The sequence below is a fragment of the Gymnogyps californianus genome, chromosome 1 (assembly GCF_018139145.2).
Source record: "Gymnogyps californianus isolate 813 chromosome 1, ASM1813914v2, whole genome shotgun sequence".
Classification (NCBI taxonomy): domain Eukaryota; kingdom Metazoa; phylum Chordata; class Aves; order Accipitriformes; family Cathartidae; genus Gymnogyps; species Gymnogyps californianus.
This window is the reverse complement of record NC_059471.1, coordinates 157,342,580-157,572,194: the sequence shown is the minus strand read 5'-3', so window position 1 is coordinate 157,572,194 and position 229,615 is coordinate 157,342,580. Positions and strand designations below refer to the sequence as shown.

General features: G+C 43.7%; 1 protein-coding gene across 2 annotated transcripts; it reads right to left on the bottom strand.

The window, feature by feature from the left end:
- Nucleotides 1-6,316: 6,316 nt before the first annotated feature.
- Nucleotides 6,317-181,570, bottom strand: CHST11 (carbohydrate sulfotransferase 11). 2 transcript variants are annotated; one of them, XM_050915101.1, is made up of 3 exons: nt 181,453-181,570; nt 102,151-102,242; nt 6,317-7,165 (listed from the first exon to the last, which is right to left on the bottom strand). In XM_050915101.1, exons 1-3 carry the CDS (start codon nt 181,568-181,570, stop codon nt 6,317-6,319), a joined length of 1,059 nt encoding a protein of 352 aa, XP_050771058.1. The 2 variants fall into 2 exon arrangements, with proteins under 2 accessions (XP_050771058.1, XP_050771059.1); XM_050915102.1 differs by having other exon boundaries at nt 181,468-181,570.
- Nucleotides 181,571-229,615: the final 48,045 nt, after the last annotated feature.

Below are 229,615 nucleotides of genomic sequence, written 5' to 3'. Positions count from 1 at the left end.
CAGCCGTGCAGAATCCTGACGCTTCATCACATCCCCCAGTGCTCCATGTTCATCTATCTGCCCAGTGCCCGGGCTGCCACGCACAGCCCTGCTGCCGCCAGCTCTCCTGTCGTACAGCAGCAGCCGGTGGTCCGTACTGCGGGGGCAGCCGCGGGACAGAAGCTGTATGCTGGGTACCAGCGGGAAGGGATTTTGTAAATTTGTAATTATTTAATGGAAAAAATGAGGCTTGCCAAAAAGACAAATCCTCATGCTTCCTTCCACTGGAGCAAATCCAATTTTGTCAGTCTCTGTGGCAGTATCAGGGATCAGGCTCTTCTCCACTATCTTACAAGCAACAAAGGAAATCACCCAAAAGCCATGCACCCAAGAGCTGTGCAGAGGCCATTTCTTACCCCATTACCCCAAAAATGGAAGTTTCTGTTCTTGTGTGCATGTGATTTCAATTTTCTAAAGCGCCCCAGCTCACCCCCTCCGTGGCTGAGCTCTGCAGCTGCTGGTCCCCACTTGCCTGGGCTCAGTCCCCTGGTGTGCCCTGCCCCACCTGCCCCCACGCAGCCAGAGGATTTCTCCTCACCCTCATTTCTGCGTGACACCGCACTTCATCTTTCTGAACGCAGATGCTATCGAAGATGATGGACTCTCTCAGGGCAGTGTAGTGGCTTGCTTAGACCCATGTACCGCCAGAACAGGATTGCATCACTTTTTGAAGTGTACGTAATCCATGCCCTGCCAAGCTGCCGAGAGAGGCAGACCCATCAGCAGAGTGGCTGGAGCTGGGCTAATCGCTCACTTACTTAGAGCGAGTCCTTCTCGAGACCTTCTCAATTATCTCCCTCTCTGATTGAGATTGTAGAGGAAACAAATCACCGATGTTTTGAAATGTGAAGGTTGTTGTCTTAATACTGCACAGCCAGGCTGTGATTTCAGGAAGCTATGCTGCAGTTCTGCCTGTTAATTAGGGAGTGCAGGGTGGTGGAGCATTTGAGGTGGGAATGGGCTTGGGGTCTTAAGATAGCCAGTGCCTGACATGTGCTATGACACCTACTCAGCAGATTTCCTATTTTCTGTCTGTCTCTGCTCTCATTGTGAATAACGTTGCCTTGTGAAGAGTGGGGCTGGCAGATTAAATGGTCTATTTGCCACTGGCAGTGCTGCACTCAGAATATGGCATCCAGTTCTGGGGCCTCCCCAATTCAAGAGGGATGTTAAGATGCTGGAGAGGTTATGGTGATAGGATACCAAGATGTTCAGTGACCTAAAGCATATCATCTATAAAGAGATGTTGAAGGATCTGGCCTTTAGTCTGGTGATGGCATGGCTAACTAGGAATCTAATAGCAGTCTACAACTACTTGAAGGGGACTTACAAAGAAAGTGAATCCAAACTCTTCTTCTAGCAGTGATAGCTGATGTACACAAGTTAAAGGCTGGGATTCTCAACGTGGCCACTAGAAAAAAACATCTCTGCTGAGTGAGCAGTATGGCACTGGAACAGGTCACCCAGAGAAGCTCTGAGCCCTCCATCCCCAGAAGTATTGAAGCCTTGGCTAGTCAAAACCATGGCCGACCTAGTCTTGGTGACCTTCAGCAGTAGGGTGGCCCAGCTCACTTCCAGTGTCCCTTCCAACAACACAGTCGTGATGGTGAGTAGTTATTGCCTAAATGTATGCTTTTCCTAAGTGTAATTTATGATGCTGATTTCCTCACCAAGTTTGTCTTCAAAGCCTAGTTGGAGGTTTCTGCTTTGGGGCTAGATGTGGCCTCAGTGAAAACCATGGATGAGACCATGCAGCTTTGGGGACTGCTGGAAATGTTTAACTCAAAGCCGTTGTTAGTGAATTCACATGAAGGTGGGCAAGCACGTGGCCTAAAGCTCATCAGATAGCTGGAGTTTATGTCATCTGACTCTAAAACACCCTTGCTTGAGGTGGGATGGTTTCTGGGCATGCGACAGGTTTTGAATTGACAGCCCTCATCCTTGCTGGCTTGGAACTTGAGAAGGAAGGGAGCAAGAGGGATGTTGTTAGATGACTTTAGCTTTCCTGCTCCATAGCAGTAGATAATTTTGAGTTTTCTGCTTGTCCTGCCACAATAACCCTTGTGAGAAAGCAAAGCTATGCAGACAAAAACCCCACCCTGAAAAATCCACCCTGAAAGCATGAGCCAGAAATAAAGCACACGGAGAGGAACTTTCTTTCTTCAATTTAATTGAAGTTACTTAGAAAAATAATCAGGCTTGAATGGCTTTTTTAAGGAAAGATTCATGAGCAGTTCACACTTGTGTTGGCAATGTATAATTTAGCTTTTTTCTTTATTAACAGTATATTTAGCTATGAGGAGATACTTTTCTACAACAAGCCTTCTACTGCATACAAATAGGTTAAAAAAAAAAATCAAATCCCACATAGATGTTAAATTATTCGTACACATTGTATTGTGCATGCATGTAAGAAAATAACACTCTCTGTAACAAGAGTAATAGTAAGGACAGTCCCTTTTTGTACCTGAAAAGTGCAGCAGACTACAGTGAAACCCTAAAACATCTGGGGTCAATTACTTCTAAAAGCACTTCTGCTTGTGGATTATTTATTTCACCTGTCTTACGCAGCGCATGGTTCAGGCAGTTTGCACGTTTCTGTGATAATGGACATGGTTTATGAAGAGGCTGAAGCATGGACCAAGTCAAGTTTGGGGGCACCTCCCACCGCCATGTTCAGATGGGCCAAATCCAGCCTCGGCTCCAGGTTAAGGTGCTTGGGGCCATCTGGGGGGAACGAACCCCCGGCTGTGGGTATTGCGACAGGTAAGGAGCCGCAGGAGCTGCTGGGCTCAGCGTTGGCCCTGCCAAATGACGGCGAGGCATCGGCTGCTCAGAGATGGGGATCACCGCTCCTCAAGCCCAGCGGCTTTGAGGGGGCTGGGGACAGAGGTGGGGAGCAGGACCTTCCCTGCTGGGTCCTCTCTGTGCTCACCACTGCTCGACCATAACTAATGCACATCCTTCTAAAACAGCAGCTCCCCGGGTGGCCCTCGCAGCCCCACGGGCACAGCCGTATTTGGCATTTTGCTGTGGCTGCATTTTTGCCTGTTTGTCTCCCGGGACCAGCTGTGGCCACAGCAGAAATGAACCCCGGGAGGGAGGCAGAGCTCAGGAGCAGACCAGCCTCTCTTCTCCTCCGGCTGGAAAACCCAGTGAAGAGGTGGGGGTAAAACCAACCTGGTTCCCCAGCTGCGCCCGCACTGCAGGTGGTGGCCACCAGCTTGCTGAGATGAGGAGGAATGACCCTCAACATCCTCCTGTGTAAGTGCAGTGGAAAGAGGTATTTTTTTGGCTCAGGCAAAACAACACACCCAGTAGACCAAAAAAAAAAAAGGCTATTCCTTAACATTTGTGGTCCTCCTCCTCTGACCTGGTGAGGGCTTCGTGCTCACCACGTGGGACACGATCATATCCAGCATGTCAGCTGTTCATTTTAAACACAGATCTACAGCCCATTCACAGCACCCCAAAATAGATAACACATACTAAAAGGGCAGTCTGTAGTAGTTTGGGATCAAGGTTTTTAAAAAGCAAGTGACTTTTAAGTACCCACTTAAGTCCATATAAAAGCCATCTCAGTGCTGAGCATCCGCCTGTAGGGCAGCCCTCTGCGAGGAGGCAGAATTTGGGTAATCAAACCCAAAGCTGCGGCTAAAAATCCCAGCTCAAGCAGCGCTCACCCCTCAGATCTCCTGAACGTGCTTTTCTATTGTAGCTGTCAAATAGGGTTTTTGTGTCTCCAAAGCAGTGAAACTAAAGAGAATATTTCAGAACAGACAAAAACATGGTGATGCCAGAGAAAAGTACAAAAAGAAAGGGGGACGCACATCCCATTTTTTAAATATTTACTTTCTGAAGCAACTTTTTCCTTAAATGAAAAAATTTACATCACATTCTGTTGGAGGGATTAACAGCTAACTGAAGAGAAAATTGGACCAAAATATGAGCACTGTCAGATACAAGACCAAAAAAGTACACAAATAGCTTGCGGGAAATACGGGGGGGGGACAGGGGGAATCTACCCTCAGATAGATTTTTTTTTTTTTTTTTAAACAAACATATAACCATTGAACTACGAACAAAAGAAAGCCAGGGCACACTGTGATAGGCACTTGCAACAGCTCCGCATACTCTAAATGAGACAAAACTGCTTTCAAGTAAAACACCAGCCAGTGATCAGCAACTGCTCAGGAATTCAGAGCTGTCAGGCGCAGACAGCCAGCTCTTCACTAGCCACTGGGTCAGCGCTCCGGGTTATAAATCGGACCTGGGTTATGAAAACTGTGGCTGTTCCAGAATGGATGAGATATTTATTTGTAGGGTATGATAAAAAAAATAATGACCTGAATCCTGGCTAAGACCAAATCCAATTGTGAAAGGACTTCAGCTGCTGTTTGTGATGTTAATTTGTTCTTTACTGAGATTTATTCAGCAACTTATTTTTATAAAATAAGATGGAACCTATTTTTCTTCTTTAATCACATATGTGTCCTAGAGACTAATGCAATTCAGTGGATATTATCGGCCACTGTACAATATGACATTTTCAGGATCTGGCTGTGATACTGTTAACACAGCTCTGCCCTCAGCTGAGTTTATTTAGATCTTCACTAATTTTTGGAAGGGTTTGGTTTGATCATAAGATTGACATGCAGGCAAGTTAAAACCCCATTTTAACCATCAATCAACTTTAAAACAGATTTTAGGTTCCCACAAGTGCCTCGATTTAAGCCTCTGCCTCCTTTTGCCCGCCAACTGGCTGCCAGCACTGCCGCCCCAGGACGGGACAGCTTGGGGTGGCTACAGACCATTCCCCAGGCAGGTGCCCAGCCGTACACCTCACCTGCATCAAATTAAAGCCAACATTTGGAGAAGCCTCTACTTCTGCCCACTGAGCTTGCTAAGAGATCCACACTGAAATCTCATTTTTCATTATTTATTTGCCGTGAATAGATTACTACTTGCTTGCCCAAAACAATTGCTCAGGATGCTACGCCTGGTACAATCTGCCATCCCAACAAGCTATTATACACAAAACAACTGCTACTGAGACATTCACCTTAACTAAAAAGGTCATGGTCTCACACTAGAGCTGACTTAGATGAAATACCAACCCACTGGAAGTTAGAAACATCCCTGTCAATGGTATTTAGGTATCAACTAAAATACAGAAGACTCCCTCTTCCCCCTAGGAAAGAGCCGTGAAACCAGCATGTAGGAAGGTGAGACCTTTTTTATTGCCTTGCATGCTTAGAGATCAACATGAAGATGACTTTCTGACTTTTCAAATTACATGCCCACATCCTTTATAGTAACGTATCATAACTGGTGTCTTTTGAGCCAATTTTGGTTGTCCATCTTAAGATCAGTTAGGGAGGCATGACTTGCAGAGGACGGAGCTCCCCCCAGCCCCATCCTGGATATGAATTAAGTCAAAGCCAATTGCTTTGGGCATTCAAAAATCTCTACAGTCACTTCCAAAACACTGATTTTTTCTGATGGACCATCTGCAAATCTGCCTTGGGCTGGCTGGCTTCAAATTAAGAGACAATGGGACTGGTCATATTCTTGAGAAACTCATTAAGTCCAGACTTATAAGAAGTTCATGGTTTGTCTTCCCAAGGAATACATTCACATTTCTTTCAGTCATGGGTTTTAGATATCACAAATCTATCAAAATCTGTTTTACTTTTCCTTTTCAGGGCTAGAAAGATAGATTTTTTTTAAGTACGCTTGAGTGCACTATCACTTTCTGAAGAAATTATTTCCACCACTCTTCTCAAAGCGTGTGGTATCAAGAACCATTCCCATATTTACCTGCATCAACGGCTAATGGAAGAATATTATTACCCAGAGACAAGCTCAACTGAGGAAAGCACAAAACCAGACTCCTTCTGTCCAAATGTTATCTTATCTCTGCTGCTGAAGTGACACCTACCAAGAGACCATGTTTTAAATAAGTATAAATAACATTAATTAGAATTGGAGGAATGCAAGATCAATGAAATTCACCAGAACACAATCAACATTTTTTTTAAACAGTGTAGCAGTATTATTCATTTCTACAGCTAGATCGTCACAATCCTGTTACCCTGCAAAGAGAGCTGTCCTTTCTTACAGTTGATTTAAATAATTTTGACTGTGCTGCTCGCAGCATCATTCAAAAAAAGAAAATATTAATTTACAAAATAACCCATTCTCCATATTTATTATGACAAATAAAAATCTTAAATAAAACAGCCTTTCTCTCCCCTCTCTCCCCCCAACCCATCCCTCATTCCAATTTCAGGTAGCTTGGCACTGAGTAATTGAACATTAAAAAATCAAGTTTGTAGACTTCATACAGCTGCGTTTGGTGCTCGGAGCTGATGTTCTGGAAGAACTCTGTGGTCATTTCGTCAGTAGTTCTCGTAGACTTTGCATAGGTGGGGAACTTCAGGTAGTTGCCTACTCCCGCCAGCTGGAGAATGTAATTCGAATCCTCTTCGAGCGTTTCGTATTTTCCTATGAGGTCGTAGTGGATGTGGCAAGGGTGGCAGAGGGAGTACACAGTCTGCCAGTGCTCGTTGAAGGGCTCTTCTCTTTGGGTATGCGGGTCGATGAGATACGCCACAAACTCTTCAAATTTCACGTCATCGCCTTTACGCAGAGCTTCCTGGGTTGCATTTTTCCTCTGGCGCCTCACGATTTTGGTGCCGTATCGCTTGTGGAAGGAAGTGTTGTACTTCTGGGTGAACTTGTTCCTGTAGGCTGACACCAGTCTCTCGAAAGGCTCGCGAACAAAGAGGAACTTCATGTAGTTTTTCAAGCGGTGGTTGATCTCTGGGATGCTGTACTGGTTGAGGGTCTTCAGGTTCGAAGACACGTGGGCTTCATTGGCTGGGATTTCCATTGGATCACTGTACTTGCCTCTTCCCGTCAAAACCATCATGACTCTCTTCCAGTTTGTGCAGGCCACTTTGGGAACATAGCAATAGATCATTTCATGATCTTCATCCACAACCAGGTGTTTGAGATCGTTGGGCGTCAGCACACGGCGCTTCCTGCTAGATACACTGTTTGCTCGGCATGTGTCTGTCACTTGGTCTCGTCTAATCTGATGAAGAATTGCTGTGTTGGACAACTGTAAAGAAAGCACAGGCACCAGTGAGTCAAGCGGCTGGGAAACTCTTACTGCCTTTCTGCTTATTATACAAATTCACAGAAAAGTAGATTACTGTTTGTATAGAACAGTTCATTATGTGGCTGAGTAAAATTGTTCCTATGCTAGAAGATAAACTCTTTTTGTCTCCAAACTTCTTGATATGTGCTGCTTAAATGCTGTTCACAACATGTCCAGGGCTTTGCTTTGAAGCCAACACAAAGGAGCACAAGTGCTCACACAGCCTCGTGGCAAGTGCATTTACAGCACCCTCATCCTGACATGTGGTCACTGCTTTTCTTAGTACTGGAAAACAGATGGGGTAGGAAGACACCAGAGTTGGAAAATTTGTCAAAATGGAAACAGAATGGGCTCTTGTTGCTGATGTCTTTTATGCTAGAGAATTTAATAATCGTGGCTTGTTTCTTGGCTATGACCTTGGCAGAAGAAATGAAGCCCATGGAGATTCCTGCTACTCCCCAAGGGGAACATTCACTCAGATGTGATGAGCAGGGAGAATATTAACTATAAATTTCCCTCTCTGCTAAAGCCATACTGACAGAGAAGGAAAAAGTGCGTGGTCTTCTAACACACACGGCACTATGTTCACCCATAGCCCTGTATTATTTTGTTAACAGCGCCCTAACTTTCTACTACTACTGCTACTGGATGCTTTGGAGAGGTTGTAATCTGTCTTGGGGGGGACACCCACACAGCAGCTGCGCAGAGATGGCCAGTCTCTCGCCACCAGCCACCTCCTGCCCAGATTGTGTCCAGCGACAACAGCGAGAGCTTCTGCTAAGGCAGGTAATGAGCTCCTCTGGGAAACAGGGAATATTAGCCCAAGCAAAGGACCATGGCGACGCAGGGCTCCTGTGTTTGGTTATTTAGAGCCACCCGAGGCGTCTCTGCATGGCACGGTGTTTTGCTGTGCAGCCCTACCCTCATTGCCACAAATGCCTTTTTAGATATTCTGAATAAATTGCATCAAAGCAACAGGGGGAAGGTTTTGGTAATGTTATTTACATTTACTTAACGCCACTTACATGTGGATTTCAAAGAGCCTTACACTCAATAATTAGTTTAGCCTCAAAGCCAAGTATTAAGGCAAGTACTGACCGTCCTATTTGATAGGCAAGGAGGTCTGAGATTCCTTCTTGTATGCTGAGTCTTTCAAAAGTGTTTATCTGATACCTTCTAGTTAGGTTAACATGAACCACAGGATGCTGCAATAAAGCAGTTGAGGCAATGATGTAGACTGTATACATCTGCTATGGGGGTGCCTTTGGTTATAGGGGTCTTTCCCCTTGCCAGTATAATACCCTTGGAAAATGGTTTTGCACGAGCTTGGGGGTTCATACTGAACCTCCAGTTCCTGCAGTCATGGGTCAAATCTCTGCTTTCAATACCAGTAGTCAGCCGTGATTCATATTAAAAAAACCTTCAAAGACCAGGATCCAAATGCACTTTAGAGGCAAAACCCAAACCAAACTCCAAGATGGGACCAAGCCAGTTGTAGGATTTCTGAGCTTTAGAGGGAAAGGAAATAGAAATTGTATTGTTACAGACAAGCCCTAAGAGCCCAGGTTTCACCCGCCCAAGGGGCAGCAAATGCTTTTGCAACACGTGAGCAGCAGAGACTCTGCCTCCCTCTGAGCTGCGGTGGGTTGCAGAGGAATGTTCTCGTGGGATGGGCAACACCAAGGGGCTGGTGCCCCTCAAACTTGGGCAGGAGGATTTTTTTCTTCACGACAGCATTTATGTGCCAAGCCTGGGACCTCTGTATTTTGTATAGTGCTACCCACCACTTCTCCTGTGAATTCCTTGATGCTTTCCTCATCTCATCTCTTTAGCCCCTTTGTTCAGTAAAATGTCAGCTCATGGTTAAAACATGCAATAGCCCAGTGCAGCTCCTTTAGACAGCTTGGCTCGTCTTTTGTGTGTGTGTGGTATCCCCCTGAATACCTGCCAGGTGCACTTCAAGGGCAGTTTTGTGTTATAGTCGAAGAGATGAGAAGCCAGATGTGAAATGTGCTTCATGTTTCCTAGGAAAACTGACTGGCAGGGAGTTTCCAAAATAAGATGTTAGAAAGTAGTTGTCAAGGACCACACAGATTTTTGAAGAAAATGACTTTTTCTGCTAAAAAAATTATAAAAATCCCTATTTCAATTTATGCTGTCCTCAGAGAGAAACAGAACTAATGGTCAGCCCTATACTGGTTAGAGTTACCAGTGAATAATTTTCAAAGAACTAAACAAAATCCTATGCAAACACACAGACATACAAATTCTCCTCTGCATACAGATAAAATGCTGAAATCTCTCCTCCTGCAGATTTTCATCAATATCATATAGCACAGTACTACTGTTTGCCTCTGGATTTAGAGTAAAAAAAATAAGAAATGTCTGAATATACTGCTACATTACAATATGTTAATGCACTGTATTTGCTTTTCTGGTGCTGTTCTTGGGATAAATACAGAATTAAGTGGATGAGATTCTATGGCCTATATTAGATAGAAGGTCAGATTTGATAATCTAATGGTTGCTTCAGACCCTAATCTGCAGATGAATCTTTGTAAAGCTGTGCTTTGCTCCTCATTTCATTCCTACATCAATAGGCTAAGCACTTCTTCCCCATACATTAACATTAATGAGATTTTCAGACATTCGGAGTAAGGGGAAAAATGCAGCCTTAGTATTTGCAATTGCAAATGAGATTGTACTACGTTAAATTCCCTTAAAAGATGATACTTGTGCATTTTGAAGTGGTAGTTGTCTCCCACTTTTTTTAACACGGAAGAAATACAAAGAAATAGCATACAAGTTTGGTCAGCTACATTTACTAAGTATACACCAACACCCCAGGGTCAGCCCTGCACGTGCTCTGGCCTGTCTGGTGGCACACAGAACACATATTAAATATCAATGTAACACTAAAAGAGTATTGCCCTATTCTCATAAATTACAGTACCATTTGGTATGGCTGATGGATGAAGGACCATGTAGGAAATACAGTTTTGAAAGCTCTACTTCCTTTTTTTTTTTTTTTTTGCCTGTTGACTTCAGCTTATTGAAAAAAAAAGGTCAATTTAGTGACTGTGCTAGAACGATGCCAACTGTATCCAACCCCATTTTCTTCTGCAGCTGACTAACACACCCGATGCACCCTGGAAGAGCTGACCTACCTGCTTCCCCCAGAGAAGCAAAGAGCCCTGCTGGCTCTCCTTGAGATTTAATGGTAACAGCCCTCTTGCTAAAGGAGTGGGCGATATGAAAGCCACACTCGCACTGCACCAGTGAAAAGTTGGGTAAGGCACCCGTTGGGTAAGCCTTTAACGGAGCTCCTGCAGAACCACCGAAGTCTTCCTTGTAAGCTGCAAACCACGGAGGACATGCTCCATGGTCCCCAGAGCCTACAGCACCATGCGAGGTAATCATAACAGCATTTTTCAATTTGATCTTTTGAAATTACATATTAACACTGAGTTACCTGATGCTAATATGGTTCCCCCTCATTTTAAATTACAGGCAAGGCTTTTAAGCCCCATAATAATTTCACTCCTGAAGCTGGTGAGGGGAACTGGGAAAAGAGTAAGATTACATGAGACTGGAACTACATTCATTTAAACTAGAGGTCCACTTGGCCAGTGAAAATGTGCTTACAACTAATGAGGAAAATACACCCTACAGATTTAAGCAGCCAGAGAGAGAAGATCCAAGGGACAGATATCTTTAAACCCATGGATGGTGAAGGGCAAGTCAAACAATTAGGGCCATGGACGGTCTTCCCCCAAAGCTGTTATAGATGTGGCTACAGCGGAGTTGTGAGAGCGCACCTGCTGCCTGGACACCGATTGCTGCATCTATGGTCATTACCAGAGGTCCCCGCTGACCCCCCAGTTCAAGAAGCCACAAGAAGTACTGGCCTAAATCCACCTCACCTTGGGAGAGGGCACTTTTAAGCATGTGTGCAGGTTACCCTGAGAGCAGCGTGGCGATGGTGATAAAGCCAGTGCTTGGGTCTGTCCTCTGACAGTTCAACTTGGACTTCAGCTGGGCATCAAAGATTTTGGGAAGACATCTGATAAAAGCATCCATTCTTCCCTGAAAGGACTGATAACACTATAGGTGCACTTGATCATGGTTTTTTTTCCTGCAGAAGTTGTAAAGGGGGACAGAGAAGAAGGGCACATCAAGATTAAAGTTTTTCTTCCTTTTCTGATGCAGCAACCGAGTGGAACAGGGAGGCAACGTGAGCAGCGGGAGACTCGCAAGCTCAGTGGCATTTAAAAGACGAAAAAAAAAAAAGTAGTCTGAGAACACTCTGATCCCAGAAGCTTGTCATCTCCGTCAGTCCCAAACTAACAACGAGGGAGGAAAGCTAAGTCCAGCACACTCTGCTCATGTGGATGTCTTCTGTACAGCGGGGGGGGGGGGGGGGGGGGGGCAGTTTTGAGTGTAATGCACTACAGAATATACTTACCAGAAATATATATGCTGACCAACTGACAATCATCAACCCACGACATGCAAAGGTTATTCAAGGTAAATCACAGTAATGAGACGGGAGGTATTTTCTTCTGGTTACTTAGGCACAGCAGGATAAAATAATCTTTGGGGGCCTTTCCAAGCTTGATGGCCAAGCAGCAAGTTCAGATTTAAACACAGGATATTTTTAATTAATGGTTTTTTTCCTGAATATAGTAGTGTACTGCTAACTAGGAGCAGAGATCAATCCAATTCACAGGTACCTGCACTGAAAGCACTTTTCTAATAGAAGGATAGAAATACCTAAGAGTCACTCAAAAAACCCATTTAATTAAATTTTGTCTCACTATAAAAAAATCAGTGTGCAAAGAAGTATCCCCCACACTTATAAGGCAGGGTTTTATTTATTTCTATTGCACTGCCTGCAGCTGCTGCTAGTTCTGCACATTACTGTAACCAGGCTCACAATCAACCTATGCTGGGAGTGCTAACATGACATTTGGGCATGGCAGACTAAAGGGCAAAATTATCCAAATTAGTTTAAAGTGGAATAAGAAGGATAAATATTGTGAATGGGTTTTGCAGTCCCATGCCCTGCTGAATTGCTTTTTCTCTTCAGTCTTGCATTAACAAAGACTTTGCATCTGCCTTTAATTCTTCAGTTACACTTAGGTTCGGAGGTTTGGTTTCTGTCCTATGCTAGAACTATGCACGTTGCCGCGGCGTTCCCCTTATCTGTGGTCCAAGCAGCTATCAATCAAAATCAGCTGCATCTCTGCTGAACACCCAGTTGGGTCTATCCAGTAGCACCATTAAGCTTAGCATAAACCAGAGCTCATCTCCACCAAATTGTTCTTAATGGTATTTGTTTAGAAGGTGTGTGCAGCAGGCTCATAATCCATTGAAAACAAGTGTCAGACTAACTATAGGTGGCACTAACGGTCCTAGTTATGTGACATCGAGAGAGACTAGCATTTCACTTGACTAAAATCTCTCAGGTATTATCAGCTTTCCTTCCCCCAGCCCATCAACCACACCATCCGAGTTCTAGGAGGTGTTTGTTATTCAATACATAAAATGTTTCTCAGTATTATTTATATTTTCCCAAATGCTTAAGGGGTTTTTTTTTGAGGTTACATGCAAGCACGTTTCCAATCCTGTTTTCACATAAAAAGTGTGAATAAGATTCTTGCAACCTTGATGGACAGCCTTGAAGTTACAAACATATTTAGGCTATTTTAATACTTGACTTCCACAATTTGCATCCATAACTACCCTACTTGGTGTATATACATTCTATACACCAAATTCTAGATTGTTTTCTTAAAAACATTCAGCATTAGAAAATAAAGAGGAACTAGCAATTTTTCATTCTTGACAGTCCAAGCATAAGCACTTTTCAAATCATCACAAATAATTATTACTCTTTGCAGATCTCTACAGATGACAGTCAGACAATTATAGCTATATGAATCAAAACACTGAATCTAAAAGAACAATTGCATTTTAGATAAAGGGATTTTACTAAACTGACCTGGACTGCAATAATTTTTCTAAGTAATAGCTTTGCAACATTTCATACTTTGATTTATTTCACATTTCATAGCATATTATTCTTGACTTAACTTTTTCAAAAATTTCCAGCACTCAAATGAGAACCCCACCAAAACCTCAATTAATATTTGTTCAGAGTCCAATAAAGCAGATTAGAAAGCACATCGTGTGTACTGGAGATGGAAATGCTTAACATCTTTCCTGACAACTTGCGGACAGACAAACTGGAATACAAATTTGCTATGAAAATGTCTCTACAGAGTGGCTGGACAATAGAAGATAATAAAACTAATATTAACTTAGGAGCATTTTTACTAAGCGAGAAAATTTTGAAGACAAATTATATCCTCTGAAGGAAACTCTTGAAATATTACAAAGCTGCTTTCTCTTCTCCATTTCATGTACTGAACTTATTGCCCCACAGAGAAGATAAGGCTGAATATGCATTTTTTTCAATTCTCTGTATTGCAACCCAAGATAACCATACCATTTTCACTTCCCACTGTACAGAATGCACTGGGGCTATGAAAAGAAGGATCAAAGCTGTTGAGAGTAAAACAGTCATACACAGTAACTGCTAGCACTGTATTGTCAAAAATCCTAAATTGTTTCACACATTCCCTCCTTCTTCCCATGCACGTTCCCAACTGTGTCCATGTGCGTCTGTGTGTATGCATGTAGAAAGGAAGAGTGAAATAATTCAGCAGTTGCATTACTTTGGGTCTGGAGGCTACAATTATTTGAATAACAACACACCCCAAACCCGCATCAACTTTGGCATTCACTCTTCTTTGTCCAGGTACATGATTCGGGTGCTAGAAAAGAAACAACACTAAGCCAGCCAAAATCTGGCAGCAGACACACATGCAGCCGCAGATGCTGATGCTTTCCTGGGAAAACTTCACAACTAGGTCATTAAGTATTGGCCTTTTTGTCTTGGAGAGAAAGTAAAGTACTGCAGTGAGCCTAAACGATGCAAAAATCTCCTTGAAAAATCACAGGCTGACACCAAATGACACCAGCTGTATGTTAAAACCAGCTTTTTAATCAGCCCAAGACTCCGTCACACAATAAGGTACGGATTCAGGAAGAAAAGAGCGAGCCCCCTTCTAAATGCCATGTTCTTCTGTATAATCCCAAACATCTTTGGAAGCCTGTCCATTCCCATTCTCCCTGCTAGAAACTTTGGTGTCAGGACTCATACAATATGTAGGATTTGGGGCTAGTAAGATGAATGTATACATCCTGTAAAATGTCTCCTCTGAAAAAGGAGATGGAAAAGTTGTAAGTCCCCAGGAAGATCAGGCAGAATGGCCTGGCCACACAGAAGGTGAAGGATGTGCTGCCATGCGTGTTGCTGTTCTGCAAGTTCTGGGGCAATCGTACAAACACAGGGCAGGCAAAATCAAAGTGACCAAGTTTAAGTGCAATACACACGAGAGGTAAGAAATCATCAGGAAGATCGGCGGAGCCTCGAGCTGGGAATAATTAAAGCAAAAAATCTTCATGTTGGTGGGTTTGTTGGGATTTAATTTATAAAAGACAAGTTTGGAGCCTCGTGTTGTGTGTACAAAGAGCACTTTGCATCGTCTTTCCAGCGGCCGACGCCGGCTGTCGGAAGGGAGGGGGAGAAGGGGAATTTGGCAGATGGCCAATCCTTTTTTTTTTTTCCCTCACAGCAAAAAGAAGCAGATGAAGCCCCGGGCCGGGACCTCAGCTGCTGCGGCGGGGTGAGGGTGACGGAGCTGCGCTGCCTTCCTGCGGCGGAGGCTCTGCTGCTGGGAGCCCGACCGCCCCGCGCCGCCGGTGAAGCAGCTCGCCGCCGCTTTGACAGAAAAGGATGGCGCGTGATGAATTTGTCTGCTCCCGGCTCATTCTTTAAGTGCAACCATAAATCACTGTTTGTATTAAAAAGCTGAAAGGTCTGGCTATCTTATGAATTTAATTTTAAAATGAAAACTTTCTGGCCTTTCCCCTCCAACACACGCACACAGAAGTGCACAGATGTGATGGCTGGAGATGAGCTCACGCTCTCTGGACCTGTGCATGTAATCTGTAACACACAGGGACACAACGACTGTCTTTCTAACCCTTCCTGGTCCCCAGGCATGGATGTTTCACCTCTACGCTACAATCACTGGCCACTCAAAGCTGCCTCAAGTAGCCCTGAGGAGCCCCTACCTATCATCACCTTCAATGGACTTAATTACGCTAACGGGTGATTGACACGACATACAACAGCAAGGAGTGAGTCTGCTCTCACACGGGTGGGTGACAGGGATTGGGGACCTGGTGGTGGGACACAACAGCATACCACATCCGAGAGTACGAGAGGCTGCACTCGATCTTCTTGGCTGAGGGGGAGCCGATTGCACCTGGCCTCGCCTGGGAAAGCCCCTTCCTGAGGATACGCTACTGCTGGCTGCAGCTGCTTGGAAAGGGCCGGGCTTGCAGAACTGCCTCCAAGTCCCCAGGGACTGTAATTAGGGTCAAAGGGACTTCCACTGTTCATCTCACGACTCCCAGATTGCAATCAAGGCATAGATGAATCACAAACTGGGACAAACCAAGCCTGGGGACAAGCACATGCGTTGGGAAGCTCGAAGCCAAGGGAGTGACCTGTAGCTGCTGTACTCTGCTATTACATCTCTACTGTGGGAGCTGTAGATGTGGTTTTCAAGGAGAGGCTTGAGAACTGGTTAGGAAAAGGCATGCCATGGACATCTGCAAATGGTGCACCAGGAGGAGCACTGGGCTGGGGATGCATGGAGTCAGCCAGGGTGGAGCTGGGAGTAGCCCTTAAAAAACAGAGTAAGAAACTGCATTTTAACGTAGCTGGCATCTAGGAGACAATGGAAAAACTTACATTTATTTCTCTGTTGCGAGAAGTTGTGGTAGTAGGGGTGAGATAAACTGGGTGGAGGGGGGAAACAGGACGAAGTAGATACGTAAATACAAAAATACATAAGAAATTCCACAATGAGGAAGGGAATAATCTGTCTGGACTCACTGTGGTTAGGAAAAGTAGTAATAAAGCTAAACAAGAGAGACTCAGTTTAAATGCAGGAAAAATCCCAACAGAAAGAATAAGGTATGTCTGTGCTGAAACAGAGTGAGGAATCTCCAGCATTGGGAAGCTCCACCTGCCTGAGAAGGTGTCAGAGGGACCCAAATGATCCTACCATGCAGGCAGGTGTCTCCTTGCGGGTCCTTCAAGCTTCACGAACCTGGGACGGTGGCTTCTGGAAGCTAAGCTCACTGTTGCAAACCTAGGTATTTTAAACGCTTCAGGAACAGGCTTTCAGCAAATGCTGCAGAGCCACCCAGGCAGAGAGGCTAGTTAGTGCTTTGAATGAAAGCTCCCTCAGGAAAAGGCAACAACATCAAACTATGGGGCGGGCAGAGACCAGACAGGAGCTCAGACACCACCACGACAGGCACCGTGCGTGACCCTGCACAGGACATGGTGGAGGAGATGCAGGAGGCCTGAATGCCTGGAGTTGCCTGGGACACGTGCCCCGCTCACCCCGGCAGCTCTGACCTGGCAGCTGATGCTAATGGATTTCTCGGTAACACAAATCCTCCTCCTGTATCTCTGGGTCGCAGCTTAGGTGTCACACAGTCAAGCAGAAATACTTATTTTCTTCTCAGCAGGATATCTGCTATTTTAACTGAATACAATTTACTCAGTCCCGTGCTAAATCAGGGTAATACATTTCCAATTTTTAACTCAGCGTGCAACACACCAATATTGCTCCAAAGCTTTTGAAACCCAAATAGGAAAAACAGAAGATAGTTGCTGCGTAGCTGGTTTCTTTACGTATAATTCACAGGCTTTAGCACCCCGCTCGAGGAGAGGGGAAGCCCGTAATTACGTGTTTAGCTGTGTTGAGTCCCTGTCCCCCCTGACCGGGGCAGGCGCTTTGCGTGGGACGCTGCGGGATGTCCCCTTCTGACATCTCCGAGCAGTTCAGGTGAACGCCACTCGTGCGAGCCAGGGATACAGGCTCAGGCCCCCACCAAGAAATGCCATGCTTTTTTTTTTAAGGTAAGACGCTGGAAGTAGGAGTGATCACACCTGACAGTGTATAACCCTGCTGTAAGCTCTCCCCTGTAAGGCTCCCTCGCTGTCTAACTGGACGGTGCGAAGGCCTGGAGGAGACGAGGAAGAGAGAGCTGATCTCACCCCTCAGCAGGCCGGTGGCAGAAACAAGAACAGGTTTCATCTCCTATCTCAGTATGACTCTTTTTTTTCTTGTAATGATTTGAATGAATTCATCTGGACACAGACTGGCAAAATACCTAAATCCTTTGGATAATGGATTTTCTTCTCCTCAACTAAGCTACTACAAATTAACATTGAATTTCTTTTAATTCCCCTTGCTGAAGTTATACTTTGCTCAGGTAAACCTTGCTGTTCCAAGGTAACTTTTCCTGGCACATTTGTCCATGCTGCTCACTAATGTTCACAGAAGGCGACTAACCAGGGTTGCTCATTCTCCACAGCCTTAATCACAGTTAACTAGAAACTTTTCACGTTTCTGCTGCTGTACGAAAAGAATTAGATGACCCCCCGCTTGAAAAGACAAAAGACCTTTTCTATTAAAATGCTAGCATCCATTTATAATCTTAATTACAACAGGTTTCCCAGGAAACCTGCCATGGAATGAAATAGTACACAAATAAGATTCTGGGTTAACATGGAAAGCCTATTTCATCAATAGCTTCCTAGGTCTGATTTCTTCTACCTTGAGATAAATACCAGTGACTCCAACCCTGAGGGATGCTCAGCCCCAAACAAGCCAGCAGCAGTCATTAGTCCAAACCTAACGCTGTCAGGATTGGGCCCAAAGAGGGACCAAAGCAAAAGACTGAAGATGTACCATGACACAGGAGAGGGATTTGTTTGCTTTTTCAGTATTTTCTCATTTTGTTATAAAAACAGATGTTTCAGTCTTTGTGCACCGAAAGAAACTTACTGCCAGTAGCCGACCACAAGTGACTCCACCACAGGCTTCTCTGGGAAGCAAAGAGCATCTGCATAAGGCCACCCTCTCTGTTGGCCACCGAAGCCTCTTCCCAAATGCCAGTGTGCTCCATCCACTGCGCCAGCTCTACACAGACGACAACATCCAACACTCTGCAGATCCGACCACCAGGCCCTTGCTGGAAACTTCCCGTCTCCCTGGGTCCCTCTAAATTGCAGCAGGGGAGACCTCAGCACAGCAATAAAAGAACAGAAAACATGCCTAGGTAATCTTCTTTAAATCCTGACAAACCTAAAAGTGTCTTGGTTGTATTTTTAAGCATCTGACTTCCTACATTAAGCCTTCTTATGTCAGAGCATGAGGGCAATGTTAAAAGTAACTTTCATCAGCGATTTAAGACAACTGGAAGGTACAATTATTAGCATGATGCCTTGTTAATTTTCCTCATCTCTACAGCTGTGCTTACTGTGATTTCTAAGGGCTCTCTGTCTCATCTAATAACAGATCCATTTAGGGACTGCATACTAAATGTTAACTTACAATGGAAGAACAAATTCTTAGTATTTCTTTAAATGGCAGCTATTTCTTTGAAACTGTTCCCTCAACTACACCCTGAAAGAAATCGCACATCATCTTTTTTCCCCTTTTTTTAATGCTCATTCTTTTTTAAACTTCCCAAAGAAAACGAGCAGAAAAGGCCACTCTGAGCTCTTCCTTTTGGGATCCTTCTCCGGCTGCAGCCAAGCTCTGTCTCCTTGCACTCCGCTCCTTTCATGGATGCTGAACGTGCGCCAGCCTCTCATCAGTTCCCTCTCTATCTAGTGAAAAGGCTGGCTCCCTCTTTGCTGCTCTCGGATCCTTATCATCCGCCTTGTCCCACCTGCAGCTTTAGCATGCCAGCAAGAAAGATCAGAAGAAAAAGGAGCTCCAGGACTGTGTTTTCAGCTAGCTCTTGCGCTGCATGCAAAATCCCCCGAAGCGGGTCCTTGCTGTCCCTGACCTGACTGCAGTGCTAGGCAGGCACCCATGGCATTTGTGAGTGTGGAGGGCACTGAAAGATCGGGAAGATATCCCCTCTCCCTGAGCAGCAGGGCAAGGCGAGCGGCGGAGAGGTGCCAACCCGCAGCCCTCCGGCCCAAAGGGACACGGTCTGACAGCCAGGAGTGAGTCGAGGCATTCAGCTGTGCGGGCGACGGGAGCCAAGAGCGTGCACTCGATGGAAATGTGCCCTCTCCTGCGCAGCGGGGAACAGGACGGCTCTGTCCCGCACACAGGGCCAGCGCTGTTCCACCTCCCACGGGGCTCCTCGCGCAGCAGAGGGGTGCGCTTTGCCTTAAGCTGCTCGCACGGGCAGCTCCCCCTCAGCACAGGTAAAATGTAGAGCCTGGCGGTTTAAAGCCACTGTGCCGCTTTTTGGTATTACAGCCTTGGAAACGTACTTACGGGGGAACTGACTGCTCGGCTATCAATACCTCCAGCTACCACTGGCTTCTACTTGCCTACCCTTACCAGCCTGTTACTGTTCTCAGGGCTTTTTATTTTTATAAGCTGCTTATTCTCTCTTTGATTAACAAATAATGCTAGTAAGCTGGGTGGGAATACATACATCTCCCTATACACATACGCACGTATATGCACATACACATCCTTGCCCACATCCCAGTGGTAAGCACCCAGATGGCACACCAGCTTATGTGGGCCACAGACCAGGGCACACTGGTGCTTGCAGGCAGTACTGAAGCACTGAAAGACATTCTCATGCGTAAGTAGGTGGGACTGAAAAAATTCAGTAGCACAGTGGAGGGAAAGCATGCACTGCTGCTGATCTTGCTTAGTAGGGTGGTCTGAGAAGCATCCGTGGTGCCCACAGCCAGTCAGTACCGGGAACCGCTGTCACCTCTGATGATTTCAATCAAGACAGCAGAGGCACCTGACGCCTCTTGAGAAACACTGGGAGTTGATGCTGTTCTGGCTTATTGAACGGAGGTTGTCCTTCTCCAGAGCTGCCAGGTGACATGGATTTAGGAGCAGGGAAAAGTGACAAGTTCACATAGTGGGGGAAGAGCTGATATTCCTGACAAGAGAAGTAAACCTAAACTACAGTTTCCAGCTAAGAGAGCTGTTGTTTTAGATTCTCTATGCAGTAACTTCCTCCCACTGGATCCATGAATGAAGAGCTAATGGTTCCTCCTCCAACCCACAGCGTTGCCTGCCACAGGACCCGTCTCTGCAAGGCAGGGAGAGCTGCCAAGCGCCACCATGCCCTTCACCCTGTGGGGGGGGGTTCCATGGCACAAATGCCTCCCACAAACATGCTGATAATTAACAGTGGATTTTACTCTTTGAACGTGTCCTGCCTTTTATAAGATGCATCAGCACAGCTGACCTAGAGATTAACAACGGCATCCAACTGCTCTAAACCCTTTTAGTTTTGCATTTCAAATATAAAACTGATTTCATGAAAGTCTGCTTATCCTCTTGTTTCTAAATCCCTTCTGGAGGTTAACACTAGCTGGAGCAAGTCACCATGTGAAGGTCCATTTGCAAGGACCACATTTAAACGCTTTTGATCAGGTGTCTGCTACCCTATATCCATTCCTGTAATCCATCCCCATGTGTATCTTCCAACTGCTGTGCATCCCCGATAGCACGAGCAGGGAAGTCTCACAAAGCCTCTTCCCAACTTCTCCTACTGTTTTTAGAGACCTTCTCTTCCTGCTCCACGACCTAACTTTATCTCTGGCTTTGTTTGTTTAAAAATAAGCTTTGCTCACAGGGGAAAGCAGTACATGAGATTCACTGCTTCCAGGAACAAACTGTAATTTCATTCAACTTCTTCTGTCCTCCTGGGTGCTCTCTTCTTCCAGCTCACCATCACCTCTCTTTATGCACATGCAAGTGCAAGCCCTCAACTTTAGTCCCTCTCCCCAGCGCTCTTCAGAAGTGGTCAAGGCCCCCTAACTCTCCTTATTAACACCACCGTGTTCTCTCAGCCCCTGGTTAATGCAATACAGGGTCCAAGGTAATCCCAATTATTTGAAGGTTAGCCTTAACTCTTCATTCTGCCTGAACTTCTTTTTCACTTGTGCCTCTCACTGCTCTTTCCTCGCTCTCCTCGGCCACTCTTCATTTAAACCCTCCAGCATCCCTTTTACAAGCTGCACTCAATACCGCTGGAGCTCAAGTTGAACTTTCAAACCCACGGAGGGCTGGGAGCAGAGGGGGGAGATGCAAACATTTTCAAAGGAAGACACGAATGTTAAACAGGATGAGTAAGAGGCTGCTCCAAAATACACACAGTACTTAGGAGATTGAGATAAAGCAGCTACCATTCACTACTAGTTTAAACCTGATGCAGAACATCTGCTCCTATTTCGCTTTTAATGATTCATGTTCTCTTGTCTGCAGCTCCAGAGAGAGAAGGACCACCTGAGCAGAGATAAACTGCAGGTTTGCTTATATGGTTTCCAGGAGGAGAGAAAACACTTGACAAGATTAGCTGCGAAAAACTGAACTGCTGAACAGCCAGCTAGGCTATGTAGAGCCTACACATCAGCCTAATAATACTTTTTGTTCCCTCTTCACCCACCCCAACGTTGCAGACAAGATTGGGCCCCTCTCGTCCTTCCTTCCCCACTTAGTTTTTGTGGATCAACTAAGATCAGTAAATCTTAGCAGCTCAACTGTAGCCTAAAATTACAGCTTGTTGAAAGTACTATGAGATCTCTCAGCTCCCTATGGCGAGGTAGTGGAGCAGTCCTGAGTCCACTAAAATATGGGCATATTTTAGCTATGACCTGCCTCGTTAGGGACTGAATGCAACAGATGCACACATTCAATGGGAATAAATGCTGGTTCCCAAATAAACCTCAGATAAACTGCAGAGGGATCTGCAGGTGCTGGCAGGATGGATAATTCCTCCTGAAGCTGCATCTGGAGCTGCTATTGCAGACTGAGGTCTGGGATAAAAATAACACTCAGTACTTATCTAGTCTTTTTCCATCTGTAAACTTCAAAGCATAATGCATCATCCCCGCTTTCCAGATGTGAGAAGCAAGCCACAAAGAAACAGTCCAGTGTTGCTGCATTTTTCTACCATCTTCACAAGCTGAACCTTGTCCCCTCCCAACATCTCTTCCCTGCCCAAGCACAGCTCTGCTGGGTTCAAGGCAAGGCAACCCAATGCTACCAGCACTTCCAATTTTCTGTGATTCTGCTCGTATTTTAAGATGGGGGGGTGGGGTTTATTTTTCAGCCCTGGTTCCTGGTACTTCTCTGGGAGACTTTCAGAATAAAATATCTCTTTAAATATTTGTCCTCCCTGAAGTTTCTAGTCCTCCCAGTTACATAAAGGTTAAGTAAATGGATTAAACTGGAGTCTCAAAATTTAGGTTGAGAAATTGTGGCAGTAAAGAATGCTGGTATCAGCAGATTACAAATATTCAAAGCATTTGGTTTAGATGTACACCCTTCCCTCTTCGTTATTTCTTTCCTGACCAACACTTGTGAGATTCACCATTGGGTGTAACTTCCATACCAAGTTGGTGTCTATGAGAAATTAATAACAGACATTTGGCACTGCCTGTTGTGAAAATGTATAGCACGTACTGCAGCAACACATACAGTTTTGCGTTTATCAGAACAACTGTCTCATATGCCACTGAGATCTAATGGAAAGTCATCAAAGTTCAGTATAGTCAGAGCACTCCAAGACGTTGTACCGGGATTAAAAAAAAATCACTTAAAGTACAAAAAAGGAGGTTACATGTGTTGGTCTGTTTTTTAATTTGATAATATGAGTTTGCCACACCTCTGAAGAGCAACCTGCACGTTACTGAAAAAAATATAAAAGTTCACGGATCTATAAAGGTCACGGCGAGAAGTAAAAGGCAGCATTTGATTTTTTCTGGAAAAGTACTGGGTTCACTGCAAGAAACGGGGACGTGAGAAGCATACAGTTTATCTGGAATAGGTGGACAATATTAAGCCAAACCAGTCCAATTTGGAGAAGCAGCATTAAGAAGCTGGTTAGTGGGTACAGCTTAAACGAAGTACTACAACTCTGCCTACCTGCTTCAGCCTACCACATCTTACTCATCTGCATTAAAAACAACTAGAAACACAGTAGAGAAGGTGAAGGAAAGCATCAAGGAAAACAAGTAGTTTGAGTGCTTCCATGAAAAAAAAAAACCAACAGAAACAAAACCACAGGCTGCCTGGGAGCAGCTCTCTGGGTTTGAATGGCATCCAGTAAAGCAGCCTCGTACCTCAACATCAGTACGACGATGAATGAATGGTCTAAAACGTCTGTCCATGGATGACAGGTGAAAAAAGTTGATGAACATGTTTTTAAAGCATTACAGTCCCCTCCAAGGAAGCAAGTGAAATCAGAGCGTGGCTCTGGCATTAGAAAGTGAAGGGGAAGGAACACAGAGAAGAAAATAAAAACGATACGCAGTAAAAATATTGCTCCTACATCTCTGGGCTGAAGAGTTTCCTTTGAGAGGCTCTCGCTTTTGATGGCAGAGGATGACATCTCTCTGGGACGGGAGAGGAAAGGAAAACAGAAAAGTCTGTGATAGATGAAAACTACTAAACAAAAGAGACTGTCTGGGGAATTAATATTAATGAAATGCAAAAAAGACTGTAGTAAAATAAGAGATAACACAAACCTAATAAAAGCAGAGTTGTTCTGAATGAAAAAAACCAAGATGCAGAGCCTGCAATCTGGTGCTGTACTATCAAGAAACCAATTGCTCTGTCTCAGGCAATGTCAACCCGCCCCCCCCACATATAGGCCTGATCCAAAAGCCAGTGAAGTCAATAAAAAAATTCCTCTTGATTTCCAAAAGCTTTTGATTTGACTCTTTGGGAATTTCTGATGCTGTTAAGAGCTGCATACCACCACTATCACCCCCTAAAGAAATCCTATTGCTCACCCAATGGCACAGAGAGATGCTATAGGGCCGAAGGGTTACTGCCAGAAGTCACACAGCTTCTCTGCTCAGTAGAGGACGACGGTGCATCCTAAATCCTGGTGTGGGGCGTTGGGGGGTGTTACCTGCAGTGTTATGGAGATGATTATTTTTGAAACTGCAAAAATAGAGAGTTACTGCACCAATGGCTTCTTAAAGCCTTTGAAAATCTTCCGTCATCACAGGTGTGAGCTAGCAAAGATGTTTTCACTCAGAGACCCTCCTCCTGCTGTGGAGTATCACAGTGTGCCATATTCAATGCGCTGTCTAGTCTTGTTTTTAAAGTCTGTTTGCTTTTGGGGAGGAAAATGTTTTATAATCCTAGTGCACCTCTCTGTTGAGAAGCACTTCTTCTGTTTATGTTTCCTTTTTTGGTTTTTTTTTTCATTAAATATACCCATGGCCAGATGATCATGAATGTGGAAATGGGTCAGTTAAAAAAGGCTGAATGAAAACCACTGCGACAACCTCAATTCTGAGTTTTTTTCTCTGTGGGTTCGTTTCTTGGATGGGGTTTTCATTTTCGGTAGGGTTGTTTTTCATTTCCAGGCATGGTTTGCTCTGGTTAATGCCCAAGGACTTGCACTAACAAAGTCCTACGGTTCTGTGAAAGGAGTATAAACATAGATGCTAATCATCTGAAAATCTTACCTTCTGCATGATTTCTTTTCTTTAATAGCGCTTCCCAGATCGAGGCCTTTAGATGGTGTAACTGCAGCCCAGGTCCCCAGGCTCAGAGTTACAGACACCACATAAACTGTGGCATCCCTTCCTCACAAGCGATCCTGTTTGAAAGAGCGTTCGCTCCGGCAAGGAGCGAGCATCTCCTAAGGGTATTCACGGTGCACAGAGAGCCAAACCGCACAGACCCCTCTGCTCAGACCCTCTTCACGGGAGCAGCCCTCAGCACCCAGCGTCAACTTGAAGAGGGATGCCTACCCCGAGCCAACGCAACGTTGGGTCAAGACTGTGTGGGGTGCCACAGGGTCCTTCTTCCCACCTGGCAGAGTCAGGGGAGGGGGCACCGTGTCCCACAGGGGTGGCGGAGCGAGGATGATGCTAACCCACCTTCGTCCCTTTGGTTTGCGTGGGCATGATGGCGCAGCGGGGATGCCACCTGGCCTGATCCCACCCCGAGCCTGCAGCCGTCCAGGTGACAAATCTGTACAGGCAACTGCTCCTGGAAATATCAGCTTCTTCCCGGGGAAGAAGGAGTGAACCTCTAGAGTGAAATGCCAGGTGATGGGGCATTTCAGGACAATTAATATAATTTAGAAAGAAAAAGAAAATCCACTCTGGGCTATTAGCAAAAATCAGGTGTTAGAGTGCAGGGAAGACACATAAAACACTGCATTAAACTACGGCAGTTTCACTCTACCTCAGAACTTAAAGTTTATTGAATGGCTCCCAGAAGAGGGGAAAATGGATTTGGCACTCAGCAATAAAGTCTATAATTAGTTTTTTATAGAAAATCCATGAACTGTACTCCACTCCTGATGATTTTTTGTGGCGTTGGCTGGTGAACGCCCTCGTCCAGTGCCGCCATTGGTGGGAGCGGGATGGACAGCTGGAGGAGGGCTCTGGGCTGTCCCTTACCCCTCGCAAGGAGCCACGGCAGAGGAGGAGCCCACAGAGGAGCCCGATTCTCCCTGTTGTGCCATCGGAAAGGAGCAGTGATGGGTCCCTTCACCCGCCCAAGGCCACCCCAACCACCTGGAGAGCCGGCAGGCAGGACTGAAGCTATGGTTGACCTAGCCTCCAGCAAGCTCCAAAGCTGGGGGAGGCAGCAGCGGTGACCCATCCTCTGAGCTCGGCCATGCTGGAAGAGCCGAACTCATGAACGTGTCTGTGGCAAACCAGGCCTGGTGTTTTGTGATTCATGGACCCTCGAGCATTTCTAACCATCTGGTTTCCCAGAACTGGCCAATCTGACAGGTTTGCTGCCAAATTAACAAAATAAATGGAATGTGTAGATATGTGAAATCGTGGGAATGCAGCTAGGGACGTAACATATCACACTATGGAGATTTAAAAAGCTCTGCATCTGAGATCAGACGGGGTGGGTAGAGACGGGATAATTAAAAAGATTCACTAGCACCATAAGAAAACACTTTCTGAAATTATTTACGCAACAAAATTTTATGTTCAAGGACGCTAGGGTCGTTCAATAGGCAGCTCACAGCTATATAGCTACTGCGAAGAATAACAAATACAATTTTGGATGGAAAATTTATAGATGTGTTTTTAAAATGCACATGCCGATACCCTCATTTTGCTTTTTTTAATGGCCCTGCCTTCTGAGCGTTCATGGCCTTCCTGAACCTTATGCGAAGTTTGAGAGGACTCGTAAATCAGTTCTTCTCCTGGACCTTTAAATAGCGAGTGATTAAAACCAAAAGCAAGCTCTAATTATATCAAAGAAACCACTCAACTAGTTCTGGTTATGGTCATCAGGCATGATGCAAGCTTGCTCCCTCTGCGACTCAACAAAGTAGAGAAACCACAGACTATTCCCAGACTCAGTTCTTGAAAGTCTAAATCTAGACAACGGTAATTTACACTACAGTTAGCCACACTAACCTATCTTTTATATCCAACCTAGCGAGACCTGCAGATACAGAAAACACATATTTTACTTAGAGATTAAAGAAGAGCACTCAGCAGTGCTCTCACTGCTGTACACTGAATAGGTGAACGCCAACAAAAACATGACTAGACCAAACCCGTCTGTCATCCAAACATAAAGCAGCAGCCTTTCATTTGGGATATTTGTGAACAAGCAGACAGCTTATGTCTGTGTAGGAGCATACGTGGTCCCCACAATTACAAACTCTCAGTCTCACTGTGAAGCATGTAAACATTATTGCAGTTCAATAAATGTGAAACTTGGTCATGTTGACATGGTGAGTCTGTGGCAGAGCGAAGCTTGACACCAAACAGTGTCCTGGTCTCCTGTCATTAACAGCAGCTTCTGCAAGCAGGAAATCTACCAAAGTAACAAGACAATCAAAATAAAGGTTTCCCAGTTTCTAGTCCAGCATTTCCCTTTCTGCATCACACTTTTCAATTTTCTTACTGAGTTCAGCGCTCAATGAAAAATGCATTTGCCATTGACAAGGCTGGAATTAAGCACAGCACAATTTTTTACTGTGTCCACGTTTCACTGCAAGAACACTGTGGTTTGGATCATGGGCCTTATGAAAATTAATGTCAAGCTTGTCAGTGACTTCAAGGAATTCAGAATTTCCTCCGCTGTGTTTGTGCAACGTCCAGAGCCATGAAGGGCTGATTGCTAGCTGAGACCAGTAAGTGCTGTTCCAATAATTAATAAAAGCAATGGAGAAACTGAGCAGACCCAAATTAAAAGGCAAAGAAAATGAGCAACAGTGAGAATACGTACAAATAACATTAACATGCTTTGCATCTTCATGGCAATGTTCTTTTCATTGCAAAGCCAGGTGTGAAAGGTTTTCTTTCAAACGCGTTAGGGCTAGTGCAACAGCAGTTTCAGAGAAAAGCGACACTTTTTAATGCACAGCAGATTTTTGTTAAAAAAAAAATAAATCTACAAATGTTTCCAATCTCTATGCCTCTATGGGGCTGCTCTGTTTCATCAGTCTCAAACGATGGGAATTGTCCAGTAGCTATCATGAAAATATCCACCTGAGAAAAGTTATGAGAATTTTTGCAGGATGCAACGCACCCTGCTGAGGGCTCAGCAGATGACCTGCTAACACGAGGGAGATTTATATTATTAGGAGAGCTGCCCACAAGTTTTATTATTGAATTTCACACTAAAGTTTTCACACAGGAGGAATTAAAAATGACAAGGGCAATGATTTTGATATCCTAAGCATGAGTCCAGTCCTGAAAGTTTACATGGTGACTGAGGACTGCAAAGAGATGAGAAGAATTTGATGTCTACATCAACAGACCGACAGTGCTCTGCAGGTGCCTCCTGCGGTGCTGGTGTTTGTTTTAAGCTCTCTTGCTTTGAAGAACATAATAGAGACATTGAGGTTTGGCAAGTTCTGACCTGAAGACATTTTCCCAACCTTGCAGGTCATGTTTTCTGCCTCTTCAGTCACCAGGAGCAAATGGGAAGTTCATGCCAAGGCAGTATTTCATGCTCTTAGCAACAATCCAATTTCTGTAACCAGATTTTTGGAACAGAAAGTTCTTATTTTGGGCAAATCCCATGTGAAGGACATGCCTTAGTAGACAGGTGGATACTTTCAACTTACTGATACAGCTTATGGAATCTATTATTAGATACATACACAGCTACTGCCTTGTCACGCTTCATATGTTAAAAATGATTTAGTGTAATGCAGAATCTTGTTAATGCAATACAGAAATACACATATTTTAAGTGAAAGAGAAATGCTCTTATTGCAATATTCTAAGTTAGACCTTGATCAAAAAAATCAGCCGCTTTGCACTTCATGGTTCAGATGAAGTACAGCGTGTCTGTAAAATGGTATGACTAGGGAGGCCTTATCATAGGTAAGGGGAACAGGCGCCTCTGCTGGAAATTTCCATATTACATAATTACATTAATTTCCATATTGTGGTACAAAATTGCTACAAGATAGAATATTGCCTGGTGCTGCACGCAAGGATGTGGGAACCCTCAGACTGGTGCTTAAGGGCTGATCTATGGAGAACCAGAAGAAAAAAAACCATTTCTACCAGCAATTTGTACAAGGTTGCAGCAGGCTGTCGTTTCTTTGTCTGCATAGAGTCTGGCAATCTGAGCACAAAATTTCTGCTTTCAGGTCCATAACGCACAGAGGATCAGTTAATGTCAATGGAAATCCCTCCTGGGGACCGAATACAACATGAGAGAGAGAGATGGGTACAGAGATCTGAGAGAGAAATTTTCGCCCTGCAGTTGGAAAGGCTGTTTTCTGGAAGGCGCTCAGGAAAATGCCTGGCCCGTGCCACTGTCAGTCTTTCTGCACAACACTGCATAGCGAAGAGGCACCGGTTTTCCACTGCCTTGGACCCTTTTCCAGCCGTATCCGCAAAGAGGGTCCGATCAAAACTGCCAGCCTTTCGGGGAGGCAGCCCGGTACGCAACTGGGCCTCACACCAGACACATGAATGGCAACCTGCGTTACAGCAGGCTGCGTGGAAGTATTCCGTGTACATCTCACAGACGTGATATGTAGGTCAGGTCCACCAGATGGGGAATCACGTAACAAAATTTCTCTGCAACGCAATACCAGCTTCTCCCTTTCAGTCAGGAACCACAGGATGGACGGGGGAAGCAGCAGGATCGGGGTGGTGCAAAATAAGGTTTCCTGGCCCCCAGGCATCCAGACCTTGACCCTGGCTCGACCGTGCACGAACTGGAGAAGAGCTCATGGTTGCTACACCCTTGCCGGTCACCCTCGTCACGAGACCCAGCTGGGCACGCCAAGGCTGATCACGGCAAATTGGGTTTCTGTCTGGGACCCATGCAAAGGGGCCAGCGAATGCCCTGGTTTGGGCTGACTCTCAGCCGCAGCACTGAGGGGACAGAAAGTACACGTATTGCCCTAAATACGTATTAAAACCAAAAGAAAACAAATTCACCGGGCTTTTTTTCCTAAGCTAAATCAAGTCTACGGAAATTCTATGAGTGATTTTAGTTGAAAATAACAGGCTTGGTCCGAAGCCCCTTTAACGTCTTACCCTGCTCAAATTCCCGGAGCCTGGATATACTGTCAAGCTGTGCAAACTTCACAACACACTGCTGCTCTGCGTGTTTAATAGTGCTGAGTATCGGCCTGAGCTCTGCTCCCACCAAAGTCAGGTCAATGAGATTAACTCCTCACTTTAGTGGGAAATTAATTAATATAATGGCAAGTGCTTTTTGAAAATCCCACCTCTCTCACTTTGCAGGTTTTTTTTTTTTTTAATTATGAAAATTTAATTGAGAAAGGCAAAGCTGGTAGAATTATAGAAATAACAGCAAAGAAATACTGGAGTCATCCTGCAATACCTAACTGAGTAACTGGCATGGCTCATCTTACTCTACTTCCCATTTAAATGGGGTCTGTAAATAAGCATCAAACAGATATATAACCCATGTGCTGAATTTTATTTTTGCTATAATAATAAAAGCCACGGAGAGAGATTCATGATAACATGAATCCTCACTCGACTGCGCACAAGCAGCGGCATTCATTACATTCTGATGATGCATTTAGCCCTCAGAGTACAATGAGAGTTTTACCTTCTTTTTTTTTGGCAATTTGCATGAGAAGTACAGAGCATTTAGTCTTTGAATTAATCAAAATATCTCTGCCTTCACTGAATAAATATATTGGAATACATGAATAAATAATATATTGAGTAAAATAATGAAACTCATTTAAAATAAGGCTGAGAATGAGGTCACAGTTTTTATTAAATGTGACATTTTCCACAGTGTTTACACTGCAAGAGATAATGGCCTATATATTTTAAAGTGGGTAACAAACCATCAAAAATCAACTTTAGATAATTAAAGTAGCTTAATTTTCAGCAAGCACTGGGCTTTTAACCTGACTTTCTGAAAGTCACGTTAAGATGATTCAAGATGAAACTTGGGCTTAGGTGCCTAGGATGAAAATCTTCACTTAAAACCAATGCAACCACTTAATTGACAGTCAATCCTAAGCACTAGGGGTCCAGTTGAAAGGTCAATCTTGCTAAAGCTGCCAGGCACCTACCCTCAGAATTAGATAGAAATATTTCATCCAGTACTTGCATTTCAGCTATAGACATACCATAAATACAATATACTGATTATCTTAAACAAAAATGTTAAGTTTGTACAAAATTCTGTTCCTGGAAGCAAGCAGAGAACTCCTATGTTCATAAACAGGAACTGAGCTTGAAAAACTCTCATGAAAACCCACCAAGCCAGATACAAAATCTATTCACCAACAGTTGACTTGAGGACAACTCTATTTTACTTGGCTGCCTAAAACCATTGCTTGCCCAGAAAAGTCAGCAAACAAAAATGTAGAGTGAAGCAGGTACTAGAAATGAACTCAATTAATTTGCAAATAGAAGAGAAAGAAAGGAAAAAGATGACAGACACCTTAAATAGTGAAATCCATGGAACAGACCCTATAATACCACCACCACCTCGCTTCATCCCTGGCATCCCACCAGCCTGCATTCAATGAGCAGTGAGGAAGGACTGGACGTACCAATGCATGGTAGCAGCCAGTTGCCAGATTGTTTTCATTTGCTTCTGTCTGCTCAGGGCTCCTGCCAATTAGCACAGGGTAATCAGTATTTCATTAAACACATAATGAAAAACCTAACTCTAAGACAGATTTATAAGGTTGTCCATTACCACCATATTTGAGTGCTGTAATTAAAACAGACCTTTACTATGCTTCACCTCTTGTAACTGTGACTCCATGTTAGGTTTCATCCATTTAGCAGCTACGTCGAACACCCCTTCGTGATCTGCTTGTTATTACCCCTATGCTCTCTGCTGGCTAACAGGATGAGTTTCTTAGATTAAAATGATCCAACAGCATAGTAAGACTTGGGGTAATTGGAAAGGTTTGTCCTGCCCTGCTCAAGAAAGAGGTAGTGGTGGAAAGGTTACTTTGCCACTAATATGTCGTATACTGTGCAGTTATAGTAAAATGGGTTAAATACTGAGACCACTTGATGAAGCTACCTAATTCAGTGCATTAATACGCCAGCCTTTTTCAGCTGAAAGTGATTCAAGTCCAAAGTTACTCTCTACACCGATCAGGCTGGACAAACTCATCCGTGCGCCTGAGCACTGGTCTGCACTGTCCATCCCCGTGGTCAGTGCCATGCAGCCCTCACCTAGATAGTCCCTGGGCATGGTTCAAGGGTTTGCCCCAAGCTGGGCCATCTGGATGGTTTGGATACAGCCGTCCTGGTCTAGAGGCAAGGGGGCTGAACTGCAAGGAAGCAATCTGTGCCACGGCAGTTCATCTCTGGGCCAGAGAGCAGAGCCTGGTTCTCTTTGCCTGCTGTTAAATCCCAAGCTTTTTGCTCTCTCTGCTCTAAAAAGCAAAATGTTTTGGTTTATACTCTGATACGCATTTGAGTTTAAAAGTCTTTTTGGTCTCTGGGTTTTCACTAAGAAAAATAGGTGATGTTGCCCATCATTTTAACCTTTTCATCAAAACCTTTATAAATCTCATGCATTCTAATGCACTAAATTTTCTGGTATGGTGGACTTATTTGCCCAAAGCAATATTCACACAAAGCATAATGCAAGCAGTGCTCTCAGCAAGTCATTAGGATTAGTGATGAAACGATCTGCAGTGTGGCTGGCCCACGGAACCTGCAGAGAAAGAGCTCAAAGACTTTAGCTGACTACCCATAAACCTTCCTCACATAAAAAAAACCAACCTAATTTAGTCTCACAATAACTCAAGTTGAAGGCTGCCTTTAGGCTGTGATAACCCCTCTCCATCTAGCAAGTTTCCCCAGCAGTCCTGGGAGGAACTTTCTGCGGCAGGAATGCATGAGTGCTTTCCACTGCTATGCCCAGGTATTTCAGCAGCTGAGGAAGTAGGTGGAGGAGGAGTTTGGGAGATACTCTTGGAAGACCAGTGAGGAATTGAGGATAGAAACAGCACGATTTATAGACCCACGTGAGTCATCCAGGTTGTAAGTCAGTGCCAATCACACTGCTAGGAATGATGACAGGGGAGTCGCAGAAGCAGGATGGAGATACTTTCCCAGTTCCAGCCAGTTAACCCTGGCATACCATAGATTGCAAATCCCAGTGGTTTATCATCCAAAGTCAATTTACCAAGTCTTTGCCTTTAAGAATACTTAGGTAAATGAGGTGAATGAAGTACAACCTCCAAAGGAAAAATCAATGCTTTTTGGATACACTTCACATAGCTGGCATTAGATAAAATAGCATTGCTTTAGCGACACCCCTCCACCCCAATCTTTCCTTTTCAGCCTGAAAAATTAGTACCTTACGTCCTTTCAATTAACTCTTGTTTAGCCAATAATGCCAGTAACTTCCATGTCATAACTCTTGTTTATGCAATTAGAAGCAACTTGATACAAGCACAGAAGTCCAAAATACATGTGCAAAACCCTTCCAACAAGCAGTCCTGCTCAGAGGGGACCAGATAACTGAGACACCACTAGTATCATTAGTATCACTGAATAATGCCCACTTTTCTAAATGCCACCCTCTGTTACCCGACATCCCCCTCGGATACTCCGAGCACAAAGTGTTCACTACCATCTTGTAGTCTCACAAGGAAGCATACTCATTCTGGGGGTGCTTTCGACAATAATGCCAATACAATCCTGAATTTTTGTGAGAATGAGGTCGAGACTGGGCACTGCTGGACAGCAAGGCCCCGTCATGCCAGGGTTAGTGTTGAGAGTCAGTGTTAAGCCCTCTGCACTGTCTGACATGGTGAGCTTCAGAAGTTCCCATGAAGCTTCTTGAAAGAGGTCCTTACGCAACATCGCATGGAAGACAGGTTTCTCCTCAAGGCTGAAGGTGCATGGAGTTTACCAGACTCGGTGTCTGGTAAACATGCCTTGTGAGAAGTTATACAAGTGAAATCAGCTTTTTTTTTGCGTCCCCGCAGGTTTTTGGAGAACCTATGCAGGAAGAACTCCCAGGGTAAGGTTCTCCAGCAGGAGATGCCACATGGGATGGTGCCAAGGACTAGGTGGCAGGAGCCACCATAACATGGACAGTTAAAGGCAAATAAATAAATGAAACAAAAGTAAGGGGAACCATGTGAGCACAAAGATAAAGAAACCAAATGAGTAGAACTGACAACCTAGAGGCACGCTCCCTGTTTACATCCAGGCACCGGGATGGAGTGCACCCCAATGCTGTTGGTAGAAAAGGAAAGTCTCCCATCCTGGCTGCCTCCCACCAAGGTCAGAATGGGCAGATGGTATGCACGTTTCAGGAGAAAAACAGGATTTTAATTAAAAAAAAAAACCAAAACACGTACTTGGGAATAATGCCGCTTTGACCAACTCCTTTTGCAGCTCTGGGCAAGGAAGGTTAAACCTTAGCCACAGTTTTCCCCTCTTACAAAATGCAGTTGGCAATTCCTACTGCTGTTTGACATGGAAAATAATATGCATTTTCCCAGCACTTAGAAGATTAAAAACTCCACGCTGCTTGATTTATTTCTGTTACTCTTGATACAAATCACACAAAACCGTGATTCATGTTTTAATATTGATCCTGTAATTAGTTCAGTGCAGGTAAGCCTTCATGCTAGATACAGTCCTACATTTACTCACTTGGATGCCATTGTAATATTAGGCTTTAGATGCTAAACCTTTACAAAGAATCCTGTTTCATGGTAGTCAAGAGCCTGTTTCACACTGTGGTAACAGCCTGCTGTAATGATACCTTATCTGAACTAGACTTCTCATGCAACTTGCATGGCCTCCCTCACATATGCATCCAGATGGGACATCAACAGCACAGTCCTTGTTACTTAACCCCTGCTCCTGGGGAGGAAGCGTCGGACAGCCGATACACAGACCAAGGCTCCACAGGAGCCGCTGATCTGGCTTGTGCTCCTCTGTCATCTCTCCTTATTTTAACAACCATCCGATGTCTCGGAGGCTTATCTCCAGCAGTTCATGACAGCAATGCAGCGCCTGCTGACTGCTTTCTGAATGCTCTTTACAGCTCGGTGTTATCACTGCTGGCCACGCTGCATCGTCCTTTATTGGGCAGGAGGAAATGCAGGGTGCTGGCATGGTATGTTTGAGAAGCTGCAATGTACAGCATCCAAAGCACAGCAAATTCAGTGAATACCACCAGAACCTGCTAAGCACTGGATCATAGCTTTAAAATCTCCTTACAGAAAGCTAAAAAGGACCTGACCCGCTGCTCCTCTGTGCTTTACTGTAATGGCTTATTCATTGTTTGTGGGTTTGGTGGGTCCCCTAAGGATGGATCATTCATCCTTCCACTGAAGAGCGCCACGGGATTTGGACAGGGTGGAACCCTGGATCCTGTGACAAGCCATCTTACTGAGCCCTGCCAAGAGGCCTCCACCTCCAGCCGCAAGGCTGTGGGGCCGGCACGGGCAATCCTGCCAGCTGCAGCGCCAGCAGCCTCTGTCAGCACCCTGGGTGGCTGGTGGGGACACGTGGAGGGCGAGCAGTCCCTTCTGCCAAGCTCCGGAGCAGCTCAGGATACAGCCAGTGAACCCAGGAACATTCCTCCATCCCTTTAAAACCGCCTGCCAGGAGCCCCAAGGAGCTGAGCTCTGTATCAGATGGTGTGAACCTCCTACCCCGCCATCTGACCTTCCCTCGCCCATCACCACTTTACGCCTGCATGGGGTCCTCCTCTCCCTACAGAGAAAGGAGCAGTATTTGCCCTGCACTAAAGCAGCTCTGCAGCTTCAGAGAAATTCGTCTCACTTCAGTTAACAAGAGAATTAGAAATCCACTGGGTAAAGCTCAAAAAAAATATACTCCATGTATATTACTGTACTCTGAGTCTGGTACAGTAGTGTGTGTAGAAAGTTCCTGATCAAACTCAACTTTTGGCAACAAAAACAATCACGGAAACAACAATAACAACAAATCCTGCCAAATTTTGCATGGCTATAGTTTTTCCTTGCTGGGAAATTATCGTTTAGCAGATTATACCAAGTCAAAACATAAAGCTCTTTCACTGCTACCAGCATATCCCCCAAAATTAAATACTAAATACCCATTTTATCCAGACCATTACACAGAGAGATGCAGTCCTTGGCTATTTTGGGCTTCCTTTTCAATCTCACTCACAAAGCGCAATTGCAGATTTTCATTTAGTCTTTTTCACAAAGGTAAATTCTTCTCATCACAACTGATTTAGAAGCAAATCAGAAACATAGCCAGTAACACAGACCCATTTTAGACATTCAGCACTCCAACTGGCATCACCCTGTAAGCTGAAATAAGCTTCTCCTTTCATTCAGGAGAGAGAAGGAAGTTGTTTGTATGGATGGACATTACAGACACTGTCTACTTCAGAGCACACATCCAAGAAGTGGCACTCAGCTGATTTGGTTAGTGGCCTGAACAGATCACGTATTAAAGGTCTTCTTATTTACATGCATTTTTGAGAAAATATCAGACTCCAACTTAGCTCATCATCTCGATGCAGCTATGCACTTAAGTGTGCATTTAACATTAAGCCTATGCTTAGTTGTTGTGAAAATCAAGCAGCTGTTCTGCCACTTTGCAGAACTGTGCCTTCTGCTTTCTAAGAAATAGCTAAAAAAAGAAATAGAAAAAGTTACTTAATCCCCCAAAATGTGCTAAGAATCTTTGAGGCCCTTACAAAATCATCATCATCATCATCGTCATCATCATCATCATCTCTTTACATGACTGCTACAGTTTCCCAACACACGAGAGTGCAATTATCCCCACATTTTGAGGGCAAATGTGTGATTCCAGAGAATCTTGCCATGTGGTATGTGCCACTTGATGTCACATAAAAAGTAGTAGCTCCCAGACTACCATCTTCCTCTATCGCTACTCCCTTTAAAAGCTGAAGAAATGATTGAGGAAAGCTTTGTCATCCACAGTGTCAACACAAACTGGAGATGGAGACCGAGAAATAGTGCTGCACTAGATACAAATTCATAGCTCCCATCTTCCCAAACTAGGCAGCGGGGATGGAGAATTACATATTTGTGAAGCATGCGCCTTCCTTGAGGAAGTTTTGTTGAAACTGGTTGCTGATGTGTTTGAGAAGGGCTTGCTTGAGGTGATAAATTCAGTGGAATTAATCACTTAAGTCAACCAGAGTTCAGGACAGCAACAAATATTCTGGTTTGGTCAGGTTCATCATGGCTTTAGCTCCAGACCCTGGTGCAGGGGACCAGCTTTTCCTACACTATGATATGTACAATCACATTTGCTCCCATGAGCAAACAGAAAACAGCATCCTCTGATACTGCAGCAATCACGTACTTGGGCAGTAGCCCATGTATTTTACTGCTCCTTTATGGAGTATTTTTTGACAGCCAGATGCGAGAGTAAGGAGAGCCAGCACCATCTGACTAGCCCTTCTCCTGTGCCAAACACCCTGCTAGCCACCGACACTGCCCGTCTCCAGCAGTGGATCTGCTGTGAGGCACGGCTGAGAGCAGTGACTGCCCACCTCTTCCTCACGCAAGGTCCATTCCACATTGGCAAGCTGTGACGGCAAAATCACGTCTTCTCATACATTGTGCAGACCAAGCATTTGCATCCTCAATACGCAAGCATTAGCCTCAAACAGACATTTTAGAGGGATTTAAGGCTAGCCAGCTTGTCTCCTTAAACTTTTGCTTCAAAGAAAGCCTGTTTCTAGGCCCTGAAAAATAATGCTAGGGATGGATAAGTATGGAGTTGTCCTTCAGTTACTGAAACTGTTAACTACAGCTCTCCCAAAATGTTAGGTTTGCACCGTGCTTTAATTACAGGCCATATTGCCTACATGGTAGACAAGAAAGGAATTATAATGCCATATGCTGCTTTTTGTATTTGCTGTCTAATGTCTGCAAAAGTGCATCGTGGGAGGAAACCTCCCCTTATAACTTACTGGGAACGCCACGGGCATGGTAGCAAATGCTCCCGCGCGTAGAACAGTAGCCAAACAGGGCTCACATCTCTTGCATAAAGAAAGGATGCTGGGAGCAACAAGGAAGGAAAGCTGAAGCACATGCCACATCGGCTATCATTCTGAGCTACGTGTTAGTTTGGCTCAAGTTAGAAAAGCCCTTGGGCCACATATAACTACACAATCAAAGTCTGTTTTATAACACCCAAAGGGACTGTGTTAAGGTTACCAGGCATCTTTAATCCTACTCTTTTGTAAGTTCTGAGAGACTGACATTTTTTCATGCATTCTTGCATGCAGCCCTGTTTAACTTAAAGTTAGTGATGACCACGACTTTTAATAGCAATGGAACCAAGAACAGTCAAGGGAGCATTTGTGTTAAGGCAACAGGAAAGGCTCCAAAGAGAAAACAGACATCCTCACATGTGCTAAGAAAATTGTTGTAAATTAAATTATTTTGGGGAAAAAAAAAATTGAGGTGTCAATATAAGGAAAATGACAAACATTAAGGAGACAGTTACTTCCTAGAAATATTGCCTTTAGCCAAATACCCATGATAAAAGATCTTTTGCTAATCCCCTTAAGCACTCTACCAACACAAACACATGCAAACACACTAAATTCTTACAGAATACAAAGAGGTTTTCTCTCTGCAAGAACAATAACGTAGGCTCAAAAACGCATCATCTTCAGGATGCTGACTATTTTGGTCAATTACTTGAGTGGGGACAGCAGGTCTAGTGTCACGAGCAACAATAGAGCTCTTATTCTTGGAACCAAACACAGTTATTTCCAAAGCTGAACTCACAAAACTGACTCACAAACCTGTCAGTCAAATCAAGATCAACATGTTCCCAGATACAGCTCAACTGTAGGAAGTAAGTTACCACTCAAGGGAGACTCCCTTCAGATGAAGTTCACCTCTGGCAGGCCAACACCAGGAGACCATTATATCTCTTGGAACTTAAGGGAGAGATGTTAAACCAACTTGAGACCAACCAATGTCTTAACTGATCAGGGATTATTCACTGTCTGTTCTGCTCAACGATCAGGTATTTCACTGTACTGCATCTGCCCTGTGGCTTTGAACTGTGGACCTGTGGTCTCCAAAAGCCTGAATAAGGTCAGTTTCATTGAGATAGAATGACAAAAAGAGGGCTCTGGGGAAAGCTGTTTTTTTCTCTGGGAAGTAGCTAAGATGATTATGTTCAAAAAAGCTGCCTCCAATGGAATAGCCAGTCTCAAGGCTGAAAGCAGTGATATTGGGATGACACCAAACCCAGAGCTAAAGCCTAACCCAAGAGGGCAGATGGCCTCTGCTGTTGGTGCAATCAGCTAGAAAAAGACATATATACACCAAAGAAGGATCAGAGCAAAACTATTCTGTCTTGCCCATGGGGGTAAGTGCTTGTAGCTTTATCGAATTGTCAGGATGTCAGCCAGAGTGCAAGATTTACAGAGAATTACAAAGCTACAACTGAAAGCTCGAGCTATATCTATATTCCTATTCAGTGGTCTTATCAAGCAAAAGCCACATTCAAGACAACAAAACAGTCTGCACTGGATTTGATCACTAAAGATAAGCCTCTGCTACTGAGTTAATTCAGGTGATTGACTGCCTTGCTCAGCTGAAGCTGGTTTTGAATGGCCATCCTGCAAAACTTTACTTGAGATACTACATCCTCACAGGTACATCACACAGAGCACCAGACATAGCAAAGCCTTGTAGGGGAAAATCACCTCATCTCCTGGGCTTCCTGAAGTAGCTCTTTAGCAGTCAACAGGGTGAGGTCCTGTTTGTCTTTCTGGGCACACTATGAACAGCAGAAGATCCTGAGGCAATATGAGAAGAATATCATTGCTGGAGAGGGGGGTGGTCCTTGCAGGACCCTTGCTGCAGGGAGGGCCAGTAAGTATCTGGAAGCAAAGGAGTATCTGAATATATTGCCAGGTGGGCCTGCTGCCCCACCTCCTAAGCACCACTACATCCAGAAGGGCAGGTTTTGTGTGTGGTCAAGGACTCAAAAATCATCTGAGTTGGTGCTGCAGAGAAGATATAATTTCAGTCTGCAGCCCACCTGAAGCTCTCTGTTACACGAATTCAATTGCAGAAACACAAGACACAAGGATGACATTTCACACACCTGGGAATTATCTAGTGCAGTCGCTGGGGCTGTTAAAAGACCAGCAATTAACATAACTGCATCTCACTCTATGAGAGGTCACTGCTTTTCAGGCCAAGGCTGAGATAATTCTCAAGGACATCTGTTTACACATTCCTCAATCTCCACTAACCGCAGTATAAGCACAGTAAGTCACATGAATATATTGCAGACCAATGCTTCATGGTCACTATTTTATAAGAGTATACAGCAAGATTCAGAAACAAGTTTTAGATAACCTCTACTAAATGAGGTTGAAATGTATGAAAGGGTCCCTCTTACTTTTTGAGCTGTCAGCATAACACAACAGATTAGTTTAATCCCAGTGGATATAAAATGCAATGATTCTGCCACAGCAATTTATGCACTGGATATTACAGTCCCTTAACATCAGCCATGGTAATTACTGTAGGAAGTGAGACAGAAACACAGGGCCTGTGAGGGTCTTTCAAGGGAAGAAGCTTGTCAATCTCAGGGCAGGGGGAGGCTAGGTCATGCCCTCATTGCCCCCCACTTGTCCTCAACCTGCCATTATTTGAAATAACTAAAGAGGGTGGAAAATAACGTAGACACAGAAATGGAGGTAGGCACGTTCGCTAAGGCTGAGATCCATCGTTCCCAGTGAAAGGTACTCAACTTTCACCCATTTTGCTTCTGTTCCCCTGCCCGCACCAGGGCTGCCCCATGCCCAGGCGCTGCTTTGAAGTGGGTGGAAGAGCTCAGGGTGCCTCTCGAGCTAGACTGGGGAGGTGTTTTGGTGGAGCACGTACTGACTTGACTTGCTGCAGGCAATGAGGTCTTTGCTGTTTGTTCTAAAAATGTGACTCCACACTGGGACTTCGGGGTGAGCACATGGCTCTGTGTCAGGCACATGTTTTATATGTATATGCATGTCCTTTCCTAAGGGCTGCAATCACCAAGTCTACTAAAGAGGGAAAAACTCTCAGAAGAGGCAGCCTACTAGCAAAAAGGACTTCTCGGGGTCTTAAAAGAGGACACAGAGTATGTGCTAGCCTTCCATGGAGAAATGAATTTCACATGCCATTTCCTATCTTCCCTTCAAGTATCTGATCCTGTTTTTAGCCCCTAGCTCTATTTAGAAAAATACTCTGTGTGCCCTCCTGTGAAAGCTCAGAGTTAACTCTTCAGTGGCTTGTATTCACAAAGGGTCTCTGTTGCCCATTTCCTGGAGGCAATCACAGATAGAGCCCTCTATGAGTTACTTTTCCTTCAGACATACTCATCGAAGGATGGGCGAAACTTTTCAAGCTTCAAGCTAACACTACAGTATCTTTTACAAATTTTTCAGCAAATGTTTAGTTTCAAAGCCCAGTAAGGAGAGCTAAGAGGCCATCATAGGGCAGTCATTTGCTAAGCAAACTCACCATCAAAGGAGAAGAGAAAGGAATGATATACATTGATAAAAGTCAGTAAGTCATTAAGGGAAGGAGGAGAAATATGTAGATGGTGTTTAACATACTTTGAAGGGATCCCCAAGGGATCTAACATTACACAGTGTGTATTCAGACCGACTGCTCTGCCAGAGGTAAAATAAGCAGATCCTAGATACCTACTCTTCCTTAAGCACGTGCTTTCTCCAGAACAGAAAGGTCAGATGATTTCTTTGTAGAATCTCTTTCTTTATCACACACACACAAATTATTCAGCAACTCTAACCCACATTAAGACAATGATTCCAGGAGACTGTAACTGTTGCCTCTTTGTAAAATGACAGACCATCTTATATTACCTGTACACTGAAAAGACAGACCCTGTAAAATGAATTGCAAATAATGAGCTGGATTGGTTAACCCCACCTGAAGCTGGTTCAGGAATCTCACTCTGCTAGCATGTAAATGTTACCTCCCACCAGCAAGACCTCTAATAGGAACTAAGCTTCCAGTCAGGAAAAAAGTTTCCACTGTGACCTTTCTTCTGATGTACTCACAATGGTCAGCAAACCTGCAATTTCATAATCTGTCCAGTTTCGACATGGAGGACGTAGTTTGGTCTGCCATGGCAGACAGCTTTATATCTTTGTGTAAGTGATCAGCTCTTCAAGAATTAACAGCCCTTTAAAATGCTGTTTTTCAGTTCTCAAAGCTGTTGATCCAATTCCATTTCAGAGCTACAAAGAAGGCTGTAATCAAAGCAAGTGCAGCACAGGAGAGTGATGGACATGCTTTCCCCCTTCCCAAATCAGGGGCTGCACAGACCAACAGGACCTCATCGGTGGCTGAGAGAAGCTGCCTCTCAAAGAGGCACCATGCCACTCGGCAGCTGCCTGGCAGTATCCTACCTCTGCAAAGCTCCCACTGAATTTCAGACCCTGCTGGAAGAGGAAGCCACTTCCTTGGACAGGACACCACGGTTCCCAGCTTCCGCATCCCATCTTGGCAGCCGTGCCAAATTTTGCTGTCTCCTGGTGTACTGTTTCTCTCCATGTATCTGCAGGCAGCAAAGCACATCTGCATCGAATGACATTCAGAAGTGCAAATTCTGCTCTATGTTACCAGCGCTACTGGCTGGGGCAATCTGTGTCGGAGCATTAGGATGTATGAGGGAGGTCTCGTGTCTGAGCTTCCTGCCTTGTAAGCCCGATCTGAAGCTTGCTGAAGTCAGAGGAAGTCTTTCATTATTTTCAGCGAGCATGGATCAGCATCACTTTAAACTTTAATCACAATACCTTCTAAATGCAGCCTGTCATACCCCAAAACTGTGCGAAGCTGAACAAAAGCAATATGCTATATATAAACATGTGGAGGAAAGCATTATGAAATTCTTTGTAAGTTTCCTATAGTGCTGTTGTGAATTGAATCCTTTCACTCAGCGCCTCATCACAATAAGAACCCATCATTATCTTCCCGCATACAGCACAAAAAATTAAACCTAGCCTCACTTTCCAGTAGTTTCTTATTCCTCCTCACCACTGGAATATCAGCTACAAAGGAGAGCGCTAAACCTTCCAGCTAGCAAAGCCAGAGTTTGAGTCACTGTTTAAAAAGATTATGTAACATGACAAAGTCTCGGATGCCTCTATCTCCTCTGAATTCAATGCAGTTTGGTCCAATAATTGTTCTGGAACAAAGACAGAGAAAGCCAGTTAACAAAACCATGCTCCCTTGCCATCTAACACTCCATCCTTCCACACTGCCAGTCAACCACTCTTAAAATTACCCTTCATAAAATTTAATTCCTAGCTTCAGAGGGCTACAAATCCTCTGGAAATCTAATTATATCATTTCTTGAACCCATGAGACTGACTTTGATGCTGTATCTTCTTTAGGTAAGGGTAGGTGCCATATAGAAGCGATTTTTTGCATACTGGTGGCTCTAGCCCAACATCAACATGGAGAAAGTCAGAGACAAGAACTCTATATGCAGCTAGAAATTAAACTTGATTTTAAGAACACATGGATATATTTTTCTTTCACATTCATACAACATTGTCTACAGTGTAACTGGCGTACTCCGGGCTCTTCAAGGAAGGCAGAAAATATCATACAGTACCTGCTGTGTGTTTTAATATTGCTTCGCTTGTCTAAGGAAAGCCCCACAAATTACAGACAGCATTTGATGGGGAAATTAAAATATCATCTACATTGCAACTGGTCTGCTGCCAGCTGTACGGATCACATTTGAGATGCAGCTGCTGTATAAACAGAGCCATTTACCAGTTTTACCTAAGGCAGACAGTTCAGTAGGTTTCAGCTGCTACACAAAAGATTGCGTAGCTTTACTTGCCTGCAAATATAGTCTCTGCAGAACCACAAACATTTTGAAGCCGTGTTGCATTTCAAAACCCCCAAACTGGGCCTGAATGGGCTGAGTATGTCAAAAGGGTATTACCCAGCTTTTCTGTTGTTGATATGTACGCTGAAAGAAAAAACTCTTTATTGCTAACCTATGTTTTCTTAAAATAAATTTGGAGTTTCAACTTTCTCATCTCTCATAATCCTCACAAAGCAGGATAGCATGTACCTTGGGAGGTGTTTAACTTGAACTTGTTGAAACAAAAGGCTCTGGATTTCACCAGTGCTATATCTTTTACTTGCTGCAGGCAAAAAAACCCCAGCTGTGAGCATTCCCATCAAGCTATTATCTTTGGGTCTCATTCATACTGCCGGCTCCCTGCTCTTGAAGCAAGCTGCTCTGATAAAAAGAAATAGTATCGAGTTGCAATTGAGACAAAACATAGATAGATCACACCGAGCTGACCAATTAACTTTGTGTCAATGCCTTTCTCTGATGGTGTTTCGTGTGCGGGATGTGCAATAGAACAGAAAAACATTCAGACAAGGAAAAAAATTGAAATATAACACAAAATTTGTCTCTAATTTTAATACTAGCAGTTGATTCATGCCATGGAAGGGCGGGGGAGCAGTTCTGTGGCAGTCTAAGTATCAACGATCATTTTTTTCCAGCATCACCGTAGCAACACTGTAGTTATTGTCAATGAAGCACTTTCATTCTAAGGTGCTATTTTTAGATGATTTTACCTTTCCAGAAGAATTACCCTCTGGGCTGCAATTTATCATGTTTGTTCCTTGGCCCATGGGTGAATTTTAGCGGGACCTTTATTTTATTTTTAAAGCAAAACCAACCAGCTCTGTTTTTTCCCCCCACAGACATTTCTGCACTCAGCTCAAAACGTCTCTGCTTTAACAGCTCAGACCTGGCAAGTATCAAAGAGGACTGAGTCCTGGAGGAATTAAAAACAAAATACCAGCCTCCGTCCCCCAACAACCACTGGTAAAGACAAAAGGAAGAACAAATAAATTTTTAGCACGTGGAAAAACGGGCTGAGGATGGGGAAGGGGGAGAAGTGGGGACAGTTGGAGGGAGGCTGAAGACCCAGCCTTCTCCAAGGCTGGAGCTGGTGGCTGCAGCAGCCTCCTTGGCCTGTGCCTCATCCATTCCTGGCAGCTTCCCAAATCTCAGCCTTTCCCCCATCACACCACGCCAGCAGGGCAGCTGCCGCCCAGCAGCAGATATCCCTCTCACTGGGATGCTCCTGCTTACATTGTCCCCCATCAGTGCAACGACACGACGACCAGCCTCTCTCAGCGGCTGCTCCGTGCTGCTGTGGATGGAGAGGAGCGTTGGGAAGGCCACCTGTGGAGCAAGTGCCACTAAGTATCCCCGGCATACCATATTCTGCATTTGGAGAGGTTAAATACATATTTATCCAGTGAATACACAGGACTGAGATTGCCACACATGTCCAGAGAGCTTCAATTCAGCAGCACTAAATGGACGTAGGAATGACTCAAGATCATGCCTAATCAGGCAGCCTACAAGCAGGAGCTGATTATGCACATGCAGATACGAGATCCAAATGAGCCCTCTGCTCCTACTGCTATAAAGTTAAACAGATCCTGCACCTACTGAGTGTAACCGCATTCACACGAGACATTGAACTGGTACAACTATTTCAGTATAATCCTCCATTCTCAAATAAAATGCAGATAAAATCTCTCCATTACAGCAAAGCCGCAGGTTCATAAGGTCTGAGGGGTCAAGGAATGGTTTGGGGGGCATGTGATCACACAGCCAGGGCAACAACCCCCAAAGCAGTGCCACAAGGCAAGCAAATAGAGATACCCAGGCACACAACACACGCCTGCATGCATGCAGCCAGGTCTGCTGAGGAAAGTGCCTGTGTGACTCTTGGCCAGGCACAAACGGTGTGCCTAGCACTGCTAAAACCTCTGAGAAGGCATGGTGCAAGCCCCACGCATTGGTGCTCGTCTGCTGGTGGCACCCTGAGGGCCCTCCATGGGGTTTTTTACATCCAGACATAACTTCAGCCTCTGAATCATAACATCTCTACAGCACTGCGGGGTTGTCATGAAACGAAACCAGCACTGAACAGGTTAAGCACCTGGCCAAACATCGCTTGTTCTGCCATGCAGCACCTCGTGCAGGGGGAGCACAGATCTGCATAAAGGCAGGAACAATTTCCTATTCACACTGCTGAATAATATTATTGTCTGAAACCATGGTCTGCTTTCAGGGTCTGAAAACAGTTCCCAAGTCCCATGGGTCTCAGGACCCCTCTCTTGGCAAAGATGCCGTCCTCGTGCGCCGGCCATCCCAGCAGTCATCCTCCCGGCAGCCGTCCTTGGGCGGGATTTGGGAGCGCTCCCGAGCCTCTCGCCCCATCCCGGCCCCGCAGCCCTCGTCAAGCCCTTCATAATAACGTCATCCTTTGCTCAGAGCCGCGGTCTCAAGATACCAGACGGCTAACTCATGGAAATCGGAGTTCGGAAAATACTAGTTTTGCTCTCAAATTCAAAACACCAGTGAATTATCCACCTATTACCTACCCTGGCACAGGTTTTATATCAAATTGCATAAAGCTTGTTTTTCTTAAATAACCGTAGTCACAAGTGAAGGAGAAGAACTTGAACAGATTATGGAGCGCTATTAAGAAGTCAAAGAATAAAGTACCTGCTGCTTCCTGAACAGCTAAAACATTTATTTGATGTGTAGGCTATTGTGCTGGTTTTGGCTGGGATAGAGTTAATTTTCTTCACAGTAGCTGGTATGGGGCTATGTTTTGGATTTGTGCTGGAAACAGTGTTGATAACACAGGGATGTTTTCGTTATTGCTGAGCAGTGCTGACACAGAGTCAAGGCCTGTTCTGCTTCTCACACCACCCCACCAGCGAGGAGGCTGGGGGTGCACAAGAAGCTGGGATGGGACACAGCCGGGACAGCTGACCCCAGCTGACCAAAGGGATATTCCAGACCATAGGATGTCATGCTCAGCATACAAAACTGGGGGAAGAAAAAGGAAGGGGGGACGTTCGGAGTGATGGCGTTTGTCTTCCCAAGTAACCGTTACGCGTGATGGAGCCCTGCTTTCCTGGAGATGGCTGAACACCTGCCTGCCGATGGGAAGCAGTGAATTAATTCCTTGTTTTGCTTTGCTTTGCTTGCGTGCGTGGCTTTTGCTTTACCTATTAAACTCTCTCTGTCTCAACCCACAAGTTTTCTCACTTTTACTCTTCTGATTCTCTCCCCCATCCCACCGGAGGGGAGTGAGCGAGCAGCTGCATGGTGCTTAGTTGCTGGCTGGGGTTAAACCACGACAGCTATATCATGTCACAGGTTCTTCATACCAAAACTGTATTTATTGACCAAGAAGCTAATGAAATAACCCAAGTCTCTGTCTGACACATGACAATAGATCTTCATTGAACCAGTGCTGAAAACAGGACACTTCTCACAAAAATTCTGTCTTCCACTTCTGTTAGACATTTTATATTCTAGGAGAAGAAAAACAAGCACTTTTCAACCTTAATTATGTCTAGGCAAGCTGTAGTAAAGCAAGAAACTAGGATAATGTCACTGCTCCCAAACAGTTCTTTCACCTGCCACACTTTCATATTTAGAGCACCTCTTGTTAGGTTTTATTTTCATATTAAATTGAATGCCCTCATTCTGCTCTCAAGTGGCGGAAGCAGTAACAAACAAGCATTTCTAGAAATTATCTTTTCTGAGAGCTGCTATTATGTACCTGCACGTACTGCTGCCTTCTTCATTTGTAGCCTGCACAGATGAGAAGGACTCATTGAAACACCAGCTTACCAGAGTATCAACTTTTAGTGTTGGTGATGGGGATATGCCGCCATGCTAAACTTTCTAATCTAAATAAATGAGTGTCTAAAGTATGGCAGGTTCATCATATGATAGCACAGGTTGGAAATCTTAGCAGTCTTATGATGATCTGATTGAAACTTGGCCTGATTTTATAGATGGTGGGTCCAGAAGCTAATGCCAGGACCCAGCCAGTCCAGCAATATATATGAAAGTATAAGCACCCGAACATAGCGACACACCAAATCATTTTGCTCATGGCATAAAATTATAATTATTGTATTAAAAAAGACTTGAATCACCTCCATCTTCTCCGTAAAGAAAACAAAGTAAAGTGGAAACAAATAACTAGTGTCAAGGGAAGCAGAAAGGACTGTAGAAATGCTAGCAAGTAGGGCAAATGTCCTGCAGCAACTTCTTTTCCTTAAAAACATACCTCAGGCCAAACAAATCTGTCCACAAATTCAACAAACTATTTCAATCAAAAAGGGCATATTTTTAGTGGGTAAGAAGTCAAAATGTTTAATCAATAAAAACATTTTAAAGTCACTCGTGGGAGAAAGAAAACTAACAGGCAAAAAATTATTTTTCTATTTAATAAAAAATCATTCAGCTTGGGCTGAGGAACAAAAAAATAATTAAACCCCCTTCATTTTGGATTTCATTTCAATTGGGAAACCCCTTTCTTTTGTTCACTTCAGATACATTTTCTGTTATTTTGTTGGACTGGCCAACCAGCTGAAGAAATCAAGTATTCAGCTCAACCACTACCAAGCCAGTTATAATTCTAATTTAAGGTTCCTGTATGGCAATTGCTTAGTGCTGACATGTGCTGGGTTTTGCAATAGCACAGCCTACATCTTCTGCATACTTGCCAATATTTCAAAAACTATAAATGGAAATCTTTAGAGAGGAAAGTAGGGACATACCTAGGGAAATACACTGGTCTTTTTTAGACTAGCAAAGAAATAGTCTGCACCTTATTTAAAAAGGCAAAGAGAAATGCAAGTTGAGTCTTCTAAAGAAACATAACTTGTACCCCATAATTATAAGGGTTGCTAATGACTTATTTTGGGGGCAGAATTTTGCCCTAATTTTTACATATGCCTATTGCACAGTTCTGACTCCATTTTGGAGCAGAAAACTTTCAACCTCTTTACTGTCACCAGACATATTCACCTTTGGGATCTCTTCTGTCTCTATCTGGATGACAAACCCATTAAGCCCCGGTGTGAGCTAGCTGTCATCATGACAACAGCTCAGCTGAAGTCAGTATTACTATTTACATGCCTAAAACCAAGCTTAAATGCAGTTTGTTGGATTTCACTCTATTTTGGTCTGCTGTTCTATCCTCCAGCCCTTACTGTGTATTTTAGGTGGTTTTTTTTTTAGCATATGATTTTGATTAGCCAAAGAAATTCTTTAAAAATACTTCAGTGGGAAGTCAAATGCCAGCTCAAATAATTCAGCATTAAACTTAGAAAGTTTAACACATGAGTGCCAGAAAACACTTCTGGCGATCCAGAAGCCAGCTTAGCAATCACGGAAAAAACAAAACCCAAAGCGGCCAGGTTCTCCTGGCATTTCTTCCTTGGTCCTCACATCTCTTCTCTGAACTACTACAGCTGGATGTTACCATCCATGTTTGAGGCGGAGGCTATTTTTCTGTCGTCACCATGCTTTTGGCTTCTGCAGTTCCCTTATAGATCTAAAACCATGGTGTTGAGACATTTTGTGGCTTGTGATGGTCAGGGCAGAAGGAGAAGATGCTCTGTGCATCCCACTGTGCTCAAGTAGAAACTCCCGTGGGGAACCAGGTGGCTCCTAAGGGCCAAGATTCCCAGTGCAGGGAGGGACAATTGTGGATATCCAAATCCAGTTTTAGAAAGGCCATATCCCCTAGCATGTCTCCATCTCCAGGATCTCTAGAGTCATTACGGCCTCTCCATAATACAACACAGTAACACCCAGAGATGCCTATACTGGCAACCTGGACACTAGAAACAATGATACCTGTGCAAAAATCTTATCCCAATTATCTTGCATGTCATAACATGATTCCTAGACTTCATTCAGCCCTTTCAGAGCTAGCTTGGATATCTCAAGAGATCCCTGCACCCTGCTGCTTAGCAAAACCCTGAGAGGCTAAGCCACACGGTTTGGCTGTTTGCTAATCTGCAGGCAGGGAACGAGTCGATGGCAGGGACGGGCTCAGGGTTCCTCCTGTCTTGCACGTCACTCGGCTCAGTCTGCTATCATGCAATCCCCACTGGAGAAGAAATTTTGGTTTAAAGGGTGTCCACCACCTCTAAAATCTGTGAAACACTCAAGCCAACCTGTCATTGACTTGATATGGGCTATGTAAACAACATTTTAATTAAAGAAAATTCATCCCATGTACTCTTGCTGCACATCACCCTTGAAAGTCTGCAGATGCGTTTTGCAAGTCTTAAATCATTCATGTATTAAAAAAAAATGCTTTTCAGGTGCTTGCTTTTTTCCTGTGTTTATAGGCGAGGGAACACCAAGACAGAAAGGCTGGGTTCCGCATATCTTCAGCCTTCCCCGTGGCCGTTGCTTGGTTTTCTGGAAACTTAGCTACAGCACAGAGCGGGAGTTAGCCAGCAGTGCGTTGCCCCAGGCCATGCCGGGAGCCTGGGAAGAGCTCCTGTCTCAGTCCCGCACCTCCATCAGGCTGCTGCTCCTAACGTGGTTTCTTTCTTCAGAGTCTGAGCAGCCTCTAGCAGATAACAATCCACGGGAGAGATGGCTCCTCATCCTGAATGTGTACGGTGTATGCCCTCATCTTCATTTGAGCACACTAATACAAACTATGGAGTCATACTAATAATACCATTGCTATGGTTTTCATTTAAACATTTATAGTCGTCTTTTAAACTTTAAAAATTATTACAGCCCTGTGTCCTGGGCTGCTGCACATTGGCACAGATCACACAGATCTGTGCGCAGATGGGGGGTTTGCCTTACCTCTATAAAGCAATAACACTATTATGTATCTTTTTAGTGTGCTGTTTTGAGCTGCAAACATCCACTAAACTATTGTTTGTTACAAGTCTCTCCCCCGCCCCGCCCCCCCCCACATTATAAAACCTAAAAAAGTTTTATGCTTAATTCCTAGTGGAAACATTACATTACCTGTGAAAGCCTGATCAAACACTGCTGCTCTTTATGCCCTGTCACTGCTGATAGGCACAGTAATATATCCTGCCTTTTCCAATATGAACTCCCTTCCAATGAACAGGCTTAAGCTGGGGTATTTAAAATGAAATGCTGTTCTTCACAAGGTCTTGCACCTCTTGTCCCCTTCATTTGCGTCTATCACTTGATCAACTGAATAACTCTTTGTTTCCTGCTGTCTCGGGCTTTTTTTTTTTTTTTTCTTTTTCTAAAGCAGTTCTGTGTGTTTTCTGGTCTGCTTTTTGTAACCACTATATTCACTCCTCCAGCTGAAGGACTGATCATTTGTTTAACCCAGCTCTGCTTGAAATAAAAGCTTCATTTGTTGTTTCTCGTTTCATTTACTTTTTAATGGTGGCTAATAAAGACTAAAACACATACATGCTATATATCTAAAAAACAACAACAAGAAATCAACACAGAGGTGCAATTTTCAATCATTGCTCTGGAAGGGCACAGGAGAGGAATAGGACTATTGTCAGGAAAGCCTGGGGTGCTTTGGCGGGGTAAGGGAAATGCCCGGTGCTTGCCAGCATCATTTCAGACTGTTCTCAGTCCTGCTGGGTACTGGCTTTTCATGAGCACTGAAATACCTTCCTCTTTTAAATACATGAATAAACAAACAAACAAAAATAGAAGAAAGACTGCCTGAAATCTTGCAGGAGCGGGGAGGGTAATTTCAATGTGTCATTTGTTGCAATCCAAATGACCAGCCAAACGCTGCTCTGGGGAGTTTAGCTCCAAGTCCTCTTCCAGAGCAGTCATGCTCCAATGTCCCACTGCAAAACAGTTTGCAGCCTATTAAGGGGCTGATAGTGCTGTGCAGCCTGCGCAGTCTGCACATCCTAAGTCTGTGGAGGCTTCCATTTCTGCTGGTAAAATTGTATGATCAAGGTCTGGATGAGCAAACCTGTTGTAGACTTCCCTGTGCATCAGGCACAACTTGTGCTGCTTCATTGATTTAATCGATGTTTGCAGATTGTGTTTGGTATCTTAGGAATTACTCAGACTTTCATCCATTTCAAAATGGTCACTCTTTCCTGCAGCTAATCCAGACAAAAAGAAAACTAGAAGGAAAAAAAACCAGACCCTAACTAGCCTTTATGAATGTACTGGTTTTGTCAAAGTTGGATTGTGCACAAGAGATGTACTGGTTATAACTCAGCCTCTAGAGCTATGTGAACCTCCAAGAATTCAACTTACAAAGGACCAATGGTTCTGTCAGAGCCAGTTTATATGTGCTCTTGAAGTTCAAGAAAATTTTGGTTTGAATTAATTTCAGCTTTTCAAACACAGACTGCATTTTGAAGACCCAGGATCTGGGAATGCCTTGCTGCCAGCTGCTTTGATTAAACAGCAAGCTTCATAATACCAGTATGTTCTTACAGCCTTAGTGGCTGGGAGAAGGGATTAGGCCACCTAGCTGACATACCTACCTAGCTGACATACCTAAACGAGACTCTCATCAGCCACCCAAGGTGGGGGAAAGCAGGACACTTCCCTGACGCTTGCAGTCACATAGATGTGAAAAGCACATCCTCAGACTTAAAAACTAAACAGGAAATAAAAGCAAACACATCTTTAGGTGTTTTGTTTTTAAATCACGCAACTCATTAATTTTTTTATTATTTGGGAACTAATGATGGTTGGGAAATGTGGCCCTTGAGGACTGCACTAAGAGTTTAAGGGAGCAAGTGACAACCTACGTATTTTCAATCACCCTCAGAGAGCCTCAGCAGAGGCAAAATCACTTTCCTGTTACCACCCTTTGAAAGATTGTACCCAGCACACAAGATACGACACTGGATAAAGAGAGAATCCATCCCACCCTTCCTCACGCCAGGGTGGCACCTGAGGATGGGGCTGGGCCAAGGATGAATTTGGGGGGAGATGGTCCCTCCCTCTTGCCATGCCTCTGGATGCCAGCAGAGGCAGAAGCCCCATCAGCCAACAGTTCCCTCTGGAAAAACAGGAGACAATCTCAACCTCCAGCTTCCATCAATGGAGAGCAGAGATGTCCCTTCAGCACACATGGGCAAAACGACCCTGTGCAGCAGCTGGCAGCAAAGAGGCTGCAGCAGCACGGGACAGGGAAGGGGTGCAAGGGCTTGCCGCAGTCCTGACCTCCAGAGTGGAGCTTCTGGGCTGTTTGGACAAATGGGGGCTGACCCTATAATATGAAAAAACAACAAGGTTAATGTGTGTCTCAGACAGAAGGAAATAAAGTGCTTGCTTGTGCTCAGCTTGAGTCAAGTCAGCTATTAATATAAAACTTGGCTATAAGGAGTGATTCAATGGTGCTGCAGCAGAGCCTTCTTCCAGACAGCAAGCAAGCACGGGAGCAAAATAAATCTTCCATTGGTTTCACCTCTGGATTTGCTCCCAAGATCTCTCCCCTGCTCCAGACACTTACAATCCCTATTGTGTTACTACTGCGATATATCATCATGCCAGGGATGTGACAGCATCTCTCAAACAACATTTTATAGCAGACATAAAGTTTAAGTTGGGGGGGGAGGGAGGTAGTAAAGGGAGAAATGACGCTTGTTACCATGCCAATCCACATGAAACCAGAAGGACCAGATTGCTGCGCTTTTCCAAAGGCAGTTTTAAGCATCATTTCTCTGATGGTTTGATTTTCACTGTTTAACACTGTAACCAGTTATGAAAAAGATCTTCAAGAGCAGATAATTGCATCTGGAAACCCTATGGGCCAATGGTCCCCTAGGTGGACAAGCAGTCCTCCTCACGCTGGAGCCTCCGACTCTGAGGGAGGCACTAGGGACAGGATCATTGCTAACAAAGACAGAGCCCCAAATCTGTATTTTTGAAAAGCCCATCACTTTAGCAGCTTGCTTTTTGTCTTTTTCCATGTGAGGGATCGAATGGGATGTCTGTTGCTGGAAATTAGGACAGGGTGCCAGAAGACATGGGTTTTAATAACCAGGTGTGACACTGCACAGTCACCAAACCCTTCTGAATCTCCACCTCCCCGCCTGTACATGAGCATAATAATTACCATCTATGCCATGGGGTTTATTAAGTGTTATTAATTAATAGCGGGAGTGCTTTGTTCAGATCCTTGCATTACGATGCCATATAAAAGAAAAATAGTGTTATTGCTACTGACTGATTAAGAATCCAGTGGGTGCTTTACTCGGTCCCTAGGTATTCCTGATGGGCAGCAATGACAAGAAAGCTGCCTTTGAAAGCTAAAAAGTTGGGGAATGCTACTTAGCAGCATATCCAGTCTGACAGCATCTTGGAAAGTTCACTTTGAGGCTTACATGATGACAAAGTTTTGCGCACACAGAGAATCGCTATTTAGATCATTAGGGGTCATAAAAGTATCATCTACCTAAACGCTCCCATTATTCACCGCGCTTTGCAAATCCATCGTTCGTTTTCACAAAGCCTCTCCGATACGAGCAGATACCACCCGCCACACTTGACAGGTGAGGGAACCGAGGTGCAGAGGTGACCAAGGTGCCCTGGCGAGCAGAGAGGAGAAGTGCCTGAATCTGCCCTGTTACCAGGCTGCCAAACAGCGGTGCCTCGTGCAAGGCAAGACCTGCCAGCCTGCCTCACTACGCGGCTGTCGCATTATAGGACCCTTCAGCCTAAACACGCTGCCTACCAGAGGTGATGCTTTGTCTCTAACAAAGAAGTCGCATTTTAAGACCGCTTGTGAGGCAGCGTGCCTCCAACCACGCCGCTGACACAAAGAGAAGGACGTGGAGCTTGAGGAATACAAATATTCACTGGTTGGGGTCTGCTTAATCAGCTGTAAGCACGCTGAAACCCAAAAGCAAAGGCAGCAGAGGATGTTTTCAAGCTGCAGGCTCCAGTGGACTTGGAGAGCCTGTCGGCGTCTCCTTTGCCAGCAGCAGCAGCAGCAGCTAAAACTCCGATCCCCCTAGAGCAGCAGTCAGCGATAAACGTTTGAACAAATCCTCACAAAATCTAATGCCTTGCGGGCTCCAGTGACATTTCCAGAATGCAAATGTGAAGCAGTAACTTCTCAGTTCGACAGTTTAAATGGGGAAATGGATAGGGTAGAGAGCAGCTGAAGAGACACTTATACTCGGTGCTGAAACAGAGGAGGAAAGCTCTTCTGAAACAAAACCAGAAGCTCAGTATCATTTTAGAAAGGGGGGGGGGGGGAAACAACAACAAAAAAACCCAAATTGTTGGAAATACCAAGCAAGATCATATAAAAATGATTCTCTTTTCTAGGCCAGAACAATTTTTTGGTTCTATATATTTATGCACAGGATCCAGGACAATGGGCCCAGATCTCTGGCACACAGATGCTACTTCAGAGCAAATAAAGACCAGTGTGCAAAAGGTACAAGGGGATGGCATCAAGAAAATAACCCTTAGACCTCTTTACATTCTGGCTATTTGTAAAGCTACCTGATTTTTGAGTTTGGAAGATGCAGGCAATGATATTCCATGATTCGGGAGAGACATCAAGATTCATGACGCCCACGATGCCCCAAAACTTCATCAAGGTCTCACTGAGCCAGGAGCTGTAGAAGCACAGGTTTCGGCACATCTACACCTAATCAACTGACAGGTTTTAAAGTGTATCTAAAAATACCATGAAGGGATGAGCACTTTTTTTTCTTCTTCTATAGAGTGGGAATGGATTTTCCTTACAGAGGTCTGGCAATGTTCCCGCTCAAGTGGGAGATGGGTCAGACATCTCCACTGGGACCTGAGGGAAAGACTCCCTGATCTGACCATAATGTTATAGAGTGTGTCAGCAATTCAGGATGAGACTATGCCAGAAAGGCCTGAAGGAATATCCCAGGGAATAGTCAAAGCAGGATAGTTAAAGCATGAATTTTTCATAGGTAGAAGCTATCCCCTCGCAAATATCCACACAGCCTCAGATATCAACTGGAGTCAGTAGAATAAAGCTTTTGTTAGCATCAGTCAAGCTTAAGTTAACATGAAACTCAGGAAAAACTCAGCACTGGCTGCATGCAGACCCCCAGAAGTGGAGTTGCATCTCCAAGGTCCAGTTAAGTCAGAAAAAAAACCCTGTTAATCCTACCAAGTTTCAGTTCAGGTCTATAATTTGACAACAGTATTTAGCAAAGGGAAAATCAAAGTAATGCTATATTCCAGTTGATCAGAGACCTGATGCACAACTAAGGTGCAAATTAAAAACAAGTAGAGGATTTGAAAACTACATTGAAGCTATGTGTAAAATATGTGACTTTAAAATATACTATAATTAAACTGGTGAAGACAAGTATAGAGAAAGAAGTTGCACAGATTTTTCTTGGCCAAATTACTTGGTGGAAGTAAAAGAGATTAAAGGGGTTATTTAACAGATGCACCATGAACAAAATTTCAGATTGCAATATTAACATGATTTAGCGCTTTAACTGGAGAACTAATAGTAGGCCACCTGCCACGCTGGTAAATTGAGAGGTCATCTTCCTCTCCCTCACACACACACTCAAACACATGTACACTCTTCTGGATTTCATCACATGGTAGAGATTTGCCATATTAGACAACAAGGACTGGGGCAAGGAGAGAGAAAAAATCACTAGAGCTTCTCCACTAAATGGTTAACTACGGAAATTACAAAAATGAAAATCTGCTCCAAAGAACAGAAGTTGCTTTTCTGAAGGCGCAGAGAGGTAATTCCTCGGGGAAGACAGCTGACTGAAGGCGCCGCTCCCCCATTAAGAGCTATCTAAGAGCAAGTGACTCACCAAAAATAGTAACACAGAGTTTTCTGTTTGTAATATACTGAAAGCTATAGGGCTTGATTCATAAACTCTGCCAAATCCATGGGAGTCCATGTGATTCACTCAAATGGGCTTTGGACCAGATCCACAGCAGGTTTCATTTTATGGAGGGTCTCAGAAAACCATAAATTTATTACTCGGATACAAGAGCACCAACTTCCTGCACTGGGTATTAAGAAGAGAGAAGAGTTATTCTAGTGAGGAGTAAAGCTTCACTGTTGCAATACAGTCAGCCCCCTCTCAATAGGGCACCTATTTTAACTCCTGCTTGTATTTGGGTTCTTTGAGAGCTGCTAGGGTAAGGAGGCAGGGACAGAAAGCATGGCAATGGGCCTCCATGCTCTCTCCTGCCACTATCAGAAGATACTAACCCCAGCAAGCTCTGTGCTCACCGAGCTGGCAAAGGTGCCAGCTAGCACCTAACATGGCTGTGATAACAACTGGCATCCAAACTCACTTCATGCACGTCACCACATCGCTGCTGGTGACCGCTCCAGAGGATGAGTCAGTCCAACCATCGCCAGCCTTGGTCGACTTCCCATGACCGAGCTAGGCTGGGAGAGCCCCTGGATGCCCTTTCCTGGACCTGCCTACTCCGGTACTTTGGGGAATTATCCACACTTTTCACACCTCCTGAAACACAGACATGCTGACCAGACTCAAGCAAGGTTCACTGAGGTCCAAGCAACAGCCCAGCACGCCTGGGATGCACCAGGACATCCGCTTGCCCCACTACCATCCAGGCACTGTGGGTCTGGCACATGGGGACCTCAGTCCTCAACTTGTGATGTGGACACCACAAGTCATTGCTTGGTCATGATGGGCTTGACATTAAGTCGTGCTGAGGACCTCTCTGCCCATTTTACCCCTGCAGAGCCCAGTATCGATGCTTTGAGTTGGTATGACCCAATTCTCCCCTGAGAGCAACCTGCACCTTACAGCCACAGTGCCTGTGGCTGCTGCACGCCTTCTCTTTAATTCAGGGGAGAGGAGAGTTTTCCTTTTGTGCCGATTCCCCTTTCTAAAGAGGAAAAAGAAAGGAAAGAAATCTAAATGCTACACAGGCGTTTCGGAGCCCCACCCTTGAGAGGCACTGTCTGCCTGGCACAGGCCATCATTGTTTTTACTGCATATTTTTACACGTCCTGAACTTTGGGAACTGCATGTTCAGCTGTGGCAAACACACCCATTTCATTTACACAGTCCTGTGTTTGTCCTTGTCCCACATCCCAAAAGTGAGGTTAGTCTGCGTGCCGGAGCAAATGCATGAGAGTAAATAAACTCAGAAATTGGTTTATACTGCATTTAACTGATCTGCAAATAAACATAAAAAACCATATTTTCACACCTTATCAAACCATTTAATATTCCAAAAGTACGCAGCCAAGTTTTTCAGACCTGCATTAATCCAAACTAGAAGTATCTCTTTCTGCGATCAAGTAAGTGTTTGTCACATAAAAATAACCTCGAAGTCAAAAAGGCTCTACTTGAATAACCAAAATGAGGGAAGAAGGGATTCATAAACAAACAAACAAAACTCTGCAAATAATACTGAAGAGCTAAAATTACCCAGTTAATTTTAAAGATCACACACGGAACTTTTTCCAACATAAAAACAAGCTCCTGGTTGTTGAGGTTTAATACCAAGCCCATTAAAAAATGGAAAATGCACCAGAGGCACAGGAACTTTCAGCACAGCTGGCCTAATGTAAAAACAAAGTATGTAATTGTCGGCGATTAACAAAATTGTGCCTTGAAGAGTTGCTAATTTATCCAAAGCTCGACTCTGAGCAAGGATTGACTACTTAATGATTTTAGTTTTTCCAGAGACTGTCATACCACAGAGAAGTTGCTAAGAATTTAGTTTCTTAAGTAATTGCTCCAGGGCTGGATTTCTCCCCGGGATGCAGTAAAAGTGGACTTCTCAATCATCTTCTCCCACTTCTCTCCTCTGCTTCCTTCAAGGGCTGTCTGCACCTTTGGAAGAGCAGTGACAGAAGGGTGGCACAGAGATTTTGGTAAGTAGGACAGCACAAACTTCAGTTACATCTCCACCTTCGGTGAAAGCCACCGTGTAGGAAACCAGAAGGGAATCCCTACTGATTTGTTACGGGAGACCATCAGAGAGAGCCCAGTCCCTCGGGAAGCAGGCGCTGGTGACACGCTCTGTAAGAGAAGGGCGGGCCCAAGAGGAATATTTAGTGGGAAATGTCAAGCTCCCCACAGAGGAGGGTGAAGCCCACCGCGCTTTCAAGTAGCACCGGCGTTCGTGGAAAGCCCGCAGTACCTGTCAATCACGCCACACCCAAGTGCAAGTGTGGTTGCCAACAGCAAATTACCACAACCTCTAATTTGTTGCTTTTTTGGTATCAAATTATTTTTCATTGCCAGAGTACTGTATAAACCCGTAATAAGCTCATTTTGATCTAACTCATCGCATGTTACCATGCGCCTCACTCCACTTCTAAGGTGCCTATGGATGACCTGCTTCCTATGGATTTCCTACCGCTGCATCCCAAGGTGGGGGGGGAGTGGGGGCACGGGGGGGCTCACACATGACCCTTTTAATGACCTTTATATTTATCAACCAAAATCAGAGTCCAAACCAGATGACTGCGTTGGCCCACACGATTAACGTAGGGACAAAATTAATTACTTTTTTTTTTCCACACTGAGTTTCATCAGAACACTGCCAAGAAAGATGACGTTCAGAGCTAAGTCCTTCAGAAGACATCTGCGCCAAGCCGGGTGGAAGGGAAATCATTCCCTAAAGATTAAGAAAATGAAAATCCAACCAAAGCAAGTACCCTTCTCCCAGCTCCTGCAGATTCACAGGATTAGGAAAGATTACCAGGAACATCGAGCCTGAGCTACCGCATCGACCGGAGCGCACAGTTTCACAGACAAGCTCAAGCTGAGTAACTTGTCAATGTGAATTTTTAATGACTTTTTGATTGCGAACATATGCCGTAGCTGGGCTTGCTCCAGATCCCAGCTGAAGTCAGCTGGCGCCTGTCAGGGTGCAGCTCTGTGTCACGCTTCGTTCGGTTTAACGGGGGACTCCTGCTGAAGCAGGTAGTCCCAGTTTCCCTGCCCTGCCCAGCATTTCCTGAATCAGATCCGCTCATCGATCGGACAGAAGCATTGGTGGGGGCAGCCCGCTCCCAGTTACCCGCACATCTCCACGAAACACTGCCACGAACACAAAGCTGTCGGGGCTGGCTCTGCACCATGCCGGGGGCTCGGCCCCGTAGGAGCACCCACTGCCTGCCCCGGGAGCTATCGCCTGCCTAAACGTACATTGGAGGGAAGGATATCAGGAGCTTTAAAAGTTAGGAACTAAGTAACAAGCCAAGGGCACGTGAAAAGTTGACAATCAACGCTCGTTGTTCAGCTTTTGCAGTGTTTGACCGTTCCCTCTCCAACACAGGCATCGCGCACTTACCCCTGTGCTTTTCCTCCTAAAGCACCAACTTTTCAATATAAGACATCAAGAAAGAAAAGCAACCTGAAGTGACTTAACGTGTGCTGTCTTACGTATGGAAAGTGCTACCAGCAGAAGCGTTTTGTTAAAGAAAGTGTCTTCTGCGTTCACCCAGGAATAAATACCCATTACTTCTTACTCTGCTAAGTGTAAACTGTTTGGAATTTAGGTTAAAAATATGAGTAACATAAAAAACCAGGTTCTGCCAGGCACCTGAGCCCAAAATCTGTTTGTAAGCAGAATAGCGACTGATGGCAGTGGAAGCTGTGTGCACTCAACAAGCCTGAAACAGAAACCTTTGTTTGCTATTTCAAAGGAGCATAAGAGACAAAAATAACCAGCTCCCATCGAAACGTCACAGAAATTAGGTGCCTAACTGCTTTAGGCGCCTGTGAAAACCCTGCCTGTAACCTTTCTTTTTTGTTTTGTGGTTATGATATTCCAGAAATAAACACCCCGAGACACTGAAATGAAAAGCTAGACTGCAACAGAACAAACCACACTTCCTGATTAGCAGGAAAAAGCCCCACTCTTATTGTTATTACATTTTTTAGTCCCTTCCCAGGGAACAGTTGATATTTGTGGCAGCTTTGGCTGTAGCTTGTAGCAGCTGTGTAGTATGCATCACATTAAATATACTGGTGGGTCCTGCATGGTCATTCTGGCACCGTTTCTATTTCATACAATGCCTTCAGTTTTTCTATTTAACCTCAATCATTTATCAATCATTCACCAATGCCAATAAATCAAAGTGTCTAGGGACTCTTAAACATAAAAATAAGGAGCTGTAAAAAAATATTACTACAGCAATTAAAGACTCAAATAGTAATAAACTCTACTTGCATTACACCTTTAGAAAGCCCTACTGAAATTAAACAAACATCCAATATCAACAATATGAAAGGGGCTTTTTCTTCTAGTTTATAATAGCTACTGGTTTATCCAGAGCAGAAGAGAATTAGGGTTATTTTTATAGATCATGGAGACTAAAGGTGAATGTAAAAAATGGAGGAGGGGGAAAGAAGTAGTGAAAAGGTAAAATAAGTTACAGTGATTTTTTTTTTTTTCCAGCAGACTAAAAGAACGTGTACCAGAACTTACAAAGTAAATGTGAATCTTTATCCATGAAGTGTAATCTTTTGGTTTGGATCAAGACTGTACGGTTAACAACTCTATTTTGAGTCAACCTCGCAGCTGGGTGTTTTAAAGTAAGTAAAGTTTTCTATTTTAATACATAAACTTCTTTTTTTGTTGTTTTCCTCAAAAGGCATTTTTATTTTCCAGAAAAGCCTTTTTTTTAACTGACACCCAAGATGAGGAAAAAAAGGCTCATCATTCAAGAAAAGAAAATGACAAATCTTGGCCTGATGGGTGAAAACATAATACATGGAGATGAACAGACCTAGAGATTACCTAAATTAAGATGGGTGTCTCGGCTGCTATAACCCCTGACGAAAAGGGGGCATTTCTCTTCTGAAGGGGTGATATGCTGTAACTGTCATGGCAGTCCAGCACTGGCAAGGAGACGCCACATACCACTGCATTTACCGTGAGAGCGTGACGATTAATTCCCATTAAAAGCTAACAGAGCAACGTGGGTGCGTCCCACAGAGAGCCCAGGCTTGGGTTTTACCCATGCCAAAATCCTGAGCTTTTGTCAAGGTATTCCCGTCTCCCCTCGCAAGGGGAAGGGAGTCTGTGACTTCGCATGGTTTTTCCACCAAGAACCTCTTGGGAGGGTGCCATGAAGTGGGCGCTGCCTGTACTGCTGGCAGGGGAGGGCTCTCCCCCGGGCTTCTTGGTTCCACTCATTAACTGAGGGCCAATGCTTACTGTGAAGAGGAGCTTTTTTTTTTTTAACAGTAAAAATACTGCAGGGATCCCGAGTGCTTGGATTGACGTCTTTATTAAAAATTACCAGTTCCACAGTGCTGTTGGTTTGGGTTGGCTTTCGCCACCAGCCCGCCGCAATTACTGCCAACAGAAAGGAGCTAATGAGTCGAAGCAAACAATAAATGCTGTTTTTTAATTTTCTTCTTTCCCCCTGCTCTTTTTTGCTGGAGCTTTTTGACTGGACTGGGACTACAAGAGCGAGCGGTGGCCAAGCCAATGGCCAGGCCTGAGGCGACGTGGAGAGCCCCACGTCCGGCAGCCTCCCTGCAGGACCCCAGCTCGGGGCCAGTCGGTGGCTGCAGATGTGCCCATTATCATTTTTCAGACCCAAAACAATGTAAACTGTACTTCTGATTTCTTACATTTATCAATCGCCTCCAAAGTGTCCTGATTGTAAAGAAAAAAAATTCATAAATATTGATGTCTTCTGAAAGAATAGTACTGGGGACTGACCAGCCCCACCGGAGGCCGTACCTAGCTGGGCTTCTGCAACCAGTGGAAATTTCCTTCACGCTTTTTTTGCAACAGTATTCTCTTTCAGTAGTTTCCTCTCTGCTATAAAGTGTGCTTTTATTATATCTGTGTTGAGCCAGTTCCAATGACGCACCTAAAATAGATGAAACTACCCCAGTGTGTTTTCCTACTGCCGAACAGCAAGCTGTGCTGTCTGCGGCAGCAGCGCCAGCATCAAGACCAGGCATTCAGCAAAGTGCTTACCTGTGCCAAGCACAGGTACTGCCAACATCGCTGCCAAGATGGGGCCAATAAATCCAAGCACACTGTGCATCTCTCGCCTATACTCCCCGTGCGCACTCAAAAGTTCAGGGACCTCTTTTCACAGACGGGTCATTACCCATCTCCGTGCACCTTCGTCTTTCAAAGCCCAGGCAAGCTGCAAATCTACAGGAGGAAGACGAACAGACTCAGGACAAAGCCTTGGAAAAGCTGCAAAATTAAAGGAGTCTTTGGGAAATAAGCTGTAGGCTTTGAGGATGGCTGCAGAGGGGCCTGGCAGAAGCGGGGATGATGACCTGCAACCCAGCCGCTCCAGCTGGAGATCTGGCTGAGGAGCCTGCACCGAGCATGCAGGGTGGCCAGGCGCCTGCCAGCTCTTCGCGTTTAAAAAATTAGCATGGATAAGGAAGCTAAGATTGGGCTCGTAGAGACTCAATATATACAGACCTCTATACGAAGGTGCAGAAACGGCACTGTTTGAGTCTGACTCATTGTGTCCTTGTTACATTGCCGGTTGCTTGGAGACTGACTGAAGGCACACAGCAAAGATGCCGGCTTGGGAGTCACTACCCTGCCTTATTTTCTTTTTCTCTATGCACATAATTTTCCTTTAAAGGCTTGCCCTGCCTCTGCAGATTGCTCAACTCCCTCTGCCACTGTGGAAAACTACGGCACGGGAGGCAGCCGGGTGTCCGGCAACACTGTTGGTGTTGTTCCACCCTCACCTCCCAGCCCCTGCTCCACGCACCACAGGGGGAAAGAAAGCACGTCTTTATTCCTCTACAGGCTTGCCTGGATGCTAAATTTTACCTTAAGCCAAAGCAGTCACAGATTGCTTATTGAGAGACGTTCCCACACATTTCCAACAGGTTACCCTGAAGTCCTCAAACTTCCTTAGCTGGGAATAAATATCTACAAATCCCAAAAAGTGGTGGAAATGTAATGGGGAACTTAAGCACGTTCCACTACTCGACAGGCATGGCACAACTGAGCTCAGATGGTTAATGTGGAAATCTTGCTCAGCTCTTTCCTTACACAAAACTGAGCAGTGTGGAGACAATTATTCGTAATTTAACAAGTGCTGAAATTTAATGCCCATTGTATCTTGAGTGCTAACAGTATCACGCTTCAAAGCAGGAGCCTGTAAAATATAAGCAGGACTTTTAGGACACTGTTAAATTAAATAGGCTAGAGTCTACGTTAGTATAAAAGTAAGGATTGTGTGTTCACTTCCAACAGCCCTGTATCTCATGTATTCTTAATAGCTGGAAACCAAGCAGTATGCGGTGGTATAGGGTAATGAATGACCTCTTCTCTGTTTTAACAGGTCTTTATTCCCCTAATCAATCTCATCATTCACACCAGGGGAATCAGCTAAAAGCTCTTTAAAAATACATAGGTGCGCTCAGGGCACATTCTGCAGATTTTTCTGAAAAGACAATTTCTGTAAATAAATGATTAAAATGGAAGCAGAAGCAAAGAGGCTTTGGTGGGAATTGCAACGTGCAAAGGTTCCCTCTCTAGGGGCCAGAGGGCAGGAGGGAGGCGAGCCGACCTCAAAGACAGGAGGTGGCATGAAGCACTGCCCTGGGCTTCTCAGACCTCAGAGCTGCTTTCTCCATCCAAAGGGGTTGTCCCCTGACTTTTGCTGGAGAAAATGACTGAGGTAAGAAAAAAGTGGCACTGAGTTACTTGTAATTTCAGGAAGGGAAAAAAAAAGCTATCGACAGTGAAGGAAGGAGCCCCGCAGAGTTTACTTACAGCCCACTCAACTCAATGAATGAAATCCCCCGCAATGAGTCAAATGACCTTAAGACTATAAGGGCACATTGTAGTTGCATTCAGGACCATGTGGCAGGAAGCCGGGTTTTGGGAACACCGGCTCATCTGAGCCTTGGGCCCCGCTCCGAAGGCACGGATTCAGCAGCACATCACTCTGCCACCTGAGACGCCCCGTGCCCCCGGGGTGCTGAGATGGCACAGTGGGGCACCATGCTGCATGAAGGACCAAGAGGCGAGCAAATGAGACGTGACAAGTCTGTATTAATCCCTGCAGACAAACTGTTCCCTTATTTTCTCTCTTTGCCCTTACAGCTTCTCTCAGCCTGGGAAGGCTGACATACGCTTGGTCAGTAGTTGACTAATCCGAGAACAGCAGGATGCAAAGACGGCTTAAAGCCGTGTTAGTCCTGTGGGGCCAGGGCTGTGGTGCTTCGATCGCAACAGGCAACCTCGCTGCTGAATCCTAATGGTCTATGAGTGGTGCTGTGCCCAGCAGGGTCTGCTGCCACTTTCTCTGCAGAGACATAATACCTCAAAGTAAGCCAAAACCCATTCCAGAAGTGGTTTTTAACTAGCTGTCTTAATTGTCAGCAGCTAAAAACAAAGCTTTCTGCAAGATTAAATAGCTTTTAACAAAAAATGGGGGGAAAACCCCTAATCAAAACATGGCTTTTCCAGAGAAACTGTATAAAGGTATGCAAGCTAGACACGGACTGTACGACAGGGCGGCCACACAACCCTCCATAGAAGGCCTTTATCGCAAGTAAGCTGGGCTGCGAAGTGAAATGTGCAAAAATCAAGTGAACTTAACGTTGATGTTGCTGGTGATCATTCAGGTTTTCTTCTTGAACGACCCAAATGCAGTTTGGCTCAGGGACAAGACAAAATGAAACGTGAAGCAGCTCTTTAACACCCAGATTTGTCCTCAATGTTCAGTCCTGGTGCACTGTTTCAGTGAACTTCTCAATCCCCGCTCGGAAGCAAAGCCAGTGCCTTGCAGGAAAAAACAAACCAAACAAAACCAAATCCAAAAAAGTATGTAATTATTTAAAATTACATTGATGGTGTATGCAAAAAAAAAAAAAAAGAGTAGGGAAGGGTAATCTGGGCAACCTTCACTTCAGTACTTTCTGAATTTGCAGGCTGCTCCCTGCAGCCCCAATCCACCACTAATACTGGTTTTGAATAGAGTCTCTCATTGCATTTCTCTGTACCAGTGGAAGCCAGACAGCTAGCTAGTGTATCCTATAATAAATAAACAAACATCCCCCCTGCCCCCAAAACACATGTAAAAGATGGATTTAAATCATTAGAATTTACTTAGCTCTGAAAGGGAACAATTTTTCACCAGACTGCAGAAAACCCCACTGCAATGGAGGGACTAAGGCTGAGATTTTCAGAAGAAACGGAAGGAGTTCAAGTACCCAATTTCTATTGAATTTCAAGGTAGTCTGGCCATCGAGCTGCCTTGTGCAGCTTTCCCTGAGCGTTTGTTTTTACTGAAAATTAGATTTTTTATTAACTTGAAAAGAAGTAACAGAATAATTGTGAAAGGTTACAAGTTATTTTTGAAATAACATAGGGCTTGCTTTATCCTCCCTGGTGGCTGAAGAGTTACAGCCAGAGTAACGCAGCTCTCGGGACACAATCTGGGATGGGGAAAAACCCGGTGAAATTTCTTATTCTACCACTAAGTTTTTGTATGGACTTGGGCAGCCAGTTAGGAATTTATAAGTATTTTTGTGTCCAGCAAGGCATTTGCAAAAGTGCTGGAACAATTCATTTCTTTGGATTTCAAATGAGGACAATGAGGTAGTTTTAAACTCCCCTAAAATAAAAGTTTGACAGGATTTGCAAACACTCTGTTGATAAGAGCAAGGATTGTTCTTTACAGCTGGAACTTTCCATCCAAATAATATCAAAGCTCTTTATACAGAAGAATGATTAAAGATGAGGAACATGCCTGTGATACAGGTTCATTATTTGCTTATAGCTCAAATTTGGCAAAGCATGTAAGCACTCCAGGATGGGGGCCAAGGTAATATTTCATTGTGGCAGAATTGAGAAGACTCCCAAGACTTCCTCAGGCTTCCTTTAGGCTATCCAAGGGCTACAATGTAGGACAGACCCTCCTCAGGAGCCAGACTGCAAGCGTGTTTTGCCAGGACCTTGTCAAAGTCCCAGACAAACAACGTCTCTTGCATTCGTGCAGGCGAGCGTGGGTTTTTTCCTGTCCTTGCCCAGTGTGGAACTGAAGCCACGTGCAGCATCTGGCTGGGCCAGGCAGGCTCATCTCATGTGCTGCCTCCTGCCTAAGTAGACCCTGATGAAATTACTCCTTAGGCCTCAGTAAAAAATTGAGTAGCCCATGTAAATTCAAAGAGGAAAGAGTGGAAGTAATTCCATCTTCATGCAAATTTCCTACCTCCCTTTCCTGTCTCAAGCCAAACAATCAAATGCAACAAAAGGAGGTATGAAAGTCATACAAGAAGCTTCAAATGGCCTTGGCTTTCTTCATGCAAGTATCTTATCTTCTCTTTGTTTCATTACTTCTGATTTCTGACACAAGGCTCATACAAATGAGGGGGGGAAAGGAAAAAAGAGAGCACCATCAAGTATCCAGCAGCAGTCAGACTAGACTTAAAACAACCCAACTCACATGTAAGACTGCAACTCAGAAGACCCTTTACAAAGTATTTTACTGGTAATTGCTTACGTTGTGGGCACACACACATGCACCGTGGAGAGCACTAAAATTTCTATGCCATTTTTGCAGAACCGTATTATCTCATATTTGCCTTGATCCATATATAGGAGGTGCAAGATGCAGCGTGCAAAGCTGCCCTCCCACACTTTATGGCAGATCCCAGCTCCTAGAAGCTGCTCGACACGTCTGAGAGGCACCGCCACTCTTGAAGATGGTTTCACACAAAGGGAGGACAAGATCAACAAGGCACCTGCTGGAAAAGGCTTCTGCCAATTTGCACGAACTAAAAAGGCAACTGCTTTTCAGCAGAACAACCTTCAGCTTCCACAAACCTTAGCAGTTCCTTCACTGAGCTGTGCTGCACCCTTAGTGAATTGGCCACTGAGAATTTGATCCTAAATGTAGCGCAGCCTTTCAATCAAATTCCCCTTATGTGCTGAACCATAAGCTTGCCAAGCAGTAGGAATGCTGAAGCATTAAATAAAGAACATTTTCAGCAGTCAAGGCCAAGGTTAAAAACATAAGGAATGTGAGGGGTTGTTTTTGCAGTGAATTTATTGTACGAGCAAAGTAATAAACCATTTGCATTTGAAGGATCTATAGCATAATGATGTACATTAGTAGTGCTTCTGTCGATTTTTTTTTTTTTTAAACACAGGGAAACTTATTGTTATCTTTTACAGGGCTCTGCTCATATTCCTTCAGCCTCTGTGGCACTCCAGTAAAGGCTGTTTCTGTATGACTGTAGTAGTACACTCGGAGCACTATCTCACAGCTAAACCTTCAGAGCACCGAACCACCACACAGAGGAAACCCTTTTTTTCTCAAACTTCCAGCATTCCTGAAGGAAGGAGAAGGGTAGACTGTCTTTTTACACTATTATTTATAAAGTATAATTTCTTTAATAAACTACTTATAAAAGAAAAGCATCTGATTTTTTAGACGGGGCTGAAGAGGGCTTCCCCTTTTTTGGATACAAGTGCACATGGGCTCTCGTTCAGTCAGTCAGAGGCAGAAGTCCCCATCTGCAGATGCCTGCATACCTGGGGTTCCACTAGCAACCACTCAGGCTCGCAAATTAAAAACCTGTCTAAAAACCTGACACTATTCATGCACTCAAATGGTTTTAAGAATATGGGTTTGATCCAAAAGTCCATTAAGGCAAATGGAAAGATGAATTGATTTTCCACTGACTTGGTATTAGGGCTAAACTTGCAGCACTGGTCTAAAGATCATCTAATTCCCTCAGCTTTTAAACCAAACCTATTCAAAGCCTCAATTTACAAATGCAGGCATTATAATGGGGCATTCAAATGCTGCTAGTGGATTCTCAAAATTAGCTCTTTGGCCTGTAAAATATGCATTAAGCATACCTTGGTGCCAATATAAACATCCAGCTGCAGAGACTTCTAAAAAATCTCATTATGATTGGTCTCAACAAAAATGTGTTACCACTTGTGACTACTAAAGTGTGAGGGAACCAGAGGAATGAATGAGAAGGCAAAGCTGAGTGACCTCACTTCAATTCCTCTCTATCTACTACTTCTTACTTGCAAAGCCTGCCTGGCGAGGTGAAGATGGCTAACAGCTTTCTAGGACAAGAAGACTTGCAATGAGATGGGAATTCATTAGCAGTCAAGGAAACCACTACGGTACACAACAGGTGATCAAGAATCTGGCACTGTGGAAACCAGGAAAGGATGAAAAGATGTTTTGCAAGGTGAAAAATGGTACAGAGAGAGATGAAAATGCATGTATTTAAAATCGGAGTATTTGAGCGGAGCAGCTGCGAAGTTGCTTATGGTAAACCAAAAGCTTCCTTCCACACAAGGACTGACACAAAGGCCAATCAGTTAAGGATCACTGTGGCAGCTAAACTATAACATTTATCTGTTCCCCAAAACATCAGGGAGAGTTTGAGCCCACTGCCCATTTGCGATGCCACGGCATGTGCTGTTTGAGGCAAAAACCACTTCAACGGGAACAAACGACAGCTGCCTGAAAGGACACGGAAAGCAAAAGACTTAAAGGAGAAGAGCTACTAAAATAAAATTTTGTAAGATAGGAAAACATATTAAAATTTACAGTTAATAATCAGCAGGAAAACTCTGCCAAAACTGCTGTACCTCTTCCTGTAGCCTTTTCTAAATACACAAGAATCAAAATTTAATGAAAGCTTGAGGCTGCCAAGTTTCTAAACTTGAGCAAACAATACTGGGTCAAGAGAGCATCCGATCCCAAACACTCCTATTCCTCCTCTCCCCAAGAGGTCCTGGGTTACAAAAAACTACTCTTTATTTAAGAGTGCTGGGGGTAGCTCTCCTCCATCAGCAAATCACTAAGGATCTTCATGAGATACTTCCTTATTAGCTCCGTGTTTATCACTGGCCGCTGCTGTCCCGAGGAGCCTGGCGTGAGCTGCGAGCTGCGGCAACAAAGCCGTGCTGGAGCGCTGAAAGTGGCCTTTAAAACGCTGTTCATAGCAATGCGAGATGGAGACGGACTCCCCGATTACGGAGTTCATTGCCCGACAGCGCACAATACACGGTCTGTGCCAGGAGCTGCGCCCCACATTCGCTGATATGAAACCCCTCTCAACAGGGGAAGACAGGGACACACCTTCAGGTGGTGTTTCGTGATACACCAGGATCTCACCTCTAATTTTTCTGCAGCAGGTTGTGAACCAGGCACTGAAACCACTGTCAAAAATCCCTAAACAAGTGGTTGACGTTAAGACAGCTGGAGCAAAGAAGCAAGCATCCCTCTGCGCTGGAATTACGGGCCCTGGTGGGTAGAGCTCTGAAGAAGAAAAATGCTGTAATGACATCTCCGCTACTTGTTTCATATCAAACATTCCCCAAAACTGATGGCATTTTTCAATTTACTAATGGAGAGGGGGAAAAAACCCTACTGTGAGTAAAACAGGAACCTCAGTCTCTTTTCTCTCTCTCATATCCTCTATATTCCCCTCGGAACAAATTATATGGAAATATTCAAATACTTGTTGTATTGATACTGGGAAGTAAGAAGATACGTCACTGAGGGCCTTTGCCAGGCTGAAATCCCAAAAGACAGATGACTAGCAAATGCTTGTATCCTGCTGACATATTCCTCCGATAATTTTTACAGCGTGTTGCTGAACGCATGATGAGAATACAATGCCTGCTATTATGCTCAGCTCTCACTGTTAACACATTTATACCAGTGTTTCACTTTGTCGTGCGCCGGGTGACTGAAAATTGCCAAGGACACTAGGACTTGAATGTACTAACGCCAGTAATTTCCACAGCATCCAGCTGCTTAACTAAACACTGTCTCCATAGTCTTTTCCATTTCATTTAAAAGATCCTTTCTCACGTGTCAAGGGGGCAACTTTCAAGGCTTAGAATGAGCAATTTGGACACCCAGCGCCCATTTAGGAGGTGCCTGGCGTACTCTGTTGAAATTTGTTTCATTGGTATATAGCTTTCTCTTCCCCACATACATTGCAGTTGTTCTGATAGATGTCAGTTATGGGTGTATCTACAACACATTCCCTGCTGCTGGGCAGAATAAATTGACCTGCTCTGAGTTTGACATTGCCATCATTAGACTATTACCACCACCCAAATGTGAAGTTGTTGCATGGATCGCAGTGCTCTGCTTTGCTTGCTGTATACATTTTCCCTTCTAGAGCTGAAAACATAAAGGCTTGCAAACACACAGCGCTCTCTTTCACTGGCTGACTGCTGTGTTGGGCTGAGGATTTTTAATTGGCTACTTGTTTTTAACAAAATCCTAAGCGTCACTAATGAAAAACGAAACACCTTTGCAAAAATTTACTTTTAGTCAAAAAGCCATTTTTCCCCTGAATTTAGAGGTGGCCTGGGTGATAACATTATAATAAAGAACCAAGTAGGGATCTAAATGTCAGACCTGCTTCAGTGCATAAATCACCATTAAACTGTGCTGGTTCTGGGGAAATTGGTTTTAACAGCACATTTCACCACAGACATAATAAAAGAGGAAATTTTTCCACCCATGTTGAGCTGTTCAGGATGAAAAGAGATTTAGGCGTTCATTCAGGAGAATTTGCTTTCTCCTTCTTTAGGCTGTGGGATGAACAAACAGCTACTCATGTTGGTGCTGCCACGCATGGCAGTGGGTGGTCTTGCAATGATCATAAAACCCCTAACTTTGGCTTTGGTGAGTCCCAGTGTACTTTAGGCAATTCCCCATGATACAATAGAAGGAGAATGACTTCATGAATCCAAACCTAGGTCTGAACTTCCCAGCTGCTTTGTATGCAGGTATTCACCCTGCAGTCACAGAAGCCAGATGTATGGTTACAGGGCACAGACTCGAACGTATGCTCATTTGCAGACACCCTCGTCCTTTCCCTTTTATCCAGACCAGGGCTACATCGCTTCCTGAGGTATCCCACAGAGGATGAGATCATCAGAGTTGTCCTTATCCCTTGCAGAGTTCTAATCAGATGTAGAAGTAGGAAGGAAAATAATTTAAATATTTTAGTTTAAATTCATGGTAAAGTTCATCTTTGTTCACTTAGGAGAGAGATTCCTAACTACCACACACTACAACAGATTTTTTTAAAAAAAGGTTATTTCAACAATGTAAGCATTTGAATAAACTGGATTTTTTAATCCAATTTGTGATTTTTCATGGAGATTTAATGACATGAAAGATTCTCATAAGCCTATTGCAGTGCGGTCTCCTAAGCTGCTGGAACACATTATCAATCACAACCTCCTCTAGGATTGGGAAGGAAAAAATACATTGAAACAACACATCTGAGAAGTTTTCCAATATTATTTTCTGCAAAACAAACAGTCCAGGAAGTTAGACAGTACAAACTGGAGAGACAGTTTTGAATACTTTGAGAGCTTTTATTAGAGAAAATAACATTTCGCCTCCAGCCCTGCAGCTTGCATCTGTCATTCTCCCGAGCAACGGAGAAATTCTCCAAGTGATGCTCCAGCACTTTTGCTGTCAGCAGTAGACAACCTGCATGTAGGACTGTCCAGTCTGGTTACTTCAAATACATATGCTGTCTTGCATTAGGAGCGTACAGTCGGATCTAAAGTCCACCCCTGAAGTCAACAAGAATTATTTCTATTGACATTAATGGGGATTTAAATCAAGCCCTGCTTCTTATCATCAGCTGTATATTAACTGTTTAATCCTTTAAGTGTCTGACTCTGCAAAATGCCAACAATCTCTAGAGAGGCACAGGGCAGCTCATAGCTTGTCTCTAGTTTTCTGTTTCTCCTGGTTATTCTCTAAACCATTTTTATTCTTCAACAACTGCATCACATACAAAAGTAAGTTTTAGAAGAAATAATTCATTAATAACAGAACTTGCGTGCCTTATCAGCCTCCCAAGCTTTTATGTGCCAAGAAAGACTCAACTCAACCCGGAGGGCTTAATACTGAAGCCTTTAAACAAGCCAAACTCCCCCTCAAATCTACGGCTAAGTAGCGCCCAGCCCACTGTGAACAGATCATGAATTAAAGATTATTATTCAGTAAGGCAACAGATGAGTCAACTTTCCTAGTAATTTAGGGTGTTCCTTCAGAAAAGGCTGCTGTCACGTATGGAAATGACACTGAATAGGAAAATGGCTTTCAGAGAACTCTCAGGCAATTTCTATTGGAAACCCTCAGCAGACTGCACCAAAGTCACCTTCTACCTCCAGCTAAGAGAGGGCTCAGCTCTGTGTAGAGGTCCTGCAAGACTGTTTTTTCAAATTTCACTGGGCAGAGCTACAACACGGCCCTGCTGAAAGACGGGAGAGCCAAGAGCAGCCATGGCAGGTCCTGAGCTCAGTGTCATTACCGTGGAATGGTCCTTGTGGCCAGATTTACCAGGGGCATGGCAAGGGACAGATTAAGGAGACTAGCTCCAACCCACCCACACTTCAGTATGTCCTTCAGATCAACTAGACAGGTCTGTCTTTGCCGTCACAGCTTCAGTCAGCATTAGTAAAGAAACTATTAAGATTTAATCTACCAAAATCGTTACTGTTTGCCATACAGGCACACCAAAAAGCCATCAGCTGGTCTCCCTCACCTTTTATGGGATCATCTTTACAAAACACAGAGTGCTAAATAACGCTGTCAATTCAGAGAGCTCCAGTCAGGCAATCCCCTCTAGAGGGTTAACAGAAATAAACTCTTCTCGGGTACCTAAGGCACCGAGAGGAGCAGGTATCAGTCCAAGTTTTTATCACTCTCCTTACCAGAAGGCGGAAGATCTATAAGGGTTCTTCACTTTTTAATTTTTTTTGCCTCAAAAGGGTGAGATGAGCACATCCCCAGGGACAGACACTACCTACCACTCTGCACATCACTGTGCAGCAAAGCCACATGCAGCAAGCTCCGCTTCTGCTTGAACACAGTATAAGAGGTGCTACGTTCTTCTCCACTGCCAGATGTGGCATTTGTTGCCAGCAACATTAATTACATTTCCAGACATAGAAAACCACTAAAAGACTTGTTAATAAATTAGTAGGGATGTTCACGCTGTAATTTAATAAAATGATAACTACTGCATTTTCTCACTCTACGGAGTATGCCTTCCCTCCTCGCACCAACGTCTATCTACTAAGCTACCTTAAAATAAATTTCATTTATTATGCCTTCATAAAAATCCCATTACTTGCTCAACAAACAGTTGTGTTTTCCTGTCTGGGCATCCCTCCAAACACAGGCTGCTGTGTATGCTTTTGTAATTACTGATACACTGTATAAGAAACTGGCATGTTTCTGACAGACTAATTAAAGGCGAAGAACAGCCTTCCCGAGACCTTGATTGAATTGTTATTCTCCCCTTGGCTTCCTCTGTGATGTCCACCAAGCGATGTAATCTCTCTACGCTTCATTTCCCCATCTGTAAAACAGGGATGGGAACCTCTCATCCACCTCACCTACTTACGAGACGAGATCCTCATACAACGGGCCATGGTTTCAACTGACTCCCAAGTGCTCCTGTAATATATGTGTGGTTTAACAAAGACATAGGGCAAACCCAAGCCTTCAGGTCAACACGGGTCTCCTCAGGCCCCTCCAGCAGTGGCACAGCTATTGCACAGCAACTTTGCAAATCCACTGTTATTGCACAGGGAGCAGCAGACTACAAACATGGCGACGGGAAGACAGACCACAAGAAAGTAACCCATCCCGTCATTCCCTGAGCCGCAGTCCAGTTTGCCCCTCAGGTCTGCTGCCCGTTTGATCACTAGAGCCCCATTTTGGTCCCACTGAAGTCCCTAAGAGGACTCCTGTCGGCTGTTGGGCTGGGGGCTGCTGCCGTTCCCCTGCCCAGGAGGGTGCCAGCAGCCATGAGCATGCCTCCAGCCAGGGAACGGCTACGGACTTCAGCTCTGGAGGCTCCTAAACAAGTGTTTAAATGCATGAATGGAGACCTAAAAGCAACCTTTTCTTCAAGCGCGTGTTTTAGACTAAATCATAAATTTTCTACAGCTCTCTCTGGGTAATGTTGTCATCTGGTTTTCTTACATAGTAACACTGAAGGGCAATAACTGTTATTCTCACCAGGAGATCCAGGGAAAAAAAGAGGGGAGACTTTAAAAGTTCATTACAGAAATTCCTGTGGTTTTTGCAATATCTTTGTGCACATTAAAAGGAAACAGCTGTCATTTTAAACCAAAAGTCATGTGTTTGGATTAAATATTTCATGCAAATACAAAGTTTGGAGGAACAGTTAAAGTTGAAATGTCAAAGTAGCCTCCAACACCACTTGACTCAGTTGACCGTGGAATTTTATCTCTGGTCCATTAGAGAACGCAGAGTTTTTCTTGACTAAGCACAATTTTTACCCAATTTGCACCTTTTATGCACTATTGTAAGTGCATAATATTAACAATAATAATAATTATAATTGGGCAGACAGATAATGCTAAGACTTCAATTACAGGGCTGGAAGAAAGTAACTTATCTTCCCAGAAGCAGCAGGAGATAAGCAAATATTAACATAAAAGCAGAGGTCAAATTCTGTATCAACTATCATGTGTAGAAGCATTCAATACTATTATGTCTATTTATGTCAGCTACATATATGACCTTTTGTTCTTAATACTTTTATCATCCAACTGGAATAAGCTGGCAATGTTTGCCTAATACAATTTTCTTTATTTTACAGGAATTGATCATGCTGGAGAAGAGTTAAAGCATACAGGCTAGGCTGGGAGGTCTTAATTTCTCTATCCTCTCTTCAGGTGGAGAAGAAATGAAGATTGGTGTTGATAGAGAGTAGAAATTGAAGTAGGATGAGGCAAAAGAGAACAGTGACATTGTACAGGCAAAATGCTGACTGGAGATTTATATATTATTCTAAGCTTTATTAAGAGGTAGACTAAGTCAAGCCCCACAAAGTGGGGTCCTGACTTTAACGTATGATTTTTTCTGAAATAAATTAGGACACAAAAAGGAAAAAGAAAAAAAGGATTTATTTTCCCAGCACCATACTGATATTTTTCTCATTTTAATACCAATTTGGCAGACATAACCATGGAGTATGTTATCTGGACAGCACAAAGACCAAACAAGTTTGAGACTACATGGGGAGCGTGTTTGGAAGAGCTTTTGCAGCTCCTAATAAGCCAAAGGGGGAAGCACACTCAGTAATGGTGTTTCCAAGCAGGATGTCCATAATCCTGACAAATGGGGAATCGGGAGTCCCCTGCAGCAACGCGGAGACTGTGGCTGTTACAGGTAAAGCACTCCAGCCATAATGAGCTGCTACATTCAACCTAGCCTAATAAGCTAGGTTGTTTTTTTTTTCCTCAAGCTGTCTTTTTTCCCCCTACACTTCAAGCCTGAATAATACCAACTTGCTCTGCCTATGTCCAACCAGGAGCAGCCTCACCGTCTTCAGCTACAGCCCGAGAGAGGAGCCTTCAGCTCCAAAGTCCCTTCCATGCAACCTGCCCGCTCCAAAGCTATGCCTGGGGTAATAACTAAAAACATTACCATCCTTCAGATAAACCTAGTCTGAAAACATATTTCTGGATCCTTTCCTAGAAAGCAGCTTTTTTTTCCCCTCCCCAACCTAAAACACCAGGAAAATACAGCAGGTTGTAAAGGATGCCGAAGGGGAGCATGGAAGGAGTCCCTGTGCCTCCCCAGCCTGGCAGCTGTGTCTCTCCTCTTTGCTCTCTGAACTGCTGGAGGCATTAACAGGGTGAACACGACACAAATACAGTAACAAGAAATTTACTTTGTAGTCAAAGGTTTCCACCTCCTTAAACTCCCAGGTTGCCAGGTATTGATGACAGATAATACAACATTAAACTTTGCAGGTGTCACCAACATATATTACAGGTACAGCAGCATGCTCTGTATTTATTCTCTCATTTCTGGAAGAATTGGTGCCTTTAATACTTACCTCTGGACAAATACATATTAGTCTAGTTGCTACAGAAGCAGGAAACACAAGGGGTCCAGTTCTGCTCTCCCATTAATGCTTCCACTGACTCTAAGGAGCCTATAAAGCCCATGTAAAGGCAAGACTAGCTCTGTTTCCATTAGAATATAAACTCAGTGTTGTAAAGAGAAACAATGTATATGTACAAAGTAAGAATGATATCCCTCCAGGCACTGTCTGCTTTTGCTGTAAAAATCTACACTCTACCTTTAGAGCTTTTATTAATAGTCATTTTATTCCACCTGCATGTTTTTCTTAGTAACAGATTTATGCAAAGCTGATTATTTGAAAGGAGGACTCTAGTGAACAGTGTATTTTACGTTAAGGTTTGTCACCAAATGTTATTGCTGTTTCCTTCAGAACCCTGTGTAGGTTACAAATATGGTTTGTTTCAGCTGTTAGGCTGATAAATGAATTTTCCTTTTACACAAAGAACTGCTTAGGGGACAGCGAACCACGGTGTGCAGCTTCTGCAGCACTCACGTCTTCTATGCTGAAACTGCTGCAATAGTTGACTCTGGCTGGTAAACACCACAGTCTTGAGGCAGAGGATACCAGCTCAGCAAGCACATTTCAGTACAGAAGAGATTTTGACCTCAGCAGCCCCATCCTTCCATCTCTTTGTATACAAAACCCTGTTGACCCGGTAGCATCAAGCTCTCAGCTGCACTGAAAGAGAGAGAGAGAGAAAGAGGAAAGAGGGAGCGAGAAGCAGAAGAGAGAGAAAAGACCTCATGACGCTGTAATTTCCAGGCTGGAAACAGCAGACTTACCTCTAGCTACCACTGCAACTTTTTTATGTTATGAAAGCTGAGCAGGAAGACAGTGAAAAAACTGGAACACAATAGCTGTGCAGAAGCGTGCTGATAAGAAAATGACTGGCATTTATGGGGAAGATTACTGACATTTTCACCATGCCTATTTTGTCAATCTTGAAAAGGCCTAGCATGTATCAGGCATTTAATGAATCACGCAACACATCACCTTGCGAACTGAGTGCAATCAAGACCAGCCAGATGGGGATAGATTTCAATGAACGTGACATCAGAAACACCTTACTTGATGAAGGCATGCATAGGTTCATGTTAGAGCAGCATTTAAATAATGCCGCTAAAGGGCACCGGCCAAAGGCTGATGAAGAAAATCAAACATGAAGGAGAAGTGAAAGTCCTCTAAAGCTGAAGCTGGAAATTAAACCTTTGTACAGACAGCCAAAACTGCCGCTGTAGCTCCTCTCTAAGCAATGACTAAACTGATCCTCCTTTGCAAACTACAATTTTCAGTGTTTAATACTGTGACCGCTTCAAAACCTGCCAACTGTGAGTCTGCTCTGTGCTACAGAAAACTTACCCACTTTTGTTGGAGAGGTTTCTAATGGTTAGAGGTTTCTCTTTCTTAGCTGCAAATCTTATCTCAAAACTTAAGCATTGCCTAATAAGCCTAGAAAGGTTATTAGATAAGATATAACTTCATTAGGAAGGCTGCTGGGATACTGATCGAATCAGGAGACCGGCGGCAAATGCAGAATGAAGGTTTCCATGAATTTAAGTATACTCAGTTGGCCTAATTTGTTCATTCTCTCTAAAGTAGTACTTCATTTATTTCAATCTCTTAGACCAAAACTTTTCTGCTGTATTTGTTACAAACACCTTTTGCTTTATTTATAACACTACATTAATAACAAACACTCAGAGCTGTCGAAAAACATCTGTAGAAATATGCAAATTATTGCCCAGTGCAAAATGTGAAGTTTTCAACCAAACCAGACGTCTTCCCTCCCCCCCCCCCCAACACAAAGTTGGAACAATTTTGGTCATGTGTGAGAAAATCAAAGCAGTCAGGAAAATGAAGGTTGCCATTTCACTGCAAAGGGCAGAGAGCAGTATGTGGGGCGATCCATGGTACTGTCTCCCTCCCGCTCACTCACTCTTACTGCTTAGCTATCAGGCAATATGACTGTAGCCTGCTCAGTCTCTGTGCTCAGTATCATTTTGTACAAATAATTAACATCCATTGTAGTGGAAAGAAGATCTAAGGTGCCTTGACTCCAAAAACTAGTGTCCTAAGTCACAGACCTGATGCTACGTCCTTCATTTTGAGAGACATTAGCCACATCCACCAAGCTATCAGGTATGAGAAACCCACCAGTAATTCTCCATCTGCCAGTGTTGTGAATCTAACCCTGAAAAACAAGTTTTGTTGGTAAATGCACTGTGTATTACACAGAACAAAAAGTCACTGGGTTTTACTTCCAAAACACAGACACGCACAAACAGCGCCCTTCATTTGCTCCTATCTGCACCAGCCAGAAGCTTCGGCAGCTCTGCTGGGTTGGTCTCTCTAAGCCATTTCAGGCAAGGTGAGAAGGCACTCGCCTCCTACCTTCATCACCACGTTAACCTAAACCCCAGCTAACGATGCCTGCAGCAGATTAGCAAGCACTCAGGTAATCCCTTCTGCCGGCTGGACTGGGGAGAAGCAGGGGAAAACAACAGGCAGAGTCCATACTAGTCTCAAACAGCATCCTACAAAACACAGTGAATATCTCTTCCAATAAATCATCCCTGATAGCCTCTGCTGGGCCATGCAGCCCAAAGAGGATTCAAATTGGTGTAATTTAGACATCGAGGGGGAGAGAGAGAGAAAGAGGTTGTACATTAAAGATTTAATTCAAATTTCCTTTTTTGGTTTTGCAATTATTTAAAACTTGAGAGTTAATCACTTTTTCTGCTCTTCCCCTCTTTGAATCTTAGGTTTGTAAAATACATGAATATATATATTCCTTTGGATTTGATTACTAAATGGGCCCATAAAGTAGTAAGAAACAAGTCTAAATTATACTCTAGCTCATGAGTTTGACTTTAAGGTTAGATGGCTGCTTTTAGTATATTGGAGTAATGACCTTAAAAAATAAAAGCTGAGTGCTCCGAGGCCAGCGCAGAGCACACTTGCACACTGGGCAAGACATTGCACCAGGATTAAAAGTGCCCACAGCAAGGTGAGAGGATGCTAATTCATTCATGTTCACACAGTACTAGAAATCCTCTGATTGAAGGCTGTGCAGAAGTATAGAGAATTATTAACTACAGAGACACTAACTGTGAATTTATGAATAATGAAGAAAGCAAAGGAAGAACAACCACATAGTTCAGTTTCCCTAATCACTGCCTCTTTAGTATTCACCCACACAGTCAGATTGGCAGACAGCAACTGCAGCTAATATCTTATGTAAAAAGGATGGAGATTTAGTAATACAGCATTCCCCATACAAGCCTCAATTTGGCAATTTATTCAAGTTCACTCTTGAAGCTCGGCACTTGCCTAAGGACGCCGCTGAATGAAGGTCTCAGCATCCAGCAGCACATGAAGCCAGGGGAACGCAGAAGGCAGCAGAGCCCAGAAATTACAGTGAGGAGTGCAATGAAAATCCTTAAAACACTGACCGAGAGCCTCACTCAATACAGCATGAAGAGCTTCACAGGTGAACAGCACCCTAGTGATGAGTCCAGCCCTTTACATGTACTGAAGAATACATTAAAATGTGCTCTGCATTGCTAGAAGGTAGCAGGGGTTTTTCTGTTGGTTCTCACTTGAGCCTTCCTTATATCACAGTATTTATTTAGTGCATGCACCTCATCAGCTCCTGGCATGTCACCAAGGCTCCTAACCTGTTAATAAGAGCCCAGGCTCTTTAAAGAACAGTAATTGCCAGGTGTCTCACAAGCAGTCAACTCATCAAAAAAAGGGTCAAAAGAGAGAGTTCAGGAAGCAGACAGCAGAAACAACACCTGGCAAATCCAATTCTATCTCTATAATGCAAAGGAACAAGACTGAAAATTACCACATTGCAGTACCAGAGGTTCCTCGACATTTGGTGGTGAGACAGAACTATAAAGCTTATTTATGACTGCAGCGGCCATAATGGACTTCTTTTTTTAGGTTTTATTAATCCCTTTCTAGTCTCATGTTAACAGGCAGGAATCTCATCTCTGTTCCATTTTAAACTGATTTAGGATATATGACTATATATGAATTACTGCACACTGCTCAAATTTAGGGGTATAGCTTAGAAGTCATTACAGTAGCAGCTGCCAATGATAAAACAACTATTGTACTCTTGTGACAGGGGTTGACAGCATAATGCAATTTTTAGGACTTCAATTTGGGGTTTGCTAGGATGTCTGCAATACTGGGGAAAAATAACTGAGCAGGAGAAATGGTATTCTGCCAGTGTTTTTCAAGGCTTTTATCAAAAGATAGAGAATTATCTATGAAGGACATGTTTTCCACATGAGCTTAGATATTAATTTATATGGCTATCTACAGAGATAATTATTTATCAGATCACAATGTCTCAACTGACAGAAGCATTATGTATTACAAATTCATGGAAATCCTGCGTTGTTCCAGGTTTAGCCTTAAATTCGTAGTAAATGTTCAATTTTTTAATGGTGATCACTGTATATCCACCCAGAACACGAAACCATCATGAGGCAAAAATGAGGAGAATTTCCCTCCTTTGAAACGTGCCTTAGCTCTGAAAAGCACTAATGCAAAAATAGCACCACACTACTCCACAAACCTGCTTATTTATACACAATGCTAAGTGATTAAAAATAAAGCCCAAGCCCCACTGCCCAAATTTCTGCAGGACTTTACTGCTTTCAACCCTCCAGAATCAGTCCTGACAAAAAAAAAAGCCCAGCTTACATCCTATTTCTCCTTTTCCACCATCAAGCAATCCTGTTGAGAGTATTTCAGACTCAGACAATTACCACCACACCAAAGGCAAGGAGTTCAGCAAAGTTATTGCGTTCATCCTCTGAGACACTGGCAACAGGGGCAGAAAGAGGCCAAACTGGAAACTACAGTGCCTGCACCAGCCTCCCTGTGGATGTTATTTGGGCTGCTGAACATTTGTTTCTTATTACATGGCGAGGGAGGGGAGAAGAAGAGATAAAAATTTGTCTAATTTTCAGAGCCCAAACCAAGCTTCAAAAGGAGAAGCTGAAGAAGCCCTTCCTGACGTCAGCTGAGAGCACACAACCCATGTATTTATCATTTTTATACAGCAGCTATTTTATGCCAGAGTTATGCTTTCAAATTCCCCATGGTGCTGGCTGCCTGGAGCACTATTTACAGCAACCCTAGAAAACACACCTCCACCTCTGTCCTGGGACCACGGCTTCAGAAATGAGCAGATGAGGGAAGCACAGGCTCCTCTCGCCACCTCCACAGCATGACGATCCCATCCAAATACCGATTAACTCAACGGCCCGCTTACCTTATCAGAGACAAGAGGAGGGCGGGCTTGGCTATGTGAATACAGTGAATAACACCAGCACCACCGAAAGATGGGGCTGAATGAAGACATATGCTGGCCTTCAAATTTAAGGTGTACAGATGCTAAAGCAGTCTTTGAGGACAAGGCAGTCCATCCAAGCCTTAAGGTCAAAATCGAAGCTCTAGTGTAAATCCCTGCAGCTCTCTATATCAGATCTGAAGAAGTACAGATGATATATAGATGATGTATGAATATGATATACAGGGGACCTTGTGCTAGCAATACTCCGGTAAAACACTTGGTGCCAAGTGGCTGCTGAGTGAGGGAAAGGACACAGAAAGCAGACCAAGACCCAGCCGGATGATTCAATCTAGCTACAGGATCGATAAGCTCAGTAGCAACAAAAACACATTAGCGTTTCTTCACCAACCCTGACCCTTCAAAACCTGCAGAGGCTGGGAGAAAACGCTATCACGAAGAGCCATCACAGTGGGCTGCCAGAAGTTTCCGATGAGTCCCAGGCTGCCTGCAGCCAGAGTGTTGGGAGCTGCTGAGTAACAAAAGCAAAACCAGGAGACGTTACTTTATAAAACACAATTAGAAGAATTTAAACATTGTTCAATAGAATGATGCACTGTTCCATGTAATTGCTTGTTTGATAAATAGCAGGCAGTTACAGCTCACATTTTTAGCCTTGAATTATTGCCAACTGAGTTATTTTGTGAGGTAGAACTGAATCAGCAGTTCACTTACAAAAATTAAGCCCTGGAGAATGGGAAACAGTGAAATATTTCTACTCATTAAAGAAGCTATTGGTGCTAGATAATCAGCATACAGACACAGCCCAGAAAGGTGGAATATTTATGTGCCCCAATCACTTTTCCTGAGATTCATCTGGTATGTAAATTGTCTACAGCTTGACAGCATCCCTTAAATTTATTTCCCCCAAAAAATTTACAGCCACGTCCTAATCACTGCTCTGCACCACAGGGCCACAGTGCTCATATGACATCCCAGTAGCTGACTGGGGCTCTCTGGGTCACCCTCATGAACCTTACTCTAAAATCAAGCGCTAAAGACAAAGGTTATTTCTGCACCAGATATAGTGTTAAAGTTTAGGAGTCATTTAGTGGTGCATAGAAACAAACGTCGTGGTTGCAGTCCCACTCACCATGGACACACGTCCTGATCCTCAAGGCACAGCATTACTTGGCAGTCACAGAAAATGTTGCAAGAAACTGATGGCTGGATACTGTTCTTTTTGCCCAGGTGACTGTCCCCAGGGAATAGCAGCAGATGCTGTAACATATCTGATTTGTGGTTAAATCCACATCTGACAGTTCAGCATCCTTCAGAAAATAAAAAATTCATGTCCATACATTTGCGTAAATTACTTTTGGAACATATATAATAAAATAATTTGGGACACTTTACATAGATAATAGTAGCAAGGGTAATTTGCTTTACAAAGGAAGAAAAATGTACATATTTCCTCCTACAGTGTGAATTCATTTCCCATTGGATGATATTAGCCTGAGTTGGAATATGTGCAAATTTTAGTTCCAAGACAATTACATGTTTTGGAGCTGATATTTCACAACTCATCAAAAGCAGGGACCGAAGCTTTTGGTGCTTTAAAAGGCAATGTCTCATTTTTCCAAAGAGAATTACAATGTCCCTTTCTAGCTTTCAGAGAGACTGAACCATCAAACTTTATTTTCAATTTTGTTACAGTTGAGAAAAAAATGTGTAAAGTAATTTGTAAGAGTCTCTAAGATTTTATTTTAATTTCTTTCCTCTCTCCTTGGAGCCTCTGTGGTTACTGGAAAGTAGTTTTACAAGTGGAACAGTATTGATGTAAGTCGAGAATGATGCAAAGTTGAGAGTAATCCTAAATCCATGCTGACAAGCCTTTATATCATACAAACAAAGTGTGTACCTCTTACTCTATCTGTTAACTGCTCAGCATCTCGGGAAGGATACATCTTCACATGTATGCCCAACCATGCCATTATTTTGGGATATATAATTCAGAATCTGGGAGTTTAGAACAGAAAGTGATGAAAAATAACAGATTAAAAGGAAAAAGTATAAACTGGCAGAGGTACATTATCCTGGGGAAAAATTTATGAGCGTAAGTAAGATCAAACATATTTATTCTTGTAACTCTTTCATGCTGACAGACCGTCAGGAACCCAGCTTCATCCAGCCCTCAAGCAAGCGACGTGTCAGAAGAGGGAGTCCTGCCGAGCAGTGACTTCAGACCAGAGTGGGATCTGCAGGGTCACGGCCAATTCCCTGGTGCTCTCCCACCTCCATCCCCACTGGTCCCAGTTTGGTTGTGCTTCAAAGGTTACGGCTGAACAGGATCACAGCAGCAGATGCATATACCCAAATGGGACATACTGGATTGGAATAACACATTTGGTATTGTGGAAATTCCTTTCTAGATGCTATTTTTAATATCCAGTATTAAACATGCTTATGGATATTCCATTTCCAGCACAGTTATTACTATTCAATTGCCATTAATGTAAATGGTGGGTGCTGGTTAATACCAAGCCATGTGATGAAATTATTCCCTTTCCCATCTGTGTTTCTATAGTCTTAAATAAAAACAAAAAGGACAGTGGCGAGATCACAGCTGAAACATTCATCTTGATCCCCATCACCATCACACATTTTGGAAGAAACTTTTATTTGCAGGATAAAGCACATCACAGGCATTATCCCCTCTATCCTACCTAATGTGTAGTGGATAATACTACAGTTAAAAATATTAATGAAAAATGTCTAATGGTAACTAAATGATTGACTTGGCTCTCTCTGTAATGTATTCTTCATATGACAGGCATTTATTAGCTCTCACTGATGACTCCACAGACACCCTGCTATGCACAGAGTGCCTGTCTACACATTAAAACTTAATGCACAAAGCAAGAACTAATGATGTTAGCTCTGTTCTAAAAGGGCATATCAGCAGGATTTTTTTTTTTCCCTGCCATGGCTTTATTTTCCTTAGCTACTGAATAATCATAGATTTCAAATTTTACCAGAAGCTAGTGGTCCAAAAGAACTATTAATTTCCCCACAATATTATTTTTCCTACAAGTGTTATCTTTTTGTGTGATTTTTTTTTCAGAGGCATTAAAATAACTACACGTGTAATGTTTCCAGATTAAAAAACGAGCTTCGAAATCCTAGCGCTTGCACATTGTGTGCTATCTGTATGCCTGGGGAAGCAGCAAGTCTTAATGGACCTGGTGTTTTCCTCAGGATTTCAGCACTTGTAAGAACAGCCAAATGCTGATAATTACTAGAGCCAAATACTGGATGAAGGTGAATACTGCCCTGAATTCACACACACAATTGTCTCCATTTTACTGAAAGTATATACGCTATGAATGAGCAGGAGCTAAGTGCTTCGCTTCTGCACAGATCTGATGAAGCATCTCACACGCTAGCACACAACAGCTCTGCTGCTCACGGGACTTTTCCAACCTGGAAGCTGCTGATTGCTCCAAACCTCAGGCCTAGCTTTTGACATCGCTGGGTGCCCACCGAGCCTGATGTTAATGCATGATTTAACTGCCTTCTAGAATCCCTGAGTGAGAGTTTCAAAGTGTCTACATCCTAGACACTTGGGAATCTCAGAAATCCACAGTATCGCAATCTTTTGGGAAAACCACCACCACCAAGCTACTATCTCTAATTACAGTTCTTAAAACCAATACATTTTCCCCTCTTCCTGAGCTAAATAGGTCTCAGGCATTATACATAGCTTTTTAATGGTGCTTAGTCACCACTGAAGGAGATCCTCTGGTCCATTTGGTCTGTTCAGCTCCCTTTGGTGCAGCACACCAGCAGCGCCCGCGCATCAGCTCACCCAGCATCGGGACAGAGCACTGGCGAGCCCGCGTTTTGCTGCTGGGGAAGTTGGGTGGTCACCGTTTCTCTTCACACTTTGGAGAGCTGGACCACTGAGTGCCGTCTCCTGCAGCTGGATAGATCCCGCCTGGAAAGACGTGGCTGGAATCTGCCCAAAAGCAAACCTCACTCTGATACGTGTCTAGATACTGCTGCTGCCTTGTGAGGACCCACAAGGCAGCACCCGGCCGCGACTGTTTCAGGCCAACCCTCCGCTGCCCTGAACCTGGTGTAACCCTTATGCCAGTGGAAAGTGAGCAAAGAGTGGATGCAGAATGACACTGGATTTGGCAGACTAAGACACCTGGTCTGCATCCCTTTGCCGACTCAAGGAACCTCATAAAGCCTCTACCACAAATGGAAAAAAAAATAAGCCTGCGAGTTGAGCAGTTGAAGGGTTCCCTCCATTTCTTTTCCTCTGAATAGAGATAGAAAAGGAAGCACTTTCAAAAGTGCTTGAGTGCCTGTCCCTGAGACTTAACAACCAGAAACCTGAATGAATCACTCACTTTTCTAATTGCCGAAGCAAGGCTGGAAATAGACTTCAACCTAAGACACAGAAGCTTTTACCCTATGCCTAAATATAATTTCCACTAACAGCCTGTGCTACGCTGCTTTAATATAAATGGTAACTTAGACCAGATATAGTAAGGGTCTATAATCTTTTAGGTATGTTTAAACAAAACAGAGGTCAACAGGCTATTTACTATAATCCATTTTTAGGTTTTATGAAATTATAGCATAAGAAACAAATCAAGCCTGGCCTTTATGATCAGGAAAGAATGGCTCTCTGTGCCTTTTTAAAAAAAAAAAAAAAGCTGAAGATGGAAGGAAATGGAATGATTTGTTAAATGGCTATATTTGATAAGGGAACATTAATGCGTTTTTCAATAATAAAAGTGAAGAATGCTGTTCCAGCCAGACATTTCTTTTCATTTTTATTACACAGACAGTGCTTGATTACAGTTTAGGGAAATGAACTGAAAGAACAGATGTACTATTTTTTTGATAGGTAGTCAGAAGGGTATTTTACAGAGTCTGGGAAGAGTTGGAAGGCAGATGATTCAAAGGATAATTGAAGAATGATATTTAAACAGGTTACATTTGTGCCCTCAGGCGTTAAACATAGGAGACTTTTTAATTCTCAACACGGGAGTTCGCATTGCTGCAAAGCAAATGAATACAATGAATAATTTTGTTTCAGAGACATGCAGTAACTGCTGGTTAGCAAGCAGGGAATATTCTGCAACACAGGGAAACAGCAACTTTTTATCTGAAGTTATTTAGAATAAGCCAGATGCTATTCAGTTTAATATTCATCATCATTCATTATGTTACAGTATCATACTTTCGGTAGTTTCAGAACAGAGATCAAAAACATTTCAGGGTAACATAGGTGGTAGCAAGAACGTGCAGAGACAGCCCCAGGTGCAGGACAGGACTGGCTCTCTAGCGTCAGGACTGCGATGCAGAGGTCCAGCGCAGCCTGTTGGGATGCAGATCACAGCTGGTCCATGCCTCCGGGGTCTGAGGGTGCTGGTGAAAGCTGTCAGGCAGGTGGCAATGTCCCCCCCTCCACAGTGGACCAGATCTACCTCAAGCACTGGCGTCTCTGTCCCCTGCTTGAGATGTCCCAGCTCCATGCAACCCAGCTGCACTCCTGGTGCAAGTTGGGACTCCCTTGTCATGGCATAAGGGACATTCAGGGCACATACACTACTTTGTTCAAGCTACATCTTTAGTGTCAACTTTAGTATCAGTTTTCAGGGAAAAAAGGTATCTTTCTAAGGGTTTCAGCCCTCACTAATGTGTGCTGCGAGCGACAGTCTCTTTAAAACCCCGTGGTTCTCAGGGTCTGACACTCCCATATCCTGCTTAACACCAGAGCACACATTAACCCTTTCCAATAAAACCCACATATATTAATTAGCAAATTTCAGTGGAGTAGACACTACATCCACATCGATGACACATTAGTGTATCATGATTAATGTTGTGCACTTCATGCCAATTGAATTCCTAATGATTAGCCACTTAATTCTGAGCTGAAACAATTACTCTTCGCATTGAGAATTACTTGTTTCAGCTCAAAGCTCAGCAGCTGGAGTACAGAAAGACAACCATACCCAGTCATGCAAATAGATCTTGTGGAATCAAAATTCAGGTTTACTAACATGTATTTTGTATGCATAATAAAGCATTGGGCATACAAAAACCTCTTCAAGAGTGGTACAAAATCTGTTGGCAGGACTGAGCGCATCCCTAATTCATAGATTTCAGCAGCAGCTGGGGTATGCACACATGCATGTTCATATTTGTGCATGAGAATGCAGTTTGCCCTTGGTCTGTAAAGGCCTCCACACAAACATTGGCTCTCCCTGATGTCGTTTAGACGAACATTTCAGACTCGGTATATATTGGTGGATGCTGCAGTGACAATGTTATATGTCAGAAAATCAAATGGGTACATCTTGATTTAGATTAATTATAGTTAGGAGCAAATACTTGGCTTGTCTTCAAGTAAGTGAGGTATTTAAGACATACTTCTCATGGCAGCTGTGTAGCTTTGGTAGATGCACAATTAAACTTATAACCGGTAATTATACTTGTCATTTTCTACAATCAAAACACAATGCAGACAATAATTATACCACCAATATGCCCCTGAGAAATAGATAAACAGGCATAACTCATTTTACAAGTGTGGAATCAGAGACATAACGATCTGATGACAAAAAATACTAATGGCAAAACCAGTATTAAAATGTAGGGTATGCTCATTGTGCAAACTAGCTCAGACAACGGCATCGGCTGAACATAGCTGCAGCACAGCAGGATGCAAGAACTGCGCCTTGCCATGCCACTACTGCTCCAACTTTGACACGGTGATGATTACTGTATTATCGTTATGGTGATTCACGAAAGCATTAATGTTTCCACACTTAAGAGACGCAGACTACAGTATGCATGGCTGAGTATCACTGAACAGACGTTAGTTCTCAGGGACCAGTTGCTCAATGTAGTATTTATAACACAATCAGAGCTGCTAACAACATGAATAAGAGCATTTCCTTAAGTCTGTGCAACTAAGGGACTGACCCCAGGGCAAAGTAAGCAACAGGGGAGTCTTTCTGCTGACTTCAGTAGCCGCTGGATGAGACTCCTCTTATGCATGATACAAGAGGCTGCTCCAACATCTGAGAGCTGACAGGAAGACCTGCATTGACTTTCAAAAGACATCGGACCATTTCACCACCTACACACTGACTTACCAAGCAGTACAGTATTTAGATTTCCTATTCCATGTGGACTTGTAGCTTTGCAGTGAAATGTACTCTAGCACTTCACTGTATGAGGGATCTGAGGCTGATGTATGCAACAGTGGGGACGGACAAGGGAGCGCAGTACTCCAAGAGACCCTTGCAGTGTCCAGATGTTACTTAAGAGGAAAGTCAAAGCTGCTTCTCAGAATTAATTTTGCAGAATAAAGCAACAGTAGCTGTTAATTGTAATAAATTTATAACTCTAATTTCTAATGAGGGGTTTATTTACAGTGCCTGCAGCTGCAGGGTGAGGTCTCCCCTCTAGTTTTATCTTTGCTTGGCCTCTGCAGTTACCCTCCATGCCCTATTTCTCCAATGCAGAACCCATGTGAAGAAACAACCATCCCATGTAAGTATGTTTTCTAAAGATATGAACACTGGCCAAGCCCAGTTGCATCCAGGCTGCTCTCCTATCCCCTATTCTCATTCCTCAGGCCTCTCTGATTTTTCAACATACTTCTTAACAGAGCAAAAGGAATCACAACAGCAACCATTTTCTGGGGCTTGGTGAGTGATCCAAGTTAGTGACTACCAGAAGTTCTGTGACAGATCCATTGGAAACACACATCGATACCCACATAGGCTGTGCAAAGCCAATCTGCACAAAGCAAGAATCATTTCAATGTACAGCTTCCAAAGACAGGAGGTTTGGCAGGGAAGGAAGGAAGCTTATTTAGGTTATTTTTGGATGCAGATAACTGATTGAATACATGGGTTTTTATCATGTTGGTACTTACACAAGACTGACTTGTTAGTGACAAGACAGATCTTGAACCAGCATGACTGCAGGACAGCCTTTAATAACAGATGGCAGTACTTTGCCAATGGTCGGATAGAGAGATTCAGTGTCTTAGCAGATGATACCTTCTGTCTTCTTTAGCCACCGATTTAATTACACTGATAATGTCATGAGAAGCAGAAATCAATTATTCATTAAGCCTGCCTAAGAAATCATCCTTTTATCCCATGTATATTGTTTCAAGATCATTTACACTTGGGTAAAAAGGCAGTTTTCTTCCTTCAGCGTCAATATTTTATACAGTAACTCACTTAACAGCCCAAGTGAAAATTGAAGTGGGTCTGTCAAAGAGGACCAGGACATGACACTCTGTGCAAGGCATGAAGGTGATGCTTGAAAACTTCACCAATCCGTCTGCTATGTATCAACAGCTGTGTAATTCAGGGATCGCAAGCAGGATGCATGGAGCGATCCGTTACATTCCTTTTGAAAACAAAGCCCTTCGGTGCATTTACATCTCAGTGTCCCATGACTTCTTTAGAGGTTGTTGGAGGCAAAACCACAGATCTTGCACTGCCTGTTTTCTAGCTCCTTCCATTTTTAATAAACAGAAGACCTGGCCTGCCATTACTTTCTTGACACAAAAGATTTTTTCTACATTCCCATTAAAAGCAATACTGCTTTTTATAAACTCAGAAGAAGACACTGAGCTCTCTTTACCAGCAGACAGACAAAAATCTTTTCTTTTGCCTGGTTTGTTTTTGCACTAGTCGACTAAAAATAAACAAATACATGAGAGTGTAATTTTCAGAGGGACAAGTCTCTCCTCTCTATCTGCTTTGCCATCAACTGTCCACCCTCGTTCTCTCACTGTCTGGCTCCACCACTTTCTGATAAAGCCATGACCACGAACCTGCACAGTAACTCATGTAAAAATATTCTCGTTTTTGTAAGATAAAAGGTAGGAATGGGAGAGGGAGACTGAGCAGAGCTGAAGACATCAGGCTGAGAAGAAGACTTCAGGGCTGGAGGAAATGGGGAGGAGGAATGGCAAGAACAGAGAAGTAGGTCTCGGTAAGGAAACAACCTTACCCCCCTGCACACAGCTGCAAATTCAGCAACAGTGTATTAACCCAAGTTTACATGAAGTAAAGAAGATAAAAACAGCTGCAGAGAAAGCAGTGGAATCACTCCTATCCCTACAGCTAGATATCCTGCGTGCAGCATAACTGAGCCCTACGAGGGAGGCTGTTTGGGAGCTGGACATGACTCAGCTGTGTGTATTGCGCTCCACCATCATACTGTCAACGCAAAGCTTCCTATGATGTAAAATTTACTCCCAAACATACACAACTACATATTTGTATATACACATTGCATTAGTTTTTAGTGTTACCCCAGAGCCCCCGAGTCCTTGCCAGAGGCCAAGCCCTACCTGGGCTAGAAACTGTGCAGAAACAGACGTGAAAGCATCTCTGCAGATTCACATCCGTGCATCAGGTAGAGAGCTGAGCAGAGCACCTACATTCTTCAGATGGAGACTCAGATTAGCAGAAAACCACGCACAAATGGGAGAGTGCGTAGAGAGGGTGAGAGAAGCCTACAGATACAGGACTTACCCACTTAGTGACAGTGTGCCCATGCCTGGAAAGCGCACTGTGGAAGGATTTGTTTCCAGGCTGTAAATATGTGGCATTTAAATGTAAGACCATACACAGGCTTTTGTAGGTCCAAAGCTAAGGAAAAAAAGAAGGGAAAAGCCTCTGCTGTGCCTACACAAACTGCTCAGAATAGTCATTCTTGGCTATTACTTTATAGAGTGATGTCACTGGCACACAACCTCTTACAGAAAGAAAGCAGCAATTGTGGAAGTACCTAATATTGCATTTCACCTTCACCACAGGAACCTTCACTCAATTTACATTAGGTAAGACGTTACGCTTTGGAGAAGTACCAACGATTTCAGCTTCTCCTTACCAGTTCAATGAAACATTTCTTTTCTCCTTCAGCTGAGCTTATTATGAATATTTAATGTATCAAAATGAACTGAAAGCTACCACTGTGCATCTGCTCTCCAGCTCTCCATCCATCTATTGACATCAAGGCTTAGTTCCCAAAATATGACATTAACTATATTGCTATGTAAATACAACTCCTTCAACTACCATTTCATAAGTAAAATGTATGCAAGGCAAAAGCCAAGCCTGACTTGAATAGATGAAACTGTCCTCTCCCAGCTAGAGATGTCTTTGTTACTTCGGCTCCTGATGTCAATTCCCCGCGCCAGCTTGTACTTTCATCTTCTGTCCTCTAATTGAATTAATATTCACTTCCTCTTACTAATCCCCAGATGCTTGTCTGAAATGATCTAAGACAGAGCCCACGTTTACAGGGAGAAAAGATTTATATTAGGGCATCAATTTGATAGCTACAGAGGTTTGCTAATTTGCTGTGCAGCCAGGCAATCTGACTGCAGGAATATTGTGATTTTTTAGTGTTCCTCTAAAGCTTGGGTGTAATGTTTTGCTTTTAGCCCTGTGCTGGAACCACACTCAGAATACTGTTCAGATGTGATTTAAGATCGAAAAGAAAGAAACACTCCTTCCTGGATTTTCCAGGCACCAGAAATACATATAAACTTCAGTGCACTGTTAAGTTTGCCAACTCTCTTTGGTTTGGCTATAGGTATTATGTCACTACCAGACAAAAAAAAAAAGGAAATCTTTTCAGCATCAGAATTACACTCTTCAGCATTTTCTAGTGTAATAGAATGTGTGGAATGGTGAAAAGGGAGATAAAACAACGGTTCCAATTACAGCCCCCTTCTGATCCCCTGTATCATATCTTTTAACTAGAAGTTTGGCCTCGTTAGAGCTTAGGAGTTTTGCCATCAGTTTTCAAGAGATCAGGTTTCACTTTTCTCCCAAGGTTATGAATGGACAGAAACATCTACACTGACAGCATGCTGGAAAACCTAGAATACAAAGCCGCTCTTCCCCTCCAATGCAACTACACAATACTCTCAGTGTGAAGGAAATAAAATTTTGTTTTCATTCTGCCCCCCACATTTTGCCGTTGCCCCACAAATGTAGGGATGGTTCAAACATAAGACCCCATCCACACCAGGATATACAACTGCTACAGGTTGGTTGAGCAACAAAGATCTACTTGAGTGGCCCCAGTATGATTGCTACTATGTTATTTTTATAGAGGAAAAAAAGACAGACACAATAGAAACACTGGTTTTGCTGTGTTCAAATGCTGTACAGGTATTACCTTGTAAAAATACTTTTTTTCCTTTTCTTTCCACACCTCTTCCATATGAGTAAGAAGCAAGGTCTGAAAACTAGTGAATAGAAGTAGTTTAAGTGTGAATGGCCTAAGTGATGATGACTGAAACAACCAATCTTTCAGTCTGATGATTAAACGAGCAAACATAAGAACAACTCCAACAACCAGCAGTTAGGGTGTTTCCCGTGCATGGGGCACACGTCCTCTGCTTGCAGGGATTCAGCTCCCAGCTCTCCAATTCTGGGAGAGTGCCCTGACCATCGGCAGCGACAGCCCGGGCCCCTCCAGTTCATCCTTTGGATTCAGTGAACTGTTAATTACTGCCGTCACGGGGGTCTGATGATAACAGACAAACAAGGCTGACAGAGAAGGCACAATTTACTCCTTGTTTTACTAGGCCAACAGATGAGCACACGAGGTCTTAAAACGACCATGGCTCTTACTCTATTATAGCCTCAGATCATCACGACAAGAGGCTTAATAAAGAGTCTGTCAGCCTGAAATCTTGCTCATTTCTTCTATTTAGTTTCAGAACGCAAGACAGCATCAACAGGAGAGATTGAAGACACTCACTGCACCGTGTCACCCGTGTACATGATTTGAGCACCCCACTGCCAAGTGTGGGATGCGCAGTCAAATCGCCTCAAGTCCATCATTACCCCGCCACACACACCTGTGAGATCTACCCCAAGTCAACCCAAGTGTTTCCCAGCTACTACTACTGGAAGAACTCAGCCCAAATTCACAGCTATTTTCAGCCATCCCCAAACTGTGTGTTTTCCAGCTGACCTTTTTGCTCAGCCCTGTCCATAACCATGCGGTGCAGCCCCGTGGGAGGGGAAGCGTGCTTCTCCAGCGTGCCAAGCGAGCGGTATGGATTAGACTGCAGCACCCAGCTCGACTCACCTTACACCTCCTCACAAACTTCAGCAAAGAGAAAACTTACTTGAAAAGCGTCCTTAAATAACCTGTGCTTGATTTAACGATTTATACACCTGTACAGGCTCTCTACAGGCTGCCTCCCCGCAGTACCATGAATTTCCTTAGCACGCAAGTCCCAAAAGGCACGCTGGCTGCTGCAGCCACATCTTTCAAGGAGCAGTATTTTAATTTTGCTTTGTCTGTGGTATTTACAGAGAAGCATTCCTGAATCTCTCTGCATAAACGGACAAGCAGATTATTGCACTTTTACTGAAGAAAGTTTTGGTAAGGTGCAGCTGGTTACATTATTGAGGTTAATTTATACTGTATGGAGCTAAAAAGTGAATGAATAATACATATCAATATTACATACAATATCAATGAATATTACAGGTCAGTTTGTAGGACTTGAGGTGCTACATCAGATACAGTTAAGTCTGTAAAAATGGGACTTGGGGAATCTTTGCTCTTGAAAATAATAGCAAATTTAACTTCTTCTGCCCCTCCTTAATATTAAAGTTAGATAGTAAATGAGAATTACAAGTACCAGTAGACAGGTTTTATGTCTGTATTCTCTGATTTTCATAATTAGGTCTATTGGGATATATTACAGTGCCCCCAGGGCAGCTGGGCTCTCTGGATTTAAAGAGATCATCTGGCCCTGTTGCAAGTGGGCTACAATTCTGCTGCGCAGAGTTAAGAAACCTCTTCGATAACAAAAAACACAAGAAAAAAAAAGGGCAGATGTTTAAACAAACACAGTTGCTACCCTTCACACAATGGAGAAAGCTGCCCCAAAACTACTTGCACCAGAAATAAGCAAGACAGGCTACAGTTTACAATGTCTAGGCTGAGAATATTGGGATACAGCTACTTAGTCAGTGATACTGGAATGCTTGTTGAAGCGCAGACAGAAAGGATGCACTCTGCCTCTGCAGCAGCCGGTGGCAGAAACCTGTGCTCATTACACCTATTTGCAAACACTGATATTCTCCCACTGCCCTTTGCTTCCTAGTCCTCCAAACTGCCACATCCCCCTGCATTTTGAGGTATGATTATCCAGGTTTTCTGGTATATAACTTCCAAGTTGTGAGGTAAAAAAAGGAACCTAATGCAGAGAAAGAGGCAGGTGCCCCATTTGAACATTATTCAGTTCAGAGCAAGCATGTGACTGAACCAACATGGTTCAGGTCACCAGAGACCCAATTTGGAGACAATTAAACACAAAAAGCCACTGAACAGCACCAGGTCAGAGTGCTGGAGCCCAGGTCTTCTCTCCACCCAGCTGCCCAAGTGCTTGTCTAACAGGGAGCCCACACATTGCACACAGATACCCAGTTCTGAAAGCTGTGCTATCCTCTTTCCCCTCCAACACATACAAGCCTTTTGGTTTTGGCCATGTCTCCTGTATTATTAAATCTTTCTTCTCATACTTTTATGCCTCCAGAAAGCCTTTATATTAAAACTCATATGCTCCCAAAATAACAAAACATGAGTCAAGGACTGGAGAAATTAAAAAGAAGTGTCTCTGCTGCTTCTTTTTCTATCAGGGAAATCTGAGCTATTTTGACTGACGACTGTATTTTTTCATTTCATGCAGGTAACAAGTCTTTTATTAAATACAGGTGCCCAAAAATTCATCCCAATGCACTGCAGTAACTTGAATGAGCATGTCCTGGGGATAGTTCTGGCCTTGAGTGCTGGTAGTTACTGTACATACTTGTCTGATTAATTCCTCTTGACTTACAAAGGCATCCATCATGTCACAACGAATGATCTATGAAACACACTGTACCTGAAACCCTCCCCTCCCCAAGTCATTTCCCCAGCATCTAAAACAGGTTCTTATCATTTGTAATCAGTAATTAATAACAAAGCATTCTCACTAGTGCAATTTTTCTGCTAAGGTTAATGTAGTATTTCATCCCAGGCCAGCTGCTGTTTTATGACTTCCAAGCATGACAGTAAGTAATGTCTCTGCATAAGAAGTCATCCACGGAGTAAATCAATTAGCTCCTCTTTCATCAGCAGGCATTTTGCTGCAGCAAGTGAGGCTAATTACATATAAAGTTGTTGTTTACCAACAGGAGTATGTACCCAAAGCTTGGCATTGACTTTTCTTCCCTATGTCTCCATTCTGCATCTTTTCCATGAAGGAGTTTTTAACCTACGATCAACCAAATACTATGATTATGAGCTGCACTTACCATGCTGTAATTATCTGCACAGATTTGCCTACAAAGATCAGCATCAATCACACAACATATGTTTTCAGTATTGGTAAAACTTTTGGGCCACTTCTTGCCCTCAAGAAGGACACATACGTATTTATGACTTCATCTCAGTTGCAAAGCATCAATAAATTCTAACGTACTGTTCTTTAGATAAACTGCACTATTTCTCATACTCTAAAGTTCACGTTGGGATATCTGTATTGTTGTCCCTAGGAGGAAATTCAGCACTCAGAACATATATATGTGAAAACAGGAGAAAAATTAGTGTATAGCACTGGTGTAATCTTGTCTTACTGAAATTAGCAAGTAACTTCGGAGACCTACATTTTTTTCCCCCCTTTTGACTGATATAGTAATTGTCTGGCATCTCAGGCTCTTCTTGCATGATATAGCTGATGAAGACACATGTTTGGCTCAGGAAGCTCGTGACCCACAGGTTGTTGTGCGCTGGTAGAGTATCATGAGTTCTTTATCTTTCTTGCAGTCTGTCCTGGTCACCTCCTGCCAGGGACAAAACACCAGGCAAACTGGACCATTCATCCTACTCAATGACCTGCCCTTTGGTTCTTGTGTTTCTAAGAACGAGAAGCCGTAGCACACAGAAACGAACTGCACAGTGCTCAGCGCCTCAGGATCACCAAGGGCAGAAATACCAGGTTTTAAGCATTTGAACCTTTGATTCAAAGCGCTGTGGATGATGCGTACATAGAGCTCAGACCATAAAGCTCACCACAAACCTCTATCCAGGAACTGGTACAGTTGCCCACAGTGTCATCCTAGTGAGTGGAAATCAACTGAAGATAGGAAATTACCAACCCAGATGAAAGTTGAGTGATGTGGGCTGAACTAGGTTGATGTTTGCTAATGCTATCCAGGCAGCCTAAGCCACAGATAATCACACGGCAGCCCCCAAAAAGGAGTATTTGTGGCCTGAGGTGACTGAGGATGTATAAATACTGTCTGGAAGGCAACAGTTCACTTTCTTCTTTTCACTTGGTGAGAAGAAGGGGAGGAAAAAAGCGGAAGTAATAAAATAAATGGGTCATTTCGGAATGACTGCTCCAAACGAGTCCAATACAATTTCATAACACAAAGGCAACGCAAGGTCCACAGCTCTGACTCACCAGGTTTAGCAAACCACTAGACATCCTGGCTCCAGCTACACCAAAAGCAGCCACCTGGAAATACATCTCCTCAACAAAAAGAAACGTGTTTGAAAAGGCAAGTAACAAATGGCAAACAGTGTGACCTTTAGTGAAATAGTCATGTGGACTCATGAATTAAAGTCAGGCAATGTCAAACTAGAAACTGAAACAAACTCATCCTTGGATTTGGATCCTAATGGATACAGGACTGGAGCTCTGCTGTGTTTCTCTCAGCAGTCTAGATAGTTAGATCAAACAATGACGCAGCCTGTATTTGATGAGAATTAAATGTTAATCTTGACAACCAGAAGACAAATTCTAACTTTAAAGACGCAATTATTTCCCATTTCTTTAACATTTGGTCTATTTTGGTTTGCAATTTCTTGTAATTCAGTGGCCCTTTCATTGCACCAAGCAGATCAACATTAACCACTGAAGTGTACAAGCCTCAAGTATGATGTTGCCCAATTCTGAACTTCTGGTGACTCCAGCTCATGGGCTGATCCACAATTATCTGTTATTTTTGGAGCAGTGAGGCTGTATAGAGTCATGCAAATTACAAGACACAGTTGTATATCTTGTCTTCTAAGAATATGTCTTGCAAATATTTGTTTAGCCGTATTCTTAAATTCCTGGGGTTTCGTATAAAAAAAAAACCCTCACCCAAGATACAATGAAAGCTTATGTCACATTCCTGCAAGGCTCTTCTTATGTGTTCAATTACGTCTACATTTTCTCCTTTGCTACTTGCTGTGTATTGAATCCTCTTTCTCTTTCCGTTTACAACTATGTGGCAGAAGGAAAATAGTTCTGTTTAATACAGATCCAAATTGGCTTTTTAATAAACCCATTAAAGAAATGTCCATTTCAGCCTTCAAAATTTGCCACAGGAACCTCTGCACCTTATTACTAAACCTCTACCTGAAAATGAAAGGAAAAAAAAGATAATAGGGTCTCAAAGACATGCTGCACACTGCCTGCCATGTAAGTGGAGACCACAGCCTGGAAATCCACTTACTCAGTGTAAATCCAGTTCAGTTATATTGACTTTTCTTTCCCTCATGGTATATTAGTGCTCCTGAAAAATCTTGCAGCAAAAGCCCTAGAGAAGAAATCTTTTGTCCACAGACAAATGCACTTCCCACATTCTGCTCTATTACAACAGGCAAAAGAGCAGAAGCGTTGTTCCTACTTTTACAATAATCACAAGGCCAGACACTCAACTAAGACATAAATAACACATGGGCTTTGTCATGGACACTTTCTCTAGCCCTAATTCAGTGCTATCTCCACCCATTTATCCTCTCCTTCTCCGCCAAATGTATGAACAATTATGATCAGTCCACTGAAAACTTGACTGCAACTCTAACATTCAGCTCCTACAAGCCACCAGACCACCCTTTCAGTCACCTCCTGATCATTGCTACATTTGAATTTACTCAAGCCAAATCTTCCTTTCAGTTTTGGGGGTTTTTTTCTCCTTTTTCCTTTCCTTTCCTTTCCTTTCCTTTCCTTTCCTTTCCTTTCCTTTCCTTTCCTTTCCTTTCCTTTCCCTTCCTTCCCTTCCCTTTCCCTTCCCCTCCCCTCCTCTCCTTCTCTTCCCTTCCCTTTTCTTTTTCTTTCTTTTCCTTTTCACAATCATTTACCAAGCCAAAAAGAGATTCAAGAGACAAATGATGGCATCTGCAAACAACTCCATAGAAGGAAACAAAACAGTGCAGGAACAGGGAGGCTGTTATATGTCAACATAGTAAATACCCACAGTCAAATTCTCAGCTGGTGTAAATCAACCTGTCTCCATCTGCTTTTATGAGGGCAGTGCAACCTGATGCGGAACACACAGTAGAAAAACCTTATTCATATTAAACTACAGCATTTTAAATCTGAGAGAGTATCGACCCTATCTGGCACCTACTTCAGTCGATGGCCAAACTCTCATCTCCCCTGACAGGGAACGGCCAGGAGCACGCTCCATGCAAGGACATACGGCTCTTAATACCATCTCAAAGCAGGGAGCCCCATACAGCCCCCTCCCTTGCCCACCTCTCTCAGGGGTCCTGGAGACATTCCCAGGAACAGCAGCAGCAGCAGTCATGGTTGCACACCACTGCCTACGTGAGGAAACCTGAAGCACGTGAAATGTACAGTGCACTCTATAGCAGAGGATGGCGAGCCATAGGTGGGTTCTCCCATTACGCTAGATCATGTAAAAACCATGCACATGGACACATTAAATATTTAATGTTTCCTAGCCTTAAAAAATCACAACTGCACCTAGCTTGTAGTAATCCAAAGCCATAGCTGCAGGGCATCTTTCAGTGGCCTAAGTCTGGTGTTTGAATTATACAGATTCCTTTGACTACAAGGAGAACTACAAATATCTGCTCGATCAGCTCCACCATTCCTCTGAGGCAGCTAAACTGAATGCCAAAGAGTTCCTGTGACGGCACACACAGCCACTGACATCCAGGAGAAAAACATGGGTTCACCACACCAGGAGTCCAACAGGTTCTGATGGTCAAGGGTTAAAGATCTAACCAATGTTTTCAATTGTCTAGATCAGTAAGAGAGAGATTTTGGCCAAAAATGTCTTCTTGCATATTTACTATATATTGACTTCTGACCTGACTTTACAAATGGCTGATCGCAACTGCTTCAGCAAGAAACAGAAGAGAAAGATTAGGGGCCTGATTTCCATCCCCTCAGCCTCACAACTACTGGTGAATTCTTGAGGACAAGAATGCTACTGACAAAATATAGACCAGTCTCTAATCTGCCACCTTAGAGACAGACATTTATTTGGGCAAAAATGGCGAAAGAAAGATGACCCACATATTTGAAGAAATATTCTAGGAGTCATCTCCAGCCTGTTGTCTTCTATGGCAGCCTCTACTCACTGCCTTTTCTTGTTACTGTTTTCCCAAAATGCACGCACTTGCTTGCCTGACATTGCCAGTCCCTCTAGGACTAAGTGCAGCATGCAAAGCCCTATCCAAAAAGCAAACAAACACCAATTAAGAACAAAGAAAGAAACAAAAACTAAAAGCTTGATAAGAATGGATGTCAGTGAGCTGATGGGAACACTTTGGCGTAAAAAATGTCATCTGCTTAGTTCAACATCAGCTGCAAGAACGGCCGTGCTTCCTCAAACATGAACTTTTCTGGCTGGCTCGTACGTGAGCCTGGAAAGGATGCTAATAGTTTGCTTGGTCAGGGCACGCAGAAAGGAAGGAGAGGCAGTGAAGGAGCTGCCAGCTGCGTCCCCTGCTTCAGGAAGCTCAGGAAATCTTTTCAGTTAACCAAGTTTGCAAGGACTCTGGGATTACGGCCCTTCAATGGATGGGGATGTTTCTTTCTTACGGGATGGCCTTTAACAATGTTAAAGGGCAAGGAGGTTTCGACTGACACATAGGAGACCCCAGAGAGACTAATTACTCAGCCAGTCTCCTTCCCCTTACCTGCCCTTCTTGAGCATCTGCAAAGAGTCTTTAAATTTAACCTGCAAACGCTAACATTTTTCCTTTGTAGCACTGGATTGTTCCTCTTCAGGGCTTTTACATGCACTTTCCATTTACCTAATGCTAACTCCCATAATGGTCAATAAAGGCCAGTATATTAGTATGATAAACTCATGTTCCCAGCCATGCACAGAATCCAAATTGAATTAGAAAGTCAGCCTACGTTCGTAAAAACAACACTATTGAGCAAATGGAGCTTTACTGCACTACATAACAGATATCACATATCTTTGGGTTGTTGTCAATTCTTCATATAAATACTTTAAATCACTTAGACTTCATTTTGCACACTATATAGTGAGTCTCTTCATAATCAAATAGTATTTAAAACATTTACTGCCTTGTTAAATCTAACAAGTTAGATTTATTGGGATAGTCACTTTCCTTAATAGCCAATTTAGTAAAACTCAATGTATTCATTGATGGATAAATATATAATAGGCGGTTGTTAAACTTTAATAAATATGTTTAATAGTCAGCTGGCATTTTCTCTCAATGGCAGCACTTCCTCTCGGCTGCCAACAGGAAATGCTGCTCCTGAATGTGCCAATTCAGCCCACATGTAGGGAATAAATTGATCTAGAGGAGCGAACGGGAGCAGGAATTTCAGGTAGCTTTCCTGCACTGCTTGTCACACGAAGAACTCTAGCTGAGATTATCCTAAGCTCCCATCAAGACTGTCAGGTGTTAAATAGCACACAGTGTAAGGAAGAGTACGAGCTACTGTGTTTGTCTAGATTCCATACAACCAATGAACCAGGACAGGAAGGGCAGTGGGCTACCTGAAAGCCATATAAATGATATTCATGTGTTATTACTGCAATTTACAGTCTTACCGCACTCCTTGTTTCATGTGTATCATGCCACATTCTTTCACTCCACCCTGCCACTCTGTGTGTTGATCGACAGATTAAATTACGGTGCCTTGGCTTCCAGCTAGGAGATCTAAAAGGTACTCTTTTAAGGCTTTTATGTACCTAAGAAAAAATTTTAGAGGAGTCCACATCATTAGATGACTAAAAACCTTTAAAAATCAGGCCCTTAGCTCAAACTGTAGAACTTTGTGGCTAAACTCTGCAAGTCCCAGGATGGGTTCTCCAAGCTGAAGGCAGCTACTGCATATAAATGAGAAAAAACAGGCTAAAATACCTTCAAGAGAGACTGTATTTGTACACCGGGCTGGGAAGTTTGATCATAGCCACGAGACACTCACCTGGGTGGGATTATACAGTTCCTGCAGTGGGCTTCTGGATCCTTTCCGGCAGCAAATGTCCATCCCGAATGGATTTCTACGCATTACTGCAAGGGGAAATTGAAATTAATACAGGTTAGCAACATTGGTTAACAGTAACCTATTGCAATACGTACAGCAAGAAGAGATTTTCTGACAGATCTGGGGATTCTAGACAGTGTTGTGTATTAATTCCTAATTTTAATTTCCCTAGAAATTGTCCGAGAGCTAAATCCTTTATCTATAGTGGAAGTTGTTACTAAAAAAAAAGCTCTCTAGTTCCCCTCTTATAAAAGCTGTTATCCAACAACTTCCAGCTTGGCTGCACAAAAATTCAAGCATAGGGACAAAAGGGACACAATTTTCAGCAGTGCTAGGTACCTGCTTCTCTGATCATCAGGGAGGAGTTGGATGGATTCCTATAATCAGCATCTCTGAGAGGCAACGTTTGAGCCTCTCAGCCTAAATACAGAAGTACACAGGAACCTAATATTAAAATATCTGATTTTAAAGCTTTTGGCCTAACTCTTCAGTTTCTCCTAGAACAGACACTCAGCAGTACACGACGCACATAGTCAATCACTGCTCCACTTCTTGCTACAAACTATATTTTGCTCTACATATTGCAACTGAGTATTTGACTGATCCAAAAACCAACATCTGCTATGTCATCCCAGTTGGAGATCAGCAGGTTTTCAAACCAAAGGCTTTGTCAAAGGTCTGACTGAGGAGCATTTTGGATGATAAAGTGTTTCCAGGAGAGACCTTGATCTGAGCCCCAGCAGGCGCACAGATCATCAGTTTCAAGTTAGACCTTTGTGGCCATAAAAGTCTACATAAGAAGCCATTCGGCTCCAATCACCCTCTATAGTAGGAAAACAAGAGCTTGCCTGTCCTTCTAATCTCACATGGCCCACATCATTCTCTGCAAACAATCCTCTGCCCCTAGCTTGCTCTGCTAGCTACGGAATGAGCATCACGCAATCAGATGCCCGCGCCAGCCATGGCAGTGAGGGGAGATTTGTCTCGTCAAGGTTTAATTAAGACACAATCAAAAGGAAAGAAGAGATGTTCCTGCTGGGAATCCAAAGGCATTAAGCAGTCAGGCACGCTTTCACCACCGCTTGCCATGTTTTGTAACTAGAAACTACTGAAGTGTCCTATAGCAACGGTTCTGAGCTGCACCACTTGCAGACGTGATATTGCAGGCTTCAAGCCAAGAGTCAGAGAATACAGGCAAGTAATGTTTTAATACAGAGGGCTGATACGCAATTATAATTGATACATCAAGTAGTATGAACCACAGAAAACTGTATACAGTTCCAATCTGGAAACATAATAGATTCCTTTGCTCACTTCATTTCTATTTTTCCGTTGAAGGTAATTATCTAATAACATGCCATGTTGGTTTTCCCCCGAGCAAAGAGAGATTCCACAGGTCTTGTGGCAGGAGTCGGACATATATGCTTAGTAAACAAACTGACTAAATGTTTTGATTTTCTTCACAAGTAGGATAGTAATGTTATTAGATGCTATAATTTTAATTTACGTGTTTAAATACCTGATTAACTTCCAGGCATTTTTAGTCACGCAGCCAAGTATTGCAATTCCTTCATTTTTGTGCTAATGTGCCTTTTTAAAAGTTAACCTAGAAGGTGTTTAAAACAGCTAAAACTTTAAAAACATTTTGCATGAGTAACGTCAGCTTCCAGTGTCTGGAAGTGGTTTTAGGAAGAAAACACTAAAGTGAGGGTATGAGACATCCAAAAGTTGTTCTAACTACAGAGCTCCTGTCCGTCCTCTCCCTGTCTGTCGTCCCGCTCCATACTCTTGTACCAGGAACTGTGCCCAGGGATGCTTTGAAAATCATTTTGTAGCCCCTTCACCATTACAAGAAACCTTTCCAAAATGGAGCCTTCCAGTCAACAGCAAACCACATAGTTTCCATTTAAAACACCAGAGCAGGGGGAAAGGGAGAGGGGAACGTTTCAGTGTATCCAGGTCATTAGACTGTGATTAACCAGGATCCTGAAACACTGATGCTTTGTTCCAAAATGAAGAAGAAGAATAATTCTAGTGTGGTGTTCCCTAATTTATTACTTCACTTTTCATTTCCATTAAATACAGTAAACAGTAACGTGCATAAATGTATCCCTTCCTGCTTCACTTAGCCAGCAGGTATAAACACAGCAACACTTTATATGCAGCAGTAACAGCCATAAAGATTAAATTATTTGCACAATGTGCAAGATTTGATTCCCAGATGTAAACAAACAAACAAAAAAGCGCAACTGTCTCCCCAGCAAAAGCTAAATGCTAATGTAGAACCTTAGTCACAGAAACCATTGTATCTTTTTTATGATTCCCAATATTACTTAATTGGTTTGTTTTTTCAATAAAGCCTTTAGAAGATGACTGCGGAGCTAGCATAGCAACACAGCAGCTCAACACAGCACTCGGTTCCCTGTTTATCGGTGTCAGGAACAGCATGCCCTGATGCAGTTGTACACAGCACCTCTGTGCACACCTGGAACATACTTGTGCCTAGAATTTAACTGCAGCGTCGAAATAAAGGGGAATACTCCCCCTTCCTCAGCAGAAGTCCCACTCGCACCTTTTGCAAAATTGTCCTTAGCTGAGTAACTATCAGGAATGTTTATATATAGTTCAAAACACTTGCTGGCATGCCTATAGACAAGCTCACCTCTCAGGGCTCCTGCAACCTGTCTTCTACTGTCTCAGCTTCTCTGAGGCAGTGTTTCCTTATGTGAATGACATGACCTTTTTGGCCTGAATCGCACCTATAGCAATCTGCAATAAGAAAGCCGTAATGTGGACGTTAACTGCAGCTATACTAATTTTAACAACACTTTCACTAGGACTCTGTTACACTATTGTGGTAGTGAAAATTAAAAAATCAAGCCCTTTATCTTCACCAAATCTTCTTATTAACATAGTAAATATCTAAATTTACATTTTATGGCTCGGGCTGATCTCCATACATAATTACAGTTAATTATAATCTAATGATAAGTATTGCATATGCATGGCTCCAAGAACTGATTAAAAGATCACGTTCACGCACACTAAGTACGTGAAGCAGCTGACAGCAATATTCAATGCCTTTAATGATTAAAGAATAGTGTTAATACTGCAACTGCAGCAAAATCAGCAATCCCCTGAACTTAGCCAGGACTGTGAGCAACTGAATGAATTGTTAGTTTGCTACTTAAATAAAAGAGCTGTAAGAACAAGACCTTTCTTCCACCTCCAGGAGTGATTTGTCCAAAATGCAATCTTGGCCCATCTTGTTAAAAGCTGTGGAATCACCAGTCATTAATTTAATAGCAAATCTGGAGAGCATGTTATCTAGGCACCAAATTTCAGTTTCTCAAGAGAGAAAGATAAACAGCCCCACTGAATTGAACACTTATCAACATCATAATCATCTGTGTATATATACATAGAGAGAAGGAAACTACATGTGCAGGCCTTAAATGATCTCAGAACAGAAGCATCCATGCACAACTTCTAGAAAACTCTGTTTAGACCCACTAGTACCAAGAACAGGAATTTGACCTGTGAATTACAGTGCACTGAGCACGAGAACACAGTGCTCCTCAGTCAAACCTTCTTCTAGTGTCCGTGCAGAAAAAAAGTCCAGATGTTTTGCCACAGTCTTGATCCATTAGATGACTACAAATTAAAAGGTAGACCCCACAAATTAAAAACACTCTTTGGAAAGGCATAGTTTGGGAGCATACTGAGAGCTTGCAGGTCATCATCCAGGCCAGGCAGCCTTTGAACCTCCTGCCATGATCCAAGAATCGATGTGTTTACAAGCATCTCCTCCCCAGGTCCCGAACCCGTGATGGCAGAGGCACGGTTATAAGCGACAGAGTAAATGAACATGGCAAGGCACCTACTAGATCTTGGCATCCACGAGAGGGGATGTCACCTCCAGGTTGCACCTACCCAAAAATGCAAGACAACAGTGCCTAGAATAAAGGGCACAGGTGGGGAGGGGGAACACGCAGGCAGGCAGGTATGGTGTAAAGTCTTCGTTCTTTTGTGTGACATTTCAGAGACTGAAGATCATTCACATGGAAACATGTGAACCAGGCTTACGTTGTCACCTCCGCTTGGCAGAAGGCATTTATAATGCACTCGGTAACCTACAAAGACCCTGTCCCAGAATGGGAGACCTCTGGTATTCCCACAGGATGAACAATGACAGGAGAAAATACTAAGAATAAGAAGCCACATCAACGCAATTTCTGCCTCTCCCTATCAGGAGCTACAGAGAAACTGAGAGAGGGGACATGGTGGCACTTCTCTTGGGAGATTACTGGCCTGAAAAGGTATGTGAACAGTGGGACTATCTAGACAGAAGAGAAAGGGGGGGGAAATCATGGGAACCAAGACTCTTGGAGACTTAAAACCATAAAGGTCACCTTCTCACAAAGTGTCAGGAGGGCAAATGAAACCATTTTTTACAAGCCTGTGTGGGATCAAGTCACAGAGGAAACACACAAAATAATTGTCACTTCTTCCACTGGACTTACAGAGGCAAACAAGTGACATTTCAAACGCTGGGTGCATGCATTCAGCAGCCACCTATATCCCTACCATCCTACAATCCCGTAAATGTCAGAGGCTCTCATTTCCAAGACTTCTGTAGAATAAAAGTTCCCCAACTGCTATCTAGCAACTGTTTTCCTACTTGGTAACATTTAATTTACATTGCTTGGACTATTCTAATTACTTGCACGATAACAAAAACCAAATGTAAAAACTTTATCTCTGTTCACTGCCTCTTAAATTAGCCGTCTCATATTACAAATATTTTAGAAAGGTTCTGAGGACATAATATTTAACTTTTCATTACATTGGTCTAAAGTACAAAGACAAAATTCCCTAATACAACATTGCTTAAAGCTGATATACATAATTCATTCCACCTATTTGGGATACAGGTTGTCTCACTGAGGAAAAAGTATGCATTGCCAGCAGTACGGTGAGACTCCAGTTGAAGATGGGATCCTGTTCTTGTTTTAAAGAAAAAAGTCAAATATGTTCCTTTTTTTGGTCTGATTTCCCTTCTTTTTTGGTCTGATTTCCATATGAAAGGCTGAAAACTGACAGCAGTCTGCTTGCCTCTTCTGGCTCAAGCACGTTGCTTCCCAGCTAACACTGCTGCCCAACTGCCCCTAACTGCAGGCCAGGGTTAATGCCTTCCATGGAGCATCTTATTGACAGCAAAGAGCAAGTACATAACCTAGTACCTTCTCCTAGAGCTGTAAACAACTGGGTTAGGGCTATACTTTCACCTAAACATTCCCTAACCAACCTAGACAGAAAAATCAGTGCCACTGGGCCCAGGCATGACAGCAGCATCAAAACAGTTACTCACATCTTTGGCGTCTCTAGCTGTGTTTAAATAAGCTGCTGCCCTCAAACTTACTGAATTTTTAAAGCAAAGCAAGAACAATTAATTATACCCATACTGAAGGTTTAGTTCTCTTCGGCTAAAGATTTGGACACGGTTTGTCTTCCAAACTCTTGCATAGACTTCTGCTATGACCCCAAAGTAGCACAGAAAATTACTTCTATTGGGTACATAAGATGAAGCATTGAAATACACATTCAAATACTACACTAAACACCTTCTCAGAGACACTGAGACATCCATAGCTCAATCATAAGCATACGTCTGTAAATGATACTATAAAACTACTGCTCCATCTGTACCAGCAAGAATTATGCTCAGGGCAAACTGGTCACATCCAAATACAAACCAAGCAAGGCTCAATCTGACAATATTTTGCACATGCAACACTCTTGAAGCATGAAAATACTCAGGGCAAAGTTGAAGTAAGTGACCCTAGGAAGCAGCCCTTTTCCAGAGTTCATCAGAGGCTCTTGGACTGAATTTTCTGCAATTTGGAACATCCTGTCCACATACCTTTCAGACATTTAGCTAAAATCATGCTGAACAAGCTTGTCATTAGTAACCAGCTCGTTCTGCTTCAGGAAAATGAGCCTTCCGTAATAATTTACAACAATCCGCCCTGCAAGACTTCAGCCAAGTCCAAACCGCAGGCAAAATCAGAAACTCAGTGACAAAAACACTACTTCATTTCAAACTTCATTAGAATTCCTATGCTCCCTTCTACAGACTAATCAGGCTAAGGACATCGAACAGTACGAAAGGGTTAATTTTTAATCAGCAACCAGGAGCCTGAGGAATGAATGCAAATGCTGTCACCCAGCACTGGTTCCAGAGCCTAAGTAAGGAGACTTTTAGATAGCTCTCCTGGCAATGATTTACAAACACTAATCCTTCAGCAGCGTTCACAAAGATCAACAGATTGATAGCAACATCTTGTGACATCTGGGGCCTCGTGCTTTGCTGCATTCCGCTCAGGATTTTAGACTAAATTATCAGTCCTTCATCCACAGACCACAGGTACAAGGATTTATGACTAAACTCTTGTATGGCCTCTTTGGTTTTCTTAAGGCAAAACTGCAGCTTTCTTTGCTGGAGCTTGGGAGATCTATTTTTAGAAAGTAAAAATCAGATTAGGTATCGTATATGAGCATGCCAAAGTCTTAAATGCAGAGAATGAGATAATTCTTATTCTCTACGTTAATGGAGAACCAGATTTTGCCTTATACCAGACAGTAACTAGAAACACAGGGTTTTACTCAGCATGAGAAACAAGCAAAAATCTGTGACCAGAGCACCTTACCCTGTGTGACACCACTGTGCCTCAGGGACAAACCAGAGACCTTACTGAGCTGGGTGCTGTATGTACATAGCAAAGAAACAATCCCAAAAGCTCGATGTTTTAGAGCTCCACCTGAGGAACAGGGATGCTATATTTTAGTTTACCAATACTGGTTCATTGATTCAACATGTCCATCCTACCCTCCCCTGATGTTTCCACTCCCACTCATGTACCAGAGGGACTTACTAAAGTAAGACTGTGGATGGATACGACAAAAGTGAAGGATGAAAAATAAAGAAGAGGTCACACTTCAGTGAAATTATTACAGCTGAGACGAGCAGCAAAGCCGCTAGTTACGTTACCAGCAAAGTAACAGTCTTCAGTTCACAGATCAGAAAAATAGAGCCAAAGAGGTTAAAAACTTCCACAAAGCAAATTAGTTGCTACAGATCGAATTAATTTTAGGAAGTGAGATGTCTATTCTAAGCTACTCATTTAAGCTCCTACAATTAACAGAGAGCCGCAGCTGCAGAGATGGGTCACCCCATGTGCCTCTGGAGGTGGCTCCTCTCTTTTCCACTGACCAGCAATCCTAGATGGGCTGATAGCTGAAGTTACATGAAATAAATCCTGGCACAGCAAGGAAATGAATCTTAACGTTTGTTTCTAAGCTCTAATCACTAATTACAAAGGTTGTAAATGCCCTCCAAAGAATAGAGGGATATTTAATTACTTTTTGCTTTAGACAGATTTCCAGAAATAAATTTGTATTTTATCCTGTTTGTTCTCAGATGAGCGTGGGGATGGGTTTAATTGGGAACAGTGGGGAAGTTAATATCCTTGGGTGAAATTATGCAGAGACTTAGATCCTTGGCCACCCTACGGACATTACATGTGGCATAAATTAGCACAACATCTTTCCTGTTAATGAACAATGAGCAATTTTTTTCCAGTAAATTTTAAAAATGTTAATCCATACAGAATTTCTTTAGAAGTCTCAAGAAATTATCCACAAACCTAAATCAAGAGACTTTTCCATAGGCTTTACTTCTCATGCGAGGAGAGCTCTGTTTTGTTTATCTCTGTTTTGTTTATCTATCACACACAGGCATACATTGCTTTTAATGCAGCAAGTTTTTGTGGGTGCAAACTACAAACTATATTAGACTTGGTCAGAACTTTTCTGATACAACCTTGTTTTCTCTGGCATGAAATGCAGATTCAGGAGCATCACAATATTTCACAGGTCAGTTCTGGATGGATCGCTGACCACCTCAGCTGCCTGCTCATCTCTGTGTATGCCCTCGTTTGCGCCATTCATTAGCAAAGCCAGATGTCCCAAAATGTTGATCAAAATGGTCTGCTTCTTTTCTCCCAGAACTATTTCTAAGTCTTCAGAAATAATTTTTTTTTTTTTTACCATCCACATCAACTTATGAAGAAGTTCTTTGTTTCCTTTTTTCTTTTTGTCTCAAGTGCAACTTTTCACAAAGGAAGTAAGAAACTAAGGAATTGTGACCAACTTTAACTATATGTTATTTCACAAACAAACGTGTATTATGAATTTGTATGAAGGAACACTGTGGATCCAGTATATCAAAATGCAAAGAAAAACTCTCTTTCTGGACGTTACACTTTTTCCTACTTTCCCACTACAAGTTAGCCATGTGTTTTGCAAAATGAGACTGCAATAATCTGGGAAGGTTGGAAAATTTCTAGTGAAGCTTGCAGGTTTCCAAACATGCCTCCCTCCAATTTCTAGATACTCGCTATAACATCATCAGCAGGCACATCTGCTGCTGGGTTCTCTTTATAGCAAAGAGTTGAATGCTCTACTCTGTTCTTCCTATCAGCCTAGTTCTCAAGCCTGTAGACAGTTGGCTATACCCCATCTCTCTCATGCAAGTTCAGATGAAAACTGTGTAAGTGTAGGTCCAGGGAAAAAAAGCTACGTTTGCATTGTCCTTAAAAAATGAGAAGCTAGATTTCTTTTTCTGTATTTCCCACTACTTCCATTACACTGTCAGGACCAGTTTACTTAACAAACATGATGTATGAACTCGCTCCAAAAAAAAAAAAGAGGGAGTGAGAGAAAAACCTTTAGAGGAGGAAGGTTTCTTTAGAAAGCTGTAATTTTAAAAGCATTTATCTTGAATCACGGTCAAAATGAAAACGACGGCTGCTGCAGCTGCAGTCTATTTGAGCTACTGTTTCTTTGCTGTTCTTCAACAGATGTGCATTGAAGATGAAACACAAAATCATATTTGCAATGGATATACTCAAACGCACAGCAAGTCTTCTCACAAGCCAAGCAGAACAGAAAATAGAGCTGCAGCAGTCATTTTAACCCAGAGCAATGAAAGGCTCAAACTTTTGATCTCCGAACTTCAGGCAGAAGTATTGCACACACACATATGCACAGCTGACCTGACACAAACAGGAATCAAGGGACACAGGTCATTTCTGTGCTAGCGACATGTCCAGATGGACCAAGATTTACCACTTCTGAAGCAGTGCCCCTGATATTTTTAGTGCGATCACATCCTCCTGATACTTTACTGTGATTTATGAACAATAATTTTCTTTACAAAAAAGAAGCACTAAACAATCTGATAAGCGGGAAAGAAAGTATGAAATCCTGCGGTAATCACTTCCAGAGCAGTCACTCATTATGGCAAAGAGGATTACAAGTCCAGCTTGTTGGATAAGCAGATGAGCTCTCACAAATTAAGGACGCTACTTCCTTGGCAATGCGAAGGCCAAATGCTGATATTAAAAGGAAAAAAGTACCACAGACAGTAAAGGCCTGATTCTGTGATTTGTAAAATGTCCGGACTAATAATGAATACACAGCTGGGCTTTACTGTCTTATTCCAAGAGTTTATTCTGTTTAATACTTCTAAATTCCAAGTAATCCCAAGGCACAGAGACGCAATCGGCTTCTTTGCAAGATCTTTTACTTTTCCAGCAGCTGGTTATCACCTCAGCTGACTGGGATCAGGGCAGGTCCAGGTCTGCAGAGCACTGCTGGGCCACGTTCAGCCCCATCGGACCGTGGAAGCTCTCCAGTGCTCCTGCCTTCTTCCAGCAGGATCCATACATCCGTATGCAGAGGCTGGGAAGCTGCTTTCACACACTCTTCTCTCTCTGTTAGCAACGAGCTGTACACAGATAATATTGCTTTCAGATGTAAGAATCCCCTCATGCGGCAGTTTTGAAATATTCCAAACCACAGATCCTTCAAAACATTTTACATATGAATAGGACATTGTCAGCTCCCTCAGACCCAGGCTGCACTTCAGCACACAGAAGAGTAAAATACACATTAGCACTATAAAACTTCATCTCAATTAGCATAATCTGTATTTCCATTATAGAGCCCAGCTTTAGAACCAACCTCGGGTGATGCAGTGAGCACTCTGGATCTGTCTTTCTCTAAGGAGAAATTCCCCAAACACAAGAAAACCATTCAGAGCAGTGAATGTATGAGCTTTCAGTGCCCGCTTATCTTTCAGCGGTTCTACTCCCTTCTTCTATCTCCTTCCATTGCTCCCATCATTTCAATGAATTCAATTAAAACCTTCTGATGCACTTTGTCTACAGCGAGGAAATGCAGTCATGCCTCACGCATACCCGAGTGGATGGGCCAAGCACACCAACTCCACCTCCTGAAGGCACGTCCAAGACGAAAAAGGAATGAATGAGGAAAGATCTTTCTGTGATTTTACTTCCGATGAGAGCATTTAAAGGGGACCCAAAACAGGCAGCAGTTGCAAAAGATACATATTCTGGTATCACTACCAAATAGGATGCTGGATAGACTAAAAATTTTAAATTGACTGAGACTCTTCCTCCAAATATTATGGATATGCTTTATAGCATGGGATAGATGCTATATAGATATGCATATATAGCATGAGGGCACTAGGCAAGTAGCTTTCTTCTACATTAAACAGGAATGAAGGAATCGCACAGTATTTCAAGGTTCAGTTTCTGAGGCTCCAGAATACTGGATACCTATATGACCTTTACTGGTAATAATAATATTTCATAATTAGCATGCAAAATAATAAGCTTTGGTTTCAGTCACTAATAGCCTGTCAATTGCATTGTGAAATTTCTATTAATGTTGCAGCTGGTGACCAGTAAGTGTCTAAAATACAGGATCACTCTGACAGTATGACTCTGAAGGAGGCGGGCAACAAAACTGCTAGACAGAACCACGGACTTAAAAGTTTTTCCATAGGAAACAAATGCTGTTCTTCCACTTGTGAGGCCTCATGCAGAGAGGGACAGAAAGAGCAGGAGAGGAAAAAAAGGAAAGTATCCTTTCCAGAAGACTTCCCTAAAATAATGCAATTAAGCTATAGTTCATCTTTCAGAAAGACAACTCATCTTGTTTCTAAATTTCCCAGGAGCAGAAAATCCACCTTGGGAAACTGATTTGATGTCAAACTCTCCTCCCCAAACATACCCTTTTGCTAAGCTGAATTGACCTATCCTCACCTTCCAGCCACTGGATCTTGCGGTGCATCTGTCTGCTCCTCATGGCCACAGCTCTCTTCTCTAAGCAGGAACCTATACGTTATGATCAAGGCACCGTCTTAACTTTCCATTGTCCTGCGGCAATTTCTAGGCAATTCCTCACTCTTCTTGCTTTCTTCTGAACACACTCAGAGATAACACTAAAACTTGCTGAAACCAGGGTGCCCCCACAGAACACAGCACCGCAGCAAAGGCTGCAGCAGGACCCATACGACGAGCAAGTGTAACCTCCCCTCTCCTGCCCTGTACTCCACCCTTACATGTCCCCGGGCGGCATTAGCTCTCCTGTGGCCCAGGGAGCAGGCAGGCCAGCTGGTGAACCGTCATCCTCAAACCCTTTTCAGACCTCCCTTTCAACAGAATAGAGTCCTCTACTCAGTAAGCATCACCTGGATTTTATTCCCCTAGACATTCACCCTTACTAAAATTACTAAAATTGGGCTGCCACCCAAGTCACTAGGTATTCACAACTCTCTATGAATGACTTGCAGTTTTCCTCCTCTCCATTTACCATTGCCCTAACTTTGGCATCCTCTGTAAACCTGATCAATAAATGACTATGTTTTGTTCTGGATCATAAATTAGAACATTTAACTAGCGTCAGCCCAAAATCTGGTCCCCCAAGGATCCCATGGGAAATGTATCTGCTTAGTGATGATTTCCCAGTTACAGCTATTTTTACCAACTGTCAAACATTTTTTAAATCACTATTATGTGCGCCAGATTGATATGCATTCACTTGCCAATTTAACTTTTAGTTTATTCATTCCCATATGCACCTGTATAGGAGTAATTCTGACATTCAATATTGTATCAATAAAACAAAGAGGGTCATCAGCTTGGAGAAATAATTTTAAAACATTTATTTGTGAAAAATGTTTAGTTTAGTTGTCTGTCTTTAACGTTCCAAGGCTGCAGAGAAGGCTTCTGTGATGTATTACAGTCTTGCTTTGCTCTCAACTCTGCGTGGGTTAATTTTATCACAAGTTCTTGAAAGTTGAAACAGTGAAACTGCATTTTAATTGAAAATATTTTGCACTTTCAGCTTAGAAATGAAAGCAGAATAAAAATTACAGTTTAAGCGATGCTTTCTCAAGCCACAGAACTGAATGGCAGATAGGACTGACCTGGAGGGAACAATCTCAGAAGGCTGCTGCTTTGGGGGTAATCCTTACATTTTGTGATGAAAATTCAATTTGTCTTCATTAAATATTAATCAGCCATTACCACGGAGGTATATATAAAAGCTGTGTTAAATAATAGAACGCAACAAGTGAAAAAATACTGATTTGATTTCAAATTTACAGTTAAGGGGTTGTCACATATTACCCATTTCCAAGCTGAGATAAATCATCTCAGCTCCATGAACTCAAACAGATCTCTGTCCTTCTACATGGCTGGGAATCACACCTAAACGATCTCTGTCCTACATGGCTGGGAATCGCACCTGAACTGTCTACAGTGAAAGGAAGATTTACTGAGATCGATTGCTTTGAGTTCTCAGCAGCCAAAGCAGACAAAGCATTTTATTCAGCTGGGAAGGACACCATTTGCGTGCATATGTGGAGCTATTCATGCAGGTGGAGCTATTCATGCAGGTATGATATGAGTGACTATATTACATCCATACATGAGTGAATATATACATGCATTATTGATGTTGACATAGCACACCAGTGTTTTATCCACCACCAGATGCTGGTATTTTTTTTTATTTTGTAATTATTTCATTTTCAAGAGTTGTAACATGCTGCATCATGTTTTACTGTTCAAATCCAACAATTAAATAGAAGTTTATTTTGGTTTCTCCTTTCCATTCTCTGTATTTTGCTCCTACCTATTTCATTACAGGGTTTTCAGGCTGAAAGTTTAAGTAATATTCAGAGAAAATGGCAATGTGAATTTTTCATCTAATAGTAGCCTCTTATTTAATAACCTTTTTTTTCCCAGAACACACCGCTTTTCGACTATTCTATTTAATCAAGCTCTTGACATAATATTTTCCTGTCAAAACCTATTCTATTTTTCTGAAATCTTTAGCCTCTCCTCCCTGACCTTTTCTTCCCCCCCCCCCCCCAACTATTCCCTTTGGCACTCTGCTGCTGCCCCTACACACCCCTACCAATCTTTCAGGCTCATTCCCTGCTAACAATTTCTCTTCCCTCAGCTCTTCTAGTCTTCCACCACCATCCAGCTCCCACCCATCGCACTACCAAAGCAACAAGCCAAGAAAAAACCCAACTTGCTCCCTAACGCAGCCACCACGCCAGGAACCTGGGTCCCACTCAACCTAGAGCAAGGGGTGGTGGGGAGAGGGGGTGCTGAAGGCACGGAGACTTGGCTTCAGTTGCTCAAGAGGAACCAGAAAACAGCCTTCTCCCATGTGTCCCCCAAGGTTTCTGGGGCTTTAATGCCATCCCTGAGCCTGGCAGCCCTTTTCCACCAGCTCAGTGCTGTCACTCCATGCACTCCCCTCCTCTATTCCCACGAGACCCTGTCCACCCAGAGGCCCTACAATTAGCTAAAACACATGAAATGCAAAATAACGAACAAGAGGCTTGAGAGGCAGGCAAATTACAAAGCCAAGAGCTACAGCGCAGGGAGGCCAGGAGGCATGCCTGGTTTTATTTATAGCTTTTACTCAGCGCTTTCTTTTTCCTGCAGTTAAAGCAGTTAAGAAAGATGACAGAGTTCGAGGTCAGGTGCATTGTCACAGGCACACAAAGGCATGATTAGATGAGAGGTTCGGCAGCGATGCTGCTGAGTGCTTTCCCATTTCTCAACAAACAGTAGTTTTTCCTTTCCATTTTACACACTCGCTTTCAATTCTCTATCCTAAATGTTTAAACAAAGAGCAGTCATCCCCTCAAACAATTAAAGGCCATGAGTATGGAAAACAGTCCAAGGCTTTACACGTTACTTTATGACAGGATGCACAAGAAATTTACTCTTCCCGCCAACGCTGCGCTCCAGCTAAAATCACTGTTGGAAAAACAAAGATTTCAGGCAAATACGAACAGCCCTAGAAATTAAGACTGCCTATTACCTCTACCTCAGCTATGAATGTTTTCTTGAAATGGGAACCCTGAATAGAAAAAAAAATGAGAAGACCCTAAGTTGATAACCCCACTGTCATTAACCTTGCAGAAACTGCATTTGCTATATTGTGTTTGTGGCTACCACCAAATGTGTGCTAATTTCAAAGGAGAGCTGAATATGCGTATTTAAAAAAACAAAACCAAACCACTAGCAACGACTAATTTTGCTGCTCAAGACCTTAGCTATATTCTTTTGTTGTTGTTGTTTTGCATTGCCCACAAAATAACGAGGGATACAAAGGCTGTAGATGAGGATATGAGTGAACCTGAAAAATCAGAGCTTCTAATCACCCTGAGGTAACTGCAATATAAAAAGAGTGCAGGGTGAAGGTAACCAGTGATTTTATTTAGATCCTCCCACATGAACAGGATTAATTCCATGCTCTGCAGATGTTCATTTGTGTCCTCCTATCCTATGGGGAAATTAAAATACAGGGTGGTTTGCTGTATACTCTGCTTACAATGTCAAGACAATTTAACTGTTTCTGTTGCAGCTGTGCTACTTCCCTTCCAAGAGAGGACAACAGCCCTAATGCCTACGCCCTCCATCAGCCCACCCCAGCCCCAGCGCTGAGGACCTCATTTAATTCCTGCCTCACTGAGGACTGTCCTTTTAAGTAGGAGGCTCTCTTTGCCGTCCTCTTGCCATACTAGTAATGCTACTAAGTACTGGAATTCAAATAACCTGTCTTAGGCTAAAGTTCAAGCTCTTAGGAATAATATGTGCTTGGGGATTTGGTGTGAGCTCCTCCATTTGCGGCTTTCTTCAAAACACCGTGATGGCATCATGCAACTTTCCAAATATCACCCCCATGACAGCTACTGCTAAACACCAGTCTCCAGTTGGACAACACAACATCAACCATCTCTTTGCAGACCTGTTTTGCTTCAAAAAGTCCCTGCTGGAGCTGGTTCTTTGCATCGAGGCTTCTTTGCGTGGAATACGGCGGGAGGTTGCATTCCCACCCTATTCCACACAAAGAAGCCTTGGAGAAGCCTCCTCATGGCCAGGTGGGAGCTGAATTGTCTGGTCTCCCTCCGTGAAGTGAGCCTCCCTCCCTGAAGCTTATCCCAACCTGCTCGCCCCAAAAAATAGCTGGTGGTCAAGTCACCCCTATCCTCAAGTCAACCTCAAATAAAACACACAGGGAGGGAGAGAAAAGGGGAAACAAAACAAAAGCACAGTGAGTCCCAACCAAACATAAGGGTTTCTCTCCTTCATTCTGTTAGCTCTTCCTACAACCAAAATACAGAGTTAAGCTATGCACATGACTAAGAGTTTCCAGCACCAGGGGTTTCCCAACTCTGTTTGTCTAATCAAAAAGTCAACAAGCTACATCGTGCATTTTTATTGCAAGGACAACACTGAAGGAAGAAACCACAAGACTTCATTTCCTTTCTCCCATGTTTTTCAAACAGCATCTGTTTGCTCACCGCAGACAAAACAAAACACAAGCTTCTTCCCTCCCTTTAAACTAGAGATTAAGATACTCAGACAGACTTTAATATTGAGAAGCAAGTGACCAAAATGGTTCTTCCAAACCCAAACAGCATTTTTCTTCCCCACCATCCAGACACAATATGATCACACCAGTCACGTGGGCTCTGCAATCTCCTTCCACAGCAGCAGCTCCCTCCCACAATGCCACTTCTCCTCACAGCAAAGCTTAGGTCAAGATTAAAGAGGGGGGGAAAATGTCTGCAACACAAAAGGTCTTTTACTGGCCACATCAAGTACAATATGCGAGACGGGAATGATAAAAGCCAAAGGGAGACTTTCAGCATCCCAGCAAAAAGTAGCCATTAAAAGCAGTCATCAAGGCTGGGCGCCAAGCTAACCACGCACAGGGTGACAGCCAGTCCCACCACTTGTCACTCGGTGAAATCACTGTCTACACACTAACGCCTCAAACAAGCACTTAAATACATCTCATTCCTCAAATCACACTGAGAGGAGACAAGCGGGATGAACTGCAGGCCACCCACAATGGTCACTAATGACGCAATTTATTTCTAATAGATATGACATCGCAGCAACCAGCATTACTGTTTGGCTTGAGAAATGTAGAACACAGCAAGAACAAACACTTCTTCCTCCCTAAATCACCTCTTTCCCCTTCCCATGACCTCTCTCCTCTGCAATGTGCAAAAGTTAGTTTTAAAAAATTGAAGAAAATGGGGAGAAAATGACAAAGCAAAAATAAGACTTATAAAAAGCTGCATCTATTTGGCACAAATAAAAAAAATTTTAAAAGCTTCAAAAAAAAGTAAGTGTCTTAAAAAAAACTAACCAAATTCTACTACCTTTCTCTTTTCAATGACAGCCTTTACAGGAAAGATTTGTCCACTTTCTTACCTGATTCTGTAATTCACTGCTGGCACTACACAGGCACCAGTGCTACTGAATTTACACGGAGTCACACCCAGGAGGTTATTCAAAATACAAATTACACAATCCGGCACTGAACACAACAGCTTTCCTGAATTATGGCTGTTTCCTAAAATATGGGCTGGTACCACTTTGCTAACTGCAGCCAAATGCATGACCAACCCATGTCTATCCAAACCGCTTCAAAAGAGAGAGCAGCAGCAAGAAGAGACTGCCAAGCAGGGACACTCAGCCCAGATTGTGAATGCAAGCACGGGTTTATTATTAGGTTGTTCTTTTGAATTATACTACCAATGCCTTGGCTACACCGGATAAAAATAAAAGCACAGTACTTTACGAACCATCCACCTATCCCGATGCAAGCTGCTGCCCATGCTCCGCAGCGAGGAGCACCCGGCTGCAGGGAGGCACGCAGAGAAGCTGCGCTGCTCGGTGGCTGGGGTCCCACGCAGGCAGACACAGCCTGCCAAGCGCAGCCCTGGGCGAGAGGGAACAGAGACACAGGTCACACAGACACCCAGCTGGCTCCCCCCGCCACCGCGCACACGGCAGAGCCCTTCCAGGGGAAAGCAGAGAGCGACGGAGGGGTCTGAGGCAAGGAGAGCACGGCCACAAGCCAACTTCACTGTCACCTTCCGTCCAGCGATGACAGCTCTGAGTCGGCTGGCTTCAGGCCAAACTGGACTTTCCAGATCATGCAGCAGGCATGGAGAAGTCGCTTTACGCAGCGAGCATGGGGTGTCGGGAGGGGAGAGCAGGGAACACAGGATGCTCTGCCAGGCGGGATGAGGCAAGCCAAGACCGCCGGTACCACCGCTGTCACACTGTGTCGTCTCCTCTGCAAACACCGACCAGTCTGCTCTCAGCAATGGGGAGAAAAATACCCCTATTGCAGCAAAGGCCTGGGGCTGGGCCAAAAAACCATGGGGGAAGACCCAGAATAGAGTTAACAATGTCACTAGGGTAAAAGATGCTATTGAGGGTTATATCTGTACGGAAGACAGAAGCGAACTAGTCACCAGTAGACGGGATTAATTTTCCATGTGTAAAATCTGAATTTCACTTTGAAGCAAAGAGAAAAACTATGGAATTTTTTCAGGTAGCAGCAAAAGCAGCAAATCTATTGTCTTTCCCAAATTTATACACCGAACAACTACTCATGTTACTCAGCGCCGCCTACCTCTCACCTTCCTTCCCTCCACTATGAGTGACTTCAATGACTCTTACTCTTGGCCCAAAGAATTTTTGAGTTACGAAACTGCAAAATAGCCAGTATTTAAAAACAAAAGAATACAGCTGATGATAAAACATACCACATCTGAAATTCAGCATTGAAGAACAGCTTCAGCAAAAAATACTCAGACTTTAGATTCCCTACTGAAAAAATCCATCTCTATGTTATTATTTGTCTGCATTTAAAATTCCTATAGAACAGCTCTTATTTATTTAGCAAGAGCTAACCAATCTAGCCTGAGAAGTGCCTAATCCCATTACAGTTTTCCTCCACATCATCATCATCTACCTTGTGCCCTGTTCTTAAATCTGAACATGCACTTCTCAAAGTCAATGGGCTTGAGTCTTGGGCCAAAATTCTTGTCCAAGAAGCAAAGGTGCCCCACAGTTTATACCTCCCACTGGAGTTTACTTCTGGACTCTACTTTTGGTTCCCTCACAGGCTTCGTGTGTAACCTTGGGGGTACCACTTGAGCCCCCAGTATTCAGCAGTATACTGAAGTACTCACTTCACATCATGCATATGAGTTGAAAATCAATGCAAGTATATTGATGCAGTCATGACTTGCTGAAGGTCAGAAAGCAAACTGGTGACGGAGCTGGAAATAAAACAGAGACCTCCCGATCTCAAGATCAATTCCTTTAACCTCCAGGCCACGTTTGCATGAATTAGCAAGGGAAACAATTCATCTGCAAGTGGTCTGAATCATTTTAGTGATCAGGTAATGTGTCCCAGTTCTGTCATCGTTACATTTGTTGGCTCAGAGCTCCAGTTTCCACCCCCATGCCACTTGCCCAACAATTTCTGTCCTTGGGAAAAAGTAATCAAGTATGATAAGGATGACAATCGTAATTAGCTTAAAATACAGGCCTGCTGGCATGTATTGAGAACACATTTTAATATAAAGAGCTAATGTGAAGGGAGCAAGACTAAAGCAATAGAAATTTTAGATTAATTGAGTATGGATATCCAAACCCAAATTATGAGAAATGATCATTTTAGGAAGCGGTAGGAATCCCCTTTACATAAATTACTCCTTTAAATATTTAAAATCCCACTTCAACCTCAGTAGAAATGAATGTTTAATAACTGCTCTTCTGTAACCTGACAAAAGTATTTGTAAAATGCATTTAGCCCAGTCAGCCCCATCCTGCTCTCAAAGTATGGGCAAGAGAAGGTGGATAAAGATCAAACAAGGTAAGAAACCATCTGATTTCAGTCAGATAGCTTTGCTGAGCTACCTGTCATCAAGTAAATCACTTGCCAGAGAAGAAAGAATAGACCTGAATGCTTGAAGGTGACTCTTTGTAACAGCAACCAGTTATGAATTATATCACATTAGCACCACTTCTGTATTTTAGAGATTTTCTTTTTCCAATGCATTTGTCTGTCTTCTGCCATTTTTCACAGTTAAGCAATTACTGGTCTGTTGGAAGGACGCCAGCTGTCAGTACTTCTGTCAAACTGACACTTCACAAATATGTAAGAGTCCGCATTTCTGATGATGAATTCCTCACTGCATATGTGACAGGATAAATTACTGCCAGCAATACCTACACAACGACTCCATGGGTCAGTGGGCTTCCCATAAAGAGAGACAGGCAAGGTGAAAGGCACTGTCACAGGATGGCAACTGCCACATCGTGGGATTTAAAAATAGAGTTGTGTTTGGTTTTTTTTAAAACTAAACTTCATTAAAATCTCAGCTACCAAAAAGCGGCAAGCACTATGGCCATGTCCATTACATTGGTAACATGCGTGATGAGAGTCAAGCAGAGCTATGGGACAGGTCTTCAACAAGGAAGCATGAATACCAACACCAGGTTGTCTCTTCAACACAAGGGACTACCCACTATTTGGGTCTTCCTGAACCATTCCAGTTTGGGTGAGAAACAGATGAGAACGAGCCAGATGCAGCCTTCCCTGTGCACCCACACAACACATGCAGTAAGCACGCATGTTCCGCTGCCCCGTCCCTGCTCTCCTCAACGCCGCAGACACACTGGGGAGGCAGCCACCCTTCCCAGCAATTCTCTCTGCTGGGTCCTCATGACTTCTCCAGGTGCCCTCTCCCATCCCCATTGCCCACAAAGACAACATCCGCTGATTTGCAGGGAGAGAAACCCCTCAGCGACATTGATCGAACCTCTCAGAGGACCAGTTGCAAGCCAACAAGCCTGGGTAAAACAACTCTTTTCAAGAGTTTTAACCTTTCGCTTAAATATGCACTAATTTTTAATCCTCTTGCCCACCCTACAGACTCACATATCAGGGATACAGATGCAGAGATTGATGCCACATTGATACAACACAGATATCAACGCCACACCACAATGAGCAGTATTTTACATTTATCATAGTAGTGTTGGTTATGTGTGTCTACTGCATAAGCCCACTGTGGAAATAACCTCTTAACTCATGTCCTTTCCAGTCAAGAGCATAGCACAAGTAGTGAATCCTGATGGGTTTCCACTCCTTTGCCCTTCTCGCTGAATTTCTTTGTAAGTCATGCATTGTCCCACTGGGTGAGGAGCAAAAGACGGTGTGGGGTCAGCAAGCTGGTGAATAATAAAGGTTTATTTAATCAACCTCTTATTGAGCAGAGCTTGACCAACTAACCTGTGCAAGTGCCCGACTCTTCCACTAGCTCTTTTGCGAACTCTCTCCTGACCAACTCATTAAACAGAGCAACGAAGTACCACCCTGGGAGGGTGATTAAACTCTTTGCTGGAGGAAGGAAGGAATGGTCTGAGATCGCTCGATGTGCACACATGCTAGCACTCAGAGCCAACAAGCAGAGGTTTCTTTCCAATTGAGAGAAGTGCTGGTATCTGTGAGAAAAAAACCAAGGCTTTTTCCTTGTTCTTTTTAATATTTCCAGTGCTATCAAAAGACACAGAGCATCGTCTACAGCTGGTACAAATCTCAGCAAATCCACTGACTTTTACAACACTCCATGAATTTAAAGCAACTGAGATTTGGGTTTCAAAGTCTTAACAATTATAAATAACACTCTAAATTTTGGTTCCTATTTAAAAACCCACTGACTGCCCATATAAAACTGAAAATACTGACTTCGCTTTCTACTCACCCAGGGAAAAACAAAAACATGCTTTTCCAAATCTAACAAAAAACTGCATGCTACTAAAAACAACAGCAACCACTGACTGCTGCTACCACTCCTGCAGCTACCTTCCATTACTGTAAGCAAGCAGTTATTGTGCTTAAGTTTTCTGGACAAATCCATAACAGACAAAGTGAAACGGCGGTCATATAAGATCAAAATATTTAAAACAAACAAACAAAAAAAAATTGAGCTATTTAAGTTAAATATTACTCATGTTGATTCCCTCAAAACTCTTACTGACTTATTATTACTAATACAGGATAGCAATGTACTACAGACAGCAGCCAAAATGTGTAACTTTTCTAAAACCAAAACTTATATAAAGTCCATATATAATTAATTTGGAAGACTATGAAACCACAGTTGCAGGAAAGACATATGATACAAAAAAAAAAGATAATACAACTTTGCTTGGAAATCCCACAAACTGCTGAAACGTCTCGTTAATTCCAAAACAGGATTCCCACAGTAAATGAAAAGCCACTGAAAATAGCATAAAGACCCTAAAATAGCACCAAAAACCTGACAGAAGTAAAACCTCCCAGGGATGTGCTGTAAAATGTCTAACTACAGCTTCCCTAGATAACTTAACCACACATAGATGCTATAAATCGTATTTTTAATAGGACAGAGCATCACAAACAAGGGTGAATCGATAAGGCTGCACGTGTACAAGTGAATGCAGAACGTGTTAGAGCAAAATCCTCTGTGCCAAGGCAGACCTCACAGTTGCTCAAGGCAAATACTGGAGCTCCACGGAGCAAGGAGGTAAAGTGTGGTGGGACATTATTCGTACAGCACAGTGAAGCCTGTCGGCACAGAAACCCCTGCAGAAACACCCTGACTTGGGGTTTTGGGGTGAAGAGGGAAGGATCTGGGTTGCAGCCTGGAGCGAGCACCCCACATCGCAGCCAGCTCCTGCCAAGAAACTGGAGACTGAGCCGCAACGTAGCTGTGCTTCCATCCCAGGGGGGAAGGGTTTGGGCTTGTTCCCACATGGGGTCTTGATCCAAGACTCAAGGAAAATGAGAGCTAGGTCGCTGTGGCTGTATTTAATATGGGCCACAATGACCACAGATACTGTCAAAACCAAGCTGAGTAGAGGCCATACACAAACAATCAGATTTATGTAGATATGATTAAAGGGATCCTTACAAATCAAAATCATATATAGAAGATCTGAATCTTGGACTAATTCCTCCCAAACCTATGCCAAAAAAAGGTGAAAAATACTAATTTCATTTTTAGCAGCACATTCTCCTGCAGCCTATGCAATCAAGCTAGGGACACGCACAAGATCTGAAATGGAACTGACTACAGCTTTAAACTAGGATAGCATTTAAAAACATGTTCAATGAGTTGAGTTCTGTCTGCTCTCCTGATTCAGGGCATAATCAGAGAAATACTGACATTTCTTTCTCTCTGTAATAAAAATAAAACAAGTAACAGCACAAAAAGGTAAGAGTAAATCCAAGATTTTTATATTATTTACCAAATTTCTCAATCTAAATTAAGAAAACTACCCTGATTAAAATATTTGATTTTTCTAATTTAATTTGCCTTGTTAAAAACTGCCCCTGAAACAACACAAGCTGTGAAATGGAAAGATACAGGGTTCTTCCTTTAGCACATGAATTGAACTGGCTTCAGCTATTCTACAGAGATGGCCTAAGGAAATACAAGTAACACTTAGAACTGGATCATGAAAGATGAGAAGTACTAACAAAAGAAGTAGTCTCTACAGTGGTCTTTATTTTAAAAAAAAAAAATCAACAACTACAGCACTTAAAATATTGCAGTTTGCAAATCTAGACTTTTTAACTTCAACCACTACATAGGAGCCTGTGATAAGGAGAGAGGAGATACGACAAGAGATCCCTTTCTCGACTTACACAGCCAGAACCAAGGAAGGTAGAGGGCAGGCAGGGAAAACGAGAGAGGAAAACCAGCTAGCTAATGCACCGACCTACAGCTACAGCTGTGAGCCAGGACTTTTGTAACTGGTGAACAAGGCTTTCAGCGGCGAAATGAAGGACGTGAACTGAGATCCAATGCAGCAAAGGCAGGTAAGGACACTTCCAGGGAACACACCAGGATCAAAGAAAGGGCAAGTGCCTTCACACTGGCTGCATCAAAAGCACTGAACAGAGCCAGAAGTAAAAAGAAACATGAAAAAAAGCGGCTGTCATTATGGAGGAATGACAAGACGTGTTGGGACAAAACACTGGAGGAAGCACAGGCTGGATTCACTGATGAAAAGAAGACAGGCAGCGGATACACGCAGAGCGACGCTGCCAGAGTACAAAGCCAGAGCGGTCTGGGAAACGTGATAGCATATATCAGGGCAGAGGCTAAAAAGGAGAAGTAAAGGAGAAAGCTTAAGCGATCTAAAAGGCCTTTGAAAAAAAGCTTTCTGAGAAGGAAAAAAAAATCAAGTGGAAGATGTGGACTCACGTCATCTCCATACCACAATCTGGGCAGCAGACCTACACAAGAATACACAACACATGCAAAACTTCAGATAGGGATATAAAACTTGCTGTAGAAGATAATTAATCCTTCTGAGTATCTCACAACTCGCTGTGGCCCCATCTGTTTCTACAGAAAGTGAAAGTATCCAATTAAACATCTGGTGCTGGGCTGAACACAAAAGAGAACATTATTTCCTAACACCCACCATGGTCTTTCAAGTCGTGAGCTTCAGCTAGGGTTATTATCTCAGCCTGCACCAATGCAGTATCAGTGGTGATTATATCATTACCATAACCAACGTAAGGTTTAGATATTTGACCAAGGAACTCACTGTGAGGAAGAATACCAGACCAGACCTCTTACACTTTTGACTTCAAACAACTTCTTTTATACAATATTTTAACTTCACTTTGACAGAAGGAAGACTGTGACTGGTCAGATTGAAGAATGGATTTTTTTTTTTTTTTTTCTCTTTTTAATCAAGGTATCTCTGTTCTTCTACTTCCAGGATAAAAATACCCTGCACACCATGCACGTGCTAATTTGTTACACACTCTTGCTCAGCCATATATTCAAGTGTCTTTCAGAGAGATCTTTCCAGATCTCTCTCAGATGAGGCTGTGCCAGCCCTGGCCCTGGATGACCCACCTGCAATAACATACTTAACATCTCGAGAACTTACTCTGTGCTCACACTGGCTCTCTACTCTGCTTATCACAAAACCAGTTCCTAGTTTGTAGCTAAATCGCCGCCTTCCCCTGTGGTTATTTATTTTCCAGAACAGCTTCTTTTAAGGGAGGCTTCAATTTTGAATATCCAAATTAGTTACAGCCTCCAGGTCAGCTTTATTTACCGTTTCGTTAACTTTTTCAGATCATTCTTTGCAGATTAAAGGAACCCTTGCAGAACCTGGCTGCGCAGCATTTCTCACACTCTTCAGGCATTAGCACACGGCAGGGCTGCAGCTTAGCTCTGACGAGCATGTTCGAAGAAACATAGTTTTAAAAATACTACAATATTTTACCTATGAGAAATAACATGTTAAGTAAGGAAACAGTTTCAGCATTTCACGCTTGGACTCTCATTCAAATGGAACTTGTTTTTCCAGCCTGGATGGCTGAACTACGGTGAAAACTTTTGTTTTGTTTCCCTAAATTGCCTATGATTATAGATGCAGATTCTTAGTAATAAATACCATCTAGCCATACCCAGAATTATGCCAAGTCAAGCCCATTTCTGATGTACTTTTCATAAAAAGAGAAGAGCAAAACCAGGTTATCAAGCCCTCCTGCCCCACTGGACACAGAGCATACCCCCTTCCTCATCATACTTCAGAAGCTCAACCGCCTTTCCTTTACAGCTCCCGTAGCTGTCATATCATTTCAGTTCTCTCCATGTTTTTATCTTCGTCTAATCCCTACATCAAGCTCTTTTGTACTTCTGACCTCTCTAACACTGACTTCTTCGTTATTCAACATGAATAACGTGAGGAGGGGAGGCAAAGGGCTTCTTTAAGAAACCAAATGATCTCCAGCTGGTGTGGTTCAGCATCTCTGCATTGCCCCCTGGTTTTCAGGAACCCTCTTCGCAGGTGCAGGGGGCTTGTTGACCGAAGAGCAGAAACCTCCACCGCAGATCTGGAGGCCTCGCACCCCACAGGGGACCCGCGCCTATGGCGGGACCCCTTTTGCCCCCCGCAGCCTCCGGCTGGTCAGTGCGGAGGACCTCCGCAGGTGGTCAGCAGGATGCTTGCATCGGGAGAGGGTAAGGGAAAAGCTGAGGGTCGGCTCGCCTGCTGGAATCAATTACAGCAAGGGGGATTAGGTGGACTCTATTAACGGATTAAACCCTGTCCTGAAGATCACCTCCCTGTTCCGCTTATATTAGTAAGTGACATTGTTATGTGTTTGGGTGGACCTGTTTTAAATATCCATCAATCATTTCCACGCATGGGGGAAGAGGAGGGGAGGTGGCATACGTTCTCTGGAAAAATCACCATTTTCAGAAAAAAAACACATTGCATCTATTTCAAAAAATATATATCTTACAATGATAAATAATAACAAATGTAAACTTCCATTAGATTTCTTCTGCTTATGTATTTAAAGGACCGTAAGCCATGTCCCTCCATCTTAAAGAGCTGCTTAAACTGCAGCAAATTGTTAGAAACTAATCAGGTCTACAAGATACTAATTCATTACACTGGCTAAAATACAAGCGCTAATCCCTAACGGCTATCTGGCAAGTTCATTAACTTCATGTTTTGCTTAGGGCTTGCATAAAATTAAATATTGATTCTCTTGCCACTTAATACAATGTAAAGATGATATGTGTGTATTGGAGAAGCGTATAAATATTTATTACAGAAGTAATCAAATGCCAAGCAAAGCCAGACTAATCACTTTTTAGGTTGTTTTTGGCTTTTTTCTCGAAGAACCAAAGCAGCACTCAGGGCATGCTAAATGGGATGAATAACACAGGTGTTAACATGCACACACTCAACTACCTTTATTTCACATTTGTTTTGTTTTTAAAGTGATGGATACTCTTTAGTTTTTAGAAAATGGTTAAGAACAGACTATGGTTCTGTGCTGAAAGTACAACTGCAGGACACGCAGCCACTGTCTGCTCAGGGAAAGGGAAGACATTACACGGGAAGGGTTTAATTACTCAAAAAAGATTTTCTCACCTCTTTGTACATGCTTCTGCAATTCAGCCTTCGCCATCTGGTTCAAGCAATTTCCCAGGCTTTGTTAACCTTACTTTTGGGGTGAAAGGAAGCAAGAGTGGTTATTTTTTACTGCACTTACTACGTTTCTGCAGTAGAGATTTTAATTTGGGGGGTATAAGGAAAAGTGTAAGCAAATAAATTGTTGTGTGGTCCATGGAACAGAGTCAGTCTTAGCAACCTTGCCCAACGAGACTCTGAAGCCGACTTTATCCTCTGGGTGACATACTAAAATTGACTTTATTCCACCGTGCCTGCCAATTTGGATACTGCACTTGCTGACACAAAAGCGTACAAAGAATATGCTAGTTAATTAGATGAATTATAATGATTTTGAAAACAACACTTAGAAAGGAGGTTGAACACGCTTTCACTTGAGGGATTTGCTACTCCTCTGCAAAAATCTGCAATTTCCAAACTTTCCAAACACAGCTCTTCACAGCTGTAAAGCACTGCAATAGAGGCTTGGGGGATATGAGGACATCACACAAATAACTAGAATACTCTCCTTCCTGTGACTTTGATATTTTTGCTACAACATGAGGGCTGGAATACTAAAGTCGCTTTGCTCTGGCTTTTTGCTGTGGTTTGATACTGGATGAATAAAATTCTAAGTGTCAAGAATTCAGGATAATTCAAATAAAAGAAAAAGAGGATTTTCTTTTCCCTTGGCTAAACTACTTGTCTGAGGTGAAAGACGAGACATAAACCAAGATTTCCTGAAACTGTTAGTTAGAAATGCAGAAGAGTTATTGCTGGTTTTCTATAACTAAACTACTTTGCCCTACTGAACTATGTGCATATTGTAGAGCTAGTCTCCATTCGCAGTGATACCTGAGGGTACCTTTTGCCAAAGTGCCTGCTAACTTTTCCTGCATGTCCCCATTGATGCACACTGTCCCTCAAAGAAAGCACTCCCGGGGTAAGAGATGACATTACCAAGAAAAGGAAATTTTAAGACATACTGACCAAGCCAGGGAATTTCCAGTGCCTTTGCAATTACTCTCTGTCACCCTCTCTGAAAGCAAGTGAATGCATTTGGAGCTTCTGCATTTCAGACACTGCTAATCTGAGAAAAATTATTTACATTCTGCCTTGTAACAGACAGTCCAAGGCAGTCTGCTTTCTGCCTATTGCAGGCATATCAGGGAACGCATCTGGCACGCTGGCCAGTTGTTTACTCTTACTGCTTGTTTTGGGGGAGAGGGTCGTCTTATGACAGTTCAGGGCAGTTATAAAAACTTCAATCTGTGAAGCTGGTAATTGCTAGCTGATTTCTCCCCCCCAAAGAAGGAAGTTACCCTTCACCTGGGCTTCTGGATGCCTTGTACAGAGGGTGTCAGGAAGAGGTGGTCAACAGACTGTGGATGCCACTTTCCCCAAAGCAGGAAAGCCTCCTTCGACAACATTTACCACATACAGTGTCCTGCTATGATTTTGAATGATGGCAACTGATGGCACGCTTGCACTCTACGGCGGATAGATTTATAACACTCTTTTCCTCAAATATAAATAACACATCTATGCTGCTTCCTCGCCAGCCTATTGCTGCCCTGGCAGAGCAGCCCCCGGAACAAAGCATCCCTGTATGTGCACACCTGATGCCTTCAGCGCTGTCTCTCTCAGACAATGGATGGTGTTGCTCAGGCTTTTATTTCATCGTTCATCTGTCACCCGTTTTGTGGCTTGGCAAGTATGACTGGTCTCTCAGGTAGGTTCAGAGCCATGTTTTCAGAAAATGCTGCCCAGGCGTATAGCATGCGACAGATAAGGAATTATGTTGCCAAACCCAGATCGCAGAAGAGAAGGAAATTCTTTACAGCTACCATGCAGCTTAGCATTAAGAAGTTAGCAAATCTTTTCTCCGACATTAAAGTTTTGGCATACACTGCTTTCTCAAGTGAAAACTAATTTTTGTTACAAAGAGAAGGTGCTTCCTAAAATTTACAATGAATCTGTACTCTTGAAAGAAGTTTGTTCTGCTGCTGCCTTTGTCAGGCAGCAAAGTTACCCAGCAGTTGTCTGAAAACCAACAAAGAGGCTTCCTACAGCTCCTAACTGGAGCATAGAACAGGGGTTGTTACCGCTGGAAAGGACTGGTAACCCTACAGAGGATGCTTCCATTGGACATTACAGAATTAGCTGCATAAACCAAAAGGCGTATTTCCTCAACACCACAAAACCAAAGAAATTGATAAACAACCACAAGACCCACTTAAGATAACTGAGCGTTTATTCAATATATTCCAGTAGTATTTTGTTGTGTGTTTGCTTCTTTGTTTTCATATTGCACATGTTGTATGGTTTTACATATGCCCATTTTTTGACATTAAGAGTACTATGGAAACAAACACATAACATCAAAGAAAATTGTGAGAAGATTTTTCTTTTTCTTCTTCCAATATGGTAAAATAGCAAGTATCTTCATAATCACAGTCATTTTCCTGGGACAGGTCTTTCCAGTTTCTCTGCGTTAGTTTCTTCAGAAGTCTTCTTCAGAACGTCTTTAGAAGTTTTCCATCCCTCTTTGCAGAAATGCAGGAATTAGTAAGAAAGGAGAAGCAACAGTCACATTACTTTTCCTTTTCTGTGTTTCCTAAAAGCCTGTCCTACCTTATCCAGCTCTTATAAAGCTTGACTTCCTGGAGGAAACGTCCAAATCCATTCCTTCTACATAAAACATTGGCAAATACCTAATCTACACAACATGTAGTAAAATCATTTTGATTCCTGAAATATTTCACTAAGTGTTACTGCAGGAGGGAATGAAACATTTCTCTGTGCCACAGTGCCAGGAACCCACCTTGTTACCTCCGCCAGGAGCCGACATCGCCCTCGCTCACACTGCACTGTACATGCACGCTGCACCTCACAAAGCCACCCGCAGCTGCCAAGTTGCACTTCTTCATAAAACAGCCTGTGGACTTTCAGTAGGGTATTTTTCACAAGAAGTGCTAATCAGTGTAAGCACGACTATAAAACTTGGTCTGCATCATCAAATTCCTCACTAACACCACACCAGTGCAGACACTGAAATGCCCAACATCATCTTCGCTAGAGCTCCCAAAAGGCTCTGGTCCTCCCTGTGGAAGTAAATGCTCTTCCCACTTCATTACTGAGAACTGCATCCCATTCAGCTCAGGACTTTGTCCACCTCCAATCCTACTGCCTCCAGCTAGATAACATATATGCTCAGATTGAGACACGTACCTATGTGCTCCACAAAAGCAAGGCCACAAAGATGGCAATGAAGATGGGGGCTTTCAGTAGATAAGGCAGAAAGAAACAATTTTCTTCTGAAGGCAATGACTGAATGGTCCTGTCATTAAATGGTCTGCATTCACGAGTGCTGAGACACACCTGTATCAGTGTAATCAAGCCACCCAGACTGATTTTCCTCTACGCTTTTCTCTCCTGTACTTCTGTTAAAAGTAGTTTTGAATCTTATACCTGGGTTACATCTTCCCTTAGCCGCTGTCCCTCTTAGTATCTTGGGTGAAAGGCAGAGTAGCACAGCATAAACGTCTAATACATGGATGACAGAGCACGCCCTAAGCACCATAGCATTTCTAATGTCTTGCTGAAGGGTTCGACAAGAAAGAAAGGACCATAAGGTAGCCCTAGTAACGAAAATCAGCTAGTTTGAAGGAAAATGCTTGTTCCCAAGACACTAGTGAGAGGTAAAGAAGGAAAGACTCACACCAGCAAGGAGCCCCAAGCAATTTTGCTCTCAAGACCACAGTGAGTAAATAAGCTATAAAGGAGTACCCCGAACTGTCACCTACAAGTGATCAGGCGCTCACTTTAGTTTACTCCATTAGACTGACATGAACTATACACACAGAAAGAGATTTTTAGTAGATACGCCTTTGGCCCAATTTATCCTCACTGGCTTTCTGAGACTATTCCCTCTTTTATACCACCCCAAACAACTCCTTCATTTCCACCAGTATCTCGCCAGAATGTTTGAAAGAAAAATTGTAACTATGAGCTCCAGAAAAAGCAGCTCAAATGCAATAAACCCTGAGCCTATCTTTGCACTCACGGGGCACAACGATGCTTGTACTTGTTCACCCAGACAGGCAGCAAAACACACAGCATTAAGCTCTTGAGTGGTTGTCAAAGAAGATGATGCCTCCCCAGCACTTCTTTAAATTTAGGCTGTGGTGTTACGCAAGCCCTACAGCTATTGAAGTGATTCCATGTAAAAAGGCTTCAATAACATTAGTGTTCCGAAAAAGAGGAAAAATTCTACAAGTTTTAATGCACCTACATTTGCACCCAACAGTATGCCAAGACAAAAGTGAGACAAAATGTCAGGTTTTCTAAAAGCAAGTTGAAAGGATCTTAGAGGACTCATCCCATTGCCAGCAAAACTTCATGGATGGTCCTTTCTGAACGGTCTACGGCTGGAGCAAAAGCACAAATCTGTCTTAAAAAGGTGAGGCTGACTCACGAGCTGCTCCAAACGAGGCAGAGCACAGCTGCGCGGAGGCAGGTGACACAAGGATTGAGCACCCTCTGATCAGGCCACGTCTTCCACGCTCATGCCTGGCTCAGACTACATCCCTGGCATGCTGTGCTGGTTTTGGCTGGGATAGAGTTAATTTTCTTCATAGTAGCTAGTATGGGGCTATGTTTTGGATTTGTGCTGAAAGCAGTGTTGATAACACAGGGATGTTTTAGTTACTGCTGAGCAGTGCTGACACAGAGTCAAGGCCTTTTCTGCTTCTCACACCACCCCACCAGCGAGGAGGCTGGGGGTGCACAAGAAGTTGGGAGGGGACACAGCCGGGACAGCTGACCCCAGCTGACCAAAGGGATATTCCAGACCATATGACGTCATGCTCAGCATATAAATCTGGGAGAAGAAGAAGGAAGTGGGGACGTTCGGAGTGATGGCATTTGTCTTCCCAAGTAACCGTTACGCGTGATGGAGCCCTGCTTTCCTGGAGATGGCTGAACACCTGCCTGCCGATGGGAAGTGGTGAATGAATTCCTTGTTTTGCTTGGCTTGCGCATGTGGCTTTTGCTTTACATATTAAACTGTCTTTATCTCAACTCACAAGTTTTCTCACTTCTACCCTTCTGATTCTCTCCCCCCATCCCACTGGGGGGGAGTGAGAGAGCAGCTGCATGGTGCTTAGCTGCCAGCTGGGGTTAAACCACAACACACGCCAGCACTGGTTCAGGGTTGCCCCACAGCTGCCTTCATGCAGCATAGGGCCTGCTTCTAGTACCATCTGGGAGGTGCCTTGATGTCTTCCCACACGTGTCCCTCAAAGGCAGCGGTACAAAGGAATGGCACCTCCTTGGGCCTCCAAACAAGTCCCACAAGCTGGACCCTCCAGCACCACACACAACAAGATGTCAATCCACTGGCTGAGGCTCTTGGTGCATTCACCCCCTTCTATGCACACATGGGTTTTATTTGTCTAGAGTACATCTGCAAATTATACCAATTAAGCTTTAGAAGAGGAAATTGTGCCCCAAAAGAGATAAGAACTTCAAAACAAATGGAGCCTAAATGGGGGGGTGCTCCTGAAAAGAGCCAAGAAAACCCTTTTGCAACAATTTCATTAACAGCCACTAAAGAGCTAGGCAATCTACTGGCAATGCTCTAAAAAACTAGTATATTGGCAATGTAAGCACTGGTAACAGCCAAAAACTACCTCCTTATCAGTCAGGTGAAAATTCTGCATTTATTTATGTAACAGAAAAAATACAGTTTTTAGCATAAAGTGATTTCTTCCATTGGTATCTGGTTTTCACGGAAAATGCAAAAACCAAAATATTGAGTACTCTGAACCGCTGTCGCATTATTCTTATACAAGAGAGTACAAATGCCTTACAGCTGCATTATCTTCTATGGATTGAACTACTTCACTAGGTGGGCTTTAAATCCAACATGCTCTGTGGCCACATGACTTTACCACGCACGGGGTGAGATCCTCCAACACTTGTAAAAGGTATAATCTGAACAGGGATCCAGTCTATAAAAGAACAGGATTATGAAGCATCAGACCTTCAACATCCACATAATCTGGATCCTTAAAAACCAGTAATATCTTGGCATTGTTTTTAAAAAACATAAAAATTATTATAGAAAAAAATACAATTTTAACTGTAAAGAAAACCCTTGACATGGAGGGACACCACTCAGATGCTTTCTGCTTCAGTCTGGGCATTTTATTTTTTCCCCACGTGGATTTGGTATCCATCCTCACCTCTAAATTGCTATAACTGAGGATGAGGTTCTCCAAAATCAGAGAATCGTGAAACTGTAGAAAGGAAGAGATATATCAATGCTGAACATCGTTGAATGCCATCCAGCACCAGCTCCTATTTGGTGTCTGTCATGGTTTAACCCCAGCCAGCAACTAAGCACCATGCAGCTGCTCCCTCACCCCTCCCCTCTCCCAGTGCGATGGGGAGGAGAATTGGGGGAAAAAAAAAAAGTAAAACTCATGGGTTGAAATAAGAGCAGTTTAATAACTAAAGTAAAATAAAATATAATAATAACAATAATAACAATAAAAACAACAACAATAATAGTAGTAATGAAAAGGAATATAACAACAAAAAGAGAGAGAAATAAAACCCAAGAAAAGACAAGTGGTGCACAATGCAACTGCTCACCACTCACTGACCAATGCCCCAGCAGCGATCCGCCCCTCCCAGCCAACTCCCCCCAGTTTATATACTGAGCATGATGTTCCACGGTGTGGAATATCCCTTTGGCTAGTTCGGGTCAGCTGCCCCGGCTATGCTCCCTCCCAGCTTCTTGCGCACCTGCTTGCTGGCAGAGCATGGGAAACTGAAAAATCCTTGACTTAGGATAAGCGCTACTTAGCAACAACTAAAACATCAGAGTATTATCAACATTATTCTCACACTAAATCCAAAACCCAGCACTGTACCAGCTACTAAGAAGAAAATTAACTCTATCCCAGCCAAAACCAGGACAATGTCTCTCCCTAGCGAGTCCTGGCAGGCTGGTGAGAAGGGACAGCCACAATGAGAGATGCCCATGGCAAGTGCATCGCCCTCCCTGCCTGCTCCTGCCATGCTGCAGCACCCCACTGCAGATGTGGGATGTGCAAGCCCAACTCAGGCTTCAGCTGCGCAGGGGCCTCCCTTCCCTGGTTTTGGCCCATCTTCCCTCTGTCTATATATCTGTAATTAGCCAGCAGACAAAGGTGCCAGTAAACAGCACTCAAGAACGTGTCACATAGTTCCTGGGACCTCCAGACCCAACAAAAGCCACAGCAGATTGCACAGGACTCAGCTGGAGAAGCTTTAACTTGCCTGTTAATGAGGAACATATGTACAACTCTATATGCAATCTTTGGTAATGTAATACTCAGAAACCACCCTGTCAAGATAAGGTTGAAGAGAAACAAAATCACTGTTGTTATAATCCAGTTTTCATCTCTGCCAATTTACCCTCCAAGCCTCCTGTTCTCCAGGCACTATTTTCTTTACTACATAGTGCACAAGGGGAGGAAAAAAATTTAAACAAAAAAATGAGTGACCTCTTATGGTTGCCAATTTGTTCCACATTTCTCTTACTCTGCAACTTACGACTGTCTTGTGTGCATGTCCCTCCGCCTGAATTCCACAGATCCATCATCCCAAAGAGCTGCAGGGCAGGAGAGAAAAGGAAAAGGGAGAAGTTTTCTATTCCAGCCGCTGCTGCCAAAAATTGAGCTGTGAACCCACCAGAAGAACGAGAGGACACAGAAGAGCAGGGCACAGTATGTTCCACATATTCTGGCTTTGTGTTCAGTGGCCCAGCAATGTCTCCTGCACACAGTTGTAATCAAACTTGTATTTCTGGACTGAAATGAGTAAGTAAATGCACAACAAAACAAACATAGCTTTTGGTTAAAACCACAGAGAAACTCTTTGTAGGGAGAACTTGATTTAAAAATTATTCTTCCTAAGATTTGGCTACTGCACCAGAATAAATATTCTCAAGGTCCTCAAGGGGACATTTTCTTCTGAGCAGCTCTCCAATCTCTATGAACAAGGGAGCTATTCCAATGCACCACATCTGTCTAGGAAATATTTAATAATTTGGGTGAGGTTTGAGAAGGTCTAGAGGACTCCGGAGAGTATCTCCAATTATTTTTCAAGAGGGTTCACGTGCTGAAGTCACTAAAGATCCACCTTTATGAAAAAGCTAAACAGATACATCATTAGCAGGTGTCTGAGGCTAAACATTTTAAATACAGTGGATGTAATATGGCCATAAGTCAGTTGCATGAGCTTAGATTAATTAAAAGCTAAAACATCAACACATGAAAGAATTCAAAATACACAATAGAACTAAATTGACAAAAGTCTCTGAACTTTAAGTTCACTGGGAAGTAAACTGTAGATCCTGCACACCAACAAGCCTAGGATGCTTAAAAGTTAAGTATATCCAGTAAGTGGATGATCAGGAATATGTACCTTTGTTAGGAGAAGAACATATTAAAAGGCTGTGATTTTTCTATTTCTTCCCCCATCTTTATAGCACCATTATAAAAAAAAAAAAAAATCCATTTAAGCAATTAAATTTCAAATTTTTTTTCTGTATTTTTTTTTTAAATAGTAGATTCAAAAGGTGAAATAAAAGTTCCACTAAACGTCAAGATAGACACAGTATAACCACAGTACATTATTATCCTGAGAAAGGTTACTTGAAAGTGTTAGCACTGGAACAGATTTTGCTGCTGTTAAAGGTCACAGACATTTGTTCTAATAGTTTCCATTAGAATAAGATAGGGTCATTTTGGTAACTGTTCTGCAACAGCAAAATAGATAGAACCGTTGACTGAATAAACAGTAAAAGCATAAGAAGGGTTGGGGTTTTTTTTTTTATCTAACTGGGTTAACATTTTGTGTATACACTGGTATCATATATTTACACAGCTAGCAAATTACATTTGTAATGGTTACAAAGCTACAAGGATTAGTCATCAAAATCAATTCTATCGCTACCAATCTCTATAAATATTAATGTTCCACACTAAACTACTTAATCTGCCACGGGGAATCAAAATCACTTTGTCTTCACAGAACACTTTAGTTTACTCCTAAAATTTCCATGATGATTACCTTGCCCAGTTTATAAAAGGAATTAGTGCAGTTCCACAAAATTGATAGTGTAAATCATCCAAGTGTGATCAAAAGATACCATGCTTTCTCTCTCTGATTTTATAGTGTCCTTGTTTTTATGGGAAGCAGAACATTACAGTTTAATCTTGCAAAGGCAAATTCTGCATCGGCTGTGGCAGGGGGGAGATTGATTATCATGTAATCATTTATACGGTAACTTCAACTACAAGCCCCAGTGCAGAACCAGGGACCTGCCGTGCTGGAGAACCACACGTCCACACACCCAAAGGAGACAGGACCTCTCGGGAAGGCATCCTGGCACACCACCCAACCACCCGTCCATCCTCTGTGTCCTACAGGGGTGTTTTGAAGCACTTATCAGCTGCCACTCCACAGAAAGCAGCTGATGCAGGGAGAGATGAAGGTCGAGCCCTTCAAAGGCAGAGTGGCAGCTGTCACTCATTGATTTCAAGGAGGCAGGTGCTCAATTTTGAGGACCTGGGCAACCGAGGTCCCATCATGAGCACATTGCAGAGCTGGAGTTCAAATTCACATTGAAGCCACAGTGATAGGGTCACTCCTCCTCTGGCCTTATGATGCAAAACTCCCAAGACACTTGCTAATTAATACCGAGCCTCCTGGAAATGGAAAATAAATTAAAAAGTTGTGGTACAAATGTATTCTCCATCTGTGACTCTCACCACAAGTCACTCCACAGAAGCTGGAAGTTTTTCCATGTGATTTCAAGGAATAATAACCTGGTTGCTCTCAGCTTTACAGTGATCTCATTGCTAAAAACATTTCAAACAGACAACTCGGAGTCTTTCTCCTTTAGTGTCAAACATAACAGAAGTAGCCAAGAACCCGCAAGCTTTGCAAACCCATAAAATCGCACTTGGCTTTCAGCTACGGAACAAAAATAGAACCAAATCACAGAGGTCTCATATAGTCCACAGGAGCTTCAACCAAGAAACGAACATGGGCTGCAGCCTTTGCCCAGTTTTTGACAGATCTCAGTTTGCAGCAAAAGTAAAATGGGCTGATGGTTATTGGGTTTGATCTTCTACATAAAACAAGCCTCCTTTTTCACTGCAACTTTCCTTGTTCCACAACTTTCAGCTAACATGGAGCATATTATTTAGAATCCCATCCAGTTTAAATAAACACTCCAAGCAACAGAGGATTTATCACATCGTTGATAATCAGATCCACTGCTTCACTGCATTCACTGTTAAAATATGCTTTTTCCCCCCTTGACTGAGTTTTGCTGACTAACGTGGAACCACAGGAAGCAAAGAACCCCCCAGGATCAGAGATGTTCTCCTCATGGAGGCAGTTATACCCTACAATCAAATGTTTTCTTTTTTATGAAGGAGACAATCTGTTTTGTTTAAGTTCTCATTATAAAAACATGTTTTCCTAAATTCTCTAGAGTTAATTCCCCATATAGAGTGGGTACGAATCTTGTTCTTAATTAAACAACGCTTCTCTTGTACTTTGCATGCTTTCCTAATTATCTTTTTCCTTTTTTTTTCTTTTTTTAAGATGAATTGCTTTGATGTGTGAAGCAAAGTCAACGATACAGTCAGAACACTTCATATAAGCTCTCTGCTTTCCCAAGCGTTGAGCATCAATATTAGTATCTGGTTCTGAAACTTTTATTCCAGACAAGAAAGAAAGAAAATTATTTAAAAAAGAAAGCCTCAGGATGAGAGTAACACTGTTAATTAGATAAGAGAGAGTAAATTACTTTTTTGTGACAAGTTTTCTGACAATGACAGTTACAACAAAGCAATCCTTTCATCACCAGCAGTTATTTAATATCTGTATGAAGCAACAGGTGAACCCACTCCCCTTCAGAGACATGTGGCTCCCAAAATAAATGTAGTGTAAACTTCACCCAGCGCTGCAGACGGTAGCTGGGGACACACCAAGGTCTTTCTGACCGCACTGTACTTGCACCTGAGAAGCGTTAGTAGGAGCTGTCAGTCTGACCGCGCGCTCCACAAAACTGCAAAAATATACTCGTCGACAGGAGAAATCCAAGGGCGGAGGGAAGGGGTGATCAACAGAGGACAGCCCATGCAGGCTGGCGCCGAGCTTCGCAGCTGACGCAAGAGCCTGGGACAGGAGGGAGAAAACTCAACCAGAAAGAAAGGGTGGCCAATTAGAGAATGTGACGGATGAGAGAGACAGCTTGAAATCAGACAAGAAGCTTCGATACGTTTTCATTCCCTTACCCATTTTTAAGATATTTTTTGTTGTTCGGAAGTTGTACAGCCATAATAGACCATGATGACCATCTAACCTGACCACCCAACAGCACTGGCCCTCTCATTCAGGGATCCTCACCCCGAGTTCATTAACTCAGGCCTGATCTCTGTCAGACAGCAAACCCTTTGAAACCCCCAAAAGATGGGAAGTTTCCCACATTGTGCGCTTCTCTTTTGCAGTCCCTCCTTAAAAGGATCTTCTGATGGTCTGATCTTTTTTTAAGGGAAGGTTGCCCATCCCTTACCCCGTGTGATGAGAAGATAACAAAAACTCTGCCTAATCCACAGAGCAAGAAATGTTCCAGGCAGGTTACGCTGGTGGTGGGTTTTTCCCTCTTTGCTTCATTCATCACGCACACAGGCTCTTTTCGTTTCACATTCAAGTATTTAGTTTCCTTCTGGTGGCCGAGTTTGGAGATGTCCATACCCATTCTTTGACTGGTGGCTTTGAAACGCCCCCGTGGCCAGGGATTTGGCTGATGCCTGCCATAGTGCCCACAAAACTTGAAAACAAAACAAATGCTTGCACAGGAACCAAAAATATTGCATCAGTACTAAGGCCCCTCTTTCTGTTAAAAAGGCAGATACGCGTGAGCCCCAGGCACCAGTCATTGCCTTCTTTCACAGACTGTGGCTCAGCTACAGATCCAGAGAATAGCCACGTGCAGAAATGCGAGAGGTAACTGCGGCAGGAACAAATCTTCCCCAGCTTTGCTTTGCATGGAGAAAGCAATAACAACAACAACAACAATCTGTGAATGTTTTAAAAAGCTGTCAAATCACTGCAGTGCAATACATACAAATATCCACCACACACTCCAGGACTTCAATACGTACTAACACTTCCAGCATACATTTTTTACTTTATAAAGTCAAAGTAGCCTGATTTTGCAGAGCACTGAGTACCTGCTGCTCCTACTGATAATGGCAGCAATAACTCCCCAATGGGGGAGGAAGCCCTATCTCCGGCACGCAACTGAACTAGCTTGCCAGCAGGTGCCTAACTTTATGTGTCCGGACCAGAACACTCTGGCATAGCTTTCTGGAGATAACCCACAAAAAAATAGCAGTGTGGTTTTTTTGAGAATGGTTTTCATAATGTTCCTGGAAACTGAATGAATGCAAAAACATTTTAAAAACCTATACAGAATAACCCTTCATCTTAAAACTATCTTTGGAACCTCAATTCTATGTATATCAAACAGGATGGGGCAGGGTTTTTTCTTTTTCTTTTTTTTTTTAAGTCCTAACACTGAACAGTGTTCAAGCAGGATTTATTGTTCAGGGCAAAGATAGGCTCAATCTTGCAGTCCTTGCTGCAAATTTCACTATTGAGAACAGAGGCTGGGAAAATAAGGAGGCAAATTTAACTTAATATTCTTGTTTTCTGAGGGCTGTACCCCTTTTCTGGGCTCCAATTCTGCAAGCACTTAAATGGATGCTTATATTCAGTCATACCAACCATCTCACTACGAGCAACAGAAACTGTATAAGGTTAACTGGTAGGTTTTTTGGTTTGTTTTTTTTGGTTTGGGTTTTTTTTAACTAAACTTCCACTTTTTTCATTCTCACCTTTACGAAGGATTGAGACAGACAATTACTAAAATGGAGACAGGCAATCTTTGTCCCTGGCCTGCTCTGGGGGAGCCACTTCTAAACCAGTATCAGTGTTGAGGCAATTGGAACTACTGGAGATTTATACAGGAATTCACGAGGGCAGATTCTGCCCCAAAGCAGAGCAAGCTGTAATCTGAACCCCTGCAGCTTGCTGCTGGGCTAAGAATTAATAAACGAGCAGCTATCAAAAAGAAAATACCTCCTCCTGTTCCCCCACATCTAGTCCACAGGACAATTCTTCTCCTCCTTGGCAGCCAGATCACCAGGGAGAAAAAGAACCTTTTAGTTGTAGTCCTATGGCTGAAGTGAGGGTGAGTAGTCAATGAAAAGCCATTTGTTCAAATATGGCTGGAACTTTTTTTTAATGATCTCAAAAGAATGTTAAAATTTTGTGGCTAAACTGTCTAGACCAGATTTGAGCTGTAAAATATTCCATTTAGTAGAGAAAATGCACTCAGAAGCAACTACACTCCCAAATAGGATAGTTTTCCAAACTGTGGGCACAAGAAAATACTTGTCTGTTTGTGTTAGTTTTCGCTTCTTCTATTTGTCCACTCCCTTAGACCATCTGTACCACGTCTTGGCTGTTCCACACCAGACTTGCTATTGACAGCCTGATCACAAATGACATCAGCTCATATCAACTGAAGTTTCATCCCGATTTCTGGCTCTCCCCTCCTGATTCCTTGTCACTAAACAAGAATATACTCAGCTATGGTGTTTTTCAGGGACCTCACCGGTCTCTAGAAGAGCCTCCAGGCATGGTGTTTCTATTGCCTCTTAGTGTTGGGCTGTTATCAGATTATCCCTTCTTCTCAGAAAACCTAACTAAATCAGGGGTGCAAAGAATTAGAGAGTCACAAATATTAGTTTTCAAATGGCACATGGTTCTTTTCTCCCTCTGCACACCCGGCCTGGACTCAAAGCCCCGGGTCTCAGCCTCCAGGCATCGGGAAGATACTTGCAAAGAAATCGGCAGCATCAGGGAAACCAATGCAATGCTCAAAGTCTCTGGCTTCTAGTTTGCATTGGAGCAGTCTCAGGTTTTTCCACCCAAAGGTCAATGTTTCCAGTGGAACAGAAATTGCCAGTTCTTGCCAACTCTGAAGATAGGCATTGGAAAAAATACCTTGTAAGCTATAAGCTTTTTTGCTCCAACCATAAGAAATTACTTCTGTGCATATGTAGCCCTAGCTATGCATGTGTTTCTCTTCCCATTAAGTTTAGGGCAACTTTGACTCAAACCTGACACAGGAATCTCCAAGTCATCTAGTTCCTGGAAGTCTTGGGACCATGAGCAGCAGAGGAGAGAGACTATCAATGTTCCCCGTAAGGAAAAAGTTGCCGCATGTCTTAGCCCTCATTATACACCAGAGATTCAATATTGCATGGAGGGGATGATGACAGGTAAGATGAAAGAAAGATGTTAAGAGGCAGTGCTCCTAGCACAAAATCCGTAGCTGCAACAGCAAGCTTCCCCATGATCCTGCTGGTAGTGGGTAAGTGGATTCTGCTGTTCCAAGTGGCTTTTTATCCATCTGAATATAAGGGACATGGAAGTTATTTCTCCAACGGTGTACCAGGATCTGACTATGAACAGAGTAGTCCTGAGGTAGAAACTGTACCAGTTAAGGTCTTAGACTCCATATGACAAAGAATTAAAATACACACCTGCTCGCTTGCATCAACATCAACTGCTACTGAGAGGACATCTTCCATATGCTATTCTTAGATGCTGGTGACTATGGAGGCCTGCCAAAGAACAGGCCTATTGTTCAGTGCCTTGCAGGGCTGATCAGATAACAGATGTCTTGCCAATAAGTAGCAGCGATCCCTTTGAAACAGAGGATACCCTCATGGAGATCTGCAGCTTTCCAAGTCCCTTAAATTACTTCTAAATGTATCTATGCACAGTACAGCAGATTTTTTTTTTTTAATTAAGATATCCATCTGAGCCTTGCAGGAGATCTCAGTGCTGCACGCTAGCAGTACAATAACAGAAGTATGACAAATAATTTTCATTAAAGCTAAGGACTGTGAAAAACGTCAGTACCCTGTAGTTTACATCCAAGGACATCCAGGTGGAAGCTCACGTGAGATGATCTGGCAATGACAGTGCCCACTGCAGCAAACATTCAATACAGTCATTTGGCTGTGTCAGGGTCTTCTTTCACAATGCAAGAGCAACACACCAGGCCACAAGGCAGGCGGGTGGCTGCAGGGCTGGTTTGCAGCTGAGAGGCCACCTCCCTGGCAGGACTCCTCTGAGCCCTGAGTGCTGCACGCATGATCCCGGGGCTGCCGTCCAGCTCTGCCCTTCTCTCTCACCCCTGCTCGTCAGGCACATCCATCACTGGATGGCAGATCTACCAGTGGTGCGCAACTCACTGCTCACTCGTGGGCCACCAGCTCTTGACGGGAGATGGAGAAGCAGGAGAGTACAGTCAATACTGCCACAGGGAGACTGAAGAAACATACTGCAAATGCAGAAGAGACCCTGAATTTTTACTTGCAGTTGTAGGCTAGTCAGTAGAATAAATGGCCTGTGTGATAACTTATTCCTGTCACCGTCCCCACAACAGGGATGACAGAGTTAACTTTGCAAAGCTGAGCAGAGCACTAAAAAAATATGCCCACCTGCACCTTCACCTGGTCCTGTGAAATAAACTGGGTTAAAAACCAAACCCAAATCATTCACAGAGCACAATCAGATAAATCATAGCTGACTAGACAAAGGCAGCTGCTTGACAGAGGGGGCATAGAGGGGCAGCAGAAATAATCAAGCAGAAGCAGCAACCATACAGCCCTGAGCTGGTGCCAGTGCAACAGCTGAACCGTGCCCTTACTCGCACTGCTTAGTACCTTTCACTACAAGTAGTTTCACTGAAGCTGATGGGACTACCCGCAGAGCAAGGTGCTACCCACTGTGCAGAGTAGTTTTGTACCTTGGTTGTGTAGGACACTCAGTCATTTATATACTCAAGAGACAGCTGCACTGGGGGTACGATGGAATAACAGACTGCTGAGTCAAGGAGGAGTTAAACCTGCCTTCCAACTCCATGCCAATCATGCATTAGATCCAGAATACACGTATCTTTTCTGTTAGTTTTCTCCCTCTTTCACACTCTTCTGTCCCCACCCCGAGCAAGTTTTTTTGTGAGTCTGGGACAAAATTCTGACAAGATCTCTACCTGAGTATGATCTTTTACAGATCAAAAGTGAGCTGTAACAAACTATGCTCTGTATTTGGCTTTTTAAAAGAAAGTCAATTAAGGTTAGTGTTCCACAAAGGTACTTCGTTTACAGCCATTAAAATTAAAATGGTAATGCATTAAACACATGGGAAGTCACAATGAAGCTTCCTGTAAGTTCTTATGAGAAAGTCTGTAACGTGTCAAATAATTCAACAGTAACCTCCACATGGAATTCAAAACCAGCACTAGCTTTTAAAAGAGCCAAGCCTGACGACAGGCTTAGAAAGCAGCAGCAAAACCTAATTAACAGGTTTTTGAGGGAGAGCCCAGAAACCTAGGACCTGTTATGGCCAGATGCACTCCCCAGCATGCTGATGCCGCCTCTCCCACGTTCTTCTTTCTCATCAGTTTAAGAAGAGCCCTTAGGACAGGGATTGAGATGTCTTTGGTACAATGAAGTGCTGCCACAGGAGAGCCCCAGATGTTAGCCAGAGATGTGCCCTGCCTCTGTTCAAACCCTCCACAAATGTGAAGGCCCTCAAGCAGGCTGGAGGCTGAGCAAAGGTCCTCTTTGAGGTGGCTAGCTGTAGCATGCAGTGCCTTCTGCTTAAGGAGCCTAGGAAAGTCACACAAAGTTTTTCCACCTTGTAAGCAGCCTGGTGAACATCAACCATCCCCATATCATCACAGAGAAGACTATGAAGGCAGTGCATGCATCCACAGGCAGCACCGGGAGCAAGCAAGAGCTGGACTCTGGGCAGTGCACTAACTGGAAAGATGCGTTTTATTTTTGGGGTCAATCTCTCTACTTGTCACCATGTCCCTCCAACAGTCTGAACCACTAAATATCTGTCTCCATAGACCAAACCCCAACGCAGAGACACATCCAGCCCCAAGGGCAGCACAGGATCCATTTGTTTAAAGCAACAGCTGGGGCCAGAATCTGCCCTATAATTTGTTTGCTCTCCAGCTTCCTCTTGTTACACACCTGTGGCCAGTTAAACTAATTACAGTCCTTCCCCCTCCCTCTTCCTCCCAGCATCCGGGGATTCAGACCATAGCAGCATCAAATAAATCCTGCCTCTGCCTCGGTGGCAGATGGCTGGATGCTGCCTCTGCCTCCTGCTTCCCCCCTCCCGGAGGCAGCTGCTTTCAGCAATAAGCCTGCTGCCACCGCCCCGCGGCTGCAGATGAGCCCATGCCGTAGCAGAGGCCCCTGCACGGCCCAGGCTCTCCTCGTGCCACATCTGCAGGGGAGACGCAGGAGCCAGCCGTGCAAAGAGCCAGGGATTTGGAAGGCAGTTTCCCCCGCTGCTGCCTGTCCGAAGCCATCTTCTTCCCTGGCAGTCTGAGGCTGTTTAGCTTGGACCCCACTAACATCAAATGACAGGATCGTGCCCGGCCTCACTTTCCGAGGAAGAGGAAGGAGGGGAGCGGAGAGGCAGCCGAGCGGGATGCTGGTTCGGAAAGCCCATCTGCCTTGGGACAGGACAGGCAAGAAGAGAAAGATGGCCCCGAGCAGACACTGTGCAGCGAAGCTGGCCAAGCTCCACGTGCGACCTTGCCTCCAGTTGCTCGCCTGAGTCTGGATGCCGGCCTGCCGGGGTGCACCTCGCACACCTCAGCACCCACTGAGAGTTACAGGCTGGTAAGAGCCCCTGCTCTCCCCAGTTCTCCTCGCCCTTCTCAATATACTGTGTTTTTTGTCCAGCACCAGCTCACAGAGTTGCTCAACAACACAAGGACCTCACCTCTTGTATGAAGAGGAGGGGACACCAATGGGGCTCTGGAGGGAAAGCTTGAAAATACAGCTTCAGAAAAGCCTGAAGACTTCAGAGCCAAACATGTATTTAGGCCTGTAGTTGCCCAGTGGAAAAGATTCAGGTATGCAGATGCCTCAGAAAACCAAATTTCAGGAACTGGGGTGGGGGGCATGGAAAAGAGATTTATTAGCAGTAGCTACTATTCAAAGTCACATTAGCAGTGCAGAGGCAAAGAGGATCCTTTGGAAACCAGGCAACCGATTCAGCCAGCCCCAAGCACAGCAGTGTGTCTGCTGGGGAACTGCTGCCCCTGCGCTGCCTGCAGCCGCACACCCCGAGCATCGAATGGTACTGGGGAAAACCCAGCAATGCAAAGATCTCCACCTTGGCATCCAGCTCTGGGTGGAGAAGGAGCACGGGAAGAGAGTGAGAAAAAAAAACAAACCAAAGAGTTTAGGAAAAATAGGGGAAAGAAATGATACCACACAGCTTGGTCTTAAATGTAATGTCATTTTTCCCCTTCCTCCATCTATGCTGTAAGCAGACACTGTCAAATGAAAGTTAAATTGCCGACCAGCATCTCGAGGCCTCTCTGTCAGTTGTCATCACAGGATTGTTTGCACTGGAGGCAGAATAAGGGATCCAACGTGGCAGACACGCACTTTGGCCTCCCTCTAGGCTAAGCAGCAACTGAAGAACAAAACCCAAAAGGCACACTCAAAAAACAGATAATATGCAAATGTCAGATTTATCATTAATTAGGATTTTATCTTCTGCTGGGATTCCTGAAGAGGCTCAAAAACAACAAAAAAGCTCTGTTATTTCTGGTCTGACTACCCTACGTGTTCACGTAGTCTCTGCACCACGGGGCTTATTGGAAAGGGTTGCCCAAAACAAAGCTAGTACTTTGTCACCCTGACAGTCTGCAGGACAGGTGTAGTGATTAGAAAAAAAAATAACAGAAACTTGCCATTTCAGTACATGCTGAGTGAATGTTTTTCCTCAACAATTACAATATGCACCCATGACTCAGGATGTCTAGAGCTTATCCTCAACTTTTTACCACTGAGGCTGTCTGAAAGGAGCAAGCTGCTTTGCTACTCTGCAGCTCCCCTGGTTCATTGCAACAAGACAGTAAACGCTCCTTATCAAGACCAGAACATGCTAACGTGTTCTGAAATCCCCTAGGGCCATTTAGAAGAAAAAAAGTGAACCAGGACTTGGGGCAGTTTCTTTAGGCACCACTAGCCAGATTTACAAAAGAACCTCAATAAATTGTATAATGGAGTTTTTCCAATAATCTAGTCCATTTTTAGCCACCTACATCAAATCTGAGCATTTGGAAAAGAGAAGAGAGAACAAGAGAACCTCAAATCCTGGTGCTGAAATCCTGAAATAAAAGAACGAATGCCTAAACCCTTCTCAAAAAAATGTTGCCTTCATATGTCACATTTCCATACTTGCTACTTGGGAACGGTTCCTTAGATGAACTCTAAGGAAACTCTGTCAATCATTCATTAGAAGAGATATGAGTATCTTGAATCATCTTTTTGCAAGTTGAAGACAGTCTTGTCTCATGTTTCTGAACAACATTTTAAACTAAATTTACAAGAACTGTCTCAGAAACAAGTAACATCTCACACTAATGTAGGTTTAACAAATTCAGAGTCAACAAACTTCTTTATATAAATTTTGTGGGCTGAAGGTTGTTAATGACTTTCTAAAAAGTTTTGGAAAAGAAAGGAAGTTTTAATGCAAGAAAATTCAAAACTTAAACCAGCAAATCTTGTGAGGACTACTCTAACATTTAATAAACTGTGCACCTAGAAAAGTATCAATAAGTCAATGACGCAGTGTGAACCTCAAATAAATCAGCTATTGATTTCAAGAGAATTCAATTTAGGCAAAGCAAACAAAAAACCTATTGTAACTGAAAGTTGTCTATCTTTATTCCACAGACACTTTGACTTCTGAAGGTCATGTATGTGTGGGGGAGAAGTGCTGTTCAAGTCATAAAGGAGCTGGAGAAGAATTTGAGGCACTTCAGTCTAAATACTGGAGCCCTGCATGGCAGTGTCAGGCCAGGTAAAGTATCATCTTTGCAAAATACTGTTATGGTTCACACAGACTTTTGTTTCAGTTCCTGATCAGAGCACATCATCCTTCACAACCTGAATCCAGCCTTCTTCCAATGCTTCACCACAGTCATTTTGATGAAACAGAAAAGTCTGAATCTGCTATCTTGACTGGCCAAAGAGCACATGGACAGCATCTGTATTATTCATTCCCATTTAAAACACTCTCTATTCTTCAGTAAAATATTTAGGGTATGTTGTTCTGCCTCACTAAACACCTCCCCGGACAGATGCAAGACAAGTTTTCCCTCACGCTGCCCATGCTCAGATGCAGAACTACCCTAAAGATTTAATGAGTGGCCATGGAAAACAAGATTCAGGATAAAACGCTCTGACCTGCAAAGAGCCGCCCACATTGTTACTCCTTCCCTGAGATACAAGTGTCCAAGTGTAAAGCTGGGAAACCAGATGTGGCTGTGTCTTCCCTGAGCCCCAGCCAGACCCACCCTATAGCCCTGTGCTGTGCGGTAACCCGTGGCGATTCTAGTATGAAATAGTATCGAGTAGTTTAAAATGAAGATTAGCAATGCTGTTCTGGGGTAGCTAGGAAAAACATGAATTACAGCAACAGAAAGCAAGCAGAAGCCTCAGAAATTATGTTTAAATCCATCACCACACACACACACCCCGCAACCCCCAATGACGCACACAGACCCGGAGCACAGACCTACCAAACTGCTATCAACATGCCAGGTGCCAGTCAACGTGACTTTTTCACATTTAAGCACATACACGCTTAGACTTCCAGTAGAGTAAGTTTCTATCATTCACTGTTGCCTCAATGTAAGTACTAAATAAAAAAGAATTTAATAAGCTGTAAGCAGAGGGAGTTAATATATGCAGATCTGATTGCAGAGTCTTAGCAAGCAGGAATAGCAGAGGATTTTATTTTAGAGCTATCTGAAAGAAACAGAATTATTGTGAAGGAACTGAACTCGTAGCGTCTTCCTTCCACAAAACTATTCATCTACTTTTGCTCAAAAGCTAAACGACTAACTGGGCTGTGTAATCGCAGTGGCTCATGTCAGCTGCCTGCTCCCACCCTACCATCTCGGCTCCCCAGCCAGGCTACAGATCCAGCATCTGCAACGGGCTCCTGTGACGCACAGCCTTCCCCAGAGAGAGGGTGCCCACGTATGTACATGCAGCCTTACCAGGGAGCTTACGTTAGAGGGTAACGTAAAAGCACTGCAGCAGCTCTTCCAAATAGAGACAGCTGTGGTGTGGTTTTAAAAGTTTCAGGTAATAGGCAAAAATATACGTGAAAAGCAAATTTAAAATCAGAAGAGAAAACTTCTATGAAGATATAGGGCAGCATTATTTCATTTGACACAAAATTCAACTTCATTAACCCTATTAGAGGCCTCTGTGTAAATGCACAGTAAGACACTGGTGAATCACGTCCTCTATTTACAAACGTTACACGAGAATATAACATTTGAGCATGAAGGAGGGCAGGGTTGTGACTGCAATGCCACACCGCAAAACAAGTGGAGGCAGACCTTCTAGTTAAATGAAGTGGCGGACTAGCATAAGAGGTCCTATGAGAAAATTCTTGTCCCTTAACTAAAACAACTGAGTAAATAGAAGAAACTGGCACAGCAAGAAGCTCTTCGGACCATCAGAGATGAAAACCAAGCAAAACTATCAAACACAGATAGGTAATGTAGAAAAAGAAATCCACTTATAGTGGCATACTAAATAAGAGAAAGACTAACTCGGTTGAAATATCCTGAGAGGTGTGGTGGCTGAAGGTATACAGGACCAGAGATGAATCAGGGGAGACGCATTTGCTGCCTGACTCCACACTGAACCCCATCATGACCATGAGCAAGCTACTTCGTTTCTGTGCCAGGGCATCCTTCCCCAGTCCTGACAACTGAAACAATGCACATTTTGACTCAGTTCTTGCCTCAAACCACATAAGCATGCATTTCCTAGGATACCAGGACTCCTGTAACAAAAATGCTTCTAAATATGTATTTGTCTTTTACTGATATAAACTGGTATCTATGGTCTGGCGCTCACTTTGCGTTCCCATTAGAAATATAGGAGTTATTTTTCCACCCAGGAAAAAGAAAACATAGTGAGTCACTAGGAAGGGGATGAGTCAGTCTGCTTCAGATGCTCCAGCCTTGTGACGATAAGTGACAAACCCCTCTGCAGTCTGAACCCTGGAGTCTCCTCCTCACACCCGCACAGCTCGCAGCGAAGGAGGCCAGATCCTGTGCCGCGCTGCAGGGCTGTTGGAGCCATCACCTCCCACTGCAGCCTGCGGACTGGGAACGGCTCTCACCTTCAGGAGCCCACAAGTGAAACTATGCAGGGATCAAGTTATTATAGTGAATTTGAAATCTTGATGGAAGAAATCTAAATTGCCATTGGAAGGACCAAAATACCTGGAATAGAGTTACTGAGTTATGAAGAGACATCTTGCTAGTTTCTAACAAGAAATAAGTGGCATGTATCACCGCATCCTAACAAAGCTTGACAGAAAACAACACAGCAAAACAATTAGATTGTCTGTCTTATACAGAGCAAATCTCTGCCTGAAGTTTTTCAAATTTATTCCACTTTGTTAAAGTGTCTCAAAGCTATGTTCTCCCATGACCAAAAGTAACCAGTGATGCTTTGTTTAAAACAGAAGGATGGGTAATTTACAGTACCATGCTTAAAACACATTTGGCCTAAATTACTAGCAAAAAATGAAAGAGATGAACAGCAACTAGGAAAAAAAAAAACCACACAACAAGCTTTATCTATTATTTGCCATGGTATGTCACATTTCTGACCTTTTCCAAGTTCTATCGTGCTAACCAGGCCTTATTTCAGCACGATAGTGACAATAAGCAGTCTTCTATTGCAGCTACATACAGATACAGAGAACTGCCACCAACTTTAAAGAACAAGTTTTTGTCCCATTATATAGCCTATGATCAGAGAGAGAGAGCTGGAAGGTCAAGATAACTGTCCTGGTTTCGGCTGGGATAGACTTAATTTTCTTCTTAGTAGCTGGTACAGTGCTGGGTTTTGGATTTAGTGTGAGAATAATGTTGATAACACGCTGATGTGTTAGTTGATGCTAAGTAGCGCTTATCCTAAGTCAAGGATTTTTCAGTTTCCCATGCTCTGCCAGCAAGCAGGTGTGCAAGAAGCTGGGAGGGAGCATAGCCAGGGCAGCTGACCCGAACTAGCCAAAGGGATATTCCACACCGTGGAACATCATGCTCAGTATATAAACCGGGGGGAGTTGGCTGGGAGGGGCGGATCGCTGCTGGGGCATCGGTCAGCGGGTGGTGAGCAACTGCTTTGTGCACCACTTGTCTCTTCTTGGGTTTTATTTCTCTCTCTTTTTGTTGTTATATTCCTTTTCATTACAATTATTATTATTAGTTAGTAATGTATTTTATTTTAGTTACTAGACTGTTCTTATCTCAGCCCATGAGTTTTACCTTTTTTTTTCTCCTCCTCCCCATGCGACTGGGAGCGGGGAGGGGGAAGCGGCTGCGTGCTGCTTAGTTGCTGGCTGGGGTTAAACCACGACAATAACGCAGAGACACATAGCTTGCAAGACGATTATCTGCTTGCAGAAGCCCCAGTGATGGGGCAGAGAAGCACTGCCCTAAGTGGCCTCCAGGCAGGAAGAGGTGACGGTCCCTGCTCCAAACCGCTTTCACAGAAGTAGCATCTATCAGAGTAGCATCTTCTTTTAGATTAAGTCACTTTAATAAGGCTGAACAGAAATACTGAGTTAAACTGACTTTGACTTTCCCTACTTCTGAAGAAAAGTGGTTAATGTTACAGCTTGTTTTACCTTGTTCAACTCAACAACCAATTTTAAGAGTATAATGCTTTTATACAGCAGCTAATGTCTCATGGGCACATCCTAGTGGGAAGAACAATGTGCTGTTATTATAGCAATGGCCCTTGGATCAGGCTGCTGGACAAGGAGACTTCTGACTGACTTTAACTGGAACAGGCTGCAAGAAAAGCCTCAGCACAGCATCTGAATGCTCAACCATATCCAGTAGCTTGAACTGGTTTTAGCCACAGATGCGGCCAAGTGCTCATTCAGCTAACTTTATTAGGGAATGGCAGTGGTTCACTATAACAGGAGAGATTTAGAGTGAAAACCTGCTGTCAGAACCCTAACAAGATCTTTGAGATTCTTCCACATTTGCAGGATGTGCTTTAGTCTATGCCTACCTTCTGCCTTACATCTGGAGGATCCCCAAAAGGATCTGTGATTTGGCCAAAGAAAGCCATTAGCAACATCACTGTGGACTTCTACCATCATCTTGTGGTATTTTAGGCTTTTGGAATGAGCAAAATGGGTAAAGTTCTCAAAAAAATTACAACATCATGTGAAAGACCCAAGAAAAGGAACAGCTATCACTTATTTATGTGTTATGTATTTTGTGGCATACAATCTAAGACATGGTTTCCATCAGCCTTTGGGGTATGGAACCGAACTACCTAATTGTGTTTTCTCTTCAGGCACCTAAGACTGTGAAACAAAACAATAGAGATCCAAAATTCAGTGTTACCTTTCAAGGTATAACCCATATATTTGCCAGGTGGAATAAAGTGATCATGAATCTCACAGGGCTTAGGTGTTTTTTTTTCTTGAAGGCATGACTCATAGGTTAGTTACTCTAGGGAGTCATGTTCAGGACAGATCATTGTTTCTTGCTACTGCAGATAGCCATATTGTATGACATCTTTTATAAAACAAACAAGTGCCCAACTTTTTTTTTTTCTTCCTTCTTTTCAAAAGCTCTTCTGGTGGATCTAAATTTATTCATACCCAAAATACATGTATTTGTCCATCCTTTTTAACTCTAATCAGTCTCCCTCATCTTGTGCCATTCTTGTCAGCACGCTTGCAAACAGCAGTCTCCTCTCATCAGAGTGAAGCACTTACAGCTAACACAGAAGGAAAGACCTGGGCACTTCATTGAAAAGCACAGAGCTCCTTGCTAACAAGGACACGAGTGGAAGCAGCTATCATCATTCTTGTCATGATGCTCTAAGCTTGGGGACCCATAAAGCAGTCCTAGTGCAGCTGCTTTACCTAGTGCTTTTGACCCGAGAAAGATGGTGCAGAAGGTTCCTCTTGCAGCCAGATGCCAAGGAAACCACCCTCCCTCTCTACACTGAGGAGAACCCAAAATTTTATGTTATAGATACATAAGGTGTGGTATTTTGGGACGCCACTCCCAAATGAGGCACTCAGTGCAAACAATACATACAGGTTTTGAATAAAGTGAAGAACCCACTTTGTTTGAGCCATGGCTTAGTACTTGGTTTCTGCAAACAGTTCCCTGCCACAAGTTGAAAACTGGAAACAAAGCCAGGTGACCTCCCACCCCACTGAATACACTCAGCAACTTGCAGGTACATGACTCAAATTCCTTCTTTGTTTTCTACCATCCAACGGGATGGATGAGTCGGGAACTGTTGGGGCAGTCATTAATAGTTAGCTGGGGGAGGGGGGGGAAATGTAGCCTTTTTTGTTATGTTGCTCTGCCTTTTGGTCTTTGTTCAAATACCGGTCAATGAATTGTTTGGGTTTTGTTTTTTTTTTTTTTTAATCAGAATTGAATTCTCTTTAATATACTACTGTCAAATATTGGTCAATGAATTATTTTTTTAAAAAATCAGAATTGAAATCTCTTTAACATACTACTGTCAGGGCATTGATTCACCTACACATCTATTTACAAGGAGATATACAGCAGATCTGAAAGAATGAACCTTTCACAAACAGGTCTCCCTTAGCCATTCCCTCAAGCTTTCATTCATTTTAATGGTGTATGCTTGTCCTGGTTTCGGCTGGGACAGAGTTAATTTTCTTCTTAGTAGCTGGTACAGTGCTGTGTTTTGGATTTAGTGTGAGAATAATGTTGATAACATGCTGAGGTTTTAGTTGTTGCTAAGTAGCACTTATCTTAAGCCAAGGACTTTTGTTTCCCATGCTCTGCCAGCAAGCAGGTGTGCAAGAAGCTGGGAGGGAGCATAGCCGGGGCAGCTGACCCGAACTAGCCAAAGGGATATTCCATACCATGGAACGTCATGCCCAGTATATAAACAGGGGGGAGTTGGCCGGGAGGCGCGGATCGCGGTTCGGGAACTAACTGGGCATTGGTCAGCGGGTGCTGAGCAATTGCATTGTGCATCACTGGTTTTTTTCCTTTCCCCCCTTCCTTTTTTTGTTGTATTCCTTTTCATTACTATTACATTTCATTATTACTATTGTTAGTATTCTATTTTACTTTAGCTATTAAACTGTTCTTATCTCAACCCACGAGTTTTACTTTTTTTCCCGATCCTCTCCTCCTCCTCACCCCACTGGGAGGGGGGAGGGGGAAACAGCTGCGTGGTGCTTAGTTGCTGACTGGGGTTAAACCACAACAATGCTTCACATTGAAATTCAGCCTTGAAGACGTTAATTATTATTGGTGTTTCATTGCCCTTCAGGTGTTCTACAGTGAACCCCGATGGAATCTGTCATGTGCTTTATTACAGACTGCAAAGCCTACCATGAGTAGGGTTGGTTTTGAGGTTTTTTTTTTTTTTTAACCATTCAGTGCTCTCAGGGTGCATACCTGGTTGACACAACTTTGAACTCACCTTGCTCTTCCACCTACACAGTTTTATCTTAGCCACTTAATTTGCTCAAACTCATACAGCCAAAGACTGTGCCTATCACCACAAGTCTCCAAAGGTTCCTTGGTGAATCAGCTTTTACCATGTGGCTTTTCCCTGTGATAGGAGACATTACAGGCTCCACATCTGGATCCAACATCTGCCACTGCTGGTCTAAGCAGAACTACAGCAAACACCTCTGGCAGGCTGTCTCCGCTCCTTGCCATGAAGCCTTTCTTCATTTACTCCCGAGAAGTGCTCTGGCCAGTATAAATTTACCAATCTGTAAAACACTTCAGCACCTCTTTCAGCAACAACTTCGGGGATACTACTATTATATTTTCCTTTTCATCTCCTCCCACACCATTTACTGCTTCTTTGTGCTTTATTCAGATTTTCCACTGCTGCTTTTTCTGGGGACTTTTAAAGGAGGTCCTGTTTAGTTTGGCTCACTTCCCCCTTCTTTCACCCCACATCCACACAGTCATTGCTTGTCTGTACTAAGATCTGCACATCTGAAAACTATTTACTGTAACTATCATTCCTACAATACTGGCTTAACTAAGAAGTATGCCAGCAGCCTTTCTGCTTTGTAGCATTTGAAATCTACTCTTTATTTCAGCATTAAATTGCCACCCTAACAAAATATCTATTAGCCTTTTGCTGTTGGTTTCCCCAGTACCTTTCAGGATTTCAATTTTCATTGCATTTTTTTCTTCAACATTTTCACTTGCTGCTACCCTTGTCTACAAAAGGATTAACAAACATGCCAAGTGTCTTGGAGAGATGGTCTAAATTTCTGGAAGTGGCCAGTCTGGTTCCTGCTTCTCTGCACGGGGACATTGCTTCTGGAAAGTTTTGTTTGCAAAGAGCATTCCAGTATCTGTGGCTGATACCCATTATACTGCCCACCACCTTCCACACCTCACTCTGAGGGTTGTGGCTGAGCTTCAGTGCCTAGTAATGGGCAACAGGACCAAAACAGGCTACGTTTGGGAATAACAACAGTCTGTACAAAGTCATACTGATCTGGTCATCTGCCCTGGAACATAATCATATTTGAAATGTAGCTCAACAACATAAGCTCTTCATCTCTTCTCCATCTCTACATTTTTTTTTTTTTTGTGGAAAGCATAAAGGTACTCCCTCTGCACGGTAACCACCTCATTTCTCCAAATATATAATATGAAATAGATTTTTTTTTATTTATATCACTTTATCATATCCTAGCTATCAACATTGAACTTCTCCAAGAGTTACACTTGTTTTTTCTTAATCACCTGCACAACTTTTTAGTGCAGCTACATCTTATTGCTCTAAAATCCAACTTTCTATGCTTTTCCTTTAGAGAGCATTTTCTAGGATCCTGGTATCCATCTGGAATCACCAGTTCTGCTAAGGCAGAGTCAACCACTTTGGTCCTCTGCCTGGGAGAAGGGTGACACTTTTTTCTGATCAAGAAAGGCCAAACCACACCTGCCACAAGGTGAGCATGGCCAAAGATCTATTAAACCTAAGGCTCAAAGCACAACCACAATTCTTAGGAGCAAAAAGCTTTACACAAAGGGTCTGCCTTCTAAATTCCCTTCTCCCATTCACCATCCCCACTTAGATCCATCACACTATTAGAAATCTGTAAAGGAAAAAATATTTGGGGAAAACTGAAGTTCCTTGCTTCAGTACAATGCTGCTCCTGCAGTGTGGAGGAAAGGACAAAGTGTGCCAACACCAGTGAATTTCAAGTTTTTTCCATATGCAGTCCTTAAAGTTTTCCAGTGAGCATGCAGCCCCTTAAGAAGTTTCAGATTTGGTCTAACAGCACATACAGATTTGCTTACTTTAAATCGCTTTTTAGGCTCTTTCAAAGTTGCCTAGACCTTCAGAGAACTACGAATGCAACACTGGAAACCACTGTGCATTAACAGCTATTACCAGACATTGCTGTAGATCCCACATGGTGTTGATACATTCGTCAATTGAACTCAGATATTACCAAATTACATCAAAACCAAAAATCACACAATAGAAACTTTAGGGATAAAAAGGATGACTTACAACTGGTCACTGCTATCACATACCCAGGGAGAGGGATGGGGAAAGAAGAGAAGAGGAAATTCTGAAACACAACAGGGACAACACAAATTAAGCTTCCAGCTCATTACATTAGCACTAACCTATATTTAAATAACCTCCTAAACTTCATCGTAAGCACTAGATGCAGCAGCAAAAGCATGGCATGTTGAAACAACATGTTTATAATGGGAACACCCTCATTTGCCTACCAATACTTCATACTCATTGTCACAAATTAGCATTAATGCCCTGCATCCCCTCAGCCAACATAAAGCACATGCTGAATCTATTTTAGTGTTGTTCACTTATATTAGATACAGAAGTTGCATGCACAATTCACCAACAAAATTAACATGGACTACATTCTAGTTCTTCATCTCAACATCATTCAGTGTCATCTATTTTACATCAACTTAGAAGAGGTTTCAGGTTTCCTACTAACAAAATAAATCAAAAATGCATCATGGCACTGCACATAAGTGCAAAATGTACCGATACAGGCAAATGTTTCCAGCATGAGGCCCTCACCCAGTAATCCGGGGAGTATTCAGCAGCTTAAACTACTATTTTTACAGCCTCCTGGGCCTACTGTCAGATAGTGCTGATGAGGTCCAGACACCACAACAAATGCTACTCTAACGATTCAAACCCAACCTCTTTCCTGTCTGCAACAAAACATGCAAGGAGGCATCTCACACTTAACTGGCTGGCTTATAGAGGAGAGTCCTGAATTCAACTTTGCATGCTTTCTTCAGAGATTGGGTTCGAATTAGGTCCCACTTTGCTCACAGGTTTCCCACCACATAGAGATCCTAATATAACCGCAGCTATACCTAGCAGCACAATGTGTAAGCAGCAAAGGATGCAGATAAGTGGGTGGGTCGAGAAGCACTCAGCATGGACCAGGATGACTCAGTGGATGATCTTTAAGATTCATGTAGCTAGATGAGTAAACAGGGGTGCCTGGGGAGGAGGATTGGTTGTCACCCCAGAAGGGTGGATTTTGTATTAAGTAAATAATACATATGACTACCATTTGGTTAGAGGTCTAAGAACTTATTAGCATTTTGTAAATATTTTACATATGAAATTCTCTGTTTTCTCAGATGATGGGCCACATTCCAATCTCAATATCTCAGTCGTGGAGTCTGAAAAGTGTAATCAAGCCAGGCTAATGACAGTAACAGGGAAGCGAAAGGCAGAGCCCAGAACTGAGCTGCCAAGCACTTTGAACTTCCCCATGGAGAACTGGCAATTTCAGATGCTGTAGGTCAGCCAGCTGATAATGATCCTATAAAGCCATGCTATAAAAAAAGATTGTTGTAGTTCAGTGGCAAAACCATGAGAAAATTTTCTTTTGATTTGTTCTTAAATAAAGAGTTTATCAGAATTCCCCCCCCCCCAAAGCTTTTAAGTTTTTTCCTCTCTCATTTTGCTGAATTTTTCAGACACAAAGTAGATATGAAAGCAAGAAACTATTAAACTGTTCATTGAAGACAGTGATTAAAGGTGCTGGAGGGAAATGGCATAACCACCAGGATATACAGTCACTTTGGCTGACCCTCTTGGCCAAGTAGGACAGCTTTGCAAGATGGAGAGGACGCCAATCCCAAGCAACCCCACAGCTCAGTGCCATGGGTTCCCTTCTGAAAAGTGGGGAGTCACAAGTTTAATTCCTCTACCTCACTGGGAGCCACCTGAGGAACACTAATTCTCATCTCAATTGGGTAAAACCAGACAGGACTCTCAGTTTGAATTTCCTTAAGCAAGCAAACTAGTGCGTGGGTTGTCAGAAAGCACAGAGCTTGCAAATCTAACCTAGTGAGAATGGAGAAAGATGTTTCCAAAACCTGCTCTACGTATGCTGTTCAGATATTTTTATGTGTTCAAATAAAACTCCTAACTGAATTTGGAAATATTTCACAGGGACCCCAAAGCTGCCTTTGACAGCGCAACTTTTCACTCTTCAAAGAGGTTTTACCCACACTTACTCCTGTGATAAAACCACTGGTGGGTGACTGAGCAATAGCTGACTTCTATGTAAAGCAAGGCTAGAGAGAGTGAAGAGAATACAAATAAGGGTTCAGGGAAAAGGATAAAGAACAGAAAAGCAACATATGCTTTGAAAACAATCTAGTTTGCAGCAGGAGATAGGAAAAAGGAAAGATTCAGGAAGGAACAGGTCACTAAGAATGAAAAGTTGAATCAAGACAGGAAAAGATTGGCTAATAATTTTTAATGGAAGCTCTCCTAATGCTAACAAAGGAAGTCGAATGAAAATGCCACAGTGTTTTAAATAAAGAAATAGTCTAGTGATTAAATAAAACAAAACACCAAAGGCAAAGGATTTCACTCACTGTGGAGTCACGCCTGACTGAAAATGTTTAATTAAGACTCTGGGGCTAGTTCAAAGCCACCAGAGACAGTTTTAAACAAAACCCTCTAAGTTTTCCTAGAACCACCAAAAATGATATGTTGTTAGGGGCATGCTGGAGGTGCAGAGAGCTTACACTGAGCTTGGAATAAAAAAATTAAATGAAAATAAAAGAAAACCCTTTTCATTTCATCCATGTCCACATAACAAAGCATTCCCTGGAAGCCTCTGCTTGACAGCAGAACCTAAAGCAGCTCAGACCAACACAGATCCTCTTGGCTTTCAGTGCTCTCTGTGCCCAAGGGAGATGTAAAGGTGACCTAGAACCAGCACAGTTTCAGCACCAAGTCCACATCCAAAGCTTCTGTCCTTCATAAACAATAGGAAATCTTGGATTTATGCAATTACATCATCTCATCCTCGCTGAGAGAGCTTCCAAAACACAGGAGCAGTGATAAAACTTGGATTGCTAATGAAAAAAAAAAAAAAAAACGCTTTCCAAGCTCTTTGGATCCTGCCAAAAAAGACACATCCGTTATTGCCAAACGTTTCATTCTTTGCAATTTCTAAACAGATGTGCCTCTTCACTATACCGATCTTTAACTGGCTCTGTTACAGTCCACTCAAGACTGACTTACTGGAAAGGGAAAATAGAAGGAAGAAACTTATTAAAAGCAGACAGTAAATCTGCTTCTTGCTGAAACTCATCAGCTCTGATGGAGTCAGGGTAGGGCCACACTGACAGCTCACTGAGAGGTCCATCTGGCTGCAACTGCGCACGGTGTCAGCGACTCTGACCTAACCGCCTGTTTGCGCCCACGCCTCCCCAGCAGCTCACCGCACCACACTGACCTACTGGCCCAAGGCATTACACTCACTACCAACTACTTGGGACGCATGCACGCACACACCCCCTCCAAAAAAAAAAAAAAGTTTTCTGATGAACTGCCTTATCAAACAGGCAAGTGCCAGAGCTAGCAGAGCAGTGGAGCGGGAGCAGCTAGGACCAGAGCAAAGCCAACTCTATGCAGGTGACACGCAGCAGATGATATACAGATAACTAACGTAAGAAACATAGAAAGAGTTCAAGCGAATGAACAGACTCCCTCTTTGCATGCGCATTTAACTGTTTTACCCTCAATTCTTTCTGTAGCATTTCCCTATGCCCTCCACTTGTGACCTCCTGATGGTCCCGTTCTGTTTGTCCTCACCTTCCAGCTGTCATGCTGTACACCTGCGCTGCAGTACCTGTAGTACATCACACAGGTGAGGAAAGGCAAGAAGAGGATTATATGTGATGAGTGTTCTTCCCCATGTCCAAGAAGGACAGAAAACTCCCATCTCCGCTTCAGCTCTGCCAATGACTTGGTTTTGAAAGCTGTGTCTGTAAGGGTGATTTAAGGTGTAAATTACAGTTACATGTAAGCATGTTTCTAAACATTCTCTGCATTGGCTTTTCCTCACTGTATTAACCATAAGCACATTAGCTCTATCCATTGATGCAGTGGCAGCTAAAAGTGACTATATCCTACCAAAGCTGCTGTCCTCTTGAGGCTAACAAATCCTGCCCAGCCTCCCTCCCTGCAAGAGGGCAGCACGTCCTTACTCACAAATGCTACAACTTCAAACACAGGCAAAGTCGTTGCCTTCAAACATTCATCTTTTAACTCCATAGCAATGTTTCTCTTTTGCCAGAGTTCTCCGTGCCACTTGCACTTTTTCATTCTTACTGAGGTCTCTTCTTATAACGCTTACAAGTACACAAACAGCTTCACCTTCATCTTCAATGAGTCTTTTAAGCCTCAAAGACTGGAGATTTTCAGTACAATGGTGTATTTTGCACTTGAAGTTACACTAAGCAACAAAAACCCACTTTAAAACAACACCCTTCAGTCTGACCCTCGAGCTTGAAAGGAAGTGACATTTAGGCTTTGATCCTCAATTCCAACTCACAAGTCAGCTTTGGAACTGGATCTAAAATGATCAAGGACCAATCTCTGAATCAATTTCAAACATGACCCAAATTGTCAGTCTTGCATTAAGATCTGCTCTGCAGAGATTAACACTGTATAAACTGACATAAATTTAAATTCTCTTTCCTGAGATCTAACTTTTTACAGCCAGATCACTTGACAAACTTTCCACTTAAACTCCAGTTAAGGTTTGGCTTCACTAGAACTCCAAGCTCAAGACTAAGCTCTTTGGTGCCATAAAATCTGTCTCTTTCAAACTAACATAAATCAGGAGAATTTTTTTGGTACTATATGAAGATAAAACAAGAAGCATTTGTCTCTCATGTCAATGATGTATCTGTTTTCTCTTCTTGCCTCCCTTCAAGACAAGAGAACTGGCAACCCTGGTAGCCTGTAGCTTACTTCTAGCATTGTAACAGTCACTGGCAAAGCCAAGCAGCATGACTGCCTATGCTATTGCTGTTCTACAGCAATGCTGTAAAGATCAAAATAAAAATATTAAACAAACCCCACTTGTCAGTCAGTCTTGCTAGAAAAGTCCTAAGAAACTCTCCTATGGCTTCCAAGTCTTTCTGGCCATCCTGTCAAGTAAGTATGTATGCTTCCCAGTCCTGTGCACAGGTGGAAACATCTTCCTTAAGATATTGCCCCTGAATAACGTATTTCAGTAAAAGGAAAAGGGAAAAGCAGTCAAGCACAAGACAGAAATTACAGCCAAGAATAACCGGTGGTAAAACACAAACACTAACAATATTAATCAATAATGCATCACAAAAATGTAATCTTCAGCAGTAGAAAGTGGCATACTAAATTGCTCATAAGACAAGGTTAATAAATTCCCGTCATAATGGAACTGAATGACACGTAATTGAGAATTAGGGGAACTTGTCCTTACTGCTGGAGATAAACTGTTCTCACCTGTACCTGTTACCTCACAATTTAATTTGAAGTATTTGTTAGCATTGACAACCCACCCCAAGGTGGTAACTGGCAGAGTGAAAAGCACCTGATTGACAGGCAACACCGCAAAAGAATATTCATTTGCAAATTAACTAGGATACATAGCAAAAGGATAAAAATGTAAATTAATACTTATAATTTTACTTCTCCCTTTATTATTCCAATGCAAACCATGGAATCTGTTGCTAGTTAGGTTGACACTTCTTGGCTGAACCCACATATGTTTCTTCTGCTCGCTCCCTTGGAACTACAATCCCGTCCCTCCAAACGAACTTTCTGCACAGCTGTCCTAGTTTCAGCTGGGATAGAGTTAATTTTCTTCTTAGTAGCTGGTACAGTGCTGTGTTTTGGATTTAGTGTGAGAATAATGTTGATAACATGCTGATGTGTTAGTTGTTGCTAAGTAGTGCTTATCCTAAGTCAAGGATTTTTCAGTTTCCCATGCTCTGCCAGCAAGCAGGTGTACAAGAAGCTGGGAGGGAGCATAGGCCAGGACAGCTGACCCGAACTAGCCAAAGGGATATTCCATACCACAGAACGTCATACTCAGTATATAAACTGGGGGGAGTTGGCCGGGAGGGGCGGATTGCTGCTGGGCATCAGTCAGCGGGTGGTGAGCAGTTGCATTGTGCACCACTTGTCTTTTCTTGGGTGTTATTTCTCTCTTTTTGTTATATTCCTTTTCATTACAATTATTATTATTGCTATTATATTTGTATTATTATTGTTATTATTAGATTTTATTTTAGTTATTAAACTGTTCCTATCTCAACCCACGAGTTTTACCTTTTTTTTTTTTCCCCCTATTCTCCTCCCCATCCCACTGGGAGGGGGGAACAGGGAGCAAACGGCTGCGTGGTGCTTAGTTGCTGGCTGGGGTTAAACCATGACAACAGCCAAGAGTAAGGAAGTCCCAGTGAGCATCAGCTCCCTTTTTCCATACTTGCAAAAGCACTTCTCTTGCCTTAACGTCAAGCTGCAGGCAATGGGTCAGCACACTTCCTACATGCATCCACAGGTTCCAGTGGTGTTCTTTATTTAATGAAAGCATTTCTTTTAATAATATTAAGTTCAGTAATCTCTTTTTAATTCTGCTTAAATTCTGACTCAAAAACTACCTGGTGACACATTTCTCCTCACTATTTGGAGGGTATGGGAGTATTTGAAAATCCAACATTTTTAAAGCACGATCTAAAAATCCAATTAGGTACGTGCTTTGATTAGGTTTTGCCTGCTTCACCAGCAGTTCCAGCTCGAGAGGCATACCAACATTAATCATGAAGAATGGTCCAGCATGGAGTAGCATGCTGGTGTAGTTTGCATGCCAGCACCACCAGAGCCAGCAAATCAGACAAAGAGGGCAGCAAGTTCATGGCAGAAGAGGAGGAAGCAACAAAAGCCATGACCTTCAACGTACTTGCACGTCACCAACTAACACTGCCAGGGACTGCACACTTGGAAAGTCAGTCCTGCCCCTCTATGAACATGTGCCAGGCTATGTGTATGCATTTAGCAGAAAGTAACTAGTCTTCCTTTGAATTAAATATTCATGATGAAATAGATTCCCCTAGTACGGACTCTATCCCCCTCAACAGAACAAGATCAGAGAACCTACAAGTTCATAACCCACCAACCTTTTGTCCTCTTACACCCATCTCTTCCCAAACTGTGGGCTTAAATATTTTAACAATGCTGCAAATCCCAGGATTACACCAGATGTTGTTCTGGTCATCTGAAGGATAACTAAGTTCACCAGGTCTGAAGAAGTAGCTGCTCAGCAGGCATGAGGTGTTCCTGGCTATAACTGCTACATGTTTCTATGTTGTGGTTTGAGATGCCTTTCCTCCCCCGCTCCCAAAGCATCTTCGCATTTAACATCCAAAACTGGGAAAGTCTAAAAGCCAAGATTAACTGTAACCTATTACACAAAACATAAATGATGTTTTGTGTGATCATGGTAGTGGAACAACTGGCACAGCCAATTCTTCTCACTGCCTACCACTTGTCTCTGGGCTCCTCTGCAGCGCAAGGCCATCTGTGATGCCTGTCACAAGAGTACTTTTTTCAGAAGTTGGTAAGTTAGTAGATCATGAAAATGAGCTAGCAACCCTACTGCCAGGGCCCTGTGGGCACCAACAGACCTTAGTTGCCCTGACCAACCTCCCTAGGAACCCCCATCCACACCCCCTGTCCACAAGCCCCTGTGCCTACTTAAGCTCAGGCCTGGGTACCCAGTCCTGACCTAAGCTATGTCATGGGTGGCCCTATGTCCAGCCTTTTCTCCTGATGTCCAAACTTACTGGCTGGTCTTCTTGGACAGACATCGTATCTTCTTTACAGTTAGGCCCTGTTTTCTGGGTGGATATATTCTCAACTTGTTACCTCACCCTACTTGGGACCACAGCCAGAGCCTGTCACCACCCTGCCTGGGTGCTGTGGGGCTGCACCCCATCATTGAGGGCACTCCCCACCCTGGGCTCACCCTCGACTCCCATCTCATCCCCCCTCGTGGGGAGCCCCGCTCCTGCTGCTCCCTTACACCTATATTCCCCCGTGTTAAAAGAAAAAAGGGATAAAAAGAAGCAAAGTTGCAGTAAAAATAACTCATTAAAAGTTTGCAAGGAACACATTGACTTTCTGACCAGGAAGTAAAAAATCGTCTGGACCCAAACAATAAAAGAGGCGGAAAATACCAGACACTTCATTGATTTATGCCTCTAGTTTAATCACACACCACAGTATAAGGCAATTCACCTGGAGTCTGTTCAACCTACTAAGCTCCAGGCTTACTACTGAGCGCCCACGTCTTTGGGCAATGTCAGCAGAACAGGGACGTGCAAGTTGGGAAGTAAGAGATGGTCCTGGTGACAGAGAATGCAACTCCCAGCTCCTCCAACTGCTTCCAGAATGGTTACAGGCATATGCTAGGAAGGAGGTTAATTTTACTGATTTGGCCATTTTACTGCAACCTAGTCTCCCAACAAAGCAGATTACCCACAAAAGCCACTGTTAGCAGCACTGTCCAAGAACAGAGCTGGGGCACGGCTCATCCTGACACAGACACCTTGAGTCCACCCTGCTCATAGTAGCAGCTCAGCCTAACGCCCTACAAAGCAGGACATCTATCTAGCCTAGGAAGGAGGCCAGCTGACCAAGCACAAGCTCATGGTGTTGGTATAAGGCAATATGAGATAGGCAGTGAAGAACACAAGTGGGAAGCTATGGACAATCCATGTTTGGCTCACTGTGCCACAGACAGGGATGTATGTGTCCTTACTTCAGCAGTAAGGAAAGTGTGAGTGTTCTCTCCATCCATACCTTGGAGTTCCCATGAAGCCTGTATCTGCACACAAGCTCATTTCAAAGCAATGCAGAAGTGAAGTGGTAATTGGGGTCAAACACAGACTCACGCTTGAGTTTGAATAGATCTGTCAGAATTACCAGTTTTGGTAGCCAGCAACTGTTTTCAGCAATAACTTGCTTTTCTATTGTGCTGGGGCTACCCCTATCTATGTTGAACTAGACAGGTTCAGAGCAGCTCTATTACATGTGTCAGTGTTGCCACTGCATGTCACACACATCAGACTCCTGCCCTCAAGATCTGGTCTGTGGTGTGCCTGCCACAGGACTCTGCTTCAGCAGAGCCATGAAGGTAAGAGTGCCCTGGTGCTGCAGAAGAGCAAGGACAGAGATAAAAACAAAGCAGGAACCGACCCCTCCTTCCTGCCAGCTAATTGCTATGGTCCACTTGAATATGAACTCCGTATTTGCACCCTCTGTTCTGGATAAAAGTCCTTCACAAGAAGTCCCAGCCGTACTTTAGCCATGGATGCAGAAACACAAACATGGGGTTCTCAGACCATGTTCATTTACAGCATGACCCCCTGGCAGCTGCCTTGCTTGCATATGAGAAAGTGAGATACATTTGGGCCGTAAGCGCTTAACTTGCAATTTTGACCTCTCAACCTTCTATTGTAGCGACAGATTATTGGCAGCCCAGGAAGACAAAGCTTCCCTCCTTCCTGGGGTCAAGCTCTTCTCCCTAAGGATCATCTTATAACAGAGATGAAGAAAGCAGCAAGTAAAAAAAAATCCGAGTCTTATTCCCTGAACTTCACAACGTCTTTGCTTGTTAAAAAATGGCAAACTCGCTTCCCAAAGGGCACAGGAACAGATGGGAACTGAAAGGGCTACTACATAAATTAAACATGTAAACACTGGTTGTCTGCTCAAAAATCAGCTCCTTTAATTTCCACATGCATGGTATTTGATGCAGCCATAGTGCCGTTCCTACATGCCTTCACTTGAGGACAATGGGTGTACATTTTTCCAGTTTGCTACATGACTACGTCGTGCTTAAAACTGCCTACAGCTAGAAAAGATGACAAACGTGACGCAACCCTGCTATTTCCAGCAAGGAAGTTCAACGTGAAAAAAAGAGTCCCCATGTATTTTTAGGCTATAATTGAAATTTTAAAGTAGCCCCTTTCCTGAACATTCGAACACAGATGTAGTGTGCTGGCAATCTAGTACCAGCCACAATTTGCAACAGAGCAACATTTTTCATAATTCAATGCAAAATTAATCTCTGACAGATGACGCAAGAAGCAAACCCCAGAATTTCAGACGCAGGTACGTTTTTTTTGCTATGCTTGTTTGACTGTGAGGGGGGACAGAGACTTACAGATCAGCAGGGGAGGGAAAAGGCAGGAAGATAAGTATTCCTAGATGCCTTGTAGTGCTGACAAAAGGTCTGTCTCTTCAAAATGCCTCACTGCAGCTCATAGACCACAGCTGTTAGTCCTGTGCACTTGTGGGAAACAGTCACACATGTTCAGCAAGAAAGATGGAAATGTAAACAAAAAACTTCTGAAGACTGACGTAGAAAATACCCTTTCAAACATGTTAAGTAGCATCAGTTTCCCCACCTTGAACAGCCTTGCATGAAGCATTACTTCTCATGCTCCAGACCTCCACAGAAACAGAAAAAGATGCTAGATTTAAATCTGAGGCCATTCTGAGCAGTAGCAAACACATTCATGAAATGCTATACCAGAGATTTCTGTTTCAAGGAATGAACACCAGCAATGTCCCACAGCCACCACAGAGAACATGGAGGTCTAAAAGGGAAGGGTCTGGGAGACCATCAGCCAGCAGCTGGAGCCCCTCACACAGATCACTGATGTTACCTTTTTGATAAGTGATAGGAACTTTGATGTTAAAACTGCAATAAAATAAGAATGAGCAAAGTGCAGGGACAATATATTTTACAGAGAGGCAATATTTTAATTTACAGATATGTTAATCATGGGTGTGTGAGTAAAAACCCAGGATGGATCATGCACATCAGCCTTGATTGACACTTAAGAGCTTTGCTGACATAGGAAGACCATAAAAAGGGTATGGTTTTATTGTATGCGCTCTTTTTTTTTTTTTAAATAAACTTAGATTTGCCAGCAAAACTTCTAGTAGACCTGGACACAAAGGCAAAAGAAAACAAAAAGGGAAGAGGCAGGCCTTTTTGTCATCTATATCAATCATCAATCCAGTAAAACTTTCACTGGCAAAAGCTGTCCAAGCACAAAGCTATCTAGAGTAAGACAGGCTTCTATTCCAGAAAAGAGATTTCTAAGCTCAGACATGGCCTCCATCTCAGTTTGTCTACATCCAAACCATAATGTGACTTCTCAGTAGACATTTGTATAATGGCATTGCCCATGACACTTTGTATCGGGTCTGGCTGAGATGGAGTCAATTTTACCCATAGCAGCCTTCATAGTGCTGTGCTCTGTATTTGCAGCTAGAAAGGTGCTGATAACACATCAGTGTTTTGGCTACTGCTGAGCAGGGCTCGCACAGCATCAAGGCTGTCTCTTCAACATTGCCCCCCCTCACCAGTAGGCTGAGGGTGGGCAAGATCTTGGGAGGGGACATAGCCAGGACAGCTGACCCAAACTGACCAAAGGGATATTCCATACCATATGACATCTGCTCAGCAATAAAAGCTAGGAGGAAGCGGAGGAAGGGGGGGCATTCGTTATTTATGTTTGCCTTCCGGAGCAACCACTACGCATACTGAAGCCCTGCTTGCTGGGAAGTGGCTGGACAGTGCCTGCTGATGGGAAGTAGAGAATAAAATCTTTTGTTTTTCTTTGCTTTCATGCGCAACCTTTGCTTTTGATGTATTAAACTGTCCTTATCTCGACCCATGAGCCTTTCGTTATATTTTCTCTTCCCTGTCCAGTTGAGGGGGGGGAGTGATAGAGCAGCTTTGGTGGGCACCTGGCATCCAGCCAGGGTCAACGCACCACACACTTTCACCTAGACAACCACTTTTCTTTGTTGAACACTACACAGAAGATAACCTTTCCAGAACAAGAAAAGGCTGCCTGTTGCTTAGATAGTGCAAGGAGGAAGGTAGCTGAAGAATAAAGTAGCTGAAATGCTGTCTGCACGGGGCAGGAAAGAACTGGCAGGAGAAACCCAGTTTCCTGAGCTTCAGTGTCCCTCTTTCATTAGGCAACACTATGCTCCTAGTCAATGACTACATCTCTCAAGCAATGGAAACACGAAAGATGTCAGTTGTTTCCTACACAGGAAACTTCGCTGTACTCAGCTTGAAAAGGTGGATATTTTGCTCCTTGCTTCCAAGCTCTATTTATGTAACCCGACTTCAAGCTGGGAGCGCAATGCTGAAGTATTAGAAGCCACTAACTAGAATTACTTCCCAAGAGCTAGTGAGGGCCTTTGATGTTTCTCCTTCAAGTATGCCTTCAACTTCTGATCCAGAAAAGAAAGGCCATTCAATATTTGTCAGGGCATACACAGGGAAGAGTTACACTTTAGAAATCTAAACATAAAGGCAAAACACAGTGAAAAATTAGAAGCAAGAACGTTTATGTCTGCTCTGTAGTAGAACCAAGAACAGCATGTCTGTACCTTAGCATCAGGACTCAGATGCCCTGGGGCACAACTCATGGTCCCATGGAGGCAACACCTTGTACAGGAGAGCTCAAAAGGAGCTCTCAAAGCTCCATGTATCTGCAACAGGAGCATCTTCCTGGCAGGAGCACTACAAAGGACACACAAGACTGTCCACAACAGTCATCCTCACAAGCCTAGAGCACACCTGGATGGGGTTGCAGTGGTGTCCCTTGGGCTGAGTGCTGGGACTTTGGTTGTGCCTGACATCTAGTTTGCACTATGGTCTATTCCAGCCCTATAGGGGATTACAGTCCTTGGATCATGCAAGCGTCAGGCTCCACAAAACCATCCTACCCTCAAGTTTTATTCCTGAATGTGCCACTGACCTGGTGGGAAACGATTAACCAAATCCCTGCACACGTACCCTTCCTGTCCATGCCTCAGTTTCCTTAGCTGTAGAGTGAAAAAGAAAGCATGGGCCTACTTTGTGGAACATTTTTAAGCCTTCTGATTAAAGCAAAGTATTACTACCACAGAAGCAGAGTAGACTTGGGCCCAAACTCTCAAAGATTTCTAGAAATACTGCTCCTAACTTCCTGCTAGTGAAAGCTTTCAACTGCAGCAGGTAGCAGGAAAGCACAGTCTTGCCATTAACCAATACACAACACACGTTGCTTGACATTCAGCAGGCTCCCACAGTGCTGGAGAAGTACACCAGGCACAAACCATTCTGGCAAGGTAAGAGCAGTTGGGGTACAATCTGATGACAAGAGATCCCCTCACAGCTGGAAAGGGAGCATGAAATAAATCTCTCTTGGTCACATCGCATCCCAATGAAGTAGAAACAAGCAATAGTCTAAAGAGTACAAAGAAAACTAAAACGAAGGGGAAAAAAGTCTATGTAAAGACTGACAATGGGAAACAACCCAACCTAGTTTGGACATACAAGAATTATGGCCTGTTTCCCTTGGTGCCCAACCACACTGGAGGGAATGAGACGCATTTCTAGTTGCACAAAGAGTTCTCACAGTAATGTGTTACCACGCTGGTTACAGCATTCTTGAGATAGATGAGGTTGTAAGTCACTGACATTAGACTGATGTATAGGCTTTGTGCATTACTAATCATTCAGACACAATAGCCCCGTGTATATTTTTGTTTTGCAAACTGTCCTGGCATCCTCTGCAAAAATTCTCCTTTCTCTACTCTGGAAGATTTTAAGAAAAGCGTTCAGGAAATAGGCAACAGAATTGGGAAAGACTCACCAGAAACACTGATGTGTTCTGAGGAGAAAAAAAAAAGCTGGATCAAGACAGCCAAATATGAAGATGATTTTAATTAAATCATGTCTGTCATATCATCCATTTCAGCTCATCTGGTATCTCAAAAGAGTTTTATCTCAAAATAGTTAACAGCTCCAGAAGCCCCAACTTTTTCCCAGTTTTTTCTTTAATGCAATTACACTTTTGCTGTCACACCAGAAATATTAATAGCCTTTTCTGCATGGGATAGAGAAGCTCTACAGCAGGACCAGAAGACTTCGATCATATTGATGGCCTGCATGCTAATGGTTACATACAGCTTATCTGTCAATGTCATTTCCACTGAAACTAATGAAAATAGACAGCACCCCTTTCAATATTTCAAGCATGTATCTCTATGGGGAAAAAGCTACCATTCACTTGAATGCAGAAGTACTCTGTGAAGGACAAATAAGTGAGAAAGCAGAAAAGCAAAGCTGTTTTTCTATTATATATTGCTCTGTAGGAAGACACAGAGGGACAAATTCTACTTGTCGTTACAGTAGCTTTGATCCAGAATTAATATAACCAAGTCAATGGAGCTGACCCAGATTTACAGGGGAGAAACAGTTCAGAGCTCCATCCAAGACTGCAATCCTGTATTTCTACCACCATGGGGGATGTGTGCCCTTTATGCAATTCAAAAAGCTTCTGCTCTGGCACAGTAGACTTGACCCAGGGCTCAATAAAATCAACTGAAAAGCAATCATTGACTCCTCCAGTCAATCACGCAGACCTCATGCAATCAATCCATCAGCAAATTCAAACCACTCATCAATGTACTCCTTTCAGAAAAAGTCATAAAATCTTATGGCTTGCCCAAAACAAAACCCCAAACCCAACAGCCTAGCAGGCAGCCATGCTGATCCTATTCCAGCTTCCCCAAACTTGCCACAAAGGACCACCAAGTCTGGTTCGGGAAGAGAAGAAAGGTGGAGAAGCAGAGATCAGCCAGCACGGTCCACAGGATTGCCAGTGCAATGGTGTCAGGAACTTTGCACAACATCCAGCTGACTGATCCTGCAACAATTACTGAACCGAGAGAGTAGGACACAGCAATGCTTGGGAGGCAGAGTACATGTGTCAGTAGCCACCCTGATTCTCTGGTGTATTTGTCCCACTTGATTAGCAGTTACATCAACTTCATAATTATGTGCACACATACACACACTTAACTCCACAGATAAAGTGCTTATCCCCATATGGAAACTCAAATATATTTTAGAAGTTAATCAAGACCAAAATACATAATTAAGACAGGCTTTATCAGTTTTATATTTATGACCCCAACTGACACATTTCATTAATCACCAAGTGTTTAAAAAGTGTTAATTCCCTCCCCCTCAGTTACTATAAATTCTCCACTCTCACTTCCAACACGGACTGTAAAAATACAGATTACTAGAAGGACATATTCGGCTCCTGGTACCCACCAGTGTGGGTGCAGAATGTGCTATTCCGTGCCAGGTCACTTCAGATAATACAGACATTTTTGTTCTGCCTGCATACCAATCAACTTTAAAGCACAATAACGCAAATAGTCTTTAAAAGGATTTTAACTACCTAAAGCTCTTTGTTTTAAGACCAGGTATTACAGTAAAGATCATCCATGGGATCCAATTATAGCCACCTTATTAATTATATGTCTACCTTCCCTAATCCAAAAATCCCTACAAGTTATCCATTTTACACTTTTTGATCCCCTTATATAATCATTTATCAGCCAAAAAAACATGAAAATGACTAGCTACAATGTAATTTGTTACGTGAATTCAGAAGGCATTACTCTGAGGGTCCTGAAACCCACCTTTTTACCGTTTACAAAACATATCTTGAATTGTCAGAATGTCTTACAAATTAATAGGAAGTGTTGGCTTTTAAAATAAAACTAGGGGAAAAAAAAACACAGTTCTCTGCTTTTTACAGGGTACAATGTGTTTGAGAAGTGGATTGAAACCCAACAAAGCCTTTTATTCCTTGTGAGTTATTATGTGTGGACTCCGCAATTAAAAACCATCGTCTCCCACTACTCAGCCAAGTGACATAAAAAGATGCAATCTTTTGATATTAAGATTCCTAAGGATGGCATCTTTTAGCCTGAGACAACATTCAAAGCAGCAGCAGCAGTTCCTTTGCAGATCAAGCACAGCTGAGAAGGACCATATCCTCCTCTTTCACCTACTAGAGGAGAGAGAGAAGGGGGGCCAGATCCTGCAAAACCACACACAGATCACTTTACTCACGTCCTTGAAATCAAGGCTACTTATCATTGCAAAACGAAGAGCAGACAACATTTACAGGATGTGAGCATTTCACACCTGTTTTCCCATGGTGCGGTACACCTATCTTCAATGCCATTTGTTGGCTAGAGTTACCATCTCCCAAACCCCTGGAATCACAGTGCCGTGAGAAATTCTGCTTGATTGCATTGTTTGTATTTTCCATTTCCCCCAGCACCTTCTTTTAAGTTTTTTCATAGAAGTGTGAAGCAGTGATTGATAGTAACGGATGCAAAGTCATCCTTCAGTGTCTACAGCCTGGCACAAACAAGATGAAGGCTACCTTGAAGAGGCCCTTACTGTTTAAGCTGATATACCCCCATAAAAATTCCTGCTCTTCCGCAGGCTAGAAAGAATTCATAAAATCATTACTTCTCTCAGGTTGGATGTTTCCAAACACATATAAGTTGAGAAGAAATAATAGAAATGAAAAACCACACTGACTATATGTTTCAATTAGTAAAATAACAAAGGCACCTACGTGGAGCCCTTGGCACTTCTGGGATTTCTTTTAATAACAAAGAACTTCATATTCCTTACAGTAGCCTTGTTAGGAAAAACGGGTTTGCACTTCAGAAATCAACGCATTTGGATTACCTGGGCTACCAACTACAGACTTTGTAGGGGCTGCGAAGATAGATGGGTGCATGTGTGCATCCACACGCATTTGTGTGCGCAGCCCTTTTTTTTTTTTTTTTTTAAGTCAGCATTTTATAAGTGGTCATACTCAGCTTTTTTAATCCAGAGATTCAAATTTGTCAGGAGGAAAAACACTGAAATATTAAGTTTCCAAATCTAGCCTCAATGTCAGTCAGTACGCTCTAATGACATTTTACTCCAAAGTTTCCAGTGGCAGCCATCTAATCTTATTTCTTTTAAATAACATCCCCTTCTGATGCTTACAAGCTAAATGTTAATGCCGCATTTAGGACCTCATTTCTAATGTGGAAAATTAATAACACCAAAAGCAAAGCTGTCATTTACTTTCACTGCCAGCATTGGGCAAGGTGTAAAAAGCAACCAAAAAGAGCATATTAGTTTAAAATAAAAACAAACGGGATATTTAAATGTGAAATGCATAAGGCAGGGAAATTTCTTTAACACAGAGAAACCTCCCTGACTCACACGGACACAAAGTTTGCTTGCTGCAAATTAAAAAATGCTTGTCCTGCACCTATTTATACCATGCTGTTTAGTCAAAGTCCTGTTAGCATGACACAGAAATGAGAGTCCTGTCATCCGCTCTGGCTCTCCGAGACTTGCCAGCACAGAGCTTTTCAACCCTCTAAGTTCATAGAGTGGAACAGGTAAAACAAGCCAGCTCCCACAGACACGTCTGCAATTCCCATGTCCTGTGCCAGGGGCTCCCTGCCAGCCCCCCAGGGACCAAAGAGGGCATCACAGAAAGGGCAGAGCAGAGGATGTACACTGCCACAGGACGGTCACCACCCTCCGTGCATTTATTCCTTATGTATAAGCGCACATTATTTGTGCGCTGGTTGCCTTTCCTTAGGTGCTTCCTAGTGATGCTACAGCTGGTGTGACAACCCAAGAGGACAGTGGGGAAGGAGCTGAAACCTAACACAGGCCGTCCATATGAAAACCTATGACTTCAGTTTGATGGGAGGGAATGGATCTACTGCAGACAATTTCACCAACAACTAACTCCTTATTAAAGAGCGTGTGGAGAGGGTAAGCCATCAAACCACATTCATCGATCTGGCACTAAATGAAAAATGGATATGCAAGAGAAGCGACACAGAGTCCAAGTGTATATGCGGTAGAATTCTGATTTATTCATGAAACCTTAGTTTCAGGTGCCAAACAATTACATGAAAGGGGAACATGCTGCATCCTCCACTGATTACATTCACAAAATTGGAATCCAAGAAAATCCCTCTGTCTAGAGGCATGAGCCAGAGATAATTAGGAACTGAATTCTCTCACTGGTTCACAGTAGTCTCTGGTGGTCTCATCTTCTAGTTAGAGCACGAGGCTTGTGCCAGAACACCACTTCGTCACATGCAAGCGTTCTGCCCACAACAAAAGGACGCTATCTATAACCTGGATACTGAAACACAAATAATGAGGAATTAACTGAACTCTATAGTTTGAATTGCGACTGTAAGGACAAATACCTACCTTGTCCACAAAGATCTTACATGAATGGGCTCCACAGGGAACAGGAACATCCAACAAAACATGAACGTGCTTTGAAACGTTATCCTTGTAATATAGTAGGTGGCTGCTGAATCTAAATGACCCACCACAGACATCTCTTCATCTTCATCCCGGACACACCAGGTCTACACAAGTAGACAATTCCTGAACTTGATTTTATTTCCTTAATGTGAAGGGAAAAATTCCTGCTCTTTTCGTTGATTTGAACTGGGCCTTTCATCCATGCATCCACACTTGATTTTATATATGTTGACACTTAGACAAGTCACACACAGAACTCAAACATTTGCCTTGAACACCACGAACAATCTGCAAGAAAAACCATCACATTCAAACCCTTGCGTCCCCCAGCCCTGTCCTTAACTCCCTCAGGATCACCTCAGAGTTGATACATAATACATATGCATCAGCCCAAAAGGCTTGAGAGGAAAAAACTGTGCTGGAATGACATTCACACAAGGACAACTGCAGCAGCTTTGTGAGGCAGGATTTGATACAGTACATACCATAGTGCTGGCTTTGGGAAAAGTAACATGGATCTAATTTCTTCCAATTCTCTGAACCACTTTTAGAGTTAGTTACATGGTACAGTACAAGATAAACTACCTGTCACTTCTGAAAAGTAATGGAAACAATTTAAGGATTCAGAAATATGCTCACCCTATACAGAGATAAAATTGACATACTAGTTGCACCCAATCAACTATATAAATTTGTTCATAAAAAACACTGGGCATTTCTGCTCTATATGCTTTTTCTGAAAGGAAAAATAAAGTTTCAATTCACATTGACTTTATCTCTGAAAAAGTTAGACTTTAGCCAAGTCATGACACTTTTATATCTGTGAATACAGAGTGTCAATGCCATGAAAGTCAGTACACAGTTTCCCAATATTGATTCACAGTAACAAAAAAATTAAAAGCTTATAAAAACCTACATTGTAGAAATAGTAACTGTGGAGTAATAAATATTCTGATAAATTAAAGTTTAATAAGACATTACTGTTGACAGTGCCAGGTAATTTTTGCTTGAACACATTCAGAAGCATAGATTTTTATTTCTTAAGGTCAGCAAGTAGTTGTTGCAAAAAGCTACGCTCATACGTACTGCGATAGAAAAAGTTGCTCTTCTAATAAGCTTAATATTCACTAACTAGGAAGATTTTCAGCAGATACAAAGAGCAGTTTAACTCTCAACTTAAAGCAGTTCCAGACTACCAGCACCTTTGAGAAGGGGGACCAGAGTAAATTTGCTCACACTGATGATGCAGTCCCACAGAAGTCAATGAAAAGCTTGTAGTGACACCGACAAAAAGATACAGCACGCCCCCCTCGCAGGCACACGGCAGGGTTTCTGCCTGCAACTGGGGGATGGATTTCATTGCATGCAATTAAATGAGGGCCAGATTCTTGTGGCTGTCAAATGAACTCCATTTCTCTGTATCCCAAACAGAATAATTTAAAACCAGTATACAGGGTCCATCAAAGGAATGCCACACACCCACTGCTTTGCAGATCTCATTCCCCTTTATAAGCAGGGGAGAAAGCAAGGATCAGTTGCAAGATGGGAGATGGGAGACTGCTGCACTGATTTTCAAACAGAATCTTCCATCAAAACCAATGGTGAGCTTGTCTTCAGACATAAGGAAAAAAAACTCATGTGATCCGAGTTGTTCTGACATTTGAGCAAAGGTAGACATCAGCCTTCTGTAAGCAACAAGCAGCTATCAGTAATACAGTGCTGCATGTGTAAGTGAGAAGATCATGGACAGGAGGCAAGTCTGAGGATCTAACCTTTGTTAGGATCCACAGGAGAACAGCAGAAGTCTAAAACAGGAGATGAAAAACGGAGCAAAAACATTCTGTCTGCAGTGGGGGTGGGGGGAAATCAGGTTTAGAATAAGTTAGTATCATAAACCTGTCTCAGGTAAGACAAAGATAGTATTAATTATTCTACCTTTATGTGGTATTTTTCATCTTGAAGGATCCCAGCACATCGCCAGTCTGACCCCAGCCTAGCAGAGAAGCTCCTGCCTGCATTTACTGACACACAGTCCCCTGCTCACTGCAGCTGGGATGCCTACAGAAGAAAGCAAACACATCTGTGAAAGTGTAGGCGGGCTAAGGACTAGTGAGCGAACTGATTTCACAGGAAAGGCAGCAGACAAAACTATGATGGGCTGTCATATAACACCCCAAGACTGACCCACTGTACACAGACAGAAGATCCAGGAGCACAGAGCAATAATCAGCTTGCGCTCTGTTATCCAGATAGCACATGGCAGGAGAGTGAAGGGGGGAAATATTCTGAGCAAAGACTCGGGGAAAATCAGCAATACATCCAGCTATAGCAAACACTGCAGAATGTTTTTTTTCTTTTCAGAAAAGGCTGGACAGGCAACAGGAAAACACACTGAAGTCCCTGCTGCCATTTCCTCCCTCAGGAACAAACAGGCTCTCCAAACCCACAGACAAGCCACAAAAGCCAGGATCATCTCCAAAGTTTTCTTTACAGTGCTCCTGAGCACTGGAGAGCAGCACTGCCCACCTTCCCCCACCAACAACTGGTCGGGGAAACTAATTTGGGAGGATGGGTTCCCCAGCACATAGGCAATCTCTGCCAAAATTCAGACAATGCAAAGGTGCATTAACCGGACAGCACATTTACCACTGGCTTCCCAACAAAAAACGGGTATGGAGCCAAAAAGAACAAGGAGTAAAAAGCACCTGATCTCCTTCCAAGATGCTGGTATTTGAGATACAGTGCAAGGGACACAACATCACATTCTTTTGCAAAGATAAGGCTAAGCTCACCTTCCCTGCTTCAGGCTTCAGGTGTGTTTTTGTTGTTAGGGTTTTCTGTTTGTTTGTTTTTAAGAAAGGCTTCTGTTAACTATGTCATTTTCCTATTTATTTATCCCAAAGAAAAAAAACCTGCCAGCAGAAATTTGTTTTTCTAATGCTTCTAGCAAGAGATCCACATTCAGACCTCCTAAAATGGAAAATGCCCATCTAACAGATGAAGAGTTGTCTCGTCCCCAAGGGGGGTTGGACTCATCATTTGATGGCCTTCTAGCGTCTTTCCCCTTCTGTGTCATGCCTAAAATTGTTTGGAAAGCTCTGTAGGCAGAAAACAAGTCTCCTAAAATTCACCAAGAGAACCTGGAGGCTGAAGAAATTGCCAGATCGTTAATAAGGAGCTGACTCTTCTTGCAAAGAACTTAACCTTATTTTTCATCCAAAAGGTTTGGGTGGGAATTTTTCAGCTAATTCCAATTGCAAAGTGCCTATCTTAAAGAGCACTGCAAGCTACCAACACCAGTGACAGGTGGCAAGCCAGGGTATGCCAGACAGCTCTCTCCGGTAGCCATCCTAAGATACATACTCCAGCGCAGACAGGCGAAAACTTAAAACACCCTCCACAACAAAAGGAGTATCGGCCAAGGTTTTGAAAACTCTTGATACCTCCAGCCCCATCCCACCTGACATGCACTCTGCCCAGGATCCAGCTCCAGTGAATTTAGACGTACATGAAGAAGGGTTACTGACGTATCTTAAAATAAGGATATAATGCCTCAAAATGACCTGCTACCTGATGTATATCACATTGGCAGGTCTACTACCTCCCTCTTCCCCGACCCTTCAAGAACTCCACATTAATCTATCGCTTGCACCACCAAGATGGTAACACATACAATCACATAACAGATACCTGGTGAAAATAGCTGTTAAGCCTTACAAACTGTACATAAACCAAATGACCACACCCATATATGGGTATTGATTAGAGTTTGATAGGTTTCTAGCAGTTTCCACTACAGAAACAGCCCACAAAAAAAGCAGAATCAGTTATGATCAAAAAAGTACAATAAAGACGGACAGGTTGTCGTTGCGTTTATTTCCAGATCTACTCCACTCAGGCTAACAACCTAAATATGTGTCAAAGGGAAAATGGGTGCAGATTATCCTCCCGGTGATTTCACAGCATCGCATTCCCTCCTGAGTTTATGGTAAATCCTTTGAATTGTACTAAAATCTCAACCTATTTATAGTTTCACAATACCACGGATATAAATCCATAGTCTCCGGCAGTTAGCTACAGAGGATATTGAAAATTCTTGAAAGGCAATTCTTCTACATTCAAAAACTCAGAGAATATTTAATTTAATCTCTCACCTACTGCACGCTGAGTTTGTGTTCCAGCAGTATAATTCACCTGAAACAAGGTGAAATAATAACTCTTGACCAAATTTTCCGAATACATGTGCAAACTATGTTACCTGTGGAACACAACCAATGAAAATATCATACTTTTATTAAATTGGTGAAGCTGTGTTACAACCAACAATTCTGCATGGTGCCTTAAAGCCCTAAAAATAAAGCCTTCCCCAGGTCTGCTAAGGGCTGAGCACTCCTTGCGAAACAGTAAGCGTGGAGCAGACACAGCAGGAAAGAAAAAATATGCTAATTTTTCCAAGGAGTTGGCAGGTATTAACACAGATGGGCACCATACGAGAACACATTCATCAAGCAAATGATACCAACTTTGGAGGAGCAGACAGCTGATAGAAAAACGCCAAACAGGACTTGGCTTCACCACAGAACAGTAGATCTACTGATTCCTAATCCTATCAGCGCACTAAGCCTCTACCTTTTGATTCCAAAAACTTCAAGGAAAAATCATTTTTCATCAACTATGGTTTGGTAGCCACAAGAAGGGAAGGAAAGAGTCAAACTGAGCATGTCCTTTTTCTTTCTACCAAGCTGCAATTCCCTTATTTGCTACAGCTATGCCTGTAGCCACGACACTCGAGAGCTGGCAGGAGAGATTTACAGGTACGGCTGAGAAGACTCGCCTGCTGAGAAGCGTGGCCACTCTGCCAGCTACAGCTGTTCGTCTGCTAAGAGGTATCACTCCCTCTTACAAGCCTCACTCCTCCGCTCAGCTGTCAGATCCCTCCAAAAAGACACTGCAAGCGCAATTTCCACCTCATTTGTCAGGCAGGAAGGCGAAAAAGAAAGACAGACGGACAGATCAAAATTAATTCTTTTGCCATGCTGGATAAATTTCGCAGCCAAGCTGCACAAAGCAGTCTCACCGCAATCCACGACGGATCTGTGCACGCAGCAGACACCGCATGAAGTTTCCGTGGCCCGATCCCACCTTCGTGGGAATCGGCAGCCGACCTACGAGTGACTTCCATGGCAGCCAGTATTCGCTACCCCTAGTATAGCTCTATCCCTCGTGTCCACCGCGCTTGTAAACTGGAAAACTGAAGTCGCATTAGGTAGCAAAGAGTTTGGATCAGAGATGATTACGCCCCTGGATGCCACCCCGCAGCTGGGGTCCGTGCGGACGCCCGTACCCAGCCAGGAGCACCACCAGGAGCTCCTCACCCGCCCGAACACCCGGGGGTAAGGCAGGGCCGGGCAGAAGCGGCCCCGCTGCGGGCGCCCGGCTCCTCCGCGCCGCGGGCAGGGACGGCCCGGCCGGGCAGCCGCTCCCGCCGCTCCGGCCAACTTGGGCGAGCCGGCGCGAAGTTGCCCGCCGGCGGTGGCGGGTGCCCCTGGCCGGCCGCGGTGTCCCCGGCACCCCCAGAAACAAAAAGCAGCGAAGCCGAGGGCCCGCAGCCCCGGCGGCGGATGGGGGGTGAGGGGGGTGCGGGGCAGGGGTCCCCCTCTCGGCGGGGAGGGACCCGCGGGGGCCGGGCAGCTCCCGGCACCGCTCTCCGCTGCGGCGGGCTCGCCGGCCGGTGCCGTCCCTCGTCCCCGTTCCCCCCAAAAGCACGATATACGGCAGAAAACAATAAAATTTAAAAATAAAGCAACTTTCCTCCCTCCCGCGGGAAGTTTCCTGCAGGGGGCGAGGCGACCTTCCCGCGGCTGCCCCGGGCGGTGGCCGGGACGGGGCTGCCGGCCGGGCTGCAGGGCGCTGCGCCCGCCGCCGACCCCCGTGCCTGCCGCAGCGGCGCCGGGAGGCGAGAGCCGGGGCCGGCGGCAGCCGGCGAGGGCTCCCGGGGCGCCCGCCACCTGCGCCGGCGGGGAGCGGGGCCGGCGCCGAGCCGGGCGCTGCCTGCCCTCCGCGGTGCCGGTGCCGATGCCGGTGCGGGTTGCGGTGTCGGTGCGGTTGCGGTGCGGCGGTGCCGGTGCCCTACCTGGGTGCAACATACTTTGGAAATAGAAGATGACGAGGATGAAGGAGCCCACGGAAGTGACCAGGACCATCCTGCACACCCGGTTCATCCTCATTACTTCCAGCACCGCCGGCTTCATGGCGTTGTCCGGCGGCGCAGAGAGGGGCGGCGGAGCGCGCACGGCTGGCGCTGAGAGCCGCTCCGCGCCCGCGGCGCTCCGAGGTGCCGGGGACGAGCCGCCGCCGCCGCGCCGGAGGATGCCCGGGCGCCCGCGCCCCGCACCGGCGGGCGCTAATGCCTGCGCTGGGCGTGACCACGCCGCGCGCCAGGCGGAGGGGCGCTCTGCGCGGCGCGGGGGGGAGGCGGGCCAGGCGGGGAGCCGGGGCGGAGCCCGCCCCCCCCCCTCGCCAAGGGGAGAGATGGTCCCGCCCGGCGGCGGCGGCGGCGGCGGCGGCAGCGGGCGGGGACGTGCCGGGCTGCCTCGAGGGGCCGCAGCTGCCGCCGCGGGGCGCGCTCCGCGGGAGGAGGGGCGGGGCGTGCCGGGCGCGTGCGGGCGCCGCAAGGCCAACGGGCGTCGCCGGCGCTGAGGGAAGCGGCGGCCGCGGGGGAGCCCTCGGACCCGTCCCGGCCCCGGTCGTCTTGGCAGGCGGCGGCCGGGGGCTGCTGTCCTTGCGGCCCCTCTGCCTGTGAACTTGACCCCCTCTGGGTCACTCCCGCCCTCCTCAGGGGCTTTGGGTCCGTCAGCCCGGCGGCGGGGCGGCGAGGAGCGGGCCGCCACCGTGTGCTGGCCGCCTTCCGGCCCGCCGTCGCTCCGCGCGAAGGAGGCTATCCCCCGAGCCCCGTTTGTGGAGAGAAATTCTCTTCTCCCACTTTTTCTTTTTTTTTTGTGTGTGGTGCCTGTCGCTCTGTTAATCCTAAATGGCTTCTTCCAGATCTTCTCTCGCTTTAGTGTTACATAAGACATTATTTTATAGCCAGTCTTCCAGGTCGTTTCTTCTTCCGTGTTGCGCTGTCCCGACCGGTAGCTGTTAATATTTATAACCCGTGTAAAAACTGAATCATCCCTAATGAAAACAGTGCCACCTGGCATGCCAGAAATTAAAGGGTTTTTTAAGTGCGAGACTTTAAGTTCCCTGAATTAACCGACTGGTTGCTCATTTGTATGTGGAACACAAAAGGTTCTTCCCCCACGATTCCCCCACCGAAGTCTACCTCTCAGTAGTCGGAGAGCAACGACAGGCAATGAGATACGAGACCGTACGTGGGAGGAATGCAGAAGAGCTTAGCGCAACAGAACAAAAGGCATCTGCCTTGTCCACGCGTGCATCGGGGTTTGGGATGCCTGGGGCTTCTGGTGAGCCAGGGCTGCGTGAGCAACTGCAGGTCAGCTAAGTCCTGAACTAGGTTTCTAACATTAACCACACAGCAGAGCTCCCAAACTGGGACTATCCACTTGCTCTGAACTAGACGGGTGTTGAAATGTACATTGCTGAATGAAATCCGCTTCTTAGCAATAGACCATTTATCCTTGCACTGTGTTAACTGTTCTGTTTGTTCCTCTGATGCACCCAAATAGTGGTTTGCTATTGCTTTTCTTTTTGCTACAGTGAAAATCATTTTGCTGATGCTGATACCATCTTCATGTGTAAAAGGATTTTTTCCCCTCAGATTTCTGTCTGTTCTTCCGATGTGGTTGTGGGGAGGGGTTTTTAAAATTAAAATAGCCCTAAACAGACCCAGCCCAAAGCTGGGAAGCAAGTGGGGTAAAACAGATTTTAAGCTAAAAAAACCAAGCAAACAACAAAACTGCAAAAAACCTCAACCAACAAAGCTAAAAGGTATGAGTATTCCTTCCTGCGTAATCGTGACAGAAACATCTAAAGTCATCAGGGGTTTCCATTCAGACTTTCCAAAAGCCAATTAAAAGGATTTTACCTCAAGGATAAACCAATAATTAGGTAGACATTTGTAACACAGTAGATTATTTAGGCTTGGCCTAGAGTTCCTTTTATTAGAAATAGTTTCCATTGTTCATTAAGGTTTTACACAATATTTTGCTTACTTTCTGTAGATTTTTCCCGGGGTTTTTGTTTAGCAGTTTTGATATGCAGTGACCATTTTCTAGTCTTCCTAATGCAAAGGAAACTTTAAATTGATTTTTCTCTTTTAAATCCAAACCTCAAATATAACACAAAAGTGTTCTATGAAAAACACTAGATAAAGAGAAGTACTAATATGTAACGCATCAAAGTGGCGAATCTTTTAAGTCAGTCAGCAAAAGTCAACCAGCAGCACAGCCTGGCATTTCAGCGTCCACCCGTCAATACATACGCTGCAGCACAACAGCAACTGCAGTATTTTAACAGAAAGAACTGGAGTGTAGCCAGGAATCTGGGTAAGACATCGAGGGGTGAGGCCAAAAGCCTAGAACTCAATACGCAGTCAGGTAACACAAGAAGAGAAATGCTTTATGCTGCTAGAGAAAGTGGTCAGTTGCTGCTCAGTGTGGCTTAACAACAACAGTTACTCTCTTTTTCTGAGCATCATCCTCTGATGGAACGATGGAGCTTTTTAAAGCAGCAGGAAGAAAATCACCAGCTGTGTTGCCATTTACTATTAAAAGAACATTATAAAGCAATACCTTCATTACGGACATTGGTGATGACAAACTTAACATCCACCCGCATGCTTGCAGCATCTCCGCAAATTTCAATCTACGACAACCTTTCTAATGTCTGGTGAGTCAGGACAATGAAATGCAGCAGCCTATTTTTTAGAGATTGAGACAGCTGTGCTTTCGTTTTCCTACAGAAAAGAGCATAACAGAGGGAACACAAGGAAACGCAGTTGTCTTTCCAGACAGGTGCCAAGTTATAGAATAGGTACGCGAACAGCTCAGGCACTTCTTCTAAAGCATACCTCTGAGTGGAAACTTCAGCAGCTGCAGAGCAGTAGGGAGTCCAGATAGTACTGTAGGTATGATCACCTACTATTCCCATGATAATAACCAGCGTTCAGTATCTCTGAATAAAAATAGTCTCGTCATGCAAGAGGCTTCTTGAAAGAAAGACTTATTAAGAGATCAAGAACCAGATGCCAGTGACATCAAAAGAAGTCCGGACAGTGTTTTGTAGGTTATTTTGTATTAAAAAAAAGCTTTACAAAAAACCCAAACAAACAAAACCACCCACATCACTATTTATTGATAAAGCTGTAAAAATAACAGAACTGCAGTTGAAAAACAGCACAGACAGAAGAAATACAGTGTGTAGTAAACTCAGGGTGCAATTTATCAAAAAATGGCAAGCAGGCTAATATCGAAGAGTATGTTGAAATGTGAAACAGAAAACCATTAGAAAATAGAGGTATCTGTGAGACACATGTAGGTGTCTGTGCAACTTTTCATCTGTAATGAAAGAGTCTCAGAAAAAGTTACCGTGTTTGATTAGCTTCATCCTCTTAAAAACAGGTGAAATTTTTAGAGAATGTCTTCAAGGGGGGGGCAACTAGTATTATTGAAGGAATATGCACAAGCTTTTAGGCATGTAAGACACCTTCAGATCTGAAACAGAAACAACAAATTTCAGGCTGTTTGTCTGTCCTTAGACCATTATGATTCCAGTCCCATCACGACTCTTACCACCATAGGGTGAAGCAGTCTAGTTAGGTGGATCAGAAAAATCTTCTGGACCTGTCTTCTGGTTGTATTCTGTGGGGATAGTTTTTAACTTCCTCTGCCTAAAACAGCCATACCGTAAAGAGACCAGGTCTTGGTTTTTGTCCCCCAAAGAAAAAGCACATTGCTTTAATGATTCCAGCCAGTCAGTTGACCTTTCATTTGACCAGCTGCCCTAAACTGTGCTGTCTGACGGTAGAAAGTCAAACAAAAAAAAGACACATGCTAATGGTCAGGCATCCCCCTACCTCATACCTTGTAGGGCCCTGTAGTGCAACCTAGGATTGCCTGTCAGTCAAAATGTGTCTAGCAATGTTATTCTATTAATATATGATAACAGTCTTTTAAGATACTGGTTCTGATCCCATTAAAAAAAGTCACTGAGAACCTCCCTACCCCAGCTGATTTCAGTGGAAGTAGGACAAAGCTCATTTACCTACACAGATTTCTCAGTCAGCAATTCACTGTACGCATGAATAAAAGGCCACCCACCTCCAGGAAGCTACCACCATAGAAAATTGAAAGATAATCCTTTCTGGAGCTAAGCAGATGTCTTGCCCCCTTCCTCTTCCCTCCAAATAAGAAAACCCCCGCACCTAACATGTTCCCAAAGCTGAAGAATCTGCTGCCTTTCTGAAATACCTTGTCCGGCATCTTGCATTTTCTATGGTGATGACTTAGGTAATGCCTTAATGCCTTTATACCCTGTGCAACCTGAAGTACTGAATTAGAAAGAAAGCTCACATTCTTGCAGTACCTAACTCTTGGTTCCAGGTAGATCTCCAGTGTCCTTTTCCAGGAATATACAGGTTATCTTTTTTTTCAGATTTTAAAATACTTTGTACTAGATGTCACTCTGCTGCCCAGCCAGCTTCCTCCTATATTTCAGAGAGGATTTCATATGTCTTCATTCTAGACGGAACAAGTTTATGGCTTCTTGGACTGCATGCCTCCCAGGTAATGCAAACAAGACTGATGAGAGGCAGTATTTCTAAGAATGCAATGTGTATTATCTGAACGGTCATATCTGAAAGGCATTGTCGTCTTCACCTCCCCTGTACTGATAGACCACAGGTTAGTTTTGTGCTTTATTTGTTCGTTAATGAATTACAGCTTCCTCTCTTCCTCACAAAACTCATTAGTAGTTTTGTCCTGTGATGGGAGCAGATTCTTCCCTTCTCTGAGGAGAGTTTGAGAAGCCGGGGAGCAGGACAGCATTTCCAGGGCTAAATATGGAATCACTCCCATCTCCAAAATGCATGTGGTACCTTTATTATTATCTATTAGTAACCTTTATTATTACTTTTACTACTTACCTAATTATTAATATTATCCTCAATAGAAAAACATCCAGGCAAGCTTTAGGAAGCTCCCCTCTAGTGCAGACCCTTGCAGGAAACATTTTTGCCAGAATGGTACATACCTGGTCTGCAAGCACACTAAACTGTGCTGCTAATGTCAGTTTGCTGACAAGACTAGATGAACATGCTTGTGTCTCTTAAAGAACAATGATGTACATTTAAATGACTTGACAATGCTGACAAAAGTTTCTGTTGTAGAACTGGCTTGATTTAAAGGTGGCAGAATACAGGATCATGGTTAAGTTAAACAAGGTACATGAAAGGACAAGCATACATTTGGCTTAACTAAATTCATAAGGAGAAGCAATATATGATGTATTTCAAGATTAAAGTAGGACCTACAAGCAAAATCTGTGGTTGATGCAAGACCGCTGGGATATTAATTGCAAAGCTCTTAGTTAAAAGACTTGGAGGAGATAGGCATAGAAGTGTCGTGGTTTAACCCCAGTCAGCAATTTTTTAAGCTTTGAAGGGTGCAATTTCTAGAGGTGATGGATGCTTACACCTCTGCCCACTGTGATCAACAGCTGTAGTGGATCAAACGCAGTGGTCCAACACTGTCCAGGACAACGTCACTGGCTTCAGAGGAAACATCAGTAAGCCCTGCAACAGGTAGCAGTGGTGAAGTCTGCCAAAAGACTGACATTTGCTTGTGCCATTTATTAGCTAGAGCTTGGCTTTTGTCCTACAATGCAAATGGCTGCACTTGGGGAACACCCCCCCCCACCCCCCCACCCCCGAAAATCAAATCCAAGAAAAATTCCAATGCATCCCATCACCACAGCTACAACCAGAGCAGCCAGCACAAATTCCTGGGCAAAGCAGACACTAAAATATTTGCCAAGTTCCACTGAAGTTCAGCTCTCTTTTTTTTCACCCTATGTGCACTTCCTTTGCATTTTTTCCCATTGCTAGTTAAGGACACTTTTTATGAGGTGAAATTATTGGAGTAAAACTTAACAAATGTAAAGGCCAAGGCAGCTGCAAGGCAAACTGTTCTGCCCATGCAAATTCCCCTTGTATTGAGTTAGTTGCCTTTGTTAAAAGGACTTTTAAATGGACAAGTATTTTCCCCAGAAATATTGGTGCACCCTTAAGCTGCACTGAAATTCAGATCTCTTTTTCGACTGACCTTAGGGCATCATCTGAAGTGTGACTCAGAGCACATAGAGGCTGAAATAAGAACGAATTACTGGCTTTTCATAGGGTTGCTCATCCTAATTCTATTCTCGGACACCAGGGATTACTCATTCTCTTCAGAACATATTCCTGGCATCCTGCTATACTGCTCATTAGACACAAGGGTCTCAGAATAAAACCTAGTAGCCAGGAAGGCAGGATGCTGTAGCCGTTGGCTAGCAGAAGCAGCACACCACCACATCAGTACAAACCGCATATACTTTACAAAACATAAGCATGCTTGCTCCATTCACCCTGCAGCACTTTCTCCGCTAAAATCCAAGCAAGCTACTTTCAGGAGCAAATTAATTTGTCTCCAAGAGTTGGAGTGGCTTATGTGTTACTCTGGGGGAAAAAAATCCAGCTGAACAGAAACAACCACACATACTTAAAGAAGAAAAACCATCTTTGCAGAAGTGAAGAGAATTGTAGGAGAAATTGGGGGGGGGGGGGGAGGAACAAGGAAAAGATCTACCCCACCCAAAAAAAGAAAAAGGAAACTGGAAAAACAGTTACTTATATTGTCGCCATTCTACATTTTGAATTAAAGACCATCATCTCCTGTGTTTAGGGATTTTAAAAGTGCCTTAACATGATTGTTTGGCTTTTCTGAAACAGTCTCTAATTATTTCTGATGATGTAAATAAATTGCTGGTATTTTCTTTCAAAACCATTATTATTGTCACTTCTGGGGTAGATCCATCTCACCAACTCTTACATTCCATCCCGCTGGTCTCCAGCTGGTCAAATGTCAATACGTGGCTAGTCAACAGAAAGGAACACACATTTACATGACACAATTCATTAGCCCTATTTTGGACATCTAAAGTGCAATGAGATAAATCATGCCCTGAAAGTGCCCATCAACTGAAAAGCTCCTGGATGTCTAGCTCTGCTACAGACACCTATATTGTACATGTGGAAAGTTAGGTGAAACAAATCCCAACACAGGTTTCTAAGTCTCTTTTTGTTTTGAAGGAAATGCTGCCAAATCTCATATTTTCTGCACTCTAATGTTCAGCACTCTATGCTGTTTTCTTGTCACCTCCCTTACAAAATACCTTGCAGTCAAAAATGGGAGCCGCATTCTTCATTGACACTTGAGCATGTTAATTTCGGTAGAGGTTCTTTTAGGTCAATAATATGTCCTCTCTTTTCCTATATTTTTTCTACACAAAAAAATCCAACTAGATACAAATATAAACATTTTCCTTTAGGAAATGTTTCCCATTTAACGTTTTAACCCTATCTCAAAATTCAGTACTTTCATACAAGATTTTAGTTCATTATGATTGCCAGAAAATCCTTTTTTCTTTCTTTTTTTTTTTCTTTTATGCTAAAACTGAAGATAAACACATGTCCTCTTTACCTGAAACTTATTCAGAAGACCATTTTAAGTCAACAGATGCTGGGAAAATCCTTTGTTATTTTTCAGGGGTGAAACAAGTTCTGTGCAGTTTTTCATTCCAGTTTACATGTATAACTACTACATGTTCAATTTACGCACATATTTGATTTAAATGTATGCTTAAAGTCCTTAGGACTTACGTGTGTTGAAGATTTTCCAAAATCAACAGCAAGTCAATATAGTCTTAAGTGGAAAGTCACATACCTCTTACGTTGTTATGCTTTTCCTATGTCTCATTCCTCCAACATTTGCACTAGGAGAAAAAAAATCCACTGAAGCTGGTAGAAGTACAGGTGTAAAAAACAGATCCAAGGTTGAAAACAAGTTTTTTGTGCCCAAAGGACAATTGCACTACTGAAAATCATCAGACTGAACAGGAGAGGCAGCAATTCGTACTCGCAAGTAGGACTTTTCTCACTGTCTAAGCTACAGTGACCTTAGGCTTGGGAAGCGCTATGAGGTGCTTAACTGAAAAGCACTATGGGATTATAAGGAGCAGTTTAGAAACACATCTAAAAGAAAAGCATTTTCTAGAGCTAATTAAATGCTAGTTTTTTTCTCTTTCACCATCCCTCCTCAATTAAAAGGTGTGACTTCAGGGACTCTTTCTATTTAAAGGATGTCTAGGTGATATTACAGGAGAGGGAACAGAGATAATAAATCACACAGCAGCTGTTGAAATAATATTATCCAACCTGTAAAGACATTTTTCCAATCACTTCACACATTTGTCACTCCACCAGTATTGCATCTGTATAATGAGTTACGCCTTACCTTTCCCCTCTGGTATGGCTCCCCATTCTTATGAACCACCTACACTGGAGTTACGATTCCAACTGCGCTATGAAGTCTCTATGAAGGAGAACATGACTAAGCTCCAGCAAAGAGAATCTATAAACCCTGTTGATAGCTGACTATGGAGAATCACGGCTTACATGCTGTGCTGGTTTTGGCTGAGATAGAGTTAATTTTCTTTCTTCACAGTAGCTGGTATGGGGCTATGTTTTGGATTTGTGCTGGAAACAGTGTTGATAACACAGGGATGTTTTCCTTATTGCTGAGCAGTGCTGACACAGAGTCAAGGCCTGTTCTGCTTCTCACACCACCCCACCAGCGAGGAGGCTGGGGGTGCACAAGAAGTTGGGAGGGGACACAGCCGGGACAGCTGACCCCAGCTGATCAAAGGGATATTCCAGACCATAGGATGTCATGCTCAGCATATAAAGCTGGGGGAAGAAGAAGGAAGGGGGGGACGTTGAGAGTGATGGCGTTTGTCTTCCCAAGTAACCGTTACACATGATGGAGCCCTGCTTTCATGGAGATGGCTGAACACCTGCCTGCCGATGGAAGTGGCGAATGAATTCCTTGTTTTGCTTTGCTTGCACGCTTGGCTTTTGCTTTACCTATTAAACTGTCTTTATCTCAACCCACAAGTTTTCTGACTTTTACTCTTCTGATTCTCTCCCCCATCCCACGGGGGGGGGGGGGGGGGGGAGTGAGCGAGCAGCTGCGTGGTGCTTAGTTGCTGGCTGGGGTTAAATCACGACACATGATGAAGCATATCTTGACCTAAGGAAAAGAAAAGGTTTGAGTTTACCACTAGTTTAACCGTATTAAGAAAAATTAGCACAATTAGAAAGGTTACCCAGTTTTAGTAATTTGATAAGTCTTCCTTCAGCAGTCTAGAAGGCAAAAAGGGATATTTATGTCACCTTTCTTCTGAACAGCAAGTTAACAACTTCTTACAGAGCAACAGCAGCAACTACAGCACATTTTCTTGATCCATTCTGGTATGGTTTCAGATCTGGTTTATGAAACATGAGCCATAATTCTATCAAAGCTTATCTCTTCCTGGAGATGGGCTAGGATAACATATCCATATTGACTCTACAACATCTATCAAAGGCTGATGAGGAATGAATACCATTAAGCTGTCTGTCTGACCCTGCACAGGAAGAAGAATGGCCATTTGCTAGATAAGATTCATTGTCAAAAAAAAAAAAAAATTCAGAAATGCTTTCTGGAGGCTCCATGCTGCCTCATTACTTTCTTGTAGTCAATATTTAAGTAAAACCATAGAGAATGCATAAACGTAGTTTGGACTGCAGAAATTTACAACTTTGATGACTTTCAAACCTGCGTTAATTCCCTTTTCACTGGTCTCAAAATCAAATAATGTTGCAAATGCATCCTGAAAGACACATTGTTTCTCCCTCCAAAAAATTTAGCCAACCCTGAGAAGAAAGTTTTCTGTCAATGCAACTGCAAACTATCCTTTCCAATGACACAAAAAGGACTTCAAATCACTTTATAAATAACAACTACTGGTACAGTGTCCGTCTGAGTGAACGAACTTCAAACTCAGACTATTGAAAAGCAAACCGATCTACTTCTACTGACAGAGTGTCACCCTTTCAGTAAATCATGCCATACAATTGAGCCAGCATTTGGCATAACCAGGGAGAGCGAGATTTTCTTAGAGGAGATCAGCCACTGGTGGACCGAGAGACTGCTGTGTTGTCAGGAGATCTGTTCAAGGAAGTTTGTGTCTCCACATGGTGGTAGCTGTTCATTCTCACCAAGACTGGAGATTTCTCTTACCTTTGTGTGTGTCATTTACCAAATCAACTTTCTGTGTGGCCATACTGTAACTGAGTGTGGTGGGTTAACCTTGCCAGCTGCTAGACCCCCACCCAGCTGCTCTCTCACTCCCCCTACTCAACAGGACAGGGGATAGAAAATAAGATGGAAAAGCTCATGAGCTAAGGACAGGGAGATCACTTACCAATTACCATCACGGGCAAAACAGTCTCTACTTGGGGAAGATTAATTTAATTTATTGCCAATTAGAAATAGAAGAGGATGGTGAGAAACAAAGACAGAACTAAAAAAACCCCACCTTCCTCCCAAGCCTCCTTCTTCCCGGGCTCAACCTCACTCCTTCACTCCTAACTGTTCTACCTCCTCCTCCTCTGAGCGGCACAGGGGGATGGGGAATGCGGGTTGTGGTCAGTTCATAACAGTTCCTCTCTGCCCCTCCTTCCTCCTCACATGGTTCCCCTACTCCAGCATGGGATCCTCCATGGGCTGCAGGTGCATATCTGCTCTGACATGGTTCTCCATGGGCTGCAGGGGGACTACCTCCTTCACCATGGTCTTCTCCATGGGCTGCAGGGTAATCTCTGCTCTGGTGCTTGGAGAACCTCCTCCTCCTTCACGGACCTGGGTGTCTGCAGGGCTGTTTCTTTCTTTTTTCCCCCCCTCACTCCTCTCTCTCACAACTGCTACGCAGCATGTTTTACCCTTTCTTAAATACTTTTCCACAGAGGTGCCGTCAGCTTCTCTGATGGTCTCAGCTTTGGACAGCTGTGGGTCTGTTTTGGAACCAGCTGTGTCTGGCATGGGGCAGCCCCTGATCTATTCTCACAGAGGCCACCCGTGCAGCCCTCCCGCTACCAAAACCTGGACACATAAGTCAAAATACCCTAAGGAAGTAGATATGGTCATCCTTTGGGTGTTTGGACTATAAACCTTTCCTTCCTCCTTTTCCCACATTACTACCAGTTTGTTTGTGAAGTAAAAAATTAAACAGACCTAGTTCAAACCACAGCCTGCTAGCCCACCATGTAACTGATGGGATTAAGGAAAAAAAAAAAAAAACCAAAACCATCTGTGATTCATTCTAAGGAAAATGTAAACCACGACCAGAAAACACTTTAGGGAAGTGGATTTCAGCAGTGTGTGCACAGCTTTGGATACACATTAACACAACTTTTACTGAAATGAGATTTGAGGCTTTAGAGAACCGAAGCAGTAGCAATCTGTGCCACTGGCACAAATCCCACATGAGGCTGGGGAACCACACCATCCCTTCCTCCAGAAGGGTTCAGCAATAGCAACCAGTGCTTCTGGTCTTCTTCAGGCTAGTTGCTTCCCTCCAGAGCTCTTCCTTTTGAAGGCCAACCACAGGTTTCTTGTGGCATCGAAGGCAGAGAGTCCTCTTTAAGGCGTACAAGCCGTTATAGTAAAACGCACTCTCAGGTACTCAAGTATGGGCAGCCACTGCTGTGTTTCTGAGGGCAGCTGACCTCACAGGCTTTGGTCCTCTGCAGGGAGGGAATATACTGTAGCATGCTAGGAGATCGCCTTTCCTCTTCTCCTCTTCTCTGCAAGCGAGAGTAAAGCGACAAGTGAAGGCTTGTGATGGCACTTCCCTTTCCTGCACTTTCAGGGACAGTTAGAGAAGCTCCCTTAGAAGAGGGTCTCCTCTCCATTCCATAGAGGAGATTTCCCTAAAATACCTGGAACTTTGTTGCTTTGGTTTGATGTTACACTTGGAGTTACAGACTTGCCACAAGGTAGAGGGCTGAAGGAAGAAAGGAAAACCAGGTCGTTTCTTCAATAACTAAGTCCAGTGCCAGGCCCTGCCTTTAGCTGAAACTTTGCAGTTGTGCTTTTGATGAGTTTATTTATAAATTTATATTAATTTTTATAACTACCTCTAGCTGTCACAATGCTAGCAGCAGGTGCCAAATCCATGTATACTGAAGCAAATATAAAGTAGCTTTGCATTTAGGGCAGAAAAAAATAAAATTAAATTATCTCTCCAGGGACCCAATCATCCTGACAGTTTAAGTTGCAACACACACCTGATGAAATGATTGTGCCTCAAATTAAGCCTTCTAATTTGTGTATAAAACTGGGTCACAAAGCTTATTTCCTCCTCCCCTCACCCCCCTTCACAGCTCCTATACATGTTAGTGCACTATATTACACAGAGCAAAAAAATATGCTGAAGGGCAGAGCTTTGTAGATGGCTCTTCAGCATATCTACGCTGTGTGTTAAAAGTAGAGCTTGCAGCCAACTTGAAATCTGAATCAAAACAAAGTGTATTTTACAGAGGTGCTCTTTGAATCCGTTATTGTTATGCTGCTCACTAACCCTAACACTATCAGTGCAGTAATCTTACCTCCTTTTTTTCTTCCCCTATTTGTGTCACCAGCATCACAAAAATCTTGATTTTTTTTTTTTCAAGTGTTTCTCAGTCCCTTGACTTATGCAGGCAGTTTCCAGACCAGAGTTTGTAAGCTAACTTAATTGCTGTTGTCATTCATTTGCAAAATGTCCATTACAATATGCAGTAGTTGCAGAAGATTTCTGTTTTCTCCTCCAGCTGCAGGTAAAAAAAAAAAAAAGAGGATTTTTAAAAAAATAGCTCTAAAGTAATCTGTACTTATTTAGAAGAATTATCATTATACTGTAAACTGGGAGATAAAACATTTGTCACGCATACTGACTAAGCCCCCCAGCCAAAGTCTCTTATCACTCAACCATCCAGACAAACAACTGATCGTTTTATCCCCCCAACAGATGTTCCAGCTGCTCAGGTTAGCGGAATACCCACTTCCCGCTCTGCTCAACAGCGGCAGACTCAAGCTCTTGAAAGTCACCATATGACACCAGGAACAAAAGGTCAAACCATAGTCTAGACAGAAGCTGTAAACGGGATGCTCAAAAGCCATCAGTCTGACAGACTGAAAGAGGAGCCTAGCAGGATTTTTGCAACAGATTATGTGCAAAATAGGCATCTTATCAAACATACCTTCCTCCCATTAACTTAACAAACAATAAACACAGGTCAGATTTTTGGCCCACACTACAATCTGTATAATTTCACAGTTGTTTATGCATCTTAGTTTATCCAAAAAATAGCACAGATTTCTCTCTTTCAGTAAGGTACTCAATCACCTTATGTTAGGAAACCAGATCCAAAAGCACGAGTCAAACACACTATAGACATACCTTGATGGAGACAGGATCAACTCAACTGAAGTCACTACAAGAGTTCCAGAGATTCATTTAACCCTAGGATTAAATTCAGTCTTCTGTCTGGAAACCCCAAGCTGAAAAGCCATGGCAAAACAGACAATTAAACTATACAACTTTTGCACTTCCATTCTTTTTCTTTCCAAACCCATCACAACACTGCTAGTGTCATCTAAACATCAAGTAGTACAGGCACCCCAGTCAGATCTCTGACACTTTTTATTTGACCTCCTCAGGGCCCAGATTTCACCCCACCTGTTTTATAGTTCGCAAGTAAAACAGCAATCTGAAGGTGACGAGTGAAAAATGCAGCAAAACATTCAGGATTTACACTCAGCTAGTGCCTCATTATGTTTCCACTTGCTCAGCTCTGCTGTGGTGTCACGGAGCAGAGTTGAACACCTTCTGCATTTTGCTGTATAGCTCTAATACATATGCAGCTCCTACTTTGATTTCTCCTGCTTTTGGCAATTAACACCAGGAGATTAACAATTGGCTCCAGGACAATTGACTCTGGAGGCAATTAGCCTCTTACAGGCACCTCACTAGTTGCCAATTTCATAGAGGTGAGAGGTGCAGAGGCTATTAATGAAATGCATCAGGAAGAAATAACTGAGCTGTCGGTTAGCCTTGGGTCTCATCCATAATTCTGCTTAAGAACAAATGCCATAATTCTACATCCCATGTGAATCACAGAAGGCTAAGTGAAGCCACCGTAGAAGGACTGCTTTCCTTTGCCACAAATAAGGGATTCATTGGATGCTCCCGTTATGGTAACATCCATTTAAAATTTTCCCTGTTTTATACAAATTAGGTGGTAGTGAAGTGAAATGACAAGGACGTGGCTGTGCCAATCTGAAGTCATACCATTCCTGTCTGACTTCTAAAACACTGAGTAGACGCATCTCTCTTGCCAGTCTCATGTTGTGTATAAAAACAGATATCTTCGCAGATGAGTGCTGTTTGCAATGCTGTGGTCAGTTCGTAACCAAATGCAAAACTACATGAGCTGTTTCAGAAGCAGATGGTCTACTTGAGCCATTTAAACAGCAACAAAAAATGTAAGATCATTTTTTTTTACTATTTGTAGTACACTATGAGCTCAGTTCAGCAATCCTTAACTATTTGAAACCTTATTTATATTGGTAAGAGTTGTGTGGGCATACATCCTTTGAGAATAAAGAAGATGGCTTCCAGGTTTTTACTGTTCAAAGAGCAAAGAAATACACTCCATTCAGCAAATCCTCGTGTTGGAAAACCAGGTAACGTACAAGTAACACAGTGCTACCACAGCTGTATACCAGGAGCTTCTGGGGAGTAAATCCATGAGAGGAATTAGGCGTTTTATCCCCGCAGAGGGATCCTCATGCTCCCAGGGGAGAGAGAGATGCTCAAGACTGACAAGGAATAGAGTGCTGAGCTGTCCTCAGAGGGTGCTGCAGGGGAGGCTGCATCTTACATCTTGTCCCTCTCCATGACTTCCTTTTGCGGCTATGTCCACCCAGGAGCCCGCAGTTAAGTATATTATTCAATAATAATGTAACAAACCCTGCGGCCAGGACTGGAGTTCAGGACACCTGTCAGCTCTAAACACCAGGGTTGGAAGTCTCAGCCCTTCATCAGTTTGTCTGTGAGGATACACACTGGGAGACAGTGTCATAAACCTTATTAAAGTCGAGATAAACAGCATCCACTGCTCTCTGCTTGTCCACCATGCCAGTCATCTCATTATAGAAGGCTACCAAGTTGGTTAAGCATGTTTTCCCCTTCATAAATCCATGCTGACTACTCCCAATCACCTTCTTATCCTTTGTATGTTTGCAAATGGTTTCCAGGATTAGCTGCTCCATTACCGTCCCAGGTGTCGAGGTAAGCCTGACCAGCCTGTAGTTCCCTGGATCCCCTTTCTTGCCCTGCTTGCAGATAGTGACATTTGCTTCTTCCAGTCTTCAGGAACCTCTGATGACCTTTCAAAGATAATCGAGAGTGGCTTTGGAGAGACCTCAGCCAGCTCCCTCACCACTCATGTATGCATCCCATCAGGTCCCATGGACTTGTGCATGTCCAGTTTGTGTACACGTTCCCTAACCTGATCCTCCTCTACTGAGGGTAAGTCTTTGTTGCTCCAGACTCTGCCTCTGGTCTCAGGGGCCTGGGATTCCCGAAGGCAACTCCTACCAGTAGAGACCAAGGCAAAGGCATTGAGTACATACTTCAGCCTTTTCCATGTCCTTTGTCCCATTCAGCAGCAGGCCCACATTTTGCCTACTCTTCCTTTTGCTACAGATGTACTAGTAGAATCCCTTCCTGTTGCCCTTCGTAGCCCTCACTGGATTAAACTCCAGGTGGGCTTTGGCACACTCAGTGTCTCTACATTCCTCCTGGGTCACCTGTCCCTGCTCCCACTTCTTGTATTCTTCCTTTTTATGTTTGGATTTTGTCTGGAGCTTCTCATTCATCTATGCAGGCCTCCTGCCACCTTTGCTTGACTTCATGCATGGTACAGATGTGGACACCAGCAGTAAGAGAGGGGTCCAGGAGCAGAGTGGGTCCCCTTTGCTGGGCTCAGATAACATCTCCCACATCTGCACTTCCAGATACATATATTTAGACTCCTCTCTGCACAGCATCCTGGACATGCTGACGAACAAAATGGGGGAGAAAGGTCACCCTGGACTGAATGAAGAGCACAGTAATACAGTCTGCCAGAGAGATTCCTTTGAGCAGGACCAAATGGTTTAAAGAAGCTGAAACACCTTTTTAAAGAGCAGTAGCAATTCTGCTTCTCCTGCTAGCTGCAACACTAGGGACAACAGGACGATCCGGCTGGAGGACCTCCCCTTTGCAGCAAGCAAAAGGGGCAGAACTTGAACAGTTTGAACACATTGCAGAAGAGGATGCACAGTTAAGGCTGCACCCATTTGTCCTATGCTTGAGTCTGTTTCCTGGAGTTCATTGCCTGCTATTTCACTTTCTCTCTCCCATTCTAAAAATGTCTCTTAGCTTGTATAATCCTCCTTCAATAGATCTTTTCCTGGTGCAAATTAAAACTAGTGCTCTAGAGGCCAACAAAAAGCAGTCTCTTAGTGCAGGTGGGCTTTTTAAAAGGTGCTGAGCATTTTATTTGAGAATTGGAGAGGGAGAAACAGTCACATAAAAATTAAATTACACCTATTTGATACCAGTCATCATTTTATTGCACATAAAACCTGAAAAGCAAAACATTTAAACTCTTCTATATTTTCAAGTCAGTTATCTTGTAAAATATTGTATTTAGCATAAAATATATTCTCAACCAAAATATTGATCTACCAGTTACCCTAGACAGAAGGCAAATAAGTGTCAGTTTAATGGTGTCTGGCATTTCAGTTTAAAAGCTTTCAGTTGCAAAGAGAAGAAAGTGAATTCAGAATCCCCATATGCACGCTGGCCTGGATCTTCTCCAGGCCACAAGCAAGGCGTGTACCTGGGTCTGGTACCTGATCTGCACAGGGGGCAAGAAATGAAACCACGCTGCCAGTGTCCTTGTATGAAACTGGTTTGCCTGCACCACAGAGGGAATACAGCACCTCTTCATTGCTTGATTTCTCATCCATGGTATTGCCTGTGAAGTGGACACTGAGGAGCACAGTATAAGATGGGGTTGCATGCAGGTATAACATGAATGGAGGAAAGGGACTGTGTGGCTGTTGCTGCAAATCACCTTGTTAAGCACTTGCTAAGGTTTTCATCTACATAAAAAAGCCAGCCATTACCACTGTTTAATCTCTACCAGAATTCATCCCCTCAAGGACAGTGTTTGGGAGGCCTTCTCCATTTATGACAGGTAGTTCACCTAGGAACATATTGACGATTCAAACTCCTCTGTGAGGCGTACTAAACAGCCTTTCACTATACAGCCTAGAAGGTCAGAATTTCAAGGCAAGACACAGAGCTGGAAGGAAGCATGGCAGCATAGAGAATGGCAAATATTCCCCTGAAAAGTATATAGACTCAGAACGCAGCAGTGTCTGGAGGGAGGATCCATAGAGACCTGAGAGGAACTCAAAGCAAACTCCACTGAAAACCTGTATTCCTACAGAAACAGATGCAGGTACCCATTATCTGATAGAAGGCATAATATACCACACTAATTCCAACCGATCCAAGCTGGCTCCCTCTGCAGAAGACCATCTAGAAGAAGACAATGGGCATGTCCTTTTCTGGCATGCAGAGCTCCAAGGCAAGGGTGCTACAAAAGAACGACAGCCACGCTTCCATGTGTGCTGGTATTCCAGCACGTCTGTGACACACAGTTTCAAAACAGGAGCAAAAAAGCAGTGACTGAGAAACAGGAAAAAATATTATCATTTGGATAGTTTCAAAGCTTTTCAATCCAACCAAAAGTAAAAACCTTTCTACAGAGTGGTCAGTGTGTGTGAACGGAGCAGGATGCCTCTCGTAATAAGAAAATATAGGTGTGCATTTTTATACCCAGGAATCAGTATAATGCCTGACTGCCTCACAATAAAAGTCATATCAGAAGCTTAAGGGGATGGGGCAGGGAAAAGCCTTTGAATTTGACCCTAGTCAGAACAGGATTAGGACTTTAAGGCCACATACGTGGCTAAAAAGCACAATACTGATGCATACAGCACTGGTAAAACAAATAGTCAGAAGAGCTTTGAAGAGCTACTGCTGCCAGTAGAGACCAACTTCTGTCCTGTGACAAGTGTATTAACCTTTTGAAGCTCTGATCCAGGTGTCTCATCAGTTCTGTGATAATTCTCTCTCTCACCATCAGCGTGCATGTTACACTCATGCTATTCCATTTGCCAGCCAGGTCACAGGGTGCCGCTGCTCCGAGCTCATTTATGGTTTGATTTCACACACCCCTCTTCCATTTTTTCAGTCTCAAGAAAGCTCAGCTCCTGTAAAGAGGCCAGATTTTTTTCAAAAGCACTTAAGCTCCCAGAGTCTCTTCTTGTTCTCAATGGGAGATGAACCCTTTAGAAAATGCCAAATCTCCACTTAGAGTGTGCAGCTCTGTTGGAAATGCGATCCTTAGCATTTCGGATAGCATTACATACCCACATGCTATGCCTGTTGCAATTCATTTTGCAGCTAAAAAGAAGTCCAATAATATACGACTGCATTCTTGATGAGTGGTCTGAACCTGGACAAAGCACGCTCCCTTTTATCAGCAAAAAGAATGCAAACCAGCTACCTCTCAAGAGTGCAATTGTATTAGTGCCTGCTTAACCTTCATATTTAGACAAGAAATCTTAGGTATTTTGTGGTTGTTAGTACAGTAACACCTGCACAATCTCTTGATTACATTTATCCCCTTGTCACCCCTATGGGGTAGTGTTATCACCTCCATCTTGCCGATAAGGAGTTGAGACAGGGAGATGGATTAAGTTAAAAGTCACCCGAGAGGCATAGGAAGTCTAGGCTAAAACTGACAGCTAACCCAGGAGTCTGCTCAGCACTTGCCAGCGGATGTGGAGTCTTTACACAGAGGAACTACAAAATGCTGAAACTATGAATTTATATTCCGAAATTAAAAAAACCAACACATTGACCTCATTTGATTAGTTTAAGGAATATATTGATAGCTAGTGCCAAGAATGACTACTGCATTCTAGAGAGAGTCCTAATACCAGATATAAATAAGGAAACCAGCAGGCAGATGGAGAACTGCAATATGGGTCTCTAAGAAACCAGCAACAACCTTTAGTCTAATACCACAAAGCTGCTGTATTTCTTTATACAGCATATCAGTCGGAAAGTCGATTGGAAAAATGGTTTTGTAGAGTTGTTAAGGGGTTTTTTTTGTTGTTTATCCTTAATGCCTTTTAGGTGCTAGTTCTATGAACCCTTACACCCCAACAAGCAAAGGTGCTCATGAGTATATCTCAAAGAGATTCTTCTTCCATGTAAAATACTTACAGAATTGGATTCTTCAAGACTAGAAACTATCATTTGTGAGTTGGGTAATAGTAATGGATTGTTTTTCCATTGTGTGAATGAAGCAAGCTGATATTAGGAGGACATTAACAAACCTTACTCTCTTCTCCAGAAAGCCTTTCAGACCTAACTTATCTAAGTGTTCAGCCCCTTTCAAAACTTTCTAGACCTATCTTCACCTTTTCCTTATCCATCCCCATGGAACCAGAACCTACCACTCTCTAAGGGCATAGTTGTTATCATTGCTACAGGGCTTCCTGATCTACCAGAGGTGCTGTCCTTCAAGAGTCTTTGTAACTGAGGCCTGACCCTGGAAATGCTTTTGCACACATGAAATCACTCAAAAGCATTTGCCCATTCTGCTCTCACTACTCTGTTTCAAAGAGCATTTCCTTCCTCCTCCTTCAAGCGCTGGGAAGATACCACACGCGGTTGTGAGTGTGACTGTAGCCCTCCAGGGCTGCAGTTCGCTCACAGCAGATTACTTGTCTACAAAGCATTTTCTCACCTGGGTCACCTCTTTAAAGGGAATTTCTCCAGCCTGGGTTTGTAATGTTTCTGTAGAACATTTATTACATTGCTATTCACCAGCATGAAATCCATGCTCCATATGAGTTCATCAGCTATAGCACAGCAACTTCCTAGACATCCTGCTATGCCCAAGGTCCAATTCTTAAATCCAATTTTCTCCACTTTAAGGCTGGCTGTCACAGTTTCCATTTGAGACTAATTCAGTAGCTCAATTTTAGAATCTGTTACTCCCAGCAATTTTAGCAAGACTGGTCTAATAAAGGCAATTTTTCAAAGGCAAGTTGGTGCAATTCTTTGTTTCTCTGTCAGATTCGCAGGCAAATTATTTATGTTCAATACACACTAAGAGGATCTCCAATTCTGGACTAGCACTATCCTTCACACAGAGTGAGATGTTACCATCATGCCCTCCAGGTACTGTCTTTTCTTCCCTACAGAAGTATCATTAGTAGTTTAATATTGCTAGTACTGTCATCAGTAGACTTTTATTCTGCTTCTGCCTCTACTACTAAGATGCTATGTAAGGCCAGGGCTTCACGTTCTGTGCCTCAGCTCCTTTACCTCCAAAGTACAGATAACATGGGTACTGTCATATGTGGTCACTGATGCTTCAAGGAAAGAGTGAAGACTTCTGGACTAACCAGAAGTGGGAGAGCAAGCCAGAATACAGCATTTAAATGTTTCCATCCCAATGAACTTGTTCGTGTTAACCTTAGCTATTTCTCCCACAGCACCAGCCACCTGCCTCCTTGCGCTATTTCAGTATCACCCACTACAAGTAACAGCTTAAAAGCTCTATGGTCTGTCTCATCTACTCTCCAAGTAATACTGAACAGAAGTTTCCTGGCTGTTTTCTGCACTTTGGCTTTTGCAATCAGTGTTCATCATTGCTAATTACCCATGGTGTCATTACAGATCTCTCATCAGTGAAAAAGGCCACCACAGTATCTTGTACTGGATATACCTTGAATGAAAAGACAGCCCCTCTCCCAGCAGGTTTACAATCTGCAGGTGACCATGGGTCAATATGTGGATGTACAGAGTTCCAGGTAAGAGTAAAAGATGATGATTAGGTAAACGGCTCTCCCCTCCCTCTTCCATACCTCATGTGTGAATTGTGAAACCCCTTTCTCCTCCTGAATATCAGCCTCAGATTGATGCATACAACACACCAGACAGTTTTAGTCCTGGCTTCCTCATAAGGGACCATCTCAGCGCGTTTCTGACACCAATGCAGCCTGCTTACCTCAGGGCAGACAGGCCACTGCAGCTCCAGGACCAGCAGCTGCTGGAGCCATCACATTACCTAGGATTAAAGCAGACTAAAACAGAAGGGACTGCCCTTCTCTCCCCACCAGAGAGGAGAGCTGCAGGCCAGCAATACCCATGCAGCCTGAGGGGATGCTATATTAATCTAGATGAGGTAAGGACAGCTGTGCTGCCCCTTAATTTAACTCTTGATGACCAAATGAGCAGCTTCTATCTTCTGCCCCCAAGCAGATACACATTTACAAATTGGGGGGCGGGGGGCAGTTCTGAGTGCTGCTTCTGGGTCTTAGGGAGAAATCAGTGCTGAACTTCAGCTGGAAGATCTGGCTTACTAAAGAGATCTCCACAAAGGAAGGACAGCCTGGTGTTTCTATACCCTTAAGGCACTTGGGATTTTTCTAGGCTCCCAGGGCCAGTCCTACATATAATGAAAACCATAATGAAAAACAGAGACCTTTAGGGTGAAAGAATAGAAAATAAGAACTCAGGCCTAAAAATGAACTTCTTTTTGCCCTCTTGCCTACACAGAGCCTCATCCGCTGGGACAGGGACAGGAATTCCCCTACACTGCGCTGCTCCCAGAAGGGAGGCCCAGGATCGCAGCTAACGGGGTGGCCTTTTGCTAAACTGCGATTTCGTCCTCCTTTGTAATGATAGCACAGCAGGGTCAGAGCAAGGCACAGACAAAACTGAATTTTGCAGCCCTGAGAAGAGGAGCGTGAGGGGAGTCAAACCCAAGTTGCTCCCGCTGCAGAGCCCCAGAGGGGACAGCAGGGTTCCCGCCCTCGGAGGTGCTGTGGGGCACAGAGGAGGTGGCACATGGTCTGCAGGGAGGGGGAGACCCCTGTCCCCCATGTCCCACACACCCTCACCACCGCATCGGCCCATTAGGCTCCTCCCAGGACTCAGGCACACGCCGGGGGGAACCGAAGTATGGCCGTTTTGCTTCCTCCAGTGGCTGGGCCAGCTGCCCGTGGCAGCTGCTGGCACTGCAGTTAACAATAATTTGATAAGAAACCCGCCTTTTTTTGCTCCGTTTCCCAGTTTATGGCCTGCTTTTGTTCAGGAGTTGCCTGAACTGGCAGCGCATAAAAGCTCTGGCAGAGCTAGACTTCCCACAGGAATAAGCTAACAGATACCTCAGCTGGACGTTTTTGGTAGCGGGAGAAGAAACTCCCAAATCTCCTGCTTTATGTTTTTTTTCCTTTATCTCAAGCACACTTAGAGGAAAAAGAGCAGCCGGTGAGACCTCTGGCAGGGGTGCTTTTAACCATTTGCCTCCCGTTGCCGTTCTCCCTTCGGTGCAGCTTCACTTTGGCTTCCTCGCCGTGTTTCTCCCTCACAGCGAGCACAGGAGCTCTCCAGGCTTTTCCTTCCCCGGTGATAAACGAGTTTTCGGGAGGACTTATTCAAGATACACCGTTCCCCTCTAGATTTATAGCAGCTTCGTCATCATCTTGAATTGCAAACTGTCGGCCGGCTGCACGGGACCGTGGCAATCTCCTGAACGCGAGTGGTGAATAACCCAAATACTTCTGGGGTGAGGCAAAAAAACCACCTCGGTTTTACCTTTCAGCCGGAAAGGTAGGACAGGGGGCCGGGCGGGTGCGGGCTCCTCGGCGGGGCTGCAAACCCTCGGGGGCGCGGCGCTCCGGGGAGGCGACCGGCGAAGGGCCGGGGCCGGGGCCGGGGCCGGGGCCGGGCCGGGGCCGGGGCCGGGGCCGGGGCCGGGGCCGGGCGGTTGCGGCGCCACCTGGCGGCGGGCCGGGGCGACGCTGACGCCTACCGGTACCGCTTACATGGCGCTTCCCCCGCGCCGCCCGGTGCGGGCCGGCGTACCCAGGAACCGCTCTGCCCCGGCGGGAGGTTTGTTAGCGATCAGCTGTAGGCCGCAGAGCTGGGATGTAAAGTCACGTTGCCCGGCGATTTAATAGCGGCGATAATGCTGCATGGGCCTACCGGGGCGAGTGAGGTCCCGGGGGGGCTGCAGGCCCCCTCAGGGCCAATTGCCGCCACCAACTGCCGTCACCTCCATCAGAGCCTGCCACTGGAACAGACCTGCCACCACCCTGGTCCCCACCTGGATCTTGGAAGTCACCCCAAAACTGCCACCTGGGTTTTGAGTCCCATTGCTAGCCCTGGCCGTGCGCTGTGGCAGCTGGTGACAGACATCATCAGGTCTATGAGGTTCGGGCCTCTGAGGTCCAGGTGGAGGCAACCACGACAGGTCTCCCACCGGCCTCTTGGCGGGAGTGGGGTTACTTACGTGACAAGGGTGGCTCTGGGTAGGGACACCACACTGCTGCAGGAGAAAGGCCTGTGGCAAGGAAGCGCTGGGCACCCTCCGCTCCCGGACGTCCATTCGGCGTGGGATAATGACCTGCAAGGGGAGGCCGGCGGTCGAGTGCAACCACCACTGTGTTCTGCAATAAACTCACGTCGGTCACACCGAGAAGTGGAGAGAAAAGCAAGTGTCATTCACTTGAAGGTTTCTCCTGAAATCTGAGCTGCTGGGCAAAAAGAATGAAAGAATGAAAAAGAGAGGGGAAAAAAAAATCTCAGCTGCTTTCACCTCCCTCCTTCCCAAAATAATTATCTACAACCTGAAGCTTATTTCAGGGATACAGGAGCTTTGTCTGCTTGTTTCACCTAAGTGGTATTTTACGGCAGGGAAGATCTGAGGGCTTTTTTCCACTTGGACAAAGGCTGAAGCTGCAAAAGCAGTGGTATAGCAATGCTGCGCTGAAGGTGACCATGTCTGTATAAATAAAGCTTTACAGCAGAAGCTTCCTTTAGCCTGTCTCTTCTTTCTGTCATTTTATATTGATAAATACACTTGCACGGTCCTTGCTGTCACATCAGAGCATCTCAGAGTTGGCACAGCACCAACGATCTTATGCTCACCTGAATCTTAAATCCAGGCCTTGACCTGAGTAGACGACCACCAACACCACATTTCAGCTGCTCCACACCAAAGGCACAGAGGCACTTACCAAACTCCTCAACAGGTACTGTAACATTGCTTGAGAAGTAAGGGGCTTCCTACCACGTAGGTACAGCTTGAAAAAGGAATTAGCGGGTATTCCCTGTAATTTCAGAGTAAACGTTCTCTTGTATTGCTAATTTAAATACGATCACCCACGTGGCCTTTGTCTGGGATTTTTGACAGGGGATGGGATGAGGGGGTTGGCTGGAAATACTTTTATTTCTTGCCCCAGACATTACAAATCCTTTGAATATGTTTTCTTTTTTTCATTTTTCTCAGGGGATCACTGCAGAGATCAGGAAGAGACGCACAAGGTAAGCAATGTCTCCAGTCTGTGCTGGGGCTGTACACTCTGCTACAGTCAACTTAAGCTCAGAGCAGATGAGCGAGCTTTGCCCATAAGCCACAACCAGAGCAGAGTAGCTCGGGGAAACAGACAGCGCCGAGAACTGATATGTAATGGCTTCAGGATACGGAAAGGGGTGAGGGAGAAGCCCACACCAGGGTATTTTAGTCTCCCTGGCAGATAGTCACCTTTGAGAGAAACTGCTCTTCATAAACAATATTCTCCAAACCACGTTGTCATGCAGAGAAACACACTTCTAACAAAATGCCTTTCTTAACCAGTTTGCTGTTCCCACCTTTACCTTTTGGCAGGGGAGAAGGTAGTATTTATAACGTAGACTTCTTCTACTGAGTATTACAGATGAGCCCTTGTCTCAGCAGAAACAGAGAAATGTCATTGAGAGGACGTGTGACAAGTTACAAAGAGGGTTGTTCTGAAGAGTGGGAGGTTTTTCCAGGATTGCCATTTCTTGTCAGAGAAGATTTCATTTGCAGGGGGGCTGCAAGGCAAATGTCCGTGCTACAGCAGGCATCCCCACATTTCTCTAGGAATTTTTTGTACATAGAGTTCAGGAATGCAGAGCTGGAAAGGACCTGATCCTTGCAGGGATGAACTAGGTATACACCACGCTTGATGGACAGTTTTCTAGCTGTTTCTTAAAGACCTTTTCCAGCACTGAAGATAATACAGTCTTCCTGGATAATTTAACCCAGTGCCTCACTATCCTTTCAGGGACAGGTATTTCCAGACACCTAAGCACAATTCCTGGGACAGAAATAAGTGCACATACGTGGTGTGGCCAGTAGTGGTGCATGGTCTTGCATCCAGCAAGGCTGCTGGCCATCTCAAAACCCCAAACAAATATTCAAAATTTTCAAATTCCACTTGGCAAAATTTCTGGGCACAAAAACTGTAAGGATGTCAAATGCATGCCATACCTATCCCTGCACTTTTCCATTGGCACTGCAGAAAACTATAATGCCAAGTCAAAAAAATTGCCATTTTACCCAGTACTATCCACTTTAAGGAAGAGATGATAGAATTTTCACAAGACTGTGCATTTGCAGTATAGGCTGAGTGCCTGCGGACTGCAAGCACAGTAGTGCGTCTTACCTGCACGGCACAGCTCCCATGCAGAGGTCTCCTCAAGGCTAGTGCAAGGACTGCTGTCCGGTCTGAAGCCTTAGCAGTGGGAGGAAGCGAGCCAGTAGCAGCTCCTGCTGCCAGCATCACTGGGTTACCCTGGCCCCCCAGCTTCACGCTCTGCCTTACTTCACCCTGTGTTAGAGCCGTAGCAGTGGTCTCCCGCCAATGACCTGTGCCTAAAGTGCCTTCTCCCCTCAGCACTGGGAGCTACTTGGCTTTGTCATCCTGTCTCCGAGACATTTTGAGTGGTTGTAGGTCCCGAACATGCATCACTTAAAACCAAGGGACGCTATGTAAAATATCTACCACATCAAAATTTCTACGGTATCACCAGCAAAGTAACTGTTTATAATACCCCACCCCTCCAAAAGCTATATGTTTCCTTGTGTTTATACAGACACCTATTTTTGCTTATTTAAGAAACAGGTGTGGGAGTGAATCCAGTTATAATGTGTGAAATTCTGTACAGCTTCTCAGTTTAAACTCTAAACTGACTATTCTCTGAGGCTACATAGTTAACTGGAACAGCAGCCATGCAGGAAAGGTAAACTGTTTGGCTGGCCAGTGCTTGCATGATCAAATAATTAATCAGCCTCGAAGGCAAAATTAGATTTCCAGAAATCCTGCTTCTTTGGGATTAGATTTCGGAGTGGAAAAGGTCAGACTGAGCTACCAGCTCTAATAACTCACTATACTTTCTTCTGTCATTTTTATTTAATTTGTAACAAGAAAAATACGCTTCCATCTAGAGCAAGGAAAAGGAGTTTTCTCTTTCTTGTTAAGGTCCATAGGGCAAAATCCTGACATACTTTCTTAAACCTCCAGTAATTATTTTTGGCTTGGTCCCAGTTTGGTTTCTAGCAGGTATTTGCCTGCAATACAGAAGCCCCCCTTGCCAACAGAAAATTTATTCACTCTCTGGAGAGAATCACCAGGCTGGACAGGCAGGACCCACTAGCTTGCCATTTATCATAGATCTGACCTCTACTGAGATCTGATTGTGGAGCTTGTATTGCTGCTGAAAGATGGCAGGATCTGTCTCTCATGAAAGAGAAATTAATCCTTTTGTGATATTTAGGATCTGGAGAATGGGTGCAGTGGGGAACAGCGAGCCTGAAAGCACTTGACCCATCCCTATGGAGATTACAAGCTGTGCTGGCGATACAGTAAGTGGTCCACAGAACATGCTCACATGATTAGTACCTCTAAATTTCCTTGGGATGCCAATTTCTGATAACGACTTACACAGATGTAGAGTGCAAAGCCTGGTAAACGCAGAAGTTAAGCCCAGCTTCAGATGTCCTCAGCTACTTTGAAAGCAGAGATGAACGGGAGAAAACCCACAGCATGCAAACTACTTAGGGCTTTTCCTTCTGTTCAGGTGACACCTTCCATCTCTTCCCAGCACAGCTTTGACACTATCACCTGTGAGTGGCTGAGTCCATTTCTGATGCTTATATACAACTGTAATAAGTTTGATCCGAAGGGGAAATCCTCCATTACTAACAATTTGAAAATTATTTTTCTTTTTTCATAATTACTTGATTAAAAATATTTGTTATTCCTTGCAGCACTTAAAAGCTAAATAGACAAGACAGACCAAGACAAGGCAAGGTATGGGGGCAGGATGAGATTACTCTCCACGGTCACCTAGCAGGTCAGTGTCCAGGCTGAGAGAAAAGCCTTGGTCACCCACTACAGTTTGTATTATTGTAGTACCTACAACCTTCAGCCACGCAGCAGGACTCCAGAATATTCCTGACAAGCACACGCCGGGAATAGGCACTTCTGCCCTCGCAGAGGATGTCCATATCACCTTTAGAGCACCTCCAAAGAAGAAGTTTGTGTGCAGCAAGCAAGACGGTGAGTTACAGCGCACAGCATATTAACTCCTGACATGGTTGTGCTTGAACTGCATGAGGAGCGAAGTAACCTGCCTCCCCCACACATACAGCACACGCACTGCCTGCACAGGAAACTAATGCAGAGCGAAGTGGATGCTGCAAGTTCACAGCTTAGCTTTCCTGCACGCTAACTCCCCCAAAGAGAAAAGCCCCAAACAGCACCAGCGCTGACATGCGGGTCCCAGCAAAACTCTGAATACAACACTCGGAGCTTGTGAGGACCCTTGGGTGGATCTGTGGCCCAAAATATCCTCCCTTCTATTTACTGACAGGCACAGCCTCGTAGGATTCTTTCTTTAATATGTAAGTCCCTAAGACGCATATGTCAGTGGTTAAAGAGGGCAAGCTGGAGGCGTAAGGAAAATACTTTTATCCTACAGCTTAGGAGTGGTCCAGCTAAATAGCAGGCTTCTGTACATCAGGTACACAGGGCATCAGTAGAACTGAATGTAATTCACGCGTTTCCTACCAGTGCTAAGCTCAGCTCTCACTAGCATTTTCAGTCCTCTCCTTCCCTGAGCAAAGAAATCTCTCCAGTTTGTTTGTTTTCTAAACAAAAAATAACAACTAGGAAGAGGGATATTTCTAAGCTCTCTATTCACTCCCAGTTGTTTACAGGTATGCTGCTGGGACAGCAAAGTCTGGTTTTAGTGACTGGTTGCACTATGAAACTTCCCAAAGACAGATCTCTGTTTTGCCAAGAATAACTTTTCTGTCCCAAATTAATTTCCATAGTGAATGTACAAGTGGGAACGGAAATTTTAGGAGCATGCTTGAGAAATAAGACTTTCAATTACAGGCTCTCAACAGTTCCTGGAATATTTTTTTTTGATCCACTCACTTATGTGTTTTAAAAGTATATAAGGCCACACCATAACCAGAGTACTGTTGCCATCATTTTCAAACTTTGAGAACAGCAAGCAGATTGTGCCTTATCAGGAAACACCTCTGGGGTTGTATGTAAATGACACATGCATACAGCTCGACAAGATGTTTGTTGACAGTAAGCTCTCAGCTACAGCTTTTCACTCTTTACAGTTCCAGCTAATGTCACCATCTTTGAAAAGTAGGCAGAAGACAAAGTGTATTGCTTAAGGTACCCAGCTGCAGTAAAACCCAGAGTCCTTCTCTCTTTTGCCACAGATCAGAATCTTTTCCACTTCTTCCTCTAATTTGCAAATTCCTCTTTAGCAACCCTAACTCCATTGTATTTAGGAGCAACCGAGAACCAGGTTGCTAGCTGTGACCTTCTAGTCCCTGTCGAAGATATCTGCGGTTGGCATTTATATGAAAGGGAAGGAAATACAGGGTCATCTTGGACAGAATTCATAGCTGGACAAATTTAGGTGTGTTTCTGCAACTGCACTGCTGAAATGGGTTGAACACACCTGAGAAGTGGGATGCTGTGAAATGGTGATTTTTATTTTTTTTTTAATTGATGTCTTCTGCTTGAAAAATACAGAAAAATTCTTTTTTATCTATTACTCAAAAAAACCCCAAACCCAAAATGCCTTGCAGAAAAGTTTACCAATTCATAACAAACAGCAAGTCTTGATCATTGGCTAGGGCAAATTGGTCTAAATTCCCTCATTTATTATCAGCTTAATGTATAGTTTACATAATGTAACAAATTATTATAAAATTTGTTCAATCTAAACGAAACTATGGACAAAGGAACAACTATTGCGCTGTGTCTTCGCAGGTGGAGAAATAGAGCACCAAGACAGTGATGGCAGTGAGTTCATGGGGAAACAGGTCTGCCTTGAGCTAGGAAATCCAAATGGACCAGCTCTTCCTGACTTGGACAGAGCACTTGGTGCTTCTGGACGTCCATATGTGGGCTTAGTGCCATGGGTGAAGATATTAAACCACTGTTTACAGTAAATGCGATGCAGGGAGAACGTTCCCAATGTTGTGCTGGATGTCCCCCACCTTCTGTTCCCATGCTGAGTGATGTGATGTCACGTGAGGCTCAGGACACACCTACTGTTTCAGGTCACATCATGGGTATGACTCACAAGTTATTTGACTGAGATGGTTGAGTTGGCAGATGCCTTCTGTGAGGGCTGAGAGGGTCAGACAGGAAATGCCATGTCCCAGTTGAAAATCTGGGACAAAACAGCATCTCAGAAACTTGTGAGGATGTGTCGTGGTTTAACCCCAGCCAGCAACTAAGCACCACGCAGCCGCTTCACCCTCCCCCCTCCCAGTGGGATGGAGAGGAGGATCGGGAAAAAAGTAACACTCGTGGGTTGAGATAAGAACAGTTTAATAACTAAAGTAAAATAAAATATAATAATACTACTACTGATAATATTATAATAATAATTGTAATGAAAAGGAATATAACAAAAAAAAAAAAACAAGAAAAGACAAGTGATGCATGATGCAATTGCTCACCAGCCACTGACTGATGCCCCAGCAGTGATCCACCCCTCCTGGCCAACTCCCCCTGTTTATATACTGAGCATGATGTTCTATGGTATGGAATATCCCTTTGGCTAGTTCGGGTCAGCTGTCCTGGCTATGCTCCCTCCCAGCTTCTTGTACACCTGCTCACTGGTAGAGCATGGGAAACTGAAAAATCCTTGACTTAGGATAAGCGCTACTTAGCAACAACTAACACATCAGCGTGTTATCAACATTATTCTCACACTAAATCCAAAACACAGCACTGTACCAGATACTAGGAAGAAATTAACTCTATCCCAGCTGAAACCAGGACAGGATGAGAAACAATGTTTTCCAGGGTGTCCAGGTCCAGCCAAGACATCTGGTGACCAAAGCTTGACAGACTGGGCAGTTCATGTCTGGGATCCCAGCTATTCATGCCGCTGAGCCTGACAGATTGCTTGCACCCAGCTCTGGGCTGCTGTGTGTGGTGATAGTCAGATGTCCACACGATGTCTGGCATCACTACAGAGATTCCAAAGTCACCCACCTGACTAAGGAAGAGCAAAAAGGTCTCTCTTCTGTCCTAGGCCACTGACAGGGCCACAGAAAACCATCCTTCCTCTGAAAGGAGCTACAGAAGCGGAGAGGTCTGGCACGGCAGTGTATCAAAGGCAGTGTTTTCCCTGTGATTTTTATGAGTCTCCACAAGAAGGAAATTAGAAACTGAAGTCTACACTCTCTCCCATTTATAAATGTGTCCATAATGTGTACGTTGTGTTGTAGGTTAATGATGCAGTTCTCAAGCAAGATTAACTGCTGCTTCAGACAGCCATCAATTTTTTATGATTGCAAGACCATTTCCCTACTAAAAATGAATGTTACATTCCCCAAGGGATGGGCTGTATTCAGCATCAGTCAGGTATGGAGGGTGGGAAGATGAGAATAAAATAAAAAAAAAAAAAAGAAAACAAAAGACACAAGCTAGTTCCCCAGCTCCCACACCAGGGAACAGGTACGTGACTTTCCTCACTGTTACTTCTGAGCATCCTGAATAAGGTTAAATATGCAGACATGTGGATGTGCTACTGACCCTCGCTGATGGGGCCAGCTCCCTCTAAAGTGATGCTGTAAACATTCAATGCCCAATACCAGGCAACAGTGACTTTGTACAAGATCAGCCCAAGTGTCATCCTGCCTCAAGAGCCTGGGACGTTGTTCGTGCCTGAGAAAGACAGTCCAGAGATTACTTAGTGCTATAGTTGAGCTTTTTATCAAACTTAGCCTATATTTGGGGCAGATTCCAAGGGGCTGCCTATAGCTGCATCAGCAGAACAAGGGGAGTCACCTCATCCACCAGTCCATTTTAAGACATCTGTCTTAAAGTGGGAAGAATTGTCCTCTCATCCTTTCTCTCTCTACATCGACTGTAGAAGGGAGCCTGATGCCTAACCTAGATTAGAAGCACATTTTTGGATGTCTGAAGCAAGGGGAGATGAATCCTCATCTGAAGTACAAGTCTTTGACCCAGTAACTCTGACCAGGTACAACTGGTGGGCCTGAAAGGATCCCAGCTACTTTTGTTAACAATAATCCACATTTTAACCTGATTGGTAAAACCATTACCACTCAATCTGAACCTTTTCAGAAGACTAGGCCAAAAGACCACAGTATCATTGTAACTATATCCTTTGATTCAGCTTTGGGCTGGCTCATCCTCACATACCTCATTTTGACTGTATGTAGAGAAATAAGCTATGTCTATGCAAAGAAGAACCTTGTATCCTAATAACCACATCTTTGTTTTGTTTTTGACTAATGAAATGAGGCAAGTTGAAAAAAATAAATAAAAATCAGGCCTCATATCACTAACCAACAACATGTTATATTGCCATTACCATAAGTGTAGCTGTATCTTGTTAAAGAAGCTGTATCTTTGTTAAAAAATGGGACTGGAAAAAGTTCATTGTGAACATTGCAACACTAAATAGGCTCCTAACTAAATGCAATGCAGCTACTTTAAGAACTGGTCTGGTGTTGGTTCATGGACAACAGCTGAATGACCCTCTGAGAAAGCCCGTGCTTAGGTTCATGCTTAACTGCATTTCTTTCACCCAACTCCTACCCATGCTTGGAGTTCACAGCTGAAAAGCCATTATTCCACAGTCACGACTGCAGCTATGGTTGGGGTTTGCCATTTGCAATTGTGTTGAAGAAAGCATTTCTGGGGTTGCTCTATTGCAAGGACTTAGGATGGGAGGGTCCAGATGTGAACCCTTAAATGTATAGCTGCCTTTTGCTACAAACCACAACAACCACTATTGAGTTTACCTTTCTGCTTCAATATCTGCATCGTGAGATACAGCTGGATTATCTTCCAGTCCCCTAAAGCAATTTGAACGTGTTTCTTGATAAAGCAAAGATGGACCTCAAATTACTTTGCATAGAAAATGTTGTTTTCCAGACCGAAGTCAATGAGGACCTTTTACGTTAAGCCTGAGTTAACAGAATATAGATAAAAGTAAGCTGATGCATCTACTAGTACTGCATCCATTAAGCAACCAATTCAAATATTTATGAGGAAGGAAAATATTCCAGCCTTTACTACAAATATGCTAGGTCTCCTAACCTTCTGTAGGGAAATACGGTAAATCTTATGAGCATACATATGTAACTACCCTGAGCTGCTACAGAACAATTATTTATGGGACAGAATATCACTCAAATATGCCAGATTATTTGGCACATCAGAAGTACTTCCAGTGAACTGTATATAGGCCAAGGACCAACTCTATAGGTTATTTCCCTTTCAGTAAAACCCACAGACCAAATATTATCAATTTACTATGGGTATCAATATTAGTAATGTCTGTACCTTCAGTTTTTCGAAAGAGCCAGCTTGCATATTGGATAGTTGGTATGAATCATTCATAGGAGACGTGACGGTTTTCAGGGCTGGCGAGCATCCACTGCATCACTGGACTGTTGAATCCTCATAACACGAAGGCAGCCAGGCCAGGTTGTAACCACAAAGGCCAGAGACCACCATGGAGGAGCAGGGTGATTCACTGACTCCTTCTTAAACACCCCAGCAAGGAGGAGGGCAAGTCCATAACCAGCCAGACCACTTCTGAAATAGCAAATATTTATCAGTGCTTATGCCAGTACAGCCTCAAAATACTGACACAAGAACTGGCTGAAAGATGCATCTCTCCCCCTGTATTTCTTAGCCATTTGGAGAACAGCAATCGCTATATTTTAAAAAGCTGAAAGGCTTGACAAAGTAATATTTAAATGCAGGAAAGGTGCCAAAATGATAAGTGCAGGGACTCAAGCTTTCCATTCATATGCAGAACAGGTATAGTACAAGCTCTAGCAACACAAACTTCAATTTATCTATTTCTGTGGTCCTGCCATCTCCAGGCTATGGCAGCTCCCCCCCAAGTGCTCTGACACAGCAGTAATATTTTCTTCTCTTGCAGTACATTGGAGATAAAATTTGATTAATTCGAAGCTTGTTTGCCTGCTCTGGCTCTGTGTGTGTGTGTGTATGTGTATATAGAAACTTCAGCACATTTGCCTGTCTGTTTTCGTGCACAGTGCTGCTCAGAAGAACACTGGACAGCCACAAGCTTATATGAAAAAGCAGACCTAATGTAAAATAGAGATATACGAAAGTCCACTACTACTGAACTGGCTCCCTTCCATCAACCTGGGGGGAAAGGAAAACGTCATTCTTGTGTACAGATGACAAGAGTGACTTTCTTGTTTGTCTAATAAATACAGGCAAATGCACAATACAGGGAACTAAGACTGTAAAACAGTTTTGAACAAGCTAAAGACGTTAAACTGCATATGCCACATGAGAGCCACGGCGATTGCACTGGTAATTATTTTCATGTTTCCTGATTCTACCTCAAGATACTCATTTCACTAGCTATTATATTCAAAAATTGTCAGAGTGCAGGGGGAAGAAGGGAATAGCTTGGATATCCATAATGTGATCACTGCCAATATATCAGTGTATGAAAAAAATGAATGCATTTTCCCTCAAGTATCAGAGTAAGAGCCTACATATCAAAACCATTTCACGTAGTCTTATGAGGAGAAAAGCTATTTTCAAAGAAATAGCATTAGGAGGCAGAAAAGCAGAACAGGATAACTTTATGGTCATTTCAAAAGAAAAGCAGAAGGCTCAGGTGAGGATATTTCTAATACCACAGTGGCTGGTCCTTGCACCAGCAAAGAAAGGAACAGGAGAAACATGTCCAATTTCTTCTTTGGTGTGTTTTTAATCAAATTATTTCCCCTGTACTTTTATTTAGACTATAAATATTAAACCTTGGCTGTATACTCTTCGCTGGAGGATCCTGGCAAGCTCATTGTGATGTTGCATAAGCTTGTAACTCGAATGGCAGATCCTTTCCTCCCCTTCGAGCAGCAGATCCTTTCCTCCCCCAGCTCAAGTTACAGGGAAGGCATACTGAAATTTAGGCCCAAAGTTTGTCCCTTTCAGATGAGTCCCTGCTTTGCTTCCCAGCTTGCTTGGAGCATACAAGATTTAGCCAAGGAAAGGCAGGGAACTATAAGGTTAAAGGGGAAAAGGGAGAAGAGAACAGCTTGATTGACTGGTCCTTCAAACACTTTGACTGCTCTGAATTCTAAATCTAGCGAGAATTAATGAGGCAGAACTGTCCTTCGACATTAAAATTGCCCTAAAATTGTTAATGCTCTGTCACTGAACACCACAGAAGAAACACAAGGCAAGCTCCTGCACCCTCCTTCACATAGCCATACCTAACCAGTCTGCCTTTCAAACAGGTATGTTTAAACTTACTTGTGATGGAGCATACTGATGTACCACCACGAGGGACAGGCAGGTTGATCCCAGAGAGTGGCTAACCAAGCCAACAGGGGATGGCAGTACAGGGAAGGAGAGCAGAAGAAAGTTCTTTGAGTTATAACCACGTACCTGGTTCTTCCAGATCAAGTAGGAAAGGCCACAACAATGATTTTTACCACCAGCTCATCATTTCTCCCTGTCACGTAGGTTCGCAACAAGTATGAATCACTCCATGAGGGACATTGATGCTTCTGATCTAGACAGTTTCTGCAAGGACAAAAACAAGCCAGGCTGCAGAGCGGTAGCTTTGGGGCTGGTCTCATGTGTCTATGAGTCTGAATACTCCTGGGTCTGGAGGGCTGGCTTAGGGGCTCTGCTAACCAAGCAGCAAACAAAAAATTAGCCTAATTTACACTTAAATTATTTTCTAACTGAGGAAAGAGATTTATGTGTCTGTCTTTAAAACAATCCATATAATGTATTTTGGAAAAAAAAAAACCAAACAAACCCAAGTGTCACAATTATCATTTCTGTACAATTGCATGTAATGAATCCTGAGCGATGCCAGCCTAATGCAAATGTGCACCCAAAGGCTGCCTTCTTCATCTTCTTCTTCTTCCTGATATGAGGAGCAACTGAAGAATATCCTTGCAAGGGAAGAAGGGTAAGTAATCTTGATGCTTTTTTCTCCTAAATCTCATCTTGGTTAGTAGGTTTATTCAAAGCTCTCCTTGCTAGGATTCAACATGGCAGCCTTCAGCACCAGTGAAAACTGGAATTACTGTAAATAACTTTCACATTAAGTTCAGTCTTCTGTCAATTGCCTCATTACCATGCTTTACAATACTGGGCAGGTCCATAAGAGGCAGGACCAGAAGGCAGTTCCAGAGTCATTGAGTCCACGCCTGTACAGCTGTAGACTAACAGCTCATATACCATCGAGAAAACATCCGTCCTGATCTCCTACTAGGGACAAGATTCAGTATCTAAACATGGATGTGCATTTTGTACCTGCAGAGTCAATAGCTGTGGTATTTAGATCCAGACCCACTTGAGTTCAGGGAAAAGCGACGTTCAACTTAGAGACAGCCCAACTCTATTTCTAGTTACACCTGCCCAATTCGTTGCTTTCAGCTGGACTGGTGCAACTGTAACAATTGGCTTGTTTCATCATTGAACACCAGAACCCTGACACTGATGAGATGAACAAACAGTCGCAAAGAAATAAGCAAGGAAGACAACAGATATAATCTGGAGCAGTACAAATGATGAAGTCTGTCCCCAGATACATATTAGGTGACCTTTTTAATGTCTAATTAATTTGGATCCTTTTCTTTTAACTCTAGACCTGTGAAGGGAAGCGGGGCAGAGAGAAGTTGAGAAGGAGGACAGGGTCTCACCATGGGTGGTTCATGACCTTAATTTGCAAAATCAGCCAGAACTCTCCACCTTTGCAATCCAGTTGAGGTAGTGTTCAGCATCAAAGGTGGGTTTTCATATTTGTCACCATTCTGTATCACTGCAGAGGAAATGAAAATACAATAATGAGCAACTTACCCTGTAGCCTTGGAGCTAATTACGCATCTTTCTTCACAGAGTAAGCGGAAAACACATGAGCTTGGAAGATATCCATGGAGCAATTAAACACGCGCTTGTCAACATGTCACAAATACTGTGTTTTTACAGTTGAAATGAAAACACAAAATGCCATCTGATTGAACTTCAGAATAATTAGCACACCACAGCACACAACCACGACAAGTACCTGTCAACAACTATCAGTGCAGCAATGACATTTTCCACTGCGAATAATAATGTCATTTTCCACTTTTGAATAGTAAAGCTATTTTTTGTCTTTTGAAAAAGCAGCATTGTTTGAAACAGATACAAATATATCCTCCGTAAAACAAGATTTCATTCTGCTAAGTTAACACTCAAACAGAATTATTTCATAGATTTTGTAACCAAAGCTCTAATTCCACATGCAAAAGCAAACAAAGCTCTAATTCCACCTAGCTCCTGGAGGGAGAGGAGGGTGCTGCCTGTGGGGCGCTGCCTTTGTTAGCCAATACCTGTGTACTCCCAGAACGCTTTGTCCGTATGCCAAGCTGCATAACCAGGAACGCTCTGGACTTGTACTAAACTGGTGATTGCTTGTAGGAAACACACCAATATAAAAATATACCAAAGAGTCAGGTACTGTGGGTGATTTTCAGCAATTTTCAGGTAAGTTAATAATGATAGCTCTGCTGTGCTTCTAGAGTAGCTTGTTACGAGGAAGGTAAGAAAAAGCCAAAAAAGGTTCTGTAAAGTTTTATTAAAGTTCTAAACTGCTCTACTGGTCTGTTTTCTGTAAACAAGTTGGTTATTAATAGATGTGATTTAAAATGCATGTTGAATTGCACAGACTGGCAAGTACAGTCTCACCCTTTTTGGGTGGCTGTGCACAATTTTATGCTTGTTGACTATGACTTTAATTAACAAGTCATACGAGCTTAGACCGTTTGATCTTTAGAGTCCATTAAAAGAAAAGATTGTCTCTTACTCGCAACAACAAACTAACAATCCTACAAAGACAAACTTTGAAAGAAAGGCTGGAAGAAATCAATGTAGGGTCAGCCTTGGGTATGGACCATAGGGCAGGACTGGGCAGGAGTCAGATCCCTTATCTGATGTAGCTGAGAGCGAAATCAGTATGTTGATTTGCCTGATTGAGGATGTGGTTTTCCTGTTTGCAGCACACCGCAGCCTTCCTCTCTTCCAGCTCCGCCTTTGCTCTGAAACAACACAGCACAGTGAAGCGCAAGCGAGATACTGAAGTTAGCTTTGAGAGCCTCAGACTTGGGTGGTAGCAGTGGTATAGCCATGCTGGCTGAACATGCTGCCCAGGCTGAGAAGCAGGTGTAATTTAGAGGGAGCTGGTTATTTCTGCATGATGCTTTGTTGTGACATATAGTTTTGCCTTACATGAGAGGTAAATCCATTCCTGTAGCCGTTCCTAACTTGGCTTGTCTGCCCACCAGAGTGACAGCTTTTAATGCCAGCTGGAATGAGATTGGTGCCATCGCAACAAAAATTCTCTATTTATATTAACAGGATTAAGTAACTGATCCATGGAGACAGCTCATCTCCACTCCGAGCACAGAAGCCCGCCTCCACTGAAATATGTATCATTATATCACAGTCCAGAGCAGTCAGTTCTGCCGAGGCTTCACATCCCCTGGAGTGGCATTTGTCTTGTCTTCAGCCATTTAAAAGGTAGGTGTTTATCTTAAGTGGTAGTGGTGGCTTCTGCTGTAACCTGTGGAAAGATACCAGTATCTCCAGACAGCAAGACATCTCACCTGTCTTAGACACTTGCATCTGCAGTTTCCAAACTGTGCAGAGAGCACAGGATGACCTAGAAATTTGGACTGCTACTGGTACTGTCATATGCCAAGCCAACTTGGGTCTTGGCTGACACTGGAATCGTAACAAAAATAATACAAAAATCTGTATTGTGTTTAAATGGCTTCCACTTCTGACTCACCTCAGTGTGAGAGAAGCCCTCTCCCGACTGCGTAAGTTTTATGCCACTGGTGCCATTGAAGGAAAAAGCAGTTTTGCGGTAGAAAACTTGAGACTCCATATGATGTTCTACTAAATGACATCATCCTCTGAGTATTTGCTGTCAAGTTTGGTGATTAGGAAGGGGCGTGGATCAGGTGGATAAAGCTGGTTCTCTGTGCCAAACTCCCATGTCATGTAAAATTCAGATAAAATTTTATTTAAAATGTAACAACAAAGATCTTCAAGGGCAAGATATGTCTCTCTCTCTCTCTCTCTCTCCCCTTGAGCACTAATCCACAAATCTCTACACTTCCACTCACCACAATGAAAGGGCCAAATGCTACCAAAAGACTGTATCTATCTGTGAGATTTTAGGCTCAACAGCGAGTATGAGAAGAAATCATGAGGAAACAAGCTGTTGAAATTTCCAACAACTCTCCACAAATCTGCACCATCCACAGAATTTCTGCAGTGACTGAGTTGCTGTTGTGGTTGCCTGCCCTGCAGCCTGGTCTCCCAGAAGACAGATGGCCAGCCCCACCTGTGAACATCACCACCATCTCTTTGAAGCTGTGGGGCAGGGCCACCATCTCCTTAACTCCAAGTCAGCAAGAAAACTACCACCTGTCCCTTGGTTGAGTGGTAGGAAACCAACACTCAAGAATGAGAACCTCTGCTCTGTAGATGTGCTGATTACAGATGGGGCCTTAATCACAAGCAGTAGAGATTTCCTATTTGGTTTTTATTTTAGAGCAGTGCAGATTTAGAGACTCACGCCTTATGGAGTCAAGAATCTTGTGTGGAAGAGCTTTCAAACAAACCAGCTACTGAGCCACTGGGCCATGGAGACACAGTCATTCTGGCTCTAGATAGCCCATCCACACTATCCTGGAGCTGCAAAGAGTAATAGTGTTCAAGTTAAACAATTTGCTTCCAAGCCACTATGAACTGGAAGACAGAGTAAATCTTCCTTAAAACTAAAATTACATGGGCATGTACTGGAATTCCACCAGCCAAAGTAAAGAAGAAAGTTCCCGCTCCACAGGTATTAGGCATTGAATTTTGCCCTCTCTGGAGGTGAAATGGGCTGAACTGATCTGTTAGATTAGTTCTGTCACCAAAAGGGTTGGCCCTGTTCTCCTGTCCTCCCACTCCATCACTTCCTTTACTGCTTATCTGGCTGCTTGATGAGCCATTTCAGTCCTCAGACAATTGTCCTGGGAGAGGGGAAAAGAAGGCAGAACACAGCTCCCCATTAACAATTTGTATTTTTCGTGGGTTTGATTCTTAACCTATTTCACTTTTTTGGTTTAGTGGGGTTTTTCCTCTTTCAGGAAAGAAGGGGACAAGGGCCAAAAAGAAAACCCACCAGACTGAATAACAGATGAATGCAGGGCCAGCCAGGGAGAGCCCCTTTCTCCACAAAAGCGTGTCAGCAGTGAGCTCAGCAGGTAACTGAGCTTGCGGTTTCTAGTACAAATCACCCTCCAGAGACAATTATTATAATCCTTCTGGGTCCGTGGTGGTTGATGTTGGCAACCAGGGCAGACACATGGGGGACTCCCCAGCAGCTGTGTACGAGAGCATCCGCATGTAGAGGCAGCGTTACAACTTTCTTGGCTGAAAGATCTTAGGCTGGATAATGCCATTTTTGCATGCCAGAGCCGTCGATTCAGCTCATGGTGCTGCTGGGGGAGAACTGAATACTCTTTAGCGACAGTACAAATGCACCTTGCAACATCTGCGCCATACTAGAATGACTCCAAGATGGAATCAAAACACCTTGCACATAAACTGCAGGGCTAACAGCAACTCTCATAGGAAGCAAATCTTTGGAAAACTCCAACACTTCACTAAAAATGCTTCATTTTATACTTAAAAGAAAAAGCCTTGTCAGTATTGCATGTTGCAGAGATTTAATGAAAGATGCCATTTAAACCAATTTAGTTCAACTATTAAAAAAATCCAGGGAGGATATTTAATTACATTTCAATATGATTTGCACAGGTTTAGTTTAAGTTCATCCTTTATTGCTTCGGGCTGCTCATTGAGAATCTAAGACATGCTCTTGGCTCGGTTGAGAGAGGCTGAAAGGTGGGCTCTCCTGTGGCAATGCCCCAGCTCGGGAAGTTCAATGCTGACCCTAGGAAGTGGCAAGTGAAGATGTCGTCTGAGGGACAGAAAGGTCTGAGTGTACTGGAGGTGTCTCTGGGGAACAGGCCCAAGTAGAAATCTTTGTGGTTCAGCCATCACATCATAGAATCATTGTCATGGTTTAAGCCCAGCTGGCAATAAAGCACCACGCAGCCGCTCGCTCACTCCTGCCCCTCAGCGGGATGGGGAGGAGAAAACACAACGAAAGGCTCGAGAGTTGAGACAAGGACAGGGAGGGATCACTCACCACTTATGGTCACAGGCAAAACAGACTTGACTTGGGGAAAAAGAAATCAACTTAATTTTGTTAACAATCAAATCAGAGTAGGATAATGAGAAATAGAACCGTACCTTAAAAACACACCTTCCCCCCACCCCTCCCTTCTTCCCGGGCTCGGCTTTGCTCCCTATACCTTTACCTCCTCCGCCTCCACGGCACAGGGGGACAGGAATGCGGGTTGCAGTCAGTTGATCACACGTTGTCTCTGCCGCTCCTTCCTCCTCAGGGGGAGGACTCCTCACACTCTTCCGCTGCTCCAGTGTGGGGTCCCTCCCATGGGGGTCAGCCCTCCATGAGTTTCTCCAACTCAAGTGCTTTCCATGCACTGCAGTCCTCCACAAACTGCTCCAGCGTGGGCTTTCCCATGGAGTCACGGCATTCTCTGGGCCCAGCCACCTGCTCTGGTGTGGGGTCCTCCACAGGCTGCAGGGGAATCTCTGCTCCAGCGTTAACCCTCCATGGGCTGCAGGGGCACAGCCTGCTGTCTCACCACGGGCTGCAGGGGAATCTCTGCTCTGGCACACCTCCTCCCTCTCCTTCTTCACTGACCTCGGTCTCTGCATGGTTGTTTCTCTCACATCCCACTCCTCTCTCTGCTGCAGGTTTTTTTCAGCAGTCTCTTTCCCCTTCTTAAATATGCTATCCCAGAGGCGCTACCACTGTCGCTGATGGGCTCGGCCTTGGCCAGAGGCAGGTCCATCTTGGAGCCGGGGAAGCTTCTGGCAGCTTCTCACAGGAGCCACCCCTGTAGCCCTCCCCTGCTACCAACCCTCCGCTACACAAACCCAACACAATCATAGAATCATAGAATGGTTTGGGTTGGAAGGGACCTTAAAGATCATCAAGTCCAGCCCCCACCTTCCACTAGACCAGGTTGCTCAAAGCCCCATCCAACCAGGCCTTGAACACTTCCAGGGAGGGGGCACCCACAACTTCTCTGGGCAACCTGTTCCAGTGCCTCACCACCCTCATAGTGAAGAACTTCTTCCTTACATCTAATCTAAATCTACCCTCTTTCAGTTTAAAGCCATTACCCCTTGTCCTATCACTACATGCCCTTGTAAAAAGTCCCTCTCCGGCTTTCTTGTAGGCCCCCTTTAGGTACTGGAAGGCTGCTATAAGGTCTCCCTGGAGCCTTCTCTTCTCCAGGCTGAACAACCCCAACTCTCTCAGCCTGTCTTCATAGGAGAGGTGCTCCAGCCCTCTGATCCTCTTCGTGGCCCTCCTCTGGACTCACTCCAACAGGTCCATGTCCTCCTTATGTTGGGGGCCCCAGAGCTGGACGCAGTACTCCAGGTGGGGTCTCACGAGAGCGGAGTAGAGGGGCAGAATCACCTCCCTCGACCTGCTGGTCATGCTTCTTTTGATGCAGCCCAGGATATGGTTGGCTTTCTGGGCTGCAAGTGCACATTGCCAGATCATGTTGAGCTTCTCGTCAACCAACACCCCCAAGTCCTTCTCCTCAGGGCTGCTCTCCATCCACTCATCACCCAGCCTGTATTTGTGCTTGGGATTGCCCCGACCCATGTGCAGGATCTTGCACTTGGGTCACATCGCCCTCCCTCCAACTCATCCACAGGGCAGAGAGCACAGCAGAACTTGGGAGTGGAAAGCTTTGAGACATGAAAATTTTGAGCCTTGAAAAGACCAAGGAATTACAAATCCATTTTGTGAGGCTTGAACAAACCAGACCCCAAGGAGGGGAATACTAAGCACGAAGAGCCTATGCCGTAGGTCCCTTTAATGTGGTATCCTGTCTCCCAGGACAAGATGATTAGTTAAAGGTTATATAAAAAACCCACACTGAATATACAGAGTGATGCTTCCTGTAGGTTTTCCTCCCAAGCTTCCAGCAGTTAGTGATTTAAGGGCATTCTGCACCATAAGCTACAGCCAGATCATTATTTTACTAACCTCCCACCCTGCGTGCATACGATTAATTTCTTTTTCAACATAGGTGTATTTTTAGACTATAACATCCTGTGGCAGTGACTTCCATTTAGTTATGTGTAATGCAGAAAAAAACCCCAGCCTTTCTTGACTGCTTTAGCCATAGCTCTCATATGGTGAGAAATGGTGAATCGTTGCTCCTTGTTTGCCTTTCCCACCAGTTTTATGATTTTAGGACTGCTAAAAACTTGTGCTAGGAGAACTCCCCAAGACAAGTCTAAAACAGCAAAAACTTGGTAAAGAAACAAAGGGAGAAGAGAGAGAAGCAGATTAAAGCAAAAGTAAATATGTATCAACACAGAGTTTGAAAGCTCTGCAAGATTTAAATAGGAGTTGGTACCATTCCGATCATTCTAAGAAAATTAGTAGCATCTCACATTTCCTGAGTCCATTGCTTTTCTTCTGTCTAATTTGTAGGAGGCAGCATGTCTAAAACAGAGACGTCACTTTAAGGTGCTTTATGGCAACTTCCCCACCAGTTTTATTTTCAGGTTGCTTTGATTTCCACCATGACGTTACCTTCAAAAGGTACTTCAGAGCATACTCAGCTGATGGTTCATGTACACATCCCCAGCCTAGTCAAGTGTCTAGCTCTTGCTTTGACACGCATTTTTCATCTTCCTAAATTGAAAGGCACACATGCACACACCCCAACATATTTCCCATTTAGTGTCCCAGCCTAACAACTGTGCTTTAATTGGCCCAAGGCGTTAAACCGAGCCCAATAGCTGTCTGAGCACAGAGCCATGGCTCACATACATTTTCCATTGTTTTCTTTTAACATTGTACCTCAGATAGTGGAGGAATAAACATAGGCTGATACCCATCTGTCAGACTTATTAAAATAACACATTTAACAGGGTTAGCAGCATCTCTGCTTCGTTTCCTCCTCTGGCCCTGCAGTAAGAGCTGCTCAGAGCAGTCCTGAGGTGAGGTTATCTGCAGAGATAGCCTTGACAGGCTGCCTTCACCCATGCCAGCCTTGGGACAGGTTCTGTGCACCAAACATCCTCCAGAAAGGCCACCACAAGTCCAGTGTTGAAGACCTCAGGGAGCACTGCTCATCTCAGACATGGGCACCTTTCTACCCCTCCTGGGTTGTAGCTGACCCTGCTTCAACATGTCCCTTCAAGGGGAGCTTCCCACCATGCACAGGAGACACGACACAGCCTGCAGACCAGAGGACAGAGAGGTGGATCCAAGAGAGACGAGCATGTTGGCCAAGGGCACCATAGGTTCCTGGCCCAGCCTCCACAAACGCTCCACCGCGTTGGATCAAGCAGACAGGACATGACACGTACTTGGGATAGAACTACAATGGCCATTACTCAGCCTGTCTAAAAGAGAAGCTAATGATGTAGTGGGAGGAATGACAGCTCCACGGCAGGAGGGAATTAAAGCCTGCTGCTGAAAGGAAACATTTTGAACCAAACACCACATTTTCCCCCTCAGTTTGACATGCGGTCAATGGGGCACCACTCAGGAGCACAGGAAAAAGGTGTAGAAATAGGGACTTTCAGCCCATGTAATCAACAGCCATCTCTTGCCCCTTGCAAAGCACTGAGCCCCTCGTGCCCCCCAGCAGCCTCAGGGGGCCAGGCTGGGAGCAGATCAAGCCCCTGATGGGCAGGCGCCAGCCTGACTTTAGGGCATCCGGATCCGTGACTCCTGCCAGAGCTCTGGGAGACACACAACGCTCACGATTCGCAAGCTGTAAAATCCAGCGCAGCCAGGTTGAGGTTCTTTTTAATTAGAGAATACGCTGCCCTAAGAAAAAGCGAACACTCGTGCAATCAGTATTACCTATCTGACTTCAGCTACCGAAAAGAAACCTGGAGGAATCTCACTTAAGCTATAAATGTGCAATAAGCAGCAGTTTCAGTGTGTGGTGTTGGAGTGACCAACGCAAGTTTAACAGTTTAATGCAAACATAAGCCATTAAATGAAGGTGATTATTTTTAGCAGCTGTAGAGCTAAGGGAGAAACGGTGCTTGCGGAGCCAAGAAAAACACAAACAAGGATGGCATGAGTGTCTCTGCATCCCCCCTTGCCACTGCCACTGCAGCGCTGACCTGCCGTGCCCTCTGCCGCACACGGCTCCATCATGGCCTCCCTGCACCCCAGGGGAAGTTACTGCAAGTCATGAACTTTTATTTTCAGATACGCTGGTGGTGTTGGGATGACCAGGCTCCTCACAAGAGGCAGTTACGCTACAACACTAAACAGCGTTCACTTATATCATGCAGTTTCTCTCTCTGGGATCTTCCTTCTTTCCGTGATGTAGCAACCCCAGAGTGTCACCCAAGGGAAAATTTGCCTGGAGAGACCTTGAGTCGCCACATCCCACATACATATATATACACACACATATACATATATGTGTGTGTATCTATATAAAACAGAGCAGAAGCCCCAGAGTGGGAAGACCAACTCTGGGTCCAACCCAAATGCAAGTCACTGCTTTTGTTTGCCTCACGTCACACTGCACGGCACACGTGCACTTCTCATCGTGGGTGGCACTGCCTGTCAATTTACATTAACATTAAAAGGGAAATCAGATCTTTAGGCTAAATGTGTTACCATTTGTTTTTGAAAGCAAGCAATAGGCAGAGCTCAATTTACTCTGTGCCTAACCTAGAGTAAAACCTATTTTCAAGAAAACAAGTGCTCGCTGAAACAAGTATATACAAAAGAAAGAAGAAGCTGGGTTTTAGCAGCAGACTTGTCACTGTGTGCCCAGGTCAGCTCCCGTTGAAGTCTAAAGATGGGGATGGACATTTGTCTGGGCCTGTGGTGGCTGGCTGCAGCAGGGGATGGGCTCAGCAGCAGAGGATGCTCCATGGAAGGGTCTGGCCACAGCACGGCCTCCCTGGCAGAAAGTGATCACTTGCAGGCACCTGATGGTCAGCCAATGTGGTGGGGCAGCTCAGGAGTCACCAGTGGTCCTGAGCAAGGCCCATCACGCAGCTTTGCTAGGGGAAGGCAAGCCTTCCCTCTCTGTCCTGATATATATCCCCCTGCGTGTCAGCTTAGTTTGTAATTTTAAGAGGTAAAAACGCTGTGTGAGAACGCCCTCAGACAAGTCTGTAACTAGGAGGATTTCACAGGAAAAGAGAGATAAAAAGGGCAATTGAATGAAAAAGAAATCGTATCTGTAAAGTCAAATTCTGCCCAACAGAACACGGGTCAGGAGCACTTGGCAAATAAAAGGAAAACAAACATTTAATTTTTCCCCAACATAAAAAGAAAAACCCGAACAACCCAGCAGAGCTCTGGCTGGAGCACGGGAGCAGAGTGAGAGGGATGGAAACAGGGACCATGCCGGGGGGGAAGCGAGTCCCCATGACCTGGTGACTCCCCAGGTCCCTGCAGCAGGAGCAGCTGCTCCGCCACTGAGGTGCGACTCACCCATCGGCAGTGTCTGGCATCCCCCAGCACGCAGTTTCTGCAGCAAGGTGACCCTTACGGGCAAGCCGGACCCTCGCCACGTGGGGCTGAGCGAGGCCTGGGAGCCCATGGGTCATGCCTTTCACCAGGATGACGCGGTGGATCAGCAGGTCACAGACATCTTGCCTCGACAGACGTGGCTGTTCCTCTGGGCACTGGCGGTAAGTCCTCCAGATCAGCCGTCTGCCCATGCTGCCTCTGAGACGCCTGGCCTCGAGGTCTTGCAGCCCCTCAGATAAAAGCCGTCCCCTCACCCCCAAAAGGGCAGCTTCCACCCAGCGCGGGGAGGAAAAGGAGTGTCCCGGTGAGCGCACCCAGCAGCGTCCCCCCGCCCTTCGGCAACAAGCACTTTCTGGAGCCACCTTTGGGTTCGGTCACGACATCCCAGCCTTGCAAAACGTGTGGTTCAGATCCGCAGGCTCCCGCAAGCCCCGCAGGATGGGCCCAGCCGAAAGGCAGCCCGTCACTGCACAGGCCCCCCTGCATTTCCCAAGCTCGGTGGTCTCTGGGGAGCACTCTCAGCCACCCCCCCCCCCCCCCCCCCCCCCCCCCCCCCCCGAAGCACTCTGCTAACCCTCATGGACAACATTGCAGCTGCTGCCCTGCACTGTGCCTTCGCCTTTCCCCACCGACAACCCTTCCCTCCCTCTCTGATAAATGCCCAAGCCCCTGCTCCACTCCCACCTCCCCGCCAGCAGCCCCCAAACCAAAACCCCGTGCTGACACAATCTTTCAGGAAATCTTTCAGGACCCTTTTGCCGTTTTGTGCATGCAGAAGGGAGGCTAGTGGTGTGGCAGATCCCTTGGTGCCTTCCTTTGTTTTTTCTTTTTTTAGGTTTAATTTCTCTCTGGAGACCAAATAGGCCTTGGCAAGAAAGCAGTCTCACACCATCCCACGCAGACGACAACTGAGCAATCAGAAAAGCCAGTCGTCAAAGAGAAAGGGCTTCTGAAACTTCACTCTCAGCAGAGCTGCCATTTTACCACAAACATTTATACCATTTTTTGACCTGAAAGGAGTCTATCAAGTCTTACATAAAAGATTCAGCCATCTGTCCCCTTCTTCACACTCTTGCATTGGCACGGCGTGCATCAGCAGCACAGAGCCATGCCTTTTCTCCTACCATCATCCACCAGCTGCCACGTGGCAACGTAGAGCAAGGGACATGCTGCAGTGGCACAGCCAGAGACACAATCATTAGCAGGCTTTACGAGTGCAAGGTCTTCCCACAAGGCACAGCAAGACACCTACCCTACCGTGAAACCTCCAGCGCCCATGACATCTTCAGGAGATCCACCTCATCCGAAACTGGTCCTGCCCCATCGTATGGCTCTACAACTAGAGAGTCGCCTGCGCTGGGGCTCAGGGCAGGCAGCAGGGCTTGAAGGAGGGAAGGCAGGATGCAAGTTGGAATACAAGACTTACAGGAAAGTTAGGATTGCTCCAACAACTCACACCAAGGGGAGAGGTAAAAGGGGAATCATCAGCTGGGGTGGGGGAGCTTAAAAAAAAAAAAAACAAACAAACAAAAAAAGGTAATTCTTGGAGCAGTCAGTGAAACTCCACTAATTCCCTACTAAAGTTTGTGAAATTTGCTGTCTGCATTTGTATCTGTAATATCTCAGGATGATTCTTACTTACACTCTGGTAAGAGTTCCAAAAAAATGTTAATAACTAATGAATATGAGCTGAATATAAATACCGTTTAACTTACTAAATTTTCTAGTATATGCTTCCAAAGCATGCATTACCCAATGTATACTTAATTTGATAAAAACATTAAATACTTTGCTTTGGCATTTAATACATCCTTATGTGATGTTATAATATATGATAGATCTCTTTCATCATGCACAGATGACAGAAATACAGACCTGAAAATGTTTTCCTTCTGGAGAAAAAAAAAGAAAAAGCCCTACAAAAAAAAGCCTCACAATTTGAAATTTAAAGTAAAAATAAAAGTAATTAAAACCAACAACCACTGAAT

Bases quoted from the DNA above. Each gene is read 5' to 3' on its own strand.
- CHST11 (XM_050915101.1), bottom strand. From the start codon at position 181,570: ATGAAGCCGGCGGTGCTGGAAGTAATGAGGATGAACCGGGTGTGCAGG. The intron at 102,243-181,452 runs GTAGGGCACCGG...TTCCCCTTGCAG, and splicing joins CCAAAGTATGTTGCACCCAG to TAATGCGTAGAAATCCATTC. The intron at 7,166-102,150 runs GTCTCGTGGCTA...CTTTCTTTACAG, and splicing joins ATAATCCCACCCAGGTGAGT to TTGTCCAACACAGCAATTCT.